Here is a 288,358-nt window from a genome sequence, read left to right as displayed (position 1 = left end):
TATTCCAATACAGCTGTTGTATGGAATAGACTGACCAGCAAGCCAAGCATTTTGGGAAGACAGCAGTTCTGGAAGCATTCTGGCTCACCAGCACACAGCACTGCTCTGCTTTTGCACACCCCTTGTACCCTGGAGGGAGCTGTGGCCTCCTGCAGTGCCTGCTGCTGCTGGAATTTGCCTTTCTAGAGGAGTTCGTGGAAATACTGAAAATGTCTCTGGAAAACAGTGCTGAAGTCAATGGCAAGGTGCTATTTTGAAAACTTCTATACAATAGTTTTACATTCAAGAGTTTTAAATGCATTGAAGAATATAGGAGAGAACAACTGTGCCCCTTACATTGCTGTCTTTTTCTTGGAGACTCCCAGAAAGCTCAGCCTTCATTTAACCTGTTCTCTGCAACTGGGCAGCTGCCTTCTGTACAACTTCTCTTGAAAGCTGACGTGCTGAGCTCTGCTGTGTGTGTGGAGTGGACTTCATGCTTTCCTTAACAGCATTTTTCCTTGTAGCTTGGCAGACCATGCCACAGTGCTCTGTTACCTTCACACTTTCAATGGGAACATTCTGCTGATGCCACTGCATGGGGCTGCCATTTGCTCACCTGGGGGAGGGCCACGTTTGTTGCCCATTGCTTAACCATCATGAAACTGTTAGCAAATTCTTGCTATCTCAGCCATAATGCAGTGCTAATAGGTTTGCATTATTGTGTGGTACAGTTAAAAAAAAAAAAAAAATCTGGAATGTTTTAGTAATGTGAAATAGCAACAACATGCTGCTTGATGACTTCTGACAGCGTTTTTTGAACTCCCTCAATGCATGAAATGCATTTGTCATACTCTTGGTATACAAAATGCTGATAGGACTTTTCTTAGAAGATATAAGTTACTAAAAATCTTTCTATGTAATTTCTAATGTAATACATAGGATAGCTTCTTGGCAGCAAAAACATAATTAGTTCATTTAAAAGCACTCTCTTAATTTTGACATGATTCATCAGAAGATATGTCTTTGTCTTTTACCTCTGCTCTGCTTTTTGCTGTAGAGACAGCATCCATTTTTAGGTTTGGTAGCAGTTCAATCCTGGCTTCCTCTTACTGATTGATCAGAATGGATCTCTGACATCTAGAGATTAGGATCAGTTTTTCGTTCTAGCTGTCAACAGTGGAAAAACTGTTACGTCAGACAACCAATTTAATTATACTGGTTTATTTTGTTTCTTTTAATAACTTGTGAAATTGATTGCTTGTAATTGTGGCAGGAACTGGAAAGGCCACGTTTTTCCCTGCACTTGCCAGCTTAGTACTGGATATGCGCCGTGACTGTTGTGCTGTGGTCAGAAGTGTGTCAGGGAATGAAGTTTCCTGTCTTTATTGCAAGGGCTGCTTCATTTACAGCTGCATTAATTAACCCATTTATATCTTGAATTTGAATTTTATTTAGCTTGTAGAGCCAGATGTTGAGAGAGTTTTACAATCTGAATCCTGCAGTGTGGTTCCCCAGTGTGAACACAGCAGCAAAAGTGGGAGGACAAAGTGCCATCTTTCTGATCCATGCATCAGTAACAGACCCTGTCTGGACAGATCCAGCTGGCACAGCAGGACTTTGCAGATGGGGCTTTTACTACAAATATCAAAATAGCTGTGGTTTTTTAACTTTTTTCCTTTGCTTTATTATTTCTGGTGGGCTATCTGTCTTTGTTACTGATTTCTTAAGAGATGTTTCATTCAAGCTCTGCTTGAGAAGGACCTGCTGACAAGAGTGTTTGGTAAAACACGTAACTATGAATAGTTGCTGATGCTCATATGGGGAAATGAAATCAGCACAGAAAGATACAAATTTCAAGAATATTATTCTACTTTTGGGTGTTGATACCCAATGGTTTGCTTCTGCAGCAAATGCAGCAGTTGTTGAATAGGTAGTACTGAGCCTTTAAATGAGAAGTTTCAGTATAGGAAATAAAAACCCTAGGCTTTTTTATTTTCTTTAAGTTATTAAGTAACTCAAAGATAGCAGTCAGTAATGCTGGTGTTAATGTTGTAGTCTGATTTCTGTACACTAATGTTGTACAGATAGTCACAGCGAAACAGAATATTTTTGTTGACTGTTAATTGTACATCTAATCTATTTTTCGCCTTCTTATACCCTTTAAGATGGTGCTTTTTTTTTTTTTTTAAAAAAAAAAAGAGTATAAAGAGAGATGCTATGAGAAACTTAGCTGACATGGTGCTTTTGAACTTCTGTTTTAGTTTTCTTTCCAGCATGCAGTTGGAAATAGCGAAGTAGAGCCCTTTCCTGTTACAGTAGATCTGAGGAGTAGAAAATCAGCATTTTGATTTGATTACTGAGAACTTGATGAGATGCTAATTGTCAATGCACTTCATTTTTTAAAAAGCAACTAGTATTTCTGTGGAGCGGGCTTCTAATGTCTTGGTTCTTGTGGTGCTTGACCACCAAACCGTGTGGCCACACATTCAAAAGTCATCATACTGGCACGCTGTTTTCAGTGGTCTGTTTTCGTCGTGAAGTTTAGCTGGATGTTAAGGTTAGAGGATAAACAGATGTGTTATTCTTTGAGTATTTCAGCGTATGCCTTTTTATTTTTAACAAGTGTCTAGACTATGTGGTTTTGCCTTGTCCCCTCATCAGTTCTTGTAGTTAGGATGCTGTAGACATACTACAGGCTGTATGTTTTGTGGTTCTTTCTTGATTACTGTAGTATACAATTTTCAAACTGGTTTATCTTAATGGATACATTAAAATTATATAGGAACTAGAAAAATATGACTGCTTCTGAGAAGATAAATATTTAAGTCTAGACTCCCCTGCACTCTAAAAGCCCCAGGTTCATTTTGTTTGCAAGACCTCTATTTGTATTACAAACAAGCAAATGATGAAACAAGTTGTGTTTTGTAACATGTTGAGGAAGAACAACCACTTGAAGCTTCCTGTCAGCACTGCAGCTGTGAGAGTCAGCAGAGGGGAAATGAGATCCTGCAGGTCTCAGGGAGGCTCCTGTTAGTGAAATGGGTGGTTTGGCCATCTACCCTCTAAGAATTTTTTTTCTAATTGTATCTGGAGATTGTCTTACTACTTCCGTATCCGATGGCTGTGAAGTGATAATTTGTAGTTAGGAGTACCTCGAGCTTCCGGTTGTCTGGCATATTATAGGATATCACTATAGGTGACTTAAATTCTATGCTAAAAACCATTCTAATATATATGATTGCAGTGATTTTGTGATCGTCTTTGAGCACAGAAATGGCTTTGTCCATGGCTGAACTCTAAAAGACCTACCTATCAATTCCATAGTACAGTGTTGTGTTTATTTTCCTGTTTGATTTGTTTTGCTATCATCTTACTAATTTTTTTTCGTTACACTGGTGAGCAGAACAGGAGCCATTGTGGGGTTGGTGTGACTGACTGAGCAGACATCGTTATTTGTCTGAAATCTGAGCAGCTTGGTTCTTCAGAGCTGTGCTCTGTGACCTCGGGTAGTGTCCAGAATCATCAACCTGCACAGACACAGTGGGAACTCGTCTTGATACAAGCTGAACAAAATTGTGTTTTGATTAAAGACAAATATATCCCCTTCCCTTACCCGTGTTTCTCAATGTTTGAAAGCTCTTCTGGGCTATAAATTATTTTAGGTACTGATATATCCTGGAGGTTTGGAGAGTAGATAAAAATATAGCACCTTCTCTTGCTTAGATTGATTCATTACAATGTGAGAAATAGACCAACTCGGCAGTCAGCATAGCTAAAAATAGGGGATCACAGAATGGTTTGCATTGGAAGCGACCTTGAAGACCATCGGTTCCATCCCCATGCCGTGCACTGGTTCCTACCCAGCAGCTCAGGCTGCCCAGGGCCTCATCCAACCAGCCTTCAGCAACTCCTTCAGCTACCCTGTACCCATTTCTTTGGGCAGGGAGCAATCAGCGGAGGGGCAGCCATTTGCCAGGCTGGTTCCTGCCCCCATCTTGCTGTGGGACATTGGCTGCTGGGCTGGGAGGGACTCGCTCCTGGTAGCCGTGAGCCAGCCAGCTGGCCTGGCTCTTTCTGGAACCTTATTTACTGTTTGTCTCTTATTTTCTGATCATTTAACAATTAATTTCTTTTTTCTTGTTTTCTAAACTTGAAAACGTTGGCTGAGCCCTCTGAGCTGTGTACTGTGTTAATCTGGTGACACGAACTGAATTAGCAAAAGTATTTGCTGAGCTCTCGGTATAAGCAGAAGTGTCAGCGTGGCTTCTGCCTTTATGCACAAAGGAAATTCTTCTTGTGCGTGCATGGGGAGTTAGGGTAACTCGCTCATTTAAAACAGCAAATTACTCTTCTTGTGGCTTCCCTTTCTGTTAAGATGAACAACAAAAAACAGTTTTTTAAAAAAAGAAAAAAGGGCAGACATTTTTTTTTCTGGTAGTGGATGTTCTGGTGAGTTTAAAAGGCTGAAAAGTTTGCCTGTAAATGGAAGCGTGGAAGCAGTCAGGACTTTGCATATACTGTGTACAGACTTGAGAACAGTTGTATCCTAGCATTCCCAACTCCTTACTGTGGCTCTGTTTTATGTTAAAGTATGGCTTAATTACTTGATGGAGAGGATCCATTTTAACTTTTCCAGACTTTGGGTGTGAAACTTGATGTTTAGGTTAGGATACAGACCTAGCATGGCAGCATGTAAAATGCGGTGTGTCACCATACATCTGAAATTGGATAGTCCTGCAAAACACTCAGAGCGTGCTGCTTGGGCATTGCTCTCAACTAACAAATTGTGCAGTACTCAAACTTGTCCCTCAAGTTTTTTTATGTAACTGTCAATGAAAATTCATGCAAGTACCCCCTGTAGCTGTTTTTTGAAGTGACTTCCTTCATTCCTTCCCAAATGGAACCCTGCTCAAGTCACCTGCGTGTTGGGGAGCTGGGAACAGCAGCTGTGTGAAGCCGTGCAGGGGGCAGCTGCCTGCTTGTTCAGGAAGGGATCAAGCCTGCTGCTTACCCAACAGAATATACTCTTGTTAATATATTAGGAAGGTAAGCCAACGGATTTATCCTAGTGTCTGATTTCATACTGTACTGTGTTTGCTTTCTAGGCTGCTTAGCTGTGTTTCTAATGGGGTTTTGCTTTCTTTGTACCACTAAGTGTACTGATACTGCAGCATTTTTCGTGATGTTTGAATACTGGTGGTGTCCTGCAGCTGTGTATGTTATTTAGAAACTTATAGCTGCTGCAGTTCATAAGCTCAACAAGATATTTTGAAATTATTCCAACATGTAACAAAGAAATATTGGCTTAACAAGTGCTTGCAGAATTTGCTGCTACAAGCAACATTCTCTGAAGTAGTTTCACACAAGTGAAATCTGCTGCAGAAGCAGTGTAAAAGGCCAACAGCTGTAAATAAATTGTGTGGGAGTTCTGCATTTTCTTGTAAAGCCTTTGGAAATGAATACTCTTTTTGAAGAACACGGATTTGATGACTGCTGTGTTCTAGAACAGCGTCTTGCAGATTGTTCATTTAAGTTGATAACCAAACCATCAAGAAATATATTTAAGAAAGTTTTAGTGCCTCTGGCTTTTTCTTTCTCTTAAAAATAGTAAAATATGATTCATTTGAACAAGAAGTCTGTTCTTTGGTATTCTGCTTGGTGTTGGATTTCATTGTATGTTTGTCAAGTGGTGCTTGAGTGATCTTTCTGGCTTTCTGAGCATGCCCACTAATACAGCTTCAGCACCTCGGGCGCCTATGTAGAGGGAATGTTTGCTTTCCCATCTGCCCTTCCTATGGGTGAGCAGCCTTACGCTGCCTTGTATAAGCACTGAACCCTCAAAAGTACACTTGCATGCTGTGGGATCTGTGCGTCTGGAAAATGTAAAGCGTAGGAAATACTGCTACTCAATGTAAAGTGATAGAAATAAACTAATGGAAACTTTTTTTTTTTTTTAACCTTTAAGCTGCCATGAGTTCAAGTAACACCATTCCAGCCCCCAGTTATATTTCATATGAGGTAACTCTTTAGAGGTGCTGTGGTATGTAACAGTGGCAACAAAGAAGTCCAGGGAAGTTGATAATTGGTCAACTTTGACCTCTATAAAGCAAGTAAGAAATAGAGCTATACATTAAATTCATTAAGCAAAATAGCAAATGATGCGTGAAGGGAAGGAGAACTTTCCAGTACTCCTGAAACCATTGTTTACAGACTGTTCTACTGTATCAATTGCTTTGCTGTAGCACTTCTAAATGTGAGCTCTTGTGATCCTGCCCAGCTGAAAAAGCAGTAGCTGTCAGCATGGTACATGCCAGTACTCTGCTGGAGTTGAGTTTCTGTGGGGTTCTATGTGTGATTCGATTTCATAGAAAATGGTCCTCAGGAGGCATCACAAATGGTTCCCAACAGCTTTGTTCTTCACAAACCAGCTTTCAGCCATGCACTTTAGGTTCTCCAGAGGTTGAGAATTGGCAGTAGTGAAACTACAACAGAATGTATTTTGTGTTTCTGCTAGAGTTGTTGAAACATCCTTCTTATAGAACCAACTTTATCGCTTTTATGAAACTTGGAGGAAAAATAAACATGTAAAGTTAATGCTGCAAGACGTGTCCAGGTTGTTGAAGATGCTGAATTTCTGAATTATGTTACAGACACTACATTATGTCTTTTGATAGTTTGTTGTGGTGGAAGAACAGAATAAAGAAAAAAAGAAAAAGGCCTCCCCACCACCCCTGCCAATTCGAACGAGAGTTACTGGCTGACTCCATAACTTTACATTTCCCAACCATAGCCTAATTGGTGTTAACTTTCTCTGTAAGCATGTGTGAAATAAAGTGTTTCGTATGGTATTTAAATTTCCTACTATAGGAGAAGCAGCTTTGTTGTAGCCTGGGACAAAAGCTTTTTTATTAAAGGGACAAGCTAGATTGTGCAAGTGGCAGAGAACAAGTACTGTAAACACTGTCATCTTTGTCCATATTGTACAAAGGATCCCATTGTAAAATCCTATTTCCGTTTTTTCATAAAATATTTGACATCACTGTCGCAGTCCTTTGGTCAGTTATATACTGTCTTTTCTTGCTACGGAATTCATAAGCTTACATATGCCCGTCTCAGTGAGGAACACATGAACGCTATAGAAATGTGAACAATAAATCTGTACAATGTAAAGGGGGAGGGGGCTGGTTTTCCATCAGTTTTCTTTGATCAGTCAATGATGACGGATGGACTGGGAGCAGCCCGAGTTGTGCCAGAGCTGCCCTGCTGCAGAGGCTCAGTGCTTCTGCTCCCAGCGGGGTGTGAGTGTGCTGGGAATGGGCCTCCTGCCTGCCTGCACTGCAGTGCTTTTGCAGTACAATTTAATGAGGGGGAAAAAAAAGTTATTTTAGGCTACCAAGTGAAGGGGGTGCATGTATTTTGATATTAATGCATAAATAATCCCTATCAAGTGTGAAATATGTTTATGTATAAAATTCTATTTTCTCTTTATTACTGTTCTCAGAACATTGGAATTTTTACTGAAAAGAATTATGTTATCACCAGATAAAGAATTATTTTTAGCAACTCTGGGAGAAGCATGTCTTTCAAAGGGCTTAAATAGCAAAAGATTTTTGGCAGAACACAAGCCCTGCATCCTAAGATGCTTTGTTTCATAACCTAGTTTAATATATAGATGTTTATATACAAAAGTTGATAAAAAATGTAATTAGGAAAAATAAATCACATGCTTTCTTTTTATTATCAATTTGATGCAAAGTTATTGGCCAGCCATTTATAAAAATGACTTTCTTGAGAGTGCTTGGATCACTTGCAGTGTGAGTGTGATGCTTTAAACATTGAACTGTTTCATTAATTGTTGAATGGCCTTTAGTTAGCAAATATATTTGAGATTTTTTTTACAGGATGTTTTTGATACTGTATTGCTTCACTAAATCCTTTATTTATCACTTTGTAATGATAAATCAATGGGTGAAATTTAGTACTGTTAAATAATATTTGCACTACTGTGTCTGGCTGTAAATCCGTGATCAGGTATTAACAGGTCCGTAATAATTTTTCTTTCAATGCATATCACAGGCTTACAGTCTAAGGCACTACGTAGTTAAATATTTGGCAAGGGAAAGTCAGTGCACACGGAATTGTTTGGGTTCCCATTTTAACTTTGCTATTTAAAAGAGTTTATCTTTACCTGTGAAGTCGGAACTTGTTGAAAAACTCCCTCATGGAACACCCGAGAATGTAAGAAGTTTTGGATGTGCCTAAACATGTTAGAAAGAAAGTAGGATCCTGAGCATGTTTGTAGAAACTCAGGCCTTGCAGGGAGCACGAAGAGAAAGGAGGAGATAAGCTGATTCCAATTGAAGCTGTCACTTCTTGAAATGAAAATGTAGAGGTTCCGAGATTACTTTGATATCATTCTTGTGGAATGAAGCTGGTATTGAAGTCTCAGGACTTGCTGAAAGGACAGTGGCAATTCTTTGGCAAGAAGCTTGGTTGTTGTGGGAACTGGGATTCTTCATTTCCCTCTGCTGATCTTACACACGAATATGGGTGATCTGCTGAGTGTGATCTAGTGCATCACGATAAGGTCTACCTGACCTTTTCTGTCTCATTAACAGTGAATTGTAGAAATCTAAATGCTGTTACTGAAATGGAAATGGAAACCTTAATTTCAAGGTTATAATGTTCAGAAAAGCCGTGAACAGAAGCAGGACAAAGCAATCATTTGTAATGCAGGGAAAATCATTTATGATTTGTTCTGGAAGCAGTTATGCTCTAAAAGCTGTTGTGTTGGATTTGAGTGCTGTAAAAGGTGGCTGTCAGATTCAGGGTATTTTTTCCTCTCTGAATTATTTGCGTCCTTGGTACAGTATGTTGCCGAAACCAACAACATATTTTTAGCAGATAGGAAGAGATCTTCTGTCCTTGCTTTTAGTAGAACTGCAGTCGTAGGCTGCTGGAGTGCATTGAACCTCCTTGTTTGTTTGCTTTAATATTGGATGCTTGAACAAATACTGCTGTCTGAAGAAAGCCATTTGTTTAAAGTAACTTTAAAACCCAAGGTATTCTTGAGAAGCTTCTAAGCATTTTGATAATGAAAAAGTACCTTGTGAAGTATAGTAAGATTGCTTTCCATTGCACTGAGTTCAAGCGTGTGTTCAGAGGCCTGATAGCATATCTGGCATTTGAAAATGTTGACTGCTCATTCATGAATGATTAACAAGTTGTTTTATTTAAAGGCATGTGTCTGCTTCCTACTGTGCCAGTGTAATAAGTAAGTTCCAAAAGTGCCACACATCCTGTCTGATTTTGAAGAACGTTTTGAGTTGATTCTGGAAACTTCTTCCTGTGTGTAAGTCTTCATTATCAGTTTGTGAATTTGGAGTTCATTTGCTGATACTGCAACTTAACTGAGTTAAGTACAGCAGTCCTCGAATGTATCAAACTGAGCATTACTGAGTTACGGGGAGGTCCTTTGTATTCATAAGGCTGACATTGTGCTTACAGGGCTGTGTAATTTTTGCTCATTGTGACATTGCAGACGTACTTCTCCTTTCTCATTTTTCCTCATCACTTTCTACCTAGCAAGAGTTCTTCACTGCTTTCAGTCAGAGAAAGTAGCAGGAAGAAGCTTGAAATCATACCAAGAGGCAGATGAAGCTTGAAATGCACCTTCTGTGTACGTGCGTGTGCATGCTGAGGGACGTGTTTTACATATTTTCTCGCTATCAGAGTTGCAAGAACAAGTAGTCCCTTTCAGTAGATTTAATTCTGCCCATGTGAGCACTGGAAGTTCTGTAGGACAAAAAAGGAAGTAGGGAGGGAAGTTCTAACTGGAAGTCCACGTGTACTTACAGAAATGTTTGGTGTTTAGCAAACCTGTATTTATGTGCATTTGGGAAAACAGCCATGGAAATTGTTATAAATGATTTTGATTTAGGTAATGCTTTATTTACTCATATTTACACATTACCAATGAGCTTAGTAAATGAAAGGAAAACAGTTAAATTATTTTAATATGCTTTTTGACTTGAAACTAGTGGCAGTTTTGCAGAGCAGACTTGAACTAGAAGCAGTCACCTTCATCACAATGGCAGGGGTGTGGGAGGCCTGGGAGCTCGGTAGGGCCGCCTGGTGGGAGCTGCCTGGGGAGGGACAGGCCTTCCTGCTGGCATCCCCAGGGCAGCACACAGAGGTCGCTTCATGGGGCTTTTGTAAGTTGCTTTATTAATAAACAAATTTTTACCAGGTAAAATTAACATTGGTAATGTTGGGTGCTGTTGAACTCAGCACTGCAGGCAGCAGCGCTCCTCACTGCGTGCCCAGAGGTATGGGGAAGTGCTGCTGCGTGCCATGTGGTTGTTCAGAGCAGTTCCTGATAAGAATGTTATCCCCATGGATGCACTTAAAGCTAAGCTGTGTGCTGAAGGTAGATTTATGAGTTTGCATTTTTCATGCTTTGCTGAAAACAATAACTTAAAGGGTGTCTCTTAAATCTTGTAATTGTACCAAGAAGGTCTCTCAGGAGAGAGCTGGCTGCCCTGGCTGGCAGGGCTTGTAGCTGCCTTGTTTGCTGTTCTGGGCAGAAATTCTGACTTCTCCGCTTGTAAACCAGAAATTTTAGTTTAGAAGTGTTAAGCAGTCAGAAGAAAAACACACGTTACAATTTCATCACACATTAGTGTATGAAGTGTAACTGATGTGTTGCTTGAGCTGCGTGGCAGCACATGGAGCACATGGCCTGGAGTTGCCAGTATCATTCTAGTGTGACATGGGTCCTGCAGCTTCATCCAGAGTTGTTCTAGTTACAGTGCCGAAATCAATTCTGGTCTTTCGTGGAAGCAAAAATTGAGGATTGCTGTGTGAGGCTGAGGCCTGTGCAGCAGCAGGCAGGGCACTCTCAGTGTTCAGTGGAGTCGAGGGACGTTCCTGAGAACATTTATGGCAGTGCTCCTTATGCTATTAATGTCCTCCAGAAACAGTACTTTACCAAATCCAGCTGTTCCAGCATTCCTCTCTGCCCCTCTAAAAGGAGAGACTTGGGTAGTAGAAAAGTAGTGTTTTCATAAAGTTTTGTAGTAGGTTTCTTTCCTTTGAATTGATGGAGGAGATGCTAATTGTTCTCAGCTGATTTTGTAAGTGCTGCAGATACCCTTTCCCCCCAGGTTTGCGGTATATTCCAGTTAAACGCACTGTACTTGCTGTATCCAGTAAGTTGTCTTTTCACTTTTAAAGATTCACAAAACAGGTCTGTGCTTGTTTTAATCTCATTAAGTTCCTCTCTAGCTGTTTCCCCTTCTGGTTGTGGATATTGCCCATATTTGGTTCCAGCTGTGGTGCAAGCAGTTGATATCTGATTGTGTGGTACAATATCCTGTCTTGTCTGAGCAAACCCCAATAATTTATGATTAGATGTGGCCATGATTAGCAGTCTAAGATTTTAATGTTTAAAAGCACATCGTAAAGGATCTTTTATGTAACGCAATATGTTCTTTTTTTTCCTTTGAAAGATGCAGCAACAGGCACAAGGGCTTGCCTACAGCAAGGCTTCTAAATTAAAAGCAAGCGGGGGGAGGAAGGGATGGTTTGCATGATATTTTTACTTTCTTTAGAGTGTCTGAATAAATGCCATGATGTAGAGAGTTGGCTTTATGTTAACAGGCATTCAATTTGGCTTAATGGCAAGCTGCTTCCACAGCTTCCTGGTCACAGTTCTCATGAAAACACATGCTCTTATCCTTTGCATGGTGTGTTTTACATGCTTCTACTGCACTTCAGAAATTGAACGTCAAAAGTATATTTTTCTTCTAACCACTTCTGTGGCTTATTTGAAAGTACTCATGGTTTCAGTGAGTACCACAGACTTTTAACTATGCTTTTCGCAGGTCTTCATATCCACAAAATATGAATGTGAAATTGTCCTTAATTTTTATTTCCTTGTGGACAATTGTTGTTCTCCTTATTTGCATATATATGAATAAAATTGGGCACTTTAAATAAGTATCCACATAATTTCTGTAAGAAGGGAGTGGTAATCAGAATGCTCACAGTGTTATTACATAAAAGAGTTTAAGTAAGCATTTATTTGGAAAGGCTTACAGGTATAAACCACCCAAGTGTTTTCTGGAGTTTCAGCATCACCACATTAGATTTGTCTTTCAAATTCAACGGTCTGCTGACTTCTTGTTGAGAAACAAAAGCACTGCTTTATATTCACCATCATTTATATAATATTAGGGGACAAAAATGACTTGGAAACCATCTTTAATTGATGAAGTAGCATGTAAGAAATAATGTGTTTCATTCTAAGATCATATTACTTACAGCTACTGAGCAATCCTTTAACTGCATAGCTGAAGTTTTATAATATATAATTATTTGATGAAGATTTTATTGCATTTCAAATCCATTGCAAGGCAATTATCAACTTGGAGAAATGCTGAAATGTGAACTATAAATATCACAAACAACATCTGTTTAATATTGAAAAAAATCTAATCTTTTTGGTATCTTGTGGCTTTCCTTTGTGCTTTTATAAGTAACAAAAAAAAAAAAAAAAAAAGGAGTGTGTTGGTTAATTTTACTCTTGTAATATATGCTGATTTGTAAGGGAGCATTATAAAAGTCATTTGCCCTTTAATAATACATTTCTTCTCTCAATAGCCAACTACTCCACCAAGCCAAGGGAGGCCTGATTCACCAGTTTATGCTAATTTACAAGAACTGAAAATATCTCAGTCTGCACTTCCACCACTACCTACAAGTGCTCCAGTCCAAATAAATGGGGAATGGGAAACCCATAAAGATACAACAGGACGCTGTTATTACTACAACAGAGGATCACAGGAACGAACCTGGAAACCTCCACGTTGGGCCCGAGATGCAAGCATTAATAAAGGGGATTCCCAGAGCCATGCAGATCATGAGGTAGTTTGTTCTGAGATCACAATGAGGTTGTAATGCATTTGAATACTGTTTTGTTATGGAACTTGATATCTCTGAATTTTGAGGTATCAAGGACTGTCTTCATTTGTCTTTTCAGTCGTGTGGCTTCATGGGATGTAGTAACCATCAACCATTGACTTCAGTCAATTTTGTATATGAAAATGTGTACATGAAATGTGTACAAGATGGATCATGAGCCTGAGTACGAGTTGTGAAAGTACCTGGCAGTCCCTCATCAGGTGTTGCAGGTTTCCTTTTGAAAATAAAGGAGAACTTGAAACAAACAGGAATTTAAATGACAATTGAGTAAGGAAACCATTGCAGCTTTTCTGACGTGGAATATGTTCTCTTTTTCAGTGTATTCTGCACATTTCTGGGGTGATAAAGGGAGTGGGGGAAGGACAGGAAGCGAGGCAGTTTCTAGAAACTGGGAAGGGAGATGAAATACGAGGGGAGTTATCAGTATAAGTTAAATACACAGTAAAACAAAGGAAAGGTACGTGCAGGTGTTTGTTCGTGCTTGGTTAATGCTGTGGCAGTAAGTCTACATAGGAGAGTTTGGGAGCTAAAACTAGACTTAGTGATGTTTTGTAGCACTTTCCAACAGCATCAAAAACACTGACGAAATTGAGGCTTCTATTCAATTCCATACATTTTTATCTAACTGTTTTCTTACAAGAAATGAATTTACACACTTATCAATGATTTCTTTTTGGGGCCTTGGATATCTGCAGAGAAAACTAGGGGAAAAGGCAATTAAAAGTAATACTTTGTTAGGGAAAATTGTGAACTTTGAAGAAATCATTTTCTTAATTCTGCAAATGATAACTGGATGTCCTAGAGAAGAAGAGAACATAAGTAACAGTGCTGGGAGGTGTGTCTAATCAAGTGTCTGGGTCTCATGGTGGCAAATGCTTGGGGAAGGCTGTGGGAACTTTTGACCTAGTTACGTTCCAGCTATAAAGCTTATTTTTTCTCGTAATGCAAATCCTTCACCTTTTAGAGCTGTTTACTGTTGTTAAGCTTTCCCACAGAAGTTATTTGCATTAAAAAATAGTTAAGGATAATATTTGAGTAGCTAATGCGCTATGTGCAGCTGATTGGTAGGCAGACCCAAACAAGTGGTGTTAGTCTATCTCAATTTGCTGTGATTCAGATAAAGAAAAGGAATATTTGGAAGCTGAATATTACTGTTTAAATATGCTTAAAACAGTGTTCTTGTATTCAAACAGTATTGAGGTTAATCAGTATCAAACTTGAAAGAAAAAGCAAACATATGTCAAGAAATCTTCTATTTTCATATACCTTTTTCAGATATGAGGAAATCCAATTGAACTACACATGAGCTATTATGTTGTTTAGTTTTAAAATTTAATTGTATGCTGCTCAGAAATTTTAGATTGCTAAGCATCCTGTTATGGAAATCTGCCTCTGGGCCATTAGTGCCAGAAACGGGGCGGACAGCAAAAGGGAGCCCTCTCATTGCCATTGGGAATGGCCTTCTGAGCAGCAATGGTATTTGCAAGCATTTAAAGAGTCTTACCTTCTCGCCACCGGCTAGTGGCTGCAACAGGTAAACTGGCAAAACTCAGTTTGCCAGTCTCTGACAACTATCAGTTAATTTCACGCTTGGCTGTTCTTTTGATAGGTACAATTTTGTTCTTCTGGAGTGCTTTTCTGTGAAGAAATGACTGCTTTTATTTATTTATTTTTTGAGTAGTAACTCACGTAGCAACGTGTGACTGGTTTCCTAATGTCATCATTATTCCTTCTTCTCATGGAAGTACTTTCAAAAATTCTTTCCCCCACCATTTGCAGATGATTCCTGCCTCAAACCTCTGTACCACCACTTCACCACGTAGTTGCATGTTCAGAAGCTTCTTTACTGCTTTGTTTTTACTGTTGTGTCAGATAGCTCAGTTCGTTCACTTGTTTATGATGTTTGAAGGCCAATCTGTACTAGTTTTACCAGTTCTGTCCATCAAACAATCTTATCCATCTCAATTTCTTTTTTTGTAAGGTCAGTGGATGATATGTGCTTTGATTAATATAAACTTGTCTAGTTGAAAAATTTCAAATAGTGCAAGATTCTTTTGTAATTCGTCCTTTATGGCTATGCTATTACTGGTTGGTTTTGAAGCCACTTTTTTCTTCTTTTCAGTCCTTCATTTGTGAGTGTTTCACAGTCCACTGTTTGTGTTGAGCATTTCATTTATGGTGTTGAATACTTTTACCAAATACGTAAAGGTTGAGATACCAGGCTAAGCTACAGTAAAACGAGGTGACAGATTTGGTAGCTGTCTGCTTTAGATGTTTTTAGTTGATTGAGGTGGAATATGATTGGGGCTGGGACTCTTAAGTAGAAATATTAGGCTACATGAAGTAGGAAGCATAGAGGCAGTACTGGAAAGGTGTTGGAAGAGGAACCAGAAGTCGTAGAGCGTGGTTTGTCCAGTGTTATTTTTAAAATGCCCATTTAAGCAACTTCAGCATTTGTTTTTATGTGTTAAAGAATGACTTTGGTTTGATAAACTTTGTAACAGCTCTGCAATTTCATTTAAGTTTATCAGCTAAAGTTAAACTCCTAGACAGTATGCTGATGGGATTAGCTGAGCCTTGGAACATCAGAACTGTTGTGTTATAAGTATTTTACAGACAGACATGTTAAGTCATTCTTACTGAGCAACAGGCTGGTTTCTATTTTTCTCCTAGGAGAATATTTAGTTTTAATTTGTATGTTGCTTTCCTCAGCATCAGGAATTATTTGGAAGAAACTTTATCTTGTTTGGCCGTAATTTTTATTAAATATGTATATATTTCCAAAGTCCGCTACCGTAAGTGCACTGACATTTCTCTAATCAGTATTAGAACATAAAATATAATTTTGACTTAAATATGTGTACACACTACTGCTATGTTATAAAGCAATTATTCAAGAGGAGCCTGTAGCAGCATTTTCAACTTGTTAGTCTCAAGTCCAAGTGATAAAAATGTGACTGAAGACTTTTTGCCCCAATCAGTAGAAATTGGCAGTTCAGATTTTTGTGTTATAGGAGAGAAATGAGATTGTCTAATGCATAGTTTAAATGCTCACATTCTGTAGGCTGTAGGGGACATTTGCTTTATGAGTGACCAGAAGTGATCTATGGATTTTGCTGTGCTTAGTAGTCAGTTTGTGTCAGCTTAGGGTGTTTCCCTCATGCACGTGGTGAGTTACCACAAGTTTTGATGTGTGTGCAAAACCTTTCTTCTATTTCATGCATCAAACTTGTTTCCATGTTATAATTCACTCTTAACTTTAGAAGATAATCTTATAATTCTGTTAGCTGTGTCTTTAGCAGGTAAAAATGTCTTGCTTTTAAATTGTCACGTGCCAACACTGGAAAGTAAAGACTGAAAATTGCTAACATTGTAGGATGCATCATACACATAGACAGATTCAGCTGAAGTTTCAAGTTATCCTGAATGATCATTTGGTTTCCATGAACTATTTGGAAAGAGAACGAGGGAATTTAAGTATGAAAGCTGGGGTGATGCCAGAAACACGAGGTGTAGTATGTCTTGTGGGTGTTCTGGAGCAATAGAGGTAATGAAAGCTAGCTTCCTTCGTCATTCAGTAATACAAATTGGTGGGAATAAAATTTACATTGGCAACAGATTCAGAGTATTAATTAGGTTTGAATCTGTCATATGACACTGCTTGAATTTGAGTAGTCAGAATCTGGGTTAGTAAAGAAAAAGTATAAATTGTGTTCTGATTTTGTTTTAATTACCTAGCAATATTGATTATTTATGAGCTCATTTTCTCATGTAAGGTATAAAAATGTGAACTTCCTGCTCTTATTACTATTCTCTTTCTAGTCAAATAATCTTTGATCTTTCAGATTTTAAAGCATTTTCATTCTCAAAACTGCCTTGTATGTTTCTGACTACTTGTAGCATCTTTCATCAGAAGAGAACGACCACAGTTCTTGTTACAGCCAGTCAGATAGTCAGTACGGTTCTCCTCCAAAGGGTTGGTCAGAAGAGTTGGATGAACATGGTCAAACCTTATATACCAATGACTATACTAATGAAAAGGTACTTTTTTCCTTCTTCTCATCACATGCTCTCTTCAGCTAATTCACTAATAGAAATGCAGATTTCATTTCTAGAAGTGAATAGCATTCCTTAGTGGTATCTACCTTTTTGTTTTTAAATATGCATGAAACTTTCTCAGATGAACTATTTTTTTTTTCTCACGTATGTACTTCACCATTCAGGGGAGGTTTTCTTATTTTCATTGGTGTCACACTGTTTTAAATGAATATATAACGTGTATGTTTTTTCCCCACCTTCCATCCTCTTGGTTATACTTCAGGAATGAACTTCATACCAATATAATGATGTTCTTACTATCTTTTAAGTGTTGTTCTTGTCTACAGATGTCTCCCAGATGGGATAGTTTCAAACTGAAAGTTCTTCTTTTTCAGTTTCATCCTTTTTAAAAAGTTTTCAGTGCTGCTTTCAGATGTAGACAAACTTTGTACTTACACCATAGCTGTATCATAGATTTATGTTCTATTCTAATTACTGAATTGCTCCTGACAACTTAGCATGATTCTGGATGTATCCTAGAATTTTCTCCCATGAAGAAAAAATGACAATATTTGTTTATATTTGTAAAGCAGTCTATTTTTCTAGTTGTCCACTGAAGTTGTTTTGATTTCTTTGACTTTCAAGGAGTGTTTATTGTAGCATCACTTGTTCTCCACTTAACGTATGCAAGTGCTTTTAAAGAAGCTTTTGAATAGTTGAGTTTTATGTCAGTTAAATCTATAGTGCATGCTCTGTTTTGGCAAATAGGTAAACGTTAAAAAAAAAAAAAAAAATTACACTGGGATTGATAGAAGACAAACTTACTGGTGCATAATTTTGTGAAACCTACTTGACCTGAGGTGTGAGTGTTTCCATGTATATTACTGTTCAAAAGTCCTGTAGAATTTTGCTCTTTACAGTTCTGTTTGTTCTGCACCATTAGTTATAGTCACCATGGTTTTACCTCTTTGATTCTGGGAGTTGCTGTTAGAGGTTACAGAATCTGTATAATCATCTTAGACTGCAACTCATGCTCGTGTTGATGCTATAAAAATGGAGTTCAGGTTGTTTAGTAATCTCTTAAATTATCAACAGCTGCTAGATGAGCTACTTGAAATTTTGTAATCTTATGTATAAAATCCTTCTACAGATCTGGTGTAAAGATCATACCTCCTTAAAATGACATCATAATGATGATGAGTGAGATGTGTAATCTTCAAAACATCTGTTTATCACAATCTCTTAGTAGATTATATGAGTCATCAGGAATTCAGTATCTGTGTTACTGCAGGAGTTTTGCCTGAGGAGCTGCAGAAGGAAAAAGTGATAGTGAGCTGAATGCAGGAAGCTGAAAACTGATATGTTCTCACTACTGACTAAACTTAGTTAACGGAGGTTACTTTGCACACCCTGCTGAAGTGGATGGAACTTTATGACAAATTCACTTTAAATCCTAAATTATCAGAGTCTAGCTATGTTATGACTGTCGCACTAATTACATTTCCTGTCATCACGCTTCTTTCTACAGTGGCTAAAACATGCAGATGAGCAAGGTAGACCATACTACTACAGTGCTGATGGTTCCCGATCAGAATGGGAGTTACCAAAGGTGAGTGACCTGAAGAAGAAACTTTGGACTGTTGCCCTCCTCCCTAGGAGGTGTTCTATGAGGCCTTTAGTGGGAGTTAGACACAACAAGAGGACTTAGGGGTTTCGCTTCATTATTTCTGTCACTTTTGTGGAATTTCAAGTCGTGAAGAAGAAAAGCACGCTGACAGACGTAATAAAAATAGATGATGTAGCTATTCAAATAGCAAAAAAGATGTGATGTCTTTGCAGAACCTAGCTTTTCGTGTAAGGCTGCGAAGTAATATCTGTGATTTATTTTCATGAAATAGAAAGCATTCTTAGGGGAAAAAAGGTAAATTTTCTAAGCTACAGAATATTCCTGAGAAATTGTACTTTCTTTGTAGTACACTCCGAAGAGCATTATTTTTGCCATGCATTATTTTGCCATGTACACTTGATGATTCTGATTTTATACACAGAATTAGTGAAAAACAGAAGGTTCTACAGTTTAAGGTGTCTTTGAGAATGACCTTTAAGAGTTTCAACTAAAGTATAAACTGGTACTTAATATTGGAGTGGAAAAAAAAAATTATGGGAAATTGACAGATTTAGGTAGTCGGAGGATGTACCTCATAACATATAATTCTCATTTTCAGAATGCTTGTCATAATTATGTTTTTATATGTGCCTTTCTAGTGTTAGGATGTTTGTTCAGTCTTATGTATTAAGGTAATCATAATAAATATTCAGAGAATTGCATGCATAAGTATTCCAAAGAGTGTGTTCCTCAGCTATTATTTCCCTAAAGCCTGTGTCCTTTCCACTTAGAAAGGAGCAGCCTTAATAGAAAGTGCTTTTGGACAAGTATTTAAACTTAGGAATGTAGCTAAATGCTTGGCTCTTTTGGTAGATCAGCTGAAGAATTTGTGTTACTGAAGAGCTGAGTTATCTTTACGAATTCTCCAGTGTTGATCTGATGTGTTAAATATTTAACATTTTCTAATATATATAATGAATTGGTAACTATTGTTTTTGAAAGCTGTTTAGCCATTGATTGGCTATTAGATTAAGTAGAAAAGTAAAAATCTGCTTCAAGAAGTTCTGGTGGAAACAATTGATAGTTAGGTGTTTATAGTTTGAAGTAATTAAGGGCAGTAATTTCTTTGGTGCTTTGTTCTTTGCATCCTGCACAAAGTTGACAGTGAAGAAGTTGCTTTCTACTAAAATAGGTTGGCTTTGAACAAAGTAACTCATTGAGTTGGCTCTAATTCGGCTGTAAAAAGTTGCAAAGATAAACCAGAACTGTTGTGTGAGACATAAACACACAGAGAGGAGGTTTAGTGTGTTTGTAATGATATTCTAGTGGTTCTGTGTAAGCCTCTGAGGTCCCTCCTATTAGTAACCATGTACAGAACGATAGCTAGCCTCTCTTTTTGGTCTGATCTGTGGTCTGATCTGCTTTGCCTCTTGTTTGTATCGAAATTATCAAATATTGCTGTTAGGAACTTTCCTTAAGTTATTTCTCTTCTGCTGACTAGACTCTATTATTAGTTCCTTACTGAGTGATCTTTGAAAGCGCTTTAGTGGCAGCAAATATATGATTAACAGAAGTATATTAGCAATTTAGTTCTCAATTCACAGTCTTATGTACTGACAGAAATTCCTACCTATAGCTTTAATTAATATATTAAACATTTCAGCAAAATATTTAGCTAGTCTGCATCACTATATCTGATAAACATACAGTGAAAATGTTACAAAGATGTGAGTAGTTGAGGCGTGATTGAAGATCAGTCTCCCGAAAAGCTTGCTGAGGCTGGTTCCAAAAGTGCTTTGGGACAAATGAACTGGAAACACAGTATAGACTGCAGAATGGCTTTGAAGAAAAATTATCTTTGTTGGAAACTCTCATGAATGTTTAGAGAAAAGACCATAGAAAGACTTCAGCACTGCCACTCTTGTTTAAATGAAAGTTAAGTTACTTGGAAAAAGATCTTTAAAAAGAAATTAGGTGGAGTCTACAATAGTACTCAATATCAGTTTTATTTCCCCTTGACATATTTAGATCTTGTGTTTCTATTCAAAATTAATTGCAAAATAAATGTGTGGAATAGTATGGTTACGTGATGCTGTTAAACCAGGAAAGAAAAAAAGATAATGCTTTTTATTTTAGATTATTCTTGGTAATCTGCACATTATTAGAACTAGAACCAAGATACAGTACTGAGATAGTACTGTAACATGAAAAAGTTTTGCTTTTATAGCACTGGCTGTAAATGTGAACATGCTCTATATTAGTGCTTCAGTACTGTACGTGTATATAGAAACAAGTATCTGATGGTGTTAGGGGAGGAGGGTGAGTTACAACATGGATTACTTCAGACAGTCTTATAACAAGCCCTCCAGTCTATATATTTATGTAACATCTAGGAATAGCAGAATGCCTCTGGCTGAACTAACATCTGCATGGAGTAGCTTTGACAACTGCTGAAAAATTCTGTTAACACTTGTGATGAGCATGGCCCAACTTTTTGTAGTGGAACAGAAGAACACAATCATAATATAGCATGAGTTGGAAGGGACCCAACAAGGATCATCAAATGCAACTCCTGGGTCTGTACTACATAAAAGTTACCTACAAATCAAACCCAGTGTCTGTGAGCAGTGTCCAGATGCTCCTTGAACTCCAGCACTCAGGGCCGTGCCCACAGCCCTGTGCAGCCCGTTCCGTGCCCACCGCCCTCTGGTGCAGAACCATTCCCTGAGCCCAGCTGCCCTCCCCTCACACAGCTCCATGCCGTTCCCTCAGCCCTGTCGCTGTCACACAGAGCAGAGCTCAGCGCTGCCCTCCGCTCCCTGTGAGGAGCTGCAGCTGCCATCAGGCCTCCGCTCAGCTCCTCTGCTCTGGGCTGAGTGCAGCCAGGCACCTCAGCCACTGAAGTCATACGTGTTGCCTTCTTCACTGTTCTACATCTTCACAGCCCTCCTGTAGACAGTTAGTTTATAATAGTTTTAAGTCCTTCTGATGTTGTGGTGGCTAAACTACACAGTGCTCAAGGTGAGGCTGCTGAGCAGAGCAGGACAGTCCCTTCTCTCGCCACACCCAGGTGATGCACACCCCAGACTTTTCCTATTTTCTGCCCTATGTTCACTGACAGCTGAATTATTATTTGAAGTGGATACTAATCTTTACTTGCAACTTGTAATACATCTTCCGGAAGACTTTCCCTTTCCTCTTGTGGATTCTGCTACATTCAATTGTTTGTTCTTGCAGATTATTAAAAACAAACAAACACAAATCAAAAAAATCAAACAACCCACTGGGATAGAAGGTGAAGCAAAGAACATCCAGGGCAGTCAAGTCAGTAGAGTGGGTGCAGAGGGGTTTTGGATCACTTCTGCTCCAACGGGAGCTGTCTTCTGCAGCAGCCTCCTGCCCTGCACTGTTCCTTCAGTGCAGCCATGGCCTGAAACTCTGCTGTTGTACAGATGGAACATGAGGAGCCTCCAGGGAGAGAAAGCAAGGTGTGGGCAGGGTCCTTTACAGGCAGTGAAGAAATGTTTTATTTCTGTTTATGTAAGGTGAAAAAAGCATTTTTTTTAGTTCATAAGAAATAGCAAAACATTTGCATTGATGTTAGTTCAGTCACAGAAGTGAAAAGTTTATTCAAAGCCAAGGACAGTTGCAGCACTGGAGAAATCCTTTTGTTGTGAAGCAATCATTCAAAGAACAAAAATAATTTCAGACTGTTTACTGAGAAAACTGCAAATAATATAGTGGAGTAGATAAGGTGATAAAGGATAATGGGACGTCAGAATATTCTTATATGTTCCTGTTTTAATCCCTGACCTGCTTTTAACGTTGGGTCTTTACCAAATTTCACTGTCAGCTGCTTCCCACCCTCTTCTCCCTTCACCCGCCCAATTCCTCGTCTTTGACTGTGTCTGTTATTAGTGCAAACAAAGAGGAATCTTTGTTCTCTGTCTTGAAGCTGACAGATCTGTGTCATCTCCCAAAGAATGAGGACAACTGCTACAAATAGCTTGGAGGTGTTGCATTTATTTCAGTCACAATTAGGCTAGGACAGAGCCTTGAGCCATGCTCCATTATCGGGTTAAAATTAAATATAAGTTATTCAGCCAGTTGAGAGGGTTAGAGAAATTTACTGTGAGGCAAAGAAAGCTTTCTAGTAGCTAGTGAAAGCACTGAATGACTTCAACAATGAAAATAACCCTGTGTTACCTAAATCAATATCAGCAGTGTCTTCACCCTGTACCAAGAGCCAGTGTAACAAGGAGTCAGGGTTACTTGGTGTATGCAGTAGGAGTATGAACAGTTTGTTGTCCTCACTTGCTGATAAGAGGAACTGGCTGTGAAATGAGGATCAAGCTGGGAGTGCTAGGGAGGGGTAACTGAGTGGGACAAGCTGGAGTTCTGGGGACATTTTTTCAAAGAGCAGTAGTGTGCGTTTGGAGTTCCGTGCTGCATTATTAGAAGTTTCAGAATTAGGAAAATGATAGCAACTTTTTAAGGTGTGATGCTAAGGCATGTGGTGTCATAGGATGACTTCTGTACGGCCCTTACCTAGCCTTAATCTTCAAGGTGACACCGAAGATGTAAAGAGGAATCTAACTGCATCACTGGCACCCTGGCTGCTTCTCTCTAACCAGTAGCATCTATCCATTGTAGTTCATGGTTAGTTCGCTTGGAGAATCCAGAGTCCAAAGCAGTATCTGTATTTCACTGTAACTCTTTGGAAATCACAAATATCACAAATCACTCCCTTTGTTTTAGAAGCAGAAGCTTGTCTTGAGCCCAGAAATACTTAGCTTTCTCTTTTTTCCTCTGGTAGTTTATTCTGCTGTTCACAGGGAGGAAAATATACCTGACAATGAACATTTGACTGAAAATAGTTTACTTGACACTTATGTTGTGAGAAAATGCGAGAGAGATGTCAAATGTTCTTTTTAAGGACTTTGTCAGTTTATTAACACTGCTTGTATCACCAGCACAAAGTACTGAAGCTGCTAAGATGCACAGCGCAGTGTTCCTGAAACGTTAGCTGTTAGCTCCATATATTGTTGCTTTCTTGTGCAGTATATTTTGTAAAACTGGAGAGTCAGCCTTGCCTTACAGGCCCTTTTTCCTTTGGGATGGAGTTACCTGCTAGGTAAACAGACTCCCAGTGGTTCATGATGGTATCAAAGGCACCTTTTAAATATAGATCACCTGTAAACAGACTGTGACTATATTCTAGCTCTTAAGGTAAATTTTAATTCAAGATACTTTAAAGTCTTTGTGGTTACAGCTTGAGTTCTTCAAAATGCTCAAATGTGTGTGGAAGGTTTCCATAACTAATATTCATTAATGTCACTGAAGTATATATATGTGTGTGTATATGTAAAATAAATGGTTCACTTCATAGCTGAACAATTTATGAACAATAGTTCAAAAACATTTGAACTGTTGTGAGGAACACTGTAGCAGTCTTCTGCTGTTTAGGCATAGTATAGTTGAAACTTGCTTAGGTTTTAGTTGTAATGTTGGCAGTTTTGCTGTATATTGCTTAGACTGCTGTCACAGTTTGCTTGGTAGGAGTGTCTGGATGGATATTTGTATTACAAGAAAGTAAGCTGCCATTAGATTTCTTGCAGCATGAATGGTGGTTCATCTTTGATTTAACACAGGAACAAACAGAAAGTTACTTCAACCTCAACCTCACTGTAAGGTAGCAGTTGACGTACGAATGTAAATGTGCTGAAACCAATATGAAGTCAGTGCAGTCTCAAATGCGAATCTCTACGGTGCCAACCAGCACACCTCTGTTTGCACATGATGTACTGAATTTTCTTCACCGCACTACAACATTTATTCAACTGGGAGTACTTTAACACTTCACTGCATGTTGAAATAATTTAAATGCTTCTTAGTATCTGTTGACTTATTGGAACATGAACTCCATTCCTTTTAAAATACAGAGCTTCTATCTTGGTCTCTGCCATGGTGGTAGTAGTAGTTATTTTAGCACTAACTTTAACTTAATTGTTATTCATCTTGAATTGGGAATTTATGTTATTGAGCTTTAATTTTGCTGTACTTCGTCAGTAATGTGTTATCATCTTTGAAGACCTGAGGCTCTGAGTTTATTGGTAGCAATTGGAGCAATTGGAGGCTCTGAGTAAATTGGTAGCAAAACTGTAGAATTCAATGTCATGTCAAGGATAGTTTTTGCCTTTTTCCAGTAAAATGAGTATTTGACTTTTCTGTACTACATTTGAATTCTAGTCCATTATGTGTCACGCTTATTTCCTTCTGCTTCTGTGTATAGATTTCAGTCTTCTAACGCTGAATAGAGAGAATGAGATTGTTACTGACTGTAAAAAGCAAACAAATCTTTTGTCTTTTCTTGTTTGTTCTTTCAACGTGAAAGTTTGCTTGAAATATTTTTATAGTTCTTTATAATGTGATGATTTTAAATGGCTCTGCTACTTATATGTATGCTGCAAAGCTGAATGGAAGTTAAATGCTGGATCTTTCTCATGGCCTTTATATTTTCTCAACCTGTTCATCTCTGAATGCTGTTGAGCTTATCAGAACATAGAACTTGTGTCTCCCTTGCTCTTAATGCTCTGCCAAGTCTTAAAATTATTTCCTGCTAAATACTTGTTTTCTGCATTTAGATGTGTTGCACAGTAACAAGTTCCCTTAGCAATAGTTGATGTAGGTATTTCTGAAAAAGGAAGTCCTCACCTCACTTCTTGGTATCTACTCTCTTAAGCATAGGAACCCTTGGGGCCAAATAGAATCATATTCAGTTAAACACTCTTAATCTGCATGACTTCTTGTAGAATAGCAGGGTTATCCTTGTCTTATGTCATGACAGGTGTTTTTTACTGTCAGTGCAATATGAAGACTTGAATGTTTAAATCATATGTTTATTCTAATGCCATACTAGTTCTTGACATGGCAGTTGCTTGCAGAAAGCTTTTGTCCAGGAAATCAAACATCTATCTGTCGAGAGGACTACAGTAGACAGGATGGTTCTGAAAACTAAGAGCTAAATTTAGAAAAGGCTATTTTCATACACCTGGATGAAATCAGGAATCTGAAAGTTTGTACTGTGAAGATGCAGGCCTTTTTTGTGTGAATTAGAGCCTACTTACAGTTTGATTTTTCTTTTCTTTAGTATAATGCTTCACCACAGCAGCAAAGAGATATAATAAAGAGTAGGAGTCTGGACAGGAGGCTACAAGAACCGATAGTTTTAACAAAATGGAGACACAGCACAATTGTGTTGGACACCAACGATAAGGTAGGAGCAAGTTAAACAGCATGCTGCAATGTGAACTGTTCTCGATTTGTGAAGTATTGAAAAGAAACCGCCATGTATGAATTTCTGAAATCTTGTTTTATGTTTTGCATCACTGTTTGATAACATTCAGAGAATCCAAGGACTGCTTGATAATTTTGCTGTTGTTTCTTTGTCAGTGGTAGCCTTATTCTTGTTAGCCTTGAAATAACTCATGTTAATTCAGAGTTTGATGTTTATAGTCATTTTACTTATAATTGGGAATTTCCTGTAATTCAGTTCAGGCTTTGGAAAGGTTTTAAATTCAAGAATTGTGAATGTGGGCAAGGTTCCCATGTAAGGTATATTGATATTTCATGCCTGAATATTTTAGTTGTAGGAGACGCTAAGCAAGAATCCCCTTTAAACATGGCAGATGAGTAGCTGAAGTATTCATAGAGTTGAAATAAAACTTTTGTTTACTAAACCAAAAATTCTAAATTAGAGATACAAATAGTGGTGTTATGTAGTGAGCTAATCCCTTTAATGACAGTTCTGCTGATCTCCTCTGTAATATGCGAAGAGAAGTTGTGCTTAATTACAGCAGGGCCGTAATGTTGTTTAAGGGCAGAGCACAGTACTGAAAGTGCTAAAATGCTTGGTTTTATTTCGCCTGCGGAGCTGAGCTGGGAGTTTAGTCAGGACAGAGCTGAGTCAGTAATAACAGAAGCTGTTTTCTGTTCATTCTCTGTGGCATGTTCTTGGTAATCTGTTGGGGGCTGTCAACTAATAGATGCATGCATAGCTAGCAAGCTAGCATAGATAGCAAGCATGGGGACAGAGCCTCTCCGTTGTTCTTCATCTGCCTGTGTCTTTTTTGTCTGATTTCTATCATAGCCATTTCTACTTGCACTGTGCCATTCTGCCAGTGCATGTGGAGAGCTCATGTAAGCAGAGAGGAACTGAAATTGGTGTTGTAGGGGTAATGAATGGCTTGCTGATTTTTGGAACTTCACAGCAGTCTGACCCGAGATTCATGGAAACAGAAATGCATCTTAATGCTGAAGTGTTAGCATAGGCTACTGACAATAAGATGCCAAGAAACTGGCTTGTAAACTTCTGTTCTGTAAAGATACATGGAGAAGTGAAATGACATCAGTGTATTTCTGGGAGTATGGAGAATGACCAGTAAGTGTGCAATTACACATGCCTGTGTCAAAGACAAGTGGACAAAACACAGTAGTAGTAATGAAAACGGATCTACTGCTCAGAATGTTACGTGCCTGACATGTTACTTCTGGAATATCCCAGTAGTTCGTGTTGGAATGGAGTGTTGTGGAAAAGGAAGCAAGTGAGTTACCATGAGTTGACTTAGTTCTTCAGAATAGAATTTATTGAATTTGATTTTAAGTGTTGAAGCTGTCAGTTTAGAATGTCATATGTAGTGCAGAGGACCCAGGGATCGTGCTTGGCTGACAATGGCGCACGCTGCATCTAGATGCATCAGTTTAGCTTTAGCAATTCCAAGGTTTCTTTGCCCTTCTTCATCCTTCCTGTTCCTCTTAAGCATCTTTATGTATCAAATGTGTTGTCACCTGTGTTTGAATGGCCAGATGGAGTTCTGCAAAATCAAAGCTGGAGGGAGTCCTCTAGCTTCATGTAAAGTTTACATTTCACAGTACAAACACTTCTGTTGGCAATAAAGTAAAAAATTTGGCCATACTTTTAAAGGAAGATTTTTTTTTTTTACAGGATTTAAATTTGCTTTGGGCTGGCTTCTATGTAGCTCAGTGTCAAATGAAGATGCTCATGTAAAGCATCGATTAGGTGGAGCTGCTTATTTCAAAGACCCAATAGTCTAGTACCAAGACCTTAAGCCCGGTGAAACAAATGTGCAACTGTACAAATGTCTAGTGTAGTAACCAGGAGAAATTGTGTATAAGCTGCATCTGTGAAGTCTTAAGTCAGTAGCTTAGTTAATGCAGTTCTAACAGCTTTAAAATAAGCAGTCATCATGCATTTGTTACTGATAAGGTTTCTGTATGTAAGTTTATATAAAGCACAATGCTCATGCTTCAAGAAAATTAAAAATGTACCATGAGTGTTTTGTGGAAGGACAGGGAGGCCGTTCATTTGTTGAGTGCATCGATGCATCCGTGTTGTTATCAGTGGTAGGCACGTTGTTACATGTGTTGCTTAGAGGCAGTCTGTGATAAAGGATTAGTTAATGACCATGTGTACTAGCTGTCTTCTTCCAGAGCTGCTTAGTGGTGAGAACTATGGAGTGAAATAAATATAAAAACAGCAACTGGTTTTCAGATGGATGGTTTCACCAGCCATCTGGGGGGGTGGGGGAGAAATGCAAGAGAAATAACAGAGACCAAATGCTGTTTTTCTTCTGTTTGAAATTCTTACCAGATTTTTACGGGGTCAATACTTCAGAGGAAACACACGTGCCTTTTTGGTTCCAGCATTTTTTCTGGTTTTCAGACATTTTCTTTTGCTCCATCATCAATGTCTAGTTTAGAAGAACAGTGAATCTCTAGAAAGTTTTGGTCATTTACTATAAGGAAATCAACTGCCAGGACTCACAGAAGTTAATAGAGCTGGTATAAACTTTTCTGTATGTACAGCTATTTTTTATGCTGGTCTTACATTTATTGTCCGCACAGAAGCATAGGCCGTTCTTCAAATTTTGTTTTCCACGTGGTGCCTTGTAATTTGTTTGTATTTCAAACATGCTTCATAATGTGATTGCAGTCATACAAAGAAATCTGCTCCTTAATATGGATGAAAGCTTTGCTTTAAGCTGATAAAGTATGTATTAACTTTTTTTTTTTTTTCAAATGGGTACATGCTTAATAATCTGGTTTGATTGGGCCTTAAGTATTGTAAGAACACTGTTTAGTTAAGCAGGTTTATAATACAAATATTTCAGAATATCATGAATGCTCAGAACAACCTATTTTTGTGAGAGCGGGGGGGAAATTGGAAAGTGTGCTTTTAGGGGTGAAAAAGGTTGTTTTTAATTGAAAAACATTGTGAGAAAGAATAATTTATACTAATTATTTAAATTCTATAGGAATCATCAAGCTCTTCTAAGGCCAGTTTTCCTGAAAATGAGTCCTCTCCTTCTTCACCAAAGCATCAAGCCACAGTCAGTATGGAAATTGTTTAAATAAGTAAATGTTGTAGAAACGTGCTATTTGTGATTAGAAAATTGCTTGTTATTGGGAGAAAAGAACAGGATAGAACTAATGGCACTATACAAGGAGTGTATTGCATCCAACTGGGCTTTCAAAAAAAAAAAAAAAAAAAGAATATTTGACTTAAAAACAGCTTTGTGAGAGTGGTGGATGTGTAGCTTAGTTGTGTCAAATTATGTAGGATTGACTTTTTCCTCCAAGTCATGACTTCATACCTAGCAACCTGGTAGTTTACAAGCAGAAATAAACTTTCTGTATCCACTGTGTCTATCACTGTCATTGGTCACTAATAGCTCATATGATGTGATGCCTTCATTTTTCACTTGTGTTTTCACCTGTTGAAAACTTGTAGTAATCTTGAGAGCCTTATATAAATAAGCCTTGTCTTTTTGCTTTCATAGAAGAACGGGAGGGAAACTTCAACTTGCTAAAGACTTGTTATGAATGCTAAACAGATTTTTTTTTGCCTCAGTTGAAGTTTTAAATGTGAACACTTGTTTGATCTTGAGATGTTAGGTTTTGTAGCAGAACTTGCTATTGCTTTTAAACAATAGGAGAAAAGAAGTCTGCTCTCTTTAGCTGTCTCTGGAACTTAATATTACAAAAAAAAGTTGTATTTTTGTGTTTTGTTATTTAGACTTCTCTTCCCCCCAGTGAAATATTACCATAATTTTCTCCTTAGTACCCTCTAGTGTTGCTGTTAAGTAAGGCATGATGATATGCTTTCCAAGTAGGTTTTATTCTTTTTCGGAACATTCATAACGGTTCCCTGTGCAATTTTTTAATACCGCAGAATATTGGAGAAGGTGAGCATGGGTTACCCAGGCACTGAGGTCCTATTTTTGGAAAATAATATATATTTTCACTGGCTTGGGAAGGCACTCTGGCTCAGTAGAGATATTAGATTAAGACGAGCAATTACTAATGGACCAGAACAGCATGAATCACCAGATAAATGCTATCTTTGAAAACACATCTCTTGTGTTTAATGCAAACCACATAAAACACGCAAATAAAAATCTGTAAGATTCATGAAATACAGCTCTGTGTCTCTGATAAAGACAGTGTCAGAGTCAAGTTTTCCTCTTCTATTCTGTATTCTGTGATTATTCTGTGGTCTGCTTAAATTTGAGATGTTCTCTCTAACATTCTCCTCTAAATATCTTGTATTTTCAGTGGATCTAAAATTGAGGATGTTTTTGTTATGATAAAGCTAATTTAGATCTTTTCCCTAATTGATTATTTCAACTAATAGATTACTTCTCAATAGTGCAGTAGTGCAATAGAATAGTGCAAATTGACTATTTCCTTTTTATCCTGTGCTATTTTTTAAAAATATGCCTTATTTTTCTTATTCTTGCACAGAAACTAGAAATATTCACTCCTTTGTAACTTAAACATACCCTTCTAGTTCATTGTTATTCTTTTTTTGCTTTTCACTGCTTGATCTCCAAAGTTGTACAGTGGCATACAAATTAAATGATTTTCATCCACAGTGTATAATTAAGTAGCTTAAAATTGTAATCTTTCTCTTGGGGCTAGGAAAAAATAGGACATGGAATGTTTTGCTCATCTGTTTGAAAACTAATTTATTAGTATTTTTATGCAGTTCAGGAATGATTTATTTAAAATATACAGTTAACTTGAGTTGGAAGAATTCTGTTGAAGAATTTAGGTTGTTTGTCAGATATCTCCTTTTTTTTAGTGGCAGACACAAACACAAAATTACTATTATACAAATCAATATATCCTTGCTTAAAATTTCTGCTGTGTTGTACCACAAAAGTTTTAAGTTTTTTTTTTCTTTTAAAGAACCTAGGCCCTGTAGAAGGAAAGCATTATATCTTCTTAGTGGTAATTAGTATACTGGAATATTTTCCCATGAAAAATCTTGATTTTACTGATGCTGCTTGTTTAAATGTACTTACAGCAGTTTCTTGAAGTTACAACACTGGCAAAGATGGCTTATTGCCAGATACTGATTGTTCGAGGGGATTGAATTCAGTGATGTGATGGCAATAAAAGCAAATTTTCTTTTTAATTTGTCTTATTCCATCTTGCAGGGTCAAGAGAAATATGGATTATTGAATGTGACAAAAATTACAGAAAACGGGAAGAAAGTTCGGTAGGTCCTTCTACTTTTAGAAGTACGTGTGCATACGAGTGGGCAAGAGATTCCATATTTATCAATGCTACTCTACCTGTATGTGATGAATGGCCTCATCTGTAGTTTCCTTTCTTTGCTTCGGGGCGGGCACCTGCGTTATAAATCCTAATGTAAAACCAACTAATACTGTCTAACCTAATTCCAGTGTTTGCAGAGTCAGTACCAAATAGTGTCTAAATGTGGTTTTTCCTCAGATTTAATTTAGGTTTACTTTTTTACCTGTAATTTTTTGAAAGGGATTTTCTTAGGTCTACTATTGTATATGTCTATATCAACATTCCCAAATTTCTGAAACATGAAGCATTATTTCTTTTTTAAGGATTAAATAGCACACAGCTGATTTTCCAGAGACCCTCTGACCTGGTCCAGGGCCAGGTGGGCAGCAGGTCTGATCTCCATCTTGGTTCCCCAGAGCTGCTTCTAAGAGCCCAGTAGGAAGAGGTAGATGGTGGCTCATACAAGCTGCTGCTGGTGCAGTATTCCCTCATCACTTAGGGCAAATCTGTTTGGAATCACTGATCTGGATTATTGGGCTGCTTTACCAGAATACTGCAGTGTGACCCTCCCGTCACTTTGAGAGCTGCTCAATAATAATTAATGTTTAGACAGTGGGAATGGATTGTTAGAGCTTGTAAAGCTTTCTATTTTATTTTATTTTTAACCTCTGGGCAGATATTTAGGCACAAAAATTGCCAGACAGCTAAAGAACTGATGAGTTCCTTTCCTGTATTTTTTTGGATGTGTAACAAATATTTTGTTACTGGTGTTAATGAGCTTACTGCATAAAAGTGGGGCACGTACATCCCAATAAGATGTGATCAGTCAATTTCAGAATTATGCAGTGCTTTGGCATAATCTCCTTAGTACACAGTAGGCTGAGCATTCCAGATCAGCCCTTTTGAAATTATAATTGTATGGCATTCCTTCTGGTGAGCTGCTCCCACTACTAATTAGGTTTGTTTGATTTAGATTTTGATGGTCAGGCTGGGACAATTAACATATGTTCACTTCTGCAAATATGCAAGCAATTAAGACTTACTGATGGCACTGATGACAATATATATGGTTAAGTATATTAACGTGCAAGTCAGCTGGGCAGCAGTGACACACAGCTTTAGTATCTGCTTTTAAAGTCAATTTATTATGTTTTGTTTACAAATATTTACAGAAAGAATTGGATGTCATCCTGGGCGGTATTACAAGGTTCATCACTGCTGTTCACTAAAACCCAAGGAAGTGGAACTGGCTGGGTAAGCTCTGCAACAAGGCCTCACCTTCTTTTAAGTATTGATATCATAAAGCACAACAAATTACAGCCCTGTTGTTTATTGGTCTTAAATACCAAGATGTATGCACAATTTAAAAAAAAATAATTGTCTTACTGTTTAGTGATAGCTTTGAACTTTTGTTTTATAACCATATAATGTGTGATAAATATTTGCATCTATTTTGAAAGAAAAATTTCACACTGGAGACAATGACAATGATTCTTCAATATTGATATCATTTCTACTTTAATAACATTATAGTTAAATTGGCTATAATCCTGCTACATTCCTACATGAATCAATATAAAAATGGTTTGTTACCTGTGGCTTTCTTACTTACTTTGGAAGTCTGATATTAAAAATAAACGTAGATCTCCTATAATAGCTAAGGAGAGGTCATACAAAGTTATTCCAGGATGTTGTCACACTGGTAACAACAAAATTGCATCTTGCCCAACAAAATTTCTTCTTACTGATGTAGGCTATGCTGCTGTGCTTTGCTGATTTTTCTACTTGACTCACTTTCTGCTGCTACAGTTTTTTGGGCAGCGAATTGATACTGACTGTTCTTTTCCAAAGCTCTGAGTTTGGGTTTTTTTTCTGCCGTTTTGTTGCTGCAGAAGGGGTGGTTGCACAAAAGTGGATAAACTTGCTTGAAAAAAAAACACTGGGAGTAGCAGGGAATGGAATGGTGAAGTTGGACAAGGTGGTCAAACAGGTGGAAAACAGTAGGGAAGGAAAAAACAATAAGGATTAGAAGCATGAGATAAGTTGAACTGCACTGTTTGTTGTAAAAAGTGGACTTTGTAACTTAAGGAGATCTGCCCATACTGAGTGTGGGAAGAGGAAGAGGGTATGATGCATGTCAGAGGGTCAAGCGCAGAAAAATGAACAGAAGCATGTACACCTGAAAGTTACTGACTTTCCCACCTGCAAATGTTGGGATGCTGGGTAAATATAGTTAGTATTATTTGCAAGTGAGAGAAATAATATAAAAAAAAAAAAAAAAAAAATCTGTGAACTACTTTTTCATACATTATCTTCACTGACAAAATATATTGAAGAAATATTAGAGAATCTTAAAAGGTGAGTTCCAAAGCAGGAAGTGTTAGGATTTGGAAAGCTTTAAAACTTGGTCTTGTCTTCTTTCATACCCTTTAGTCACTGTCTATTGTTCAGTCAAGTCCATTTTCATCATCCTACTTCATGAACTGGAAAATTCCCAGCCATTCAGGATGAGGTGTGATATTTGGTTTGATATGTGGTCTCAAAGAGTACTATTATTTTTTTATTCTAAAAAATTTTTAATGCTCTTAATCCAAATTTAACAATTGATGGAAAAAAGCAAAACAAAAATATGCAGCATACTAATTTTAACTATCACTGTTCCTGATTGTATGATGCAGTTATAAATGAATAAATGTATGCCAGACTGAATGATCTGCTTAAAAGAAAAAAAATAATAATAATAGTCGTGTAATGTAGTGATAATAGTTGTGTAATGTAATAATAATAATAATACTCTGCTTGGCTGGGGAGACCAGTGTTAGCTGTGTTACACCTTTCAAACAGTCCGTTAGTGGAAAAAAGAAGTTACCAATTCTTTTGATAATTTAAGTGCAGCAAAAGTATTGTGATCACTAATATATATGTAGTAAGAGTATTTCTGCATCAAACAGTTAAATACTGACAGTATGCAGAACTTTATTCTGTTGGTACTATTCATATTTATAATTAAATTGAGAATGTCAAGGGAGAGCATCAACTGTGTGCATGTTTGCATTTGGCTTACTCAGCACATGCTCTTTTTGATCTTTGTGCACAAGATTGTTTGGGGGGACATTAAAAATTGCACCTCTCTTGTCAGAAACTTTGATCTTTATCCATGTTTTAATTGAGTAAAGTCAAGTCTATGTGACATGAGAGAATTTGCTTCTTTGCTTCCTGTTTGCTTCTTCATCTAGCAGAAGATGATTTTTTAGCTGTGTCTAATAATTGATGTAACCATATCATTTTTTGTGCATTGTTTTGTGACTTCATCACTTTTCTTCCTTTTCTCGTCAAGTCATTTTGCCAAGGGCTCTCAATCCCTGAGCTCTTGCTCTCGCTGCTTTCTTCTTGGAAAAATGCTCTCAGTCGTCGACCTGCTGTCACCTATGTAAACTCTGCCCAAGTTTCAGCTCTCAGTGTATGTGTTCTTGTTGCATGCCTCTTGTCGCTTTAAGGCCATTTGCCACTAATCTTGAAAGTAAATTTAAGCATTCCAAAAGTTAAGTTTTATCACTTCAAATAACACCTTATGTATCCTGTTTGCTATTTTTCAAAGTGTTTTGGTTTTTTTTTTTAAGATAAAAATTAACAAAAGTGTGTTGTAATAATGCTGTAGTTGTTTTAATGGAACAAAGATCAACTATTATCATCAGCGCCTGAATTCTAATCCCAGATTTGCCTAACGTTTGAACCACCAGCGTCTTAACTAATAAACAGCATGATGTGGTCACGTTTTGTTTCTTTTTAACAGATACTATGTCTAATTCTTTCTAACAGAACTTATTCAGACTGTTTTTAAGGCTCCTGTGGTGCCTTTGATACATCAATGTACATGAAATTGGTTAATGTCAGCTATAACTGAAATAAAAATGTTATGCATCAAAAAAAAAAAAGGAAAAGAGCTCCATGGCATTCTGGCTTTATGCTACATACATAAAGCTGATATAAATTTGTAGAACTCCTTATGTATAATTTAATCATCTGTATTGGTCATATGTTGAAGGGTAGCTGCCAAGCTTGGATGTACTCTTTATTGGAAACTGAAAAATTGTTGGTAGCTAATATGATAGTTTCATGGTGGAAAAGAAGGAAATAGTTAAGATTCTTGTTAGAAGGAAAAAGAGGATTGACTGGCTATATAAGCAGTTTTTAGTGTTTTAGTGCTGATTATTAATTTAACCAGAATCAAATTAAAGCTTTCACAATAAAGAAGTGTGTGTGTGTGTATATATATACACACATCTTATATAACATTAAAAGCAATGTATCACTTCTTGACTTTTTGAGGACTGTAATCTGGTGGCCACTGTAACTACATTGCTATCTCTCCTGTGCTCCCTGAAGAGTGGAGAGAGTGCTAAATATTTTGGATTCCATTAAGATCCTTGAAAACGTGACACTTTTTGATTACCATGGCTCTATTATTATTATTTTTTTGTCAGGAGGCAGTAACTAGGAGTTTTCAATTAAACTTGTGCTAAAAATGATGCAGCTCTTTTTATTTCTGTTCAATGAACCTGTGTGTGTGGAAGCCACGTAATTTTTATGCATTATTATATTGTTTAAAAGGCTGTTTTCTGTAAGGGAAATAGTGGATTTCACTCATCTCTCTTTCAATTCTTTCAGTATGTTGAAAGCTTTTCTCTTTTGTTGTGAAGGAGATGTAATAGCTACTGATGGATATTAGTGATGGGGCTTCAAAAAGAAAAACAGCAGCAGCAAATAGTAATTGCTAGAAGGATTTGTTTGTTAACCTTATGTAATAGCTGCATTTCTTCAGTGTCGGGTGTGCTGGTGGTAAACCAGAAGTGAGTAAACTTCCCACTGAAAGATCAAGGAAATAAGTGCTCTTCACAGTTCATGTGGGCAAGCTCTGTTTACAGTGCCATACCACTCCTTACAGCGTACAAGAGTGCTGTATGTACATTGCTGTAGTTCATCAGTATTGCACAGCTGAGTATACAGGGCTCAGCTGATAATAATGAGGAATGTTTGAAATGTAAATACTTTTAGTAGATTTCAGAAAAGCTCTCTAATTCTGCTCTGGTAAAATAGAATGTCTTGGTGTTTTTTCTTCTTCTTGTTCAAGCTGTAAGTTCTTTGGGACTGGTAACAGAACTTCAGAAGCATCTGTCCCTTGGCACTATTTCTGAAGAAGACATGGAATTAGAAAGTTCTATGAAACTGATTGGGAACAGAATTATTAGACTGGCTGCTGTCATTTGTGTTTCCCAATGTCTTCCTATACATAGAAGCCAGTTCAGTTTCCAAAAAAAGCTGAAATATATCCCACTACTGGCTGTGTGGTTTGTCCTATGCGTGCACCCATGATGTGGAGACAACTCCTGAAAACAAGAAAAAGTGTGATTCTGATGTCAGCACATAACTCCAAGGCAGTCCTCATGCAACTCAGCATCTGTGTCTGAGTGAAAAAAAACAACAGTCATTACACTTTCCAAAAAGGGGAAATTATCTCTGCCTTGAAAATTGCATAAACATGTCCCATGACTACTTCTTTCTCCTAGAAAAATCTGTCAGAAGAGACTGTAGGACAACTTACTATGTTAGGGCTTTTGTCAGCAGCATGTACTAGACCTCTTCCCTCTTTCTCTTTCATTTCTGCTCTCTGCAACTTCTCTGACAGCGGAAAAGAGAACTGCAGTCAGAACTGGGAGTAAGGACTGAATGTATCACAGATCACAGAATCACAGAATTGTAGGGGTTGGAAGGGACCTCCAGAGATCATCGAGTCCAACCCCCCTGCCAAAGCAGGTTCCCTACAGCAGGTTGCACAGGTAGGCATCCAGGCAGGTCTTGAACATCTCCAGAGAAGGAGACTCCACCACCTCCCTGGGCAGCCTGTTCCAGTGCTCCGTCACCGCACTGTAAAGAAGTTCTTGCGCATGTTTGTGCGGAACTTCCTATGCTGCAGTTTCCAGCCATTTCCCCTTGTCCTGTCTCCACTCACCACTGAAAATAGTCCGGCCTCACCATTCTGCCCCCCACACCTTAGATATTTATAGACCTGGATCAGGTCCCCTCTCAGTCTTCTTTTCTCAAGGCTGAACAGACCCAGTTCACTCAGCCTTTCTCCATAGGAGAGATGCTCCAGGCCCTTCACCATCTTCGTGGCCCTCCGCTGGACTCTTTCTAAGAGATCCCTGTCTTTTTTGTACTGGGGAGCCCAGAACTGGACGCAGTACTCCAGTTGAGGCCTTACCAGGGCAGAGTAGAGGGGGAGGATCACCTCCTTTGACCTGCTGGCCACGCTCTTTTTAATGCACCCCAGTAAGCCATTGGCCTTTTTGGCCACAAGGGCACACTGCTGGCTCATGGCCAACCTGTCATCCACCAGGACACCCAGGTCCCTTTCCGCAGAGCTCCCCTCCAGCAGGTCATCCCCCAACCTGTACTGGTGCATGGAATTATTCCTCCCCAGATGCAAGACTCTACACTTGCTTTTGTTAAACCTCATCCGGTTTTTTACTGCCCAGCTCTCCAGCCTATCCAGGTCTTGCTGAATGGCAACACAGCCTTCAGGCGTGTCAGCCAATCCTCCCAACTTCATATCATCGGCAAACTTGCTGAGGGTGGCCATTATCCCCTCATCAAGGTCATTGATGAAGATGTTGAACAAGACCGGACCCAGCACAGACCCCTGAGGAACACCGCTAGTTACAGGCCTCCAACCGGACTCTGCACCACCAACAACGACCCTCTGTGCTCTGCCAGTCAGCCAGTTCTCAACCCACCTCACTGTCCACTCATCTATCCCACACTTCCTCAGCTTTGTTATAAGGACGTCATGGGGGACAGTATCAAATGCCTTGCTGAAATCAAGGTAGACTACAATGTCATGTTTTCCAACATGCACGAAGGTTGCTGTGAACTCCATTTCTGAGCTGGGACTCAACCAAAAGCTATTAAGAAACATCCTTAGATGAGAAATCTGAGAATCAAGATAGAAAGCAGGCAGTTTTTTCAGATGTTAGTTGACACTGTGTAAATTAGAAGTATTCTTTCATTCTGATATTTCACAGGGTTAGGTTGTTTCATTCTGATCATCATTTAATTAGGAATCAGGTAGGAAGATTTTCTAGCTGTAAACAGCCTTTCTAAAACAGTTAGCATTAACTAACATCCTTGCTGTGAATTTAATCAGAAGCAGCAGATTAGTTCTGTTTTTTGAGCTGTGTTTTCTCACCTCAGGTGCCGTTGTTGCGGTACAGACTGGAAGCCTTGTGATGTTTGCAGCAAGGATGCTGTCCTGAGACTCGGGTCAGCTTGAATGTTGTCACATGAGCACAAAATATATATATTTAAATTATTATTATTTCATAACTAGAAAAGAAGCTTTGTGATGGATTTGCTGTAGACTGTCCCCCAAATGTATGTCAATTTTTTTCTTCTGCAGCCAATTGACTTAATGCTTTCTCTATACATTAAAAGCAAACAAAACTTACTAACAATTAGCTTTTTGTTTGCGAATCGTCTTCCTTGAGAAATTATGTTTTAAAGCTATGGGATGTATACTGTGAACCTGGTAGAAGTACTTGGCTATACCCAGCATAATGGTAAAGTAGGAAGTAAAGATAGCTCTTATTCATGCTGTGTTCCTCCAAATTGGTTGATAATGGGTTAAATGCTTCTTAGTTGCTTTGGTTACTTGTTTTTTAGAAGCTAGACAGTGAAATTGATTTCTGTTTACTTACTAGGGTATGCTAAAGGAAAATACTGAATAGATTTAGTATAGAAAGCATCACTGAAAACATTTAAAAAGAGATTTTCTTCTGCGAATGTAAAAACTGAAGATGCTTGAGACTTTCCACAAGAATCGAGCTATGATCAAATTCTCCGTAGACTTCTACCACTTTCAACAGGAACAAGTCTGCTGAAATCTGATCAGAATTTAAAACTACTGGAATTTTAAAATCCTTAGGCTGAAGCAGTTCATAATAGGCATGAATAAAGAGATTTTGGTGCTTTTTGTTTGTTTCAGTTTTTCTGGTATTACGTTAGTTTATTTGTGGCAGGATGCTGTGTTTGCTTTAAATTGCATAGGCTGTGAATCAAGTGATAGTGTGTTACATTCAGGAATTGCAAGTCTATGTATCTTGGAACCTTTTGTTATTAGTATTTTTCTTAAAGTTCATCATCATTGTTCCTTTTTTTTTTCCAGAAGTTTGGTGTGAATCAGTCCAAGCCAGAATTTACAGTGGATCTCAAAGGGGCATTGATTGACTGGGCTTCAAAGGACAAATCCAGCAAAAAGAATGTCATTGAGGTAAATTATTTTACTTATATGCAAAACTCTAAGCTTTCAAGCAATTTCAACAATTGTCTCTAAAAACTTCAGGTTTTTTGCATTTCTTCTCTGTAAATCGTACACTTATGTATCTGCAGGAGATGTCCATTCTTAATATATTTGTACAGGATATGCTTTTCAATTTTAAGACAACTTACTTTGTGCTTTTACTGATTTTAGAGTAGCTATTTATCATCTGAAAGTTGTGCCAGCGCGAAGTTTAACTTCATGTAATTTGATTTTGGAGTTCTAGCATGTTTATCAGTTCTGATGACATCTGTGTTTGTTTCTTTAAAGCTAAAAACCCGCCAGGGAACTGAGCTCTTAATTCAGTCTGATAATGACAGCTTCATTAATGAATGGTATAAAGTCCTTAACTACACCATCAACAATCAGGTAGGTATTTGAATCATGAAGGCTCTGATTTCAAGGCAGTATTTTTTAGCAAAATAATGTATGTAATTACTCCAAGTAGCTCATATACATCTTCATTTTGTCATTTTCTTGGGAATGGGCTGGGGATATGATGATTCCCAATGATAAGAAATAAAATTGTTGTTGTGCCAAGGAAAGAGCAGTGATCCACTGGATTAAGAACCGGGAGGTGTGGACTGATCTCCTCAGAAATGAGCTTTTTTTCTCTCAAGAAAAGAGAGGGGGGGTGAAAGGGAGGGTGACCAACAAAAGAATGCTCACTTCAGCATCTGCTATTGCTATTCCTTTCAGGCTAAATTAAAGTGTGAATCAAAAGCCTAGAGACGTAGTACTGCACAGGGAAAAATATACCTTATTTAGACCATCTGATAATTTGAAGCACTGAAAGTTTTGGGTACAAAAATGAATCAGATCTGAAACAAACTTAAATTTGAAGAAAACCCTCTCTTGTAATAGTAGCTGTGAATGTGAATGATGGCTGTGGCTTGCTCAGATCTGAAGCCCAAAGGAAGGCTACAGCTTAGATTCATGTCTCTCTCCTCCCTCAGGGAGCTGTTATGTCAGTATGTTACATAGAAGGAATATCTGTGAAGGATATCTGCTCTGTTTTTACACACACAAATTTTGACTTGGTCCGTTTTACAAACCTAAATTCTAGGTGATATATTCAAATCTAGGAGATCTGAAACTTAACAATCCTGAAAAGCTTTGAGGAAGAGAATCCTGTTCACATGATGTCAGTGGCAGTTGGATCCTTGGCAGGGACATTAATTGAACGTTTGAGTATATTGACATTTTAAAAAGTCTATCTGAAGCTTTTGAAAAGCAATAAGGAATGAGGATTGTTTAAAGCTCACGTCTGCTGTGCAAGTTAAAGTGCAAATTAACTGGTGTTACGCACTGAGACCAAAGGAAGCTTTCTTATTTCCTGATGGAATGCAACATAGGTGCGAGGCAGCAGACAATTTCTTCAGCATCTGCCCTCATACAGCAACGTGATTTGCATTTCCATTTAACTGTGGGTTTTTTGTTCTTTTTGAGAATATGCTGAAAGAACATTAATCCACAGAGCAAGGCTTTTGGACCCTGGTATCGATACTCTGTTGGACTGAATTCAGTGTGTACTTTGACAGAGGTCTCATTTCCAACTGGCAGTCTGTTTCTGTCACAGAAAACTTAAACTAGGGAGATTAGAAACAGGATAAATGCTGTAGAAATTGATTTTGACTTTATCAGCCAGGTGCTTCTGTTGCAGAACATATGAATGAAACAGCTGATGTCTACTGAATTTGGGAGGAAGAAAGAAGTTGATGTAATTAAATTTTTGTCAGTATTGGGTCTTATGACCAAATGCTTCTCGAAGTTACTGCCAGCAAGAATGGTATCATCTCTGAAGATAATTTTAGCATCTAGAATTCTGGAAAGAATTAAGTGAAAGGGAAAATAGCAGTGTATTGTAGAGCAGTCTACATGAAATGTATTTTTAATGGTGTATTCTCTGAATTGGTAAACTTACCTTTATCTTCTTAAATGTAATAGGTAGTAGAATCTGATGAAGCATTAGAAGATGAGGTACCAGATTCTCCTGGGGTGGAAAAACAAGACAAAGAAAAAGAGAATAAAGACTCTAGGAAACTTCGTTGTGAGTAGAAAACTTTCCAATAATTGATTTTAGGAATGAAAAAAAAAAATAAAAAAATTACCTTGTCTTCACTCGTGTGTAAACAGAAAAGAATTCAAGAGGACATTTTCCATTTGGTGCCAGTTTCTGACTTCTATCTGTTTTCCTAATCATACTTAAAAAGTAGGAGAAAACAGGCAGTAAAGAAATAATCTGTTCTCAAGGTATACTCACTTTTGTCCAATGTGTAGAAGTAATTGGATGTTTTTGTTTTCTCTGGCATAAATTGTTTTGCATAAGAATCTCTTTGCCCTTATTCGAAACAGGTTTGGATAGTTTTACTTTTTTGTCCATGGTGCAGCACCTGTAAATATTTTCACTGTTAACTTACACTTCAGTTTCAGTAAATTGCTAACCCTATATTGGATCATTTACATAAATGAAACATTTTTAATCTCACACTCAGAATTCGAAAGAAATTTCTTCTAGCCACAGAAATTTTTCTTTGCAATGAAATATATTAATCAGGCAGTCTGTTTTGTCCTTTACTTCTGGGCTGCACGTAGATTGCAAGGAAGTACTTATTTAATTTAAAATGCTTGGTGAGAGCCAGGGCTAGTTCTGAAACACAGCTATATGTTTTAAATTCCATGTTTATTTTAAGTTACTATTTAGTTATTTTCACACACAGCACTTGGTGACAGGTTAGCCTCTTGGCAGTTTGAAAAATGGATGCTATGTACAAGAAATTAAAAAAAGAAAAAAAAAAAAGGAAAATGTGAATGCAGTGTGAATTTGAATAGTTTATTTTCTTTTTTTTCTTCTGTGTTTCTCTGTATTTGTTGTCGAATTTCTTTTCCAAGGAACCAGTGTTAAAAAAAAGTTGTTCTTGTGAATATTCTTACTAACTGTATTTTTATTTCCAGCGGTGAAAATACCTAGCAATATCGATGCCACAGATCAGAAAAAGACCAAAACGAAGCTCAAGAAGTTTCTCACACGACGACCTACATTACAGGCTGTCCGTGAAAAAGGCTACATTAAGGGTAAATGAACCTTTTTAACAAAGGAAATAATTTGAGAAACTGAATTTGATAATTCACGTGTAAAATGGGGTTCATGTCGTCTAGTTTTAGAGTAAAACATGAATGTGGCCTGCCTAACAAGTCTTGGATAGTGAAACTGGTGATTGTTTGTTGTTCTTCTGAGTCTTCTGAGCAATGCTGTTAGCTACTAAACTTTGTCAAGGATGTCCTTTTCATCCCATTATTGGCAAAATTGAAGTGGAAAATGAGAGCCCAGGAGCCCCTGTGGAGTCACAGCACTTCTGAGCTAGAAAGTCCATTTGGTCTGCTGCTCTGAGCTGGGAATTTTGTATGGCCAAATAATCGTTTGTGCAAACAAGGGAAAGGAAGATTGTCCCTTTGTTACTGAGCTGAACACATGCTCATGTTTTACAGGGGTGTTTTTAGTCTGGATGGAACCAGAGAAATATGTGCCATCTCATCAGAAATGAAATGTTTAGGCAGAAAAAGGATGAGGCTAAAGGAATCTCAACTCCAACATCCTTTTTCCCTAACCTTTTTTTTATGTATACATTTTTTTGGAGTTTTTTTTCTTCCACAAAGAATGAGTTTTATAGATATTCTTGAATCCAACTTATGAAATGATTGATAGCTTAATATATACTTCCATCTATCACATTTGTAAGAACTCTGAAAGAGAAAAGTTTTTGGACAGGTCTAAATTAATGTGATTGTGTAAATTTCTTCTTGGTAATTCCTGGTACTCACTGTAAAACTTAATTTATTTGTTTGTATGCTTTAGCAGGACTCATAGGTGGTGCTCTACTAGGGTCAAAATAGCAGATGGGTAGGCAAATATCAGACCAAATCTGACTGTGATTTGCCTAACTGCATACTTTAACAGATGTGCTTCTGTTGCATGTAGCATTTGATATATTTGTGTATCTGCAAATATAATTTAACTGTAAGTGATGAATTTTTTGTTTGAAGTAAGGAGGCATTTTTCCCAGACTTTGATGTTTTTGCCCTGCTTTACAGCTTAGAATTCATGTGAATTCTCAATGACGTAACTGCTGCCATGAGCAATAGTGAATGCTAAGCCAAGTTTAACTTGTACACGTGCATGCTGATGATTGGATTTTTAAATAAAGACACTAAGGAACAAAGAGTTTGTTTTTATTTAAAAGCATGATATAAACTTTAACAGTTGGATCTGTGCTGTACAGTTTTACATTTACTGTATGAGTGAAAAATACGGAAGTTTATCTGAAGCCCAGTGTACTTTGTGGCTGCTATTAAGCTTAGTAAATGAAAGCTTGTCAAATGGAATATGAGTTGAAAAAATGAAAAATTTTTACAAAACACCCTTGAAACAGCATGCATCAAAGTGAGAAGTAGCTGTGCTAAACATTTTTTACATGGAAAAACAGAATTACAAAAGCTGCTTTAAAATGGGGGAAACAAGTAAGGTTCTCCTGTGTGTGGAAATTGTTACGGTCAGAAGCAGTTGCAGCAAATAATTTTGTTAAATACCAGTATTTTCTTGTCCCATCTAATCTGCGTTGTTTTACCTGCTACAGCTGCTTGCTAGTCTGCCTTTCTGCTGCGTGGCCTTTTTCAACCCTTTGCTACTGATTCTGCTTATACAGCTGGCTGTGTGAGTAGGAGCAGCAGGAATGAGATGTTTTGGGGCACTGGCCTTTATGCGTACAGCTAATAATACCAATTTTCTTACTGTATAATTGGTTTGGTGTGCTGTTTGGATTTCCCAAAGCAGTTATCAAATGCAAATGTTGTTACTAAACATGAAAAATGGGCTAGATGCTATGCATGGTTCAAATGCAAGAGCAGTTTCTCTCTTGCATAAGCTCTGAAGTGAAATGTATTAAGTACTGCAAAGATGGTCACTTACATGCTGCCTTTAAAAGATAAAATAAAACTTTCTTCCTTTTGAGTCTGAGCTTTGCTTCTATATTTCAAGACCGTGTTTCAGTCTCATGCATCTGAACTTGGGATGTCATCTGTTATTTGGGCATATGATGAAACCATAGGAGTCTGGGGAACGTTTCAGTGCTACCATCTGATCTGAACAAGGAGAAATAACGTGTCCGTGAAACACTAAGACTTTGCAACATGTTCTCTGCCAAAGCTGATTGTCATTTTTGCTCTATTTTATGACAGAGAACCTCCCACTGCCTTTTGTGTAATTTTGAGGGCAAGATGCACAGTATCTGAAAAGACGGACGTTGTCCATGAGTACTTGTATTTGAACTGCAACCTCGCGGCCATGTTGCCTATGCACAGTCACACATGCAGTCAGAGCTGTGCAAAGCTCTATCTTTTATGTAGTCCTTTCAGAGCTTAAATGTGTTAGAAATAAGCTCAATATTGAAACCTTTCTCTTAAATGAATATGTAATGCTGGATTAAACAGTAGGTGTAAGGGAGAATAATGTTTCTCTCCCCGAATGCTTTCATTTGGGTTAAAATTTTTCTGTGCAGATTTTTTTTTTAATCAAAGATTATATATTTTGAACTCCAGAGGGGAATGAAGTACAACAGAACATTTGAATCCATTAAATTTTCACTGCAGTAATGACTGTATGATTCTTCTAAGTTTTCTTCTGATGGATTATAACGATTTCAGTACCAAAAGTTCCTCCCCTCTAGACTCATGTTTGGGTGACTGCTGACACTTGTTCTTTCTGGGAGCTGTTAAGGACTCTTTTCAGAACTTTACTCCCTTTCACTCTAATAATGCAACAATTGTATCCAGTACTTTTTGCTCTTTGTAGAGGTTTTAACCTGAACTAGTTCTGTCACTCGAGTCCTGTTCCACTGTAAATCAGTCTCTTTACTTGGTTCCAGATCAAGTGTTTGGTTCCAATCTCACCAGCTTGTGTCAAAGAGAAAACAGCACGGTGCCAAAGTTCGTGAAGCTGTGCATTGAGCATGTTGAGGAACATGGTATGGTGAATTTTATGTTTGTCTTTAAACCCCTCTTGCTCATCACGCTGTCTAATTTTGAATGTTTTAATCCTTAATGTGCTGTTGATTTGTTAGAGAAAATAATCTGACATGTGTCTGTCGGTAATGAGTTTTTGAGAGTGGGAAGGTATCCAGTGGAATCCAGTGTGGGGAGAGGGAAGGAAGTCTTACAGCAGAGGAATTGATCTACTTCAGTATCTTTCACAATGAGGAGAGTGCTGAACAGCTTTTTGGCAGTAAGGGTCTAAAGGAGGAGAAATTACAAGAAGTCATAGAAGAGCTTATCATCAAAGTTTTACTGCAGGAGAAGAGAGACTTTCAGAAGTTACGTGTGACTGTCTGATGGGAGCTGTCTGATACCAAGGACTTAGCCAGTTTTTTTTTTTGAAATTTCTTGGTTGTAATTCCTGACTTGTTTGTACTTTAGATTGGGCTTCTTGTTTGTCTCTTGCCATTGCTCAGATGGTCTGTTAATTTGAGAATATAATATTGAGATCAGGGTGTTTACGAGGGAATACCAGAAGTGAATTTTAAGGCATTTTCCATGGGAACTTAGGACTTTTTGCAGCATATTGTTTTCTTTCTCAGTGCTGTTGCCTTGTGTCCTGGAAGGGAAAAAATAACCGTTTCCATTGTGATACTGTAGGTCAACAAACTGAACAAACTCCCTTCTTGTTTGTAACAGCAGGCTTTATTCCATTTGAGGTCCACAGTTTGATAGAGTGGGGCTATTTTTCCCTTTTTTTTTAATTTTTTATATTTTAAAATAGCGCTGCAGTGAAGATGGTGGTGAAGTTTTCCCTTTTTAAATACCTGAGGGGAAGCTGACAGAAATGAGCAGCTTTTTTTCCTACTTCAACTCTTTTTACTTCCAACACACATCAAAGCTGTTCTTTTTGTAAAGGAATGGCTAGTGGATTATGGGGAGAAGGGATATGTCAGATGGTGCTGGTAACTGTGCTGTATTGCATCAGACTACTCTATGAGCTACAGGGTCTGAAGGTATTCTGGCAACACTCACCCTCTCAGGGGCACTGACTCATGTGCTGTATTCAAGTGGCATTTCAATTTAATTCTTTACCTGCTAATCAATTCTGACTAATTGCAGTAGCATCCACAGAGACAGTGTTCTTCTTTCCCTGGCTGAGTGTCACAGTACTATAAAAGCAAGGGCTACCCGTTTACTTCTAAAGGCTGTTGGGTAGTGAGTATGCAGGCACGTTGTTCCTTCGTGCAAACCTGGTCACTGGACAACTTCGAGATGCTCTTTTATGCCTGATTTGATATTTCTTAACCATAAATTAAAAAATGGAACATCCACAAAATACTCGGTTCTTGCATGTTGGACTCTGCATATATCCCTCCCTCCACCCACTACAAGCATTTTAAATGGCGTCTCCAGTCTTACTGGGAAAACTTGAAGCCAGTACCTCATTTACTCCTATTCTTCTGCATAGGAAGCTTTGAAGATTACTTTGAGCTTGATAGTACAAAACCTTTTTCAGCAAACTAAACCTTCTCTGATGTGCCCTGCCCATCAAAAAATCTAGAGAAATGTTTATTGCCGAGCCAAGTGATCGTTAGCACAAGATTAACTGGGCAGCTTTAGGTTTTGATTTTACAGAGTAGACCTGTGAGCAAGGAGCCTAGTGATTTCAGAACCTGTATGCATGAAAGATTAAAATTGGTCTATCCCTTTATTTTAGGATTAGATGTTGATGGCTTATACCGAGTTAGTGGTAATCTTGCAGTGATACAGAAGCTAAGATTTGCAGTCAATCATGGTAAGTCTTCATCAACTACATTACAGTAGCTTAGCTTTTCAGATTGCTTGAAGTTTGAAAGAACTCATGAGAAATGATTTCTTAATGTGTAACTGCAGCTTTTCTTGAGAAACGATGGCCATCCTTAAGGTTACTTCAAAATTGCAGAATTTAGTGTGTAAATACACACACACACACACACACACACACACACACACACACACACAGAAAGATGAAACCACCAAACCCTATCAAAATAAACAAAAAAGCCACCACCCTAACAGCCTGGAGGTTTGGTCTTACATGGAGACATTGCTAGAGCATTTTTCTGAAGAAAGGTGGTAATAGAATTCAAGAGGGAAAAAATGGCTAAAGAATCCCAAACTACATACCTTATGGAAAAACAGAATGCCAAGCTTCTACTAGTGTTAAACTTGTAAGTTAATGTTTTTTAGCAAGATTAGTATGGGGATTGTTAGCTTGACAGTACTCTCATGTATAAAACCTCTTTCTGTATCTGTGCTATAGTGTATGTAGTGTTCTGTATAGGGCTGTAGTGGGAATCAATAGGTAGCCTGTGGGTGGGAAGATGAACAGTAGCTCACCTGAGCACTATGATTTGATCAGTCATTTCCTGATTAATCAGGTCTAAAAGTAAATTCTGGGTTACCTCCAGAGTTGAGATTCTTCTCTGGAAAGCCTCCTTGGTAGGACTGCACGTAGTGCAGTAGGCAGAGTTTGACTGCCTCTTTTCATACAGGCTCTGAAGAGAACCTGCTTCCAGGTTAGGGTGGAATTGCTGGATTGGGCTGGATTGTTGACAGTGTTTTAGCCCTTCTAAGAGCATGCAAGGTTGCTGTGATGCAGCCTTATGAGCATCTCACACAGAATTTGTTCTGAAAAGTACTCTTCAAGCCACCTATAAATGTAAAAGATTTCACACTGTTGCAGCTCTGTACCCAGCAGTGAAGAGGCTGAAGCAGGATACCCATCTTCCATATTTTAAAAGCAATAAATGCAGGAGAGAAAAGGAATTAACATTTTTAACTAGGCCTTTGTAGTTAAATTATTAACATTAGTTATTCATTTTTCTCTCTCAGATGAGAAGCTTGACTTAAATGACAGTAAATGGGAAGATATACACGTCATCACAGGAGCTCTAAAGATGTTTTTCAGAGAACTGCCAGAGCCGCTGTTCACTTACAACCACTTCAATGACTTTGTCAATGCAATTAGTAAGTATGGAAAGCAGTTCTGTGCTTTTGATACAAGTTCTGCTCAATAGGAGCAATTTGGTTATTGTAGAATGTTTTGGTTATGAATGTTCACAAGGCTTACCTGAAGTTCTCTCAGTAATATACAGGCTGCCCAGGAGGTGGCAGCATGCTCTCTGGTATCAGCCCTGCGAAATCAAAGCTTTTAGCCCCAGTCTGTTAATTTTTATTGTGAAGTTTTGTACAGAATTACTGAGGTTTTGTTTCTACACTTCTTCCTCCTGCAGAGCAAGAACCGAGACAGCGTGTCAATGCTGTTAAAGATCTAATCAAACAGTTGCCAAAACCAAATCAGGACACTATGCAAGTGCTCTTCAGACACCTGAAGAGGTAAGAATCAGAGGGAAAGGCTTTGTATTGCCAATACTCCCTTAAAGCTAAATAATCAAGTTAAGAAAAGGGAGGTGGCAGTGCCCACTGTGCTTTTCTTGCGTATATTGGGCTTGATAAAAGGAATTTATCAGTCTGTATTTGTACAAGCTTGCAGAGCATCAGGAGGATGATATGTGGCATAATTGTGATGCTTACTATCTTATGTTAAAGAAATTGTGAGGATTTCAGAAATGGTATCACAGAACAAAACTTTTTTTGCAGAGGAGGGAATCGCAGCAGCTTTGTGCTAATTACAAGACTAGTAGTCATTAAATATCATGAATAGTCATTTGCTTTGGACTATTTTTCTGTCATGCCATTACTCTGGCACTGATACATCTTCTTTGTGTTTATTTTTTTCTCTTTCAGAGTTGTAGAAAATGGAGAAAAGAACCGAATGACCTATCAGAGCATAGCAATAGTTTTTGGTCCAACCTTATTAAAACCGGAGAAAGAGACTGGTAACATAGCAGTCCATACAGTGTACCAGAACCAGATTGTAGAATTAATTCTACTGGAATTGAATGCCATCTTTGGACGCTGACATTTTCATGGAGTGCAAACTGGAAGTGATGGGTTGGAAGCAGTATTCCATCAGGAGGAAAATCTCTCACTGTATATGATGTATTATGTTTGTGGACCAAGAAGCAACTTGATTTTTGCACTTTTGGGGGAGGGGAAAAACAGGAGAAGTGTTTTACCACTTTAATGCAAATTAGAGACAACACTTTGCTTGTTTGGATTTCTTTGAAAAATTCATTGTAAAATAGCAAATTAAAAAGTTTATAGTTTGCCTTTTTTTTTTTTTTTTTTTACAGTAGCATTTGAAAATTACAGTATAGGTTCATACACTGGATTTGTTGGAGAGTAAAGCTCTAAATCTCAAACTGGATAATCTGGAATTTAACCTTAAAATATTCCCACTTGGTATGGAAAAGTTCTATGAAAAAAATAATCAGTGCAGTTCCATCTTAGGCACGTGTATTACAATGCAGCACGCTATGCAGGCCGGTATGATGCTTTTCCAAGGGGTTTCTGCATGCAGTGACTCTCTTATGCTAGCAGTTTGGTTTAGTTATTCAGGTCTAATTCCTCACGTGACATCTGCTGTCCTTTTTCCTTTTTTTTTTTCTCTTTTTTCCCCCAGTGACCTTTCTGGAACTTCTTAGTTGCTTTATAGAACAGCATACTATTGTGAACACTGAACTTGTAAGTGTATCCAGCAATGGATGTTTGTCTTGTGGCATAACAAAGTCATATTTAATACATATGTTCATTTTTTCAGGGTGTTTCCTGAGCTAGGTTTTGTTATACTGATTTACAGCTAAAACCTAAGTAAATACCGACTGTAACACTGTTTGAGTTCTTGGTACAATGCTGTGGTAGTGGAAGTTTCTTATGTAAATACAGACTGTCCTTTTGGTTCTTGTATATAATTCAGTTCTTGTATAGTTTAAGAATGTTCTAGTCGCACATTTCTAACGATGGGTAGAGTAGCTGCAGTAGCATAATGTTTCCAGTCTACGTCTGGGTTTCAGCATTGAAACAGGTTATGGAGAGGGAGGGGGGCCTAACTGTGTGCACTTTTAGATATTAATTACATTTGCGGGCGAATAACTGTAATACGAATGGTACTGGAAAAATACTGAGTGTGCTTGCTAAATTAATGCACTACAAGAGGAGCCTTTCAGGTTATTTAATATGTACAGGATACATTAGAAAGATATATTACAAATTCTAACATCTACAAAAAGTGAAACTCATGTTCTGTTAGAGAGAAGTTTGATGGAATCCATGATGCTAAATTTGAGTTTCTTTTTACATTAATGTAGAATAATTTGTAAAACTGGTTTTGAAAGATTTTGTTACAGGGAGCACGGTCTGCTGCAGATTTTTTTAAATGTATTTTTCTAGACTAACTGCTGTATCTGACATTTGTTATGTCTAACCTGAATAAAGAAAACCATTAGTTATTTTGGAGTTTGCCATTCCCGCTTCACACAACGTAAACCCCCTTTACACAGTAAGGCTGACACCTCTTGTTGCTTAGCATGGATACTGCTTGCAGCAAGGAGTTGTGCCACATTAAAAGATGAAAGCTTACTTTATAACCTGACAATTTTAGGAACCTCCCATCCCCTTTCTTTAACAAGCTAAACTCTTACTTTAAGATTTGTAGAAGACAGAAGTAATTTATGGATATAAGTTTGCTGTCTTTTAAGCATCTCAGCTCTCAACCTATCTTACAGATAGCAGATTCATTGGGAAATAACTCACTTTCACTTTTAACCTGTTGTATTCTTCTCACAACGGAGTTCCAGATTCCTGCAAAGGGAACGTGTGGTGAAGTACTGAGATGTAGTCAGATGGTATGAGAATTTCACAAGCATAAAGCTTGAATGAGAAGTCTTCATAGATAAAGGAGAAAGCAACTTACCTTGCGGCTTTCTCACTGTTTTGTTGTGGTAATGGTGAAGTCTTGTGGTTTGTTGCAAAGCAACCTGGGTGAGAATTGTGATAGCTACATCTGTGTTGTCTTTTCAGCCTTCTGTTAGGCTCTCAAGCAAGAGCAGTGCTGAGTGGCAGACGTGCCCCATCTACTAGAGAATACAAGCAAAGTTGAAATCTGTTGTTGTAGATTATTGAAATCCCAACTTCAGCTGTAAAATAAAGAATTCCCATTGCTAAAGGAGATAGATAAGCTGTATGAGTGTTTCTGTATTCAGATAAAGAATTCCTCCTTAGAACCATTTGATAACCAGGATGAACATCACATTTTTCCTTGTACTCCCAGAAAATAAAGCATTTTGTTATTACAATACATAATACGGTTTTGTGCAATGAAATTGTCCTGAGTTTTAATTGTCTCATTTGGGAAAGTACTCCTTAACTAACAGTGGTGCAGCTAAACAGTGCCTGTTCAGGAAGAGGCAGCTGCTGGAGCTGAGGGTGTGCTTGAGCTTCTGCATGGCAGCACGCTGGGATTCCTCACTACCTGGTCTGCAGTGTCTTCCCACAGTCAGCTGTTATTTCCTGTAAAAATCAAACCCTGAGTTCTGTACAAACGTGGGGAGGGAAAGCAATTGGTGTTAGATGAAACAGAGCCTGAACTGAGGAATATATGAAGCAGATTGGATTCTAGCATAAAACCTGTTTTACAGCAATATGAACCTTTGCAGTTGCAAAGGGACTGGAGGTCTCATGCTTTGCTGCCAGTTCAAGTCACGCTGCAGTAACAGCTGCATGCCTCTGCAGTTCGGCTACATGGTGTTGTTACCCAGCCACTCAGCCTTGATCCATACCAGGTAGGAGTTTCTTCTCTTTAAAGCTAGAGGTGATCACACAGACAAGACAAATACATTGTTGTTTCATGTTGAATGGACTGTTTTTCAATCAAAGATGTGTGCAAGTTGGTCCCCTCACTGCTGACACCCCCCCCTCGCAGCCAGCCAGCACGGCTTCCCTGTGCACCGAACCCTCTGGCAATCCTCGGTTCTGGCAGCGTAAGAGAGAAGGCAGGCTGTGGGTGCAGGCTGTGGGTGCTGTACCGTTGCTTCATTCTTATGCAGAGCGCTGATGTTTTCCTCTTAAAGGGAACGGCTTTATTTAGCCCTGTAATGATATTTTCAGAATCAATTGGTGAATTCACGAGCGGGCCTCGCAGTGGCCATTCTGCTGAGGCGCAGGGGGAGGCTCAGCATGTCTGATGAGGAGCAGAGAGCAGCTCTGAGGAATCTTAATTAGCCTCCACAATTGCCAAGTTCTGTGGGCCAGCAGCTGGTAGGGCTGGATCGGCCCTTTCTCAGAAGTAGCCCTATGCAATTGTGGGACTTAAATGAACTTTTTTTTTTTTCTTCCATAGCATTCTTGTAAACAGAGCACTTGTAAAACAAGATCACGCTGTGTAGCAAACCAACATGAAAGACGTGCTGAGGGAGCTTGGCCTCCTGGTCCTTTTTATTTCCTTGAGACTTAATGGCAGCTCTAATATTAGAGTTTTCCCGGACTTCCCCAGATGCACTGTTTGGTAAGGTACTTAGCTGCTGCTCTCTTTCAAAAGAAGAACCTTACGTTGTGTTCAGCGCACACAGAGCGGCAAATGGGAACAGTTATAGGATAACACCGGGGTTATTGAATCTTGCGGCTTACTGCACTCGGTTGTCACTCACAGGGAAGGGGAGAGCAGGTCCCGAGTGTGGGAATGGGCAAATGCAAAGCAGGGCAGGCAACAGGACAAAGCAGGTGTGATGGACAGCCGGGACAGCAGAGGGACTGTTGCATAGAAAATCTGCCGGAGCACAGGCAGAGCTGGGAGGGAGCCAGGCTGACAGGAGCAGGGGTAGTTTTCTTTTTTTTTCCCTTTTTTTTCTTCTTGTTAATTGATAGCGCAAAAGAAACATCTGTCCTCTATAGCAATAAATTCTGTAAGGAAAGGTTTCCGCTTTTTGCACCAAGCACTGGAAGCTGAGCACTCCTTTCCTGCCCTGCTCGTTGGTGTGCTGCTGCCCTGTGCTTGCACTCAGCAGCAAGAGCTGCCTCATCCCTCCTGCAGTGTGCCTCAGCTTTGCCTTGGCCTTACCAGGGTGTTAAAGCCACTCCGCTCTCCCTTTCCTATCTGCACCTCCTCTATATCTGCTGTGTTGCATGGCCCTCGCATTCAGTGTGCCTCTCTCTGTGCTGCACCTGCCCTGCTCCACAAGTCAGCAGTGGCCGTGTTAATGGGCATCCCAGCACTGCTGCATCCCAGTAGTGGTTTGTTCTGCTTCTGCAGGTCCTGTTGGTGGAGGGGGTACAAACTCTCAGACACTCCTTTCTAGCACATAACTCTTTTCTCATTTAGGAAGCTTTTCTTCTTGCACATCTGAGCAATTGTGGCTGCAATTTGCTTTCATCTTCTTCCTATTCTGTCCATTCCACATAGTTCACATGTGGAGCCATTTCCCCATTCATCTCTGCACACCCAATAGCAGCCTATAAAGCTATTAAAGGTTTCTATGTTTCTGTTTTCCCTTCTTCAGACTAAGCAAGTTCAATCCTTTAAATCTTCCCCTGGCTGTCCCACAGTGTGCTGACCAGAGTGTGAGTTGGGGTGATGGCAGTTGCACTTCCCTTAAGGCTGTGCCTTTGGTGTTCACCCATGAGACAACCTGCAGCACGCTCCCTGCTTCCCCTTGGACCTATATCGCTCCCCATGCCAGCCTCATCCCTTCCCTGTGAGCTCCTGCTGGCAGTTGCTATAGCAAACAGAGTTGTGGAATCAGAGTGGTAGGATGGTTTGCGCTGCGAGGAACCTTGAAGGCCTTTCTGTTCCAGCCAGTGCCCCAGGCAGGTTGCTGCCCACAGTGGGGCCAAGGTCTGACTCAGGCAAAAGAGATGAGCGTGGCCATGCTTTGCTCCAGACCAGGTTTTTTTTAAAATCCAGCCCTAAAATTCAAATCAGGCTCCAACTCACGGTCTGCACCACCAGGCGTGAATGCTAAGCAGCCTTCTCCAGCCTAGTCTGTTGGCTGCCTGGCTAATGGCTGCCCTCCATAGAAACCCTACCCGAGTCAGTCATTATTCTCTCATCATGCACTTGTGTCTCTCTTCTATTTATATAAGATTAAGTAGCACTGTTAGGTTTTTACCCCTGTGACTGGAGCTTGTTTTAACCTCAATTAAGCCATCAGCCCCACTTTCCAAAGGCAGAGCAATAGTAGACCATTATATTTCTCCACCTTTTGTACAGAGATGTGCTGGGGCTGAGTTGTGTGGCAGCCACCAGTGGGGACGGGTGGTGCCAGACTCCCAGAGGTGCTGTGGCACTGCACAATTATTGCTCCAGACAGCCGAAAACAGCAGGGCTCCTGCTTCTCCTGCTTGGTTTCAGCCTGCCGTGATTGCTGGCGCAGAAAGATGCTGATTGTAAGTAAACATTAATTATGCCCTGCTACCCCGCTGCTTGCGGTGCTGGGCCTGCGCTTGGTCCTGCCACTGGAAGATCATCCATGTGGATTTCAGCGTAGAACCATGGAATATCCCGTGGTGGGAGGGACCAAAAGCATCACTGAATCCAGCTCCTGGCTCCACACAGGTCCACCCAAGCTCAAACCCTATTTCAGGTACACATTCATGTACGTAATGAATGTGTATTTCTTTATCCATAACTTCGAGTTCCCATGGTCCTTCATGTTACTTATTTATAACACACATTTTGGGTTGAAAATCTGCTTCTCTTCCAGAGGAAGTATTTTTACTGCAGCAGTTTGCCCTGGAGTGGACCACATCCAGAGTCCCATCTTGCTTGGACAAGAGAACATTGCTTCCAAGCACTGTCCTCACTTGTGGATGGAGTTACGGCACTTTTTGTGCCACTGCACTCCCACGCTGCTGCAAAAGCATTGAGTAACGCCATTGTCACCCTGAAGAAAGGGAGCTCAGGTGATGCAGCAAGCAGCTCTGTGATCTGCTCCCACTGCTCAACAAAGAATCATTTTAGTGTCTCTAAAGGGGGGGGAAAAAGCAAATAAAACCTATCCATCATCCTATACATAAAGGGGATTTTTTACAACTTTTTTTTTTTTTTTTTTTTTTTTGTAATGGTAGCCCATTCCTTACTCTTTTAAATAATATATTACTATTTCTGTATTTTCTTTGCTGCAAAGGCTGAGCAGCAGCAGACCATGGCTGAGCTCCACTCCTTTGGGGGCATTACAGCTACTCCCTAGCACTTGAGCTGCAGCCTTGGGACTGCAGCATGCTGTCATGGGACCAAACAGTAGTGGGGCAGCTCGATGTGATGGCCTGGCTCCTCCACCCCATGTGCTCACAGGGCATCTCTGGGCATCTGGGAGGACTGGCCATGCTGGAGACAATTCCAAAGGTCAAAGCAATGTGGTGGTCATGGCTGTAATTCGCAGATTCTGCAATCTGGAGACCATGTTCTCATGACCAGAGCTGACAGAAGAACATAGTTAATGTGAAGGATTAGGCTCTTACCTTTAAAATCAGCCCCCTTCTGTTGGCACACAGGACAGATTTGGCCCTGCATGGCTGTTGTTGCTGCCACAAACAACCAAACCACAGAATCACAGAACTGCTTGAGTTAGAAGGGACCCTTATAGGTCATCTGATCCAATATCACAGCAATGATCAGGGAACCAAATGGGTACCTGAAAGTGAGTAAAGGGGCTCCAGAACTCTACTTTAAAAATCTGGCATGGGTCTGGAGCTTTGCAAGCATGGCAAAGCCTACAGTTCGCTTTCACCTTTAATTCCCTCTAACTGTTCTCATTTTGCTCCATCTCCTTCTATCTCTTTCTCCTCATTCCTCATCTTGTGTTTCTCAGCCCTCAGCAGGGAACACTCACCTCCCCCAGCATCTCAGTGGTTATTGGCAACAGCACTGCAGGCTGCCCAGAATCCTTCAGCACAAGCCTAGTTTCCAGAGGGTTACAAAAGCACTCACAGCTTAAAAGCTTGGTGAGGTTTTCTGAGTGGATTTTGCTTTGGGTTGCAATATTTGCGTGCAGCCACGGCACTCTTTCCCCAAGGAGCAGGGAACCTCTCTGTGGGATGATCCCAAGGCAATATCCATGCTTTTTTAGAAGGAGCACCTCAGAAGCCTGACAAGAGCTCCCTCCATGCCTGCAATAGGCCTCTGCAAAGACGTCACTCCAGAAAGGGGCTGATTTACAGTTAGTTTAACAACCTTCATTTTAGGAATCCCTTTCATTCAATGCTCAGCCCGACAGCCCGTCTGGAAGCTTTGTGCACAGACAGACAGAGATTTCCACTGCAGCCAGGCCAGTGGAGATGTCAATGCTAAATGCATTCAAAGTGCGCAAAAATCAAAGCACGTGTGTGAGCAGCACATTGAAGCCACCAAACTGTCAGAAGCTTCAAACATATTCTTCAACAAGATAATTGTTTCATTTTTATCTCTGCACTGCATTGCTAAGATTTACATACCTCTTCACGTGACAGAGCTGCTAAAAGAGCTGGAGGATGTCCTTCTAGAAAATGCCCCCAAATTTGGCTTAGCCCACATTGGCTAGGCTGTGTGATTGATTATACTATGAAATCATGGGGCATAAAATCATAGAAGCACAGTATCATCAAGGTTGGAAAAGACCACTAAAACCATCCAGACATCATCAGCCCATCCCCACCACCCCCACTAACCACGTCCCTCAGTGCCAGATCCTCATGGTTCTTGAATGCCTCCAGAGACCTCCCTTGGCAGCCCGTACCAGTGTCCCACCATTCTTTCTGAAAAGCAAGCTTTCCTAATATTGAGCCTGAACCTCTACTGGCACAACTTATGACTATTATGTGTAGCAAATAGTAGGCGGTGGTGGCTGGGCTGGGCTGGCTGGGCCTCCAGCGGTTGCAGCCTGTTCACAGTGAGTGCTCTGGGGCTCAGCAAAACTCAGTACGAAAGGGAAGGGAGGGATAGAAATAGCAAGGCATTAAATGAACACAGGACCAAAATACCCGCACCAGGAAATGAGAGTATCTCCACAGCCAGACATGAGAGTCGCTCAGGAAATGTTTCTGCAGATAAGACAGCCTGGTTAAAAAAATAAACTAAAAAAGGAAAAGAAGTCGTAAGTTGTGCATTGACTGTGGGAGGATTTCACTGTGATGTCTGTTGCAGATAACCAAGGTGACAGGAGGGTGCTGCATTGCTTTTACAGCTTGCAGAGGCAATGGAGGCAGCAGAGATTGACCTGCAGAAGCAAACTAAAATTGACAAAAGGTGCTGTCTACAGAGCTAATCACATGTGTGTGGGGCAGTGGTGGGAATGGGGCTGGGGGCAGCTGGGAGCACCCCCCGGCCCTGAGCTGCACGCCAGATGAGAGCTGAGCCAGAGAGTAACATGAGGCAATGGAACATGACTGATAAAGGTCATCTATGGGAAGCTACAAGGGAAAATCCATCCCACCGTGCTTCTTGTAATAAGCAGACTTTCCTAATTAATTTCTACTTAATTCAAAAATGTGCGTGGAAGGAAAAGCTTTAAAAGGAAAGAGAACAAACCTCAAATCCTCTACAGTGCCACTTAAGCAGTATGGAGGTCCTGTGGCCCAAACCTGTCCATCAGCCCATGGACATCCATGGCCCTCAGCAGTGTACCTCCTGGCTACATGGCATGCAATCGACCTGGGAATATTTTCTATGGAAAGCACAAGCTTTTTCCCATAGGGAAAGAAATGCTGACAAGGGTTGGCCTTTGCCTTACCAGGCTAATGACCTGGTGAAACAACTGGCATCCAAGTCTTTTTGGGCACGTTGGCTTTAGGTTCTTGCAAAAAAAGCAGCAGCAGAGGGAACTGACCCCAAAGCAGCTGGGTGTCCCCATGTCTGGCTTGTGGTGAGCCCACAGCCTCCCTGCTTACCTCCCCTTCCCTGGCTTCTGGAAGCCATCATGGATGCTGGTAGAAACATCTCCAAAAGTACTTCAAGCCTGAAGTGGTCTTTCCTTCAGAGTTTAACCCTGTAACATCATGACAGCACAGTTCAGCTGAGATGGCTGGATTTAAGCCTGCATTTCTTGGTCCCATGAAATGTTGATCTGCAGTGTCAAATTTGAAAGCAAAGCCAACATCACAAGTCTTACATAGAAAGGCATGAGACTTTTTTCCCTCTCATGCCTCCTCTGAGCGTTTGGAAGGATCTGAAGGAAGGAGGGCCTGCTTGGGAGACCTCACTGAGCATCTCCTTTTTTACAGAAGACAGACAGCTGTGTGTCAGCTTAAGGACAATATGAAACCTGTGTAAGTTTGCCTTTACTGTGGTTTAACACTATAAACCCCTCAATACACAGAAACCAATCCCAGGAAGGAAGATTGCAAGGAAAAGGGAGAGGATGTGTTATAAGGCTGTGGATTCAACAGTTTCGGTAGGAAATGATGCTGCAGGAAGAACAGGGCTGCTAACACAGAGCTGTTCAGTCTCTGCCTAGCTAAGAGAAGTTCAGACTCTTCCTGTGTGCTGGTGCTCTTTGGAAGTATACTGGCACTTGAGAGAAAGGGTTTTAATGTGAGGCTTTGACATACTTCTTCCTTAGAGATTAGTACCTAAAATGCAGCAGTGGAAGGAGATCAAAGTGGACAAGAACTGGTCACAAAGAAGGAAAAGGCAAAAGCCAAATGGAGCTGGAAAAGGTCAGTGCGCACAAGTGGAACTGGAAGCAGTCACAGCAGACAATAGCAATTACTTTGTCATTTTGCTCTTATTGCAGCACTGGAGGTGGAAAACAGTGTTCTGCTCTCTGCAGCACAGCCCACAAAGTCACAGGCTTAGCGTGCCCACAGCCTCCAAGTTAACATGCTATACATTTATGTCATTAAAGCAAAAAGAGGTCACTTCATTCACAGTATTTAAGCCTATACATTTGAAGTTCCAGGCAGGTTTTGAGTGACAAGGCTCAGTGAGGTTGTTCTGCAATAACCTGCTGCAAAATTCTTCCTGCTCTCCTGTCTGCCTGCTGGGCACAGCCCATCCCTGAGCTCTGTCTGCTGCAAATGCTCACCCCTGTGCCCAGACCGGCATGGTTCCACAGCCTGGCTCCCAGCTCCGTAGGGGTGATGTGCTCAGGGAGCAGTTGTTTAATGCAAGCACGGCCTTCAGGATCTTCCCTTCTCCTTGATACTAAACAGGTGTTAAACGGTAGGCAATTTTATAAGTTTCTTTTAACTGGAAACTGGCTTGAAAGCAACAAAAGCCTTGCAGAGGAGGTTTTGTGAAATGTCAGAGGGAAACACCTGGTGTGCATAAACTTTATAAGAGGAAAGCAGTCAGAAGTGTCTTTTTTGTGCATTTTTTCCATGCAGAGAAGTGCTGCCCCGGGTCTCTCCCTCTCTGCTCAGCTTGGGTGGCTGAGGCTCTGTAGGAGCACTGCAGCAGCAGCACAGAGCTCAACTGGGCCCAGCGGGTGGCGGGGGACAGGTCTGCTACACACACTGACCGAGGAGGGGGGGACTAAGGGTGCTTTCAGGGCCAGTAGGGACTCCACTTTATCTGGAGTGTTCTGGGGACACATCAGGGAGGGAATGCAGGGAAGAGTGGGTAGTGATGAGAGTCAGGGGCTTAGCTAGATCTAATGCACACCTCGATTTTACTCATAGGCAAAGCCAGGAAGCCAGGTGTCACTCAGGTTCCTGCTTCTGTGGTCATTTCTTTACCCTTCAGCTTGAAGCAGGAGCAGCAGGCAGTTTGCTCCCACGCAGCAGGAGGAGGGAGGGAGGAAACCCGAAGAGCTGAGGCAGAAAGCAAAGCCTGACTTGGGGGGTTTCCCTCAGCTGAGGGCATGTTCTCAGAGCTGCCTGTTTACCGTGACACCATCAGCTTTAACCTGCGTGGTGGGACCATTTGGGGCAGATAAACAGCTTTTGTTCAGCTCCACACCGCCTCTGGCTCCTCATGTCCCGGCTTATTGGATTAAGGCACACTGATTAGGGACTAGGCTAATTGGCATGCTGGCCACAGGCTGCGTGGAGCTGCAGCAGATGGCTGCATGGTGCTTGCTGCCAGCGGGTTGGGGCAGGTGACTGTACCTCAGCCACCCCTGGGTACCCACGGGTCACCAAGCGAGAGCCATGTCCACTTCGCCCAGAGCCACCTCCTGCATGGTCCCATAGGTCGGAGTGCCCGTCCTGACACACCTGCTGACCTGCAGGCACTGTCTGTCCTGGTCAAAACTTCAGAAGAACCCAGCCCAGGGCATAGGACACAAAGCAGCCATAAATAGTACAAGCAGGCTTTTGTTCATACTTTTTTCTGGGGCCCTATTCAGCCAGCAGGTAAGTGGCACAGGGCAGATCTCATGTCTGAAACAGCTCTGGGCATGTCACACCAGCACAACAACTGTTTGCGTGGGTAACTGGCAGAATTGGGGTGCTGGGTGACACTCATTTTTACACCTCCTAACCCTTAAGCAGAAGAAAAGATAACAAAAAATCTTGTGTTCTGCTCAGTGGTTACTTACTGATTTGGTTTGTGGATGGCATGGCTGTGGAGTTCCCTCTCGCGCTATTGGCAATAGGTTACTCTAAGAGTGATAGCGTTACAAAAGTCCTTATGCATTACAGACGATGCTCCAGTCAGCGCCTGCCTGCGGGGAGCCCAACAGAGTCCTGACTGCACAGTGTGCTGCTAAGGCTGCCTGCACCCAGGGCCCTGTTCCCAGAGGCTGTCTACCCTCAGCTCTGGTCTGCAGGAGGGGCACAAAGAGTGGAAAGGAGAGCAACATGTGCACACATGCACACACACACACTCATGTGTGCACACTCTTTCTTGTCCAGGTGTGGGCTCAGACAGACATGAGCTTTTTTTCTCCTCTGAACCATCTCTGGGAAACCACACTTGAGCTGTTCCAGGCCCTCACTTCTTGCTGCCGCCTCACGTCCCGGTGGCATTTGCTGTAAGCCAGGCTCCTAAAAGACTTAGCGTGTAGTCCCTCTAAGGAAAGTGCCTTCTTCCAGAAAGGCTGCACTGGATGGACTGCAGGGTTAGGATGTAATTAAGTGCAGTTTTACATTACAGAATCTCAGCTCTGCCTCAGGACCAGCAGCTCAGCACCCAATGTGCCTGCAAGTAGAAGCAGGGCTGTGTTTTGGATGACCGCTGCTCCTTCTGCCTCATGCTTTGCAGACACCTCCCTGAAAGAGTGCTGCATCCCAAGGATGCTGTGATGCATCCATCACCTTTGCTTTTTGTCACCCTGTTCCATCACAGGGTTGTTTCATGCATCCTCCTTGCCCTACCCACAGCTCTTGCTTTCTCCTTCAAGGAACGAATCATGCAAAATAAAAGGAGGCTGGTTCAAAGACGCATCTCTGACTTCTTACAAACACATGAAGACAATGCCAAAAGCCCTTCTTCTAATCTGCATCGAGCTGAGACAGCAAATGCTAACCCAGCGGGGAACATGTACTATTTCAGCATGTGCTCCTACTGCAAGTATGGCCAAAAGAGAAGTACCACGTGCACCAATGGACAACAGCTGCACTGCCTGGGGAAGCCAAGCCTAGGGCTCTCCAGAATCACCTGCTGCTGTACAAACCTCAAGACAAGAGCCCTTCCTGCCTGCATGGGGCACAGCCTGCCCCCCAGTTCTCCTGTTTCAGTTGTCTTTATGCTGTGGGCTCCTTTGCAAATCTGGCAGCAGATACTGCTGAAACCCAGAGTCACTTAACACAGCAGAATATTCCCTTATAAAACACCCAAACCTTGAGCAGAGCCACAAGCTTTGTGTAGAGGCTTCAAAGCACAGTCTTAACCTTCACTAACTGGGAACCCTCTTTTTAAGGATATATTTTTTAGGCTGTACTGACATCTGCAGGTGTACCATAATGGATTTTGGAAATTAGACGGGCTTTAATTGAAAAGTCATACTCAGGATTTGCAAAGAAAATGGCTGCTGTTCTGCTGTGGAAGGGAGCAGAAGAGTAGGGCAGGTTTCCTGCCTGTGCCCTGGCTCAGCTCTGCTCCCATCTGCACTCATGCTGTATGAGAAAAACTTAATTGCTTCTTGAAATTGTTCTCTGGCCAGTAAGTCACAGCAGGCCCACAGGGCAAAGCACTTCTAAGCTGCAACTCCTCAGGGTTATCAGAGAGCTACAATTAGGTGTACTTTCACTCCTATCTGGGCCTATGTTGATCAGTGCTGGCACTGATTTATTGTTAAGCTATACCTGGGGAAACCTATGTTTGGAAAAATGCAGGAGATTAAGGGTCAGCTTAAATTAGGTCATGGTTACTCAAATTTTTTAGAAACATTCTTTGGAAATTGTATTCTGGCAGAATATTATATGCTTTACCAGTGTACCAAAGGTTGCAGAGTTCTGCCAATCATTTCCACCATAGCTTTATACATCCAGAGAGGAAATTAATCTCCTCATTTCCACAGGAGAAACAGGATGGGTAGGCCTGCAGTACACCTGCCATGCTTCACAAGTAGAACACAGAGCAGCCATGAAATAGGTCAGGAGAAGAGCCTGGGTCCAGCTGTTACACCCACATCCCAGCAGTGGGAATGTCCTTGGAAAGTGATCCACGGAAGGACATATAGTATGTATTTTTTACACGAACAGGGAATATTCACTGTATGCAATCCCTCTGAAGCCCTTATGCTGAGGACCTTGCTCACTTGTGGACAAGTTTAGCAAGGTTTAGTTTAGCAAAGAGCAGTAGGAGAGCAGGGGAAATCCTAGCCCCCGTTTGTGAAACTGATGGGGAGGGGAGAAAGGAAACCGAATGTGAGTGTGGGCCCAGAATGTCTGCTTTGGATTGAGTTTTGTGATGGTCTAAACCTGAACTCTGATCTGAAAGTTTCTGAATTGCAGGAAATTCAAATTCAGGTCCGGACTTCATATTTGGATCCATCCCAGGTAAAACCCCAGAGAAGCAAATTCTCTTCTGTCTGAAGATCAACACTTTTATCTTCCAAACTGTAACCAAGCATATGCTTACACATTTATTTATTAGCTTTTTAAGAGAGGTGAGTGCATTTATCTGACTTGTAAGAAATGGATGAATAGTCTCTAACTGAAAACGCCAGGTATGAGGAAATGAGTTCAGCCCAGTGCTGAACCCAAGAGCACTCCAACTGATTAAAAAAGCCCATATAACACATTATCAAAACAAGCAGCAGGTAAACAACCATACAACAGGTGACAAAAGTGTCTGCAATGTGTATTGTGACAGTTCCTTTTCCAAAAGACATTAATTTTCAGGTACATGAACATCTGTTACACATCTCGTTCTTTTTCTGCTAAAGACAGCAATGCTGTCTTTAGGTGATCATCACTTACACCAAAAGACCATATGTTTGTGAACTGCTGGGATGTGCACCCAGCAGAGAGAGAAATGTTTTCACTTCAGGGGAGAGAGAAGCAGATTGAATTTCTTCTTTGCGCAAACTACACTTTATTAACATGAAGTTATTAATGCAAGCAATTTAAAATTGCGTACACAGAATAGAGCACCAAGGCTAAAAGCCTCTTTGCTGGAAATCAAGCAAGACTCTTGCTTTGCTTTCTGTGGGCAAGTCAGTGTAGGGAAGGAAGTCAGAAGTGGCTATTTTACCCTGCCCTTGTACTGCATCCTTTTCTGGAAATGGAAGCTTCCAGGCAGGTTTTGATCAGTGAGGAGAGAACCCCCAGGAGCACACAGGCTGGAATGTGGGGAACCTGTTAGCTGGTAAGCTGGAAATCATCTGCTGGGAGTGGGGCTAGTGTGAGATCTCCCAGTGTGCCTTCTAGACCGCCTATTGTGATTCTGAAAGGGGTTGTTCTCCCACTGAGGAGCAGCCCACCTTCTCTGCATGTCAGGTTGGGAAAGGCAAAGTAAGGGAGAGAAATCATGTGAAAGAGAAGATCCACTTCTATTTGACTCTATGCAGGGCAATTCATCTGAGGAGGTATCTTCACTGCAGCAATGTGAATCTACCTAGAGCATGCACTGAACAGGTGAACTCAGCCAGTCTGGGTTCACTCAAACACAGTACAGCTAGGCCAGCCAGGCCTCAACTTCCAGAGAAGTTATACTTGTGGAAATCAAACTCACCTGCGTGCACTAACTGGCCAGTGTGAAATTAGTACAGGTGCACGACTTAGACCTGAGTCTCACTGCAGTGGAGGGGGCTTGTCAAGTAGAGACAGCAAAATAGGGCTGGCTGTGAACATCCCAGGCTATTTGCTGGGAGGGCTTTGGAGTGTTAAGCAAACAAATAAGATATGTCTTTTCCCCATCCCAAGTTTAAGGAATTCAGGTGCTACACTACAAGTCATGGCTGTGTTACAAAGACAGAAAAAAAATATATCTGAAAGACATTGGTGGGGAAAGATTATGTTTATGTGTGTGTGCTGAAGTAAAGAAGTGCAAGTGCTGCATTGTAACCTTGCATGACAAGTCTTTCAATGGTAACAAGGGGAATTGATGTATGAAAAAAAGCCAGACAATTTGCTGCTTGAAAGAGTTTTGTTGAAAAGCAAAGCACTGATACTCCAAATAGGACTGAGAGCCAGTTTTTAAATGTATTAAACATTTGTTTGTTCAGAAATCACATGGTCTTCTCTCTTTAATGTTGACAGGGGCTGTGGACACCTTCAGCCAATAGCTAAGACTCGTGCGATGCATTCATGAAGGACAGAGCTGACGTCTCTGTTTCGAGACGGCGTTCAGCAGAGCTCCCCAGTGCAGGAGTGGGGATGGCTGCAGCAGGGCTGCCCTGAAGGAGATCCTGCCATCTAGCCAGCCCTGCGCCCTTGGGGGCGCTGCTGGAGACCTGGTGCATGCAGGCAGAATGGGGACTCCCACACTGCTGCATTCATAGAACACCTGGAGGGGATCACACTGGTGCTAGTGATTATTTATCAACCCTGCCGTCATTAGTATATGCTTTTAAAGAAAGAACATGAGCATAAATAAGGCTAGGGAAAGCAGATACATAAAAACAGAGGGAAACACAAGAGACCTGGAGTAGCATCTTTCCTGTGCTGGGGAGTTTCCTTCTGCACAAACACAACAATAAATAACTGGTGCTTCACCTACTGGCTATATATAGCCCCTCGGTGCACGCTCATGTGATTCACACGCTTGCCCTGGAGTGACTGGGCTGGGATGGATGAGTCACAGCCTGCTCCTCTTCCTACGTGGCAGGAGTTCTCCCAGTACCTAAAGCTTCATTATTTATATTCTTTTTATTCATGGCCTTCATGCATGGCTCGATTCTTCAGTTCCTTCCTGTCCCAGCTTCCCTCCTTGCCAGCGCTTCCAGCGGTGGAGATGGCATTTGGCAGCATGCTGGCCCATGGCCGGTTTCCTTCCCCAGTCTCAGCCCATCCCGCATGCACCGTGCTGCTTCAGCTTCACAGATGTTCCCACTTGTTTTGTTTTCATAGGAGATTTGAAAACATTTTGAAACCATCAGCAGTTGGATGAAAATAATTCAGGCCTCAAGGAACTGCGCTGATTTTAACCATTGTTTGCCCTTGAAGGGAAACCCGACTGTGCACGCAGTGTGCTCACTGAAGACATGCAGAGAGTTACGTAACTACTATAACACATACATAACTAGCAGCATCATTTCGCCTGCCTAGTACCTTTATAACCACCATTCTCTTTTAAAGTACCGAAGTGTCACTTTCTGTCCAGTTCAAGGGCATCCTGTTAAAGAGGGAACACAAACACACTTTCCACACAAATGCATGCATGTCATGCAAGTAATACATTTTTCCTAATGATTACTCACGGTATAAAGCTGTATCTTTTGAGACAGAAAGTATCAACAACAAGGTCTGTGCTCTTTGCATTGTTATAACAGAGCTACAGATAAAAATTTTCCTAGGGAACACATAGCACCTGAGTTTCTCCCACATTAATGAATGTATAAAAAAATGTGTCTTGACTGTATGAAGTGCACATTGTGAGTATTCAGCACAACTCTCCTTGCTGTCCTGACTTCCTCACTATGGAATTGCACTTGCCTTCTCTAAAGCTCTCCTTCTACCTCAGTTAAATGGAACCCAGAGAAGAGGAATTGAACTACCTTGGTAAAACATACCCCTGTCCCAGAGTAGGGGTCACGGCCTTTTTATTTTCATATGCCAACACCTAGCCTTTTGAACTATAGCCCCACAGACTGCTATCTCCCTGCAACCCACATGATGCTGGAGGTGGTTCAAAGACATGTGGGGAGTGGGAGCCCATCACAAGGAGAGGACAGCAGCACATCAGAAGGCAGGAGCCAGCCAAAGGATGTTAAGTGTGATTTACAGAGTCAAGACTGTGCTTACTCAGCCCACTTAGCAATCCCCACTGCGGTCACAGCCACTGCTGTTGGCCTGGGAGGACTCACTGGGCACTTTGATGTTTCAATACAGGGCACGGGGAAGCAGACCGAGTTTCCCGTGGTTATCTGAGAAGCCCGGTTCCCCAGCAGCAGTGCCGTGGGCGCAGGGCTGTGCAGCCATGGGCCTCCCACAGCTGCAGACGCTCCCACACACCGCAGCCGCACGCCTGCAGCTGGGCTGCGCACAGGGCCGTGCACCATGCCCACAAAAGGATGAAGAATGCAGGGAAAACATCTCAGACAATTGTTTGTTTGTGTTAAGGGAGGAAAAGAAAGAGCTCTCAGCAGAGAGCATCAGCTCGAAGCCAAGCACGTGTCTGCGGGCCCGCAGCGCAGCGCTGGAGGCCGGCACCGGGCTGTGCGGTGCTCCAGGGCTCAGCCTCCGTGTGCATCTGTCAGCAGAGGGCAATGTGGTTACAACTAACTGACCGCTCCGGGTCCCCGCCCAGCAGCAGGCGCAGGCCTCAACCTCGTGTTGTACGTTGCCGTGTGCGACCTGCCGGCGTATCCTGCCGTTCTGTGCCGCGTTCAGCATACCAGCAACGCTATGTCATGCGGCTGATCGAGAATTAAGGGCTAGGGCATTTGTTTATGAAGGCGGCTTCCCTTGCAGTCGTTGCTATTTGTGGCAGGGAAAAGGACGGGACTCAGCATCAGGGCGGGCTCCCAGCGGGCGTTCATTTGCTGTACTTTGGATGTACGGGTTTATCAGTGCGGGGAATAAGTTATGGCTTCCCAGCCTGCCTGTCTGGTTATGAATTCCAGTCTGCTCCTCCAGGCTGAATATAGAGAGCAGCTGGCTGGAGCTAAATGAATAACACTGCTTCGCCAAACAATAGTGCTGGGCTCAACATGTTGCACAGACATCTATTTTGAGTTTGGATATTTAAAGACTAAGGAGGCATGACAGGCACATTTATGGGGCAGCAATTACCAGCAGCCAGCCTGCAGCCTGTGCCTTGGATGTGAGCAGATTAACACCTTCCTCCCTGCGTGCATCAAATGCTTCAGTAAAGAGCTCGCCGCTACACAGAACGCGTCTCAGAAGAGCTAACAAGTCTTCCCGCCTCGTGTGCATCTAGCATCTGCATCCAGCTACAGGGTAGCCAACCCAGAGAGGAGACTTTCTGTGCTGCAGTCAGTTGTGTCTAGGATAAAGCGATGAAATAGTGCTGCTCTTTCACTCCATCCTACACCTTTTATCAGTGGGAAAATGTAGGAAGACCTAAGAGGCCTTTATGGTTTATAATCTTCTAATTTCAGGCAAACTCTAATCTCTGGAAGAATGAAAGCACTGCTCAGAACATCTTTAGCCCATGAGGTACCTCAGTACTTAACTGCAACTATTGCTCTCTGAAAGCTAATGGACAAGGTGGCTATTTTCAGTTTTTCAAGGCAGTCAGAGCCAGGATATGAACTGATATTTAGGTTGCTTGTGGAGACACCTTCCTCTCCTCCTGCTTCACTACCTGACTGCAGCTGTGAATTCCTGCATCTGTGTACATTCCAGAAGGAGACTGGATCCTGGTTTGGGGCAAAACCTGCCAGCCGCTATCAATTTCAGGTGGAGCTGAACACGTGGAGAAGAGTGGTTTCTGTAGCTTCATGCTGTGAGCCTGCAGACATCCTGCAAAGCACAGCTCTTGGGACTGCTCTCGTGCAGGGAACGATAGGATGAAGTTTTAAAACATATTTATTGTACAACACAGTGTCATTAACTCTGAGCATAAACAGTTACAGGAATTTGCCAGAGCCCTTATAAACTTGTGAGAACTTCAGGTATTTGAAAACTCCAGACTTTGTTCTCTCCTGCAGGAAGGATGAATACCCTCTTTTAAATGCTAAGGGAAAAGTTTGGTTTTCTTAGCAAGCCCACTGTCCAGTGAATCCGGAGCTTGAGAAAGCTCCTGATCCCAGTAGACAGTGACACAGATGAGCATGGGAGAAGCTCCTGGTGCAGCTAACTAGCAATGTGGACTGGCTAGTACATAGTTTATGCAGTAGCAGTTACATTACAAGTAATTAAAAATTCCTTGTGAGTGAAACTGAGGTAGGAAAAAAGAAAGCTAGTATATCCCAGATAATTTTTAACTCCAGCATTTACTGTCTTTTTCTGCAGTTTTGAAACCAGCACGATTTCCACATTTCATCTTGTCATTCTTCATGCATCAAACACTTGACTAGGACAGTGAAAACAAGTGATTGACAAAAAATCCCAATTTGCCTACCTAATCTTCGTGAAGGTCTTGGAAAAGAGTGGATGGCTACTTGAACGGTCATACCAAAGGACCTCACTTGCTCTGGAGCATTTGCTTCGCTGCCTTGACAGCAAAGAGACTGGAGGAGACCAGCTGGCCTGGTTAGGCAGGACAGTGCCTTACAGCACTGGAAAATTTAGGTCAGGGAGGACCTCTGGATGTGATCTTGTTCAGTCTTCCCCTGTGAAGGTCACCCACAGCAAGTTGCTCAGGGACTTGATGAGTTGGATTTTGAACATTTGCAAGGATGGAAATTCAACAACCTCCTTAGGAAACCAGCTGCAGTGTCAGGACCTCCACCTTCACACCACAGTGAAAAATGTTTTCCCATTTACTGGTTGGAATTTCCCATGTTCAACCTCATGCTTTTAGACCTTTGCCCTGTCACTGCGCACTACTGATATGTCTTTCTTGCTGCCTGTCTTGTTTTAGGTTGCCAAAAGTATAGGAGTGCTGTGACTGAATGTCTAGGGTATGCTCTGCTCTATCCACACAATTTATTGTTGCAATCATGCTAAAACCAAGACAGTAAGCAGGAGACTGAAAGTCATTATGTTTGCTATCAATCCTTTTGTCATCAGCCTGCACTGACAAATTTTTGCCAATCAGATTCATGAGTATACCTGAGACTCTGACTGAGCTGGTGGTTCATTCTGAGTTTGGCACTTCTCTATCTTATATTTAATCTTTATTTAGATCTTATCTTATTTAACCTATATTTAAATCTTTTGTAAGACCAGCTCTCCTCTGACAAGATCTGAGTCCAAATCCACAGGCTTGATCTGTTCCTATCCCTGACAATGACTGTTCAGGTATCTTGGCCAGAGCCATGTCTCTGATCTGAATTTGATCTAATAAGCGTCTCTGTGCATAGATGGGGAAGCCAATGACACAGGGAAGCCCACACAGCACAGTGTGGATCCTGCCATGTCCTCCTGCGTGGGCAATGGGAAGGGCTCTTTGTGTCCTGAGGAAGGCACCAGACCTCCTCTGCATGAGGGAGAACCACTGAGCAAGAGCAAACCACTACTCCTTGCTCATGCATCACAAAAGATTATGACATTTCCAAGGGATGTGATTACAAAGCTAAGCAGACACACTCACACTACCTGTTAATAAACGTTCTGTTAATTAGACAATGTAAACCTTCTCTTTGCTCACTGGGTTCTGGCAGCACTGACCTCACAGGGCACCAAGCTTAACCCTGCAGCCTTCTGCTGCTGCTGGACCCTGGCAGTCATCCACGTTGCTGAATTCTAACTAGCATGCACTTCATCCAAGTGCTAAATTCAATTAGCTTTGGAACATTCACAGGCCTACACCTGGCTCCCTGCTAGTGGCAGCTAGCAGCAACATCAGGGAACGACAGCACAGCCAGGTCCTGCTGGGTGCCTGGCAGGGAAGCAGTCCAGCTGCAGGCCGGGATGCACTCTGTGCCTGCCCATCATGGGCACAAGGTCTGCCATCCAAGTGTCATCCCTCAACTCTGAGCCTGTCCTGGGCCTTCTCTGGGCCTGTCCTGAGCTTGTCCTGGGCCAGCTCTGTACTGCAGTTCTGCAGCACTGGGAACCAGAAATGCTCTGTGAGCAGCCTGGACCAAAGCCAGGCCAAACCATTTCTCCTGAGCAGGAAGAAAGCCTTGAAACTTCTGGATAATTCATTTCTATATTTGGGGGGGAAAAAAAAAAAAAAAAAGAAAGAAATTTTCATTTTTGTTTTAATATTCACCTACTGGAACAGGAAGGACGGATAACTCAGAAAAAAAAGCCAACAAAAAACAACTTTAACACTGATCTGAGGAAATTATTTAAGAGTTAACACTTTTGCAACACTTTTGGCTGGCAGACTAAAAAAATCCATTATTCATACAACTCTATTCAGGAACTATCTGCATATATGTCCTGTATGGCAGAGCTTAGGCTTTCAGGAGTAACAAATATCAAATATTGATGAAACTTTAGGAGGAGGAGAGAAAGACCATGAGAATGTTTATCATTCAGGTGCTGGTGTAAGCAATGAAAAAAAGACTTTGAAAGGCACTGTGGAGGCAGTATTTAATATGTTTAACTGGGACTGTACCTTCTGGCAAGCTGGAGAGGGATGAGAGGCATTAACAGCAGCCTTCCCAAGCTCTGCAATACCCTCTGTGAGGTTTCTTTCTGCTGCTGGTTATGAGCCTGGTTGTTAACAGTGTGGAAGCTGTGCCAAAAGCTGTATCCCTGTAAATAGGACTTCAGATTTGATCACTTTGAGAATGAAAAAATAGCAGTAACACTTAGGGCACCCAAGTCACTACAAACAGAGTTATGAATAACAGGTTTAAAACATTAATGAGTTGCAAGTTGTCTATTATTTGCTGAGCACTGTATAAAAACAGAGACAGAGTTCTGACAAACTTCTGGCCCTTGTTTTTTAACCAGAAGCACGCAGCCGGACGGCTGTGGCTGCAGAACCAGCCAGTGCTCTCATGCATTTGTCACAAGCAGACCTACATGTTATGAAGCTGCTGCCAAAAAGCAGAGCTATCCAGCAGGAAGCACGAAAGGGAAGCTGGGATTCTGAAGATGGCCTTTCTAATCCCTGTTTTACTTTAGAGAATTTGAGCAAGCAAAAATCTCATGATCCCCATCTTTGAAGACCAGTGACAGCACTCTGCTACCCTGCAAGGTTTGTGAAGATATGTGCAGTGAGGACTGTGAGACTATCTGGCACTATGAAGAGAGAAGCATCCTAAACAGATACCAAGGAGACAAGCTGCCCCAGAAAGCCCCGAGTGAGGAACGTGGCTCATTGCTTGCAAATAACAGTTGACACATTTATTTTGAGTTAATATTTTCTGGCAATTGTACTGCTCTCAAAGGATCAGAGCACAGTCTCTTTCATGCTCTGGAGCAGATGTCATATCTCTGATGCTTTGGTCCATTACTTATGTTTTTGGAATTCTTTAAACTCTCAAATCCTCCAAATCTAGATTGAACACCTTATCCACGTTGCAACATAAGTATAAATTGCTGAAAACCTGGTTATGACTGTCAGTACTAATTAGGGAACCTTAATGTGCTTAAATTTAAGCCCACTTAATTTATAGAAAACTATTCAGATGCTGTCAATCAAGCTGGGAATTTGAAGAATATTTAAGTTGTTGATTAAGTGCTTAACATTACAGATTAATGCAAAAACGTCTGTCCTACATTTCCTGCAATTATATGGTGACCTGTATAAATGTTTAAGCTCTGCCCCATTCCATTCACTGCAGTCACATTCACAACTCCCCAAGTTAGCTAGGACTGGAGGAGTTGTTCATCCCTGCGTGGTATTGCTTGCTAGCAACTCACTTGTGCCACTCACTTGCTCTTGTTGACGGGATGCAGGTGTTCACCAGTCATGCACACGGGATCCAAATGAAGTGGAGGAAGAAGCAGAAATCCCACAGAGCTGTTCCTCTTTGCTGACCTGTGGTGAGGTCTCTGCATGAGAAGGGCAGTACTAGCAAGGGCATGGATAGCTAGAGGCATGCTCATCTCAGAGTCTGGATATCGTTAAAGTTTCAGAGCCGTATTTAAGGAAAAGTGAAACTGGCAACTCCAGATTCCTTCCCAAATCCCTGCCTGCCCAAAACTGCAGTAAACTGAGAAAATCCTGACCTGTCATCATTTTGCACTTGAAGCAAAAGGTGAAACTCTCCCCCCTCTAGAGGCTGGGGATTTGCATGCAGGACAGCAAATCAGCATCACAGAGCAGAACAGAGAATTTGCATTGCCAGCACCAGAGCTTTCACTGTTTGTCTTTGATTTCTTTTTCCCCTGAGTCATAGACTTTGGAATTAAGGGTTTATAGGATGTTTTCAGACAAAAATACACACGAAGTCTCCCTATCAAATCTATAATTGTTCTTAAGGAAAAATATCAGAAAGGACAATGAAATACCATGTAAAAGTCTTATAACTGAGATCTCACATTCTTGTCATATGCCATTGTAAAATCTTGTGTTTTTTAGGCAGATAGGCCTTTGAATGTTGTGTCTGTCAGCCTTGCTTTGTTGAGCACTGTGTAGGCCAGAGCAGTTCTGCACTTCTGGATGTAGAGTTGAAACTGACCCAGGCTACAAAGCAGAATAACCCCTTACTATGAATAACTCAAGGCCTCTGCTTCTCCACGAGGCAGAATCTGTCCCTTCCACCACTGCATTAACAGTGCTGCAAAGCTCCTCTCCAGGTTTGCTTCTTTCTTGTAGACCTCATTTAAAGAAGAGAAAGCTGAGAACCTCGCAAGGTCTCAGTACTCAGAGGTCTTACTCGCTGTGTTTGAGGCCAGGAATAGCTCTCGTTTATCTCCTCCTGCCACTGATTCAATAGCTGAAACAGCCCAGCGTGGGGGCTGAGACTCATTAACATGTCAGAGCAGAGATCACCCAGTGGCCACGTCCTCCACCTCCACACGCAGTCGCAGAGCCCAACTCTTCTTCAGCTACTGGCATGCCATCCCCATAGCTGCTGCAATTACTTACTCATCTGTGTGACACCTGGGAAGAGGATCATTGATTCTTTGCTTGTTTTAGTGAGTTTAGCAGCTATAAAGGAGGTAGAACAAGTGCTGCATTGTCAGCCAGTTCCCACAGGTAAGCACCAAGTGATCTTCAGACCGTAACTGGGAAAGCCAATGATAAAGGTGGCATGAAGACATACACAGGACTCAGCGTGACAGAGGTGTTCCTGGCACTATTACTGCATCAGTTTCTCTGCAGTTAAAGAAAGCAGATTACTACCTGGTATTTGGCTACTGCAGCGCATCATTAAAATAACGCTTTATTACAACATGATACATAGGTTTATCAGTAGTTAGAAATCTAGACCTTGTACCACTAACACAAGGAAAATGCTGCCTTGAATTGCTTTAGTCCTAAATGCATGCATGAATCAAAGCAGTAAGTTTTTGTTGTTTATTTCACTGTTAAAGAAAAGCACTCATTACTTATTTGTGAGTGCTAATTCTAGTATGCGTTCACTTCACCTGGAGTTGTTTTTTTTAAACTGTATTCCCAGGGTAATCAGGATATTGGTAAATATTCATTGGTGAAAGCATCCCCACATGACTGGAATTCACTCCCAGCAGGCATTAAATTGGAACAGAGGAACAAAGGATATGCCAGACCTGATCAGACCACTGGTCTATCAAGCCTGGTACCCTCCCTCTGGCAGTGGCCCATTCTTTACGCTTCGAACAAAGGCAGTAAAAAAGGCCCAAACCCCCTCCAACACAAATAAACAACAACAAAGAACCCAACAGAATGGTGCACCTGTCTGGAAATACAGAGGCTTATCTCAGGCTTATTACCTCATCTCAATGTAGTTGGTGATAGAGTTGCTGAGGACAAAATAAGTGCATACAGCATTGCTAGGAATTATTGTTTTCACATTTCAACTTCACTTTATTGATCACCTAATTAGGAGAGACTTTGCTTTAATATTTATTCAGCTCCTGAGTTTCCCTGAAATCTTTGAAAATGAGCAGCTGCTTCTCAGGGGTAATTCTGGTGGGTGACTGAGGAATCAATCAGATTTGGCTCTGGCAGGCTGACATGCTAAGCCAGCCCTCCTCTGTATCTCAGCAGACTAAATCCAAGTGAGCTGGGCGGTGTCCTGAAGTCAGTACCTCAGATGGCCTTGGCAGAAATGGATTGGTAGGCTTAGTCTCATTCCAGCAGCTAGACTCTGCCTTTATTACCCTTGCTTATCCAGTATTAAGGCTTCTCTTTGCCACCCCTCAGAACTCACTGTGCTGGTCCTTGTGCAAGCCTGGCTCAGATATGACAGTCCTTGCCCTCAAGCACTTTACAGGCCAGAATAGAAATTGTGGCAAGAGAATAAAACTCAAAAGTTAGCAGGGAAGATGGTAGGAGTACTAGTATATTCATCAGGATTAAATTAACGGGCTTCTCTCACACTGGAGCAGTGGCAGACGTAGTCTGCTCATTGTGTGTGAGATGTATTGCCCTCTGGAGCAGGTCTAGGGTGTGCTGATGAAGAAAGGCCTGGGCGGCAAATAAAGGCTCTCATGGAGCCTTAGGGAAGTCCAGTGTTTTTTTTACTTCATGGGCAACACACGGTGAGCACAAGTATGCTGCACCTTTGGCTGCACATGATGCAAGTCAAGTCTCTTCATGTCTGTGAGCAAGCATGATCTCTGTTTCTAGGTGAGGAACGATGTTGTTAAGCACACTTTCTTTGTATTCCGAATGCCCCTTGTATAATCAGTGGATATCAAGATGTTACAATCACAGTATAATCAAGAGAGCTAGGCAAAGCAGACAATGATAACAAAAGAGAATAAAATGCAAGGCTTACCCTTAGGCTGGGCTCACCACAAAACGCCAATAGATGCGATCTCCAGATGAGATCCTTCCCCCCGGTAGCCAGCTCTTAAATAGGTCTAGGAGGCTCCAGGCCAGGCTCCACCCGTTCCGGCAGCACAAGAGAATTGCCTTCACCTGTGCTCCTCTGGCTGGCTCATGGCTCGCCTCAGGTGATCAATCAGAGGTTCAGGCCGTGACTCAGTAGTTCCCATACACCCCTGCTTCAGGCCAATCTCAAACACTGGGAAATCTTTGGTCCCCATGCAATATGACAGGAGAGACATGTCACAAAGCCCTTGCTTTTGTGTGTAATCAATTCCAACCATGCATGTTGTGTGCCAGAGCTGCATGAAACTGGTGGGTGTGAAAAGCAATGCTTGCAGAGAAGCACAGTGAATGCTATAGGCAGCAAGTGACTGGCTGCAGAGGATGGGCATGATGAAAGGGACCGGCGCTTTCACCTTAAAAGCATGTCCAGCCCATGTGGAAAACTCAGTCAAGAATTGACACCTGTGTTTTCAGTTTGCTGACTTGTATTTGACAGCTTGGATTTTAGCAGCCCGAAAAGATTAAAGAAATGCAGCTCAGTCAGGACTGCTCTTGCACTACAGATAGCTGTGAGAGGATTAGGAGAGAAGGCAGGCTGACATTGCGAACTAAAGTGCTGGAAGTGGACTCAAAACTCTTCAGACAGCCACAGCACTCACCTCCTCAGCTGTAGCCAGGATTTGGGCTGTCTGCGAGTAACCAGCCACCACCGCCTGTCATTCCTGGGAGGCACATTGCCCACCTTCTGGTAGGCAAGGATGGGTGACAGTGGTGGGATATTAAATAGGAGGAAGAAAAAAAATGTTGAGCCTGCAGTGAATAGCAGAAATGTTTGAGATTGTACCTGAGGGCCTTATTTTCATGTAAAGTTGTTTTATTTTATTGTCTTAAGAAAATAAATTGAGATTTGCCTGGTTGAGCCCCTGACAGGACAGCAGATTTAGAAAAAAGCACTTGTCAACTTTTTGCTGCTAGGAAGGTGACTAGTCATGGTGCTGAGTCTTCTGAATGGACTGTGAAAATAAATATATCCTGGTAAAGACGTCCTTCTGTGCTATGAGCTCAGGGTACCGCTGAATGTGATGCTGAAATGAGTCAGTTTGGTGGAGGATCTGTTACAGCACCCAGCAATGCAGTCTGCTGCTGGTGAAACAGGGGCAAGAGCCAGCTGGAAGCAAGGATCTGCGAGCTGTGTTGTTCCAGAAAATCCCCCTGCATTTGAGTGTCAGCGATAGATGAACCTTGCAGCCCTCTGACAGCCCATGACCATTCCGTCTCAGGGTAATTTAGCAACAAGGTCTGACACAGAGGGGCGTTCCTGACCAGCTAACGTGTGGCTGCAGATGCTCTGAGGCTGAAAGATAATCCAGTCAGTAAAGAGCATTAGGAAATGCCAATCTAGTTGGTCACTGTAAGCAAACTGCTTGTTTAAAGTTGCAACTAGTAAGAGGGCAGGGTGGCATTCCCAACATCTGCAATTACACTGCTTACAGTGATAGAATAGGATAGAAAAGTACCGTTAACAGCCCAGTTCTAGTCTCCAGCAAGGACAGAAACACTGAACACTTGAAATTATTTTTTATTACTCTTCCAGAGCAGCAGGCACAGCTCTGATGGAGTGTCCAAGCTGCCATGTGGGTTGTTTGGGTGAGTAGTGCGTGGCTGAGTAGACATATGGTGAGGTGAAGCTTCAGTCTGTGCAGGTTGAAGCAAACTCTGCCTATTCACTTTCTGCCACTGCTGGGCAATTAGGCGAATCAGGACCTCACTGATTTTTTTTTTCCTGTCCATGTTTGTAAGTGAAATACATAAAGTATCTGCAGAGCTCATGCCTCAGTTTCCCTGCCATTGTCTTTGTCTGCCCCCTCTTAGCAGCCATTAAAAAATGAGACAAAAATAACACTGTTCGAGCTGAATGTATCTCTGTGCAGAGGGATCATGTAATGCCCTCTACAGTATGCAAGCCTTGCCTTGAGACTGCATATGGCTGATGGGTGAAGCAGCCACACAAAGAGGGCTGTTGTATTGTCAAGCTCCTTCGGCACAATAGAAGTCTCTCTCATCAGCATAAAGCTCTTTTGTGCGGACAGCAAAGCATTTTCAGGGGCCAGTTTGCCACAGTGGAGGGAACAGCCCCGGACACCAAGCAGCATCAGGCTTTCACCATCTCCTTGTCCACTGTGAGGAGTTTTCTCTGACATTGCTTCCTCTACACTAAACACACAGCTGCACTGAGGCTGGAGAAACAAGCTACCGAAAGAGGCCTTCTCATGCACCCACTTCTTCTGCCAAGGCACAGTAAGGGAGCCTCCATCTTCTCCTGTCAGGACGCTGTTGGTAAGGTGACCTCCAAACTGTGCCATCTGCCCTTCCCCACAGTTGGTGGCATGTGATGAAAGATGCGGTAACATCTCGTGATGAGTGTTCATCCCTGAAAGGGGAAGGGCCAGGGGAGGCTGGGAACTGCGGCTGCAAGTTCAGAGCTGTCCTGGGGCCTTCTGGCAAGGATGCCAGGTGTGCCTGGGACACTGGGAGCCTCTCACTCCTTATCCTGAGCCCTCCAGGGCCAAGGTTGCAAGTCCACTCAAATGTGCTGACATGAGTCTATCTTGTGAGCTGAGGGAGCTCCTCCTGTTGCTCTGTCAGGACAGGAGCACTTGTGAGGCCTGTGCTGGAAACCACATCTGAAAACAGACCGTGTCAACAGAATATCAAACCAGACACTGGTTACCTCTAAAACCACATGTGAAGCCTGATTTTAAGCTGAATCTGCCAGAAGTGCATGGCCAAATGGCTCATGTGACCGCATTTCCTGTTGTCCCTGGGACCAGAGTGCTGCGTTGCCATGAAGCAGAGCATTCATCTGTTGAGGACAGAGCAGCCTCGGGCACCTCCAGATGCTCCCATCGCTGTGAGACCTGCCCAGGCAGGCGGCTGATCCTCAGGGGTGTCCCAGCCTGCGCAGGGCACCTGGCTGGTTCATGCAGGGAGAGATGGGGAGGGATGGTCAAAAACGAGAGAAGAATTGGAGCGGTTCAGCAGCATCTGCCCTCCCTGTCGACAGATTTGGGGCACTGGGTGCGGTGGGCATTTTTGCGTATTGATGAGCAGCAGAGGAAGAGGAAAGGAGGGCCTGAATGGGGGCACATAGGGTGAGAGAGGGAGGCTGCCATGCTGCTCTATCCCCGCCGCTTCGAGCAGCATTTCTTTTCTGCACATTTAATATGCAATTATTTAATGGGGTGTATTAGAGCATAACGGCCATAACTTAAGACCTTTCAGTCAAGATTAAACAGGTGCCGAGGCTTTCTTTTCAAGGCTGGGAACAGCTGTGAGCCTCCCCTTCTCATACGTGACTACAGTACACGCGGGGGCCTTCCCGTGCCCTCCCCCTCCATGCTGTGTGCTCCCTCAAAGGCCCTTTTTTGTCTTCCCACAAGACACCGTCCAGGCAATTCACAGGGAGCAGGCGAAAAGAAGCGTGATTTATTAGCTCTGGCGTGGAGGGCAAGGTTTTGACCTCAGGTGTGAATCTGAGAAAAATATTATTTTCCAGACAGCCAGCTCTCTCCGAGTGAATTAAAACTGCTATTGTGAGGAAATGTATTAAAGCCATTTCAGCTTTTATGACAATATCAGCATGGCTACTTTACAGAGCGCCTAGGATGTGGACTTGCCCCAAGGTGCTTTATAATCATCTGTTTAAAGGGAGAGAATTTGCCTGCAGAGATGAATCAATGAGTGTATTTTATGAAACATTAATGACTGCTTTTGTAGATGTAAATTCCGGGGTATGTTCTTGCATCTCTCCGTGCTGTCCTACAGCTGCAGCTGAAGCCCATTTGCCGTTATGAGGATCATCATCTAGCAGCACAGTTGAGCTGGAGGAGCTTTACATCATCTCCTAATGTAAACAATATTGTAAGAGAGTCCGACAGCCCCACAGGATTTTCATTGGGCGATGATTGATGTGGAAAGGGATGGAGCTGCAGTGATTCTGCATCAGTCACAGCTCTCACTTGGCTCTCAAACTGACCCTGTTAGCACAGTCTGACTTGGATCATTTGTCTCAGAAGTACCAAGGGATTTTAAAACAGCTGTGGATTCAACCATTTCAAATGGGAACATATTTTTGGTTTGTGGTAAGAACAACATAAACCGTATGTGTTTCAGAGCTCGGGCCCCAGCATTCCTGGCTTGTTTTGTAAGCGCGTCTTTGCTTTCCTCTGCAACATTTGCACACGCGGCTCCACAGCTGCTTTTTTTTAGTTTTGTTTTTCCACTTCAGGTCTTCCTTCCCTCCTCTCCAGTCCCCCCCTTCCCCCCTCCCCTCCAAGAAAGAAAGACAGAAAGAAAATGAATCCCCTCTGCAAAAGGTTTAAACTCCAGCAATGCTTAAGCAAAGGAAGGATTTGTGTTCACCCACTGGTGTGTCTCCCATCTGACGTATTTTCTCCTAATTGCTGTTGATCACATAAATGCCCGCTGGTAAAAGCAACTACAAGATGCCATGGTCAGATCCATGGTGCAGTAACAGCGCGCTGCCAGCCCTCTCTGTGTGTCCAGATGGGTATCCCATTTCACTAATGCAAAAGTACTCTGATTTTTTTCTCTCTCCAGAGCATCCCATTGCTCTGCCCCTCCTCCTTCTGCAGGTCCCTTCCCTAGTGACATCTGTTCCCAGGAATGATGAGACAAGATTTGAAGCAATTACTATAGTTTGTATTTCCTGAGCCAGCTTGCTGTGTGTGTGTGTGTGTGTGTGTGTGTGTGTGTTAAGAACACAAGTGCTTAAAGTCAACAGGGTGTAGAAGGTAACACAGTTCCCCACCTCAAAGCTAACAATATTTTGCTATATACATAAGAGCTGTAGGTCTTAATTTTCTGGCTCCTTTCTCAATTGTACAATTTTCAGTTATTGCTTAATGAAGCATACTTGCCTCCCATAATGTGATATTATATTATCTCTATGCTCTTGTTAAAGGCCTTGTGCTTCACCCCAAGCACCTGTGGCTGATACGCAAGGAGAAAAGCTCTGATGTGCCAATTGGACTCTGATTTTGTGGCAGGACAAGCCAGACTTTGGAAAACACTCCTCTGCCTTCCTCAAGGCCGAGCACAGCAGGGAGCTTGAGGCGCCTGGTGCCTGAAATGGAGGAAGGCAGGCTCTGTGCTGCACGATGGATGTCACAGCAAGAGGGAGAGCCGAGTTATTTCCGCAATCCCTTCGCATAATGGATGGGGATGTCAAGTTGCCGTCATCTGAAGTATGAGCACCTTGGAACCAAACAAAAAATGACTGGCGGTGTCAGCTTTCAGGAATGTATGAGCAGAGGTGGTGGGGAGCTGCACATGCAGCTCAGGCTTTCTCCAGCGTCTTCCTTTCAGCACAAGGGATGACCTTGGCCCCTCTCCTCTTCCTCCACAGACTGTCACGCACAGATCTCCCAGTCTGAACCCTGTGCACACTCGCTGCAACGTGAGCAGCTCTCAGCAGGCGGTGCCTCAGGCAGGAGCCCAGCTCAGGGCGGAGTTGTGGCTCCAATCTGCAGATCTGCCAGAGGGCTTTGAACAGATCTGAGCATCTGCAAATCCTGCCTGGCTTCTGATCCGTCTCTTTGCTGTCAATTGCTCGTGTGGGATGTGATACACAGATCCACTGGGCAGCATCCTCTGTACAGACACAAGTGAAGATGGAGCAGAGCTTAGTGCTAATCACAGAATGACTGCAGTCACACCTCAAAGTCTCCTGGCCAGAGGATGAAGCACTGACCATATCATCATCATCGCCTCCATCATTTTGAGTAACCCTGATGGTGAGCTATTGACGGTATGTTGAAGAGCTGTCTGCTCTCCATCCATCACAGTCCTCTCTCAAAGTGGGGACTCACGTGCAAAAAGTCTCATTGCTCACATCTTGGTCTTGGATGGCCAGAAATTCTCATCTCCAAGGCTGTAGTGGTGCTGTATGGTATTAGTAGGAAATTGCAACTCATGTTTTCCCTGGAAAAATGCTACTGACTGCAGTGAGTCAAGGTGCTGGAGAGCACTGCTCTCCATTTGGAACAATTCCAGTGCAGTCCCTGTCAGAGCTTTGACCCACAGAAGGCCATGTGGAGCAGAATGGGAGTTTTTCTGAGTTTCTGGATTTGGTGCCTTGGGCTGCGTGGTGACCAATGGCTTTGAAATAGTACTACATCAGAAGAGCTGTGACAAGAGTTGCTTGCCTCTGAATAGACATTCCCCAAATGCTGCCCAAATGTTTTTTTTAAGTACAGAACCCTCAAAGCCTGGGCACTGCTTCTCCCTGTCCCAGCTGAGCCACCAGGATCACTGCTCATTAAATGTTCCATGTAAAATGAGTATGGGATCCTTGGATCAGTCCCCACCCATGGACTGTCAGGATATTTCAGTGTCTGGAGAAAGTTCCCATCTGCAGCCCCATGTCACCAGCAATCCCATAATGTAATGGAAGTTCATTCCTAGGAAAGCAGGGCTGTTCTGGCATTCAGATCAGATTCTGATTTGAATTCAGTTTAGTCCACCAAGGTAATAACAAGGGCTAGGATCACAATCTGATGGAATAACTTAGTAAGCCATGTGAGGTCACTATTGCTTCTTGAAAATATGGCTTAAACATAATTTACCTGGCAGTAACTTGACCTGGAAGAGAGAGGTTTATCTTCTTGGCATGCTGTGTCTGAGTAGCTTGACAACCTCTACATAGATTTGAGATCTTTCCTTCTACAGCTGGCTGTTATTACTTATAACCTCTTAATGCAAAAAGTGCTCCTCCCAGAGATCTCTCTCCTTTTCTTTCTTTCCTCTTATTTATTTAAATACATAAATATTTGCGATTTATTGCATAGTGCCTGTTTTATGATCTCAGGCCCACACCCTTGCAGCCATTGTAATCTGATCATGACACTAAAAACCTTTGTTATGTTTCAGACACGTTCACTTCTAACTGTTATGCTATGTTACAACATACAATTTTGGGGCATTTAGGATCCATCGATTAAAGGACCAAAGTTGAAAACTTCCTCATGGACGTACCTTGCAGTATTGTTTGGAATCCCTTTTACAGACACACGGCAAGGAGAAACAGGGGAAAACTGCTGCAGGGGACCCAGGAGAAGGTCAATTTCTGCTCACACTCCACCACTGTACTGCTCTTCCCAGGGCTTGGGGGCACCCTCCTGTCTCTTGTCGTCCACTGTAGTTCCAGAAGGGACTGAATGGCCCTTCACACTCCCCAGGCCCTCACCCCCATGAACCAGGTGCTCCTTTCTGACATCTGAGATGCAGCCCCTGCTCCCACACCTGCAGCTCTGGTGGGCGCAGCATGGGGGATTTCTGCTGCCTTTTGAGCCTTGCCAGCTGCCGGAGCATTGAACGCCCCTCAACATTTCCATGTTCTAGAAAGGGTGGTTTCACTTCTCTTTTGGGTTTTTAGGGTGTTTCAAGCTCAGGAGAGCAGCCTCCTGCAGGCTGCATTTCCTGCTGTGTCTATCACAAGCCAGTGCAGAAGAGCTGCCCTGTCCCTGTGACAAACAAACACTGCAGGGAATGCTGAACTGCCTGTGCTATGGCCAGGGGAGCTGGGGAGAGGCCAAGCCCTGCTGGAAGCAAACAGTGCCTCTGCTGTCCCACCGTGGCTGGCACCATGATCCAACTGATGGCTGCACGAACCGACTGAGTGCTTTGGTCACTGATGGTCCCACACTGTGTCCACCTGCTGCACGGACACAGCCCATGGAAGCTGGATAGCAGCAGTCCCTGGTGTGTGGGGATGAGCACGAGCAGCAGTCACCCCCAAATATGAAAAAGCATTCTGGATGTGATACTGCTCGTTTTCCTTAGCAGAGTCCTTTAATAAAATGTTTTGCCATGCAAACCTTCTTTACTGTTTGATATAATGATGATAATGGCTGGTGGCTGTGGGCTGTAGTTTTTTAATCTTTCACCTTTTCTGTTACCGTTACGTGGACCCCAGTCACTATCAGTGTCTCCTTCCAGTGATCACTGAAAATCATTTTAGCCATGTGACAAAATTAAATGTCACTTTTAAAGCCTGAATAGGTCTTCACCCATTTTTTTAAATTGGGACAGCTGAGAAAGAACTTCGATGTGAAATGATGTAGACCCTCACAGCCATCCCATTTGCTGTATTTTCTTTGCTTCTCCCTTCTTCCTTGCCTCAAGAAGCTGCCATTTCAGCTTGTATTTGCTTTTTTTTCTGGCTTATATTTTTAGTCTTGCTGGAAGGTGCAGCCATGGAGCATGGAGTTGCAGATGTTGTACTGCCAGCTCAGGCTGTCAGGGAGTAGATGGCACCTGAGCAGGAGCAGCCCAACTTAAAGTGCCTTTTAAATGATGGGGCAGTGTCACAAGAAAGGAGCATAATTTCATTCCAGTAAGAGTGCTGCCCACAAATTGTCTGTGAGAGCTGAGCTTCCCCTGCAGCCTGCCAGGGGCTGGGGGCTGACGTGCACACAGCTATGAGAGGCAGAAAGCAAAGCAGAAATGAAACAGCTGCACCCTAGCCCTCTCTGTGCAAAGTGTGCGGAGAAAGAGGTTCCTCTGTCCTAAAGGCCTTTTGAAGTCTGCTTTGCCTCTGCCAGTGCTACAGCTGATGGTGAAAAACGGAGCGGGATTAAAGCCTCTTTCATTTAGTGGCCATTGGCGGTGGTTGCAGGTAGCCCTTCCCTGCCCCACACACGCATGAGCCCATGGCACAGGCAGAGCACCACTTTCCTGCCAGCTGATGGGAAAGAGCTTCTTAGCTTGGCCTGAGAGGAGCCCTCAGCCTTCAGCAGTGGACTCTGGCCGCTCCCCTAGCAGAAACAGCTTTGCCTCCTGGCTGCTTCCTCCTCCCACTCTTCAGCTCAGCTCTTTGCTTGTAGTCTTTCAAGTTCTTCCCCACTGTCTCTCCAGCCCCTAGCCATCCCCACTGGCATCCCTGGGGATGTCCACCTCCGCCTCTCGGTCATGTGCTATGACAGGAGTGTCCTCTGCACCTGCTGACATCAGCTGTACCTGATGCACGCGTCTGTCACTCTTTGACTCACACTGGCCACAATACACCTCAAAAACTAGGCTGAAGGATGCTCAGATCTCTCACTCTCATGACTGCCAGCATTTCTGGGCAGAAGTAAGTGCCCAGCTTCCTCCTTTCCACTCCCTTCCTCCCCCCTCCCCCCCCCACTTTCTCAAGACCATCTGTGCTTCTCCATGGGGCAGACGGGGAGCAGCAGCACCGCTCTCCCAGCTGGCATTCTGGCATATTCAGAACTGTTCAGGTGAGGGGGATTTGGGCAGGACAGTGAGACTGTATGTAGGTGTGAGATGGGGCAAGGAAGAAAACCCAGAGTGTGCTCAGATACAGCTAAGCAGGCTTCTGGCTGAGGCAGAGGGGGGGAAATCAGGTCTTATGGGCTCCATTTCCAGAGGTGCCACCAAGTGCTGTAAGAAATGGCAGTGGTGGGGGATTTGTAGGAGGAGGATCTGACCTCAGCACCTTGCTTGCTTTGTTGGTCAATGCAAGATTCCTGATTAAGGTGGCTGGATTAAGGACACTGCCAGGAAAATGGGGATGGACTGGTCCCTGGTCCCAGCTGACTTCTGCCTGCCTGTCTGGAGGCTTTCCACTCCTTCTTCCCCACCTCCCTGCACTCTGTCCCAGATTTTGTATGTCAGAATGCCCCTCTTCGATTTTTCAGTCCAATCTGAGAGGTCACAGTTCAGTCCTCTCCTTGATCCAGGCACATTTTGTTTTCTCAGGAACTTCTGCCCCTGTTAGAAACCTCCTCTGCTCATTCCAGCCCTTGCTCTTCTGCCTGCCTCTGGGCCTGCCTCTCCAGGGACTCCTCCCTCTCTTTATTCCTCCTCCTCGCATCCTGTGCTCAAAGCCATATTTAGATGAGTCTTAGTGATGTTGTAACAGATTTATCTATTGCCTGGGAAACCGCGGCTCCCCACCTGCCTTCTGGCCCTGCCTCAGCTGTGACATGCACTCGGAGGCGGCCAGGCTTGATGTAATTATTCCTTCACCACGTCTCCCCCGGGTTACTATTTATCCCAAGCGCGATCCACGCTCACCCTTTTATTCTTGATACTGACCACATCTCTCCCGCAATGCCCTCTCCCTTGTCCCCACATCAGCAGATCACTCTTTTCTTAGTAAAAATTATGTTTCTTCTTAAGCCTTTGGCATTGTTCTTCTCTTTCCAGCCAAAAGAAAACAGAGCTGAAATGAAACCGAATTACTTGGCTTATTTCCTTTTGCATATTTGTAGTTTCCTCCTGTCGAGCGCTTCAAAATAGATATGAAGTGCTGTGGTGACAAATACAGCAATTTGCAATTGGCACCGTGCTCATTTAGTAACCTTATTTGATGGTGATTGCCGTGACATCAAGCAAAGCCATCAGAGCCGCCCGGCACTGACTGACAGGACAGCAGCTCACCTCCTCATCGTTCAGCCCCTGTTGCTGTGCAGCACGGGCAGTGGGCAGCCAGCCTGTGTGTGTGCTGCATTGTGTTTTACAGAGTGCCCCATCTGGGAGCTTTTCTCTGCTGCCTGAAGTGTTGGACATGTCAGAAGTACTTTCAAGCTTTGCTTGCATGCAATAAGGCAATTTTTTCCTTTCTCTACCTGGCAATGAAGCTGTGTGCTTAAGGAGAAGGATTGCTGTTCGTGTTGTTTTCCATTCCCCAGCCTAACTACAGATGCAAACCTCCCCATTACCAGCACAGGACTCCACCATCCCGCTCTGACGGCTGCACAGACTGCTGAGGCCTTCTCCCAGCACGCAGCTCTCCCTGCGGCTCCTGCAGCATAGTCCTGGCACAGCAGGAGCTGAAGCAGGAGCACAGAGCAGGCGTTCTGAAGGCATCTGTCAGCAGTGCTGTGTTGAGGGACCAGCTGGGACTGTGTTAGGAATCAAAGTGGTTTTGTATGCTGTGACTCCAGAGGAGAAACATATGCTGCGGCGAGTACAGGGTCTGGAATAGTAGACACTAGGGGGAAATAAAAGCATGTTGGTGGGTCGGCTGCTAAGCCCACACAGCCAAATCCTGAGAGGTCCTAAGCCCTCACAAGCAATTCCTGTTGACTCCAGGAGGGCTTCAAGTGCGCCTTGCCCCTTACGATCTGCCCACAAGGCTTTTACTTAACAAGCGGGTCTTCTGGGTGGAGAATGCAAGATTTTGCAGCCCATGAAGTTGATCCCCAGCAGGAATTGGGGTTCACAGCAGCAGCAGCTGCTGCCCCAGCCATGGAGGTGCTACCTGGGCTTCCACTGCCGCACTTGCATTGAGGGGAGCGGCTCCTGCCTGGCTCCATGGAGGGCAACGAGTCTCCTTGCTCTGTGGCTCAGAGCTTCTGGTGCTCTAGCAAACTTCAGTGTACAGAACAGAGCTTCAACAAAAGAGACCTCTTTGTTTCCATGTGCTGCCCATATCCTCCCAGGGACACAAAGCGATCGCTAACAGGAGAACATTTCAGTGCTTGTGAATCCCACAAAGGGCAGATCTTCATCACGAGACTGTCCTAACATTATTTTTATCTGAAGACACTGAGCAGACGTGCACTAACTCACAGCCTTATTTCAGTAGTCACAGCGATGTCTGCAGCACACCTGTTAGTGTGGACATTTCAAGCCAGCTCCCGCTCTGTTGTTGTTGGCTCCGTACCAAGAGCCAGCAAAGCAAAAATTTTTTCACTTAAGCCCAAACTTACTGTTCTCCTGTCAGCTTCCCTGTAATGTATTACTTCACTTTGCCCTTTGACCCCCCGCATTTCTTTGTAGAGAAATATAATTAATTGTGAGCCATGGCTTAGCTCCGGGGGGTTCAAAACTGCTTCACGTGTTTACTCAAAACATTAACTTTTTTTCTTCTTTTTTAATTTCCAGGCAGAAAGGGCGATGAGGGTTAAACAAAGCATCTCCTTCCAAGAGATCCAAACCCCAGCAGGGCTGGAAGGAGCTAATGGGAGGGAGGGGAGAGGGGTCCTGAGCGGGAGTCCAACAGTTCGAGCTGTGTCTGGGAGCTCAGATCCAGGAAGAGAAGGACTCGTCTCTATGGTACAGATAGCCTCAGAGCAACAAGAAGGAAAATATGATGATGTTCCACAAAAAGCACAAAGCAAGCTGTGGTCCTCTGGTTTCTAACTGCCCGGGCTCTGGCAGGGCTGTGGATACAATGCTGCAGCACTGCAGGAAACTCTCACCACATAGGGTGGACAGCATGGTCTGAGGTGGTACAGAGAGGGCTGGGGCACAGCCCCTGGTGAGGCTGCACCCAAACTGCTGATTCTCTTTCTCTTAGGACTACAAGGTTTAGGAGATGGTGGAGCTCTGCAGACCTCTGTGTGTTTTCAGGGAATATTCCTTTACATGTAGACTGCACAAAAAGCTACAGCTGCCAACAGCAACATCATAGCATGCCATTCTCACATGGGCTCCCTGGTGGGGAGAGCTCAGCAACGTGTCCCAGGGAGCCAGGCAAACACCAGTGTCTTTGCTTTACGCTGAGAAATCAGGACACAGAGGAGATGTCAAAGTGAGCTGCCAGTTCCCTTACTCAAGCACTAATTCATGAAGATTTGTCTTTCAAATGATGACAAATCGCACTGCTAGAGAATGGTCTTATTTACTCATCACACTGGTAGCACTACTATAGTGTGGAAGTTCTTCACTCATGGATTACCATGAGGCCAAAGGTTTCTCTGAAAGCCCAGAAGGATCCAGTCAAGTCACTTCTTCCATCCTTTGTCTGCTGCAGTTATGTCTTTTGTTGCAGGACATGGTCAAAGCCCATCTGAGCGTGGCCCTGATAACCCTGTGCAAGCCCAGTCAGTACCTCTGAAGTCAGTGACAACACTGACACAGTAATAGCCCTGAAGAGCTGTGTTGGCTCTTATGTTGCTGAAAGCCCATCTGTGTGATACCTCTCAGATTCTTTGAGCAAACACAGCCTCCCACCCTCAGAACACCTGAGATCTCTGCTTGTTTCTTACTGCTTTTCCCAAGCAGTAAGAACTTTTTTTTTTTTTTTAATAATTGTTTTTAATAGAAAAAAAATATGTTCCATAATAAACTCCATGTCTAACTTTATTGGAATGTTATACAAACAGTCCTTCTGGGACTGGAGCAGCAACCACTTGCTGAAGGTTCTTGTTTGTACATCCTCTTGCTTTAATTCCTTTTCCTTAGTGCGGGCTGGAAAACAATCACACATGGAAACCAGGAGGGAAAGGTCTAGATTTAATATCAAAAAAGGTGCAAAACTAGTTGGAAAACAGACGGTGGGTTTTTCTTAAATCATTGCTTCAGTCTCATATCGAGAGGATTAAGTAATGTCCCAGCAAGGTTTGTTACAAATCTGGCTCAAAGTAGGCAAAGGCAGTGGCCAAATGCTGTTATAAAGCCAAAGCTGGCAGTGAACATGGTGTATCAGCTAAGAAAACAAGAAACCACACAGCACAACTCTGATATAACTGTGGTACATCCAAATCATTACGACTTCTAATAGGTAAGGGAAACCAAGAGTAATCGAGCTGAAGTATTATGGTCTTTTGGGTAAACTAATTCTCCCTGCCTCTCAAGCACAAGCTCATGCAATTTGGCAACTCATTTAGTACCCGAACTAAGATAAATGACCACCTTCTCCGTGAGTCATCCATACTGCTTCCCTTAGGAAGACAAGGACTGAATTCAAACTGGTTCTGAAAAGCCCAAGGAACAGACAGACATCACATGGATGACAAAGTGGAAATGTCAAATGCAAAGTGCCCCCAGCAAACAAGCCCAACCTGCAGTCCACATCAACCTGCCAGGCAGCAGTGGACAGAGGTGGACCCACAGCCTGCAGAGATCCAGAAACTGTGGGAGTCCCTGGTATGCTGTGTCCACAACTGAGGAAAAAGAAAACATTATCCTGGAACACACCTGCAAGAGTGGTTTATGTGCGACACAAGAAATGACTGTGCTCTACTTGGCGCCAGTGTGGTCTCAGCTGGAGTCCAGTGTCCTGTTTGAGGCACCACTGTAAGGAAGATGGAGGCTGGATGAGATCAAAAGGAGATCATCTGAAAGGCAAAAGGTTTTGAAGATGCAGCCTGAGACAAAATGCTGGTGGATTGGGTGTCTTCAGTATGCATCAGGACAACTAATGGCTTCTTGCTTCAGGAAACCCCAACTGGACAAATAGGGCTTGAGATATTTCCAGTGTGAACATCTCCAGTGGCGCATCAACTGGGGCTTGCAGGCAGGACATAGGGCATACAAAAGGCACACACATTTCTGCACCCACATGATGGTAGTTACTAGGAGAAATGGTAACTAGTTTGCACTCAAGCAGCTGAATTCTGCCCACTGTCTAAGCAGTAAAAGAAACTTTGGAACAGCATTGAGTTTGTTAAATCACTCATAGCAGGGGTACAGAGCCTCCCAACACAAAGCCTGGAGCACTCGCAAACACACTTGTGCAAAGCCCAGATGGAATGTGGTGCATAGCAGGGCTGACAGTAGGAAAGCCAGGGAAGGTAGAACAAGGGCTGTGATGGGGCTATTACCCCAGCAGACTGCTGCATGCACATATCCTGCAGGCCCTGCATGCCTTTCCCATGCTGCATCCATTGCTCCCAAGCCCTTTGCCTACCCGTAGCATGGAGCTGGCACAAAATCGCTTTGAGCTCAGATCCTGTTTCTGTGTCGTGCTGACCAAGAGTGCAATCACGCACACTTCCTTCCACATTTATGCAAAAAGCATCCACCCCACATATATTTCCACTGTACTCGAGGGCCTTGTGTAGTCTTGGCAGAAGTGGATGGATATTGCCCAGAATACGCAATCTAGTGCTAATTATCTCCTCCTGCTGGGCTTTAGAGCACAGAGCTTTCAGTTCAAGCACAACAGCTATGAGAGCTAATGGACGGCTCTGTTACCAGGAAGCAAACTCTTTTCAGAGCACAACAAGCCCTGCCCCACCGTGAGTCCTGGGGAAAGCCCAGCTGAGCAACAATAGGGGAACAAAATTAGTTAACTCTTCAGGGATGGAGAGAGCACTGCCAGCATCACGATTGCCTTCCACTGGTGCTGCTCTGAAGAGAGCCCAGCACAAAGAGGCATCTTGCCCTTCCCCAGGGCACAGCAATTACATTGCATAAGCAAGAAAAGGAAGCTCCTCTCTTCAGGTCAGTAGGAGTGTAGAGGAGAAGAGGAAGGAATGGCTGTGGCTTAGATTCATTTCCTTCCACGTCACATAGAGTAACAGACTGTAGTTTCTCCTCTCATTTGGACTGAACACATCATACAGGGTTGAAGCATTTGCTTTCCAAACCTGACTACTCATGTGATCCCACATCCAAGATGGCCTATGGGCCTCTCTGCTGATGATCCACTGATGGATCACCTCTTTTTTGGTGATATTCCCTGAGATGAGAAAGACATTTGCACTACTGCTGGCAATTCATCTGCAGGTAATGAATTAACAGCATACGGAGTCGTGCTTGGAGCCAATAATAATTTAATTCACCTGCACTGGCACTTAACCATCCAGCAATAACTGTTGCAGAGCTGCTCTCTGCACAGCTAATTTAGCAGCTTTATAGACCCACATGTGGTGATCATTTGATTTCAATGCTGACATGTTATCTGAAGGACAGTCCAAAGTGCCTCCTGGAATAGCCAGTATTTTGGCTGGTGCTGACCACATCTGAGCTTCTCTTTTGAACGCAGTCCTTTAGGTGTATGTGCTCACCTACTTGAATATCCTTACAAGTGTAAGAAATAAAATGCTGAAATATATAGCAGATGCTTCAGTACCTTGGACTTGATCCATTATTGACTCAAGACCAACATTACACCCTTCTCAAAGACACTTTCTCACTTACTCATATGGTGCACAGATGTAGACACTGGCAGTGATCTACAAGGCAACGTGGGCAACTTCCAGAATCTCAGCTAACCTTTGTCTCAGTTTCTTGTGCAAGATTTCAGGAAAGTTTATTCTCATTTGGGTCTCCGTAGTCATCACACAACAAATGTGTGTGGACTGCTGTATTTTGTCTCCCTCCTGGAAAAAGGGTAAGGAAATACAACTTGATGAGTGTGACAACACCCAGTGCTGGATGCAAGGGATGGTGTCCAGCCCCCAGCATGACTGCCCTGGAATGGGTGCCCAGCATGGATGCCCTGAGGCCATCCTGCGCCAGCAGGCGGAGGTCGATGTGGTAGCTCCTCTAGCAAGCATGTTACTCCAGTGGCAAAGGTCTTCACGGAGCAAAATTGCAACTGCCGGCACTGAGGAGCAAAAGGCTGCAAGGACTGAGAATTTTTCTTCATGAATCAGTTAAGGAAACAGCTGCACAAAGAGCGTGACGCTCGTTTGCCGAGGCGATCACAAGGGTGCTCCATCACTCTCAGATGCAGTTTCCTGCCTCTGGAACAAGTTGTCCAGCAGTGACTCACTGGGAAACACTGGAAGAAAAAAGAGAAATATCAGGTTGATTCCAGGAGAGATTTTTGTCTGTGAAAGGAAGGTAAATAACTGCTGCTTTGTGACCAGCGGCATTACCCTGATGTATTGCACAACAAGCTTAAATAATGTTGAAGTATGACTGCCTCCAGTTTTATCTGCTGTAATTTTTCTCTTTAGCTCATTGCTTCTCAAAAAGGTTAGTTACGAAGCACAAAAGCCTTCCAGGGCCGCAGTCTGCGTGCATACAGGCATATGAAGTACATATTAAAGTTAATTCTTTATGATGTTTTATCTCATAACACTTCAAATTGAAGTGAGCTTTTTACTTCTGCAAATAAATATTGAGCTAATTGCACTAATAAGCAGGAATAAAGACTATATTTTGGAGAGTAAAATGGCAGAATGTTCTCTTCCTATCTCACATGCAGACAGCATGAGCAAATTCTAGGGAAACCATTGTAGGTGGCCACCAGAGCCTGGCAGTGAGCCTGCAAATGTCCCCATGCTGTACCTCTCCCTGGTTGGCCTCCCACCCCTCCTTGCACAGAGATAACAGGGTTTACAGCAGCCTTTTTCCACTCACATGGTCTCTGCCTTGGTGCTGACCTGAGAGACCAGATAGAGCCAACGTGCTGCCCACTTTTGTAGAAAAGGAAGGAGCCGTGGTAGCTGCTGCCTTTGGAAGAAAAGGAATGATTTTCCTCTACTCACATAGTACTAAGAACACTCCATTAACACCCTCCTCACACATCTCCTCAAAGGGCAGTGACTACAGGAAAGCCAGCATTGCATAGGGCATCTGTTAGCTGGGTGCTAGGTGACCGTGGCACCACAGGTGATGCTGTATCCCCACCTGCAGCGTAAGAGATCTGTTGTCCCACAGCCCATGTGCTTCACTGACCATGCAGTACTGAAATCCAGGCCTGTGGCCTGTGGATGGTGATTTATATTTATCCTTCCTCTGTAGACAGGGAAGCTGGAACAAAGACTTTTCCTGCTGCAGAGACATTTCTATTTTTTCACCCTTGAATGTGGTGTTTCTGATCCAGGATTTTTGCCTCTCTCCATTATTATTGCAATTAAGTAGAAGACAGCCACCTCGCAGTCCCCTGCTTTTAAAACAAGGGACAAGTAAGGCATGAATGCTTAGTTTAAGTCGTGAGAAAGCCATGATTATAGGGAGCGAACTTTTTCAGGGCTGCCCACTCAAAAGCCTCTGTTCATCCTAGAGCATCCTTCCTGCCTGTTTTGGTGTTCATCTGCAATCCAGCTGACACAGAGATGTGGTGGTTTCCTTCGTGGAGTGCGCTGGCTTTTATTTATTTTGTTTGCCCAGGTAATACAGCAGACAGCAGCAACGTGTGTTACTTTAAGACAGTATGGTTACAGGGCCTGCTTCATAATTCTGCTTTGTGGCGCAGCTCTGGTTCTTGTCATCTCCTGCTGCAGTGTGGTCTATGAACATCTGTCATCTGGTCCTTGGGGCAGAGTACAAGGGACACCTCCACCAAGGGACTGCTCTGCCCACGGGATCAGAGGAAGGTCCCCAGTGGTGCAATGCTTGCATATACATTCCTCATCCTCTCCTCTTACCCAAGCTCTCAATTGGTGCCTAGAGAGACAAAACTTTGCCAAGGAAAGAAAAGGGAGCACAACAGCCCTGCCCTAAAAAGGCTGTTTCTACTGGGTTTTCAGTTTTCACCATATGACAGGATGGGTAGTTTTAATGCAGTGTGGGTTTTCTCCTCCGGACACAAATAACTTTGCCTTTTGGATGCGGGCAGCAGAGGGGTCAGCAGGTCTGGGAAAAAAAACAACAAGACTCCCAGGGAGAAAGATGTGCTTTGGAGCATGCGTGGGCAGATGCCTGCAAGCACCCCCTTGAGCCAAGGCAGTGCTGGCATCTCTTCTGCTGCACCCAACTGTGCCTCTGCACTGCAGGGGGCTCTCCCAGCAAAGATCCTCGGATTTTAGTCCAGGGTCAAGTCTCCGAGTCCTTTGTTGTACTGAATCCATCACCTCACATTATGCTGTTCTGCTGCTGGTGGCTCTGTAAGCAAGGGAAAACAAACCTATTCTCATTTTAATATGCTAAGTGATTAACAAAGCTAATTGCAGCCTCTGCTCTTGTAACAACTTGAAAGTAAAGCAGAGGGGATGCAATGGGCCAAAGGGCTTTTTCTAGCTCTGACAGTCACTCAGCCTGGGCTAAAGCAGCCAGATGGATTTGCAGACAGTCCTGATACAGAGCATTGTGCTGCCAGCAGGCTGCCCTGTTCTTACTCATGTTTGTCTGTTAGTATAATCTTAAATACATGCCCTTGACTTCACTCTTGTACCTCACCTGCACACACAGAAACACTGTGAAGTAAAACCAGAGGACAATGCCTGCAATTCACCTCCTCTTGCTCATAATTCCTGCCAAAACAGCAGCATGCAGAGCACCACATAAAGTAGGAGTGGGGAAGCACTGCCTTCAGTTAACCAGCAGAGGAGTGGCTCTTAGCTCCAGACCAAAATGACCTGCTTGGGTTACAAAATCAACGATGAAGAAACTTTTTGCAGTAGATGAAAATCCACTCAGCCACACATAGAGGGAACAAAGACACTGGTCACACTGCACCAGTGTCAGAGCAACAGATGGTGGTGGTGCAGAACTAAGAGCAGAGAATGAGGCTTGTGATTTACCTGTGAGCTGTTAATGCCACAGAGTGTTTTGTCAAACCAGCTTTAAAATGAGGCAGAGAACAGTTTGGGAGAACAGAATAAAAGGCAAGCAGAAGTCAATGATTCTTTCCAGTTAAGTATAGAACAGCTTTACAGAGCATTTTGGCTAGATCCACAAATGGGACCATGGCCTTCCCCGGGGCAGCAATGTCCTGAGAAGCTCAGGCTGCAGCCCAGCACACACGCAGTGTCACTGCCTGAGCTGCTTTCCCTTGCACAGCCAAAGCTGTGTTCTCCCCTGCTGCAGTGCTTGTTAACACTGACTGCAACTGGTTGTTAATTGCAGATCCAGTGCTTGGAAATACAGTCCTCAGGAGAATTAAACATCGGCTGCTGGACATCCCTAGGAGCCAACCAGTACCGACATGATGGCTTATCCACAGAGCCCAGTGCCAGAGCCCTCTTCACCTGCATCATCTGGGAACACAGTGAAACAAGCTTACCCCCACAGACAGTGCTTGGGCTGAGCTGCACACTGATGAGGGGATAACAGGATAGAATAGGCCCATGTTGCAATACTCAGCAGGGGAATGCGAAAATTACACTCAGCTTTCCTATCTACACAAAAAGGTTCAAAATCAGAGTGCTCTGTTCTGGCCCTCCTGGATGACAAAGGCTGTTGTTGGGTCATTTCTACTTTGCACGTCAGAATTCCATACATATTTGTTTGGCTGGTTAGTGAATGAATAAATCTTATCCTCAGCCTGTGACGGAGGTGAGGTGCCAGTCCTGCTGGCAATGGCCCTGGTGAATGGTGGCCTGACACTGTAGTTGGAATCATTTTTCATAGAATCATAGAATCGCCTGGGTTGAAAAGGACCATAATGATTGTCTAGTTTCAACTCCCCTGCTGTGCGCAGGGTTGCCAACCACCAGACCAGGCTGCTCAGAGCCACATCTGTCACACATCACTCAAGCAGCATGCTGCAGGTGGGTCAGAATGCACAGAGGATAGCAAGTATTGAACGTTATTATCTGCCCATGCCCAGAGATGGTGCCCATTTGGTCCTCTTCCCAAGGTGGCCAATATTCACAAGTCATCCAAGGACTCATCTTCAACACGGAACCTTTTCTGTCAGTTTTGGCCTGGAAATAGTCATGGCCACAAACTGTGTGATGAGAGAAAGGAGCACAGAACACAGGTTCACAAATCCCATTTGATTGGAGATTGAGACCAGCACCAAGGTACATGCTTACAAGGTACAGATAGCAAGGGAGCAGTATTTCTGAAGGACACAATTTATTACTGCCCTTTTTTAAAAAAAAACGAATGAATACATCATTATTACAGATTCAGAGCACCCAAGAGGTTATGCCGTATTTTTTCAGCCTTGCCAGTTGGTGGTTCAGTAGAGCATCTCCCTCAGCTGCAGGTACTCCCCCCAGAGTGCCATTGTAGGGGAACACATACTGCTTTCTGCAAGAAGAGCTGGGCACCTGCACGCACTCAGAAACTCCAACACAGATAACATCACACCTCTGAATGAGGCTGGCCAGCAAGGTGAGCAGAATGAATATTGGAAGCTATGGAAGGTGTTCATTTAGTTGAATTACAAGTAAGATTTATATGCGAAAGATGAAGGTATTAAACATCAGAAATCCCACAGGAGATTAAAATTTGTGATTAGAAGGAAGTGTAGGATTATGCTATGTTCAATTAGATGACTGCAAAAGCCAGTTCTGCTGTGACAACAAAGTTGAGCTGCCTCCTGTCTGGGAGCTGTCAAGGAGCTCCTTCCCAGCAGCAGAGCTCTGCACTGGAGCATGACTGCTCCACGTGTGTAACCTGATTTATCTCCGACAGTGCCAAAGGGTACATAAGCAGCTGGGTGCAATGGGCCTACAGGACAAAAGCTGCATAGAAATGTTGGGAGCAGAAGGAGCAGAGGATGGACATGAGCAGCACTTTTCAATAAACAGCTTAAAAAACCAGAAACATAAATGGTCCTTGACCTGTACGTGGTTCTGGTCATGAAATATCTGCACTTTTTGGCATCAGATTCTCCAGCTATTTTCAATTAGTTTCAGATACAGTGAGCTGAACAGGTTCAGATTTCACTGAAGCACACGGGCAAGCAAAGCAGTGCTGCTCTCGGGCAGAAAGGATCAGGATACAGCTAGGAACTAGATGAACTGCTCTACTAAGGTACATTAAAATAGGAATTTCCCTCTCTCTCACCCTCACCCACAGCTGGTTGGGAGTCACCAGGACCCAGACAATGCATACCTGACATTTAACCTTCAGGAAAAAACCGTGAGGGATGAGAGGATGTGTTGGGCCAGCAGGAGCATGCGGAGAATCAGCAGCACTTCTGTTCTTTCCCCTCTTTAAGAGTCAGTGGTAGAGCTGGAGCTACCCACAGCCTGACAGCACGCTCACCACTTTGCTTCTCACAGCAATCTCCCGTCGGCTCACGGAGGGAGCAACAGAGCTTTCTTTAAGCACTTCTAGAAGGGAATTGATGGTGGCAGCCAACTATCTAGCCAGGTGTCCTACCAGTATGTTTTTGGCATCTGATGGCCCTGTGTCAAACTCTCTTATGATATATAAAACCAGAGCCTCTGCTGCTTGAGCAGAACCGCCTCATGATGGTATTGTAACAGGATAAGCTTCAGTATAGCTCCAGAGGGTGAGCTGCATTGTGCCACAAAAAAATCACAAAAATGATGCACTTACCATAATACTGCTGAAAAAAACTGCATGCTAAGGCTGAAGGCTTGGTCAGTTTCAAGACCCAGTGCTGCTCCTAAACATGCCCAAATAGCCTTGTGCAAGCTCTTAGCATCATTCATCATCAGTGCTCTGTGTTTTCCTAAGCTGGGAAAGTTGGCCTTACAATAAGCACTGGAATAAAATAACTAACACTTATCACGAGTACATATGCTAGAATTGCTTGCTCCTTGGTTTATGGAGTGCCCTCACTAAGCTGCAGGACATTTTAAAAGCACTCGACACATTACATTGCCCTGGAGATCAAAATGCCTGGTACAAAGGGAAAGAAATAAAATAAAAAGGCAATGCTATGTTTTGAAGCACACAAGCCACCGTTTCAGGAATTTGTAATGCACAGACCGAGGGGTGGCTGCTCTGCAGGCCCACCTAACAGGAGATGGCAGCTCCTCCAAAGCATGGCAGCCAGTGCTTACTGAAGGAACTCCTTGGAGTTGTCTGAAAAAGAGTTTACCTCAAGGTCAGCTTGTCTTGATTGAAAGCTTTGTTGTCTCCTCAACCACAGCTGAGATTGTTTGACCTGCTCAGGCTGTAACCCTCACCAGCAGGGAGCAGGGAGGTGCAGTGTGGCCCAAGCCACTGGGGTGCATCCTTCCTCCCCCTCACCCACCTCACAGGGACTCTGAAGCTTGCACAGTGAGGCAGCAGGTCAGCTTCTGCTTTGATGAGACCAATGTGGCACAACACTCATCCTCAGCAAAAGGAATTAAGGACTGCTGTCCTCATCAACATTTTGCCATAATTGGGCTAATCTGATTGAGAGGGTGGAAAAAAAATAATAATCTAAGTTTCCTTTTGTGTATAGAAGTGTGATTCTCAAAGCTATTTGAAGCCACCTTAACTTTCAAAATTTTGCAGGAATTTCCAGTGAGTTTATTTCTTGAAGAATCTGACCCAACAGATTTCATTCTTGCATGCCAAATGAGCAAGTTGTTCCCTCTATCCCTCCACAATAACTTGCATGCAGTTAAACCTCAAGGAAATACTTCATCAGCCAAACATGGACACAGTGTCACTGAATTCAAGGGTGTCAGGGATACCACCACCCATCACAGGGGGCCTGCCCATGAGTCAGGGCATGGCACAAGCAAGCAGCTTTCCGGTTAACAGAGGCACAGCAACTCCTGGGGAATGACACAAAATCACTGTAGAATTATTTCATTTTTAAAGGATTTAACTCATTTATCCCTTTAATTCCTGAATTAACATGTGATGAAAAGCTCGTAATTATAATACAAATCCCAGCTGACACAAAGATGAGAAGACAAGGACATTACAGAAAGGTTGAAGTCTAAGAGCTGAATCAGAAGTTAAGATTCACCAGGAAAAGTCCATAATGGCGTTGTTGGAGTACTGACTTCATTTATTTTATATATATATATATGTATAATATCCTGCTGTCATCATCTTTAAAGAGCTCCTGGGGGATCTCAAATCTTGGAGAACCTTACCGAGGTGTAGGTGACCACCACCTGACCCACAGTCGGCATGCTACAGCATGCTGAGAACAAACCTTGCTGCCAAGGGCTCCTTGTGTCAGCGCATTTCTTGTAGAATCCCAGCTGCAAGTTCAGTTTCTAATCACAGTTTTAGAGGTCATTTTTGGTGAAATGATGAGATATATCATAATGCATTGTTTCCCCCAGAGACAACATCTATACAATCTCTAGGAGAGATCTAATAAGCACAATAAAGAAGACTGTGACAGACATCATGAAGGAGCAGAGGAGTAAAGTGGAAGCAGTAAATATTTGTTCACATTCAAGTGTTATTTCCATCATCATAACCCTGTTGTATTCATTTTCAAACCGAGTGAATGAGATCAATCACCCATGGGAAACATGAAGAATAAATGATAAGATGCAACCCCAAAGGATAGATATTCTAATACTGAAACTTCTTGCATTGCAGACTTCAATGGTGAAAATCAAAGAAGTCATTATGTTGAGGAAAAAAGTGAATGTATGTATCAGAGTGTGAATAGCAAAAGCAAAACACACAACAAAATCTCCCTCCAAACAAAGAATCCTGTGCAGGTTTACTAATTGTTAGAAACCAAATCAAAAACACAAGCTCAGGTCAGCATATAGTCAGCTCTTCCCTTTCTCCTTCGCCATTTGAAGGCCATCCACTATCCTCACTCCTTCCTCCTCGAACAAAAGGTACTTCTCTCATCTACACACCATTACCTTAACCTCTCATGGTCTTCTGTATTCCTGAAGGTATTTCCTCTATGGCCATCTCTACACCACAGAATTCTGTGCTGGTTCTGAGCGTGAATACCTGATCTTGATGCTTTGATGAGAAAAGTCCCTGCCGTGGCATTCTGTCTTGGTAGCCCAATTTTCTCTCTTGTGAAAGCTTTGCCTTCATGTGGCTGCTGTGCGTTGTGGGCACTGCCCTCAGCACACTTTGCCAGTACAAATAGCAGCACTGAGTCCCATCTCAGTCCAGTGCAGGGACTGTGGGTTTCCTCTGAAAGTTGTGTTAGAGTGTGAGCACAACACTTCACTGCCCATTTAAGCACTTTTTACTCAGCACTCCCATAGAATACTGCTTTTTAGGATAACTGTCACACTGTGGGCTGATACTCTATGGCCCATCCTTTTGTACTTTAAAATACTGATTGAAACACACGGGCACTTTGGGACTAGACTGACTAACACAACTTCTTGATTTCTTTTTTGCTATGCTTTAATTCATCTGATTACTTGTAATTCAATGCTGTTCTCCAAAAAGCTCAAACCAGTGGCACTGCTCGGCTTTCATTCTCTCCCCAAGCAGTTTTCTCTTGCATCATTTAAGGCTCTGGAACTCAGAGCCGCAGGAGGCCCTTCATGTGCAGCCTTCACAAGCAACCTCAGATTTACTCAACTCTCTGCTCTATTACTAAAGACAGCACAAATGTTCTTTGCATTCCATTTTCAGCAAATGTCTCACTGGATTTATTGCAACAGACGAGTAACGTGCTCTCGAATCGCGAATTAGCTGAAAATCTCCATCTTAACATATGTTTACAAAGGTGCATTCCATTACTGATAGCTGAGCCCGCTGGACCTGCAAGAAATCCCGGACCGCCCAATTCATTTCTGTTGTAATAATTACAAGGCAATAATAATTACAAGGCAATACAATTTGTGTTGATGCAATACAAATGGAAACTTTTCAAAACATCTTTCTTATGTTGATCTGAATGAGATACTGCTGAGCCAGGAGCTTACGCCACTGAAAAGTGCAATATTTGGCACACTGTACAGAAAAAATACACTGAAATGAATACTCTTTCATATGTATCAATGCTGAGATAGTAAGACTGCAAACTATTCAGAAGTTAGACATGTGAATATTAAATAATTGATACAACGTTTGTGTAAAAAATTCAACAACTGAAATCCCCTTTTAGGAATCATTAATGAGCAGGAATTTGCTTAAATAACGCCCTCAACTTTGCTATGACTGCAAAATGCTGTACAAATGAAGATATAGGACAACGTTCAAATCTTCATACTTAGGTGACAGAAGTCACTTGTGTAATGTTGGTGCCATACGTTCAGAGCGGTCCGCAGCGGTACACACCAGCAGCTTTTTCACTGGCTTATTGCTACATCAAGAAAACAGCCACAGGCCTATGTCATTTCAAAGCAGTCTTGTTTAAATAAAGCATTAAAACATGTATTATACAGATTAAGGAGGAAAAAAATCACAGAAACATATGGCTCGTTTTAAAAGCTTGTGTTTTTCTACTTCAGTTTGAGGAATGGACAAAGTAATGCAGCAATGCTTTTCCCTGCACAGAGTCAAACATTCCCTTCCTTGCACGCTCCTTGCAGACAACCAAAACGGAGCAGCTGTGCTGAAACAGCCCGTGTCCCAGTGACGGGGTAGGGATACTTAAAGCAATCGTGTGGAGTTAGTGGAATAATGACATAAGTCAGACTTGTTGACGCATTTTATTGTGAGATGGGGAGTCTGGTAAAAAACTAGAAAATGACCATGATGTAACAAGGAACTTAAAAATGAAGTTTCAGATTTGTAACATACATACATGAATACAGGAACAAATTGGCACAAAAATGTTAAACGTTGTTCCCAACACTGTTTATAAGATTATTCTAATTTGGCTTACTAAGGAAATGAGAGTTTTATGGTTAGGCTAATCTCTTAATAAAACTGCAGAGCATCATGCTATTAGTCACACAGTGAATTTCAAAATTTAAGAGCTTTATATTAAAAACTGGGTAAAGGTAAAATGAATTGATTGCAATTGTAAAATTAATACATTCCCATTTTAATTCATCTGTTCTACAGTCCAAGGCAAGTATAAATGTTAACATAACACTGTTAAATCAAATCTCAATGCAAGAGAACCGATTGCATCTCTACTTTAAATCTTATCAACTTTCCAAATTTTCATACTAAAATATATTATTGTATTAATACAAACTACAGTATTATACACTACACTGTGTAATAAATAAAGAAATATAAAAATAAGACACATAAATATAAAAGTTTTCTAAAACTAAAAAGGTACATATGTCAGTAAGAAGGGTATTAATACTGCCAGGTTTGGAGACATACAGTACAAAATGTTGCACAGATCTATAAACTAAAAGAAATAAAATAATACTGATAGGTAAAAATCAGCTAACATTGTTAATAAATGGGGTCCATAATAACTAACATTTGAAAAAACTTATGAGCCAGATAACATGTCATGTATGTGTCTGAAATTAAAGTAAACCGATAAAGCAATAAAGCAGATTAGAAAATTTCCCTTGTAATTATCGTAGAGAAATTCTGCAAGTCAGGTATTAACCAAAAATACCACCAAATACTTAAATAATGAAAGATACCAGTGTTCTTACTTCTCTGATGGCTGAGTGTTTTTTCCCCCATGATTAGATTAGAAGTTTGATACAAATCAACAAATGCTAGTTATTGTAGGCCACGCATTGGAGAAAGGCCGGTGAGAGCCTTTGTAATACTGATAAATGGCACTTACAGCACACAGGTCTTGCATAAGGCCAAAGGAGATACAAAGCTTCATATCATATCCTTCATATTGTTACTACATACTCAAAGCACAATTACAAACACTGATTTTGACGACTTTGCTGTCCTTACCGGTATTAACACTGTCAGTCCCTGCAATCAGAACTCAACAACAATCTTTTCAACTACATTTTTAACCACGTGAGTAAGAAACTTCAGTTCTTCTATCATCTGCTTTCTTAAGGCTAACAATACACTTTAAATGATAATATGCTCTACTACAACATCTAATGTTATAACCGCTACCTTCTAGGTTGAATTTACAAAGGTAGCCAAGCACTGTTAGAGGTTTCTGCAAAAGGGAATTCTGTAGTGCAGAAGTTCTCACATTTCAAAAACATAATAAAATACTGAAGCGGATTTAGGAAATGTTTTGCCATTAAAAAAAAAAAAATCATATAAATCTCTCCCAATTGTACAGCTTAAAAATTAATCAACGTAAGAATGAAAATTAATACTGATAAAACAAACAATGCCAGATGCTTGTCTAATAAATCAGGTTTCCTACAACCTGTTAAACCTTCGCTTCCAGAGTCACTGTATTTTTCTAATCTGCTTCATGTTACAAACTTGTTCCTAACTTTGAAAACTGTGTGAAAAATTACTAAGTTTGAGGTTCAGGCACACCTGGATTTCTTTTTTTTTTTTTCTTTTTTCTTTTTTTTATATATATATTTTTTTACACAGTAGTGAACAGAAATCACAGTATGCAGGCTACCGTGTTTCCATGAAAAGCATGTATAATATAGAACGAACTTCATTACCGATTTATTCTTTTTCATATAGAAAAAACTATCATTTAAGCTTTATTTGTTTTTTCTTCTGACACCTGCCCATTGCTCTGTATAACTTCTGGTTCTGCATTGCTTGCTCGATTTACAACGTCATCGTTCTTGTTACCTTCACTTTTCCCTTCCTCTTCTTCTTCTTCTTCTTCTTCTACTTCTTCTTCCTCCTCTACATCTTGTAGTTTTCTACATTCTTTTTCTTCCTGAAGTCCTTCTACCTCCTTGTCTTCCTCCTCCTCTTCCTCTTTTTCACTGTCTTCCTCTTCTTCCCTGGTTAGACTCTCTCTCTCATCAGAGTCGATCTGCGATGGCGATGCCCTGGCACCCGCATGCTCGCTGCTGAGCACCTCCTGTCCCACCTCCTCCTGCTCCGTGCTGTCACGCTCCTCCGCCTCTCTTTTGCAATAGGAGTAGCGGTGATTCATGTGTTGAGAGTATGACCCCGAGTGTGAGAAGCGCTTTCCGCATTTGTCACATTGGTAGGGTTTCTCCCCAGAATGCAGTCGCATGTGTTCGATCAAATGGTGTTTGTGTTTGAAGGCTTTTTTACAGATCCCACACTCATGAGGTCTTTTACCTAGAAAATAAAGCACACACACACACAGAAGGATTCCTTAAAGTTAATATTTTAAAAATCTGTGCTGCTGCTTTCATTATAAAATGCTGTTGGTGAATGTATTATCAACAGTGAGTAACTGTGTTAAACAGTTTGCTCTCAGCATTGTCAGCCTGGGTTACTTGCATAGGAATACAAGGTACAAGGGCACGTTGCTAAGCTATGAATGTAATTTGTAACTTTCTTATGAAAAACGAACATCAAGAGATAAACAGATTCTCAGATGCAACTCAGAGCACAAAACAAGAGTGAATATAAATAGATTAGAAAAGGAGGCATTTTTCTTGCAATAAAAGTTATTCAAACTTAAAACCATTTCTGCTCTTCTATACTGATGGAAATTTAAAATCAATGAACTTCCACATTAGCTTTCATGCGCAAGTCCTTGTACCATGTCACAGGTCAAAGGAAAATCATTCCAAAATCTTGCCTGGGACAGGTGAGTGCCTGACTGCCAACTGCCAATTGGCATGTATACCAACTGGAAAAATCTGCTTTGTTTCATCTACTTCTCTTCCTGCTCTTTTTTTCCAGCTTTCTCCTTGCCCCTTTCCTATTTGCCTTCCCTCTGCTGTGTTTAGAAACTCTTATAAAGACAGCATGGACCCAGCTATGTTATCTTGATTCCAACACTCCAAGTTGTTAGGCAAAACAAACTCATTCAGCTTCCGCCCAGACATAAAAGACCCAGACAATGAGACAGCAGCTTGCTGCTCGTGCTCCACATCACACTGTGTCAAACAAGCAGCATTTCTGAACACTGCACTTCACTTAAGAGCAGAATGGAAAGCACAACTGTGTTATGAAAAGGAGGATTAGAGAGTCACAGAGCAGGAAGGTATGAAAATAGAAGACATTCTTAATGTACACAAGTCAAGAGTTTTAAACAAATGGTAAAGACCAAGGGGAGCCTTTTATGTTTTCAATTGTATGTTTGAGTAAAATGAAATAAAAACATTAATATGCAGAAACATAATGTAGAAAATTAACCAAAAAGAAAAGACATTTTTGAAGAGATCACTGAAGAAATAGAAGGGTAACACTTTTCAAAAAAAGACTGAAGATACCAGAACTGGAACTAAAAAGAACAATTATGAAAAATCAGAAATAAAAACCAAAGCCAAAATGATATTCCTTTGAGATTACATTCTGTGTCCAGTGAATGTTTAGTAAGTTCAGATAACTAAAAATATGGCTCAATTGGAGAACCCTTCATGCTGAGTACACTGGCTTTCAATGTAAAGTATCATACATAGACATGGTCCTTTTTTATAATTTGCAATTTTTCTTTATTTAAAACCAGGCAAGGTAAATTAGAAATAATAAATCATTGATTGCAAATTGTAGCACACAGACGATCGTCCATGAGCAAGATGGAAGAAAATCCCAGTATTTCTATTTAGGGTTTAGATCTTACAAATTTAGACACGGAATTGCAGTTCTGTCAAATAAGTAAATAAAGCATGGGTTCTAAGCAAGGCTGGGCACAGATGATAATAAGGATTATTATACTTCCCTCTGTTCTTACAACGCTTTCTGAGAACTGAATTTCAGTTGAGCTTATCAGTTTCTCAGTATCAACAAGGAAAGAATCTGAAACTGCATTTCCCAGTACATACCTGTGTGTTCATACTTATGTCTCAATAACGAGCTGCTCTTCTGGAATATTTTGTCACACAAATCACATGCATACATCCCATTTTCTGTCTTTCTCATCTTTTTCTTTGGGGGTGTTGAATCAGAATCATTTTGATCTTCTACATTCGATACTCCTTCTGAGCTAGTGTCCTGCCTTTCATCCTTAAGAAAAAGCACAAAGAAGGTTGGGTTCAAGAAAAAAAAAGCACTGGTGCAGCACAATTCATAAAATATAAGCCGAAGCTGCACAGTTGTTTCCATTCCATTCAGTAAATGGAAAAACAAAATTGTTTAGACTTACATAGTCGAAATCTTTCACTGCACCTATCTGCTCTGTAGACCCCGCCATCATAAAGATGCCCAATCCCCAGTGGGGCCGACTGTAATCATATCCACAGAATCACCAAGGTTGGAAAAAACCTCCAAGATCACCCAGTCCAACCATCCAGCTATCACCAATATTTCCCCACTAAACCACGTCTCATAAACTTTTACACACAAGCATTCTCATAAATCTTCAAGGTTTCTTAGTTTCTGGTGCAGAGAAGCCTGCATAAAATGCTGAACAGACAATTTTAAAGATTTAATTAGAAATGCTAAGTCTTTATGCGATCCACTTCTGTTCTGCTATGTCTCTGCCTCCATGTGTGTAGGTAATGCTCAGCAGGACTGAGTCTTGTTATGTCATGTCTGGAGGAACTCAGGGAAGAACAGAACAGGAACAAAGTACAATGAATACCCATCGTAGGTCCAGTTGAAAATACTTCTGAATTTTGTTTAAAGTGCCATTATGGTGTAGGACAAATTACCTACTCTGCAAGCTAAGAAAGCACAGCAGCGTGAAGACAGTATCAAGAATTTACAAACAGTTAATTTTCTGGATGTTGGGAAAGGGGAGATAAGGAGCCACCAACAAATATACACTGTGACTTTACACTGGTTTTTCATCCAGAGAAATAAGCTGTCCTCAAAATATTGAGCACTGATGTTCCAGAAAACCCTTCTGCATGGTAGAATTTAGAACTAACTTGTCCATGCACAGAACTAGATTGCTGATGTCAGTCTGGACCTACATTGTTTGAGCTGACCAGCTTTGCAGAGGTGTTAATGGTGACATCTATTACCCCTTAACAAACAAGAATAATGTTCAGGATAGGTTTGTGCTTACATTTTCTCATAGAATCACAGAATGGATTGGGTTAGAAGGGATCTTAAAGATTACCCAGTTCCAGCCCCCCTGCCACAGGCAGGATTCCTACTCAGCAGCTCAGGCTGCCCAGGTCTCCATCCAACCTGGCCTCAAACATCTCCAGAGATGGGGCATCCATAACCTCTCTGAACAGCTTGTTCCAGCGCTTCACCACTCTAAATATTATGTAATTTATTTTGACAATTTTCTGTAAATTTCGTAAGGATACACCATGAACTCATCATATACAATGCACAGGAACACAGAGACTTCAGTTACCTGATTTCCGTTGGCTTGGGTCTGTTTTGGTGGTGTTTCCTGAACTGCAGGACTGACTGTAGTAGAGTACGTATAAGCCACCTGGGGAATCAAAATGGTTTGCTTATTGGCAGCAAGAGCTCTCAAGCATGGAACACTGTTCTGGTCAGCAATGGCAACAATTGTAGGTAACTGGGCAGTGACTGTAGGTATAGCAATATTTATGGGATTGGCACTTGGTGGGATTACATTTACAATAGGATCAGAGTCTGTAATACTGTTGTCCTTTTGTGGTTCTTTTTTTGCGCAAGTTAAGTTCAAAGGTTCTTCCTGGACAGAATAAACACTGTTCTGGTAAACACTAGTTATGGTAGATCTTTCCAACAGTTCTCCATGTTGCTTTGGTAGTGAAAGGTCAAGAGGTTCAATCTGTGGCTCTTCTTGTACACCCTCTGCTGTGTACGTATAACCCTGTGAATTTCTGGATGAAGAAAGGTTTAGTGGTGATGGGGATGGCGTGCTACTGCGCGAACCATTCTGAGTTGATCCCCCTGATGAAGTCTGAGATTTACTTGTATCGGCCGGATTTTGTGAGTTGTTTGTGCTGTTCTGGGGTTCACTCTCATTTGTAGTTGCTGCTTGATCCTCATTATCTGTGGGACTGCTTATTTTAACTTGTTCGGGAGAAGATGGTCCAGAAGACTGCACAGAAATTTGTCCAGCTTGCATTTTTTCAAACCACTTTTTTACCACATCCAGTGGTAGGTTTACGGAATCGGCTATTTTTGAAAGCTCTTCTGCGCTTGGTTGTGCATTTAATGCATAATATGCCTTCAGGAGCGATAAAAGGTTCTTTAAAGGGGGCTGACCAGGAGATAAGTTGTTCTCCCCAGTTTCTGATGGGGCAGGGGAGCTGGGCTTCTCAGCTTCTGTTCCACTGGACTGAGGAAGCTGAGGAGGATTTTTTGTTTCATAGTGCTTTAATTCTTGAAGTGCATTAAGATCTCCTGGACAGTCATCACAAAGAAGACAAGTGCTATCATTGCTCTCTCCTTCAAAGTTTTTATCTTTCTCAGACTTCACCGTAAGATCTTCTGGTAACTTTTCATTTTTGCAACTGTTTGTAGGAACAGAATGTTCTTTTTTTAGATTTTGGGGAACAACCTGAAGTTGACTTGGCTGTTCCAAGCTGTAGTTGATGATAATTTTGGTTGTCCCATCTTGGTCAACCAAAGGAAGACTGATAGCTGAAATGAGAGAATGGCCAGCTTGTTGTATAGATGCATTGCTGATTGTTTCTTGTTCTTTGGATGCAAGATTAGCGTGATTGTTTTCCAATACTTGCCTTATTACATTACCATCCACTGCCACCTTAAGTACATTTTGAATGTCACTTAAGTTGATGCTTATGGGGGACACCAGACCCACTGTTGGCAGAACAACAGCTTGCACCACACCCTGAGGAGAACTGGTTGCCTGCAATGGGCTACCACCACTAAAAACCCCATTCTGCAACGGGGTCGAACAATTAATTCCTGAAGCAACCACTATGGGCTTGAATTCATAATCCACAGGTTCAGTTTTAATTTGGTTAACAGGAAGTTGCTCTTGCAAGGGTTTATTTTCTATCTTTTGTCGTATCTGTGGTCTTGCTGGGCTACCGGGCGATGCAGAAAGGGAAGGGGAGGAGCACTGAGACGTCTTGAGCCCTGACCGAGCGCGACCATTCACGGGCATCAAACCAATGCACTTCTTACTGCTTATGTGTGAGCTGTATGAACCAGAATGGGAAAAACGTTTCTTGCAGTTTGGGCACTCATATGGCTTCTCTCCTAAAGATTTAAAAAAAAAAAAAAAAAAAAAAAAGACATATGCAATAGTTTGCTAAGTTACAATGTAGCTTCATCAAACAATAGTAACTAGAAAAGAATATATTAAAATTACCCCTCAGGAAACGGGGTAATTTTTCCCCGTAAGGAAAGAAGTCCTTTACGCTGAATTCAAGACCAAGAGCAGTTATATAATCTATAGCTCTGATCCCAGGGTCCTGTGGTAAGTTTCACTCTGACCCAGAAGTACATACAGAATGGCACCTATGTGATCATGACACATTCCAGTACTTTCTCATAACTGGCTACATATCACATAAATGAGTCTGTGTGGTACTTGAAGATTTCATTAAACTCCATTCCAGTCGTAACACTACTAATGTCAGAAGAAGCATAAACCACTTCAGAAAAAAACAACAGAATATGCTTAACCAAAGAAAAACTATAAATGGCATAAATGCAAATTATAATTAAATAATTATATACATTTTATTGAATCAAACTCAAGTACAATGTACCCATATCTTCCTAGAACACTCATCAGCTGAGTAAAAACAAGCAAAGTTTAAGTAAAGGGAAACTAGACACACGAATGAGACAGATGAACATTTGCCATCGGAGATGTACCCCAGGTTAAATGGTTGGGAAGATGCACACAATGATGCAATTGTGACACCCACAGACAGAGGTGACTTTTCAGGATCTGGATTATAGAGGAAGAAGAAAGAAAAGAAGGAAAAAGAACAGCTGGACTGCATCAGACTGAAAAGCCTGTTGGCTAAAGCCTTCCCATGCACAGGAGCAGACGCCATGCTCTGCGGAAATGAAATGAAGATGACGTTTCCTGAGCAAGGGCTTCTAAGTGTACTTAATTGCTATTATCAAGGCTGATACCAACCAGTAAGAAAGAAAAAGATGGCCTAACGCCTTGTTTTCAGACTTACTGCTAGTAAGTAAAATTGGGTCAGATAGAGAAATTGAAGCACACTTATTATTATATAATATTTATAAATACATAACATTATAAGTCAATTATTTATAAATTGAAGCTGCTGTAACAGGGTATGACAATCTCACATTTGTGCCCTGAGGCTATTTTAATCATCATGTACTGGGGAAAACAGCAGCCACAGTAGGGAAGTATAGTTGCTATATCCTGATTGCTATCAATTAAAGTTTTCTAGAGAGGCTCACAACTAGCTAAGTGGTCTGCAAATGCTGAGAAAAAACAGACAAGCGAGAAAGACCAGAAGGATGCCCCATTTCTTCTGCCACACGTGAAGCTTCTTTAAATGTCATGGCTCAAGTTGCAAATGTAAATCCTCTTGAGTTATCCTACATACTTTCAGTGCACAGCTGAAGGCTGCAGTCAGTAGGTACAGAGTCTTAGAGAAAGACAAGGGAAAGCCTACTTTAAACTTACACTTACAAGACTGATATTGCATCAAAGTTATACAGAGTAGGAATGCTAGCATTAGTACATAATTCAGTGCCTGTTTTATTTACCACTGTGGATTCGTAGGTGCTCCTTTAGGTGATGTTTATATTTAAAAGCTTTTCCACATTCAGTGCACTTGAATTTTCGATTACCACTGGACTGCGTCACATGTCTCTGCAAGAAAGAATTTGCAATTATTGCAATGAACAGCATACTGGAAAAAAAGCCTGTATTTTCACACAGTAACAGAGGAAATGTAATACAAAACTGAAAATAATCACAATTTTAAGAGACTGAAATTGGCATGTGCTATGCATGAAAAAGAAATAAATCAGAAGTCAGGTTAAAACTGAACCATATGCATCTTCTGAATAAACCTGGTACAGTAAAAGGGAATAAAAAGTATTCGCTCCTTCTCCTAACTTCAGGTGAAGCTTGCACTGACCCACTATGTGAGTAAGTTCCAACATATACACAGATTGAATGTGTGAAAGAAAAACCGAACAAAAGCCCAAGCCCACCAACCACAGAATATGTCACAAAAGACAGAGAAACATTAAAGCGTACAAAAGTCTGTTTAAAGTTTAATCAGTTGACTTGATTTTTCCATTTACGTGTTTGCAGTACTTGGCCTGGGATTACTTTACGTAATGGTGCCACAGGACTGCTCAAGAGAAGATGGCTCAGTGACAGCAAAGGTGCTCAGTCACAATTAATTCTTAAAATAAATAAAAACCTAAGTTAAAATATATAACAGTATGGAGTTCCTCAGTATGCAGCACTACAGTTCTTCACTGTTTGCACTGACGCTCTGTAATTATTTCTGTCATATTTCACCTTTTGAGAGCATTTATTATCAAGTTCTTTAAACTTTGACACTTAATTTAGCTTTATCACCATACTAGATTCAAAAAAGCAGAAGTGAAGAAAGATGCGTGACGTGTATATGCTAGATATAATTTTATTACAAACTTTATTATCTATTAATGTGTGCTTTTTATGACAAAAATAGCACGCGTGCTAAAACTTAGAGTTACTTAATTACTGACACAGAACGGCATGGGTTGAAAAGGAGCACAATGTTCATCTAGTTCCAACCCCCTGCTATGTGCAGGGTCACCAACCACCAGACCAGGCTGCCCAGAGCCACATCCAGCCTGGCCTTGAATGCCTCCAGGGATGGGGCATCCACAACCTCCTTGGGCAACCTGTTCCAGTGCGTCACCACCCTCTGTGTGAAAAACTGCCTTCTAATATCTAATCTAAACCTTCCTGTATGGGAACTGCTGAGTCACAGCCCGAACCTCTGATTGATCACCTGAGGCGAGCCATGAGTCAGCCAGAGGAGCACAGGTGAAGGCAATTCTCCTGTGCTGCCGGAATGGGTGGAGACAGGCTCCACCCCTCCTAGAACTATTTAAGATGTGTGATATATTCTTTAATGCACTGCATGAAACTGTTCATTACAGAATGAACCTCTGCATTCAGAGAACAATCCTCTGCGTTTCTTTTAGTAAAGAAAGAAGAAACATCAGCATTAAGTAGTAACTAACACAGCTCTGTGTCAAATATTTACTACACTCTGGACAGAAGTCCACCCTTTTCATACCAAAGAATGGGTATGGAAAATAGGAATCACAGGTTGGTGGAGTATTTTCATAAAACCTCGTTGTTTTTGCATAAAGGATTTGAGCAGGATGCATGTGACTTTCTTCACAAGTTCTGCTCAACTCCTTATTTACTTCCCCTTTGCCTGCTTTAACTATTTAACCTAATTATATTATCAGTAAGAAGTTAATTCTTCAGTTAGGAGATGCTATATATTGGAAGATACAATCACTTGGTCATTAAAAATGATCAGGGAATCATGCATACACAGCACCATTTGAAGAATCACATGTTAGGTAACTGTCTCAGGATAGAATATTTGGTCTGTATCAGTGTGGGATGTATTTTGCTTGCATAATCCTTTGGTACTCTACCAAAATTACTCTCGTTTCTTTCTTTAATGCTCTCATACATAGGGTTTGAATTTTGGGTGGTTCTGAGTGGAGCCAGCCTCCTCCCAACTACTCTTTTCTTCTGCTTTGAGGTTTCTAGTCAGAAAAACTGAAAATAAATGTTGCAGCTCACAGCAACTAGATCCTACAAAAAGCATTCATAGATTTTATAGGCATAGATATCAGCTGTATATAAGATGATAGCACCTTTAAAGTGGAAGCCAAGGCAGCAAGAGCACAAGGCAGAAATGAATTGTTCACGGGAAATAAATCAGAGCAGCTCTGCCAGAACACGCTGGTGAGGTTATTCCAAGCCCAGCAGAACAGCAAAACCTTTGGGCAGCATTGCCCATACTTCTTGTAATGTTTCCTGAAAGTATTCATGTGGGGATGAAGGACAATGCACTTTTAACCCTGATAAATTCTTTGAATTAGTGATAATTTAAAGAACAGTAAATAATATGCAACATGTAGAAGATCATCTCATTTTTTGTCATTAATTTTATGTCAGAGTTTTTGAGTTTAATGAAAATATTGTTGTTTTGGAGCTGCAAGAAGTACATTCTCTTCACTGTTCATGGCTTGGTGTATTTCCCTCCTCTTTCAGCTAAAAGGAGTATCAATCTTTGTAGTCTGACCTCAGAAGGGAGAGTTTCCAAGTCTCTTTCTAATTTGGTGGTAAAAAATCTGTATCTGTTTTCGTGGCTAATTCCTGACTGTTTCATTGAGCTTCACCTGGCTTGCTGAGCTTCAGCACCCCCTGGTAAGCTATGAAAGCATGTAATTGGAGTTGGGCGATGGGAAATCCTAGGGATAAAAGAAAAACAGAAAAGCTGGGAGAGGGGAACCTCAGGCACCTCAGCAATAATGGGGTGATTAACTCATCATGGGCATTTCAAGGAACCATGCCTTCAGGTCAACAAATGAACCACAGAAAACAAGCTCAGAATATCTTTAGCACTTCTGAAAACTGAAATTCAGACCAAACCGTACTGCCTAGATGAATGGAAGTGCAGGAACTCAGATCACACCCTTTGTTAGCTATGGAAGAACTCTGACTTCAACAGTGGGTTTAAGTGCTCCAGGATCGGCACTTCAGGCCACAGGACTCTGAGACGAACGTCCAGCATGCTCTGTAGGTCTCTGCTCACACACCAAGCGTTGCTGCAGAGGACAGCTGGGCCTCCAGCCAACTGCCACTGACCTGATCTCGTCCCGACTTGTGCGACGTCATGTGGCGGTCCAGCTGTGTTCTGTATGCAAACGTGTAACTGCAAAGGGAGCAACTGAAGTTATCCTCGTTTTTTTCATGGCGGTATTTAATGTGTTCCTTCAGAGAGGTAAAGCGCTTGTACCCTCTATCACAGTACGGGCAGGTAAGCAGCTGGGAAAATGCATCGGGTGTTCCTGCACAGCAGAGAGAAAATGGCGCATTTAAATAAGATGTAAACTCTGAACTCAACCAACATCGACAGACACAGTTTACATTCATACTTACGACTGTAAGATAGCGTGCAGCTGCTGGAAAGCTCCGACTGGCTTAGAAAAGGAACAACGACTGTTCACATTTTTTCTTTAGGCATTGTGTTACTGACTGCAGTAGGGTGCAGCTGTCCCAGCGTGTGCTGGAGGATGTCAGCACGGTGATGTTCCCCAAAACCACACCTGTGTCCCCACACAGCACCAGAGCCTCTGCACATGTCTCTGATGAGAAAGTACTCTGACCACTGTAACATGTGGTTTTAGACCTAGCAACCTCTGTAGGCCTGGTTAGCCCTACCACTGGCAACCCTGAAATGATGTTCACAAAATAAGTCTAGCACTGCAACACTTAATGGTCACCCTATTTCAAGATTCTGAGGAATGAGCAACATTTTTAGGCTGCAGAGAATGATTTACTTGTCTCTCAACACAAAACTGTAAGAGAAAGAAGACCAGAAACACAGCTGATACTCTTTATAGTTATGCAGGAGAAGCAAATGAGTGACAGAAAGAAGAGATATCAGATGTGATGCCATAAATATGATTCTAATACAACTATGGGATTTATTCTATTGGCTTCTGTGAAGTTACTTCTGTACCAGCAAAAAGTGAAATCAGATTGAAGCTGAATATTAATTTGACAGGAATATTTCTCAGAAGTCATCATTTATGAAGCTTTAACTCTATTTTTTCTTATCAGCATTTAGTTATCCCCCATATATAGTAATTTATTCTACGCTAGAAAATATTTTTTTCTGAGATTTAAAAAACATCTTACTTTATAGATTAATGGAAAAAGTGCTTACAAAAATGCAGGGTGCACAATATTGGATCAAACTATCTGTTTATGAGGTCTGATAACATCCAATGACCATGCTTCAAGGGAAACGGAAAGCAAATTTTGCAACAAAGCATCTATTCATTGTGCTGAGTGACAGCACAAAAGTGGAACATCTGCACAGATTACTACTTTATGATCTGAATTGTGAGGTGCAAACAACTGGGATACAGATTGTCATTTGAAGTTGCTGAACTATACTGATAAAATTAACCAGTAGTTTCTGAAGTACTTCTGAATTATCCATCTTTGTGACACCTTCCAGCAGTTACTGCCATAGATTGAGTATGTGCTCTATACAGTAGCAATCCCTATTTGTGTGGAATTTCCTGCCATTTTCACTGAACACATCAATGCTTTTGCAACAGTGGAGAGTCAGACCAGTTTTCTTTACTAGGTAAAAATAACTTTTCTGTCACACAGGATCTTTTTCCCTCCTTACGGGAACAAGCTGGTAACACTCAAACTTCACTATTTTTGTGCTGCTCTAACCAGTTCAGTTTCTGTTTCTCCAAGTCTAAGTAAAATGAACACATGCTCATGTGTGGATACAGCATGCTTCCCTTCAGTTCATTTTTTACATCTATAATTCAATTCACATGACATAAGGAATACCACATAGCAGCACAAATACAAGCCAGTAGAAATGTCAGAAGCATAACTTAAATTCTGCTTCCATTGGAGCAAATGCCGAAATGGCAGAGGTTTCACAAAGCCCAGTGTTAAATACTCCGATGCTCTGTCACCTCACTTGTCCCTCCCCTGCTATGGAGGAATCTATCTTTACCAAATATCACTACGTTCCTGGCATTCTCTCTTCCAAATTATTAAAACACTGAGCATCATTGTTCAGCATGGTGACTTTCAGAGCACTTCCATCTGAACCTACAGAGATAGGTACAATTTCAATTGTTAATGCTAAAGTGCATTTTTAATGATTGCACGGAAATCACTGCAAGTCTGTAAAACTAACCTGACAAGCTGTGCCACTGCAACTACAGATTAAAATTTTAAAAAACTTTAAAATGCTACTGTTAAGAATATATCTTAATTGAATTTTACAAAACACGTGAAGTAAATCACAGAACATTAGAAATTCACATCCTACTTACGTAATATATAGGCAGGTACTCATTTTACATTTCTTAAATATATTCTTTTTTATTACTAAAATGTCTAATAACATAAGAACTCTGAGAGACCAGGACAAGTTTGTCAGCAACACCCCTTTCACTGCTCTCCCTTAGACTCCAGTAAACTAATACACCCACAATGACATCTTTCAAATATGTACATTTTTAATGAACAACTGGATCAGAACATCTCCAAACCATTTAGGTAGGGAGTTATTTTCAATTACCTGTTTCATGAAGAATTAATTAAGAACAAAAACAAGTTATAATAAAATAAAAACTTTCTTATTCCAATATGAAACAATATATTCAAAGCCTACTGGAAAGGCAATATTTTTCAATGAGCTTCCATTAAGAAACATACAAATATTTTTGCATAAGTAATGTTTCAATTTTCTCTATTGTTGTCTTTTTGGGAAAATAACCCCAGTAGATTTACGAGAGCTTGAATTTACTTCCCACTACAATTTAGGTACTAATACAACGGTCTCCCAGTGCATGTCTTGCATCACAAAATCAAGTATATGTGCTGTTGTCTTTCAAAACACAACAGAACTTTGCAGTCAAGTGCTTAACATAATTTATTTTGAATGAACTGAACTGGTGGCATATTTACCATTTTCATCCTGACCACTAGCTTCTGGTGTGCCTTGTCTCTGGTCCTCCTCAGGTGCTTCAGGGTAAATAACAGCTGTATCTTCTTGTTGAAGGAATTCTTCAACATTAGGGTCATGGTTCTGTTCATTTTCTGCATCAGAATCACATTCATCTTCTTTTACTAAGAGCAAAAAACCAACATACAACATGTCAAATAAAAACTTAAAAAAAAAAAAAAACAGGAAAAGAGATCAATAACTCACATTTCCAAATCAACCTCTGTCCAAGGATTTCACAGCTCTTTATAGCTGTATATATATAGCTATATATATATATATATATAGCTAGCATAGGCTCTTTAAGGTATAAGAACATGCAAAGTTTTAACACAGAGAAACAGAGGCATAACGACAATTAAAATGACTAAGAGCACAGTTTGCACTCTTTGCAAACTTTGCAAAACTGCATTATTTAATTCAATGCATTTTTGCACCTTATGTTTATCTCTCCTAGAACTCTTAAATGCAGCAACATACAATGATTTAGGCCTTGTAGTTTGAAAGACAGTTTAACATCTTGCTTCCACATTTGAAAAAGTCTGTCCTGGTTTGATTCTGATACTGAAGATCCACATTTCATTTTGCTTTCTATATAATCAGTACAAGTAGAGGAGTGGAAAAGGACATAAGTACCAGCCTACATTTATTTTGGTGTATTCCTTATTAATTAAAAACACTACCTACTGGCCTACAGTTGTGTTCTACCAATAAGACCAGTGTTATTCCCCCTTTTGTTCTCATTGCTGAAGCTTTGGCAGACAAGCTATAAGAATAAGGGACACAGATAAACAAACAAATACCTGTACATCCAACTTCATCTGACTGAGCTTCAGGCCCCAGGATTTCCTTCGTTTCTTTTCCTGTTGAAATATTACATTTCAGAAATTGTTCTGAAACAAATATTCAAAACAAAACAAAAAAAGCCCCAAACCAACACCCTCAAACAACAACAACGAAACACAACAAAACCACATACACACAATAGTGTAATGTATTTGAGGAGCTATTTCTGCAGCATTTTTTCCACTTCTCTAATTGCGTTATAGGACAACATACTTCCAAAATATATGGATTCCACATTACTCCAGCATAATTGGTTGAACCACAGAGATATTTTACAGTGAAAGAAATTAAATTTTCAAAGGAAACCATACTACACGCTAGCCATTAAGGCATTATTTGAAGACAGGTAAAGACAGGTAAAGACTAGGACAGTATGTTTCTCCAGCAAATATGGAATAAGCCATTTAAATGCAGCTAACTGATACACTACAACATCATTTCCAGAAAACAGAGTACCATAAAAATATTAAATTTCCTTCATTTTTTTTCAGTTAGCAATTTTTGGAAACAGTTGATGATCTGCAGGTCACGTCTGCAAAGCTGCACACTGCTTTCCCTTTCTTTAGAGAAACATAGAATGGCTTAGGAGTGTATAGCAAAATGGTAACATCTTTTTCACTCCTTTATCTATTAGTATACCATTTTACTGTATGTAAATACAATAGCAGTCAATAGCAGTCAATAGTCATAGCTTTATTTTGGAGGTTGTATGTGCGTCAGAGCTATAGTGCAGAGAAAGACTCTTACGTGATTTAAGATGCTAGAATATATGACTGACAGGATCCAAAATGACAACTGTTACATTTTTATTTACATTACTTCACTTTAATTCAGTGCAGGGAAAAATTTTTGGCATGTCTAGTCACAACTGCAGAATAAGCCAAATATAAATACAGGAAAAGCCAATTTCTCCTTTATACGTGAGATGAGAAATCCTAGGTCAAGTTTGATATCCCAGATACAAATGGCTTCCTTAAAGGAAAAGACACTTATTTTGGTCTACTTTTACAAAACCCACCAGACTGAAGAGGGAAGGGGGGAGCTCTATCTGCAAATATTCATAAACAACAACAACAACAAAAGGTAAAAAGGAAACTGTATGACATAAATCTTTCACTGACTAGAATTAGTATCTGAAAAAAAACCTCACCACAGTACATAAAATATTAGTCAATACCCGACTGTGAAGTAATTGTATTTTTGGCTCCTGATACCACAGGCTTTGTTCAGAGTATGTATGGCAGTTGATGGCAGGCAATGAAAATTCAAATCCAAAACTTCATTTCTTAAAAATATTTATGATACCAACTACACTATTTTTCTTCCTAAAAAGGTTTGTGATTTTTCCCCATTATGAAATAGGCTATGAGGCACGGAGCTACTATCTGTAAGTTATTGCCGACAGGGGCTTAAATTACAGTGTCTCAAGCAAGTTCCATTCTATTGCTGGCAAGCAGCAGAGGGGCTGAGCAAGCTTCTTGCTCTGGGTGGGAGTACAGACACTCAGCCACACTCTTATGTATCTCTACAGCACCTGGTAGAGCCTTTGAATTAGATCTAGTCAGCCACTCAGAAACCACAACCAACTCTTTAAGACCACGTAGCATTGCCTGGCCCAGCCACAGCCACCTCAGCATGGCAGCACTACTTGGCTCTCACCATTTCTCATGAACTGCTGCATGGGACTTCCAGAGCTAAATGCTAATTTCCAGGTCACAGGCACCAAGCATGACACTACCATGATGTCACAAGCTGATTATAAAGATCCAGAGTTGGATAAGATAACTCAGTAGAAAAACAGAAAATTTGGTTGTAAGCAGAAAACTTGATCAAGTTGATGCCATGAACATTAAACCTCCCCTCAAATGTAATTAATACAAAATAGTGCAGCAGCCTTCACCAGCAATCCATCACTGAGAGAACACAATCTATCTTACTGTACATAAGCTCAATCTAACATACTATATGTTAAAGTTATGTTGAATTCCAGAGGGACCTTACAGGTAAAACATAATTCCACTAGTTTTGAAACTAGTTTATTTCACCATTGGCACAGTTTTTTTAACTGTTCAATTTTTTAAACCTATCTTAGTCCCAGGTCTGAGATCTCTAGATTTCCTAAATACTCAAATACATAACTAATATTTTTTTCAAGTTTATTAACATAATAAATCAATAGGGTTTGACATTTCACTTTTTAATTGTAGCACAGGCTTTAGTTTAACCTAAAGCAAAAAGAGCTCACAGCATAGGATTGATGCACACATGAATGCTGGCACCCCGCCAGCAACTGGTGCCGGATACACGTGGTTCACTTCTTCAAATCTGTGTGACTGCTGCAGTTAAACCTCTGGAGATACACACCTTATATTTAAACCACCTGTTCTGAAGGTCTCGTAGAAGTTCAGTTAGAATGACTGGAAACGGAAGGAAACTAATCTGATAAAGAGATGTTACGTGTGTTCCTATTCTCATGTGCTTGCAAACTGAATAGATGTGTAAAAAACCCATTCTGTCAAGTCCAACTGCAACTAGGAACTTTCAGTACTAATCCAGTGATGAAAAACAGCTTAGTAAAACTGCCATAGTGTATGTTTACTAAAGACAATTGCCACTCACAGTGACAGCACTGCACAGACACTACACCAGCACTGCTTCCTCTCAGACGAAGATCATGTATTTAATACCCTACTTTTAGGATTTCTAATGTACAACCAAGACTGATGATGTGATTTTCAGCTTGCACCTTTCTTTCTATGAAAGCCATAAAAAAGCAAATAGAGTTTTACCACGGCAAATCAAAGCTCCATGAAACACAATTTAGCGTTCATTTTTCTCACACAGCCTTTGCCAGAAGTTCAAACAATCTATTTTAAAAAACCTTACTATCAGATAAAAAAATCCTCCTGGTTGCTACAAAAGAGGCTTCAGAACTCATAATTTTTACATAAGAAATGTACAGTAATTTTAGTAAGCCCGTAAGCAATCATCTGTCTGATGGAAGCCTGGCTGAGTAACCAATGACCAAGGCAGAGAGAATACCATTTGATTCTCATGACACAGAGTAGAGTTTGGTTCAAATGCTTCATTTTAGTCAACAAATCTTAATTAAAATGGCACATTTGAAATAGGAAGTCAAAAAAGATGTCATTACATATCTAGAGCTCTGAGACTCTCCAGAAGCAGCCTCAGGTAAGATACTGGGTGTAACTATCTGCAGGTGTAGCCCCAAGAAATGTTTGGTCCTCATCTCAGCCCAGTCTCAGTCCATACCCCAGGCTTCCTACACACGTTTGGCTGGGTCAAGAAATAGTCTCCATGCAGCCCATTTTTATGTAACTGCAGGAGAACAAAGATTTTGCAGAACTAAGAAAATCATCTACCTAATAATTTAGCTTCAACTTCCACATTTCACAGCACACCTTGGCAAGAGCAGCTACATAAAAGCTGGACCACATTTAGTGGCCATATGAGTGCTTTCAGCTCATTTAGATGTGAGGTCACACAATTATTCTCAAGTCACAAGTTTTAGCAAAGTGGATGCTAAAGAATTGTGACTGGAGCTGAGGCACACACAGGGCCATATCTCATACACCAAATCAAGAAAATTAAGTATAACGCAATAATTACATGTTTATCAGTTATAATCATTTCAGTAACAAAGTAACAAAAAAATTCTATCGATTCTTCTTGGAAACATTACTCTGCAGAGACTCATCAGTGAAAATGAACATACCTTCATCTTCCCAGCAGCTGTTTGTGCTCCCTTCCCTTTCACTGTTTTCTGGTAACACTGCGTGGTCTGTTGGCAAGTCATCTTCTGGCACGCTTGCATCACAGTCTGCTGCATCAGTTATACTTTCTTCTTCCACTATATGCAATTTATCTTCATCATCTGAATCTGAATTTGCTTCTATCACGTTATTGTAATTGGTGACTGCAGAAAGATAAAAAGCGAAATACTGATCAATATACTCATACTTTACTGCACAAAACTTTAAAGCTTTCAGTACTGTAGCCAGATGCTATATCTAGGGCATCTCTATGGAGTCACATCATTAATTCTTTTTTCCCTATGTGGACGGCAGCAGCATGAAAGCAATCTGGACATAATGGCAGCACAGGAGAAGGCACCTGCAGGCTGCTGGGCTTCTGCCATGGCCAGGAACCAGGAGACTGCTGCACATGCGGTCCAGAATGAGGTTACACCAGGCCATTCTGATTTGGATGACAGAAGGATGCTATACGCTTCCTTTAAGTACATTCCAGTCTACTCTATGAAATACTTGATAGGAGCACTAAATGGGAACAACAAGGATACAGCACTCAGAAGTGCTAAAGTGCTCCTGCTCCGGGCTAAAGTGCTCTTGCAGATACACCCAGAGCACGCTGGAGGCTCAGCAGTACAGACGTGAATGTGAAAGTCTCTGAGGTGACTTAGGAAACATTTCCAGCTCTCTGCCATAAAAAGGTAATAGCTATTCCTTGTCATCACGGACATCATACATTAAGAGTCTTGCAGACACACAATCACAAATGATACATACATTCCTGACACATAGAAGCAGATTATTATTAAAATAGCCTTAATCTATGAGCACAGAAGATCAGTAATGACAATTTCAATTTACAGACTATGTATTAAGAAAAAGTATATTTTCACTACCTGTTGAAATGTGTTGAAAGTTTAAAAGCTACTAAACATTTACAGAATCTCTATATTTGTATTAATTCTCGACTGTCAAAAACTTCTTACTGAAATGCTTCAAAGTACAGTTTAATAGAGAGATTACAGTGATCAGTGACCAAACCAGAAGAGTTCCCTGGCTGTGGGAGCCCTTTGGTGGTTGCAGAATTGCACACAGCCACAGGACCCTGCAACCCCTGCCTGCTGGCACTGTCAGCACAGCACAAGACAGACTGATTGTCTCACGTGAACACTGCATATTAATGTAGATAAATGGGAGACTCAACTCCAGCTCTTCTGAAGTTAGTTCTTTCTTTTTCTTTTTTCATAGGTACTCTAGTCATTTGAAAATGCATTTAAGCAGAGAAAGTGAGTAACATTATGAATGGACAAGCTGCTATCTCATTTCCTCCCCATTTCAGAGAAAAATGTCCCATCTCAAATATGCATAAGCATGACAAAAGAGCCTTTTGAATCTAAAATAATCATGTTTCCATATTTTATACATGTAGCGTTATTTGAAAAATGTAGTATACGCCATAATTCATAGTATCAAGCTATCAAGCTATTCTAAGGCACAAATTTAGATAAAATTGCCTAAATACTAGTATTTGACCCATTTCTATCAATAAATTGATTCTCATGTAATATTCTGTAACAGATCCTCCAAAGTAAAATAGGTATTGAGGTAACATAGTGTGAAAGGTAAGACATGCACAGATACCCTCACCGCAGCAGAAGAGATTTATGAATTTCCTTGCCTGAAAAGTGGTAAACGCAAGTTTTAAAAAGGTCAAGAATAGACAAAAACTACAAGGAGGACATGGAAAAATCTTTTTGTCCAGTTGGCAGTGATGCTTACATGTAGAGGACTATGAATATAAAACCCCGACATACAGACTTTTGCCACAGGCAAAAGATATAAATAACAGTAGAGACCAAAATTCACACACAATACATATACAGATATATAGGCAAATGTTGAGATTTCAGCTACACAGTAACTAATTCTTGAATTATTTTTTTTAAATTTCCCTGTTTGGTTTGGTAAATTAAGTAGAACTCCTTCTATTAGGTTTGAAGTATTCTGCCTGCAGGGAAGATGAAAAACGAATCAGAATGAGGGCATGCTGTGACTGCGGCCCAGCGCTGCTAGGATCCGGCCTCCTCATCTCAGAGCACACGACCCCACACATTCTTTGTAGTCCCATCAGCCAGCGGTGCTCCCAAAGCCTCCTTTACAGGAAGCATGCCAGAATTAGAGTCCTCATTATCTGTTTGGTATTTCCCTCCGAGGCATTCAGCAGAAATGCTTCAAAGCGTTTAATTAATTTTGCCGTAGCTGGGTGATGGTGTTTCGATTTTACAGACAAGAAACTGACCACTTAAAACTGAGAGGATTCCGTCAGCAATTCTGCCATTACCACGTCGGTCTAAGGCCTTTGGGGTCTCACTTTGCAGAAGACTTCATGTTCCTATAGCAATTCACATGTCCAAAGCACAGGCGTGCTCAGCCAAGATGCAGTATATGCTCAGAGTCCAGGCAGCTGGGGTGACACCTGGGAACAGATCACCTCCAGAATATGGGACCTTCCTGAACCACCTAACTGCTCCGTGAAAGAAAGAGAATGAAATCCAGCTTCTCAGTGGTGCCTTCAGACCCTCAGAGAGTCTGCTTTTGATTGCTGCAGCCCTCTACTTGAATTACCGTGCTTTGCAGCAATTAAGGCAAGGGTTCTGGAGACAAGGGCTTCCTTTAATAAGCATCCCTGATTCATTCTCCGGGCACCATTCCTCTTGTGAAAAATTTATGTGATCACATAATTAAAGATCTTATCATTATGCATACATGCAAGGGACAAATTAAAACCCTTTGAACAATCTCCATTCTGACATTTTCCAACTTTTTGTGAATGCTTGACTTTCAAAGTCAAGCGTTTGATTTCAAAGAATACATTAATAGAAACGATGGCTTAAAAACAATCAAGCTCTGTAATTTTATGTATTTTCAGCTAATTGAAATTAAAACCCCATTACATTGTAGCACACTGATGCATGCATGGTATTCCCTCCCTGAAGGGCAGAGAAGCTTTGCAGAGAGATCTTGACAAATCGGATGGCCGGGCATTCACCAACCACATCATATTAAACAAGACCAAGTGGTGGATTCTGCATTTGGGATGGGGCAGCCCTGGACATGCGTAGACTGGAGGATGAGAGGCTGGAGAGCAGCCCCATAGAAAGGAGTCTGGAGGCTCGGGATGATGGCAAGGTGAAGGTGAGCCAGCAGTGTGCCCTGGCAGCCAAAGGGCCAACTGTGCCCTGGGGTGCACCAGGCCCAGCACTGCCAGCGGGTGAGGGAGGAGTTGTCCTGTTCTGTGGCTTTATCTCAAGCACTGGGTGCAGTTTGGGCAGCACCATATCAAAAGGACATAAAATCATTAGAGAGCATCCAAAGGAAGGCTGCAAAGATGAGGAAAGATCTGGAGGGTAAGACACGTGAGGAATGGCTGAGGGCCCTTAAATAAATACCAATTATTATATTTTTACTACTTCTGTAATAAAGATGAAACAATCATTGAAAACACATGAAAAATACATCTTATAAAGCATAATTTTTTTTTGTTGATTGATTTCTTGCTACACTATCCTGATTCTTAAACCATAAATAAGTGCCTGTGGTTGAAACTTCCATTGCTTCTTTTTCATTTTTATTGCAAACAACTGCAAAATGGATTGCAGAAAATGAGCTTTGCTTTCTGTATTTTTAGAGTCCTGAATGCTGGAAACACATGCGATGTTGCATCATTCTCATTAAAAAAGAAATGTGTTCAAATGGAATACTGGTTAAGTTGCTTAAACAGAGAAACATTATTTGACTGGTTGAATGTAGCTATGAAATCACAATACACATTTGTAGTCAAATTCAAACATGGTATTTGAATGGAAAATAATCTTTAGTTTTCTGATTTAAAACCCGTGTTCCTAGGAAATTTAAGGAGAAGACCAGCATCGCAGTCATTAAAGACTATAGGATTTGCAGTGATGAAAGCCTATAGGACTCACTGTTTCCACAGCAAGTACTATATTGAAAGATTCCCCAAAACAGCAAGCATAGCTGGCAGTAGGAACCTGGCCACCACTCACCAGATCAGAATTACTAGACAACATGAGTATTAACAGTTATTTTACTTTACCATTCCCAACAGGAAGAATGCCCCAGTTAAGTCAATAACACTAATTCTGATAGGATTTATATATCCCAACAGGAAAAAAAGTATGTGGTGGAACACATACAGGAATAATTTGAAATCAGGTGGGGATGGCACAGAACTGCACTAATAATCAGAAATGAATCCATAATCTCTAATCTGCATTACCTGGACATGGAAGCCAACAGAGAGAAGGGCCTTGCCATTACAATTCTTTCTTTATACTCACCAGCAGTCACTATATTTATATAGAGTATGGTCCTACATTCTTACTACCTTTTGTATACCTCTTTATTTTTAATCTGAAATCCTACATGTTTCCATAGGGAAAAAAAGCAAAACAACAAGCTCTTTAGGATTTGAGAAATAACAAAATCAACCTACATTTTTCAAACGAGATGAACACATGCAGTCAACACACTGAAGTTGCACGGGCTCAGTATCTCAACACTGAAAAGGCAGGAGATCCAGAACAAGTTGTGAGTGATTCTGATTCTTTACAAATCCCTACTTCTAAAAGCTCCTTCAAGTCTAATAATAAATTTTGAAAACTTGCTCAAGAGCACTGTTAGAAAACAAACCTTTGATTCTACAAACCGGAACAGTTCCTGTGCTGTTTGAAGGGCATTCTTGGTTCATGGATTACTGCTCTGACGGCAAACAACAATCTCTCAGAGACCACTTATTGTCTACCAGTTCAACTGAAAATCTGCACTTACACATTCTTTTGCTTTAGCCTTAAAATATTTAAAGCAGAATATACTGCAAAGGCAGAAACCTGATAATTTAGCATGCAGTATTTGGAGGTATACTATTAAGTTTATTACTGTTGCTACATGAAATGCTGTACTTCTATCACTTTGCTGATAAGCTGCCCAGTGTCTTTAGCACAGTGAGATATTTCTGTTGTCACATTTTCTGAGCCAGTTTAACACACAAATTCAAAATTAGAAAGTACCTTCTATACAATTACACATACAGAACCTTGCTAGCATCTGATATAGAAACATGTGGAAAAGCTTAAGGAAAGGGAAAGTGTATGTTGATGCCTTTTCATTAATTCTCCACCCATTTACAACAGTCATTGTCTATGGAATTCCTACACGAGACACTGACTTCATGCCCATCAGCCTCATTTTTTATCAATTTATCTAGTTTTTAAATTCACAAAAATGTTTGCACCCACAATATTCTAAGGCAAGCAGCTCCACAGCTATGTGTGCTTCCTTGCACAGCCCTTCTTTCTGTGAGTTCTTGTCTACTGTTACTCACAGAGAAGCCGTTCATCATTTCTGTGCCCCTGTCTGGACCTTCTTCTGTTTTGCTGCATCCTTGTTCACATGGGTGCATGCAGTATTCAGGTTGCAGATGCAAATAGGAAAAGCAGGAGAACAATATGCTGTTTTCTTCTCCATCCCTTGTCCAATGATGCAAGTAAAATGCTAGGACAGTGCACCCCACAGTACCCTCCACTTACACTGCTTTATCCACATAGATTTTTTTGCCAGCTGGTTATTTAGAAACATTGCCATTACCTTCCACATAAGTGCAGGATCCCCTTGGTGAAATTATTCACTGCTTCCCAGCCCTGCCCCAGCCTCCCTTGGGCAGCAGGGAGACTTCCTGCAGCACTGGGACAGGCACTGGTGTAGCAGAGAGCAGTGGGAGTTGCACAAAACATCACCTGGGCAGCTTATGCAGCAGTAAAAAGAATTTAAAATGAGATCTCGTTATGTGGAAAGTGTGAGGAAAATGTATTATGGTGTTAATAAAATCACTCAAGGAAAAGAAAACTACAAAAAAAAAAAAAAAAAAAAAAAAAAGCTAGATTAGATTCTTAAATAATCAATTTTAAATTTAATTTGAAAACCGACTTGCAATTTTCAGCAAAGTCATTCTGCTTTTAAAAGCAGTATATGCACTATAGCTGTGGAGAACAGAACTGTATGTTATATATAAAGGGTGACTCACTGCTTATTTATATACATACACACATGTGAGCTGCCCGCACAGGAAAAAGGGAACTGGCTTCAGTTCCTTCCTCTGCCTGCAGGGATCAAACTTACATCTCCCACACGTGTTTACATAAATATACGAATATTTATACAAAAGTAGGACTAAATATTTACACCTACTAAGCACGATTCTTGTTTAACTAATACAAATCTGTTTCAAAGACATTTTTACACCGCATAAGTGAATGCCAATTCCCGCTCAAATACAGCCTGACACACACATTTTGAGTGAATATTCTGACGAAATAGAAACCATAAGATCCGATGCACTTCATGTGCACTGTTGTACAGAAATCATCCCAAGACACATGTACTGAATTATTTGGTCTTCGGTCACTTCAAGCAAAGTTTAACACAGACACTTTGCAAAGGGACCACATACTGCCACATGCTCTACTGTGCACTACTGGAGCACTACTACATGCTCTAGAAGGGAGGCTGCGTGGCTGGATTGTGCCTCCACGACGCATGCTGAAGTCAATGGTGTAAATACAAACTTTCTGTTTTAATTTTAAATCACGGATTTCAAATCAGACTGTACTTGAAGTTACATCCAAAGCTCTGTGTTCTATTTCTTTATTGACCTAGACCAAAGCCTGATGATGTGAGTACAGACAGTTCTGCAGCATCACGCTAAATGGCCGCAGCCCTGGCACCAGGCTCTGTGATGACATAAGCTGCACCTGGAGCAAATCTGGCAACATATTCCAGCCTCGGCGATTACATTTTTGCTGCTTGCCTTTGTTAATCTGATCATTGGTCAGACGTAGAGTTTCCTCAGTCCCATAGGCACAATTACATCAGAGCAGGGCAGCTTGGTAGCACACTGCTCAGAAGCCCAGCAGCAGCTGAAGTTTGTCCTAGCGAGGTGGATGAATGCCAGGAGCAGTGACCAGGCAGTGCTGCTGCCTCATCTGCCGCCCCTGGAATGGGGCTTCAGCCAACGCCCTGCTTTGCCCATGACTAACACGAGCTCTGGGCATAAATATTCCCTATATCCTCAGCTACTCAGCCACATACTTAAGGCATTAGATTTTACTTTTTTTTATCATTTCTGGGATGCTGAGCCCAACACTGAATCAGGGAAGGGATCTGAAAAGGAGTCCCACTGACTGTAAAGGCTTAGTAGGAATCTCTGCTGGTTCTGCTGGCCAGAGCTGCAAGGCTGCACCCATGTGAGCAGGCAGGGAGGGGGAACACAGACATAAATAGATGGTGAACTTGCTTGTCTCTCAACAAAACTAGCTCTCTTCTGGTCTTGGACTGATTGCTAGTGGCTGCAACGTACCTAAGAGGCTCCCAAACAAATGCACAGTGAGAGTGCCAGCCTGATCTGAACAAAGACCCTGAAGGGTGTGCATCTGCAGCCAGACGTCTCTGGAAGGGACACACGGTTCCATCTGCAGAGGCTCCAGGATAAAAATTTCTATTACTCATCCTTTATAGCATCAATTAAATGAGACTGGCACCAAAATCTGTACCACCTGTAGAGGGGAGGGACCTTTTGGGACATCTGTTTTTATCCTCTCTACTACAAGCAGCCAGGCCATGTACTTCTTCACAGTTTAACTACTGAAAGGATCAAGCACATTCTTGACAGACCCAGCAAGACGTGACAGCACTGAAAGATGTGTGCGGTCCTTCAACATATCACTGCAGCCAAGAGTTTGCCGTGACAGGTGCCAGCCTCAACCAGTAAACAACCTTATACTGGAGATGAAGATGGTTGAGGACACGTGACGAGTTCTATGAACTAAAGCCTGTCCTCAAAATAGTCTAGATCTGTAGTGCCAATGCACAGTCTTACAGGAAAGCTGTCACAAAGCTGGCAATGGTGTAGGGAACCTGCTTTGGCAGGGGGTTGGACTCGATGATCTCTGGAGGTCCCTTCCAACCCTTACACTTCTGTTATTCTGTGAACCTCTGGGTGCCAGAAGGAGGATGGCACAGATGATATGGGTGCCAGCAAGAATCCGAATTGCTCAGCACAGCATGAGGGTAAAGATGTGTAGATGGCAATGGAGCTCTGAGACTGGTACCAAGTTGCTACATGCAGTAGACACAGTTCAGTAAAGTTACTCTGTGATATGCAGGCTGACCTCTCAGCATTTAGTACAGAGAGCACCTGGGTCATCCAGCGGCAGAGCTTCTGGGGTACCCACACGGTTTTAGCTACCCACCTACCACCTGAGCAGATAGACAAATATTGCAAGTATTCAGTTTTGGTCCAACGATAATTTTAAAACGCAGGAGAACACAAGTTTATGTATGTATACATACTCAGTTATGATAATCTAAAATTAGATTTGGAAACGTGTACCTCTACCTATACCATCATAAAAAATATTTGATTTTGAAATGTTTGACTTATTAGGGCTAATTTGGAAAAGCGACTGAAGAAATGTAATTTTCAGCCCATTGCTTTGAGTCTTTACATTACTCTGCAGTTCTCCTGCTAAAATGGAAGCTTTACAGTTTTGCAAAATGAAGACTTTTGGTGAGACAGAGGGACATGCAATGGTAATTTCCCTATTGTATCTTCAAATGATGGTCCTTTCACTAATGAAAAAGCTAACTACTGAACAAGCAGTCCCTCTCCTCTGTCTTCATGTAAATTCTACATGCAAATAAGAAAATTCTCAGTAGCAGCATAATTTGAAAAATGGCTTTACTACAAGGTGCCTAAGGGTTTGGAAATAGTAGAAAAGGCCGCAAAAGAAAAAAATTAACATTCAGAAACAAGAAAGACAAAGGTACATGAGAAAGTTAACTGTATCCCTTGCCTGTTACCTCCCTTGTATAACACAAGGTTGGAGAGGTTTCCACAAATGGGAACTAAAATCTGTATAATTCCATGTCAAGTTCTCCTGTCAGAAGTTTTACTGAAGCTTAAAGTAAGTTTAATACTTTAAATCATAGAATCATTTGATCAACAGAATAAAATATCAATCATTCTATGGCTCTATGATTCTAATACTTTAAGGATTCACAAAAACTTAAGAACAGCAATAATCCAATTATTCTTCTTCCTCCCTCCCAGCATTTTTTTTTTTTCAATCTCTGGGAGATAAAAGTAGCACCCAATAATTTCAGTGCAGCCTCCGACAGCAGGCAGGACTGCCTTACTTCCTTTCTTTCACTCTCACCTCCCCAGTTCAGCCCAGGTAAGTTCACCTTTACATTTCCAGTGCTGACTTAATAGCCCACCGCTTTACGCAGAAGACTGGAAAGAAGAATCCCCCCATCTGTCTGCTGTCTCTCCCAGCTGGGTACAGCACAGGACCTCTATGCTTAATGGCCCCAGAGGCAACCACGCATGTTGAGCACTGAAGCTCAGCGCATACAGACGTACAGATAGCTGGGAAGCCTTTCTCTTCTAGTGCCTCCAATGACTGAAAAGCGTAACGGTGAACTAAAAGGAGGAAAGGCTGAAAGAAATATTTCAGAGATACTCTGCTTTTATTCTTCAAAAAATCCTTTCCAACTGATGACTTCGTTTTGCTGTATGTATTTATATGATGACTGTGTTGTTTCTACAAGGTTCCTATTTGTGATGCTTGAAATTTTTTCTTTTATTAAACTCCTCACATATGAAATAAACATTAACTAAAAGAAGCATTTGATAGGTAAGATTATGAATTACTTTCCCAAAGACAGATTTTTAAAAACAGGAGATTTATTACCACAGTAAAAAAGTAACCCTTGAACACAGATAAATGCCACAAAGTTGAAGATGAGCAAAAAAAACCAGCCTCATCATTAACAGGTACTCAGCACTCATCTGGGAGAATGTGGACAATGACAAGAATTGATATGACAGCAGCAAAGTAGAGAGACTCATTGTGAGAGATGTGTAGGCATAAACCAGGCACATACCATAGTAGCATGCATACAAATTACCTACAAGTTCCTTCCTATTGACCTCAGCACTAAAAAAGTGTAGTATCCTATTTCTGTCCATAGCTGTAGCAAAAATGGAATAAAACTGCAATACATCTGATTTTGATTTATCCTCATTAAGACCAAGTCTAAATCACAGTTTGATAATTACTTTCATCCACACTCAAAAGCCGCATTTCTTTCAATATAGAGCAGCTGGCCCATTTAGCATTATTCATGAAAACTCAGGTTAGTATAAATTATCAGTTGTAAACTCATTCCCTGATGCCAACTCAATAATTGTATGAAATAATTCCACTTCTGTGGAACCCCTGCACAGGTATCACTTGCAGGCCATCCATCCATGCATCAGTTGCTCTGAACCTAGAGGCATTAATTTGGGTATCATTGGTAATCTTCACAAGACACATCTGACAAGAAGTATATTTTGATAATACTGGTGATTTTATATAACACCATTACCTAGGTGTATATGCAGTAAATGCTTATTTCACAGATACTAAAAATACTGTGATAGAGATTTATACAGCTTTGAGATCCTCTTAGATGTGACACAGAAAAATTAAACTGCCAGTGACACATTTTATATAGAAGAACAGCCTATTGCAGCAATTCTCTCTAGCACCCACAGTTTTATGACTATCATAATGTGCTGTTAGTAAACTCTTCAACATCGATACAACCAAATACATGGTGGAGATATCACCACAAAGAATCACACATCTTAGGAAGCTCTGACATTCTTCTTTACCCTCTCACAAATACCACAAAGTCAGCAACAAATGATGCAACTTTGAACTGATATTGCATAAATATAATCTGAATTTAAGGTTATCTAAAAAAAATACAGAACTAATCATTTTATTTCATTTCATAATGGTCTTCCTTAACCTCAAGCTCAAATTAATTTGTCATGAGTAGAATACTCAGTTGTTTACAATGATCCAACAGTTGAAATACTCCAATATTCTGGTATTTCCCCTGGCTAGAACTTGCTCCTTATGGCAAAAGAGAAGGGAATTTCCATTTTTTCTTTCAAATTTTCTTTTAAGTTGACAAACCACATTTTGGCTTTGCTCTGATTTCACATAATAGCAGATAAGCATTTTCAATGGTGTGCTAGATTTTAGTTTCCAGAACATGGGTCCTGACTTTTGGATTCAGAAAGACTAAATTGTAGATACTGTATGTTTTACAAAACATTTCTAATTTACTTTTTATCTGAAAATAAAGAACACAAAGAGATGTAGGATAATAAAAACATCGAAGAACACAGTTTTAGTAAGTATAATTTGGGTGACCTGGCCTGCTTCATATAGTGTTGCATCTTGAATAATCTGAGTTTAATATGCATACGAATAAATGACACATACGTAACTTTTTGCATTCATCGTTGCAGCTCATCAGCCAGAACATCAGTCATATAAAATTACCATCTGGGAGTGCTATGACAAGTTCCAAGTTTCTCCAATGTTTAAGTGTATCCTCATCTTACAATACTCGTTTTTACCTTACAGATTTTTCACATTGCTGACTTTCAGTTCTTTCTGAAATATTAAATCAGATATGATTTATATCTTTTATTTGTGTGAACTGGAAATATACTACAACTGTAGCTTGTTATTTTGCAAGATAATGAGCAGCTATCATTCCCAGAAACCAACTGTAATGTAAGAACATGGATGAAGAGACAGTCAAAGAACATGTGAAGGATTTACTAGATTTCAAGGACAGACATTCCCTGGTGTTCTATTTAAACAGGTGGACACATGGCACATTGAAAGCATTTAAATGGAATAGCAGAAAGCTCAAGGAAAGGTTTAATACTCCAAAGATGTGTGTCATAAGGAAAACATACCTTCCTAAAACAACAATGGGAAATTACGTTAGGGAATTTTCACACGTTGAAATAAAACTATATATATTTAAACACATCAGAATGAAACTGAATGGATATTTCTGACATTATACTAAGGAAATAAAAATGCCTTGCCATACTAAGCTCTGAACTTCAAAGGGCTGTGACTGTAGCCCACAGCACACTTCAGTGAGATCTTCATATTCTTTGAAGATCAAGTAACTTCTAATCCTGTTTCCAAAGGCAGCATTTTTAACTTTCAAAAGCTGTAATCCGGATTTGCTCCTACATTCCTGTACACAGATTTTTCATATATACCTACTGAGTCTACCAGCAAAGGCAATTATATCTAGACCTGCAGACGTTGTGATGAACTTGAAGAACTAGCTCTCCAGCTCCCATTCTGAAGTATAACCTTCATCTGGTTAAATCGAGTTAAAATAGCTCGTGAACATAGTTAACATCACATTTCAATGAGAGTCAGGCTCACAAAGGTTTGATGAGAGAATAGGGCGAACTCCCAAAGTTGCACATCATGCTGACACAGTAAAAGTGCATCTGCTCCCCATCAGAGCCTTGACGAAGTACTGCAGGGATGAGTGGGAGAATATACCAGATCCTCTGGTTGGAATTCAGATGCACAAATGCACCCTGACACAACAAAATACTGAATTTATGCTGTAAAAATAAGAATTAAAAAAACCCTATTCAATTCTCAACAGATGAACTATTTAGATGAACTAGTGAACTAGTTCTTCAGTTAGTGTAACATTATAGTAATGTCAGCTGAATGAATGGCAGCTAGGATCCTAATGCTAAAACTAGTCTTAAATATTCGTACTAAAGCTTTATAGTATGCAGCTACACGATACGCTGAATTTCCAAGAAAGTAAGCACTTATGTTTGATAAGGATCAACACATAGCACAGAAACACTTGTGAAAAGTTTCTAACAAATAAATAAGTTAAAAAAGAGACCAGCAAATGAAGATAATTTAAAACACCAGTGCATGAGGGATAACAGCAAGATTTAAACGATACTGGAATTTATCACACAGCAGGTACATCCCATGACTTTTTAATGGTGATGAATAATTGTATTCAATTTAGTCCAACATTTCTGAATTCTCACTGTCTACACAGGGAAAAAGCTAGATATTTTGAGACTTTAACTTAAGAGAGCTTATCTGCTTCATTTGATGTTGAAATTCATATGTAAGGTGAATGAACTGCAATAAAAAAGAATCTAACAAGGGATCACCTAAGGGTAGCTTAAATAAAGAGACTGGTTTCCCAAAAAATAAAAAAAAAAAAATCCAAACTTGTATTTATTCACATAAATGATTAGACACGCATTATAGGCATTCTTAAATGTAATCCTGCCAGCCTTTTGCAAGTGAATGCGAAAGACAGGAAGGGAGTTAACTGAGCCTGACTTCAGATGAATACCAAGGATGGAAAGAAGCACCTGTTAGACACCAAAAGACAGACTTTCTCTTTGGGAAGGCTACTGCAGAAACAGCTGAGCATTAAAAAGCTCCAGTAGAAGTGTTTCCCATACGGATAAAAATGTTTTGTTTCAGAGGCAAACGATCATCCATCTTTCCATACATGGTGCTGTTTTATTGAAACGCTCACTGAGGTTGTATGAGACAATGACCCCAAGTAATCTGCCTCAAAAAGAAGCTGACCCTTCCTTCTCCTTCTACTGAAGGATGAAAATATGCTATATGATGTTCTCTTGGGTTGATTCCCTTATCTGACATTATTCTGTCGGCTCTTACACCATGAAAACAGAACTCAGCCCAAAGACAAGAAGCAACCCAAACAAACCGTGCAGGCTTCGATTGAGTTATGAAGAGACAGAACTTCTAAAAAGGGAGAAAACCTTTCAAACATCTCATTAATTGTCTTTATTGCTTCATAGGCAGTCTTCTAAAAATTTCCCAAGAGCTGCTTGACTAAAATTGCAAGTCAGAGAGATACCAAAGATAGCAAAGGCCTGGTGTTACCTGTAGCTATTCAAGCACATGCAAAACTTTGATTTTTCCATACAGTATTTCTACGGAAGGGTTTAATTTTTAAGAATCTTTTGTGCTCCGTCAGACCAGTCCAACTGCAATTCACTCACATGCCACAAAAAGAAATAACAATGAAAATAAAGCTAATAACAAAGCATTGTAACCTAATTACTCAATTAATGAACGTTAATAACAGACAGCTGTTGGTATTTGAGATATTAAACATCTCTAGGCCTCTAGACCCTTCATTTTGTAAGGGAAAAAGTGCAAGGAAACATGATATTTAAAAAGTATGAAGCATTAGAGCGTGATCAGATCTGACTCTCGGAACTTCTGAAACAGGAGAAATACTTTTTCCAATCTCTGATTTTTATTTATTTTTTTCCCCCAAGAAGTTACACACAAACCCATTCTGAAGATTTATCTACTATTCTGCTTTTCATGAAAATACTTGAGACATCTTCATGGTTACAAGTGTGGATGACCACGAGCTAAGATGATGAGGATTGGGACAGAATTAAGTCATCCTCTGACTTCCTCTCAAGGGGAATCCTGATTTTTGAAAGCCATAATGCTACTACTGGAAAGAAGGTGCTGGGAATTTTACTAAGGGCAGTCACTCAACAAAAGGCTTTGGAGAAGTCATTGAATAGAAAATCAATATATCCATGAAAGACAAACAGGCAAAACAAAGGTGGAAGGGTGGGAAAATCCAGGAGAAATCCCAGGATCAACACTGGTGGTGAAAGACACCGTGTAGAAGTCTGAGACATCTGTTGTGGGCTGGGAAAACTCTTGGGTTTTTAAACCCTAGCGTGAGACATGTGAAGTGAAATAAATACTCGTTCATAGAAATATTAGTTAGTACACTCACCCCTGCATCCAGAACCGATCTTTTTACTCAATGACATATTAGTTCTTTTTGGAGGATGAGGAACGCCATGAGAAAAAGGGCAAAAAATTAAGAACAGACCCACAAGGCTTCATACTGCAGTGTAAGCACAACATGACCTAAAATACTCTTCAGTGTAAAAGCGAAAATTAACTTTGTTTTAGCAGCCAAATTCAGACCAATTAGTAACCACTGCACTCTAATAGGAAGCAACTGGTTTGAGCATGGCAGGTAATCACTGTACTCCGGAAAGCAGCAGCTGTAAAAGGTACTGTAACAATGCATCATCTGGCTTGCTTATGAGCTCTGCTGATTAACAAACTCAAGGCCACACAAGCATTCAGCAAGGAAAGGGAAAAAAAAGTAAGAGGGTGGGTAATTAAACTTTTCCAACCTCAGCATTACTGCGCCATGCAAAGAAACACGTGTGAGCATTCCCCGTGCTGGCTCCACTCCAGGCTTCTCCTCTGCCTTATTGCTGCCTCGTGCCACCACTCCCATCAGCTTAAACCCATTAGCAGCTGCAAAAGGAACCAAACTTTCTCAACACAAATGTCATTTTATACTATCTGTGATTGGGAGTTTGAATGACAGGTGATGACTGAGACCTTAAGGCATTTTTTTTTTGCAATAAACCATACAGAAGTGATACAAATGAAATATAAAGCATATTAGTGCTTAGGAATAAATTCCAAAGTTCCAGAATTTTGTTATTACAAATATATATGTTTTTAAATCAAATCCTGTACATTTGCAAAGCCACACACTCATTTCTTCATGCCACATTGCAGACAGATTCCTTTTTCCCAGAGAATTAACTCTCAGCTGTTGGGCTGCCTGCAGTGGGCAAAGAGATCGGCTCTGGAATGCAATGATCCTCGCAGGTGCAATGTTTCAGGGAAACTGAGTGCAGTGCTATCACCAACCAGACCAGAAAAAGGATGTACCACCATAATCCCAGCACAGCCAGAGAACTGCTCCCCTACTTTATAAAGAGCACAAACTAGCTCTTAAGGGAGATAACGACGATTATTCTTAGAATATATTTAGTTAAACAGTACCTGGATCCTATAGCAGTCCATTAACTCAGTGCACAGGTTCGGCACTCTCTCATTTTAGATACTCATGGAGTAAAACCTGTGAAGTGATGTGCTGGCTCTTACAAGGAGATACCTGTACGTCAGCATTTTATTTGTAGCCACTTGCTCTACTAAAGATTTTAGCAGAAGTTACAAATTCTTTCTATAATTCTACTGGGATTTGACCACTAAGAATGACAGCTCAGAAATAACTTTCTTATTAATAAGCAAGTGTGAAAATACAGAATAAAATGAATTCCTGCACCACTTTCAATAAACAGTTCTGATGCGTCTGGTAAGGTGTGCATATGTTCAGGTCACTGATAAAGAAAACACTGCAGTGAAGAAAAATGAGTAGCAATTTTTTGGTTGGAGAAACTCAAGGTGCATAGGAAAGCCCTTGCAAAGTTCTGACATAAGCTCTCAACAATCATTTTCAGTTTCTTAGGTTCATGCTGTCTCTAGGGTGCCTACAGACCTACAAGGAACTACATATTCTTCTAAGTCAAGACACAAGAGTGAGTGGGGGCTTTAATTTACCTTCAGAATGAGTTCACTAGGTCAAATGAGACACCAGCAATACCAGTATAAGTCATACAGTTATTTGTGCTTATCAGCTGCATGGATACACACTCAGTATTATCTGATGATCATCCTTACCTACAAGCTTATTGATTTCTATTCATTAGTGAACAGAAGCCCACATTACTTAAGCACGATTTGCAACCAAATAAATCACAGCCCTATTTTCCTTGAATCTTATTTTTGAATAGCAGTGAGAAAGCACCTGATGTCCTTTCTGGAAGTATTTAGGATGCTAATCTAAGATCAAAAGCATCAGAGACCAGACTAAGAATCACTGCACTCATCAGAAAGACAGATGTCCGACTGCTTGGTCAAATTCCTTTGGAGCATCTACTTTTATTTGGGAAGAACAACATCTAATTTTTCCAAGTAAAAATGTTGGATTTTATTTTCAGTCTTATTTTTACGATATACCACAGAGAGATCATTAGAAACAGGTAAGCAATTAATTGACCATTTGCAGTTAAAGAAGTCAGATTTTTTTTTTAATAATAAAAATGTCAGCCGCATATACCCATTCTAGGCACTTGTTAAAATGCAGCCTCCCCTTAGAAAAATGAGGTACAACTGAGCAGCAGAAACGTTCTAGCAGTGGTTTAGCAAACAAGGAGCTGTCAACTTCCAATAAGCTATTATTCACACCTCTTTAATCACTGCCACAGAGTCGATTATAAATAGCCTCATACATTTTTAAATAAGGTCATTCTGAAATGAAACAACAAAGAAGGTAGTAAATATTCCAGTACATAAGCAATTTAAATTCTACAGCATAACAGAACTGTGCATTCTCAAATACTCCATTTAAAGAAAGCCAACAAAACCTTTTATTAACTGGTGCAAATAGTGTCAGGTGCGTAATCTCTGTGAGATCAATAAACCAGCTCAATTATGTGATAGTTTGTAAACAGATTTGAAAGAAATGAAACTATTAAAACTTGCTCATAAAATCCAGCTCCAACACCATTATTTAAAAACATACAGTAATACAAATGAAGTTAATACAACACATGCATTACAAGCATCAACCTGCTATGCAAAGATTTTATATGAATATGAAACAGCTCCTCTGCACTTTCCCAGAAGCAGAACACAAATAAAAGACTTTAAGTAGAGCCCTGACTCACGGTAAACCCTGTTTTGTACTTTCTTGAGATTTTAAAGCACTCAAAATGAACACATAAAGAAAAAACAGAACGGGATTAAATAAACACGAGTGAGTTCTTACTTTTCCTCTCCTCTCTCAAATTCAAGAACACTTGATAGGAACATGACAAAATACTGGTAATTTCCAATCTTTACAAATTAGCTCAGGAAAAAAAAAGACAAAAATTAGAAGCATTTAAAACTATGTAGTGCTTTGTCAGAAATGTTGCCATAAACGCAGACATGAAATTGACAGCAACTGAAAATTAATTTAGCGATATGAGAGACGGAAAGAATTAGAAGTAAAAAGTAAAGAAATAGTTTCCATTTTACTGACATCCTACAGGCTTATTACAGGGACAGGAACCAGAAATCACCTCACAGTTTTTGCTTTTCTAATTTGATACCCACTTCTGTAGAAAGACACAGTTTTTCAAAGTCATTAAGCAAAGCCCTGCTTCTGCAAAAACTCATCACTTCTCAGTGCTCTGCTATGGGCAGTTCACTTTGGAACACATGCTCCCTTGATGGGGAAGGAGAACTTTTGATTCTTCACGGCCTTGATTCTTAAAAAACTCATATTCTACATGAGCAGGCAGCGCTCCCACATCTTCCTGTCTGGGAACAGATCTCAATACTTGGTGTGACAGGGCTGCATTGAAGTCTGTATTACTGTACCAGGGTGGATGTGGGCAGATGTGAGCTGTGTCTTCTTGCCTTTTTGTGTTCTCACTATGGAACCAGAGAGACCTCCCAGATAAAGGCCATTCAGACCACTTAAGAACTACATAGCTATCAAAGCTACATCCCAAAACACCCTAGAAATCAGCACAGAGGATCCACCAACATATGTTTTCAGTTATTCCCACAATAAGACAGTATCCCTAAAAATACTGCAACTTGGTTCATGCCCCATGGCTTGAAAACATCATTTTCTTAGGTGTACGCCCTCTGTCTACCTTGAATTCCCTAATTTTTTTCCTAATAGAACAATACTTCTGATACCTTTAAGCTTCATTCATGGATTTTTTTTTAGCCTGTACCAGGAAAACTGATGACTATCTGAAACTTCTTTTCTCCAAAAAAAACTGTGCCATATTTCATGCTCTGAGAATATCATCTTCTGTTGGCCTCCCTCCCTGATTCTCCATTTGTTTTGTAGAAGAGATTTTTCGTGCTGCCATCCCAAAAGCTTTTCACAATCACAAAGCCTCTCACGTGCTGTTTACAAGATGTTTCTGGAAGAAACACAGAGCCTATACAGATTTCTTACCTGTAGGAGCATTTTGGGAGGAGGGGTTCAGACACTCTGTAATACTGAGAATGCATCTTCTTTGAACTATGTGCAATGAAACAGAAATCTTCCTTCTTGTTGAACACAGAACTAGATTTGTAACCTGGCAATTGAGAGAAGTCTGGCACACAGCGGTTTCAGTGGTTACTGTGAGTCTCACAGTAGTCTGCTTTCAGAACCTTGGAGAAGCCATGGAGGAGTAGTAAGCTCCAATACATAAAAGAAAAAAATGTGGCGCGTTTCCTGACGCTGTGATAAGAATGGAGTTGAGATCCACAAAGCTCAGTGAGCCAGAGAGCTGACAGGTTTTAACTGAAGATCTTCCAGCACGCAGCTACTGAGCACTGCCACCAGAGACCAAGAAAGCTGCAGCCCTGCGTGGCACTCCACCAGAGAGGGTGAAAGGATCATGCAAAGAAAATGGATCAAACCACATGACTTCCAGGGACCAAGAGTGGTGCTCCATGTTCCCAACAGTACCCAAAGTGAGCGCACCCCAAACTACAAAGAGGCCTAGAGCAGAATGAGCCCCAAACCAATGAAACAAGTAAAAGGTAAGACATAAAACACAATAAAATTATACCTGTTGTTTGTATTCGTTAGCATCAGAGGTGACCTCTACAAAAAATAAAAAAGAAATACAAAGTTTGAGTTTTAAAAGCTATATATAAAGAACAGACATACACATATGTACGAATAAATTGTCTGCAAAATTCAACAACCTTGAAAACTGCTACAATCCATCTGACATTCAGATAATCAACAGAGGACACCTTACAGTAAATCCTGCAAGGAAGAGCACCCCTTCTTGTGATGCTTTTTTTCCAACTAGCTGAGCAGAGGGCAGAAGCAGGAGTGGAAGCTCAGCTCATTCAGTTCAGTGAAGAACCAAGACTTAAACTGACCCTGATGAAACAAAGCCCTCACATGACAGAGTATTACTCAACAGGTAGGGAACATGACACAAAGTGTGGCAAAGAAGGCAATGCACATGCAAAGACAAAAGTAGTGCGTTGGCTCTGTATATGCGTATGGTAATTGAGAATGAAGCGGTACCCAGTGAAGAATACACCCAGGACAGGATACCTGGGCATCACTTGAAGGGAAACAGAGACTTTAAGAGTTAAATTTCACCTGAGCCTCTGCCCAGACACTCACTGGTACATGTGTATTAGGAAAGGGTGGTAACTTGTCTTGCATAACATCCATACTGTTCTCAGCTTTTTTGCCTTTCTGACTTGCTGGAGGTTACCACAATTACAGCACTTCTTCTGGGTACGTACTAAACACAGACACCTCCCTTGCTAAAAGACACTTCTACATGTACGTGATTTCCAGGAGAATCCCAACATTTTATTTTAAATAGATTTGGGAAGAGATGCCTGAACTCCCCTATTTCTGCAGAAAGCACAAAGGAGGACAGCATCACTGGAATGCAATGAGCTGGCCTCACCTAAGTTTTAAAGCTAGGCATACTGCAAAGAAAGACCCGCGTTAGTGCACAGACTGCTCTGCAAGCACATGCAAGCTCCATCTGCCTGCATCCCAGCCGATGGCAAGCCAGAAGCTTCACTGGTGATGCAGCCTTGTGCCCAGCGTGAACAAACCTAATCCTGCAGCCTAACCCTGCTGCTTAGCCTGCTTACTGGGTCAGCTGTGCTGCCATCAAGACAGGTAGGTACAAGGGATGTTTTATCAAGTCCTTGGAGAAACAAATCAGGATAATGATAATTTCAAGGCTTATTCTTATTTTATGAGAACTTGCCACTAGATAAAACAAAACAAACAGGTGGCACCTACTCTTTGATTTGGAGCTTTGCTCTTACACAGGACAGACAGGCTGATGGCAAGGTTGGAAGTTATCCCATAAATCAGGCTGTGCTGTGCACGTGAGCCTGTGCTCCGCAACCCAGCAGAGCTCACTCAGCTTACCAGCAGGGTGTTTCCAGGAGAATTTGGAGGTTTTCCTGCTGAGCAAAGGAATTAGGCCGATGAAGAATGGATCAGTGACAGCATGGCTTAATATGGTTCTTGCCACTAATCTGAAAAGATGAGCCACTTGTCAGAAAGTATCTATGGAAAAGTTCATTTTGCTTCCTGAAGTCATTCTGAATTAGCCACACATTGGTGCAGCTGGTACATCTGCAGAGAAATACCTAGAAGAGAATTTTTTCCTACTCTGTCTTAGTATTTATGTATGCCCAGATCCATATTTCAATCATCCTCAATTCACAAGACAACAACATATCAGAGGGTGATTCCTGTACTCGTCTTAATTTTTTAAACTCATGATTAGCTCAAACTCTGAAGACGAATTATGAAAAGCTTATTATTTGCAGGAAAATGCTAGCAAACTAACGCAATACTCAAATTTAGCATAAAGCCTCCTGGAGAAAAAGTGAGCAATGTCAGCCAATGTTTTAGGATACATACAGTGTGATGACATGAGCAGTGAAAAACATTCCACTGTTAAAAATATGAAAGCACTTTATTGTATATTAAATATTAGAGGTAATTCCTGTAGTTAATGGATCACTTTTATATCTGTGCAAGATCTTCAACTCTGTGAATGTGTGCTTATATTTACTCTACTAATTATCAGCTTAGAATTTTTGTATGCACTTAGTAGCTTTCTGTATTTGAGACTAAAAATTGTTTTCAAGACTTCTACTTCCTCTGGAGGAATTTTTCAGGAAGTTGTGCAGCAGCTCCCCCCCCCAAGTTAGTTAATTCAAATCTGTGCAGAGAAAAATCTCTTTTAAAATGTTCTGTGAAAGCACCTTTGGAACAGTGCCACTTAAACAAATGACAACTATGTGTGAAGGCGAGAAAAAATCCTCATAATACAAAGTCAACTTTAAACTTAGAACTAAAAAGTGATCTTAGAGATTAGCAAAGAAAAAGTGAAAAGGGAAAGTTGTTTTTGCATTGCACCATGTGAAATTAAAGGTTTAAGAAATGCTTATAAATTAACTTTAGCTCTTAGTATTTGCTAACTACAGAAAATCTCTAAAGACAGATTAACGGTAGCAAATGCCAACAAATGAACTCCTCCTCTAGAATCAAGTAACGAGCAGCTAACAGATCAGCAGCCAGACATGTGCCATCTGTGAGCTGTGCTAATTAGATTATTTCCAGGGAAGTAATAGTCTCTACACCCCAGTCACTTGATCTTTCTAATTTCATCTAACTTTGAACAGTATCTCAGTAGGTAGCAACTCAGTAACACACTGCAGTCACAAATCAGCATTAATGCCATGATTGGGAGCATCCCTGCTCACCACTTCAAGTTGTTGGAAAACAAATTCCTGGGCTTGAAAGAAATTAGCATTACAGAAATCTCACACTTTTTTTGTCACAACGTTAAACTGTGAGAGGCATTTTGTTAATGTATACACTAATCTCAGTGGTCCAATATGTTTCAATGCAATACTCTTGAGACAACTGTGTAACATCATCTGACAATGCAGTGGAGGGAGATTAGGTTACCACAGGTACCCTTATACAATAGGGAGGAGGCTTTGGAATTGGTAGAACCCAGTAAGGCAGATGACAATCTATCTATGCTAGAGCAGTCAGGTCAGACTTCACATTATGATCACTTAGATTAGAATTACAGAGATTAGAATCACTTACACTTAGATTAGAATCACTTAGATTAGAATTTACAGACTTTACATTATGATCGCTTTCATGAAACACAAATGGTGTGTGTTACTTACGGTCATAGGTGATTCCCTTCTGAGGGGAGCAGAGGGCTGGATCTGATGACCAGACCCACAGGGTTGGTGCATCCTTAAGGCTTGGGTCGAAAATATTAACAGGAAATGTCCTAGGCTGGTACAGCCCTCAGGATACTATCTGCTCTTGCTTTTTTCTATGTGGGTAGTAACAAAGCCCAAGAGTAACCAAGAGACTTCGGGGCTTTGGGTAGATCAGTAAAGGGATGAGGAGCACTCTTCTATCCCTCCTTTTGTAAGGAGTGACATTTAAAGAAACAGATGGACCCAGCTTACTGATACCTGGCTTTGAGGCTGGTGGCACCAGCAGAATTTGGGATTTTTTTTGAGCATGGGATTACCTATGTGACGCCAGGCCCACATGGCCTGACTGGATTCACCTTTTTCAAAAGGGGAAAAGAAATTTCACTCACAGTTTAGTGGGGCTGACTGCAAGAGCTTGAAGTTAGGTTTAAAAGGGAAAAGTGATAAGATCAGGCTAAACAATCAGGTTTATTAATGATAAACTATAGGATGGCATAACAATGCCTGAGAGAAAGTGTGCTTGTTGGTGAGGGCTTCCAATTTGCTCCACCACAGTGTGAGCACAATGAAACGTACTTGAAATGCCATAGGTCCCTTCTGTCCCAGACTATTCTACTCTTATGATTCTATTCTTGAGAAACCCTCTTGAAGCAATAGCTTCTCCTACTGTTTGCTTAATATCTTAGAGCCAAACTATAAAGCATTACAAAACGTAATTAGAAAATAATGTTGTATTAGATACTTGAATAAGAAACTGTTTGATCACCCAAGTACCAAATGCCAAAGTTCAGACAAGTGACAGTACTGAACTGGTGACAAGGCCAAGGGGTTTCTTGCAGCACAGCTTCCACTGACGTGTCAGCTTCCCACTGCCGACAGCAAAGGACTTTACTCCTCTCAATGCCATCAGCCAATCTCATTTTCCTCTCTTGAAAAACAGTAATGATGTCTACACACCTCTTCCACTTTCAACCCTTTTCCTCCATGACTGCATTGTCTCAAACTTTTTCCTGTGATCATTAAAGGCTTATGGTCTTGTTAGTTCTTAGATTTTACTATGAGAAGGGGAATTTGTTGCCACTTGAATGAAATCTGAGACATATTATCCTCCTTCAAAGAAGAAGGAAACAGAAATTATGGGTGAAGACGTGGCTGGACAAATTGACAATTACAGAGTAGGCACTATGAAAGGATGAAGAAAGTAAAACACTCTGTACTTTGGCTGTCTTCAGCTTCTGGACCTGTGACTGAATGTCTTCTCCAAGACATTAAACTGCACTTAACGTGGATAACAACTTCAAATGCAAACAGTTTCTCCAGTGTTTCTGTATTAATTCAATGAAGTTTATGTTGTCCTGCCCATTAATATTTTTCTATTTTTCTTTTCTTTAGTAAAGACTATTTTCAGAATCTATTACTATAAAAAAAAAAAAAAAAAAAAAAAAAAAAAAAGGTGTGTAACAGACTTTGCTTTGCTTAGCCAACAACATTTCTATAAATATCACTCTTTGTCTTTGGAATAAATCTATGTCAGAACAAAGAAAAAAAACACAGTCCTGCTCCAAAGAGTACTTGACAAAAATGTTCCTGGAGTTTTAAATGTTAGTATTTCAAAACAGCAATACGTAATTCTTATTTTGTTCCTTTTCACATACAAAGCTATTTTAATACATTTTAGCTTATTATAGCAATGCATTGGAGTTCTAGATGTGTATTGAAAGCAAAATCACGAAACCACTTTGCTATTCTGTAGCCGTTAGCTGTACCTCAGAATCACATGAAGGGATGTGAAATTTCATAAATAAAGACAGTTGGCAGCTTACAACAAAACCTGAATATTAATAGTGTTAAACAATTTTAAGTGTGCAAAGAAGAGTGTCATATCTGGAAACACTTCATGCTAATATTGATACTGTACTACATTCCAAAGTTTACGCAGCTTGATGTAACTGCTAATTATGGAGATGAAAAATCAGAAAATCGTGCATGTGAACTGAAAGTTAAGGTAAGCCTCAGGTTTTGCTTCTTTGAAAAAAAGAGTTAAAGTCATTTTGCTATAGGTCAGCATATCATCCGTTTGATTTAATTAAGATTTTTCTGGATGTTGATTTTCTGAGGTTTTCAGCAGGACAGATTACACTAGAATTTTCAATTAAAAAAAAAAAAACTGTTGCTAAGAGTTCAGAATTTTCAGGGTGTATAGAATGGAAACAATTCAACCACAAGGAGCAAAAATCATTAGCTTTTATTTAGGACAGGTAGCATTTTTAATTCTGCTAACAGTATCAAAGAAAATATATTAATGAACTTGAATTGATAATACTGCCGTCTGCATCATCCCCAGAAAAGTTTTAGGATCTACAAAATGAACACTGAAAGCCACTGGTAGCTGCATGCTGAACAGCATAGGGAACATTGACATGGTTGTATGCAGTAACACCAAAAGCACTGAGACTTGCAGAAGAGAGAAGAGTGGACTCTGTGTATGAAGATAACTTAGTATAGATTGTGTACAAAAACGTAATTGGAAATCAAACAAAGATGACTGCACAAGTGGGTTAGCCAATGAGAAAATCACAACTGCTTCTGCAACGCCAGCTGGAATCCCCAGTGGGCATCACTACAGAGGTTTCACTTCCATGACCACCTGCCCGTACTGCACAACTCCAGTCTCACGCAGAGCACAGGCCAGGCTGTGCTCTCATTAGGCAGCTGGTCACTTTTCATTTTCACAGGTATCATTGAGGGACTGATCATCCATTTCAGCTACTACAGGGCAGAAGGTATTCCTTCTTTGCGTCCAAGTACTCACACAATATTCTTTACAACATCTCCCTGGCAGTAGGAAGATCTAGCTCCATATTTCAGAGAAATTAAGACTAAATTTAAAGAACAAACAAACCAAGAGCTCACTAACTGAAAAGTAAATCTGAAGTACTTCAGTCAAAGTTTTTACAACCATTTGTCAGTCTGGCAGCCATGTAAATGTTCGGCATTTCAATACAGGATGGTTTCTCCTGTGAACAGTGCTCCTACTCAAGTGACCTACAGCTACATGGCCAGAGCAATGCCTGCCTGCTGACGACTGAATGGAGAACAGATGTGCTGGAAAGTACACAGCTGTAATTAAAGACCACTACAACCTCCACTGTCCCAAGTATGGAAAGGCCACACTTCACGTTTTACGCGTGCTCTTCTCCTTCAGCTGTGACCACATGGGTTCACTGGATCTTGTCTGCTCTGAGAAATGAGTGGAGTAACGCGGCTCTCCTTTCCTCTCAACCCTACTGGTAGTGACAGCAATCTTATTTTGGCTCTCAACCATTTCCCGTCAGACACCTCAAATAATTTTGAGCTGACGTTTTCAAAAGACACTACTAGCAAACTTCAAGAGATGTGCGAACAAAGACTAAGCTTTACCTGCACCAGATTTCCTGGCACCTCAAGAACACTTTACATTTATGCTCCTCCTGCCCACCCAAGCTGGCATAGCAGCAGCATCTCACTCCTTGATCGGTTCCTTAGAGCCTGCGCTTTGCCAGCCGTCAGTCTGCAGGCTTCTCTTCACGACTGCTTTTCAGTTAAACCATGGAATTCACTCAAGTTAGTGTAATACCAAAATTACAGAAGTAACGTGAGTGGCATACAAAATGTAGTATTAAAGAATACTCCGCAAAGCCTTTTCTCAAGTACACGCATCACCGGTTGAATGAAGGTTTTGCAGGCAGCTTTGCACAATTTTTGAAACTGTCAATGTTTCCTCATTCTTCTTTTTAGATGCTATCCCAGTATTATAAGCAGTTAAGGAAATCACGTTCAGTGGAACCACACTCATCTCTAAGGGTCATCAGAAAGACCTTGCTGAGTGGACTGTTTTGTCAGCTGTTGACTTGAAAGATACGAAGGCCATCTAAAAAGGATCATTTTAGGGGCACCCGTAACTATGAGAACTACTCTCAACAGTGGCAAAAATTTCTATCATTTAACTGTTTAACATGAACCATACTCCACTTAGCAGCTCTCTGACGATAATTAAATCTTAATAATATGTATAAAAACATATTTACATCCTTTCTTAGTTAAAAGCAAATGAATATCCTTAGTCAAATGGCACAGAACATGTGTTCAGAGCTTAAGGAAAAAGATTTGCTCAAATTTCACTTCAATGAACTCTGCAAAGTTGTTCTGCAGGAAGGAGGAACTTATAAAACTGAGACATTCACACTGGGGTGGAGACGTGGCAAACAAACCCCAGCCAGAATAGTGAACTTCTTGCAAAAAAAGTAATAAGCAACCAAAAAAGAAATATATAACTTGTTTTCACAAGGTCAAGTGTTACCCAGGTGCTTCATCAATTTAACACATATTTTAAACTATTAGTCAGGTGTTGGTTCTAGGGTTAGAGCGTGGCTCAAAACGTGAGAGCCTGCATCATGCTGTTGGGAAGAAAAGCCAGTAAAGCAGACGTTTAAGAACTGAAAGGAAAGAACAGATGAGGGCAGTATAGATTTTTGTCAATTAATGCATGAGAAGATAAGGAAACATTTACAGCTATTTTTAGCTGCTGCTTCCTGCTGTTTTCCAGACTTACAGTGTTTAAATCCAAGTGCCACTTGCAGGGTGACGCTGCAGTTATGACAACTTTCCGAAGCTGAAGTTTTTCCAAGAAAAAGAAACATAAACAAAACCAAACCAAATCACTCAGATAGCATCCTTCTGGCTCCTTTTGCCTAAGTGATCTATGTCATGTCAGCTTACGTTAGTCAGGATGGATCTCAAAGGGTCATTAAAGGGTCATGGGTGCTGCATCATAAAACCAAACACCGAAAAACAGGGGAAGGGAATATCACTTTGTGCAGATAAATGAGGAGCAGCCAAAAAGGAATAAATAAGCAGAATTAAAGAAAATTATAACCTAAATTTAACCTAAAATTAAGAAAAATACAGCCTAGCAAAATTTCCACGTAGAAAAGAGCAAGCTGACTAGTCAACAGCTAGAAGTGCACTGAAGTGCAGGTGTACAGGTGTAGTTAATTTAAAACAGCATGCAACTAATAAATAGGCAAATTCAAACAGTCAATTTCATCAAGACTGTTTGTTATAGCGATTGTCATTCCCAATCACACCTGGTGCATCATGTTAGGAAATCCTAAATTACTACCATCAAGGCAAATTTAATTGTTTTCCAGACTTGCTGAAATCACAGAGCTAACAGTTATGTTTTTCACCGTAGAGTTATGAGAAGGAGGCAAAGAAAGAAATCCAGAAAACAAACTATTTTTACATACCAAGTGCAGAAAATACAAAGTTTTCCTAAAGTATTTTCTAGATTATGCTATGATTTACCTCTGTGTCACAAGGTAACTCTTTTACTTGTTGAAATTAGATATTTAAAGAGCCATAATTACAATATATATATATATACACATACACAAATGCAAACATACACGCATTTGTGCGTTTTAGAGGATAAAATTGAAGATCAGCACACTGAAATGCTAAATTAGTTTTACACATAGTGAAACTGGGGTAAAGGTAACTGTAATTCCAGTAAAGGCACATAGAAACAACCACATCAAATGCCTTTTCAGTATTGATTTGCTCTGTTGGTAAGAAAGCAAAAACTGTGTTAACCAAGTTTCTAAAACAAAAGGTTAGACGTGGAAGTCGACTTTCATACACTCACATTAATTCAGAAAACAAAAATCTATCCAAGCTTCCACACATTCAATGCTTTGAGATTTAAGTTGATTTCATAATAGCTGTTACATGTTACAGAGCTATAAGTGAAAACAGATGGGAAAATCACTGCTTATTTTTACACACTAAAAACAATTTGTTTTGTGTGTGACAGTTCAGGTAGAAATAACTGCTGGTACGCATTAAAAACAAAGTAAGTGGCATTTCAGTTAATTTACTACTATACAGAATAGCTGCTATTACTGTCATTTTGCCACTACGAAGTCTCTCTATAAGCAAAACCCCAACACTTTAGAAAAAGCAGAGTAAAATGTAGAGAGAAAAATCAGAACACCAAAATTAAAAGCCAACAATTTTATACAGAGACAATGAGAAAACTTGGTAGAGTGACACAGCACAGCATGCCAGATCACACAGAGGGCATTTCATAGAGCAGACATATATAAATCTTTCTGTTCTGACTTCTAATGAACATAGACATTTTAACTCAGGAAGTGAGGGGAGCCACACAGCTGAATTTGGTCAGTTTGCTGTTCTCCTTTTAAACGCAGTTCCTTTAGTGTTTGTACTAGTATCGATCTTTCATGTTCTTCTCTACTTACAGAAGGGTATTAGTCCAACCCCAGCAAAATCCAACAGCCTAAATGACGCAGAGGAACAGTGATTGAAACAGCCAACAAGTGTTTGCATGCTGGAAGATTAACTGGAAGGGAACTGGATGGAGACATCAGCAGAGCAGCCCTGAGAATACCCACTGGTCCTTAAAGATGTCCAGGGCAATGGAGGATGATGCCCAGTGGCGGTCTGCCCAGAAATGTGAGAGTACAGCAAGAGGCCCACGTGTTGCCAAGATTCCTGTGTAAGGCTGCTTCTCCCAGAAGAAATGAGAGGCTGGCTCAGCCAGGGCCAGGAGGATACCTTGTGAGCTTAAGAGACTTAAGGTGGAAAGGATACAAACAACAAGCACAAACAACAAAACACAAGAAAAAGTGCAGTTACAAGCCCAGTGAGGGACAACAGAAGAAGACAAGCCACCACCTGATGCATGTGAAATACACACATGCCTTTGGGTCTTCTCACCAGAAAGGGAATGCGAGTCAGAGGACCCTAAGAGGTACACTGTGAGCACAGTTTTATCCACTTGGCCTCAGAAACCATCTTGGAGAGTTTTCAGGTTCTGAATACATTTTGGTAGAAGGCTGTCAGCTTAGAATGCTGTTGGAAAAGGAGTTCTGATACAACAGTATCTGGAGCTGTTGGTCACACCGGAGTCCCCAAAGATGACAGCCTAAAGTCAACAGTAGAATGCTCCAGCAGGAAAGCATGTGCCATACAGGAATCCCTGGTGAGCCTGAAAGTAGAAGGCAAATGCAGGCACAGACCAGGCCCTGCTCCCACTTTCAGTAAGAGGCTCAAAAATCATGCAAAGAATCAGTGCAGGACAATCATTAGATCCTCACTCTGACTCAATACAGCCCCAATGAGAAGACTGGATGATTAAGTTGAACAATAACTTTGATAAATAATTTCTATCTAAGGAGATACTAAAAATCTGAGTTCTAGAGCAGACTATTCTTTTGGCTCAGGTTGAACTGCATTCTCACCACTAAGAGTGCAAGAACAAAGGGACAGCTGAGGTCAAGAGGCAGAAGAGAGGCTTCCATTACCCTGTCACCATAGCTGAAGGATACCTCCCTCTTCTAACTGACCAGTGTGGAACCAAGGCATTTGTTGACACTCCAAAAGAACTCTTTATAATTATGCAGTTATTGCAAGAACAAAATTTAAAGATTGCTCAATACTCAGGTTGCTACTGAAATACTGTTTTTTCAGTTGCTTATAACAGTAACACCAGCTAACTCTTTTTTGGTACATAATCTGAGGCAAGTGCTCAACAAGGAAGTTATCCATTGTAAAACAGCTCCAAACAGTTCAAGAATGTAGGTGAAAAAATTTAAAATCTAAGCAGAACACATGCACAAAACCCTCATACAAGGGCTGCTCTGAAAGTAACGCTTCCTATTTCCTTATGTCGGCACATGATGCCATAAGTAGACACTGGTGGTAAGGCAGCGGAGGCTGAAACTTCCCAGCCGCATTCCATGTCACTGCTGTGTGACAGATGGCAGCAAAGGGGCAGTCTGGTGTCTGGCACAGAAGCATGTGTGAAGCAAAGGTGTGTCACCGATTCCTCCATGAGGAACAATCGGCAGCCACTGACATTCACTTGCTGGATTTTGATAGAGATCAACCAGTAGACGTGGGCACACTGAGGCAGGGGGTGGTGCACTTCATCTGTGGTGACAGTGGGTCACCACTACTGGTGTAAATTTTGACAAGCATGGCCTGCAGGCTCTTATTTATTGCTGGTGAAAATGAATAGGTAGTGGTGGCAACAACGTTGAAAAATAATGCTTTGTAGCTGAGAATTTGCTGTATCAAGCAGATTTACTGTGCTCACTGCATCTCCTGTAGTTTCCAAGGAAATAAGTAGGAGGCATTACTTTCAGAGCAATCTCTATTTGAGTATGGTGGCACTTCCACTTTCAGAGGGAACCTGATATGTTTAACAGTGTGTAACTTACGTGGTAAGAATTTGCTTTCTTTGTCCCTCGCAACTGACCTAAAACACATCTTCAGGGGAACGTGAGAATACAATATCCCACAGCAAGGCTCAGTGTTTTTCAGACTTCAACAGCTAAGATCTCCAAAAACTGGGGATAGCCCCCACTAATGTTAAGGATTGTTATACTTCACATTCTTCCCTGAGTAAAAGTTCATGCAGTTACAACACCCAAATGGTTTCAGTATAGCATACAGGCACTGTCCCAACAAACAAGTACCTTTTGTGTGCTGGCACTATCTGGAAGAGTACTGCCATGGCAGCACTACAAAAAAGATTTAGAACTTCACTCAGAGCAAGTTCTACAAAGCTATGTTTAATAAAGTTAATTCTAAGGGTAAAGTTGGCCTTTTTAAAAAATGAATTTCCCTCATGGTTTTAGCCTGTTGGTGAGGTAAGCACTAAAAATACAACCAAGAGGCCGGAAAGTTTCTTTTATGCTTTCAACTATTCTGTGCTGACACCTAGGCAACATAGAAAGGAAAATGTGACTGGAATGTAAAGGGCATAAATGAAACAAGGAAAACGAAAAAAAGTAGATTGTGTCAGATCTAGTGAGTGGGAAGCTACAGGAAGTTGGCAAGGGAGGAATTTGAGCCTACTTGGCAAGCAGAGTGGGAACTGGAGGGAAGGTCAGTGGAAAGCCACATTATTTGGGCAAAGAGGATGGAAGACAGAAGAGGCGAATGACTAAAAGTCAGCAAGAAAAGCAGCAGATAAAAGACAGCGAGCAGTTGGATAGAGAGTGAGAATGGGCACCGGGAAGGTGGGAAACTAGTGGGCAGAAGGAAAGGCACAAAAAGGGACTATTGCCAGAGACTGGAAACTTTGGGAACACGAGGAAGGAACAAGGAGGTTGTACCACTGTGCTGGAAAACAGACTAACACAGCTCTTTTCCAGTTCTCCTGATAGATGCAGTTAAGGTTGGGGCACAGCATGAAGGAATACACCAAAAGGAAAAAAAATAACAACAAAACCTATATTGCTATTTAGTGTAGAGAATGCACCTCCAATGTAAAGGAGCAAGAATCTGCATGTGACACCAGAATCCCAGCATCTTTGGCTTGTGTGCTGCAAAAGCTGGAAGGTGAAGTTGTAAATGACACAGTGCCGAGAATCTCTCAGCTAACCTAACTGTATGCCATGGGGTCTGATAATGCCAAGGTGACCATTCAGATTGTAATTCTTAAACCATATTATTTATCCTTTTTCCATTTTTTAGATACCCATCTTTTTTTTTTTTTTTTCCCTCCAGAGTTTCTAAAGCAAACAGCAACAGTCAGTGGGAGATCATCCTGACATTACATACTATTTCTGTGCTTAAGTCACAAGTTAAGCACCTAAGAATGTTAAGTCACCCAAAATTGATAGAAAAACTTCCTTTTAAAATCCCATCTCAAAGAAACACTGAGAACAGAGACAAGAATTTTGATGTCCCATGAAAAACTACTTCAAAACAATTTTTATCTTGGAATAGCATTGAGCTATATTATACTTCATACATTATACTTGAAGACCCAAGGCAACCCCCTGAACAACGTTGTGGAAAACAGTTGTGACAAGCCTCCTATTAAAAATATCACACATCTTGCATTGAGGCTGGAGCCCTACGGAAGAAGTGAACACAATCAGGAAATTAATCAGAATTACACATACACATTTACAGAATGATACGAGCATCTGTGCATGGAGGAGAAAGAACAGAGGATAAAAGTGGTGAGATGCAACTTTAACACATAGCCTGCTGTTCTGGACCGCTGAATGCTCTCTCCATGTCACCCAGAAAGCTCACATGAAGGACAGGAGTTTAGAGAGGGCTTGCTTAAAGTGTTCTTTTCTCCTTTTAATAGAGTACGCCTTTTAAGCCCTAGAATGCAATCTGCAGGTATTCCATTTGCTGCAGCGTTTCTTTCAATGAAATTACATTTGACAAGATTCAGGTATCAACAATTAATTAAATCAGAAGTGGCAAATTATGTTCACAGCCCACTTAAAACATTAAAAGCTTCTTTCTCTGCTAAAGTTTAATAAGTAGAATTAACAGGATAATGCCACAGATTTTGAAAGCAATCTTTCTCTCAGGTGTGAGCTTCCGTTCTTTGGTTAGGAAGCTACATAGATCTGCCAAAGACTGAGACACTGCACGGGAATTGTCATCTGCTCTACCTCTCTGCTACGACTAAATAACAGGGAATAGTGACCCAATTTATGTGCACGTTGAAGGCGTGACTAAGGATGAATCTCCCTGTAAAATATAGTAATCCTCTGTCCAAAATAAACTTCAACATCTGTCAATCACTTCTGGAGAATAAATACAAATCAAGAGAATTGGTGACAAGTTCATGCACTCTTTTGAACAGTACCGGCAAAGCCGGGTCTTGAACTAGCATAAAAAAGAAATCCAAAGACAGAATGGAATCCAACTTCCAGAGCACAGTTTCAGTGGGTGTGCGTCACTTAAAACAAGAATTTCCTTTCCCATTTGAAGGCCAAGCAGAGAATATATTAACAGTCATCTCGTATAAAGTTATCAGAAAAGTGAACACTGAGGAAAAGTAAGCCTCTTACCAGACTGGAAGAAAATAGATTTTATGGGAACTAGATGGACTCTCTGGAGTCTGCAGAACTCTTTGGTTCATATGAAGAGTTGCTACAAACCCACTGTTCCCATTTCAGATGGTATGTGCAGTCTCCAGAGGAAAGTTTGATTTGACAGTGAATTAATCTGTTCTTTCGGCTCTTCTTATAGAAGAAGTAATTCTGTGAAGCAGCAACTGTGTAAAGCAACTATACCCTAGGCTTTTTTTTTTTTTTCCTTCTTACATGCTCATTTTTCCTTTTATTGCTCTTTCCCATTCTGCTTTTTCTTTTTAATATCACTTTTTTTTTTTTTTAAATATCATGCTCTTTTAAAAGTAGATTATGCTGAATACCAACTTACTAAAAAGTTGTTGGTGTTTTCTCTTCACATGACTTGGAAAATAATGATCATACAATATATTATGAAGTATAGAAACCTTTTTCTGGTGCCCTTACTGCAAGTTTGGTTTACTCTCACAATGCATTACTGTACCCATTTAGTGGAGATGCAGCCTAAATATATGCTTAAAACATAAATTGAGACTCTATAACAAGCCAGAAGTTTTCCTAATAGAATTTCTACCACATCTCACTCCAGGTCCCTCTTCTCTGCAGTTCTCACTTTCTGCGCTTACGGAATTTTTCTTACTGCTGGCAGCAGTCACACATTTCACATCAGCCAATTTCATACTCTAGAAAAATGCATTTTACATACTTGATCTCACATTCAGCTAGTAGAAAGCACTAATATCTAGTTTCAAAAATTAAAGCAAGAAGAAAATTGTGGAAAGTGCAATTTCACTTGGGTCTAACTCCCCCTCTTCTCCATTCTGCTGTTCTGTATCCGTTCGGCATTTTGACTGTTCAGATTCACACTCCATCTTCTTTAAACTACAGTTCTTCTTTTCCTACACATGTTGCTTCAAACTGTACCTAACCTGTAAGAAGATAAAACTAGTTCTAACAGAATTTCTACATTTATTTTCTTGATGCAGCTGCTTCTCTGTTCCTTCATTTCTTAGCAGAGCCATGGAAAAGTGGGTTTTCTTGCTAGATTTTAGTACTTTAAAGATGAGACAGGTACCCGTTCTTTTGATCCATGTATTGGGAACCATTGTATTGTTTGTTTCCATTTTTCTTTTACTTAATTTTCACATACCTTGCAAATTGTACTCCAATGTTTTTTTTTTTTGCTTCATCTCCTGAGCTTTTAAAGCATGCTTGCCAGAACCTAAGATTCTTTCTACTCCCTACCCTGGGCACCATTTCAACTTTATCAAAGAAGGGGATGTTCCCATACTTCCATTTATTGCACCACCTAATCAGGTACACTTGTGTTTTAGCCTTTCACAGAAGCCAACCACTGCAGGTCTCATGAAGATTTCGAGGCTCAGAAAACGCACCCCACTTATGGCTCTTTTAATTCTGTATGGTATTTAAGGAGCATCCTTACAGATGTCTCATGTGGGGAAGACTTTAACACAATAAAAAGCACTTGTTCTACAGTTTCAGAACCTCTGCAGGACTGGAGCACAGTGTGACCACTGCTGGAGAAGATCTTCAACAGCGGCACTTAAAATACCAACTCCAGTTCAGTACACTGTTCAGGACAAGCCTGTTCTCCCTGCAGGCCCCCCAACAAACTGGCCTTACTGCAGCCTACCACTGAAAGCATCAAACGGGTACAGGGATATGGACAACTTCTTGTACCAACTTACCACTGCCTTCTCTACAAAAAGGACTGGATGTCTGCAAGATCATTAGATTCCAGACAAACTGTAATTTAAGTAAGGCAGCTTCAAAGCATTTAAATTCTATTTATGCATAATACGGATATAAAATCTCTATGGACAAATGATTTTATTGTGACCTTGAAGGGACAACAAAGTTCAGTGGTGCCAATGTTACTGTGCATACAGTTACAATTGCATTTCAGAGCATGATAGCAGTCTGCACAGAAAGCTCCATCACCCCTTCAGCAATCACTGCTTTATTTACACACTTCCGCAGCTTACAAGCATGCTTTCTCTGCTGCAAGTACCTAATTAAATAAGCAGTAATTCCTCCCCACACTACGCTAGAATAAGACTGCTGAAAGATTCTTCTCTTCAAGATCACAACGATGTTTGCAGCCAAATTAAACTTAAAAGCAAATTGTTTTGGGCTACATTTGGGTGTTAGGAATTTACTCTTACTTAACAAAAGCACTGAAAATGTAAGAATGAAGCAACTCTGGTGTTTTGATAGAATTATTTGATTTCCTTTAAAATCATGTCTCCTACCAAGATAGGCAACTATAGCTAGCCTTCGTTTTAGAAGTTACATGCACAAGCCTTCCATGTACCAATAAAAGATATTCTTTAGGGACAGCTGACAGCTATATTAAACAAGGAGTCTTTGTGACAGCCACAGTCATAAAACAAGAAGTACTTGTAGGTGTCTCAACAGCACTCACAGAGATTAAAACTGAAATAAGCCTGACAATTTTTATTAAAGAAATTAATAACCATAATCTCCAAATAACTCTGTCTTTAGATTTTGTTACTCAAGCATTTATTTTCTTTGGTTTCTTCAAGCTCTGAGGTAAAATTTGAAGGGAGTATTTACATTAAAAGAAAACACAACACAACAACAAGAAACAACTCACCCAAATCAAAGCAATTTTAAGTCAAATAGATGCTAAAATTAAAGCTATTTACATTTAAATTTCAGAGCCTTATACACTAAAGTAGTATAATAAAATATTTCATGCTCATTTAAAAAGAGATGTCATCAAATCAAGGAAACTCTGAATATCACCTTTTTAAGTATCTAATGTGGATCACAAAGGCCTGAATACTGTGCTGAACTCCGAAAAAGTAGTAATTTTCAAAAGCCGTATAAAAATATAAATAAGGAGGAAATTTTTGTATTCACCAACCTCCTTATACCTCGTCAGAACTACCAGTATTCAGCAGTCCCGTATTAGGAGCCGGAAATGTTTATCATACCAAAAACAGTAATATGATTTCCAAGTGAAGAAAATTGTTTTCTTCATTATCTAGTGAAAAGGTTAGCAGAACATTATTAGATTAGATCTTTCAAGTGGCCTTAATTCTGCCAAATCACACTACTTCCCTCCTCCCCCCCCTTTCTGAAGTGTGTGTTTTCAATTAGGGCATCTCTAAATTTCATACTGGTTAAAAGAAGACTCCTCTGGACTTGCAGCTAAGTTATTTAATAAGGAAGCCGTTTGTGCTTGATGATAAACACTGGTAGCTACATCAACTTCAGCAGAAACTGTGGATGCTCTCCAGCCACAGAAATCAGAGCGTAGCTTTAGAGAGGATAAAAAATGTTCTGAGGCTGCCTGAAGTTTATCAAGTTTGTTTTAAGTGTACATTTGCTTTTGAAGGATCTGGCAACTAATGTTTTTTTCTTCATAACTTTATAAAGAGTTATTTCTTCTAGTTTGTTTATTTTCTTCATTTTACAGGTAGACTCATCTTCATTCAAGTTTACAATGCAGTCTTCAAACACAACATCCAAAAATTCACAAACTACTGATGTGGCAAATTTCTTAAACATAAATTTGCTACCTATTCTTCCTGCACATGTACATTTGATTTTTGTTTCCTAACCATATAATTGCATTACCGTATCAGAACACGCTTGCAATATATGCCCCAACCTTACAACAGGTTTACTACTATAATACATTTTGATGCCTATTTACATCCATAAATAAGTAGCATTTAGTAATACTTCACTCACTGCCCTGAACACCTAGACCCTTAGACAACAGTTTCCTGAATGCTGTTGATTCCTATCTAAATACTTGGAAGCCATCACTATACCATAGCAGTGCAAAGTTACTTTTCACCTTTAATCTGAAAGCAAGAAGGAAACCAAAACAGTGCAGTTAAAAGTGAAGTTGATAGCTCTCAGGATTTGTTTTGGCTGAATTTAAAGGAAGAGAAGGAAAGGAAGAAAGAATGATTGTGTAGATTCTGTTTTGTGGGGTCTTCCCCTGCAGCGTGCATGTAAGGAACAGTAAGATCTTTTGCTAGAATTTCAAACTAGTAACTGAATTTTTAATGAAGTTTTCTTATTAAGCTTTAAAAAATAAGTTAATAATAGAAAACTATTTTGCACCCAGACATTTGGAACAGCATTAGAAAGGGCACGGAAGGAAGAAGAAAGAATAGGAAAAGTAAGTAATGCTTTAAGAAGAAATGCTTTTGGCTAAGAGGACTAAAAATCATTTATGTGTTACAGTGATATCTGCGTCTTCACAAATGCATAATGGGATTTTCAATGAGCCAGCATTCTTTACCTTCAATGCCTGATACGCTCCTTTTTCTGTTTGACCTTTCTAATTTTCTTTGAATTGCCTTATTTAAGTTCCTGTAGTTTCTGCAGAAGTGTGCATAAAGGAAGGATGTAGGTCACTGAAACAGACTGAAGTGTAATACGTACTCAAATACTTTACTTGTCTTTAATAATAAAAATGTAGGACAACATTTAATTAGAATAAAATCTACTCTAACTCCACATAGGTACGTGACTATCAAAAGCTGAGTACAAGGTGTATGCAAACATATTTTTTCCTTCTACAAGATTCTATGTTTGGTGTCTATAACACACAGCAAGCAATAATTCATAGGAAAAAGAGCATATGCAAAGTATTTAAAGCAGACTGTCAACAAGGTTTTAGGCGCAGAACCCCCAACTGCAATCTTTAAAAGTGTTATAGAAATTCAGAGAAAGCATAGAGACATCACCTGTGACACCTGTAAAACAGCACTGCTGAGACGCACCACCCACTGCCTCACTGTGCTCCCCTCCACTGCTTGGTCTCCATCCATATTCAGGAAGTGCTGATGAACATCAGTGAATGCAATTTTTTCACCTGGAGGAATTCAGTGACACACCTTTGCTTTATACACACAGATGCCACTTTGACAGACCACTGTGTGACAGATGACAGCAGAAGGGGAACAAAACGTAATGGAATGTTGGTGGGAAGGTTCCACCTCTACTGCCATACCAGCAACATCCACCTCTAACACCACGTGGCAACATAAGGAAATAGGAGGCGTTACTTTCAGAGCAGCCCAAGCATCAAAAAGAGTTCGCTCAGCATGCAGTGAGAAGGAGAAAAAAGAGAAAGACAGAAGTGGCAGAGTGATGTTCACAGAAAGCAGCTCCAGGACAGACACAAGCACATACAGTGGCAAACTTTGCATAGGCCGAGGAAACACTTGCATATATATTTCCATACAATCCCGTAAGTAGGTCAAGACAAAACAGTTCCGTACAGTTACTCTTGGAAACAGCTTGGAACTTCCTTTAGAATCAGAGCAGAATTTTTAAAGTACAGTAGAACAATAAACATAACTTGTGCTAAAGCAAATTCAAAGAAAATCTGAACACACGCCAGACAGCATTTAGAGTAATGATGTCCAGGCAAGCTGTTGACTAACAACAAGGACCCGAGTCCTTCCTCTGCGTGTGAGCGGGATGTTAACAGTGCCACAGCCCTGACCCTGCCCACGGAGCTATGCTCCCTCCTCATGGCCCATACTCATCTCCACAATCAATCGTTGGCACAGCTAAGACCATACCGTTTAAAGGTCAAAAAAACTGTTTACAGAAATCCCCTCTACTTAAGAACTGATGTGGGAGATATTTTGGTTTTAATCTTTAGCATGCCTACAGCAGCTCACAAAGGATGTGAGTATAAAACTCTTTCAAATGCCTTGCCAAGTTCTCCCTATAACTAAGAAATGGCTTTGAACTTGGCAAGAAAGTACATATCAACGTATTCAAGAAGATGCATAAAAAAATCTTTTACTACAGAGAAGTCTGCATGTCTTGAAAAGCAGTATTTTTAGAAAAGTCTTCAAAACTGTATTCTGAAGGAGCAGAAAATAAGTAGGAGTTTGCTGTCTGGACAGCCTGAGTTATTTCACAGTAATTTAATGTGGCCTAGCTCTTTGCTGTACGGGACTTCCACACCTCCTGCTGGGATACCTGAAAGCAGACACCCAAAGAGTCAGCGGTGATTCAGCAGAGGAAGTTCCTGCCACACTTCTGCAGCTGAAGCTCCCATCTGTGCAGATGACTCTGCCTGGATGCCCTTATGTCACACCCGCATCAGACAAGAGGGTCTGATCAGCAGGAGGGAGAACATCTTCCCTTACAACGGAACAAGCAAAGAAACAGCGTTATGCTTCAGCTGTTCTTAGACCGCAAGCAGCACTGCTTAGTGTCTATCCCAGTTTCATTTCTTCTTCCCAAGCCCTGTGTCAGGTATTACTGCCTCCATCAGGTTCACTGCCATTAATTTACACCTGTAAGAAAATTCATTATGAAGCTGCAAAGACTTACCCAGGGATTAAAGTAGAAATTAGGGTAGCACAACTTGGAACATGAAGATGCTCATTATAGAGTTAAAAGACTAGTAAAGCACCGCATCACCTTTTAAATTACGCCCCCAAAATGCTATTCCTTCACATAAGCCTATCCCTCAGCAATTTCCCTATCACAAAAAGAACAGAATACTTAATGAAGTATTGCTTTCTCCATACAATGCCAGAAGAAACTGTATGGAATATGTATACGCAGGAGAGCTTAAAATAATAACTAAAAATCCATCTCTCTCAGAACAAGTGGCAAAGCAGGGGTTTGGTACCTCCCAGCACACCCTGACAGAACCCTGCTGCCAGCCCTGCTCCCCACAAGCAGCTGATGGCAGGGAGCACTTTCAAAAGCGTGACTCCTCCTGTACCTGCCACCCAGCACAGCTGGAAGCCTCCTGGCATATTTCTTCCAGAAAGGAACAGGTGAGATTCCACTGATTTATGATGCCTAAGTCTAGACAGTTGTAAGAGCATTAACGCTGAAGCTAAACATGGCTCAACTGATAATTTTGGCTCTGCTAGCAGACTTCTCAATCTAAAACTGTTCTTAGTTCAAAATACCAAAAACACCACTGAGCATAAAGATTCAAGACCTGCACTTCATTGCTTTTAGCTCCCACTTCTGAAAGTCCTGGTGTATTTTGGTTCTTAGAACACAGAGCTGCCAACAGCTGCAGAAAGGCCTGCAAGCAGCACAGCACGATTTCAGCTCACACCAATGAGATGCACACAGACCTGAGGCTAGGAAGCTGTGCACTGAAAGGCACACAAACCTCATTAACAGGGACCTCAGCCACAAAGAGAGGGCAGAAAGCAACTGCTTTGCTGCTCCTTTTTGGACAGCTGTGTTACGAAATCATTTTCAGGGAAAACTGATATTCCCTTACAAAATACCTACAAATGAAGCAAACAAATGGAAGAAACAAGAAAAATTACACTGACGGTTTGTAGCAGAAAGCCCTCCACTGACTGGCAGGTGGCATGTGATTGGCCTCTCAGAAGCCAACCCAGGAACCAGCAGAGCCTTTCTCAGCAAAGCAACACGATGCACACAGGAGCACACACTCTCCCACACTGCTCAGTTCCAGGGGCACATGTAGTCCTGCTGGTATTGCTGTTTATTTCGCTTGTGTATGAACTTCAGAAATATCTCATATTCAGTAACACTGCTCTATCTATGCATTCCCTGCTTAGGTTTTTTGCTCTCTTGGACAGCAAACAGCCTCCTGGAGTATCAGTTCATAACAGCTTCACTTGGAGTATACCTTGGAATATTCACTTGGAGTGTATACCTGTCTACATTTTGTAAATTATGTGACCGGAAACAGCATGGGGCCCTTGATCACAAATCACTTTGTGAGGAAGGCAAGAATAATATCTTGCATTATGATCCAAAACTGCAGACTTGCAGCTTAGCAGTGAAGAAGCGGGAGATGAAGACATGCTGGTTATGCCTGAGTTACACGCCCTGCAAAGCAGAACCTGGGGAGGCAGGGCACTGCTCCTCCTCACTTGCTTTTGGAACAAACACTCCTGGCTGCACGCTCTGAGCTCGCTGAGCACTTTCTGCTCCCAGCGAGATGCACTGCCTGCTATTCGTATGGCAGCAGCAGACGAGGCAGGTCCGTCCTCACTAACCAGTGTGCTGCTGCTGCCATGCTGTTCCCAGTGCAGAGAAATCCATCTGTGGTCGGAAGATACAGACAGGAGTCAAAAGGAAGAAGAAAGCTGGGGGCACATCATAACAACCACCCTGTTCTTTTTCACATTGTTCTCCCTAGCCAAATCACTGAGAGCTTTAACCTGCACCAACACCGATTCTAATCTTTTTGGAAAGTTGTCAGGTTACCAACTAAGGCTGCTATCTGGGCAAAAAGGAGAGGCCATGAAACCAATGCTGAGGTGGGATTAGGGCTTTAGATGCAGCTGTTTGGTTTAAGAGCACAGTATTCAATACAAAGAGTCTTCAGGACCACAAAACACGAAAGTTACTCAGAAGCGGGTCAGCATGCTAACTTCGCATTATTACATAGTAGCACAAAACAACAAAAGCAACCTATTTCTCTTTCCTAAGGACTCACTTTGCATTTCTTAGCAGGCTCAATAAATATCACAAACAGGACTGGAAAGATATGCTCACAGGCTGACATTCCTCCCCACCCTCCTGTCCCTCCCAAGCAGAGGGATTGGCAGGGTTTATTGTTGTTCTGCTGAGTAGAGTAATAGGAATTAATGCCATCACTGCTCTGGACTTGGAACAGCTTTATTTCTGCATGCTTTCTAACCTCAGTATGACAACAGCATTATAAAGATGCTTTACTTAGTGTACAAAACTTCAGCCAAATATTCTTGTTTATTACCATCAGGTATTTTCAACTATAAGCCACAGAAGCACAATAAAACATTGTTTCCCTATTAACAGTGACTTTGGAACATAGCTTTCTTTCTGCAAATTTACACATTTTAAATAATTCTAGATACCAGACAAGTGCAATAGAAGCCTCCCCACCTGTTCCATAGGATGAGGGATCTGCTACAAATGTTACAAGTTTAACTGAAAATGAGCAGGCTTTTTGAGATTCATTACATATTGGCGGCAGCATGAATTTCACATAATCCAGAATAGCATGTATTCAAACTGCCTTCTTGCTCCATTCCCAGCCAGCAGCCACCAGTTCTGCAGCAACCTGGTCCTGGGGAAGTCAGTCCCGCAGCAGCAGCAGCAGCCATTACACAGCAAAAGCCCTGGACTGCTGCCGCAGGCAGTGCGGGAGGGAAGCGTGATGCAGCAGTTTCCACCAGCACCAACATCTGCATGAGCCTAACGAGAGCACAGCCTCTTTCAATACTTAGCGAGGACATTCTGTAACTGGTTAAACAGAGGCACGTCCAGCTTCCTCCTCCCTGCTGCTGCTTTAACCACTGAGAGGGAGAAGTAAAAAAGGAACTGGGCAAGGGCTGTGAGCTTACACTGACACATACTGCTCAGTCTGAAAGGATTTTATTTCTATCTCCTCATACTACCAAACAGCAAACATGGACAGTACAGACTAAAGATCACTCATTCACACCTGTACCACGAGCTCAGAGCAATAGCTGTTGTATGCAACCGCGTGCCACAAAGAAAGATGTTCATGGAAATGAAAGACAATGCTTTCACTTGGCCCAGCAGCTTCATGCACCATGGGTTTGCACTGCTAACAGGCAGAGGGGGAAAAAAGCATTCAGCAATTAACTCTGCGTTAACTCTTACATTAGATAAACTGTGTTCTCCTTAACAGGAAGAATGGGAAGCTACAAAAATCAGAACACGTGCCACCCGTCCTTACTTTCTTTCAGTTTCCTTCTTCATTCTGAGCTAAACTATTTAATTGTAAGTACTTCTGCTTCTTTAAGCTTACCTCTTAAGTGCTCTTCTGAAAATCTGTTTGGGGCAGCTCTCAGAGCTACATGAACTGGAAATGTTGCAGGTGAACAGAAATTTGAAAGAAGCACAAGCATACATTTGAGGAAGGATTACAACAGAGATAGCTGAAGACTATCGAAGGAGAGTGACTTAAATTGGTGAGAAAAAAAAAAACTCACCAAAACCCAAATCCAGAAGTCTTTCCACAGGAGTAATTTCAGAAGACATGGGGCAAACTATTATATGAAATGCTTGTGCAATTGAAATATTTGCTTCAGGTTGTGCTTTATCACCTGAACAATAAGCCCCACTGAAAATAAAGCAATCCACATAAAATTTAAGATATTGTCTGTTACAGTCATAAAAGCCATACTTTTTTTTTTTTTTAAATATTGTTTCAAGTAATTTTAGCTGTTCACCATTCAGGTAAGAGAAGTGCAAGGACACTTGCCTCTTGCTTAAGTATAGCAGGCATGAGGGCTCAGGAAGGATACTGAGGTACCGAAGTGTGTGTTGCTGTCTTCTGCCCTAAAATACAAACACCTTTTACATTCTTCAGGGACCTGATTTGCAACCACTATCTGTGATGCACATATATAGTTGTGCACTTCCCTCTGCAAGGAGGGCTGTCTTTTTAAGAAAATTCCTGAAGTAGGCAGGAAAGAGACAGTTCTCCTAAACGTGCTGGTAACTGCAAAATGACATTAAAGTATAGCACTTTTCAAGGCAACACAGACAAAAGCTAAATGGTTACAGATACAAGTGTAGGTTACTTAAAGTCAAAAGATGCCCAGATAAACACTGAAAGATAGCAAACATTACATGAAAAACCCTATGGGAAATATTCCCCTCAAACATGAGCAGCCTCCCCAAACACAGCGTATATTTAGCTTTGGTGAATAAAGTTAGATAGCAATGAACATTACTACTTCAAGATCAAAATTCTATTCTGAGAAGATTAATTGTGGAAAGATCATCTCCTATATCTTTAATTCCTAATGCCTCCATGAAGCCCGCAACTTGGAAACAGCCATCAAGATATTAACTAAATACACAAATGGACATACTGGGTTAAATACTGGTGGACATCCATACCGAGAGAAATATCATAGAAGATGTTCGGACAAATACTAACTCACATGAAAGGATTTTTACACAGCATCCACAATCAATTTTATGGAAACACTCACCATTACCATTTTCAAAACAAAATGCTGAGGTTATAATTGGGTTGCAATTAAAAAAAGGTCAAACACCAGTATGAAGTCCAGTATTTAATTTTATTTATCATCCTTCATTCTACCCTCTCATACCAATCTCATCTAAATTAGGAGAGATGGATCACCTCTATTTAAAAGGAAGCAATGGAGTCCTATACCAGTTGATTGTTTCAGACTGTGAAACACATGCTCTTCCCTGCTAAGGAAACTGCAGCAGGACACACCTGCTGGCACCTGCACATGGCCCTAGTACTTACCAGGCACCTCCACTGAGTGCCTGCACAGCCCATCACAGACTGAGGTCAATTCCACATGTGATGCTGTTGAGTTGCTGCTGTGGTTACACCTCCACACACAGAGCCAGAGATTTCTCTCACTTCCAGTTTGGAGCAAAATACACACACCTTGGTCAGCAAGGGTCTAATGGCATTACAGTATTTTCAGCTACGGGGCTGATCTTCATGGGCTTGGACCGCTGAAAGGAAGGACAGCAAGAGCTGCATTAGTATTGCTGGGAGGTCTTTTCACAGAACCCCTGCAATGAAATGGCAGCCTCATCAATATGGCTTCAAGTCAGGCCCCTCCTGCTTTGAGTTTTCCTTGAGGAATACTGTAAGAAATACAGAACGCAGTTTTAATAGCAGGCCAGTCTTCCCAGTAAATTGATAGGTTTCCTTCTGTACGTTAGGACAGACTGGTGTAATTGGTGCTGGAGCCCCCATAGCCTCCCAGAACAAGGGGCACACATGGCCAGCCACATGGCTCCACTCCATCCTACACAGGCAACCAACAGCCTGCTGCTCCTTGGGTTTCCTTTCACCTGGCATTTCAAAAGCAGACTCCCAAGCACTACAGCAACTTCCGCTAACAGAAAATCATACAAAGCCATGAGTTAATCATGAAGCCTCCTTGAAGACTGCTGCCATTCACGTGTGCCATGAGCAGGAGTCTGAAGGACACACGGGAGCCGGAAGATGCAGCAGTGCAGGGGATCTCCACCAGTACTGGTGCGACAGCACAGCACATGAGCACAGTTCTGCCATCAGACTGCACAGTCCACTGTGGAGGAGTGTTTCTTTCACACACTGAAGTGCCTTACTATGGTACTTGAAAGCTTGACAAACACAACTACGAGGCTTGAAGAACTCACATAAGCTGATTATTCCTTCAACTTTCAGAACAACTACACTGCTCAGCTTTTAATGACCTTCACATGTACTTACAGCTCTATAGCTGCTAGACTTGATAGTGCAAGTACCTACATTTGTTCAGTACTATTTCAGTAGTTTGAGTATGCTGTCATTATTTGTTGTCCTGCACACTGTGAAGGGAGGTTCCAATGCAAACAGACACACGAATGTTCACACGTTTCTGCAGATGTCCATTATCACATGGCTCAAACCAGAGCATTTCTGGATGCGGCCTTGCTAACAAGGTCTAGTTTAAAAGACTGACACGTGCAATTTAGATATATTAGTACTATAAAAACCTTAATTTTACTGATAAAAACTGCCATTCCAAGTCAAATTTATTTCATCCAGGAACTTTTACAACTTGTACTATGATAAAATATTCTTTTGCTAATAAAAACAGAATTTAAATTAGAACCACGGCTCTACGGTTATTAGTGGAACCACTTCTGGTTAGGTCTGCAACACACTGATCTTCTCCATCAAGAACATTACTCCAGAGTTCTACAGTACTTCTTTAAGACATCAACAAAACTTCCAGAAACGCCCTCCAGCTCTGGGCTTTTTCAGACATGAATGTAAGTTCCTCAGCTTCTCTTCTGAAACTGCAGGTAGCTGATGTGAGCCTGCCAGCTCATGTGCTTGTATCAGCATGCATCCCCCATGTCACAGCTGGATTTGATACTGGTAAAAGCTATTGTCTGAATTCCCACTTTGTGTTTCTTGCATTTCAATTGGTAAAAACTTTCCTCAACTGCTTTATCCTTTGTTTTATTTAGGTCAACAAAATGAATTAAGAGCAGTCTTGGCAAAGAGCTAAAAATAATTATAATCAAATTTTAAAATGGCTCTGCTAGAGGGAATGCTTGCAATGGACCCAGTCCACCACCACCCTTAAACCAGCAACTGCAAGCTTTAATTTCCCCATCGACTTAGAATCATAGAATCATAGAATCACTAAGGTTGGAAAAGACCTAAAAGATCACCCAGTCCAACCGTTCACCTATTCCCAATAGCTCCTACTAAACCATGTCCCTCAACACAACATCCAGTCTTTCCTTGAACACCCCCAGGGTCGGTGATTCCACCACCTCCCTGGGCAGTCCATTCCAGTGCCTGACCACCCTTTCTGAAAAGTAATACTTCCTCATGTCCAGCCTGAATTATGACAGCTCCCATTGAAGCTAACCATACATTTACCGTATGCAACTAGCATTTTCTCCCTATAACCACAGAGAAGTCTACTGCCTTTTACACATGCTTCCTTAAGCAGATTCAAGTTGTAACACATCCAACCATGCTCTAATCATTGGCTGGGATACCCATACCCTGAGAAGGAATCATGGTAGCCTGGAAAACACAGCACACCAAAAGCTGTTTTTAAACTCCCGATCCTGTATTTACCTCAAAGGTGTTTGACACCAGAAACTATAAAAGCTATCAAGAGATGAGCACGGCTCAAAAGTTTCAGGGACTTCATAGAAAGCCACTTGCTCCATTGTGTTTCTTGAAATTGCATAGTACTAGTTACTGTCTTAACCCACAAAGCAACTGCCATAGCCAAGAGCAATGAGCTATCAATGATGATACTAAATGCACATTAGCAGAAAGACACGCTAGCACCAAATTAAACCTTTGGATCAAGCCTCAGAAGAGCTCCGTACAATTCTGGAGAAGTCTTTAAATTTGACCTTAAGCAGACCACATGGAACTTCCTCAGTCATCTACTGTGATGCAAGAAGCCAGCACCCATCTCTGTGTACTGACAAAATGAGTCCACATTTACCTACCTGGTACCTTTAAAGATCACAGACATTGCAGTCAAAAGCAGTAATATCCTAAAAATTAGACAGGTGAATGCAGAAAGCACACAGCCATGAAGGCACAGAGTTGCAGCAACCTAATGACCAACAGCTGCCTACTGTACAGACTTTGGGTGTTGCTGGCAATACTCAGAGTTGTGAACCACATAAATAACTACAGTAGAGTTGTATCTGAAGGCACATTAATTGGGAATTACTCTATGTAAGGTGAAGGCAAAAATAAAAACACTCCTTGGTCACTATCAAGCAACCCTAGCATTTTGCTGAAAAATTATTCTGAAGAGAAAGACTCCAATCATTGATTATCAGAGTTGACACAAAACTTACCCAAACTACTCTGAACCCGGTTACATCACAAGATTCAAAAACATTAAGAAATATGAGGCAGAGGATGAGATTTATTTTTGCTTCACAAGTCGGATCATTTTTTTCCTTCCTACTGTTCTGTCAGGACAGCAAAGAAGAGTAAGTATATAATTTGGGAGGAAACCATGACTGTTTATTACGAAAAGGACACACACCAAACCTTTAACTTCTTCAAATTAGATGGTGCCAGCAAGGTTAACAGCAGTCACTGGTTTCACTTTGTCAGCAAGTCCTTTACCCAAACTCACATTTTGAGACAAGGAAAAAAAAAAAGTAAAAAAGAGGGAAAAATGACTATAAGAAACAGTAGTGAGATTCAATGTGGGAATATTGAAATGGTTAGCTAGAAAAGCTTAACTTCCTCACGGCTGAGTTCACCTTCTGCACCTTGTGAAACTCTTGGAGGGAGTAATACAAGACAGGCATTCATTTCTTTGACCACATAGATCAAGGTTATTCAGAGACTGGTTGGTTAAGACTACGTTAAAAGAAAGCTCATCCTTGAGTTCCTGAGTCAGGATCGTAAAACAGGAAGAAAGCCTACTTCAGGTCCTCCATGTGATGTGGTTACGCATTACATTCGTTGCCTTTACAAAACTGTGGCCATGGCATATTTCTTCCTTGAACTATAGCATTTTTCAGTCTTCAATGACAATTAATGTATGAATCACCCTTTCTAACACCAAAAGGGTAACTTATCTCTTTCAGCCTGAGAACAAAGGTAACTTAAAGTTTCCTAAGACATGGCCACTACCATCACATATCATATCCATGCCATCTTGCTCAAGAAGCAAGGGCCGCTCTACTTAGTGCATTTGAAATAGTGTTGTAAACCACTGTAAACCTCAACTCAGGTATAGATGGCTTCTGTCCAAAGCAGATGTTAACAAGCAAGAGGAACATTTCCTCAGGAGCTCATGACAGGCAGCCAGAACCCAGCCAGTCTAAATGACTACAAGTAGCTCAGAGGAATGCATAAGCAGATGAAAGCAAAACCAGCCCTTCCAAGACAGATTCACACAGCCCTACACATGCAGGTCCATACAGAGACATAACATAAAGTCCTCAGGCAGCACTTGGTCAGTTCAGTTTTCCTCTGCTGAAAAATACAAAATTGGGTAGAAACAAAGAAATAAACAAATGAACATGAGTCCTCTGAAGGTGGTGGTCTGCACCTGCCAGATAGAAGTTCCCAAGTTAAAATTCTTCAGTTAAAAGTTAAAATGAACTCCAGCGAGTTCATTTAGATGAATTCCAGGAGAAAGATGTAGTTACCATACAAAAAGACAAAAGTTTGTTTCTGGATTCCTCATTCAAGGCCTCCTATGAAACTTTAAATAAGTCTGTTTCTTTAGGAAATAGTGTAACTCGGCAAGTGCAGAAGTGGGTCTGGATACAGCCCACCATTCAAGCATCCCTGCACTGAAGCACCACACTTTCAGCAAGGTGGGCAGCCAGTGGTCCCTCTAAAGCTTGCAACAGAAAATGGATGCAGCAGCAGCCACCAAAATGCTTCTAACATCTAACAAATTGCCTCATGTACCTAATTCAGGCATAATGTCAGAAGTATTCTGGGACTTCTCTACCTACCTCTCTGTTGTTTCCCACTGCCCAGCCCCCCCACCCACTCCACTTCTTGTGTATCAAGAAACTATTTATCACAGATTTAAGTGATTAAAAATATAAACACACATGCAAACTACCATAAGCTACCTTTGGTTAAAATTGTCAGGCAAACAAGGTAAATATTCACAGTTTAAAGCACAGTGGGACCAGGAGAGGAAAAAAAAAAAATAAAATAAGCAAAAAACCCACAACACTCCTCCAGAAATTTATAAGCTATCGTGTTCTGCTAACCTAGCTAACAGGTTGGTAACTAACAAAGATTATCTCCCTGTGTTGATATTCAGTCTCAAATAAATTTCCTCCTCCACCCCTTCTCCCCAAATCCTTGGATGCTTTGAATGGCTTTGTTCATAGCTAGAAGGACTTCACTCCCCAGCGCACACAAGGTAGCAGCGTGCTCTTGTGGATCCTGGAGCTCTGGGCTCCCCAAAGCTTGCACGTTTTGCTGTAAGATGCAAGATGAGCCATGGCAATATTCCCTGGGAGAGAGCAAAAGATGCAGCATGAAGTCAATCACAAACATAGAAAGACCACGACAGCAGGAAGTCACAAAGGGTACAAGTACCCCATATACTTCATTTTCCTGGCATGATTTATTTTGCTATACAAAGATCCTCAGTGCAATGGAAAATACAAAAGCCCTTTGTGCAGAGGGCAAGTGTAGCTGAAACAGTGCCAAAAAGACTGTCATGCTTTTTGCTCCATCTGCCTGCTGAGGAACACATAAGCAATCAGCCAGCTGTCTCTGCTGTTGGTGTCTAATGCAGAGAAGTTCCCAAAAGACACACAGGAGTCACCAAACCCCTACCTACACACAAAGGTGCAGCAAAAAGAATGCAATACTATCCTCCAGAAGAGACTGGAAGATAGAAAACTCAACAAGAGGCCTGCAAGAACCTCCAGTAACTGTATTTCTGTTGTTCAGGAGGAGTGTCACACCACAGCACAGCTGTCAGTAACAGTGACAGCTCCAGCTCAGAGCTGGGCTGGTAAGAGTGCTGCTTTTACATTCAGATACAGCTTAGCTCTACTACAACACTAAAAAAACAATACATACAAGCTATTTTCTAAGAAAGCAGTAACCTCACTGGCTTTTGGTAAGTACTGCTACAACTACAAACATGGGTAGCCAGAGGGAGATGGCCACTGCAGAAATCTTACTGCCAACCTTTCATAAGCAAAATAAAAAAAAAAAAAAAAAAAAGCCTAAATAGATGAACAGAAGGAAACTCCTACAAGCATGTTCCATCCCACCACCAAGAAAATACCTTTACTTTTTCCAAACTTGCATTCAATTCTTGGCAGAACATTTCAAATGTTATACTGAGATATAACTAAGATATAACTCAATCTGTTATGTTCGACCCCTCAGTTTCCCAAATTTTCAGCTCTAGGGACTTCAGACTTTGCCAGCCAGCTACAGAAAATCAGATTTCTTTTTGGCAGTACACGTTGCATGTTCCAGAACATAGAACAGTTGACAAGCAGAGGCTGCCCTAGTGATTAGAACTGACTCTAATACTTCTTTCGGACCGATGAGTTAGGAAAACCATAGGACCTTCACTGGAAGCTATTATAAATTTTATGACTTAAATAGACTTCAACAGGAAAAGACAACTCCAGACACACTGGATTTTGATCCTACAAGTAATTTTCGCACTCTCAGTAGGTAAAAAGAATAGTGCCATGTATATAAAAAAACTAAGTATCAATTTCCATACCACTCATGCACGCCTTGTAAAACTGATCAGTATTTTGAATTATATATCAGCTTATTTCTTATAATAAATCAAACTGTGCCATCTGTGATTTCAAGTCTAGTAATAACATTGCATTTACTTTATGCTAGAAATCAAATGTCTTCTAACCACCAGACATGATATTTGAATAATCTTTAGAATAACCTTTGTTCAGCCGAAGGACAGCATACTCTAACTAGTGGCATTGTATGACATCTTATGTGTATTTCTCCTCTTTTCTACCCTCTTTGATAATGACAAAGTTGGGGGACAGGGGAAAGTCTTATTCGTGATCCATCCACCAAATATTCTGGAAAAGTTCAGTCTCCTGAACTTCCATAGGATACTTATTCAGTACTTAATGGGGACACTTCTAATCATATGTTTCAGTCAGTCAAGCACAACTCTCAGACTCACAGCTTCGGAGCAAGCATGACTAACTAAACCCTTCTCAGAGAAATCACATCATAAACGCAGCAGTACAAAACATCAGTGTAATACTGAGTTGTTTCCAGTACTGACCTTCTGGCTGTAGGTTATGCATGAGAATTGTATCTGGATATGAATTAGGAAGCAGCACTGTATCTGCTTCTGCGCTGAAACTTCACATATGCTATTGCCATTTCTCCCCTAGCATAAAATAAAGCCTTCCACTGTGACTGACTACAACTGAGGAAAAAGGATGAATAAGGTAACAAAGGAAAGTAGAGAATATTGGTGTTATGCTTCTGATGCAGGTTTGGTTTTTTTTTCTTTCATTTGTTCTCAGTTTCTGAAGTAGACTAAAGTCTAACTGAAGCAGTGCAGTCTTCACTGAAGTTTTTTTTATTCAAAGTCAAAACTCACAAGTTGTTTCCAGTAAGCATGTCATGTTAATTAGTTTTAAACAGGTCATAACAGAGTCATAGTTCACATACAAAGCATTTAACCACTCACTAGAATCTCATTCAATAGGCAATGAAGCTTAACAAACTGTTTCTTCCAGAGGTCTAGAAAAGACAAGTTCCAAACACTCTTGAAGTGAAAACGTACACGTTGACCTTTGCTATCAAAACAGATCCAACATGGAATTTGCAGCCAGATTCGTTTTCCCCTTTGGCAACCCCCTCCTCCCAGTTAAATGGAGCATTACAAATCGCTTCTGCAAAACTTAAGTGAAATTTCCAACAGACTGTGCAACCAAAAGGTGTGTTTTCAGAAGAAGTAGGAAGCCATCATTAAGAATTAACATTTACAAGACATTACTGAAAAATCCACCTACTTTAGATACATAAGAGACATGCATTGCTTCCCTTCCACCACTGCTCCATCCCTCGTCCCCTTCACAAAACAAAACAAAAGGGAACTAAGCAGATTGAAAATGGAAAGGCGTGAGTACAGAAGATATACAGGAAGCGATTCCTTCTAATGTGTTATCCAGATCTTAGATTTGAATCATACAAATCCAGTTGTGATAATAAAGCTGACTGTAATAACTATTAGTTGCCTTATGTATTGAATCTGTCCATGCTTACTGAAATCTCACATAGTATTTTATTCTGTTATATAATAATTCATTTACACAAAGCTGTGTTCCAGAATCCTACAACTTCATGTAATACAGCACAGCCTTCTCCCACACTTCACACTGAATTAAAATAAAACCAACGCACCTCACCCCTTACCTCACAGGACAACATCTGACATGACTCCTTTCGTGCCCCCTTCTCTGAGCACCAGGCTCACCTTCCCAAAGTCACAGCAGCTCTGAAACACAATCTGAGGTCATTACTGCCTGAACCTACTCCAAATGCTGAAGATACAAAAGATGAGTAGTTGAAATAAAGGTCTATTTTGGATGGCAGAGGATGAACTTCAACTGAGTTAACAAAAAGTTTTCAGCCTGCAGAAGTGACGGTAAAAATGCACATAAAAAGCATCTTGGAGAACATGGCTCCTTCTTCCAGTGCTTCTTTGGTCACACCATGCTGAGATCAGCCTCTTCACCGCACTTTGATCAGGCAAACAACACTGTCAGAGAAAACTAGACTTTATTAAAGCCTTTGATATCTCCCGACCACATTTAATGACACACCCCAATCACTGCTAGGTTTTCCTGCTGCCATAATACATGGGGTCATTTCTTCAAATGGAACGTGACCATAAATCTGCTTGGTCTGAATTTGTTTTGCTATCAGCTGAAACGTAATGTCAGTATTCAAGTATTCAAGATTGTTTTTCCACATTCAGGCTTTAAAGTATGTGCTCAAACACGTTATGAGTTCCTCCATTTGTCTGAGAATGTTTTCATTCTGCTTTTATCAGCTACTAATCCCCCAGAAAAAAAAAAACACCATACCAACCACCTGTACTCAGAGTACAATTTTCTGATTATTTTCCTTAAGCTAATTTTACAAGTGTGGTACTCATTTTCTCCCTTTCATTTAAAGAACAGCCTCAAATCACGCCAGCTTTCCCAAAACCAGGCAAGACTCCAAAAGGCCGAAGCCTCAGGCCTGGAACACTTCAACTTCCCAAGCCACCTTATGCTAGCTATGTACGCCAGATGCCCTTCTCTTTTCATACAGAAAATAATCTTTAAGCAGCATATGGCCTTGACTATGCATGTATGTCCCGGCAGGTTCAGTCTAAAAGGGTTACAGTCCATTTGTCAAGCCATATCACATTTCCTCCACACCCTTCCTCTCACAAGTAACCCAACACTGCTAACAGCCAACTAGAGTCAGCTACAGTGGCACAACCACAACAGAGTGAAGATGATTGTTTTAACCTGGCAAAATAGGCTGCAGCACAGACAGTGAATCACTGCTACTAGAATAAAGGGCATGGCAAAGCAGAACCTGAAGTGATGAGGAGTTAACAGTTCAACAGTCCCGAGAAGAGAAGCCTGATTCTCCAAAACAGCGTTTTATCAGCATACAGCCCTCACTTCCCACAATCCGAGCAGACAATGTGCGCACCACTGCATGGGCACAAGAAGTGAGGTTATACTGTGCTGTCCTTCCAACTGCTGGACAAAGAGCCCTCGGCAACCCCATCCCACTCTGGGCAGCGTAAGATTTATAACCCAAAGGCACAGGCAGTATCGTAGAGGCAGCTGAGCTATGAACTGTACAGTTCATCCACTTAAGGAAAGGGAGGTTCTAATATTTACTGGCATAACTTAGCATCTCTGAATTTCTTACACTAAAATTAGAGTTTTGCCAGTATAAGCTCATAGGTCACTTAGAGAACTCCTACTGCCATAGCTGTACCAGTCACAAGTCACTGCCATATTCTTACCAGCACAGCTGGAAGCACTGAACCTCAACAAGACTTCAGTATCTCATTTTGGGTTCCAACTCTCTCTCTGGTGCTGTGGTGCTTCAGGACAAGGCTCTGATGGATGGTGGGAGCGCTGACTTTGTTTCCACCATCCACAGTTCCACAAACAAGCTCTCTATACTCAACAATAAACATCCCCTTCACATACACTGTGCCAAGCTTCTTCCTTTCTAGACAGCACACTTCGAGTTAGTTTCATAGAATAGCAGAAGCCTTTGCTTACTCAATATCTGACATGCACAATATAAAGACTTGTTGTGCACGTGATTTATTACCAGAACAGAGATGAAAAAAGTTACAAGAGATAACACCAAAAGCTTTACCATAACAGCCATTTTGCTCTTCCCAGGGCAGCTGAGAGGTGCTTTACAGTGACTGCTTCAGAGTCAGCATAAGGACTTTGTTAGCCTCTAGGCCAGAGGCCTTGGGAGAACACTAAATTCCTTCTTAGTATATGTAATTACAGTTAAAGAAAGTCCATAGACACTTCTTTACTGGGAAAAAGGCCAATACGATTCAGAATGTGAAATTTACAGGTATTGCAACACTACAGGAATGAGGATACTCAACTTGTTTACTTATTGTCTCTGAATTTGGCAATTCCTAGATGAACTACAGGAATCCTGACTGAATTCCAAGTTAACCGTATTAAGTACCATACAATGCAAGAATAGGCTGTAAAAATCTGTTTAGATTTGCATGTAAATATGAAATACTTGTTCTATAACTTGGGACCAGGTGACAGTGTTTGAAAGTTTTTTTTTTTAATCTAAATACAGTGGTGACCTGCTGCCTGAAAGACAGCTCACTCCACTACGTGAATGTCCTTAGAACACCTATTTGAAACCATAAAGCTTATGGCAACAGACAGGAAGCGAGACAGCAACATGCAGCAAAACTCAAATGGGAGAGAGAGGAAGGCTCTGACCGTGCTGCTGCTCGCTGCGCTGCCGCAACTCAGTATTTACAGCCTATTCCACCAACTCCTTTTTCTTTTTTAGTCCAAATGGCTGCACAACATGACTTAGAACGTGAGAACATCAGTGTCTGCTTTCCTGGTCTAACACCTGAGAATCCCCACTTGACAAGACCAAGCAGTTATCTCCAGAAAATGACCATCAGCTTGAGATACAACTACTCTTGAAATAGCTATTTCTAATGGGAAGGTCTGAGCTTAAAAGCAGAAGCAAATTACAGGACTTGGCTTCTGAAGACATTCCCATACAGAAAGCTTGGCCCAAATCACTAAGCACTCCATAAAAAGCAGTTAGAGCACAACAGAAGAACCACAGAAGTGTCCACTCAAGATAAGCTAAGTGCCACCTCTCCATCTCAAGAAGTTGAAAGTTCAGCTGTTTAAGTGCACCAAACTTTGCTTCATGCAGTCCACTCTCCTTCTTCCACAAACATTTGTAAAAACAGAATAAGCTGTGGGTAGAGCAGACAACAACTGAGGGCACCCACAGCCAGATGAGCATCCTCTTGAAAATACAGCCCTTTGGTACCTTTTGTTTATGTAGAAAAGATATCCATACAAATTCTGCAGAAGTGTCAAAATAGAACCATCTCAACTTTTCAGTACTGTAACTAGCACTACAGGACTCCTCTCTGGTGAGGCTATTCAAAGGCAGAGTACGGTGGAAGACCATTACTGATTTTACCCATCTCACCTCAGAGGGACTCGGGAGGACAGGAAGGAGGCTGCAGAGAACATTTGCACAGTGCAACAGCATACAAGCATTATTTTGTTACAAGGATTGGTCATTTTAAACAGAATTTGTTAGCAAGCTGCACTGCAGTCCTCAAAAAGCTGCTATGTCAAGAAAGTAACAGCTTACAGGCTTGGATTGCTGAAAGTAGAGCAGCAAAGTTGTGTTTTCCATTTCAAAACCCAAGTGGAGCTCTTCTTTTATAACTCATCTCCATGGATAACAACAGAAGCAGTTAATAGCACCTCCTGCCATATTTAATATACTTTGTTGGCTGTGCTATTTGTTAATATAACAATAGCATGTGGCAACCTGGAATCAGAAATAGCAAAACTAATACTGGTGACATTTATTTCTAAATGTAAACACCTCGATCTTGAAACCCTAAATTGGAGTCTGAACAGCTTCTTAACATCAGCTAAATACCACACTTTTTGCCTGAAAATGAGCTACAAAACAGAACGTCAGACATCTCTACATCAGTTTGCTTCATCTGTCCCAGCCATATTTTAAATTGGGAAGCAGTTTTCAGAGCTTAAAGTAATAGAAATGCTCATTATAGGATTTTTATTTATTTTTTTTTTCTCCCCCCCCCAAACTCCACCGTTTTTTAAGTTTGGGGCAAAAGCACTATTTGTAACTAGAAGAAGGAACACGAAACAAGTTGAGCTGAATCTATGATAGTACTAATAGCTTTAAGGATGGAAAGTTTTATTCAGATAATAATTTCTTATTTTTTTCCCCCCCTTGAAGTTCATGAGCTTTTCAAACAACACCTGGTAGTTGCCTGCATTCTACTCTAAGAAAACGTTACAGCTCAGGATATCAAAAAGCATCACTAAGCATTGAAAAAAAATTTTCATGGGTGCTCTTCAGAAATTACTCAGAAGCATTTCAAACCTATCCAAAATCTAGTTGCCCCATTTGAAGCTGCTTCACTTGATTAAACAGCTCGATAACACATGCTTCCCTAACCTATCCAAAGTAATGAGAATGAACAGCTACTTAGCATGAAGGTCCTCAAGGTCCTCGTCCTCAGCCCTTCACAAACACATACAGTCTAATTCAACACGATTCTTAGAGGACTGTTTTGCATCACTACTAACCTTAGCCTAAATTACAAGTTTAACTCTTAAGTACTGTTTTAAAACAAAAAACAAGGCAGAACTTGATATCTGTCTATACCAGTACATTCATCACCTTTTCCCCATGTTTATATCACTGCTTAACCCAAACACAACCTAAAGAGAAAAACAGCAGCAGTGCATTGCAATGATGCAGGAAGTGGGGGTGGGGGGTGGGGAGGGGAGGGGAGAAGGCAAGGAACTACTTAGTAAATTCATGAAGAAGTTTGGGATGAAGCATATGCAACCTAGTTCAACTTCAGATAAATTTGAACTGAATTGTTGTAGCACTGGATCAACTTCTCAACGCTTCAAAGCTGTACCAAGAGACTGCAGGTATACTCCCGTTCTCCCCACTGATGCATCCGAAGCACACAGCTGCAATTCCCCTTCAGGGAGGTGTAGTTTGCTGTCAATGCAGAGCTTTTTGTTTTGAAGAAAAAAAAAAGTGTACTAGATCTGCATAGTGTGCTACGGAAAGTGAAACTGCAGCATACCTCAGTAATGGCAGTTGTTTAAAGGTGCATTGGCACAGGAGAGGGAATCAATCACCTGCATCATTTATACACTGAATAAACAGCAGAAAAGATGACTGGCAGTATTAGCGATGCATGCTTTCCCCTTCCCTTCCAGTCAACAGCACGTCACGTTTAAAATTGGTTTAAAATGAATAGTCAAACATCTAGGGGAAAATAAATTAAAAGTATTCAAAAATCTTTCAGCAGAGGGACATTAACATACTCATTCCTTGCAGAGTTTTAAAGGAGCTAACAGTGACAAATGCAATTGCCCTAAGAACTGTACAATGAGACTATTTATTTTTCTTTCCAATACAACAATCTGGTTGAAAGAAATCTGAGATACCAGGTGTAGCCCAAGAGCATTGGCTTTACTGTGGGCAGCCTGCTGCACATGTGACCAGGAAAGTGAATCTGGCAGCACATAATCCCCAGAGGAAGTATGGCCAGGTACATTACTCAAGATTCAGAGATCCAAGATTTGAACAGATAAGTAAGGCAAATACTCTACACTTCTGCCTGAGCAGCAGCTTTATTTGCTGTTCTGATTCAACCTAAAGAATCCAAACCGCCTCCAACAACACTTCAGGCACCACGCACAATTCAATTCTAGAAACAGAATCAGCAATTCATTCATTTCCCATTTCTCCTCGTAGGAAAAACTGAGGTGTGAGGCAGGAGAGAGACAAGGAAAGAACAGGAGAAGACAACTGGAAACATGGTGATTTTTCTTCATGAAAGACAGTTTTCTGAAAACAAAGGCACTGGCAGCTCCCAAGTTCTTCCCATACTGCCCATGAAAGGCCACTCATTGCAGACAGCAACACTGCTCACCAAAAATCTTCACAATAAGGCACTTGTCCTGGGGCAGGAATGCAAGCACACTTATTTTAAGGCAAGACAGTGCAGAAGATATACATTTAAGTTATCTAAAATAATATCTGAGGAAAGGCTGCATGTATTCTCCAAGCTCTGAGAAGCATAGTATGTACATTATCTTCAATAACTGCATCTTTTTTAGCCCCCACAACTTCTCTAAACCATCTAGTATCCCCACAAGCTTCTCTGAACTTCGATACTGAAAAAAACTGTATCTAGACTGATTTATTCACATACAAAAAGAACTGTGTTTCTCCTCTACGCTTGAAGAGAAACCAGGCACCATCATGATGCTGATCTGTAGTAGCACACATCACAGAAGCCTCATCCATCATAAACCCAGTTTTTGGTTAATCTGGAAGCTACTATTTAGTAAGGTATTTTGAGATGATGGAAGAAAATCACTTATGGTCATTACAAAACACTTTTCAGTAAATTGACTCATAAGTGGCTTTTGAGATCTAGCAGTCAGAAACAGAAGCCATGTTAAAAGCAACTACTAGAAGCTATGTATGTATGCACACCTTCGCCTGCCAGAACCACCAAAATCTTTGGCTTTCAGACCTTCCTTCCTTTGAACTGTCAGACTCCCACATCACTTCTGACCCTCATTTTGGTGAAACTCAAACCACACATATTTGTTCTCAGCACTAACAACTTCATTACAATTTTTACCTTAAGTTTTGTTTCTTTTTCAATAATAAATACAGACACACAGTCCTTCCTAATATCTCAGCACGCTGGCTGTCATTTTGAAGAGCTACAAGAGGCTGAGATGATATTCCACATATGAAGTTCACTACAGACACACATAACATAGCAGCATGTTCTTAGCACTTACCTGCTCACAAACATACAGCCACTTTCAAGACCTCTGAAACATCACAGCCAGTCAGACACCACAAACCTTAACATCTCTCCAATGAAGAGAGGCTGAGAGCTGGGGATGTTCACCCTGGAAAAGAGAAGTTTCTAGGGAGACCTCAGTGTGGCCTTCTAGTACCTAGAGGGTATTTCTAGCTCCTAAAGATGGGGAGGGACTCTTTGATAGGAAGCTTAGGGACAGGACAAGAGGTAATGGCTTCAAACTATGAAAGGGTTTATGTAGATATAAAGAAGAAATTCTTCACCGTGAGGTTGGCAAGCACTGGCACATGCTGCTCAGAGAAGATGCCTCATCTCTGGAGGCATTCAAGACCAGGCTGGATGGGGCTCTGGGCAACCTGGTCTAGTGGGAGGAGCTGGGACTAGATGATCTTTAAAGATCCCTTCCAACCCAAGCCATTTTGTAATTCTACGGTCTTTCAGAATCACTCTTTTCTCTAAGCAATGCACATATTATGAGAGAGCATCTGCAGTCTGAAGAACCATTTTGCTTTCCATAGTTACCCTCCAGCTGAAACTTCAAGATTGAAGTCCCAAAAATGTGAATATGATAAACCCAAGTAAATACAGAGTTCTCCCTTATTCAATGCTACATACTGAACAAATTATTTTCAGGCTACAGGTTTCTTTTGAATCATATTTTGGACTTGCAGCTACTACATATGTGAATTCATTCTTCTAACGAACTTAAACGAAGTATATTTAGAACAGCAAAGAAGATGTAAAAACATTTCCTTAGCGCTTAAAATCTACTCTGACATAAGCAAGATCTGAAGAGAACATTACATGACTTTTCCACTCCAATATCACATTTTCAAAATACTGAGGTGTACAGATCTTCTCATCTAATAAAGTTGATTTCTACAGACGTAGATGAATATAACATTCAGTCTGTGAAATTAAGCCACTTTTCAGTTGTAATTTGGAGAAGTGAATGCCAATCTTCTAATACAGAAAGATTTAGCTCCTTTGATTTTTAGACCACTCATGAATTCTCAAGCAGAAGCCACAAAACAAACAAACTGCTGTTTGAAAATAGAGATTTCTCTGAGGCAGACGGGAGAAGCACAAAGATGTGTCACTCCACACGGCAAGCACCTGCTGAATATAACACTGAAGAAAAAAATGCATGGAGTTTGAGAGGTAAGGGAGTTTATAGTCACCTTCTAGAAACCCCCTGAACTCTGCACCTGCAGGGATGCTTCAAACAATCCAATCACTTGACCTCAGAATCAGAAATTTTACAACTGATGGTTACAAACTGGATTCATACAGGACACCTATTGTGTATTTCACTGATTCACTAATTTATTGCAGTGGTACAAACTAGTCCTGTCCTAACCTAAGCCTCTTCATCTTCATAAATAAAATTAAAGGCTGTAAAAACATTCACCCTGTAAAGCATTAAGATGGAAGAATTTCTATGGGAGCTCTACACAGTGTGCAAGGCTTAACTAAGGACATCAAGTTGCTTTAGCATCACCCTTCAGGTTTTTGTCCTCTCTCCAGTCACTTCACTAATTAAGTATAGAATGCATCCCATGGTTAGCAAGTACTCTCAATATTGATGATGTAGCAAAATTTAAGACATCTGCACATCCAGGCAGATGTTTTCTGGCTCCGAAGAAACCATTAAAGAAGCAACCACATAATATGAAGTACAGGGAATAAGAAAGGACACTTGGACTAAGTCTCTCGGAGATGCAGCTGACCCTTCCTTGATCTGACATAACCAGCAATTACTCCAACCGCACTGAACTCAAGGCTGCTGCACTGAAGAACTCTCTGCTGTTTAAGAAGTTACCCCAGATCTCCACAGTGACATTTCACACTTCCAAGCAGCTTCTCCTGTTCCGAACTTCCCCCCTCACTGCAGCACCACACACTGGTTTCAGTTGCCTTAATCAGTTCAGCAGGAAAACGTTATTTATGGAAGCAAACAAACGTTAACTTCAGTAGAAATTAACACGAGTTAAAAGCTGGCTGCAACCAACTGACAGCACATGCTGTCATGCAGTTCACAGTTAACAAAACCTTGATTTAGGAAGTTATGAATCACCCAGCTGCCTAAGTTCCTCCTATACCCAAGGGTAACTAAAGAACGACTGTGCTCACACCAAAGTAGATACCTACGTTTAGTCAGCTGAGCAGCTCTTCAGGTCCACTGATGAGGTCTCCGCAGACTATAATGGGAGCACAGGCAATGAGCTCACACCCTGGCGTCTAAATTTAGGTGCCTCAGTCTGTGAGCCAGCCCTACAGTTTATACAGCCAAGGTACAAGGCATGCTGATAGGCTGCATGCATACATGCTGTAAGCAACTGCTGGGAGAACAGCCCTTCAAAACCCCTTTTCCAAACATGGACTCTCAGGACAAAATAAGGCAGTGTAAGAAAGCCTGCTCGTAGCACACTGGTTGAATTCCTCAGCTACATTCCATACAAGTTTCAGTTTGCATGAAAAGCAAATGGTTTCTAGATATACTTAAGGAGGGAGGGACCCTGCCCTACAAAGGCTGTCTTTAAAAATAGCAACGCATCTGAATGATTTCCAGCACACAACTGGTCAGAAAGAACATCCCTCATTCATGAGCTCTGTAAGCAGGGAAGGGCTGATAAGGAATTGCATTAGAATGGTGCTACATTGTTCACTGCTGCTATATGTACACAAGCCTGGACTTTTATAAACTAAAGCTAAGGAAAGGTTGGATGAAAAAAAATTCTTGAACAACAACAAAAAAAAAAAAAAACAAAAAAAAAAAAACCACACATATACAACAGAACCCAGGCAAAGCTGTTTTAGGGCAAGAGTAGACACAGAATGACAGCTTCCAAACAAGGCACCACATCCCTGAACTGCTGTACACAGACCTTAATCTGTCCCAACTGTCAGACAAAAAAAATACAGGAGATAATCTCCACATCCTGTACTTCTGCAGACCTACTCACTTACAGAACCAAGGGCTGCATAAATTGTTTGTCCACAAAATAATGCTGGGACAACATGTTCAACCATTACGCAGCCTAATATGTTTCTGTATCAGTCACACAATATCACTCCATCCCAGGAAAGGACAGACCAAAAATCACAGGCTACACTACTGATGCTTCATAGGTCAGTAGTTGGTCTATCCAGTGCCCATCTGCACTCAACTTTCCTAGTGTTCAGCATCTTCCAGTGTAACCAGCACACCTCTCTTAACAGCTGATTAATTGTTTCTCCGTTAGGTTGCCTGCAAACTTGACCAAGGATTATTTTTAAACAACATTGAAAATGAAGATGTGAAAGTACAAATTCAAGAAGGCTTTACACAAGAAGTTTGACTGAAGTACTGCTGTAAGTAGCGTTAAAGCATGTCACACTGATTCTGCATTATTCTGTCTTGCTGAGGTCTCACAGAAGTTGTTTTCACAGCTTTGCTATGATTTCATCAGGGCCACCAGACATAAAACTTTCCTTAAACCTTTGCTTAATAGAATTACATTTCCTTCATTTAACACTTCAAGTCATTCTCAGTAGCAACCTTTGTCAGTTTACCTAAGCACATAAATTCATTATTATTTAGATTGTCTTTTATTCCCTTTTAACTACTTGCACTAAATCACCCCCACAAAAAAAAAAAAAAAAAGAAAGAAAAAAAAAAAGAAAAACCTTCAAAACTGTCCCACAGTTAATAGTGCAGAGCTCAGTCAGCTTAAGTCTTTAGTAGTAGCTACTTTATAGGATACAAGTCACATAAATGAACAGATCTGGTAACTTCTAGTTTCACTTTCAGAAGTTTTCATGAGATACACAAATTACAGTATTTAGCAAAAACTCAAAATAAGAACTTAGTACCATCAGTGGCCACACACAGCAGTATTCAGTGCCGCTGTTCACAGATAAAAGGGAAACTTCTTCACATTGTAAGATTAGATTATTAGCATGTTCAATTATTTTCTTCAGTAGCTCAAAACCACAGCAGGAGCAGAGTGGCTTCCTACAAATACAGACTTCACTGCAGACTAAATGAAAGCTTCATATCTGTAAGTTTCAGGTCAAAGACAACAGGCTTTCAAAAGCAGAACGACAAGGCAAGACGCAGGGGCAGACCCCATGTCAGGCTGCTGGTCACCTATTCGGCAAGGAACTTCTGTTTTGAACACATTTCTGCTCATGACTTTATGGTCTAAATTACTCTGAATCAGACAGTCTTTAAGGTACACTAGAGTTTATTTACTCCTCCAATGTTTTGTTATTTTTTTTTTTTTTTTAAGACAGTAATGGGAATATAAGATCAGATATGTTAAGTATACATTCATGAATGGTCAACTGTTACAAGTACTAAAGTATTTACTGCCTATTTAAACTGCATTTGTGATCAATGCAGTGTAATGTGACCATTACATTACATCAACAGCACACAGCTTGACTGTCTTGCTGTTTCTATGACTGGGTTTTAATATTGTCTAAGAATGAGACCTGTTACTCTTTCCATATTCATATCACTTAAAGGAAGTGCTGCTTAGTAAGTACATTTGACTGTTCCCTGCTCTGCATCCAGTTTCCTCAATAGCTTCATCTCTCTGCTGCATATCCCACCTGAAGCTGGCAGAAGAACAGTTACTTTAACAGTCTTTGGAAAGCCCAGACAGCAACTAATAACACTGCTCAGCACTAATATGTAATAGCAGCTTTGTTTTCTTCAATATTACCATCCAGTTCAACAACTTCATCTTGCAGCTGGCAGAACTGCTTCCCCAAATTCTGCCCTCACTGCCCTAAAGTTAGAAAATGAGAGAACACACCACATTTGGCAGCAAACAGGGCAAGCCGATGGGGCACGAGTTACTGAAAAACCTTCTTTAACATCAAGACTGAAGCAGCCTTGAGAAAACTAATAGGAAGAGAAAAAAAAAAAAAGAAAAAAAAGAAAAGACCAACAACAACTCTCACACAAGACATAGTTTCATAGCCTGACAGAAAAAGAGGGAGACACAAAGACAAGGAGAAAAGCTAGCAAGCTGGCACTAGGTAAGAGTGAAAGTGGCATTAAAAAAGAAAAAAAAAAAAAAGCAAAAATAAAAAGCAGCTTAATTACCAATTGGAAAACTTGATATTGCAATAAAAGACATTTGACTGCTGTTTTTCAGTTCTGACCAATACAACCATAGGTCTGTCTGGTAGTTAGAAGCAAATATCAAGAGAAAGCTCAAATCATGTATTAGTTTCACTTGCATATGGTGGAATTTTTCCAGAGCTTTGTTATGATGTGAAACAGTGAAAAAAAGTGGCATATAATATTTTTATGCAGATAGCCTAAATGCAGCTCACAAGAGTAAGGGAATTTTAAGTTGTTGCAATCATCAACATGATACAACAAAACTAAGCCTGCAACGAAAACACCATGCTGAGTATACATCTGCAAACAGGTTTGTGATAGTCATGAACAGAAATACAAGATCCAAAGGAGCAGAAAACGGCAGGTTGGGATGGGAAGTGGGAGGGTGAACAAGCAAGAAAAAATACTACAACAAACCACATTGCTCAGCCTGAGACACTGAGCAAAATCATCTTGACAGTGTTTAACCAAGAGGCTAAGCTTATTCCTTAAAGCAGCCAAAGCTGTTCATTACAGCAAGTTCCCTGGAATTACTCTTCTGAAGTAGTTATTAGGAGCCCTAAGCAGGCTGACGCTGGAAATTTCTCCAACGCACACACAATTTCAAAGGACAAAACTAACAGGCAAAGAAAGCTACTACCGAAACCCAGCCAGGATGCCTCCCAACCCAAAGACCTGTTCTGCCCTCCTTCCAGCAGCTACCTCTTCCACAGCACACACAGCTTAGGTGGCCACAGCCCCAGTCCTCAGCTGTTTCATTTCAGAAGCACTGAGCTGGGCTGGAGCCTGTTCATCAGAGCTCATAGCTGGGCCGCCAGCTGCAGGGCCAAGGGCTCTGTTCAGTCGCTGCCATGCTAGGTGCTGACACCACAGCCAGGCCCAGGCCTGCTCACCCCAGGTGGCCTCAGCCCTCCGCTCTGCCCAAAACAAAGCAGCTCATCTGCCAGCCTACAGAGAAAGGGCTTCAAATCCAAAAACGGGGTGCGGAGCAAAGCAAAGCAGATTTGTTTTCAAGCATGATAAGGATTTTTTTTTTTTTTAAGTGCTTACTCACTGAGAGAAAGAAAAGTAAATAGTGAGATACGTGGAAGAAACTGAAGGCAGCTGAAGATTTAGCACAGAAGAAAGTTTCAAGCCTAGCTTAAAAAGTAAGAAGCATACTAATATATTCAGAATTGGCCTTACTAGACTGAATTGAGAAAAAAAAAATCTTCCTTAATGCTGTTCTTAAGCTCTAAAATTAAAAAGGCCAAGTTACATCCTAGCTCAGAAATTTTTAAGAAACAATGAACAACTTCCCTTAGAAGTCAATTTTTAAGAAGTAAACAAAAAAGCCCCAAGGAAGCACACATGTAAATTGGAAAATACTGGTTAAGTGTCAGATTAGAAAAAGCTCACCCCCACAGGTGTGGTTTGTGCTTTTTCTTCCCCCGTGCAGAAACACTGCGCTGTTCCGGACTGCCTGTGAATGTGCAAGGTAAATCTAGACAAGCTGAAAACCCACAAGTTGGAGAGAAATTTCCCACAAGCCCTGTGTGAAAGACTGCCTTCTTATATGAGTCTTTCAATAGTGCTTTTCTTCTGAAACAAAGTGCATGAGGTACAGCGGACAAACTGTAAAGGTAACTGCGCCTTTTGTCATCTGGCTCCTCCACCCACTCAGGGCACAATAGCTCGTTTACCAATTCGGATTACACTAGCTCCATGCAGAAACAATCCTTTTTTGTGAAGACAATTTACCACAGGAGTAAAATCTACAAATACTGTGGAAAAGGTCCGTAACAAGAGTTTGGTAGAACTTCACAATTCCTCCCTTTGAGACAAAGGCTTCCCCCACTCTGAATGTGTGATAAAAGACTTAGTTACTCCCTTCTTGAGTATGACTAACAACTTGCAAGAAGCAAAAATATGTACATACAGTAAACTATTAAGCTATTCATCTCTTAAAATACAAAGATCATTTACATTGAAGCAGAAGTGGTTGCAGTATAAAAATCCATGTTATCTCCCCTCCCCATCTCCACCGAGGAGAACAAAGCGCTGTGCGATGCAGATCTGTGTCTGCACGTGTTATCCAAGAGGAGCTGTACATGTTTGTTTACATCAGCCAATAGGTGCAGCAGCCACAGAATAGCAGTGCTCAGAACAAATAGTGGATCACACGGATCAACCAGCAGCCTGCCCAGTCAGCCGTACATTAATGCAAGTAAATCACAGGAGACCAGCCGGGCTGTTGGGAAAGTCTGGAAGAAAAGATGGATAGCCTACCTACACTCTACTTGCACTTTCACCTCAGAGAAAATAGTTACTCCATCCCCCACAAGCCACTATAATAGAATAAAGATAAACGCAGGGATTACGCCAAGTTGACCCCAGGCTTTGTTCTTCCCCTCCAAGCACATTCAGTGAAAAGGTCTAAACACACATCTGATTTGACAAGCATTCAGATTCACAAAGAATGTGGGGAAAGTGAAATCATACTTGGGGCCTTCACGGGTCCCTATGTCAAAGGTCATTTAGCAGTATTTCAGCTGCTGCTTGCTAAGGTTTAAAATGAACTAGTTTAAACCCCCACTGCAACAGACGCTGACATACAGTTTGTGCCAGCCAAGAATATTTCATAGCATGTTTAGCAAAGCTTAGTTTACAGATGATATGGTTTCTTACCAAAGATTTAAAGATCACAACAGGCACCACCTCATCTCCACAATATTCTCCAGAAGAGACGAGTGGTTTTCATTTTTAGCCAGATTCCTGTTGTCAGATCATGTAATTAATCTGCAGAATATTGAATTATCATTATTATTAGAAAGAAGGTCTGAACAAAGCACTTACAAGGTTTCCCCTTTACAAAAAGCTCTGGCTTTCTGTCATTGTGCTGTTGTTTTTTCAACCTAATTAGAAATTGATCAGCTGATTCAAATATTTTAAAGAGTCACATTTACATTACTTAACCAGAGAGAACAAGAAGTTCTAATTTATAACTTCTCATTGATTTTCTCAGTTTAATCAAGTATCAGAGTCTTTGAGCATTCATTATGGATATTTAAAGATATAAGTTAGAAAGTAAGCTTCAACAGTAGCAAGCTGGACAGCTTCAGGGCTAACAGGAATGGGGCAGTGGCAACTGAAAACCTGCTGAGAAACAACAGTGCAGGAAAACAAATGTATTCTTTCAAAGCTTTTGTGAAGCATGCTCTAGGCTCTGAGCTGTTGATTGAGAAAGCTGCAAGACTCACTCCAAAACACGTCACAGCAGAGCAAACAGATTATTTGTACTACACATGAAGAGTTCTGCTACCTAAGAAACAGTTTCTGAGGCAGCGCTTTCTTTAAAAAAATAAATGCCTTTTTGCATTACACATAACAGTCTGCCCATGGCAACGCACAGTATCATGAGATTTCTTTACCTGAGATAATGTCAAACCTCTCTAACACAGAAGGTGTTTCACATAAGGAAGCTGGTTTGCCATAGTTGGCAAACAGACGGTTTCTGACTTCGTTAGCAACCCAAAATTCCCTAGATTTGAATGATGCCAGATGTTGAAGGGCAATGTCCCCTACTACTACCCTTAGCCCCATGCTGAGGCATGAAGTGCATCTGCCAAAAGGAAGGCTCTGAATCTTGAGGTTTCCAAAGGCACAGGATTTGGTAGCACCTCACACAGAACCCACAGCCAGCTGCCTCTCAAGGAAATGGCAGGACAGCAAGTGTTTAGCAGGATGTGCTCCATTAGCTGAGATGAACGTTGCATTACATTCCTTTAGCTCATACACTCAAGCATCAATTTCAATAATCTTTGGGCAGAAGACATAACCTTCCTCTTTTTGCCAAATGAGGAAAAGCAAACTCAAGGAAGCATAAAGCTTGCATTCTCTTTTTACTAAGGAAATAGATCCTCATGAACATCTAGACATCCAATAAGACTTCATCTACACCCTTTTCCATGAATAGGAAGCCGATTTAAATAGAAATTTATGAAATCTTAAAATGGATTATTTTGTTCCAGGGCTCTCACACCTAAATGGAAACCTGTGTGTAACGGGCTTTCCACCAGCATCACACTTGCTGAAAAAACAGAGAAAGACAATAAAAATAGAAGGACACACTTCTAAAAAGCCTGAAACAGGAGACTAATAAAACCTGGTCCTTACTTACATGATGCTACTGGGATGACAACACAGACATCATAAGGCAAGACAGGCCTCATATCTCCCCAAATCCCTTCCGTCCCCCCGGTGAGAACAAAGCACGTGGCTTTTCTAATGACTGCCAGATCAAGTTCGGGACATTATGAAAACCCCTCCTATTCTATCATGCTGTGCAAGTGAACAGATTCATCTTGTTGATGTAGTGGCTGACTAGTATTAAATATTCTGAGTTCTGCAGGAGAGTATGAAGGCTGCAAGATGGTTTAAGAATCAGGGAGGTACAGAGAAGTAAGATTTAATGCAAAATAGCATCACAAATATTGATTAGACATCACAAATAGCATCTGAGGCAGGAATATCAAGATGTTTTGTCTGTGTGGTTTTCCAGACTAACCTTATGAGTAGAAAGAAATCTAAGGGTAAGCAATGAATGAATTTAAAAAATTCTGGAGGTGACAAGTGTCTTCTGAAACAGTCTGACACTCCTTGTTTTGATGCAGTACAAACGGGTCTGCTCTTGATTACATTTCAGTCTTTGCAAGTTAAATAAAGGGTTCCTGGCTACAATGTACCAAGTATTGAAGCATGCTGCAGAATTCACATAAGTCTTGCAGACTACATGAATTGTTTCAAGAAATCTAAACCACCTATTACTACAGCAGATAGATCATAAGCTTTATTTAAGCTCAAAAGCTTTGTTCCCTTGTTTTCTGTTGTGTTCCATCCCCTCCCCCCCACTTTTTTCCTGAAATAGCCTTGAGAGAGAAGCAGAGGGGGAAAAAAAAAAAAAAGGGATCAAAATGTACTGTAGCTCTGTGTATCTTAAAGCTCTCTTCCAGTCCAGCATGAAAAAAGATTTTAAGGATAGGTTAGTTTGTATACAGAAAAGTTCCCTTCACAGCATTTCCATAATTCATGGACTTTTTGCATAGCTGCAACTGATAAGTATTTTGCTCCCACAGACATTAAGGAGACCCATAATAAGCTGCTAGAACAACCATTTGTGATACCTTTAGATCTCAGACAGACCTCCACGACACATGTGCAAGAACACAAACTACATGTTTTTAGGGCAACAACTGTAGGTGATGTGGATTTGGATTTCCTCTACTGCCTAAAATGACGCAAACAAATGCTCAGAAAGTGAACCAAGCCTGGAGGCTCACATTTCTGACTGCATCTGGCAGCAGCCACCTCAGCGTCAGAGCAGACTGTCTCCTGGCAAACCCCAGGATGGCCTCATTAGCAGGAAGCATCTTCCTGGCAAAACAGCACACTATGACTTAAGTTACCAGAACTCGTGGCTGATGGATAGAGAGCACTAGATAATTAATTTATTTGAGTTCTTGGTCACCTGGATAAAACAGCACGAGACATCAAAACCACACGTAGCAGTCTTTAGCTTCTCATAAGAACCATTGCTATAGGATAAAAATGTGAAAGCTTCATGTTTATCTGGATCACATTCAAGAAAATCATCTTTCTACACACAGAACAGAAATCCCACCAAATTGGAGCTACTGGGACTCACACAGGCCCTAAGACAAACAGAAGAAGCAGAAACAAAGAATATCAGTTAGATGATAAAAACAACCAGCAACAAATCAGTATCTCAACCAAAGCAGAAGACCTTTCAGGAATAAAAGAGATACAGATTCTCAATCTATGAGTCTGAAGAGAAGGGGGCACTTCAGTTTAAATAAGCTAGATGCAAGATACATCCTGGGGTGTTGCACGAGCCTCACAGTGTTGAAATAGGTTGTATGCTTACATTCAAACCTCTAGCTTCACTGAAGACAAAAGGGATCCGATTTCCCAAAAATGCAATTTTGAATAGAAGTTTTAGAGCCAAAAAAATGTCTGGAATGAACATTTAATGAAAAGGTAGAAGAGTAACTCGTATCTTAATCAGATCTGGGACCTGTGGACTAGTGTTCAGAAGCAGATGACCCATTCAAGAAGTGCCATTGCACTCCACCCAGTGTTAGTGACAGCTTTACCTCTGTATTTACTACATGTCTGTTCTAAACCTACAAACACAGACACCAGTGATGCTCCTCACTCTTTTGTAGAGGTACCAAAGACAAAACATTAACGCATCTATTTCACAGCATAAAGACTTGAGTAATTGGATCACAAGGAAATTTTAAGTAGTGCATCTGAATACTGACACTGGAAGTAACAATAAGCAGGCTGGAATTTCAGTCATTCCCAGACCAGTGGAGCTCAACAAAGAACAAGCCCACTAGGAAATAAGCGTTTTCCTCCTTGTGTAAGAACTAGCTCCCAAGATCTCATTACTATATAGCAAAAAAGATTTAAAAAAAAAAAAAATCACTATTTTACAAGGGTTGCTCCAAAAGTAATGCCCCCAATTTTATTATGTTGGCCCACAACATCAGTCAGGTGTTGGTGGTATGGTAGTAGAGGTTGGACCTTCCCACCAATATTCTGTTCCATGTTGTTACTGTGTGACAGATGCCAGCAGAGGGATAGTCTGACAAAATGACATCAGACCTGGAAGTGCATATGAAGCAGAAGTGTGAAACTGAATTCCTCTGAGGAGAAAATAACACTCCTTGGCATTAATCAAAGCTCAGTGAACACTGGTGGAGACCAACCAGCAGACATGAGCAAGGCAAGGCGCTTGGTGGTACATTTCAGCAGCAGCAACCTCCACTGGTGCAGTTTTTTTTGTTTGTTTTGCTTTTAAATACAAGCACTGCATGCAAGACTGCACAACATGCAGTCTTTTTCCTCCCCACTGCTGGCAAAAAAAAAAAGTTAAAAAAAAAATGCACAACTAATAGTGATATCTGTCTTCACAGAATGGCCAAGGTTGGAAGGGACCTCAAGGATCATAAATCTCCAACCCCCTGCCGCATGCATATGTTGTAAGATAGCATTCTGTGGCTGAAAATTTGCTCTGTCTAACAACGTTAATTTGCTCTTTGTGTCTGTTGTCATTCCCATAGAAATAAATAAGAGGCATTATTTTTGGAGCAACCTAAACAGCTTTTATCAGAGGAGTACAGAACACCTAAAACCTAGGAAAAATTGATCTACATCAGCCATAGTCCACATTCAACTCCAAATGACACCTGCCAGGACAGCTACCTACAAAGAACACATACAACAGTTCAACCAGCCAGGACATTTGCCTCAGCAAATTTGCCAACAGCACATAATCATAAAACCTGAGTTTCTATGTGTTAACAGCAGTACTTTAGTCAGTAGGAAAGGCAAGGGTTGGCCACTGGGATTTCACATACAGAAGTGGAATGCAAAATAGCAAGGTATGAAAGTCTGTAACAGTAAGAATACTTTTAATGGGGGGGAAAAAAAAAAAAGAAAACACTCAGAACAAAACTGACATGAAGAAATATGTGGTGTGTGCTAGGACTTTATTCTAGCACTGCTTTTTGAAAAACTTGATTAGTGCAGGTGAGGTTGTACAAGTGCTTATTGCCAACTAGCAGGTACAGACCCAGCTAAGTCTCTCAAACACTCCTCACTGCAGTGAACATCTGAAAGGGACATTTGGCAGTGATCCACAGCTTGGCCAGACAGCCTGACACACCGTATCACTTACTGCACATTAAGGGCACAACACTAAGGAACAAGATGACAAGTGTTCCCCCCACCCTATGTAAAGCCCATCACAAAACTTTTGAAATGCCTTGAATAATTTAGCATGAAGAGGTTTATTAAACAGATCCTTCCATACACATCAGTTTTCATAGACAGTACTTTAACCAATTAGTCTACTGTTGCAGCCTAAATACTAGGGAACTGGGGTGAAACTATCTACCGAAGGAGTAACTTCTTTTTCTATAACCTAAATACCTTTTGGACAACAAGAACCATATTTCCTACTTCTCCATGTGACTAAGTTCAGCTTTCAACTGCTTTACTGTTGTCTCCAGTATTCTGTAACTTTCCCAAATCTGTCCTGAAAAGCTGACACAGCTCAGTGTCACAGCTGTGTCAGACCAGATCAGCCCAAGGCAGCAATACCTTTCCCAGTTGGACATACGATTTTGAAAGACAAAAACAGTTCTAGAGTTTCCATTCATATTCATTAACGCATGTGGGAAGTTGCATTTATGCACAGTACTGCTTTCAGTAACGCCAACTAAATCACAGATGCCGGAGGATTTACAAGATACATAGTTATCTCAGTCCCCTGTAACAGAGACCACTCCTGTATCGTAACTGAAAAGCCAGTATCACCACCAGCAACCGCTTCTCAGTGCACAGGGGACAAGAACTTCACAGCCCCCTGCCCGCCACAGCAGTCGCAAGGACACGCAGAGTAGAAACCCTGCAGATCTCCTCTGAATAAACTGGCCTGGAATTTATTGTAGCTGTCTCCATCTACAGACTATCCAATGTTAGAGATAGATAACTAAGCTTTTGTTTCAACACCAGCTTCCTTCATAAGCAGCTAGAGCACACAGTGCTACAAAAAGCACACATGATCATAGAAATGATTTTGAATTGTGAAATAAAAAAGTATTTTATGCAAACTAATGCTGCTGTGGAATAATCACTTTTAAATTTACCCTAAGTTTGTGAAGTTTTTCCAAAGGACACAGTCTGCCGAATATACATCCAAAACAGTTGCAGGGAGACTGGGCAGAAGCTGGCAGAACACAGAAAGTAACACAAAGTAACTAGTATTAAATGGGAACACAAATTATAACTTGCTCATTTGTTGCTAGAAGTATGTATTTCCAGGTTGCGTGCACAGTGACATGCTGAAAAGAGGCCAACAAGCAAGACAGACTGAAAAAAAAAAAAAAGTCAGAGAGGTCTTAAAAACTTCAGAATTTCAGGACAAGTTTTTCCTGTTTTAACAGTTGTTCTATGTTCCACATGCTGAATTATTTTTGTTAGTTTGCCAGTTAGTTTGGCAGTTCGCATTCCCATGAATTTGTCCTTTTATTCAAAGCAGAGAATCTTCCTTAATTGCTCAGAAGGGGAAAAAAAAAAAAAAAAAAATGTTCCGCCTTTTTTTTTTTTTTTTTTTTTTTTTTTTTTAAACGTAGAGCACCTTTTAGAGCTTGCACATCATAGCATCCAGAAAGTCTTCTAGAAAATTGTATTTGGAAGTTAGGAGGCCAACAGCAGCCACTACAGCTTACGCATACAGTAAACTGTAGAAAAGACATCATTTACTTCAACAGCAGATTCTCAGAGCAGGTAAGTGTAGCTGTCAAAACCCTGATAGGATTCCTACCTATTTTTCATGCTACTGTGCTCCTGCACACAGACTTGTGCCTCTGCTCTCTCCAACTCTCTACAGTTTTATTGCTTACATCCTCCTCCAACATCTGGATTCCCTCTGTCTCAGCCAGCCCAGTTTCCTTCAAATCTGTATTAGCACATCTTCCAGAAGACTTAAACTTAACACACTTCTGCAGGGCAGATTAGATAATCTGTAACTAATCAAAACACTAAAAGCAAAGATTAACAAGAAAGGAGAAGGAAGACACCTGCACAGTGAAAATGAAACTGAACTGTCACGCTGCTACAGCCAGCCTTCCCCCACGTGTACGCACCACGCAGTACATCGTCTACTTGCTCATCAGTATTTTCCTGCTGGAAGGATCTTCAGCACCAGTCTGTAAAACACCTAGGAATACTTTTGACAGCTGGAAAAAATTAAGTTTATTTTACACCCGTTAACATGATCATAAACCAAAGGCTATTCTCTCTCCATCTCCCCAGTACAGATATCCTCCATGGCAGCCTTGTCATTTTTTTGCTTTCTAATAGACTCATTTTATTGTACGCAAGCAGCCCCAGGCATTCTGTGCAGCCTATTACTCTTTGCTGCCCGCATTCAGATGGCTAATCTGCTATCAGCCAGGAGCTTGACAGACAAAAGGAAGGGCAGGAAAACAGCACACACAGCTGCGCACGCGCACTTCAGCTGCAAAATACTTCGACGGCAGACTCCAGGACCAACAGAACAGACACTGGACTGCTGCTGTGGTTGGATGAAGATGCACGAGTTCTTTACAGACAGATGGACTGGGGAAACAGCAAAAACAGTTGAAGAAGTCTCTTAAGAGGCATCAAGGCCCAAACATGGAAGTGCATCTTAACTTGAAAAGTCACAAATATCTTTATTCCAAGGATTTGCTTTACAGCAACTTCAGCATGCTTACAAATACCGGTTATAATTAGGAAGATTAAAGAAGTGCTATATATAAGCAATAGTAAACGACTAGAACAAGAAATTTGACAAGTCTTCGATTTTACCACTTCTGTTTTCTTACCTGCTTGAAAAATAACTCAACTTATTTAAAATAATGGTAAATCTCCCTGCATCCAAACTTCTACATGCACAAGCACATAATTTCACTACCTTTGTTTTTGCATACCAAACAGCTGTTTGGCTTTTTTTGTTGTTGTTTTTGGTTTTTTTTTTTTTCCTTTTAAAGTAAAGGAGAAGACTTGCCATTTCATACCAAGATGAAGCAAACACTCATATCTGATAGCGTTCTTAAGAGCCCCGCTCTCTTCTCCTTTATGAAGGGATGCATCCCAGCAGAATCAAAGGTAGCATTCATTGGTAAAAGGAATACTGGAATATTTCTGGAGCATCAGCTCTACAGATGACAGTTTGTATCAAACCTTGTAAGAATTGTCAGGATCATAAAGATCTCAACATGCAACAGAGGTTTGCTCAACTAGCTTTACTCATATGCTTTATGATTTGAAAGCTAAAGTTCTCATGCTTATGTGAACTAGCTTAGCTCACAGAGTCTGCTGCTAACCTTAGTTGGTTACAAACTCAGGTATCAATCTGGTTCATTCTTCCCAGCTATGCAGACTGATGTCTGAACGTATGCTTTATCACGTGGTGAAACATGGAGAACTATGGCACGTTACACTGCATTTTGTCAGGGAACAATCCTTCTTTCCCATGCTACAACTACCAATTCATGTTGCTTCTTGTTTCTATTTAATTTTTTCCACCTTGGGCTCCTAGAATGTTGACTACAATATATTAACTGATTCCAGCTTAACTCTAGTATTAGTTAGAAACATATTGGAAGTTTTAGTAATATAGTATGTCAGTGAACTTTAAAATCTGCAAGAAGCACAAGATAAGACTTATCACAAAAAAGCATAAGTTGTCAGAACAGTCTTTTCCACTGATTAGTCTCCGTGCTTTATAGTATCATTGCTGAATTTACCTTGTGTTACTCCAGGGAGCATTCAAGCCAGGCTAATAGATTAAGGTATTGGATATAATGTACATATGAATGTAAAAAGCAATTCCTATTGCAAACAAATTCACTCTCAGCACTCAGAACAGCTAGAATGTATCAAAACGTTGATAATACAAGTGACCCAAAGTGCTCCTATCTAAAGGATAGGTCTGTCAGAATGGAGTTTCCTTGTTGCCTTTGAGTCAAAGAAGCTCTGAACCCCTGCACTGGGCAAGCCCCAGGGAATGGAACTTCCTTACTACTGCAGCACCTTCATCCCTGGTGGTATGCTGCAATCTTATCTTTCTCTCCCACATGTACAAGGTAAGAATAATAAAAAAATATATTGTATTTGCATATGTAATTATGGTCTAGTTCCACAGTGAGCTAAAAATTACTGGAAGTTGAGAGCAGATATGCCTGATGACCACACCTTAGCTTTCAAATGAAAATGCCTTGCAAGGAAGGGGAAGGGACAGCAGCAGGGAAGGAAGCCAGTCATTACAACGCCAAATCTGCTTCAAAGTCCTTGCTCACCACCTCATGCCCTTGAGGAGCTAACAGTACCTAGGTCCATCCTGAAAACAATACTCTAAGAACAAACCCGCTAGTACACAACTTGCATTCCCAACAGTTACTTGGTAAATACTAGAAACAAAGCAAAGACATGCAAAATAGGAGAGTAGACATGGTACAGATTCTGAATCTTATCTCCTTTTCCAGCCTAGAACTTGACTGGACTGACACTATATGTCATTCGGGATCTTAAGCAAAATAAGATGGAACAGGATGTTGGAAGAAGAAAAATTCAATGTATGCCTGAAAGGACAAGGCAAAAATCTTCAAAACACTGAGAAAAAAAAAAACTGGTCAAATACACGTGCAGGTATGAAAAAAAAGACACCTCATCTCCCTCATGTTTTCAGACATTTTTCCTCTTAACGTTACATACTGGCAGTGAGGGGAGTTGTTAGAAACAAACAAGAATACTCAATTTTTAGGTTAAAGACATCAGTTTAGGAAATAGCAGCGTAAGCCCTGTAATTAAGGTATTATTTGCTGTTCTTTAGCTCACACTTTTTCAGACAGAATAGATTTCCCCAAGCCTTTTCCAATCATGCCACATTTGTGATGTTTTGTAATTTCATTTTGCTTTCTCCCATAGATGCTCTGCAGACAGATGTCTCTACAAAACAGAAAATTGCCTTCAGTATCTGTCAGTTGTCTGTCAGAATATGAACGTTGGCTGAAATAATGAAAATGTTTCATATCACAGTAACTGAAGGTACTATCTAGCATCACTGACCCAAGTAGTATTTGATCCTAATAAGGCCAGGCAGACTGGTTTGTAAGTAAAAATCCCCAACTACATCAGATTCTTAACCCCTTTATTTCAAGTTTTGCCCATGGACGTCTCTCAGGAGCATGACGCAGAGCCAGCGTTAGAATGCATTTGCCTCTGGCACTCTTGATGGCTCCTCCAGTGTAGCTCCTATACTGGACTCAAGAAAAGAGAAAGAAGCCACAAAGGCCCATGGGAAGAGAGGATATCTGCATCAAATCCAGAACAAATTTAAAATATGTACTTAAGAGGCAGTTTGAGTTGTTTCTCTTTCTCCTGATACACTTTACACCATTCTCTCATGACAAAATCATGAGCTCCTTAGTGCTTAAAGTAGTTTCATGAGTATTTCTACTCAAGGACTGACATTTGCATCTGGACACCCTAACTGGATAGGATGGAACGTAATCTCAGCACAGAACAGAATTTTTTAATTTTTTTTTTTTTCCCCATTCTTTCATGACTGAGACTCTGAACAGATCCAGAAGAATCATTCATTACAGGTGCTCATCTGCTCTACATAATTATCCTATTTTTAGAGAAATGGTGACAACAAGCCCAAGGAACAAGGGAGATACTACCAAACAGCAAGCATTTGTAATGAAAATAAGGGATGCCAGTTTTCAGGTTTTTCACCTCCGGGTGACAGCAGTTGTTAACCAGACTGCTTTGCAACAACAGGAGTAAAGTCCTCACATTAAGAAACTGTGGCAGCTGGGAATGACAGCTGAAAAAGAGCAAGCTGAAGCAGGCTGCTTTCAAATAGCATTGACATCCCAAAGACAAGAAAGCATATTTTTAGTTAATTTCTGTTGCTCTTTAAAAAAAAAAAAAAACAAAGTAAAAAGATAATGTTACGTTTCGGTAATGGTATCATAAACTAGCTCAACAAGAGATAAAGTTTATTTAAAAAAAAAAAACAAACAAACAAAAAACAAAAAAAACCCAACTCTGTTACGGTTTCCTCAGGGGACAAACTTGCAAGCGTAAAGGACCCTGGTTAACATGTTTAGCACTAACCAACTGAAACATTTGAATCACTGCCCAGCTGCTCCATATGTAAAGATCCAACGTTAACAGGTTTCTTCTTTCTGCTCTACCACCTACCCTCCCAGGATGTGAAAGGAAGCTGTCATGCAAGACATTTGCACAAGAAATCGGATGTACAGGCACAGTTACTGAGAAGACTTCGTACATTTATTTTTACTACCTGAAAGGCATTTACACGGTGGTGACGAAGACACCATCATTTCTCGATAATACTGAAACAGATTTGTAAAGCCATGCTGTGTTTCACTGTGGTCAGTATTTTACAAGCCTTACTCTTGAGTGTGCTTGTATTCTCCTGAACTGTCAACACAGGACTTTTTCTGATCTACACAAAAAAAGAGCCAAATAAATTATTAAGTAATAATTTATTACTCCTCAGAAGAGAAGAGCTTAAAATAAGCCCACTCTGTCTTCACAAAAGGAAGGCAAGCAAAGATTAAAAGCTATAGCTGAATAGTTTAAATATCAACTTGTTACTCTTTACAATAACTTAAAAATAAGGCACCAGACAGACAGAAAAGCAAACCAAGATCCATAAGAAATATTTGTTCCTTTGATAGTCAGCACAAGAAATTGACTATATCACAGGCAACAGCTTAGAGAGATTAAAAAAAAAAAAAAAAAAAAAAAAAGAAAGGAAAGGAAATAAACACCACACTTGTTAATCTAACACTGGAGCAGAAAGCATAAAAAACAAACATGTAAGTACCCCAACATGAATCTGCCAATAACTCCAGTGTTTCAGTGCATAGTCTGGTCGGTTGATGTCAAAGCTGTTTTGCATTGTGATTCCCTGCTTCAGCCAGCCAGTACCCAGACCCACATTCATGTCTCCCTGAAAGGCCACCATGGTGTCAGACACGAGGCACCAGACCTTAAAGTACAAATTAGACTACACCCCTCCCTGCTCCACCACCCCTCCTTACCACACAGCACGTTCTGGTAAGACTGCAGCCCACCCAATTGCTTCCCCCACAAGCTCCTTGGGCAGGAAGCAAGCCCTACACAAGCCTCTCTCAATGCTCCTCTGCTCGGTGGCAGCAATCCCTGCAACCACCTGCTGCAGTGGGAAACTCAGACTTGGCATGGGTTTGGTCTAGCAAATAGGCTTCTAAAGTCTGACATTTAGGTGCCTTGGAGGGAAACTTATTTTAAGGAGAAACTATGCTTTTTAAAAAAAAAAAAAAAAAAACAAAAAAAAAAACAACAAAACATTTAAAAGATGTTAGAAATAACAGTCATATGCGGAGACTGTTAGTCATCTCTGTTTTGCCCCAACAAAACCAGAATCTGGACAAGTTGTCAGCCCAGATGTTAACCTTCCAGAAAGCAGCCTTCTGAACACCCCACACATCAGAGTAGGGATTCTGATTTTAACAGCATAGGTCTTAAGTTAACTTCCCCTGTTTAGTTCTACATTTGTCCACTTGCACATCCTTGAACTCAAATTAAGAATACAAAAAAAAAAAAGCAGCCAAAACATTCAAAATAAGAATTCTAATTCTCCAGCACATCACTAGTGATGTTTTGTAAGCTATGTTGATATCTCATAATATCGCTTTACAATAACTATAGAGAGTATTGCACATTGTCTCTTGTTCATATAAAGTACAAGCATTTCAGCAGAATAAATATAAAAAAAGTTTAAATACTTAAAGTAATAACTGCTAAATGGTAAGTCTCTAGATCAAGCCACATGCAAGTGTAGCCCCAAGGATTACAAATGGACAAGATGCAGTCTTGCCATAGACTTCCTGTGTGACCTTGGGTAAGTCACTTGAGACTTTCATTCTTAAAAAGAACAGCCCCTCTTGTAGCTGCCAAAATGAAGCACCAATGTTTTTGAGACCATAGCTGCAAGCCAGATCCTGCTGCTCTGCCATAACTGGGAAGATCCTTTTCAAAAACATAAGTAGGAACATAGCTTCAGGAATTTGGCTGTCCTCTTTGATATCAAGCACTTAATGTTCATCCAGAACCGATGTGGCAAATTGGTACAAAAGTCTACATAAAGCAAGAATTTGGTTTAGATTACACACAAGTACAAAACAGGAGGTTAAAAACCATCACAGGTAGAATCTCTCAGACACCCACAGATGCAGCATGCAGTGCTAAGTATTGGCTTCACAGTCAAAGCATACCACACACTCATCCACTTGCAACATCAATCTGCTAGATTTTTAGAAGTGACTATAAACAGCTGAGTTAAAGACAGCAAATTCACATTTTTGGTAAATAACGGTTTAGTTTAGAAGCACATCTCCTTCAGAGCCATTTAGCTACAAAGCATAGATCTAGCAGGTTTCCCTGTCCTAGAGAGCAATTGGCTCAAAAAAAAAAAAAAAAGTTATAAAAGCACAACCCAAGCTTCACAGAACCAGGCTTTACTTCTTAAACACAGTAATACAGTTCCATGCACATCAGAAATCCTTACCATTCCTCACTAGCATTTTAAACCCTACAAAAACCATGTTTCCACATGAGGAAAGGCATTACACGGGTATTTTCACTTTAGGTTACTCCTGCCTCTCTCTTCCTCTACCCTACACTGTAAAACTTCAGTAATAAGCTACAGGACTCAAACAGCCCCTTGCTTGCAGTTGGATAGGAGGCAGAGCCTACAGAACTCATCTCCCTCTGCACTGTCAGGATAAGAGCTCGGTGACACAGCCAAGGCCCAACGGCAGAGCAGCACCGTTGACAGCAACAGCCCTGTTACAGGCCCAGGGCTGAGGCCCAACCCCAGTGCAGCGCTGCTGACAGCAATGGACCCAGTACAGGCCCAGGGCCGAGGCCTAAACCCTGCGCAGGGCTGCTGACAGCAATGGCTGGTCACAGGCCCAGGGCAGGCAGCAGGAAGACTCAGCAGGAGGAGTGTCTGCTACAGGACGAGGCTTTCCAAGCATACGTTAGCTGAATTCACGAGCCAAATCCTCAGACTTAACTGAAAAACTTATCTGGATGATCTATGATTTGTAAGGCCATGCCCCAGCTGAAAATTTCATCCACTTACTGCTTTTCATTTGCTGCTTCAGCAAGATATTTACCACAGTCCCGTAAGCAAGGAAAAGTGTTTCAGACAGCTAATCACCTTAGAAAACAAACCTGTTTCAGGTAGCTGATCTTAAAACACTGCTTCACAACCATTGGAATAACAAGCACTGAGAGAAAAATGAAAAGATTACAACACTTTTAAATGCATTCCCTTATATTTCAGTAGCTAAAATTAAAACAGAACTATTATTGGTTCATATGAGAGAAGACTTCCTTTGTTTCAAAGTTAATTCAGTTGTCCATATAGATCTGTTCACTGTGCTTGGAATTTTAACTTGGGCTGCATTCCTCAACTCTCCAAACGCTAAATTAAATTAATGCTGGAGTGAGGGGGCAAGAGAAGCAAGGCACGGCAAGGAGCGCTGCATCCCCAGTGTCACAGAGACCTGACATCCAGCCAGCAGCTGTCACCTTGCAGTGAGCAGAAACACACCGTGCTTCTAGCTTATCCAAAGGCACTGAAGGGCTTCTTGCACACAGCAGCTTCATAAAGAGGAAAAAAAAAAAAAATTATGATGTGATTATATAATAGAAAGTAAGAGAAAAAATATTGAACAGTAAAGCAACCAAAAACAGCACTCTAACAAATCAGCCTACACAACATTTTATTAACTTACTGTTACCAAGAGGGAGAGAGAAAACAAACAAAAACCCTGCCTCGTGCCTTCTCCTCACATCCACCCATCAGCATACAGAATTTACTCAGTTCCACCTATCTTTCTCTTTACTGCTGAAAATGCAAATAAAGAACTGAAGGTACATTTACAGTGGTTTTAGTACAACACGAAAGGTTGATGACATCTTTTTACAGTGTCTAGTAAGGGATGCTCCAAAGGTTTTACTTTTCTCAGTAATGCTGAAGAACAAGATGTAGTATTTTTAGTTTTGCTTTTTAATAGGAATTAAGACAATCATACCATATAATAGAAATGCTGAGAAAGCAACTAATCTGATCCTGCAAGCCCATTCATAATAGAATAAAAACAAAAAAACTTTTGCTGATGTTGAATTTATGAAGTGCGCACAGTACTAGCCGAGCGTGACAGTGCAGATGACTGGCAAAATCCCATCCCTCTTTTCTCCTCCCACTTTCTCTATCCAAAAAAAGGGGAGAAGGTAGATAGGAAGAGAAACTCCCAACCAGCACTACGTTCCTGCTTTATCAGAAGGTTGCTGTTATCTTAACACTTCACTAACTGCTTCAGTGCAGCAGATGTTTCCATGTAGTGCTCAGAAATAAGGACAGTGACGCAAAATAGTTTTCCTCAGGTTTGAGAGCTGCCAGATCTTGTTGCTTTAAGGCTTTAATGGTAGCACCAATCAGACAGCTCTTCTGCTCTGATCTGCTGTAGTGGTCAATAAAGAAGGTAGTACAGGGACCAGCTCTACCATTCAGGTCAGACTGTCTTTCAGTAGCAGTTAATGCATCAGGATGGCAGCCATAAGTTCTGGCTCTCAAACGCAGAGACAAAAAGAAACAAAAGTTTACATTTTGAGAATAGCTAGGTTATGTTCGTTAACAGATAAGCAGAAGGAAAATTTAAAGTACACTAATGATGCCATAGCCCAGTGTTGTTAATTGGCATATCGGATATAAAGCATGCCTTCCCTCTAATAAGCATCCCACTTGGCGCAAAAGGAAGAAAAAAAGGTGACTGGAACAGCACAGCATCGATTTAGTGCACACTATAAACAAGACTGTTTCTGAAGCATTCCCTGTACATCAAGCTTGGATTAACAGGAGATACTAATCCATAAGAGCAAAGTGCATTTAGAGATCTAGAAGAAAAAAATAAGCCTCACACCTATTTCAAAGGTTAAAGGGTTAACATTTGTCTAGCTGTTTTCTTTAGTAAACATTTGCAAGTCAAACATAAACCCACTGCTGAGAAATCTCTATTATCCAGAATCTATTATCTAACCAATCCCGATGCTTCAGTGCACAATGACTGAAGTTGGTTTTAATTCCTCAAAAAAAAAAAAGAACCAGAAACAGCCTAAAACAAGACATATTCTACACAGCAGAACTACTCGATAAAGATACAAAGGCATTTCATCATAAAAAGGGTGCAATTCTGAGGTCCGAAAGTGATGAAGATGAAAGATACCTGGAACAGCACCACGTCTCCTACACCTTTTGTTTTCTGTGAGCAATACACACTGCAGAGAAAACGTTTTGTGCTTAAACAGCCTCAAATCTGTTTTTCTAATATTAAGCACAAAGGAAAAACACTGACAGCAAGCATGGTAAATAAATCCCTCCCTGGAGAATGAGAGCAGAAGGCAGGAGGGGGCTGACATGCATGCAGGAGAAAACTAAACACCATCTTTTTTTCTACCTGCACAAGTTGCCATTTGCTGCAGCAATCAGGAATCTTTTTTCCCACTGATTTCAAAAGCTACGCTTCCAGAGAATCTCTTGAGTCATCTGTTGATACGCTTTAAGAGCACGCTGTCCGTATCAGTGGATCTCTAAGAGAAAAATCCATTTTCTTTCCTGTTCAGGTAAACATGTTTACAGCTCCTGCACAGACGCTGGGTGGTTCAGGCTCACATGTCACACACATGTCGTCAGCAGCAAGAAAAGCCCCTTTTTCTGATCAGCAACATTTTAAATAAGGTAAAGAGAGAAGCACTTTCCAAACTTACCTTTTGCAGAGCCAAATCATGAGGGAAATACAAATATTTAAACCAGTGCAAGAAATTACTAATGCGATCGTGTAAACAAAAATGTTCCTTATAAAATGCACACAGCAAAAAGAAGAGCCCCCTGCCCCGAGTTCAAAGAGACCCAAGGAGCCCGGCAGCCCCAGAGACGCCACGGCATATGGGCGCTTCACGCCCAGCGTGGTTGGGATCGCAGAGGAGGCACCAGCAGTGCCTCTGGTGCATTTCAGAGCGCGTCCGCTGCGCACGAAAACATCTCGGATCGCGGGCGAGAGCCTTCCTATCTGTGACCCTGCACAGGAAATGCCACATAAAACCCAAAATTGCCAAGGAAGGTTACAAAACCTCCTGCTGCACACCCCATTACACAGAGCCGCAACGACAACTCGACTACTTCTCTATTTTCCAGATAATAAGTACGGAGTGGGTGTTTGGAGCGTTTATTCCCCCAGCTGTGTACCTTCAACATGCATCTTAAAGTAACACACGTATCCCCCAAAAAATAAAAAAGAAAAGCCACAGCAACACTTAAGTCTGAAATGTAAATGTAATTCCTTATATAGACTGCAGCAGTGGTCACGTAGCAGAGAGTAGCGGGGCCCCCGGCCGGGCCGCTGCCACCCCGCCCGAGCCGGGCAGGTACCGCGCCGGGGGGGTAAAAGAGGCAGCAAACTTCGACGTCCTCCGTTCCCCCCCCCCGACCCGGCCCGGCTGCGGGGAGCGCGGGGCTGCGGCAGGAAGGCGGCCCCCCCCGCGGCAGCAACAGGGCCCCCCGGAAAGAGAAATGTAAATAAAGCGAGGGCAGAGGAGAAAAAAAAAAATAATAAAAAGAATTAAAAATAAAAAAAAAAAAGTGGAATTAAACGAACCAGCGTTGACCGGGGGCGAGGAGCCGCTCCGGGAGGGGAGACCGCGGGGCTCGGGCAGCTGCGATCAGCGCCGGATCCCGCCCCCGCGCCGGGGTCCCGCAGGTACCAAGTTCGGAGTTGGCGCTACCGGGGCCGGGCGCTCCCCCGGCGCTCGGCGCTCCCCGCCCGGCACGGCGCGGCGCTGCCCGGGGCCGCGGTCCCGCTGCGGGCAGGGCAGGCGAGAGGCAGCGCCTAACGGTCCCGGCCGGGCGGCACCGCTAGGCGGAGGAGGGCGCCAGGTAGCGGATATAACGGTGCGGGGCGAGCCCGCTGCCGGCGGGGAGCGGCGGGGAAATTACTTTCTACTTCTCCCCACCTCCCCCCCGCCGCGCTCCCGGCGGCCCGACCCGGCCCGCGGCCTCCGGCCCGCCCCGCCGCCCGCCGCCCCGCCGCTCACTGACCGTTGTTGCGCCTCGGGTTCGCCTGCTTCCTGCGCTTACACCTGGGGCCATCCGCCATGATCCTCTCGCTTGTGTCTAAATGCTCCAGTCACCTCCTCCCCCGCCCTCCCCCGCCCGCCCTCCCCTCCCCCCCGGACCTGGTTTACGACACTGGGTGGTTTTACTTTTACATCACCTTCCTACACCTAGTGCTCGGCCGGAACCTTGTTGCCAGGGGAGACCGGCGCTTTACGGCAGCGCGTTTGAACGGCGGCGGGGGAAAAGGCGCTGCCCCAGGTACCGGGCGCGGGGCCGGACGCGGCCCTCCGGCGTCGGGGGGCGCGGGACGGGCGGGGGGACGCCGGGGGCGAGACCGGGGGCGGACGGGGAGCCCCGCGGTCAGCGGCGCGGCACGAAGGGGAGCGACGCCGGGAGCGGCCAGGTGCCACCAGCGGAGCGGGGAGCGGTGCCGCCCGGAGCTGCGCGCAGCCCGGCGGGGCCCCGGGAAGCCGACGCGTCGTGGGCTGCGTCCTTAGCTGTGTGACCGGGGAGGCGATCCTGCCCCTGTGCTCGGCGCTGACGGACCTCACCTGCAGCACTACGTCCGGATGTGGAGTCCTAAGCACGGGAGGGATGTGGAGCTGTTGGAGCGCATCCTGAGGAGGGCCACAAAAATGACCGAAGGAATGGGGCACCTCTCCTACGAGGACGGGCTGGGAGAGCTGGGGCTGTGCAGCCTGGAGAAGAGAAGGCTGTGGGGAGAGCCGAGAGCGGCCTGTCAGTATCTGCAGGGGGCCGTAGGAAAAATGGGGAGAGACTCTAGCGGGGTCTGCTGTGACAGGACAAGGGAAATGGTTTCAAACTAAAAGGGGAGATTTATAGTGGATATTGGGAAAAAGTTTTTTTACAGTAAGGGTGATGAGGCACTGGCACAGAGTGCCAAGAGAGGTGGTGGATGCTCCGTCCCTGGAGACACTCAAGGTCAGGCTGAACGGGGCTCTGAGCACCTGGTAGAGCTGTAGGTGTTCCTGTTCACTGCAGGGCGTTGGGTCTGTTGGCCTTCAGGGGTCCTTTCCGACTTAAATAATTCCATGGTTCTATGTTTGTACTATTTATTTCTTCATGTGTTTCACATGGGCAATAAAATAATTCAGTATGTTTCAATTTGTCTCCAGGCTTTCTTATTTTATTTCTTCTTATTATTATTATTCCTATCTTGCTACATTTACAATCCCATGCTTTTGGGGAATGCTTTTATCCAAACAAATTAAATTTTATTGAAAGCATTTTTCTTAGTGGGATCCCTTTAATAAGTGTTTGGTACACTGCTAAATGTGAGACCTCAGCTCTCCTGTGCTGCATTTCTGCACCATGCCACCAATGTGTCCCCTTATCTCACGGAGGCAGCACAGCACATCTCCAGAAGAGAGCCACTCAGTGCCAGCAGCAAGCAGCAGTGCCTGCATCTAGAGCTTCCCTGGAGTTCAGCACAATCAGAAATGCCTGGATCAGAGGGGATAGTAGGGCTGAAGAGGAAAGAGTCAGGCCATGATCCAAAGGGATTTTTTTCAAAGACATCAGTTTGAATATTCACTTGAAAGCTTGCTCTTCTTTACAGGGATAAGTGATTTGTTTACTGTCTTCTCAAATTCGATGGTATTTGTTTAGTGATTTTGCATATCTGTCTCCAGCGGGTGTGAATCGGCTGTTGGCTTCACTACCTGGGAGTGCTTAAGGAAGGGTGACAAATCAAACAGTGCAGAGTCTTCCCAGGGACTAACAGAAGGTGCTTCAAAGGATTTGCCTTGGCATTAGGAGATCGGATCTCCAGATACAAGAGTAACTGAGAACCACAGCATGGGACTTGAGATGAAAGTGAGAAGTCAGGAAAGTTTTCTTGAAAGAGTGAATAGCCAAGAGTGAGGCAGGATCTTGGTTCTGTCCTGCCCTAACAGCTCTGCATCTTGGCTCACCGTGTTCTTATGTAGAAGATGGTCCTGCCTGTGGAACTGCCCACAGAGGGGGCTTACACTGTTTCACGATTCTTGAATGTTTTCGTCATTCTGTGGATGAGTGTCACCAAAATGGCATGTACAGGTTTTTGTGCTAAGTTTCCAATTCCTTAAAACCTGTCATGTTTTAGAAGCAATTGTGAAACCAAAAATAATAACTTAATTGTATGTATACTGGTCGATCTGTAACCCTGTATTCTGAAAACACCTACAAAATTCCAGGTCCCTCTAATGTTCAAGTCGCCTGTTTGAATTCTGTTCTGTCTCTCTTCATCTCTGTACAGGAATCCTTGTCTGTTCATTCTGAGCAAGCTGTACTTCCTAACACTATGAGCAGGGAAGCATCCTCCTGGTGCTTGTTGTTCTCCTTCACACACAGCTGTAGTGTCAGTGGAACACAGGGCCCTGAGGTCACTGAGCTGCTGGGAGAAATGACATCATGCCCAGTGCACCCTGAGAGCACAACTGAAGCTGGCAGGAGCATTTCTACCTCTCTGCTGCCATGGCTGGGCAAATGAGGAAAGAAAATCAAAGCAATCTCTGAGTAGTGTATTTTTGATACCTAGGAGGTCTAGAAACTAAAACACAGAGCACAGTGTTTTGTATCAAGTTATCAGTTATCATAATCACTGGGGAAAGCTTTTCGTTCAGAGCTTGTAAGTAGGGGTGTGGGTGGGTTGTTTGTGGCTTTTTTTTTAAACAAGAACAACAACATTTTGATATATTTAATTCCAAAAAAACTGGGCACCTCACATCTTTCTATACAAAGTTTTCTTTATTTACTCTGCTAAAAAATATCACAGTTAAGGATGCAGCCACTGTGAAAGACAGTGCTTTGGCCTAACAAGGTCTTCTAATTGTGGATGCAAATCCAGTAGTTAAAATTCCTGCTGTTCCTGTAGAGTTCTGCAATATCTGAGCACATGGTAAGCGTAATTTAAATTATACATACACCCTGCAAGTAAGAACTAAAGAGTCCTTTTTGTAGAGTACAGCTTTCAATCTGACTTCTCAGTCAGTGCAGGACTTAATTTATGCACTAGTTTGTAGTACTGAGGCAAAGCAGCATGTTTTCTGCATCCTCCTGGATGGTGCAGGCTTGGAAAGATATTTATTCATAAGAGGAGGTCTAAGGCAGTGGTTGTTCAGTTTGTCTCTGGCAACATAATTGTGGTGTGTTTCAGCTGCCTGAATAGGCATAATGCTGAAATCTTAGGTCTGCTACACTTCACCTGAAATTTATTTGCATCACTGAAGACAAAAGTTATCATAGCTTGAGAATTCTGCTGGAATAGAGATGCTTGAAAACCACAGCATCTCAGAATATCATCAGCTGATGATTATTACAAGCTGTTTTTGCCAACATAGTGTAAGCTGAATATATATTATTAAATAAAAACAATCAGTCCGCTGTTTGTATGCCTACTCCTTGTTCATGTTTGTGAAATGAAGTTTCCCATCCTATCCTGAGTATTCTGGATTCAATGGCGTTCACTTAGTTGAATCAATTTAGAATTATAATGGAAAATGACTCAGTGAATAGTTTCTTGTTTCATTTCTGGTTTTTGGAGATTTTTTTTTTTTTCTGATTTATATCAGTTAAACTTCATTTTCACTTCCATGTATTTTCTTGGAATTTCAGTTCCTAACATTTACTTTTTAATGGATTATATTATATATTTTTAAATATGTTTTTCGTCTTCTAAAGCAATTGTATTTGAAAGATTTACTAGAAAAATCACCCAGAAATGTGCAGCTCAACTACAGCTAGTTGAGGAACTAATCCTGAGTAAAAAGTGAATTTCTGAGATATCAGAATATATGAGATATGTTGATACATGTGGTTTTAATGCCTTCCCAGATGGTCTCCTGATTTCCAGTTTTGCTTTCAAGTGAATCTACTACATTTTGAAGGTAAACAGTACAGGTTGGAGGCTAACCTGCTGGAGAAGCTCTGCAGAGAAGGACCTGAGGGTCCTGGTGGCCTACAGGTTGGCCATGAGCAGCACTGTGCCCTGTGGCCAAGAAGGCCAATTGGGTCCTGGAGTGACCACAGTTCTGGGTTCTGCATTCTGATAGCCCTGGGATGTTATGCAGTCTTGAAAAAAAAAGCAAAAAAAATATGTTAAAGCCAACTGAAGTTTGCACGTTCATTTAAACTGCAGTTTGTATATACTTACAATGAGAAATCATCTTTTTGTACTCTTCTCATCTTCTATTTTTGATTATTTCTATACCATATTTTATTTATTCATTTAAAGCTTGAAGCTATGACTGCTAATAAATCATCCTGTCTTGCACAACTTGAAAAGACTGATCCTGCTTGAGAGATGTAAGGATGTGAGCTGCCACCAAACATCAGTGTGTATGCAGCTATACACAGCTGTAATGACTTGCACGCATGCGACTGACTTTTCAGAAATCATCCTTGTTCAGAAGTGCTTGTGAAGATCACAAAGGCCTTCAAGACCATTTTGTTTCTCTCACTCTCCTTTTGCTCTATTTGTTGCCTGCTGTTATTCTCTCATAAGCAATTAACCTGTGCTGTTACTTGTGTCAGGTTGGTATCCTGTACAAAGTAAATGCACAAAAACAAATCTGGGGCCTCCAGGTTAATTTTCCTACGCTAACATTAACTTCAGATGTTAGCTTTGTTTTAGAGCTTTTCTCACAATTAAATCATATTTTAGAAGAGGAAGAAATTTGGAAGGGCCATTCCATACTTTTCATCCCAAAGGCACCTCGTGTGTGTTCCCCATGAAATGGGAATGCCAGTCTGGCTGCAAGTGTTAGATTTCAAGCAGTTGTGGTGATTTTTTTTGTTTGCTTTTGAAGTACCTGGAACCTCAGATGAGAATGTCTCCTTCTGTGCTTCCTTTTCTATGACTAAGTGCAGTAGCAAAATATTGTATCAAAATATTATTTTTGTTTTAAATTTGTGATTGATCAAATTACAGTTGTAGAGCAGTTGCATTACCCACTTTTATTAGTAGCACATTTTCCATTCGTCTTTGTTTATGATGACGCTGCAGAAGTGTCCTTATCCATTATATTATCTAATTAAACACTAATGTGTTGTGAATATTCTTCCATATGGTTCACGTTTATTTCCTTCTGTAACATGCTCTCTGTTTCTGATTTAGTTCTGCTCCCCACCCCTCATGCAGTTTGCTGCCTCACAGGTTTGTGCGATCGCTCATTTGGCTCTCGAGTGGACTTATCTTCTTCATTTTGCTGTCTGTACAGCTGGCTCACTCTGCCCTTTAAATCCCAAGTTAAACATTCGTTTCTTAATTATACTAGTGCACACTCTTCTCACTTATATATATACACTTGTTTTTTTAATGCATTGTAGTTTTGGATGCCATTCATTTGTTACGTCTTGTTTGTCATTTGTTTTTTTCTCACTGCAAAGCGTGCAGTACTTCTGCAGGGATTGTTTACCAATACATACAGGAAAGCTGTTGTTTTGGAGCTGTAATGGTTTTGCAGCTTGCAACACGTGTTCTGAATATACAGAATTAACATAAAGGAAAAAAAAAAAAAGAATGTCTACTAAATCAAGCAAATAAACATAAGTAGAAGTCTAATTTTGCTTACAAGTTCTCAACAAATTTTCATTCAGTGCCATAAGAAGAAATGCAGAGACTGTAGTAGTTTCTCTCTCAAGTGTGAGCTGAAGGATTGGTGAGCTCAGCTTAATTGGTCTGATTCTCATATTCGGCAACATAAGGGTCAGTCTGTTAGATACAAACATATGGACAGCATTATAATTGAAAGTAAAATGCACAGGTTAAAATTTTGGCACTTCAGAGCTGTGTAAAATCTAGTGTAAATATACTGGAGGTTAGTTTTCTGGAGCTGGGAGTAGCATTTCAGTGCAAGGATGATCATGTGCTGATAAGGAATTGGAAAGCAATTATAGTTCTCCTGTGTTATGCATATCAGGAATTTTTTTGTTGCAAAATCAAACACAGAAAAAGTAGTTCAGATCTATGCAAATAATTATGTTTTCTTCCCTCCTGGAAATAAAAAGCTCGAAGATTTTAAATGGGATCAAACTGAAAATGTTTTTTTAACCCTAGTATTAAAAGCTTAGAGTACCCCGTGGTTTCTGTGGTTTCCAAGACCCCAGTGTTTCGAAAATTCCCTGTGTCAAGCTCCTTCTTACTGGGAAGGTTTGCACGGAAATGTCTGTGGCGGGCAGTGCCCTTTGTCACTGGGCCTGAGGTACTCTGAAGAACTCTCATACTCTCATATTGGTGTGGTCTGACAGCGTGAGAGCAGGAAGGACAAGGACTGCGTCATCCCAAGAGAAGTACTATGAAATACCCTCTGCTCCTCTCACCCCTTAGGTGAATGTTCTGGCCACAAGGCTAGAAAATAATCTTTCTCCAGTTCAATGACTATTTTAAATTATGATACAGAAAACAAATAGCATTCATTGTCTTTAGGGAGGTGAATCAGCTTATGAGTGCTGATGATTCACCTTTCTTTGATGAGAGGATAGCATCCAACCTTGGGTTTTAATATTCTGGAGGAACTCAGTGACTACTGTGCTTCCAGATGAAAGATGAATTACACCCAGCATTTCCAAGGCATCTTCTGCATGCCCCAAACCACTTGGGGACAGGTAGAGAACAGCCTAGCTTGAAGCTCCGCAGGTGCTCTGCTAGGAAGAGCTAGGAAGGTGCAGGGGCGACCAGAAGCATGTGTTCACACGCATGGAGAATTGGACTGAAAGATCTTACGTAACTAGGATCACAGAGGAGCTGTAGGAAGACAGACGCACTCAGGACAGCCCAGTGAGGTGCCACAAAATTAATAAATGTACCCATATGTGAGGAGAGTCTGAGAGAGCTGAATCTGTTCAGACTGGAGCAGAGGATGCTCGGGGGGGAGATCTTACCAATGTCCATAAATGGACACTGGAGGGGAGGATGCAAATGAATGGAGCCAGATTCTTTCCAGTGGTGCCTAGAATCAGGACAAGAGGCAATGGGACAAAGGAACAAGAGGAACACCAGGAAGCACTTCTGTGCTGTGGGGATGACAGAGCACTGGCACAGGCTGCCTAGAGATTGTGGAGACTGCTCCTTGGGGAGCTTCAGAAGCCACCTGGCTGTGGCCCTGGGCCTGCTGCTCCAGGTGTCCCTGCTGGAGTAGGGGTGGGGCCAGATGGACACAGAGGTGCATCCCAAACTCAGCCCTTTTGTAGTTCTGTGGTCACAGACAGCTTTGGATTTAGGTGCTTGCAAGATCTCACTTTTGACCATTGTTTTGCAAATACAAAAGCTGTCTGGAGTAATAAAAAATATTTTATTGTGTCTTTTAGGTAATTTTATTTCTATTTAAAAGATTAATTACCTGTTTCAGTAACTGTTGGTAGGCATTCGCTGAAGCAATTGATTTCTGCAGGTGGTGACTAATTCATGTATAGTAATTACAGTAGGTGATCATTTGTGGGACTTACCTCCCTCCAGCTCAGATGTAAAGCCCTCTGCAATCACTTCAGTCTGCCTTTGGGGCTGGTAGGGATCTTGTCAGCAGAGCATGAGGTGCCAACAACTACATACCTTGCAGGCATCTCACGTAGGTTCTCCTGTTCTTGACATCAGTCCAGTCATTGTGATGGGTTTTCCTGCCATGACATTATTGAGGTTTATGGAGATGACTTCATCTCTGTGTGACGAAGTTAGCTCCAACTTTTACTCTCAGTGTTGTAGGGTGAAAAGTCCTGCAATTTGTTGCCTTGCTTGCAGCTAGTGTCGTTTTTGCATAGTATCTTTAAACACTGTTCCCTGACAAGGCCATATACTTGTGGATTTTTATCTCATATCATGTATCACACAACATCAAAAGCAATAAAAGCATTTGTTATACCTTTAAAAATGTTCTTGTTTTTAATATTTGTAATCCATTCAAGCCTTTTTAAACATTTGGACAATCTTTGCAAAGAGAGGTTAACTGTGAAAACCTTTCTTTCCTACAAAGATCTATAATTAAAAACTTGATGTTTGTTCCTGCAGCCAGATGTGCTTGTATTTTGGATTCATCGTTGTAGCATCTTGACAAGGAGCTAGAAGAGATTTGCTTAGTTGTTATTAATAATGCTACTTCAGTGCCGTGCCATTTATTCTGAATAATGACAAGAATTTCATGGGATTAATTGCCAATTTTACAAGCAAGATTAATTGGCAAAATAAAAAAGCTCTTCACTACAATAGCACTCTTCACCTGGAATGCAGGACTACTATACTTGTGTGTTTAACCTTAGACTGTTTTATCTTTAGTTGATGATCGTTTTGTAAAGACTGCTCTGCTCCTAAATAGTATTTATAGGTTCTCTAACATTTCCAGTCTGAACTTTGTTGGTTGCTTAAACGTTACTTGCAGAAGGTCTGAAAAATATTTGCAACTACTGTTAATTCATCTGGTGCGAAAAAAACAACTTATAGGCAACTGTTTTTCAGTTTGTTCTGAGGCATTTTAACTACAATGTAGCCTCAGTCTGAGTCAATCAGAATCAGTCACATTTTCTCTTTAATGGAGATGCACTACATTAGTTTTGCAACCTCTGAAAATGCATCTGAAGGACATAAACATTGCTCGGGTCTCCATTCTTCTCAAAAAGATGCATACTAATATGAATCCTAAACAAACATTTTTGGTGCTCTGTTCACAGTCACTTTCATGTGCTATAGTGATGGATTACCTGCTCTGTTGACTTGGGCAAGACTGGAGAATAAAAAAAAACAGGCAAATCTGTCCACTGCTGTGACAACCTAGACTGAAGTGCCAAATTCTGCAAACAGGCCATTCTTCATGAGCAGAAGAAAATACTAAATGGTACCCAGCTAGCCAGGGATCACCAAATGTGCCAGAGCAAAACCCATAGCTGAACTGGAAAGGGAACGTTATGTAAGTTCTGCTGTGCGTTCTTTTTCTTGCTGCTCAGTGACACTTCTCATGTCCTACCACACAAAAGCTCAGAGTGCCTTTCCTGCACTGGCTTTTCCTGCATTTCAGTGCATTAAATAATACGCAGAGCAATTTCACATAACATCTGTAGCGTATATCTGTCATTACATAGCACACGCTTGCATACACACACATGCATAAAGCTATTTTTAAAGATTAGGAAGGTCACAAAGTCGTGGGCTTGGCCTAGATTCCTGATCCCTTGGTTATGCCTGTGGCTGTCCCCTTCATCCCTCCCCAGGAGATTGCTGCTGCTGTGGCTGCTGTCAGATCCCGGTGTGTCAGCAAACTGCAGGCAGCAGCAGCTCAGCTAAGAAGTACTGTGCTGGGCCAGCAGCTGCGGGCTCAGCCTTTCTCCCATTTATTTAAAGGGACTGAAGACGTTACCATGTCCAGCTGTGTGACCAGTGTTATTCCCAGCTGCTACAACTATATCCAACATGGATGACAGCTTCACAGAAAGGAAATACTAATGAATCTCTTTTCAGTCAGTTCCAATTCCATAATCATGATAACATTACCCCATCTTATTCTGTGCTTTGAGAAGATGTGTATTCAGTGATTTATTAGTTTTTCTTTCCTCTTTATTCAAAATAGTTCCTAAATCCAAGCCATACAGCTTATGCAAATCCCTACTATGAAGTCAACAAAGAATTTCCATGGCAGACAGTTTTAGCTGGATGTTTAAGTTTGACTTAATTTTTTACTTAATTGACATACAGTATATAGAACGTCATACATCACGTCAGATACTTTCAGTTCATCAGAGCTGGCTTCCCAAAGGCTTTGAGAGACTAACCAAGATCATAACATGGGAAATTCCTTAACCAAGAACAGTATTTGAGCATTCATTTGGACTTTCTTGTTCCAACAGCATCTACTAAAAATACATTTACCAGCTAGAAGTAGAAATCTCTGCTTCTCTGTGGGGGAGTAATATGGGGAGATAGGTAACAAGTACTCCACGTACTTTTTATTCCACTTTCCTGCTGGGAAAAGATTCAGATTTTTTCAAACCTTTTGCTCTTTCCCATCAGAATCTTCACAAACTCATCAGAAAGTTCTTTCTCTCTCAATTAAAAGAATGTCAAAGATGCTTAATTTCCCCTTTGCAGTCCTACTCACATCTAAATCTGCATTTGACATTTCATGCTACGCCCAGTTCCAACAGATGTAGGCTCTGCATCCGTACAATTAGGTACTGTGTTAAGTGATATCTAATTATAGGAGATGTCTCCTTGAGCCATATGGCTTTCCCTGTATTTTCCTAGATGGTGTATGAAAGGTAAATGTGCAGTTTCGTTACGGAGATCCACCATTTTCAAGAAGTCGTGGGAAGAGTCATGTTTCTCTGAGGGGATCCAGTGCTCCTTGGACAGTGTGGCCAGACCATATAGAACATTTCCTCCCAGCTGTAAATACGAGTTCAAAAAGAAAACATAGGGATTAATTAATATCTGGACATTGATCTGGAGCCTGAGAATAAATGTTACAGGATGCAGCGCTGCAATCACTTCTGTATCTTTCCCATTTAGAAACAGTACTCTTCAATTTTTGAATTAGTATTCATTTCACTGCAAGAGACCTCTCTTCTGTTACCTGGCCACCTGGGATCCTTTTATAAGAAAAACATCATTCCAGTATTAGAAGGAATATTTCAACTTGCCATATTTAATCAGGACATATTGAAGCAAGATGCAAAGTACTATCAGCTAAAAGCTAAACTCCTGTCTTAGACACTAAGTGAGTGTAACCTTTCTGTCTAAAGAGAGCCAAAGTGTTTAAGAAGTTACTGGCTTAGTGCTATGCACAAAATAATGAGTAGCAATTTAACAATAAAATAATTAAACATAATAAGAATAACCTACAAAGCTTAAGATCGGTTAAGATATGTATTAAAATATCTTAATATCTTAAGGGTTAAGGTTCATGCAGAAGAGTGTCAGGTTTGTTTGCATGCCTCCCCCGTTTGGGATTAGATCACATTCCCCAAGGCTGAAGGCAATCTCCTTGTTATCATTTTCCATTATGAAATTTTCAGTGCTGCTCTGTCAGGCTGCAACCACGTCTTTAGTGAGCAGCAGACGTGCAGCCGGCTGTCAGCCGCTCTGCGTGCAAGCAGCTCAGCCATCACTGGGAGCATTGCCTGCTTGCCCAATGGTGCTGCTATCCATCCGATCCTGGAGCAGGAATCTGCAGGGCGCCTAAGGAGGAGGAAGACGAGGCTGTTCCCTGACAGCTCCCTGAAATGGACTCAGGCAGTGTTTGGCCAGTGCCTCACTACATTTTGCTGAGTCAAGTCGGCATTAAAGTGAATACAAGTTCTCCCCTGGGAGTCCTAACTACAGCTGAGGATGTGAGGAAGTTAAGGAGGAAAGCTTTCAGAGCCTTGGAGTGCTTTCAGAGCCTTTATTTATTTTTCTTTAACACCCAGGAAAAATGAAAAGTGAGGCCCGTGATCCATGGTACCTGAAAACTGTTCTTGCACTCATATGCAGCTTCACTCCAATTGATTTCATCTGGAGGATCCCTACTGGAGAAGGAATTTTGGAGTCATGAAGGAATTTTGTCCGTAGTAAGCATTACCATGAAACTTGCCCGCATCAGTGCTATGTTTCTTCCAGACCCAGCCACTGGTGAGCAGACTCCATGTCTCCATGCTTGAATTGGTCATACATGGCGTCTGGCAGGTTTCTTTCAGTGCATTTGGTATTTAGTAGTATTTTGTGTCATTATGAGAGTGTTTCAGTGCAACTTGGTGGGAGTAATCCGTCTGTAGTTCATTCATCTCAGGGCAGTAGGAAGCAAAATGTTGTTTCTTGGACGGACAGAGCTGAAAGGAATCTGTCCCCCGAAGCTCAGTGCGGATGGAAGGAGAGGTGCTGGAAGGCGGTGTCACGGGCACAGCCTGCAGAGCTGCTCGGAAAAAGACATGCAACAAAAAGCCGACAAGAGAGTAAAAACGTGCTCTGGGGATGAAGTCCAGCGAATGAGCTCTGTTGGCGAAGCTCTGGCTAAGAACAGGCTTCAGTGGCAACGCTGTAGCTGCCTTCTAGCGTCTCATTCCTAACCCCAGTGACTTTACGTGGGAGCCTCGGCGACCTCTCTGTTACCGGCACGGCGCGGGTCGGAGAAACGACCCATTACCGTGCTATCGAGCAGAACAAAGCCGCCAGATCCGATTGGAAGCCCTGCAGAGCACCAGGCGATGGATAGTGATGCTCCTCCGTCAGGAAGAGCCTCGGGGCAGGACGGCTTTCTGTCGGAAAGGTCAGACTTCAGTCAGCGTTAGTGCCCTGAGAGCCCTTGGTTGGTTTTGCTTTGCTTTGCTCCTCTGTCACTTTAAACATTTTTCATTTATCTACTAAGTGGCCTAGAATTAAGTGTTTCTACATAATGAAGCACAGGTATAGAACAAGAGAATTTCGAACTATTTTAACTGGTAATCATCCCCAGGATTTCTGAGTAAAAATCTTTGGCATACGGTCAGAAAAAAAAAGAAGAAGAAAAAAAACCAATACTATCTGTGGTGACATCAGTGAGACTCTCCAGAAAATTCTCTGAAAATGAGCCTTGCTCTGAATCTGTTGAAGAGAAGGTCCAGCAGAGCACGATCTCCTCTTTCTGTCCCAAGCTGGCTTGCTTTCAGCCATTTTTTACACTTCATTTTTTGCCCGTCCTTTTCAGTTATAACTAATCTCCCTGGGAGGTGATTCCAGCACTGCTGCAGAACCCATCGCACTGCACATGCCATAATAAAAATATGACACAACAACTTATATTTAACAAGGAAAAGAGGAATAGAAAGTGGTACGTCTGCACAATGAATAGAATAGAGCACTGACTTGGTATTTCCTGACTTCAGCGGTCCCTCCAAAATAAGAATGCATTAATAGAATTACACTTAGCTTTCTGCTTTTAAAAGGAAAATATTTGAAAGCAAAAGTCTTTTCATCTTCCAAGTTCTTTTGGCTCTGTATGTGAGATAGTGGAAATAACACAGGGCTGTGTAACCACAGCAAACAAGTGGGGTGGGAATTCTGTAGCTGCTCGCTGGCCCGGCAGGGAAGAGCAGCCTGGATTTTGGATTTAAGAGGTGGAATTTTTTTTCCCCCCCTTAACTCCATTCATTTTTATGGATGAAACTAAACATATTCTATTGTAGGCAGAACTGGTGGTGACCTGCAATTAAGAATATCTGATATTTCCATTACAAGAGGCAGCTTTTAGTTGGCTATAATTTCAGCTGCTGGTTGTTTTAAGTTTTAACCATTTAGGCAGAAGATTTCTTCTCTGGATATCTCTTGCAATCTGATTTTTGGGGGAGAACTACAGTAGAGAATGAGTAGAGACAAATGTGGGTAATGGTTCATCAGTGCCTATAAAGCAACTAAGCAAAAAGACATTGTGAACATATACAGAAGCTCTGAACATCTTGCTTAAAATTTGGCAATGTCACCCACCTACTGCGGTGTTTCTTCTTTCTGTGAAAAATCCCAGCTGATACACTGGCAGTAGAAATTTGTTAAAACTTAGCACATGAATGTGTAAAAAATAAAAATCACCAACTCTGAGCATGCTCCAAAGCAGGGACAGAATTAGCCTGCTGAGGAACACTTGATTGATCCACCAGGAAAAACGCTGAAAGGCAGCAGAAATATGTGCATATTTAACCTCCCAGCAACTTTAACTTCAGTGGGGCTTAGCTGATGGAATGTGTAAAGTTATTTTGCTTCCCTGTTTTATGAGTAAAATTCCCTAATATAGACAAGATTTCAGAGGTGCAGACTTCTCTCTCTTACAAATGAACTCGGTCCTTAACATCACTGTAAAAACAAAAATTAAGCTGACTCACCACCTCCTTCCTAGGTGTTTTTCCAGAAGGCACTACCAAATGCTCTTTGGGTACTGGAGCTTTTAACCAATCTATCAAGATATCTATGATGTGTGAAGATGATGATATTTTTGGAACTCTGCCAGCGGAGATCAATTGTTATCTGTATATTTCTCTCTGTCTTAAATCCATCCAACTCCATCAGCTCTGAGTTCAGTATATGACACTCAGTAGGGCTGTCACTGGTGTGCTGCTGCTAGAGACCCTGCTTCTGGGTCTTCTTCAGAGCTCCACCATACCAAAAATCCCCCCTGCTCTCACTTGGGCACACATCCTCCTTTTGCTGTCATCGCTATAATCTTGTAATAAAAAAGGGGGAGATTCCATGCTGCTACTGTTTAATGACCTTATTTCTATTTGCAGGAAAAGTGGCAATCTTCTTTCCACGCAAAGAGAGCAACTGTGGCTGTTTGCCCTTGCAGATTGCTCTGCAGGGCAGTCACTGCTGGCACTGCTCCTGTGTGAGTGTTTGGAGATAGGTTCACAAACCAGCAGGTTACAAATGAGAAAAGCTAGTGCCTGATGGACAGCCTAACAGAATCATTGGAAGTACAGCTGGAGAGTTTGGCGGTGTGGGGTCAGGCTCTGGAGGAGTTGCCTTCCCTTAACTGCAAGCTCAGCAAAGCCTTCTCCTGTGTGAGATCAGGGCAAGCACAAGTCCTCAAGGCCCCTTGGACCTAGAGAGCATGGAAGGAACGTATGACAGCACTTGGTTGTGACTGCTGCGAGCTGAGCCTGGACACTGCACAGCCTCCAAGCCTTTTGGAAGCCTTTGATAAAGTCAGACTGCTGCAATGACAGTGAATATTCAACTGGTTTGCCATGCATTGAAATCATCCCACCCATATAAGATACAAACAATTAAAAAATGTGAAATAGGGCTTTTTAACACATTTCTGCAAATTTCTATTTGTTTACAGGCTAAAGATATAACACCGATGTTCAGTAATTGAAAACCACAGAGGCCATGGTGCTTTTGTGTTCTAACAGCTAAGTAAAGGTTTTTGTCTACCACTCATGTTTATCTACCTACTACACATCCTATTATTTGGGTTAAAGGGAAAAAAATGTGCTGGCATGATTTCTTCCATCTGTTCCATAACCTCTGATATTGAGCTTCTAAAAAGCTCAAAGCAGACTAAACAGGTCGTAGTCAAAACAGTAAGGTTGCTTTTCATGCACTCTTAAAATCAGATGTTTTAATTATATCTTTTAGCTCATTTTCTAATTAGAAGATAGGTTCACAATGTGGTATCTATCTTCTTCCATTTGAATCAATAAACAGAGAAGTCATGAGAAAGGGACCTCTTCTCTTCAGGGAGTCTTTTCTTGTTAATGTTGACTCAGGTTGTTCGTGCTTATTCTAGTCTCCTTTCCTCTTCTGCCTACTTCCCACTCTTCTCTCTTTCAGTTCCCCCTCTTGTTTCCCAGATATGCTGCTGTACACATAGTGTGTATACATTTGTTCTGCATATTTATCTGCTGTGTTGTGAAGGCATTGCATTCTTCGGCCTGCACTGGGAACTCAGCTTTCTAACCAGGCTGGGTATGCTTTTTGACCCTACAGAGATTTCAAGCATGAATTTCCTGAAAGAGAAACACTTTGGTTACAAGTAATGCAGGCTGCACTTTCAAGTAATGCAGGCTGCACTTTCAAGTAACTGTGAGATCTGTTTGAAATGTTGGGGAGGGTTTGCCTTTCACCCTAAAATCATGGAGCTGAGAAATCTGCACTTTACATGTTTGCAACTTGCTGAAATTGAGATAAGTTACCAGTCACACGACTCTGGCTTGCACTCTGCTTTGGACAGTTTTCTTATTTGTTTTATACGGCTTTTATGGTTAGTTGGGTCTGACTGCTGCAAAGACTTTACATGCACATTTACCTTTATTTTGGTTAGCTGTCTGTGCAAAGACTTTTAGATGTGGCACCCTGACTAGTTTCTTCCTTGCTGAAAAGACCGCTGTAAATTTCAGTGAGGAAACAGAAAAGTCCCCCATGATTTTTTAAGGAACCTTTTAAAACAATAATTTGAGGATGTACTATTTAAAGTGAATTGCATCAGATACTGGGTTATTTTGAAATAAAAAAGTCTGTCCAAAAAACATTGGTTTGCTTTTGTGTCTTCAAGCTTTCTACTGCATGCTAACAAATTCAGAAATTATTTGCAATGGAGAAAATCATCAGAAAGTCAAAAGCAGCTAAATGCTGTGGGGTCCAGTGGCTGCAATTCCTGCTCATGCAGGATATGTTGGGTTCCTACAGACTGCAGACGCATCTTGCTTGTACTCTATATTGCTCCTGTGCATCAGCTGCGAAAGGCTCCTCCTGTGGTCTAGAAATAAATAACCATTAGTTAAAACAAATACTATAAAAGGACGCTGTCAAATTTGGGGGACATTACCTATCTCCAAATCTCCTCAATGTGCCTCCATTAAAGTAATGATCGTGACCCAAATACAGACCGTCCTTTTCAAGGCCAGATGTGGTACATTATGTAATACCTTTTCAGGGTGATTGCTGGAGCTTGGAGTAAAGGAAAACGAACGTATCGCAGATATTGTTCCAAAGAGCAAATGTCATAAAAAATGTTATAAAACTCAAAGCCTTGAGCAAAAATTCTACCAAATAGAACTTGCACTGAGCTCTGCCTGCATACAAACCAAGATCTCCATCAAGGTACAAACCAGCCACAGGCTCCGGAGATTACAGCAAAACAAGAGCCCGAACGACATCCCTCCACCAGCACGCTTCACAGATACAAAGCAGCGTAACTCCTAAAAGCTCCTTCCTCCAGGCACAACACATTTCTGAGTTAAATGTACCACAGTAGAAATCTTCTCCATATGCTTTTCAAAACACTATTAAATAAAAACCATCCAAGCAGGCAGTTGTTGATACGTATGTGCAACAGGCTTCCCAGAAATTCTTTGTAAATAGGACATCAATGTTTTCCACTGCACGCGGGGAGGAAATCTGCTGAGTTCAGAGCACTGTAATCAAATCCACATTGCAAAGTCACAAATAAAGAAACAAAGGACAGCCCCTGCCTGTTTTTTGTGTTGTGGACGCTTCATTTTCTCTGCTGGTTGGATCTCCCGCTCCCGGCACCTACCTGCCCCATGCCTCCCTCGGGTACTTCTCTGCTCCACTCATCACAGCCAACGCTGGGACAGCATGCCTCTGTCTGCAGCTCTGCACGGCAAGGATCACATGCTCTGGGAGACCAGTGTTCATACAGAGCACAGGTACACCAGGAGGAAGACTTGGAGCACCTCCTTTAAGTGTCTAAACATGTCTAGGGGGTATATCACTACAGTCACTAAGCTCAGTAGGCTTGGGGCATATTTCTTCTCTTTCAAACCCGTTTCCTCCTAGAAGAGATTTTTTTCCTTCTCAGGCATTCTGTAGCAAGAGCAAAAATAGGAAGCCAATTATGCTGGCCTCCTTGCAGGGAAGTGAGAGCGGGTGAGGACATGGGGCGCTGTGCCGCAGCTCTGCCCTGGGCACAACCTGTGCAGGAACTCGCAGTCCCTGATGAAAAACATGACCTTTAGTGATGTGTTTGTTCTGGGAAGCAAAGGGAGAGCAGCAGAAATCTGCAGGAGCAGCAGGAAAGGCTGAATCTGGGCTTCCTCTGTTCCTGATGGGTTAAGGGTTGGGGTGCTTCTATTTGATGCACTTTTTGCTGCCACTTCTTAGAGCCATCATGCAGGAGAGGGTACGTGGTCTCTCCTAAGGCTATTTAGGAAAAACCTGCTTCCCATTGGAAGTGGGGCTTGGTAGAAAATGGGGAGAATTCATAGGCTATGAGAGTACCCCCATGGCTTTGGACATACTGTAGAACAGAAGACTGGCTTTATTTAGCAGGCTCTTAATCTCATAAAGCAGGACACTCATAATAGAAACTGCTTAACATCGCAGTCTTCCTCTGCACCTATCCCAATTTGACTTTGTCTGAATGTGACAGACAGACGACTAAAGGATTTCAGGTGAGGTGCATAGGAGCCTCGCAGAAAGGTCCTAATTCTCCCTTTTCTTTGTCAACACTTTATAGTCCCTGTGATTATTTTTGTCATTTATAGAATTACACTGTCTGGTGGGCTACAGTAATCCTGCCATCAATCAATGCACTCCTTCCTCCGTTGTTTGCTCTTCCTCCTTGTTGTTGCTCAAAGATCCTAATCCCACACTTACTACTGGTAAGTTCCAGTTCATTTCTATTTCTTAGCTCATTCTGATACTGAAAAGACATGCTATTCTGATGATCCAGTCTTATCCTCATTAATATATTCCTGGAACTGCTCTTTTACATAAAATAATAATGTAAAACTTAAAATAGAATTAGGAAAATCATGAGAACTTGGTTGCCTTGTTTTATTTATATATATATATATTTTTTTTTTTTTGAGGGAGTTGCATCAATTCATATAATGTGAGATAGTGTGTGTCTGCACACTGCACTGGGGCTTGTAGGCTTGTGAAGCCAGCAATGTGAACAGGGTCTGCAGCTTACAGGAAGTCACTGCAGTTTCTTCATGCAATCAATTCAACTGTACAGTGCACAGTCCTCAAAAATGGAGTTTCCCAATGTCTGTAGTGATGTGCCTTATCCTAATCTTTACCTGCAGAGTATCAGAGGAATACCAATCTCTAGATGGAATGAATGTAAACAGATGTAACGCTCAGCCTAAGTTAGCAAACCTTCCAATTTCTGGAAGTAAACTGAGAGAATATAATTTCCTCATCCTCTTCCCAAGAAAGCATTTTAAGAAATCACAGGTGGAGCATTTGTCATTTCAGGAGGCAGGGCAGCAGGTCTCTCTCCGGTCCTGCTGCAGAAACAAGCGATTGGAGAGTCCTGCAAAGGTGCTTTTGGCAAAGCAGCAGAGGTTCCGTAGTAGCAGAAATACAAATAAAGGCGAAAGGCAAATGTCTGAGGATGAGTCAGCCAGGAGGTGAATGCATTTTCTCCTAAGTGGGCTGTTCTGAAGATCACACTGAGACTTAGAAACCAAGATAAGGCTGCAGGTTCTGCGCTTGAACTTTTTACTAATCTGTGATTAATTGCTGGAGAATGACATCAGAAATGTCCCTGCTCTTTTCCTCCTTTCTTTTTTTTTTTTTTTTTTTTTCCAGCTCCTATTGCTTTAGCTTTCTGTTCTTATGCCTTCTCCCTTTTTCATTCTTTTCCCTTCTAATTAAATAAAAAGGACCTCACGTTCTGGGATGACTCCCCATATACAGCTTTTCACCAGCATTTCCAGATGCAGAAATGATTTTAACTGGCAGTTTGCAATTAAATAAAGACGGAAGGTCTGTAAGTTCCATCTGCATATCTGCATTTCTTTCATGTGCTTTTGCTTTGCACTTTGCTGTGTAAAATCAAGACTTGTTCCACGTGCACACGCAGACATTTCTGCTTTGGGAGCGTAGTTCAGGCCACACTGAGTCAGGAAAGTTGTGCAGGCAGAGCAGTGTCACTGAGGAGAACGACCTTTTTTCCTGAGCAGGGAAAATCTGAGTGTAATGTGCTGCTAAACGCGATGAACCCCACAGGATTTAACACAAAATCGTGCTGCTTTTTTTTTTTTTTTTTTTTTTCCTAATTTCTCTTAGGGCAAAGCTCTACAGGTAAGATTGCTCTTCTTTTTCTTTCTTTCTTTCTTTCTTTTTTTTTTTTCTCAACCGCTTCTAAATTAGGCAAGGCTGCCAGCGCGGCCGCATCGGCGCGGCCTGCACAGCGCTTCCCGCCAGGCCCGTGCCGTGCCGGGTCCTCCAGCTCGGGGGGGTGCAGGCCGCGCCCCGCCTCCCGCTCATCTGCCCGGGGTGTGCCGGCAGCCGCCGCTCCCGCTCCTGCCGCCGTGTGAAGGGGCGGCCCGGACTGACGTTGGAGCACTGAAGCGGGTCGGCTCGGCGCGGGGCTGCGCTGACAGAGATCTCGCTGCGGCCTGGCTGCGGTGCGTGCTTACTGCCCTTAGTGTCAGCACTGCTCACTGTTACGAAGTTAAAGCCCGAAATAAAAACTGCTTCCCAGAGCAGTAAGAAATATTTGAACGCTTCAGGCATTCGGTCTGTGATTCAGAGATTTATTTATAAAACTGTTGATTTTGGGACACTAAAGCATTGCATTTAAGCTGCAGAAGTGAGTCATATTTGTGGGAGGTAATTACTACCAGAACACACAACCAACTTTTGTAGGTTTCTTTGTAAAATGTCCACTTCTGATCTGCAACTACTAAAAATAAGAAGCTTTGCTGGATTTCAGCTTAAGTTATCTTTATGGGGTTATGTGGCTTTATAAGTAAACTCTGTTTTTCTGACATGATAAAACAAATGACTTACATGCCTGGGAATTTATTTGAGTGTTTTATGTGGGCTGTTCTGACCAGGTAACTTTTTCAGCTCGTGAAGAACCAAAGAGACTGTTGTAATAGTGAAAGGAAATTTGTTTGTCAAGGGAATGATTGTAGCCAGCATCTACAAACAATGCTTGTTCACCATAAAGATCTTTGTATTTCTTGTTTTACCCCCAAACACAATAATTTATTCTGCTTTGAGCAGGTCCTGGGAGCTGAGGGAGCTCCAGATGTCGAACACCTGCAGGAATTACACGCAGGGAACTTTCTTCGTTATCCCTCAGTCATGACTGTGGAATTTGAGTTTATTTAACTTGTGGTCACTTAGCAGCACTCCCCACCAGAGATGAGTCAGATGCTGTGCCACCTCTCCCAAGGGAATCTGCTGCAGTTGGGATTAGAAAATTAATGTCATCCATCTTGGCACATGAAGCTTACAACATTTTTTCCCATGCCATTGAGGGAGAATATAAGGAGTACCATTCACCCCAGTGGCCTTTCACTGCTTGCAGACCGGAAGTGGAGGTGCTATCCAGAATTCAAACCACAGGCCTCTGGCTATCTCCTTCCTCTCCAAAATTTGCAGTTACAGGAGAGGCCTTCCTTTGAAAGCTGCAATTACCTGTGTCAGTAACGTGCCAGCAGTCAGCAGGCTCTGCAACAGCTCCTGGGAATCTCATGACTGACCACATCTGGAAGCCTTCCTTCTGACTTCCACACTCCCACACTGCAAGTCAAGCTCCCATGGGCTGCACGGCCTCAGTGTGGGGCAGCAGGCAGAGGTGATAAAGGTGAGCACTTGCTACCCAAAGCTTTATAAGGAAGAGAACTAAATACTATTATTACCCTTTGCCTCTTTGAGCACTCCCACCTGATTCCGAGGATTCTCTCACAGCAAGTGCTTTGTTTATTTTTCGTATTCTTTCTTGTTTGTTGTTGTTGTTTTGTTTGTTTGTTTTCTCTTTGCTTGGATCAAATTTCAGTTACCAGCTCACTCTGGACAAACATACTTGGCCATGCTTGTTGATTGACCTCCCCTTCAGCAGCACTGGCTGACACAGGACTATGAGCTCAAAGGAGCTCCCATGCAGTGGGGATGCCACCAGGACATGCTCTTATAGGAAGAGGGCTGAGTGCCCACTCGGTGCATCCCACCCTCCTGTGGGATGTCACTAGGGGCTGGCTTTCACCAGCACTGAAGTGGACTTGCGTACAGTGTCCATTAACTTATAAATTGCTTCTTAGTGTTGTGTCAGTATTAATGTTACAGAAGATTAGGGTTGGAAGAAAAATTGTGTTTTATCTTGAATTAATTGTGCAGGAAATTATGTGCAGAGATTATGATTTTGTTCTGATTCATGGCCTGCTCATGCTGCTGTCTTCAATCGAGGAACAAAAGTTCCCAAACTTGAGAGAAAGAGATAAAACTTGGTCCTAAGTATTTATGACAAGACGCTTTGTATGCAAAATTCTTCCTAAAATCAAACTTACTTTTGTATGTCAGATTAATGAAAGATGAGCACAAATCTTTTCTTCTGATGGTTTCTTTGGTAGCTTTAAAAAGGAAACAGTTGCATCCTCCCAAAAATGCAGTGATGGCCCTGATATTGGAAAACTGTTTCACAATATGTCCACAGGTTATGAATATTATTTCACAGAATAATCACTATAAAAACATCTTAAAGATAAAGCTAAGCATAGATATTTATCTTTCCACATACATCTTAAAGCTTTCAATGTCTATGCTAGATGGTGGCTTAACCAAATGATCCTTGCCGTACTTTTGGCAAAGCAGTTTAATTGCTGTGTTTCTTAGAAATTAGTGTATTTTGGATTCAGGATTCACATATGATAAAGTGAAACACACTTTCACCAAGCCTAAATATTCCTTAGATGTAATTTAACTTAGTGAGCTCAAATCAGTTAATCTTTGCCAATAGCTTTTAAAATTCCTGATTTTAGAAGCTAAGCTTGCCTGTGTCATTGAGAGGTCTGTGTTAAAGGCCTCCAGCTGACCTGGCAATCCCTGCTCAGCCTCAGGCTGTGCCATGAGCTGAAGGACATGAGGCAGTTGAAGGGCTGAATGCTTGTTGAAGATGGTCTGCTTTTCTGACTCATGACTTCTGCGGCAGTGAAAGAACACTGGGTTCTGCTTCACTTGGCCATTTAGATCTGCTCAGCAGTTGCCTAGAGTTGAGTTCACATGATTGCAAAATATTTCCTGCTCCAGATCCTGACAGAAACAAGCATTTCCCTGAAAAAAAAAAAACAAAAAAACATATATCCCAGTTGCATCTTGTCCCACATTGGCAGTTCTGTTATTTCACTAGAGAAAGAAATACAAGAGAAGAGAATCATATTTAAATTGTTTACACTTCTTGAGCCCACTGCAAGTCCCATTAAATTAAGTTTCTGCTGTACAGTTACTTGATCTTTCTGAGGTATCACAGTTGTTCCAGCACAAACAAACAAGGGGCATTTGTTGCTGTTGCTGTGTTGCTAGGATTGATCATCAGTGGCTAGCCAAACACAGTTTTTGGGTGATATGTGTTAAAATCCCAGCTCCATGTCCTATCTGAAACTAGGGATGCTAAGCCATCCCAGCAAAGTGCCTGGGACTGCTGCTGCAAGATAAAACAGATGAAGGCAAATGAAAGGTGTAATACTTCTGGGAGGGCTTGATTAGCAGCAAGGAGGGTTTGGACAGAGGACCTAAAGGACTTGCCAAGTAAATGCTGCCCAGCTCCCAGTCTAATTGTTAAACTCAGCTTCCTCCCCTGTCCCACTGTTTTTAGGCAGTTAGTTGGTGCAGCCTCCTCTAAGTGCCACAAGTAAAAACTTCTTTGTGGCATGCCTCCTTTTCTAACAAACAACGCCTTGCCCTAAGGCTTTGGGGTAAGATGCTGTGTAGACCAATAACCGATGACCTTCTTGAGATGAACTGCAGACCAAAACCTCTCTTTTGATGGCACAGCACCAGGGAGAAGGCTGCTGAGCCCTTTTCCCAATGGTGTCAGAGCTGCCACCATTCACACGGCATGAATTCTTCATTCTCATCTTCCACAGCCATTCCTCCAGTCCCACCCTTGCTGGCCCTCTGACCACTGGCTCCTATGGAATGCTCACTGCATCTCCAGTTCTGCACAGGACTGGCAAGCACAGGCCTTGACCTAATAGTGACTTGCTATGTGCCTTTGTGGTTCTTTGCTCTTCCTGCTTTGTTAAGGACTCTATCTTGTGGCTTCTCCTGGGACACTTCCTTGATATGGAGAAGTGTAAGAAAGGCTGCCAGCAGGCAGAAAAACAAAGTGAAACTGCATTTTTTTTATGGGGTTCTGGGTCTCTTATTTAAGTGTTTGTACAGGCACTCAGCTGCACTTCCAAGCCAGTTACTTCCAGCGATTCACCTTCAGGGGACATAGAAGTGTGGTGGGAACTACAGAGATAAGTGCTGGTCACAGATTAATGATAAAAAAGAAAGAAATTTTACTGAAACAATTTAACTGCTAGCTCACAATTTGTTTGCCAAGTTTTAGTCCAGTCAAGTTGAAATGGCCAAGTTCGTAATGCCAACAAACCATGAGGTTTGTAAAGGAAATACCAAATCAACCTTGGCGGAAAAAGAGGCAGACATTAAATTTCAGAGCAAAGAATGCATTTGCTTTGTAGGTTTAGAAATAAACAAGTTACTTGGAAGAGAATAAGTTTGAGGGTTTTTTGCTTGTTTCATTCCCATGTGTAAGCAACAAGGGGCTGAGGCAGAAAGGTGCAGGATTTGTCAGCAGCTGTTGAACTGGAGCAAATGCTCCACAGAATTGTCAACGAGGGGAGAGGGGAAGGGGACTGGTACAGGGAAGTGCTGCAGAAGTGTTCAGAAACTTGCTGTGCCTCATTGTGTAAAGATCTAAGAAGAGTCCAGACCGCAAAGTCTTGCCTCTTCTTATTTCAGCAAGTGCCAAAAAGACACATTCTTTAGTGCATACAATAGCTTTTCTTGGATACATTGTCGACACTGTACGCTTGTCATTGGACACGTTTGTGTAATTTTCCCTCTATAATGTGTAACAGTGTGCCCGCAAATTCCTGCAGCAGGAGAGCAGCTGAATTCACTGTGAGGGCTATCTTCCATCCAAGAGGCATTCCACTGGAGCTGGAGAAACTATTCACAGCGTGGGGACTGCCAAGGCACGCTGGAACAAGGATATCAAAATCTTCTCCTGAAATATTATTTCAGTCGTTTCAGTTTTATAAAGGACAAAAGAAAACATTACACATTGCACGGGCAGGCTTATTTGTCTACTCTGCAAGGTAGAATGTATTTCATCCAGAAGTGACAGCTGAGCCCAAAACACCACTTTTCAAAATTAGCAGGTTTCTTTTGTAGTGCAGCTTGCCAGATCCCAGCTTCCACACCCAGTTCTGGACATCAAAGAGGTCACAGCAGGAAAATGACAAAGCATAGGTGCTGTTTCTTCTAAAGAACCAACCTAGACATAACTTGGTTATGGAAACCCTGCACCAGTTAGATCTGTAACAGCCATGTAGTTAGCAGCAGAGAATGGCAGCCACTAGCCATGATTTTCAGATTGCTTTGTGCACATTACCTATGAGTGCCTATCATCCTGTTTTCAACTTGCTCAGTGCAATGCTTTCCTGTTCAATTAAGCAGATGTCAAGCTGCAGGAGAGTATTTCTGGAGCTTCTGCTGTAAATTATTCAAATGTGAAAAAGAAGCAGCACCAGCTAGTATTTGGGTACTCAATCACACACAGCAGTCACCTGGTCATCCCTTTTGTAGTGGCTGTGATAAACCGCCGCTGCAGTTTCACTTATTCTACATTATGCATTTCTGTTCTTCCTGAATTGCCCTTTTCTACTTAAAAAGATGTTTAATAAATTCTAAGTAAATATGGGATCACTTTATCATGTGTGAATTGGTAGCTCTTATGATGCTACTTTTCCTTAATCGAAGAATGAACTTTCTAGTTTTAGCCTATCAAATAAAATCTGTAACACCAGGAATACATTATTTAGTTTTCCTGATATAGTCCTTGCTGGAGGTAAATAAGATATCATAGCAATATCATTCACTCAGTTACAGTTCTGGCGGTGTCAGCATTTATACTGCAAACTCCTCTTTCAGGGATTTATAATGCAGCCATAAAATGCACTCTCATCTTTAACTTGGCACACAAGGTCCCAGTCTGGCAATGAATTTATTTTACAAAATGCAAGAACAATGCAGTATCTGTCTGGCTGTGTTCAAGTTAAAATTCTTTAGCAAAGGGATGGGCCTATGTAGAGAAGCCCATGAAGAAGCCACATGGCCGGTACCCAGCTGCAGGCTTTGAAGGTCACCAGATGCATAAAGTCCATGAGTGTCAGTGCTGACAACATCTCATGATATTTTGCACATGCACAGTCAGCTTAATCCAGAGTGTGATATTTTGGAAAACCACTGCATTGGTCCTGCCCACAGCTGGTGTACTTGTATGATTCTGTGTACTTGTGTGACTGCAGTCCACGGGGCTGGATGTCTTTCCCCAGCCTGATGGGCTGGCTTCCTCCATAGAGCCTCTGACCTTTGCCTTCATGGCTGTGTCCTCACTGAGGATCTCCAAGATCATCTTGGTGTCACCAGAAGGCTTTTCCTCTTTTGCTAGCAGAGCAGCATAACCACAGGAGTTGGATTAGATCCTTATTGGTCCCTTCCAACTCAGGATATCCTGTGATTCTGTGACTTAAGTAAGTTAATATCTCTGGATTTGCCACAGAATTGTACTTTCCAGAGCCATTAGAGTATGAAAACCAAGCCACCTCAGAAGGGCAGGCACAGCACCCCTTGCCCAAGCACTCCCACTCCTGGCTCCCACTCAGTGCCAGCCCTCAGCTTTCTGGAACATGTTGTGGTTTGCAATAGACCCCAGCTGAGCTGAGCAACTTGGGTAGCACTGGTTGAACTTGGCAGACTTCATACAGAATCACCAATGCACAATATTGTAATGTACAACAACTATAACATCTAGATTTTGAGCAATACTGTTTTCAACATTATATAAAAGACTTAAATTAAAACAGAAAGGATAATGAGATTCTATCTAGAATTCATCTTTAAGGCAAAGATACAGGATGTCAAGTTTCCAAAGATTAATTCACTCTTTTCTTATGACATTTCCTTCTGGAATTAAAAAGCTTCAGCCCTCCAGGTTCTCTCTGTTTCTGTGCTGCAGATGGTTGAAGATTGTGATACGGATTGCATATGCTTTAAAATGAGCATATTGCTCCCATATCTTTAATCCAAGTAATACAAGATTACATTTAGGGAAAAAAAAATCACAGATATAGTTTCTAGGATATACAAGCAAAATAATAATATCAATAATGCCATCATTTTAAGTATAACTCAATAGACACCTTGTATTCTATAAAAACCAATGTGCAGAACAACAGACACGGTGTTCTGAGTTTGCACTTAGATGTATGTTCGTGTTGTTCAGCTATTTATAACATTTGGAAGGAGATTATTTCCAGTCTCTTGCAATACAGCTGATCTTTCAAAGTCACTGGCAATCTGTACCACAGAAATAGAAATGCTAGCAATTAGGTGATTAAGACACTGACACAACCAATTCAATTAAATATTTGGACTCAGTTTTAAAATTAATGTTAACTGATAGTCAAGTCATTTTACTGTCTCTGGGGTACATTAAGAAATGGGAAGAAAATAAATCTTAATATTAAAATATGCAAGCTGCCATAAGAAGGGTTTGTGGAGAAGGAAAGAGTAAACAAAAAAAATGTGATTCAAATTAGTAAAAAAGAGCCAAAAATGTACATTCCACACTTGCCAAACACAGCAGAGTCACAGTGATGTGCAGCCTCCTCTCTGAAGGATAAGACTTTGCTTCAGTTGTTTCTAACCAGGGACGCACGTGCATTTGGTTAGCATAATAAAGGCATGTGTTAAGCAACTGTGTTCAGCTTTACTTTTAAAAGCAGCACAGAGTTTTCTGAAGTGGCGCCTTTCTAAGAATGAGCTTAGGTGGCTGAAGTGTGTGTTGTCACTGGCTTCATTCCTGAAGGAAGATGATGGCAGAAGGATCCACCTAGCAGACAGTGCCTGAACGGTTATCTTAGCAGAAATGTTGAACCTGTGAATCTAAGTAACAAAATGCTTTCATAGCTGCAAAGGCTAAAAACAAACCATATTAAAAGCTCTGATAAATTCTTAGACTGAGTTTGAAACTGGTATAGGTATCCACTTTGTTTATTTGTTTGTGGTTATGGAGACAAGATGTTTTCCTCTGCACTGAAACCCTCAAAATGACTGGCAGAATTCAAAGAATGAGAATATTGGTCTCAAGTGAAAAACTGTATGAAAAACTCACATCATCTTTCTCGGAATTTTCCTTTGAACGTGTGAGTTAAGGAAACAGTCTGACATTTTGAAGAAAACGGACAGGGCAATTTATCTTTCTCTATGTAAGTCTCTCTGCTCTCTGGACTCGGTGGTCGTGTAAAATTGCTGGAAGGAGCATATGGAGAAAAAGGTCTTTGTGCCTGTCCTCAGAGCAAGTGTACTTGGGGCCTTTCCCCTGTCCCACAATTGGTCCATCAGCTGCAGCCTAAAGAGCCAGTATCTTGGGATGAAGGCTTGTGGCTTTTGTGGCATAATAAATCCTTGCTTATATCCAAAGACCAAAGGAAGATCATCTGGCTAGAATAGTTGCAATTTGCTCACTTGTTTTTGTGTTTGCCATCAAATCAAAGAAACGTTTTGTCAAGTTGCAGAGGTGTGAACCAAATCCAGCACAACAGGTCCAGACCTTACTGGATGAACAATATCTACAGAAGTGTGAGTTTCCCAAACGCTTCATGGCTACAGGAAGCCCTTGCAACACAGAGGTGAACAGTGCTGTCCCTGAGCAAAGTCTCTGCTTGATACAGAGAAAAGTTCCCTCTCCAGAGGCACCAGACTTGTGCTTCCTGGGCTTTAACAGCAGAGAACCCCTTACAAGGGGCCTGGGTCCAAACTTGCAGCCTCCCTGAACTGTGGCGTTATGTGAGAAGATCCTATCTCAATTTAAAGACATTAATTTTGAATTGCCTCAAAGCTGAATAACTGTCCCTTAAAGCAGCACCTTACTTCTAGCCTGGACATGCCTGGCCCCCCCTTCCAGCAGTTGGATCTCACAGTCCCCTGCTGTTAGGAAGCCAGGAGGTGGAAAGTACCTAGCTTTTGCACTGTAGTCAGTCTCCTCATGGTTATCCCCAAAACTAAGCTGGTATTTCCCAAAAAAGTGTGTTTCTCAAGGCTGAGGTCACCTTCCCAAAAGCTGGGAGCCTCTCCGCAAGCAGTGCTGGTGTGGAATAGCTCTGCACTGGTGGGGGCCACACACGCTGGGTGGGCTGAGCCATACTCAACATCTTCATCAATGACCTTGATGAGGGGATAGTGGCCACCCTTAGCAAGTTTGCTGATGATATGAAGCTGGAAGGATTGGCTGACACTCCTGAACGCTGTGCTGCCATTCAGCAAGACCTGGACAGGCTGGAGAGCTGGGCAATAAGAAAACAGATGAGGTTTAATAAAAGCAAGTGTAGAGTCTTGCATCTAGAGAGGAATAATTGCATGCACCAGTACAGGTTGGGGGTTGACCTGATGGAGGGGAGCTCTGCAGAGAGGGATCTGAGTGTCCTGGTGAGCAACAGGATGGCCATGAGCCAGCAGTGTGCCCTGTGGCCAAAAAGGCCAATGGCATTCTGGGGTGCATTAAAAAGAGTGTGTCCAGCAGGTCAAGGGAGGTGATCCTCCCCCTCTACTCTGCCCTGGTAAGACCTCATCTGGAGTACTGCGTTCAGTTCTGGGCTCCCCAGTACAAAAAAGACAGGGATCTCTCGGAAAGAGTCCAGCAGAGGGCCACAAAGATGGTGAAGGGCCTGGAGCATCTCTCCTATGGAGAAAGGCTGAGTGAACTGGGTCTGTTCAGCCTTGAGAAAAGAAGACTGAGAGGGGACCTGATCCAGGTCTATAAATGTCTAAGGTGTGGGGGGAAGAGCGGCAAGACTGTTTTCAGCAGTGTGTGGAGACAAGATAAGGGGAAACGACCAGAAACTGCAGCATAGGAAGTTCCGCACAAATGTGCACAAGAACTTCTTTACAGTGAGGTGACGGAGCACTGGAACAGGCTGCCCAGGGAGGTGGTGGAGTCTCCTTCTCTGGAGATGTTCAAGACCTGCCTGGATGCCTACCTGTGCAACCTGCTGTAGGGAACCTGCTTTGGCAGGGGGGTTGGACTCGATGACCTCTGGTTGTCCCTTCCAACCCTTACGATTCCCTGATTCTGTGAAATGAGCCATCTGATGATAACAGCTTTTGGTTACCACCAAGTGCAAGTTTTTCCCTTCCTTTAAAAATCTCACTAATCATTCAATTCTTCCACTTTTTCTTTGGCTCTAATTATGGTATGGGAAAGATGGCACATTCTTTGAAAAAGTCATGGTAGCCAACTTGTTGAAGAGAATGAGTATCTACCAAAGAAATATAATCATCATAATATCATATCATAATCACAATCCAACCCGATTAGGTTGGAACAGGTTGGCCAGAGAGGTTATAGAGTGTCCCTGTTGGAGATCTTCAAAAAATTTCTGGATATGTCCTGGTCAGCCTGCTCTAAGTGCCTCTGCTCGAGTGTGGGGTTGGACATGACCTCCTGAGGTCCTTTCCATCTTCAAGCGCTCTGATTCTATATTCTGTGGTATTTAGACAACAGTGCAGAGAACTGAGTTGAACACAGAGATCCCCTGAAGAGTAGCATTTGTCAGCAACCAGACCTGGTGCTATGGGTGGATGAGCAGCAGGGATGAGCCAGCCCTTCTCCCACTCTCCTCCCTCCCACCACCAAGCTGGCAATGACTGTGGTCTGCGTGTTCACATTCTGACCATGGAAATGTTCACACGGCTGCATACTGTGTGGCCACTTTCCTACAACACTCAAGAATATAAAAATTAGCAAACTGGATCAGAACCAGCCCTTGTAGACCACAGTCACAGCTGCAGTTTGAGTGCTGAGTTGGAGCCCCATGTAGAACAGGGCAACCACAGAGTGAGCCTCCTCAGTATCCTCCCTGTTTATAACAGTTAGCATTTTAGGGAAGTTCACAGAAGGAAGCTCAGCTTGGAGCTCTGGGCTTGTCACTCACAGATGGATCCTCTGCAATAGTTTCATTACAAATCACAGCTGACTGTTGCACAGCTAGCTGCAATTTCGGTTATATCCAGTGACAGTAAATTTCAAAGATCACTTTAAAATGGCAAGAAAAAAAGACATACTTGTGATTGTTTTAAATTGACTGCTGGATGTTTACCTCAAATGCCCCCAGTTCTATTGTGACATGTCGTGTTTAATCATCCTTTTTCCATTTTTCTTCCATAAACCATTCCTAATTTCATATTCTAAAAGAGAGTCGCCACGTTTCTAAACTACAGAATCCTAGCTACATCAGAATCCCTGTTACACTGTTCCAGACTTCTGAGCCTCATCATACATGCCTTATTCATTGCAGTTCCACTATACACTGTCTGAGATGAGGTACCCAGACCTGTGTATGGCATTTAAGAAGTAGGAGTACTTGTAGATCTGCCCTTAAACTCACCATGATTGCCACCTTCAACCAAAAAGCATGAGGCTTACTTGGAAGACAAAATATGGCTGCAGACAAAGCTCTCCACTGTCATATTTAGACTAGAGCAGGCATTTTGCTAATTGAGTTGTAGGAGAAATACACAGCTGTCACAATTAACCCCTGTGCAATAGTGGGTAGCTCTGACCTCCTGGCTGAGATGGGAAGGCACATGGAGGAAAAAGATGCCAAAGATTTGAAGAAAAAGTCTATTTTTCTGTTCGCCTTCACACTGAAAAACAAGTGTGCTCTTGGTTTTACTTGCTTTAATAAGTAAATGTGTTTTCTGTGAGAAATGGCTTCAAATTACAGTGAGAATTTGATCGTATGAAGACATCTTATTCACTTTATTTGTTCAGAGTGCTTTGCAAAGTTGGTGGAGCCCATGTTCTTGACCTAATCAGCCTATCGTTAACCAAGTTTAACCCTTCACCCCAGTAAAAAAGAAAGAGTAATGTAAATATTTCTTAGCCTCATTTCCCATGTTCCCACTGTTATTATTTGAGTGTCACATGGGCTCTTTGCATATATTTAAAGCACATATGTTGAGAGGAGCCCTTTGACTGCCCTTTTTGTTATTTCAATGTCCAGGAATGAAACACACTGCTTATATGTCTCCAGGCTTTGCACTTGTTCGTGCTCTGTGTGTACCGTTTATAAGCTGTATTTATAAAATGGGATGACCTCAGACACCTAGCTTTCAAGACCCAGGTCCAGATGTTGACACAAATCTTTCAGTCTGAAGCTCATTGCTTTGTATCACCGATGGGTTTTGTTTTATTTTTTTTTGTTGTTTTCCCTTGCTGGTTAGAAAAACAGTTAATTGAAATTAAAGATCCTGCATATCCAGCTTTTTCTCTCACAGATTCTTTAAAACTCCCTTAAAGGCCATAATGTCATCCTTATTTATTTAATTTTTCACAATATGTTCTAAGTAGTTGCGGTTTCTCATCGCTGCAGAAGACAGGCAGAACTCTACTAGTTCAAGAGGTCAGATCCTGCCTAAAAACAGTCATGCTATACATTTGGAGTTGGGCCTGAAAGCACCTCTATTGCCCAGATGGAGCAAATGGCAGTGCCTAGTGGATGTAGGTTTTATAAAATATTTGATATTTGCAAAGTCCAAATTTCACAATATCCCAGAGTTGCTCTCCGCTCCCCCCAAAATAGGGAAATGTTACTATTTGTGAAGTTTCCATGGAAATAAGTAGGAGGCATTACTTTCATAGAATTATAGAATCGTTAAAGCTGGAAAAGACAACTAGGATCATCTTGTCCAACTGGAGACACCTACATAATTATATTACATGATATTTTCTCTTAGCTTAGGATGAATTAGAAATCAGAAATGTCTGATTCTTGCTAACATACTACCATTACTTTCTCTTCTCTGCTCTTAAAGCTCTAAGCAGGAATGAAACATTCTCTGCCTCTTTCTTATCACATCCTTTTACTTGAATCATTATTATTTTTTTTTTTTCTCCTGTGAATAATTTTTTCCTTGTATAACTTTTGGTTCTCCAGTTGTGAAGTAAACCCAGAATACCCCGAGGGAAGGCTTTAATAAAACAAGAGAATTCAAGGTAGGTCATGCTGGTAGGAAGTCTTGAGCTAGTTTTGGGATGCATGAGCCTGTACAGAAGCGGAAGCTGGGAGAAGAAAGCATCTTGCAAGGCAGAATATTTAGGAGAAGGTGGTAAAAGGTCAATCCCTGAGTGCACAGCTCAGTGCTTGCCACAAGTGCAACATCTTTGTCTATCATCCCCTTTAATTTCCCTCCTTTGGCCCCAACACTCAATACATGCTCTTTGCATGTGTTGTGATTAACAAGCAGTTTCCAGATAGAGTATAAATAGACAGGAAAGGTATCAGGACATATCAGTGCTGGATTTCAGACAAAATATACTTTGAAGAAGGAGTTAGTGGAAATAAGAAACAAATGCTTGTGTGAAGCAATGGCCACAGTCATGAAATGAAGAAATCAAAGGTAAAGATTTTTAATTGACTTTGTCTTGGTTTTGTGCTTACTCTCAACACACTAGATGACAATGCGTAAGTGAAACTTCAGCAAAGAATAATTCCCAAAACACAGAAACAATGGATAACAGAGTTGGGTGATAGCCTGCTCCAAGCAGATGGCTGCCTAAGGAAATAGGGATTTGTACCACACACGGGAATTAGTGACCAGGTCACCTGAGTTGCATGTTTCCAACCTGGAGGAGTGACTGGTGAAAGAAAAGGTTCTAAGCCATAGATAAATGCTGCAAAATTGTAAGGGCCATCAAACTGTCCTGGGGGAAAAAAAAAAAAAAGTATTAATAATATCAGGGTAGAGCAGATATGTAGCTCTATTCTGAAAGAACCAGCAAGGATATAGGCCAAGACTGTAGTACCATAGCTCCAGGATATTTAATGCAAGGGGCAACACAAAAGCTGAAAACCAATTCCTAGCCATTAAGTAAGAGTGAAAGGGCTGGAGAAACATGTCACTTCTTATTTTAATACAGCAGGTATAGCAGAAAAAAGGAAAAAGGACAAACCACCAGAGAGAAGGCAGTTTGCAGTGCTGGCCACAGAAGAAAGTGAAATGATTGTTGGTGAAGCCAAGCACGTGGGGTATTGCTGAAGAGCAGGGTGAGATGGAGAAAGGGGACCAAAACTCCAAAAATCCTAGAGCTCAGCCAGAGCTGCCATCACCTGAGCTTGGAGCACCCCCACACCTGCACCAGGAGGGAAGTCTAGGCAGGGTCCGCGTGGTTCTCCAGGGAAGAGGTCCAGGGGGAGAACAACCTCTGAAGGCTGAGGTGTGTGCTGCTCTGCAGGGTGCAACTCTGACTGCCAAGCTGCAGGCCTTTTGTTTTGGTGAGACAGTCCAAAAGGACGCGCATCATTCATCCTCTAATCCCAGCATAGGAAGACTCTGCCTGACACTGTAAGAAAGCCGCCAGGTAAGCACAGCATCCACGCTGTCCCAGTGCGGCTGAGCTGAATATTGAGAATTATTAATGGCTGAGGAAACGCTCCCTAGTAGTGCACGGAGCATTTGCCACACTGCCCTCGGGAAGTCCTGGCTTCCTGAGCCAGATGAGCCATCAGCCTCCTACCAGCACTGGCTGCAGCTGCTGGCAGGAGCTTGGCAGGGAGTGCCCGGTGCTCATCCAGGCTTGGAGGTGCTGCAGTGAGAGCTGAGCTGGCACCAGAGTCTCCCCAGCACAGTGAGCATGTTACAGACAGAGCGGTACGCCAGAGAAAGCCATCGGGATCGTGTGGCTGCACTCTGCCACCTCAGCACAAAGGTCAGGAGAATATTAGTGCGAAACAGGTTTAGTTCAGTGCTAATCTCCTCCGTTTGACACCTGTTGATTTCTGAAGAACTCTGAGTGACAAGTCCAACCAAAAGACATCTGGCCATTTGTACAGACAGACAGCTGCTGTCTTTCCTCGCTCTGGGGAGCCCAGGAACAGGCACCCCGATGGCTTCCCTGGTGAAATGCCAGCCCCAGTTCTGCAGGACAGCCAGGGCTCCTGGCATCCTCACGAGGACACCTGGCAGAAAACAGGGCAGAATCCTGCAGCCCTGGGCAGCTGCTGGCAGAGCACGGCCGTCCCCGAGAACAGAGCAAGGCTGAGAGAAGAGTTTCCACCCCCTATTTCCATTGGATCTTTTAGTTCAGCCTTGGGCATGGAGCAGATGGGCAGAGTCACAGTAAAGATCCCTGAGAAGTCCTGATGACACATTAAATCGCACAAGCAACTACGTGGTTATTTTTAGTACTTTTGTAGAACATAAAGTTGTGCCACGGCAGCAACATCCAAAGTGCATTTCTCTGAGGCAAACAAGCAGTATTTAACACATGCTGGCAATGTGTTGGGATGCCCAGGCATCTAACGGAGCACTGAAAACTTGGGGTGCTGCAGAGAGTAAGGCAGCTCATGGCCAACTGCAAGAGGGTGCTGCCAAAGAAGCTCTTGCTGCTGCTTGGTAGGAGGCCATCTGTAGCCAGGGACAGCAGCCAAAGCTATGGTCCCAGCAGACTGTGACAGGGGATGGACATGCCATTAAGCCAGGGAGTAGCTCTGATGCCAGAATGGGATGCTCACTGCAAAGTGTGCAAGCATCAAGTGATCAGTCCAAGAAAAAAAAAGCTTTAAAAAATGGCCAGGATGGACTCACTCAATTTTAAAGACATGAACTATATGGTAATAGCAAATTGGTAATTCTCTTTCTAAAAAAAATAACTGGCTAAGTGAAGGGCATTCAAGCAAGAACTGAGATCATGGAGCATGAGGTACTTTTTCAAAGCCTGACATGCTATTTTCAGACAATAGGTTGCAATGCAGTGCAGTAAAATTCCAATATTTCACTATCAGGGGAATCTGAGCACAAGACGTTTTCCCCTGGGTACCCCCCAACAAGTGAAAGACAGCAATGACAGCAAAGAGCCAGGAGCAAGAACTGCATAGACAAGAGAGATGTCTACTTGAAAAAACTGTGCTCCTGCAGCAGCCCTCCTGGGGACTAGACAGCAGTTCAGCAAGAGACCCACGAGTGAGAAAATCAAGACTCCAGGGGAAGCTGACAGGCTGTAAGTAGGCAGAGGCAGGACAAGGCAGGGACAGACCTGCAAACTTGCCGCAATAAATGGAGCCAAGGATATGAAGCCACCAGAAAACTGTGACCAAGGGGAAGACCAAGGCAAAAGGCATCAGTGGGATCTGCAGCAGGCCATGGGGCTTTGCAGACTCAGGGCAGCAGTGGGGACAAAACTGAAAACAGGTCAGCGGAAGGCCACCAGTAAGTATAGAGGACACAGTAATATTTCAGAAATTTGATTTGACACCAGAGTGGTGGGGGAATGAGGTGTCCCAGGAAGCCAGGAAGCAGCGAGGCATCAGCTAGCAGCATCCAAGCAGCCAGAGGCTTGTAAAGCTCCATCAGTAGCAATAACACAAACAAGATGTGGAAGACGGATTGAAGGGGGGTGCACTTGAAAGGCAGTGAGGCTGGAGGTACTGTGGGGCGGCAGCAATAAAAGTCAGTGCCTGGCCCAGGCTGTGCAGGAGGAACTCCGTGCTCAGCAAGAGCTGCCATCATGGCATCAATAAACAGCTAAGAAGAGATTAATGACCTTCACCAGTCTTGGAAGAAGCATGCATGGCCACAGTGAGGGGCTTAGAGGGGGTACCAGCATCTGCATCTGCATTTGCTTGGCTCAAATGGCTGCAACAGTTCAAGTTTTACAAGTGCGGAGTCCTTTCATGTTGTTGTCCAGCACCCAGAACATGAAACACTTGAGGTGAAATCCTGCCCCCTCTAATGTTAATGGGAATTTTACCTCGAGTCTGGTTTCTCTCTGCTCACACTATCTGGTATAAGGAAAGACAGATCCCACCTTAAGAGAGAGGGGGAAAATAAAAAGGACACAAAGAAAAGCATTAGAGCAAAAGCATGAGCACGTGCTGGGGTGGGGGACAGGGTTGGTGTCCCTTGCTGTCAGGGACAGCGGCACACCATGAGCTCACTGAGCTGAGTGCAGAGAGCAGGGCTGGGAGGGCAGGAGAGCTGTTAGCAGAGGGGGAAGGAAAAGAGGGGTAAACTGGCAGGGGAAGAAAAGAACAAGCTCAAAAGGTCCCAAAATGCAAAGAGGGGGCAAGCCCATGGGCAAGAGAGCAGGCAGGAGCCAGTCACTGAAACAGCATCATAGCAGCACTGGCAAAGGCATAATAGAGTTGGGAGGTGCACAGAGGTGGCTTTCCCACAGTGCCTCATGGTGCCTCGGCTTGCTGCTGAATCAGCAAGGCAAAACCTTTCTCTGTATGGGCTGAGAGGCAGGGGTTTAACTTCGGGGCTTTGCAAACTGATCAGTGCACATGTTTATTTCTTTCCACTCATTATAGGAGTCAAGCAACACTGGGGTTAGGTCTGTGCTTTCCAGCAGGAGACCTGAATCCTGTGGGTTAACAAAAGAAAGTGGTACAAGCAAGGAGATAGGACAGTGATGTTCAAACATTAATACATTACCTGGAAATTACCTGGAAATTACATGAGATGCCGCCAGAGGCAAAATAGTAGCTGCATGCTTCTAATAATTCCTGATTTGTTTAACTTGAGAAAATAGTTTTCATTATATCTTTTGAAGGGAGACTATAGAAGACATGAAGAAAGACCTTGCCGAAAAGGTCCTTTCCTTTAGTTGAAAGGTACGGTTGTTGTACATACAATTCCTGATTGTGATAGTGCTACAAGAAAATCAGAGAGAAAGGAAATTCCCACTGCAGAGCTGCCAGTAACAGGTGACAGCAGTGCTGACAAATGTAGAAGAAGAACGAGGGAAAGAAGTCTGTGGGCAGACCTGCCTAGGATTTTCTTTTCCTTTGGTTTCAATGTCTTCTAATGGGAAATGCTCTCTTAACTGTATTGAAGTTTCCCCATTTTCATTTCCTTGATGAGTGCATGTCTGAGGCTTATTGCTTGCCTGAGAGTCTCTTGCCAAGTTCCTTTTGCAGGTGAAATGGAAGCAAATTACCTGGAGTTACCAGCACCTTCTCCCCAGACACAGCAGCGGCGCCAAGGCCCCGTCCCACCACCTGCAGCACCAGTGCTGTGGCAAGGTCTGGTCTGGGCCCACTGCACCCCACCACGGAGTCCTGGCTGTGGGAGCGGGCAGGCAGGGAAGAAGTAAAAACCTTTCAGTTCTCTCTCTTGTTCATACGAAAAGCCCTGGCAGTGGTCTAGAAGGGAAGATGTATGAGGAGCAGCTGAGGGCCCTGGGTTTCCTCAGCCCAGAGCAGAGGAGCTGAGGGGAGCTGAAACGTGGCTGCGGCTGATGTGTGGGATGTGAGGCCACAGTGCTGGTGTGGGCTCAGCTGGCAGCCCCAGCCCAGGGCCTCTGTTGCTGCCCATCTGCCTGCCTGTGTCTGCGCAGCATCTGCTCATCCTCGGCACAATCATGAAGAGTTGTTCCCGGATTGTCAGGCTGTTGTGAGGCTTAATTACTTAGCGTTTATGGAGGACCTCGTTCATTAGAGGAGCTTGAGCTACGTAAGTGCATATTATCGTTTAGGATACTTCAGGATGAAAGGCACTTAAGTGCTTGACAAACTGAGAAAGCAAATGTATACAGGAATCACACTGTTTGCCTCTGAAATGAAGCATCTGGGCTGAGACATAACAACTGTTCCCAAGCGTGCTGCAGTGAGGCGAGAAGACCTGTGCCTTGTGCTTCTTCCCCTGAAGTAGCCAAAAATATGCTCTGCAGGCTGCACAACAGCATGGCTGTGAACCTGCAGCTCTTCAATAAGCAATGAGCTTGCTGCTCCCGGCCTGTCTCTGGCAGCCCGCACCTGTGTGGGGAGCGAGAGGAGCTCATGGGGAGGCAACCAGGGGACAGACAAAGTGCCTGGTGGTCCGAGCCCTGCTCTTAGGCTGCTCTGAGGATTTGCCTCACATTTTGTATCCAGATCCCACAGCAAATGCTTGTGCATCTCACCTCTAACAGGGGCAGCAAAGGGAGTCCGTATTACATTTCAGTGTAGGAAGGATTCACAAAACCACCCTTTTTATGGCTGCGAGATGAAATACATACCAGCATATGATTTAGCTCCCCTCCAACAGGCCTGTAGCCTTCAGAGGTATTAGCTGTGTGTCTTCAGCAAGGAGTGCTCTGTTTTTCTGTGATAAATCTGTGCTGCACCATGCCTCCCACGTGCAGAAGTACTCGATTTCTGCAGCAAGTGGAGATAGCAATGAAGAGACCTGGAAGGAAACCAGAAAGTAGATTTTTGGTACTGCAGACCATTAGAACACATGCTTGGAGTGAGAGCAAAGTGTATTAGAGTTTCCTCACAAGTTACATCCTTGGTTTTGATTTGCTCGAGCTAGGAGTCTTTAATAATACTTTGCAAGCTTCTAAACAACGTAGAATTAGTATGCACTATTCCATTTCATTTTTCCATTAAGTTTCTTAAGTTGTGTTAGGTTCTTTTGATATAAAAACACTGAGAGAATAATACTGGACTATGTTTTGAAGCCTTTTAAGGAAAAAAAAAAAAGCTGGAAGAAGAGTTTTTAGTTATGTTGCGAGTTTATTTCTTGCAAAATAATATCAAGTCTTCTCCTGGTTCCTGCCTTGCACAGGAGGCCTCTGGCCTTTGGCTCTCGTGTCTCCCAGTTTTATCACCCCTTGTGGCTTCTGCTGCCCCTGACACACTCTGGCCAGCCACTGCTCTTATCTCCCTCTGTAGGGACAGCATGAAGGGGCTCTGTTTCTTCTTTGTGTTTGCAGGGGTCAGGGCCGTTAGCTATCTGCAGGGCCATATGTTAGAAGACAGCACTTATCAGCAGGTCACCTTGCAGCTCAGCAGAAATTCAGCCTAAGACAATAGTTGACATTTGCTGGCACCTGTAGTCTACTTACGTTCATCTGTCTCAAGAGAGATGCTCTTGAGAGTATGGGCAGTCTTAGAACTTTCTGAGTCCTGGTGCTGCTAGACGTTTCCACCTCAAGTGACTTCCAAGCATTTTGCTTCCTGCACCTCTAAATGTAAAGCTCTTTCTACTCACACTGCTGTATTAGGACTGAAAGAGTTGGTCTTTGCTGACAAACTCAGCTGTTCTGGTACAGACATGACAATATATATTATAGCAAGAAATCAATATTACTGAGTATCACTTTGATGTGAATTTAATGTTGCAGGAAAGATAAACCAACCTAATGCCATGTTGTATAAGAGCAGACATTTTATAACAAAGAGTGCAGTACAGGGAGGCAGAATATTATCTAACTTGTGCAAGCATTTGGCTGTCTTCTGTATTTTACTCACATTTTCTTATTAAAAAATAAGTGATTTTGAGGGTCTGTTAGATGCAATTAGTACCTTGTGCTCCTTGGGGCTGAGGTTGTGGTTGTGCTCTCCCAGCAATGCCCTACACAGGCAGGGACCAGATCTGCAGATGACTGAGCTGCCTCCAGCATCACTGACAGAGTCTGATTCAGCAGACCTGGCGGAAAAAGTTAAATTTAATGGTGTAGGATTTCTCACAACCCAAGGCTGAGGATTTCGAGAACTTCAACGTCATGCAGAACAGCTCCCGAACATGTAAAATGTAAATGTAAAATGTAAAATGTGAACAGGAGGGAAACATGATGCTCTTCTCATACATGTAGACTTCAGCAAGAAGGTGCTCATGAACAAAGAAGAAAGTGAAAGAAGGAAAAGTGGACCAAAAGCAAAACCTGAACGAGATAATAAGGCCACATCCAATTTATAATTAGTACACGATGTCGTATTGAGCCCCTAAAGCGCTACGAAGTCCTGGAAGGCTGAGAGCATACAGCTGAAGGCACAGGCTGAGTGGACTTGTTAGCACTGCTGACACAGAAAGATATCTAACTCAGCCTTTAAATGTTGACTATTTTGAAGGGAGATATGAGAAGCAAACTTTATCTAATGCAGAGCTCAATCTGCTGTGCCAGCTTCAAAAGAACAGCTGCTGTGAGCGCGCTTCCCAAGGGCTGATTAAACATTGGAAGGAAATTTCCAGAGTGAAAATTTACACTGGTTAGAAGTATCTTTAAAAATAAAACACGGCCTAAGTTTAACAGAATGTTTGTGCACCAGCTGTTTCTGGAAACAGTCGCTCCAATGCAGAAAATATTTCTTAGTAATATTTTCAATGCCGTGCTGTTGCATGAGAACAGGAGAGGGATATTAAGTAGGCAGAAAGTCAAAATGAAGGAGGTGCTTTCACTACCCAAATTCACTGATACACATGAGGGGAAAAAAAAAAAAAATGCCAAAAAATGGGTAATGAGCAAATGAAATGAATGAAGTGTTCGAAAAATCATTTATGTGGTAATAGAAGTAGTGTTATTTCATGCTTGACATAGCAGTAAGGAAAGACGAAGATGGGGGACGGGGAATATAAAAGCCATTCTCCATCCCTCAGGGAAAACAGAGAAATCTAGAAATGGCAACGGGGTGGGGTCTGCAATAGAGGGCAGGGAACTGTGATGAGGGGAGGGGAGGGATGGGGATGCAGAGCCCCCTGAAGCACTGGCACAGAGTGCCCAGAGAGGTGGTGGATGAATCGTCCCTGGAAACACCCAAGGTCAGGCTGGATGGGACTCTGAGCACCTGGTCTGGTGTAGGTGTCCCTGTTCAATGGGTTCGGCCAGCTGGCCCTTAAAGATCCCTCCAACTCAAAGGATTCTATGCCTCAATGATTCTTTCTCCCCTTTAGCATGGCTGAGACCCATGGGGGAAATTCCAACCTCATGTACAAGTTGCATCCTTTCTGTGTTTCCTTCAGCACACCCTCATGCACTTTATCTTACATAGATTTAAACATGTGCACATCTTTTACATATCAGGAAGGTGAAAGATGACACAAGCTGAAACAACCACTAAATCACAGCAATTCATCCTCCTTTTTATAGGAGAGCCCAAGAAGTAAGCCTGTTCCTGCCCAGTATTTCCCCAGGTAGTGCTGGTACACGTGTTCCTTTGCACCTCTCCTCAGCATAACTAGGGCTGATAGCTCTGAAAAGTAATAAAAAAAGACACTTCCCTTAGGAAAAGGATTTTTAACCTTTACTGCAAAATCTTCTCCAGTGTATAAAACCCAATTTGTCTACACAGTGAAAATAGGAACTGGAAACAAGCTTCATTTTAATGTTAGTCCTTTTTCTTGCAGATCAGGGAAGTTTCCCTTCCTATCAGAAGGGCAGCGCTTGTCAGCTCATCGACAGTGCGACTCGAGGAAGGCAGACCTTTCTGCTTACACACTGATTATAAAAAGAGGAAGGAGACCGGGGAGGAAGTGCAGCTATTTGTCAGCCCGTGCTTATGGGCAGGCCACACTCTGTCCTGCAGCTCCCTTCTGCACTAAGGTGGAAGTGCATTAGCAGCTGTTGTGGCAGGTTGGAGCTGCCTGGAGGTGGCCAGCAGAGCCCCATCCTCAGGTACACAGAAAGAGGCACAAATGGAAACAGCTGCAAAGTTTGAGGATGAGTGGCCTACAAACCTCCTAGGTTTGTAGGGCTGAAAAATGGTGTGGGGATTTCTGGGCAGCTGGGACGAGCTCCAGAAACACAGTGGAAAGCCGTGCTGGGGCCTCCCCAACACTTCTGAGAAGTCTCACATCTCATAAGGCAATGACAGTGATGAAGGAGTTTGTATTGGTGGTAGAAATTACTCCGTTGGGGAAACACTGGGAATTTTCCTGTGGAGAGAATTTTTCCTTTTGGGGAGAAAAAATAGGGCTGCTGTTAGATCCCTAAGTATCAAACTCATCCTTTTAGTTTTGTTATGAAATGAAAAATCTCTCAGACCCTTTATCTTCAGTAGAAGGGCACTGGGAGTATTTCCCATGCAGCAAGCACCTGCAGCATCCTGGGTGATGAAGTTCATCCACTGCACATTGTGCCCTTTCACAGCTGAGCAAAAAGCTGTGCACTCCATTCTTTGCCCACTTATTTTGAGCGTGAATAAAAAGTAACTTCATTAAAGCCGGTGAATTACACTGATAACAATTACCAGTGTGGGAGGAGAATGAGGTCACTGGATCCACTCCAGGGTTTCATCACACTGGTTTGCAGTCTGTTTTCTTACTTGATCCCTTTTTTGTTATTTTGTCAAGTCAGACTGAAAGAGATTAAATCCCAGCTCCAATAATTGTTCAATAGTTTAAGGTCTATAAAATATTTATGCACTCAGCAGTTTGCTTCTGCATAATAACTGTAAAAGATTGATAATGTTCCATATCTGAGCTTTTTGACTGATGGTGCTAACTTTTACCGTGCCCTTATTTACCGCCCTAATGCTGTCTTTGGCTGTATCCAGCCCTGCAAAGCTTGTCACACTCAGAGGTACAAAGTGTGATGAAGAAAGGGAGGATGAGGAGAGTGCAGCAGCAGGAAACGCTCCTTGCCACTCCCATTTTGGTCACCAGTAAGCCGGGTTCGCAGGAACGGCCGGACCCGAAGCACCATGAGCATTGGGTGGGAGGTGATCCACCTGCTGCTGGGGACAGCTGCCAGCTCGGGAAAGCAGGCGTGAGATCTTCCTTTTTCCTGACAAACCACCTGCCCACAGCTTTACAGCACCCTGGGTCTCCTTTCACGTCCGGGAACAAATCTGCATTACACACAAGTACAAAACACGGTTGGGAAAACAAGAGAACCCCTATTTAAGGGAAGCAAAACAAAGACAGGCTCAGCAATCTGCTGTGGTCTGCCTGGCAGCATCCAGATCACTTTTCCTTCTCTGCTCTGTGCAGGGATAGAAGCAAGACTGCAGCACTTAAGGCCTTGGCACCGTCATCTCGGTGAGGATTTGGAGGCACTCCAGGAGGCCCAAGGAACCCACACCCTGTGCCAAGAACTTGAGGCTGGGAGTGCATGGAGCTGCTCAGGAGTCTGGATGATTTAAGGTAGATAACAGCCATTTGAAAATGCCTATTGCCTGGCTACCCCTCCAGACTGCAAAAAAGTCTGTGGAAGACTCCAAGGTCCCAGCGGCTGGAGCAATGCAGTTTCTTCCCTGTAGGAAACGCTTCCAGTTTCTGATATCTGCAAAATGACAAAGAAAAAAACTCAAAGGAAAATCTGCTGTGGTATTTGATCCCATCAGTTAAGGACTGTGAAGGCTCTTCACTCACATTGTTTGTTTTGATAAATTCATTTTACTGGTTATTTCCCAATTGTCCCAGTTCCATGTTGGGATAATGATGACATTAATAATGGACAGAATATCTTTGACTCATTTCCAGAAGCAAAGAACATAAAGCTCAGGACTCACACAGTATCATGTCTCATTTGTCACAGTGGCTTCATGGTGATGGGAGGGTTGTTTGGATAAGGTTCAAGACTGACGGAAAGTATTTAATCTCAAGTGGCTACTAGAAAAACCACTGTCCTTGAGCTATTTGCCACGCTGACTGCTGTCTTGGGTTGCTTTCTACACATTCGTTTTATAAAGTAGATAAAATATAAAGAGTTATAAAGAGTTTTTTAAGAGTGCAAATGTAGAGCAGCATCTTTCTAGTGGATCCTATGGGAAAACAACTACATTTACACATGCATTCTTCAAGCAGTAAGTTAGTTCCCCAGTAAGTTAGTTAGTAAGTTGGAACAACATTGTATCGTATAAAAATCTATAGGAAAGTCTTCAGGATTGGAAGAGGCAATACTTTGCATGTGAAACTGGAACTCCAGACATGAGAGGGTTCGGCCTGCAAATCATGGAGGGTAGTATCTTAATTTCCCCAGACTTGTGAGAAAAGTAACACAGGTTTGCTGTCTTTCTTTACTTTCTGCCTTGTTGTAATACATTCTGCTGATGCAGATGATGAGAAGTTCATGTCTGATGTCTGCCCATTTAATTAAGTTGGTTTTTAATGAAACTCTTATGAAAACCCATAATGAAGAAACATGTTGGTGTCAGTATTCCACCAATAATTGACAGAGAAACTATAAGGACTGCTCAAAACCACCCCATATCCATGCAGTGTTGATATTTGAAGACAGAAGCAGCAAGGTTACAAAAGCAAAGATTTGGACATGGTGAGAGCTACAACATCAAGGAGGTAGCATTCACATGCAGGCAGAAGACCTTAATGTTTGGATATGCCTGCTTAGTCCATGGCATTTGGCATTGGCTCTCCTGCCTCCCAGGTAAATCCTGGATTGCTGATCCCCTGAAATATTCCACTGAGGGCTTTAACTGCGAGATAAAATGGTCTTCTTCAGATTCAAAGTATGGTGTTACACAGTTACAATGGCTGGCAGCACTAACACTGGTACTGTCAGTGCACACAAATCCACACCACTGTGTAGCAGTGGGAAGAGCTCTGTGTCTCAGCACAAATGGATTTGGGGATATTTGCTCTCTGGGATGTTATCAGCTACAGTGAGGGAGAGCTCTCTAAAGAGCCTGCCAGTCTCCTACTGCAAGCTCCATATCCATCTCCTCTCAGTGCAGTGCTCGTGGCCAGAGCCCAGAAAGTTAGAAGCTCTCCCTGCCTGTTTCTAGTCCAACATTTTTACAGTTCTAGATATCTTCTAAACTCTCAGTTATTGCCCTGTAATTTTCTTTGCCAGCAACATTGCCATGCAGTTCCCTATCAAAAATGGGAAAACACGTGATGCTTGTAAGCCATGGTTATGAACAGGCCATTTATAAATGTTATGTGAAATATATATATGTATATATCATGTTATTTCATTAACAACCTCCTTATTAAATTCAAAACTGGAGAATCATATCCTAAGTAAGAGCATCTCTTGCAGATTTTGTGGATAAATAAAAACAGTGTTCAAGATAATAGTAACATTTACTGAAAAAATACCAGCCTTTAGAGAATCACTTCACTGATTTCAGGATTAGCATTTGGACAAGCTGCTGATGTTCAGAAAATCCCTCTTCAGAAAGATGAGACTTTGTGTCGGTGGGGAACGTGCTCCACTCCTACTAGAACAAGGCAAACATATGTTCACTCACAGCAATGGCTGAACCCGCTTCAGAGAGGTTTGCTGCAAAGACTCCCATGACTCTCAGTAGATTGTGCTTTTCAAATCCTACCAGACCCTTCTAACAGCTTTACTTTCAGCAGCAGCTTCTCAAAGGTTTCATAAAACATTTGAAGATAAAGCAGCTATTTTCTGAAGGAGATCTGTGCAGTAGCAGCATTGCTGGATTCTGGAAATTCTCCCAGAAGGGTGGCTAAAGTGAAGAGTATCATCATCTCTGTATGTAGCCTGTACAGCCAAGAGAGTGTTACCTGAAACCCAAGGGAAAAATACATGCTGTTCCCCCAAACCTGATTATCTTTGAACACAAACCAGACACTTACTGCATTAAGAAATGCCTGTAACTGCAACTAAAAAGCATACCTCTGGTTTAAACAGTCCTTGAAAGGAAGTTGAGGAGATTTCAGTTCTTCCAAGGGAGATGGAATCCTGGAAAGTGCAAAAGGTTATGGGGCTCAGTGATGTGCTACAGTGCCATACAAAAATGAACAAATGAATGCAGAAATAAAAATGCGGCTCCAGTTCAGGCAGTACCTTAAAACAAGGTGTTTGGAACTAAGAAAATGATCAAGAATCAGCTCTAGCTTACTCATACATATGGGGAGTGTGTGAGAGGGCAAGGTGCTCAGAAAACTGTAGCTGCTGCTGACCAAGGCAATGATTAGAGCCCAGCTCAGAGCTTCAGTCCAGTAGGCTCTGCCTAGACATAGCCCAGAGGGAGGAGCCCTCTTCTGATGCTCAGCACCCAGCTGGACAGAGAATGAAAATCATGTGGCTGTGGTGCCCTCCAAAGCACCTGCTTTGCCTGCTGTTATAGCAGTTGGAGGACCCTGCAGGGAGGAAAATCTGGTTTCTGTTTTTGTGCAAAGAGGTTCTTGCCATTCCCTCCTGGACATCCTCTCCTGCTTTGAAGTGTACCCCGTTACCTAACTTGGGCTGACAAGTTCTGGAGAACATCAGGGAGGTTATGGAGTAGAAGTAGTCAGCAGAGAAGGCACTGAGGGGCACACCTACTTAATCCAGATGTAGTTGGCCAAGCCTGCAGCTGCTGAGGTCTTCAAGTGTGCTACCAGTATGATAAGCAAGAAATGAAACCAACAGTTTGCTACTCCTCACATTTCCCCAGAGCTATGTGGCCAAGTGCCTGAGCAATCAGAAGTAAAACAAAGTTGAAAAAAACACCTAACACTCTGGCAGAATATTATTTTCTTATTATTATTTTTTTTTTTAATGAGATTTTCTATAAGCTCTGTTGAACAGAAGAGCAGGAAAGCACTGTCAATTTTCTCCAGGGCCCTTCCCACCACTGGAAGTCAGTCCCACCTGAGTTTTGTGTCCTTCCACCCTTCAAAGAGCACCTACATTCCTGCTAATATAGCCTACCACTAGTTGACAGAGCATCCCAACATGCTCTGAAATTTTAACTGACATCTCACATGTCCATTAATCCCTGGATAAATCAAATAAATTAATGGTGAAATGACATCCTGTGCCACAAGTGGATGGGTTTGTAGGGCTTAACTCAGCAAAAATGCATTGAGATGTCACTCAGTCAGGCATTGCCAGGATAATAGGGGACTTTCTAATAGGATTTTTCTCACTCTTCAGTTTCTTCCAGCACCAGAGTAAGCATTTTATTGGGTTTGCTGACTCACACTTTTAATTAGGAAAGAGCAATGTTTTCTGTTCTTTGAATAATATACTTAAATCAAGTGTTATAAGTACTCAAATGTATTAAAATATTTAACAAAATATTCCATAATTTAATGTCATATATATTTCTTGGCAGCAGTGAACTCCAAGAGCCTGAAGCTGTAATTGAACAATAAATTTAAAACATGATTTCAACCCATGTATTATAGATGTGGTGGGGTCTTTAGTAAGCTCCTTGCTGGTACCATGTCATCAGGATTCCCATTGTTCTGACAAACTCCTTCTGTTCATTTCTTACAGACAAGATCCGGCATTGCAGCAGTAATGCAAAGTCATCATTTTAATTTTAGTTTTGAGGTCGTAACATAGAAATTGGATAAAGCTATGATACTCCTTCCTACAAAGCTGAAAAATATTCTCTAAATTTATTTTTCTGGCTGTGGAGATTTTGGGGTGGGTTATTCTCTGACTTATTACTAACGTTTTAATAGTTTATTCACTTTCTTTGCTATAACTTAGTATTGACAGCTCTTATTTTTTAAGTCCTTCAGAGATCCTTATAGAATCAGATTTATCATTGCAAATGGCCTACAAAGATTATTTCAAATGCTATTTAGCAGCTACTCAGCAAGCTAAAAGCCAGCTCCTTTTCCTCTACCCCACTGCGTGAGGACTCAAATTCTGGCACTGTGGAGGATCAGCCAAGTTAACCCAAACTGCCTCTGTTCAGTTTATGCAAAGTATCTCTAGCTCTGGGAAATGCATTTGTTGTTTTGCAAACACATATGCTTAGATCTGGATTCTACTGCTTACTCTGTGGCAGCGAAGCAATATGTCAATGGAACAAATTCAGAGTTGGCTTCCTCCTGAGTTTTGGCTATTGCTCCTCCTTGAGGCTTTGCTGAGCCTCAAGAAGAAAATGCCCTGCAAACTGTCATCTGTGCCCATGCCCTCCGTGGCACAAGAAAACTGACCAAATAGGTGCCAACCACATCCACTTTAGAGGAGAAAAATAGCTACTGCTATTTTTTACAGAGTGACTTGGGAGAGCTCTGCTCCAAAGCCTATCCCTTGAGACTGACCATCTGTTGTTGCTGAACCTGCTCCAAACCCCCTGTTCCTGAACAGGACTGTCGAGAAACTTGTGGTAAGGCAGCTCTTGTGTCCCGACACCGTCGAGGCTCCTGTGGCCCCACCATGCCTGGTGCCCAGCCTGTGAATGGTGACAGACTGTCCTGTTTGGGTGGTCAGCAGCTGGTGGCAGGTCTGCTAGTACAGGGGTCTCCAGTGGCCGTGCTGGTCCTGTGTTGGCAGCAGTGATCCACAGGAGGTGTTTGTGGTGCTGCTATAGGATGCCCATTCACTCTGGAGCAGAGTACCACGTTCCCTCTGCTGGCTTTGCCACATGGGAAAAAGGACTGGGGTTTATATACTGTAATTAAAGTATGTTTTAGAGCCTCCTTCCCACTCTTATCAATAACAATTACCTGTGTTAGGTCGGCATGACTGTGCAAATCCCTGTGTTTGAAGCCAGCACGGGGTCTGACTGAAAACTGGGGAATGTGTTCCCAAGTGCATGATCTCATTTTTGGTACTACAGGATTTCAATCCCTTTCCTTTACTCCATCCCGAAGAGTCATTTATGTCTTTTTGTATGGTACACTGCTATTTCTCAGTATTCATGATGTGATCCCTAATATTAGGTCGCTACCTAATTTATCTGCACAGCTCTAAAGGTTTTGACAAGGTCATTATCAAAATATTAAGACTTTGGAGTCTTGCCTAGTAACATCCCTCCAGCCACATACTTCTTGCAGGATTACTCATTGCTTCCTTTTCCTTCCACACTGCTATCTCTAAGCCAGCTTTTCACTCCTTTCACTTTTGCAACTGACCCTACATTTGCCATCTCAAAGAAAGGATTCCTACATGACCCAGACCAGTATAACCTACTGAAGTACAGAGAGTTTGATGGAAATGTTTTCTTTGTTAGGTAAATTTGTTGTCTCATTAAAGACAACCTGGCAGAAGGTACCTTAAAATCACTCGTGTTGTTTTTTTATCACCTTTTCCCTTCACATTCATGTCTTTAATTATCATTTTCTTCAGAATCAGTTTTAAACCCTGAATATCACTGAGACAGACTAATGAGTCTAGACCAGATCTGAGCACTTTGTTTTCCTTCTGGAACAGCCGGCTTGCCATTTTTTTCTGTGCCAGTATTATTCAGAACACTGGGGTGAGATCATCCAGTTTCTCTGAATCAAGTGCACTGAACTCCAGTTTTGTTTCCACCATGATTTCCAGCACTTGTTCTCATCATCTGTCTTCTGCTCTCACGATTGAACTCATTGCTCTTGTTTGAAACCAAGGCAAATTCTGGATCCACAGAGCCTCGTTTCTAATTTCTGTTTTGTGCTGCTGAAGAACAGCTCGCGCTTTTGCTTCAAGTTTTGTAAGCTCAATCTCAGGCAGTCTTTGGAAGTACTGAGATTGTCTCTGTTCCTCTCTCTTTACATATCGGTCCTCTCTCCCTTCACTCTGCAGATTTATTTTCAAGGCGATTGCTGCAGGTGCCTGCTGGAGGAATCAGGCCTTGCTGAGATCCTGCCACACTCCAGGCACATACACTCAGTCTCAGTCAGTCCTTTGCTTTGAAATGAAGGCTCGGGCATGAGAGAAAGTGAGAACTAGGCAGTTCTCACCATAACCCTAAACACTGAGGTATGTCTAACCCGTGACCCACTGCACAGTACAGGGACATCAGTGAAGCATGGAAAGCTGAAGTCTCAATGGTGTGATGTACTGAACTCAGTGAATCCATACGGATCCAGATAAGGTGAGGGACTGAGCCCAAAGCCTTTACAATATGTAACTAAGTCTCTACCTGGGAGCTGTGCATCTCTGTGTGATTCCTGCTTTCTTTCTTTGTCTGTCTTTTTTTGCAAATAGACATCTACAAAGTCAGTATTGCCAAAGGAAATAAGAACATGGAGCATGCTATTCTTTGCAAGGAAAATCTTACACTGAGCCATTAAATTGTTGTGTATCTTCTGTGGACTTTGGATGCACATTTACCAGTGGGGAAATTCTCAGTTTATTGTTGCTTCGATGGGAGGAGGACTGATTTTATTGAAGTGTTTGTTTTTATTTCAGCAAAAGAGGACCTTTGATGTCATTGGTATGTTTTGGTCCTGGGGTTATTTCTGTGACATGATGCAAGGTTTGAGAATATTTCATTTGAAAAAAAAAATTGATGATGAAATGGAAAAAAAAAAAAAAAAAAAAGAACTCTTACTTTATGTAAGAGAAAAACAAAAGCCCACAAAAGTGTCTTACATAAAGCAGCAGCAGGAAACTCCAGGACAAGAATGAAACAAATCCAGTTGCATAAAGCTGTTTTGCTGTTTATTGGGTTCTTATTTCTTCATCTAGCACAATATCAGTTCTTGTTCAATAACTGATGCAGTCTGAGAATTGCAAAGGGTTTAAGTTTAAATTCTCTAAAATAAAAACCAAATACGATTCTTTAGTTATTCTAAGCCATTGGACCAGAACATCACAGTACAGAATATTACATCCTTTCACAATTGATCTAGCTTTTAAGCAAATTTATTGTTCTGTTTATAAGAAAAAGCAATGAAACAAAAACAGGTCCTCTGCTTGTCATATTCGATTTTACACTGTATTCTTTAATGCCGAGCGCATCGCTGTGGGTGTCTGTAATTTGCCATCATCCCCGAAGATGTTCTTGAAAATGAGATGTTTCGTCTCAGTGGCCATACCCTGCTGACATGTTAGAGATAAATAAATGATCACTTCTGCAGTCCTGCTGTTAGGGTTTAGGAGAATTTACATAGAATACTGTGCTTCTCTGGGAATTGTCAACCCTTAATCTTTCAGTAAGCTACAAAACTATTATTAACATATCTCTAGGTAATGTTGTTTAGTGTTAATACTCAGTGGAATATACTTTTCATTAAAATACGAAAGCAGTCCATGTATGTTCTACCCTCAGGCACAATATTAGCTATGCTGTTTCTTGGAATGACTGCACTACAAAAATTAATCTAGTCTTACTTTCAATGACTTTTGTGTCAGTGTATAAACTTGGGATTATTTTCTAGGTGGAAAAATGAGTCAAGACAAGGGAAAAGGGCAAGTGAACCCAATAAAAATGTGTGCTGAAGCCAGAAGTTTCAAAGCAATGAGGTCTTCCCAGCGATGTGTGGTGCAGCCCCTCTGCTTCCTGCAGCACATCTGATCTGATCTAGGTTGCTCTGTAGAACATCCTGTTTGGTGAGTGTTTATCTCAGCCTCATCACAGGGATGAGCTATGAGAGCACAGATATGAAGCTGGTTGGTGCTGGGACGTGGGAGGGTGATTCCCCCTGCAAGGGGAGCAGACACTGTGTTTGGTGAAGAACACACACACTGAGCAGGGCTGGGTCCTTGTGGTTCCCTCTGCCATACTGCCCAACAGATGGCTGCTGGGGCCAAGCAGACATCTTTGGAAAATGGAAATCCTTCTTGCATGAATCCACAAGAAGAAACAAACAATCTTAGGTTAAAAATACAGCATGGAATTATTGGAAAAAAAAAAGGATTTTGTTTTTTTTTTTTTTTTTCAGTCTGTTGCCAACGCTGCCATCAAGATGTCCAATGAACCTGCTGGGAAGTGAATGGGATACCTTATTAGTACGTGGGCAAGGAAGGGAGAAATCACAATCTAATTTACTTTGACACTCCAGAAAGGCAAGAATCACGAGAGGAAGGGGCGACCAGAAGTGATGGGATATGACTCAGGATAGTTGCAGCTCCTTTGTGTCCCTTGCTCTGCCCAGAGTCAGCAGGGCACTGCAGTCACTGAGTTTCTGGCACTTTGGCGCTGCTGGGCACCTCTTAGGCAGTGGGGACTCAGACCCCAGCAGGAGTTCAGGGCTGCCAAGTGGGTGCTTTGGCACAGCCCAGCTGTGGCACTCCTAGGCTGGATAAAACATTGTGTCATGTGGAGTAAAAGTGAGGGAGTGGGAAAACGGCCCATTTCTGCACAGAAAAATTCCGGAATTTCATGTTTTATGGCTAACCATATTCCAGTCGCTGATGGTGCACTTTCCCACATGCACTAATTTTCCTTATAGTCTTTAAGGAGAAGATCGCTCAGTGCCTTCCCAAAGCAAACCTGAAAGACAAGTTCAGTGTTTGACAAAGAAAACACCAGACTTCCTTTTTCCTTCCTTATTTTTCCTTCACTGCTCTGAGTGAACACTTTCAACTCCTCTTTTCAAATCTCACAGCCTACAGCACGCAGTAATAGCTCATTCATTATTCAAGTAATCGCTTCTGTAACTGGGTTAATAACAGTCCTCATATCGAAGTACAGCGCTCTGCTGAGTACCGCTCAGGTTCCCACAGAGCTTTTGTTTCCCTCAGTTTGCAGTAATGTTCCCCATAAAGCCATTTACCAAAACAACTGTGCCACAGTAGCTGGTGCATTACGCCCAGTGAATTGCTGTAACAAGATTTATTAAAGCTGTGGCCAACGTTTGGAGTCTAATAGTCATCCGTCAATGATCTCTTATTTAAAAAAAGCTGGAAGCCCTCATTTCAGTGTATGTGTCTTTCCCCACAGCAGTCAATTCCAAGAGCTGACCAGGTTGCTGTAATATCTGAAGGCAGCCTGGGATCAAAAAGCTGGGAGAATTTTGCTTCACAGGAAGCAGAAGCTGAGGCACCAGTGGAAGCCCATATGTAAAAGAGGAGCTAAGGATAATTATTGAATCATTCATAGAAAACTGAGAAAATTATTAGTCATAAAACAAATGAATCTTCATCATGTGATGGCATATACAGCAGTAAATTACGCTTTTCTAAACCAGAATTCTCTGAGTTAAAAAAAAAAGAAAGTACATTTAAGGCAAGATGATGAATATAATTTATTTAGTGTGTTGAAAAGCTTTCAGTAGGATTTTACCCATGAGACTGTGAAAGAAGTCTGGTAACAAGAAGGTGAGGTAAAGGCTTGTCCTGGATTAACAACTGCTGAGGAGACAAGCTGGCAGGGGGAATAAATGTCTGCAGCCTGAGGTTGAAAAACATTAGGAGCGAAGTGCCCTAAGGATGTCTGTAAGGACTGCTCTGTATCTATCCTTGCGCAGCTGGCTGTGCTTTACATACACTGCAGCAGCTTCCTTCAGTTACTCTGAGGATCTGTTTGCAACAAAGAGGAGGCGAATGCAGAGTTCCAGATAAGGAAAACACATTCGTGTTTGGTTCTTTAGAGATTTTCAGAATTATTTCTTACGTCTCAAGACTGTGATGGTCGTTCCAGTCAATTTGCTTAAGCACTGCTAAGAATTAGATGAACAGTGAAATGTCAGACTGTGTTGCTGACAAAAGCTCGCTCAAAAAAGGAAAAGCTCCAAAGGATTGCTTGAAACATGAGACAACTCTAATACCACCAGTGATTGTCCTAACAGGATGGCAGATGAACTTGAAATAAAAGGTAACGTGTTTGAAGAAATAATTTAAACTACTCTGACACACTGATGGCTTCTGAATTAACTGTAATCTCTGGGGGAGAGAGCCGAGCATTACTGTGAGCAGCTCAGTGAAGATACTGAGCAGCAGTACACAACATGTGCCTGGGACAGTGAAGTGGGGATGTGTTAAGAAGAAGATGGGAATGCATTGCCCTGGTGCAGAGGTGACAGCACGTGTAGCCACACGTGCACACAGGGATGGCTCCTCATTCACTGCAAGTTCAGATACTGCTTGTAAAATGTGAACTTGACAAAAGAACATCTGAATTATTCACCTTTCCCTAGTGAGTAGATGGGATGAAGATGATGCAGTTGGTCACTTGCATCCAGTCCCTCTGGCAATGCACTGGGAGCTGGAAGCCTAGAAAGACCTGGGTGGGCATGAGGGGTGTGTGAGCACTCAGATTCTTCATTACCATTGGCCCTGCTTCTCCTTCCCAGGATATTTCCAATTGTTTCTGCCAAAGTTTCCCCTCTCTGTCATTTTCCCACCAGGGTCATTGCCTCTCATGTTTACTAAATACTGTCATATTTTGGTCTGGATTCATAAATCCATGTGGGAAAGCGAAGTGGTGTCAGCCAGGACTCAGGAGCCCTGCGGGGATGGGCTGAGGGACGAAGCTGAGGGAAGTGGTGCCAGTGGGGAGCGAGGAGAGGAGCCCCAAGCTGCAGAACCGTGCAGACTGACGTCTCAGATAGCCTCTCCCCAGCAAAGCCCTTCTCTGCCTCCAGGTCTGTGGTGCACCAGCATCCCTGACACATCGTTTTACAGCTTTTAAGATGAATAGAAGAAGCTCATAACTCTGTGGTTTTGTTACAGCTTCTCTGTAAGATAACCTCCACAAAACGCAAACTGATGCATGGTTATCTTTGCAACCAGAAGAGCTAAACACTTCATTAGCTTTTTAAATGAAAGCTTAGGTTCTGGAGAATGCAGTCAAATCTGCAGGAAGGACCTAATTCCTCCCACATTTTCATGAGAACAGAGGATCAACATCTTTGCAAGTCAGATGTTCCTCTTCTGCCTGTCCCAGAAAACAAGGAAAACGGTATGCTTGCATTTAAAAGGCAACACACTTAAAGCAGATAAAGAGAATTGTGAATAAGTAGGGTAGAACAAACCTGTAGCCTTCATTTATGAATGTTCCAGTGACTGCAAATGATGAGAGCAGAAATGTTTTCCCTTCAAAGCAGCACAGACCTGGCCCAGGGACTGGATTTAGTCCAAGCCAGCAGGCACAAGCAGCTAAATGCATTTATTAGGAATGTCATCTCTGCATTGGCTGTGGACTTTTTCAGTAGTGGTAATACTGCATGAAAATCAAAGTTTTCATTAATAGAAGGAAGTAAATTGTTTGTTTTCATACCCGTTGAAAGAAACTTGAAAATCTGTCAGATTCAAAACAAAAAACAAAAAAACAAACAAAAAAATAAACAACAACAACAACAACAACAACAAAAGAAAACAAAAGTGGCACAAAAATGGTTTTCAGTTTTCTTTTCTGTAAAGGTAATGACCTCCACACCAGAAGCAGCACTGCTCATTATTGGTTTAAGTGATAGGGGACTGTTGGAGACTGCCATATTGGAGCAACTCTTGTACTCATCAACAAGGATGCCTGAGACCCTTGAAGTCTGAAACATCGTAACTCATGATCTGGATGAGTCTTTTTCTATTAAAGCAAATAAGGACTAAGGGGAAAGTGCTGGCTTTCTCCAATAACATCCTTAGCAAAAACATAATGAGGAATTGAAACAGAACCCCATTTTAAAGCATAACTTGGAGAAAGTGCTTAGTAAAGCTGAGTCAATTGGAAATGTGCTGGCTTTCATAATGCAAACTGTGCACCTGTCTCTACAATGCTATACCTCATCAGAAGATATCATGGTGGAGTCTGATGGTGAGCCACCACCACACAGCCACATTGCTGCCGCATGTGCTGCATGAGGTGTCAGCATCCTGCCAGACTTATTCACTGAATAGGCATGGCTGATGTTTCCAGGAGCTGTGAGACATCTAGGAGACTCGCCAACGGGGAGCAAAACCAATGCTGCCAGTAGCAGGATGGGATAGCGCCAAATTAGTACAGAAGTTCCTGTATGTGCCAAATAGCTTTCTAATTACATTGCGATCAGCAAGACAAAACTGTGTCTCTTTAAAAACATATGTCTGTATTCACAGCGGGTCTCCAATGCAGAAGGGAAATTTAGAGGCAAAATGTCAAGCAAGGCTTGTTTTCAGACACATCTGGGCTTCCTGGACCACGGTCCGTAGGATTGACTTCCTCTGCTCCAGGGAGAGGAAAAGAGAGAGAAGCTGGGATCCAGCTCAGATTAGGATGTGGTGGGATTAATTCAGGGTACGCACATGTGTTGAAACATATGCAACAGTGGCAAATACCTTCTCCCTTTACATAAAATGTTTAGTGTTCTGTTTGGTTGCTTTTAGGATGAATAGCACCAATATGGCTCTGTTCCAATGGGCCCCGTTCACTTTTCGGATTGTGTCAATTTTTTTCTCAAATGAGTGTAGAATATATTTCTAAGAGTTGTGACACAGCAGTCCAAACTTGAATAAGCTGGTCCAAATTAAAAGGATGCATCTGATCCTCATTAAAGAGAGGATGCAAAAGCTTTTGGAACAGACAGTGGACTCCTAGGAGTACACTTTGGAGGAATTTACCAAGAATGAAAAGTGAATCATGTCACTATAGAGATAATTACTCAAATATGTGGTAAGTAAAATTTCATCTGGATCCTTTGCACTTTCAGGCCTTCCTTGAGCTCCTCTAACTGGTAACGTAGCCATTGTGCAACAAATTGAAGAGAGCAATATGCACATGGGTTCAACCATCTGCCCCTCATCTAGGCCATTACTCCTGGGGCCATTTGCATTTCATTATCAGCATAAAAAGTTTTAAGAGGAGACAATGTGAGAATATTTGGTTTGGGTGGATTTGGTGGATGACTATACTGCTTTCAGCTCAGGGAGATTAAGGCACAGGGAGCTCTGGTGCTGATCCCCATTACAGTAGCCATGTTAGCTCCCGTTCCAGAAACAAAATTTTGGAGGACTAGTTCTGTGGGCCACCACTCCCCGAACTCGATATGTAATGCCTTGACAACCTGTTTTCTTAGAGATTTTGGGCATTCCAACATCTTGGGCCATTTATTGCAGAAGTCTCCTGGCTTCTGTTGAAGAAAAAAACAATTTACTTCAACAGGAGGTAGTCACTTATGAGACACATCCAGCTGGCCGCAGCGGGGGCCGGCCTTGTCATCTTTACAAGCAGGATACGTTCACACGCCAAAGTCAGCAGAAACAAAATAGATGACACATCCACAGTCGGAAGGTTGGTATTCCCAACAAACCCAAGCAGAAATAAGACATGATGGGGAGCCAGGTCTAAATCAAGCATTTAGTTCAAACATTTACATGACTGCGATCAAACTCTCGCATTATGGATTAAACCCATAAAATGTGTAGGAAGGCAGGAGCTGCTTGTAGGTTGTCTCTTAGACGTGTCTGGGGACATTTTGTGGCATCTGTTGTACAAGCTTGAGTTAGTAAAACCCACATGCAAAGCAGCAGGTTGAGACCAAACTGCTGATGTCTGAAATTTTCACTCTGCTTGACAGGATGCCCTGCCAGATCTCCGACAGCGTCTGTCTGAGGCTCCTTCTCCTCTCATCCCACACAACTCGAGCTGATGGTTACTTGTGCTGCCTCATGCCCTTGGTACTTAGGGAGCCATGTATTAAGGAGAGCCTTGTTTGGGAGGAGCGGATTCCTTGACCCTTAGTGAAGGGTCTTTAACAGAAGTTTTTTTACCCTTTAACAGAAGTATTTCTGTTAAAAAACCTGCCATCTGTCATGCACATGGGGTAACCAGAGGGTTACAACTTTCTCTCATGTGTTCATTCAGTTTGGTGTAGTTTTGTCAGGATGGTCTTTCAATGCTGTGATCTGGGGACACCTTTGGCTCACCCATGTTCTTCGGTTTCCGTGTCTCTCCATGCCCACACAGGAGGTAGAAGACTGCTGTAGCTCAACAGTGCTTTGCAGAACATGCCTCCAGGAGCTGCCGGTGAGGTGGCTAAAGAATCCCAGGCTGCCTTCAGTGTCTGGAGACCTGGGTGTGTTTGACCAGAACCGCAAGCTGGTTCCTCACAGGCAATTTCAGAATTGGTACTGAAGCCTCTTGCAGCTTTGTAGAGCAAAGCTATGGCCAGAGAGAGCCCCTGCCCGTGTGTGACTGCCTGCGAGGCACATCCCAATCTGCCTTGTGCCAGCCCTGCGGGGTGAACTTGCACAGTGCTGGAAGGAGAGCTGCACTCACTGGTGTATTTCTCTTTTAGCAAACAGTTTGGTTTGAGAAGGCACTGGTGTCAGCAGCCGTACATCACTGAGATACAGAAGTGCCAGATCTGGACTTAAAATGAACCTCAATGCAGACCTGGCAATTCAGCTCTGAATTCAATGGGGAACAACACAATGCTTCTGTATGCTCAGTAAAATACAACAGAAGCCAGGACGTCTTAGCCCAGGCATTTCTGGGTGCCTGTCTCATTTGAACATTTGCTAGCAGTGGGTTGATATTTTTAGAGCAGTTATGCATATTTGGGAAATCCTGTGGCACACAGAAGTCCAGAAGGAAGAAAGTATTATAGTGCTGTTGTTGAGGGACAGGAGTAAGGCTGTTTGTGTCACTCATGAAAGTTACATATATGCTGTATGGATAGAGACAGTTCCTTCACCACATAAACTCACAGAAAGTGAGGGGACAGGAGACTAAGAGGTGCAGAGCTCCACGAACACAGATTCATTGCTTGGAAGTAGAAAGATTTAAGTAAAGGGACCTATTTTATGTCCTCGGTTTGAGCTTCTCTTTTTTCCATGCTTACTATTTTTTTATCCTTCCCTGCACATACTCCAAGTATTTGTTAACACCTTTTCCTTTGGATTACTTATCAATAAGATCTCTTCTTTCAATTGCTCCAAAAAAGTTTTGTAGTTGCATCCCGCCTTGACCTGACAGGGCTCCAAGACTCCATCCCACAGATAACTTGCCATACAACATGTGCTGTGTATGTACAAATGTATATACGCAGTGCACGTGGTGGCCTTTATCAAGCCAGAACTGTATATATTAGAGCTGTTCAGGATCAACTTTGGGTATTTGGGCAACAGATGTTTTCTGCATTTTATCCTTTTCTTCCAGTTTAAAAATAAACACAACCAATACTGAATTGAGTGAAGAGTGAATTCTCACGTGCACATCTCACATCTAACTGATTTTCTAAGGCTTAGAAATACCCTTTGCACACAGCTCGGTTGCTGCTCTCTGCCATCCTCCTTTTCCTCTTCCCAGTCTTCTGGAATTTCTTCTGATCTCACAGCTGATGGAGCAGCCGGCCTGTGGTTGCCCAGAGCCATGTGTCAGGGCTGAGCTGAGAGCCCTGGCCCAGCAGAGCTGCATGGAGCTGGCTCAGCTGGCTCGGGATGGGGACGCAGCTTATCTGCCAGTGGAGAAACACCCATGGATAATGGAAAGTAGCAATGGAACGTGCTTCAAAACTCCTATTGACTTCATGAGAGCTGACCAACAGAAACTGTATACTTATACTTGGGAAATAAGCTGGGACACTAAATTAATTTCAGCAGTCCTAGCATCAGGAGTTCTTAAGGCTGCTCTGTGAAGTTTGGGTTTGCATGGATTTGTTCTCTATTAAATTCACAGGGACGGAGCCAAGTTTCTCTCAAACTGCTGAGCTAGGCTTCGTTGCAGGATTTTCAGAGAAACAGAAAAAGCCACAGAGTTTTGTCTGACTCCCACCTGGAAGCAGAAATTGGTCCACATCTGCTGAAAAGTTTGCGACTGTCAGCTCGAGCCACTCCTGGCCTGGGCACCCCATTGGTGTCTGCCTGACTCTGTGTCTCACTGCAGAAGACCCACCCAGTGGTCAGGTCTGCTCTGGGCTTGGCAAAAGTTGGTATAATTATAAATTCAATAGGTTTCTGATCGCTTGTCTTAAAGCACCTTTTCCCTTCCTACTTTCTCAGCTGCTGTTAGAACATTACTGCCGGTAGGATGTTCGTAGCACTGCTTCTTGAAAATACTAGCTTGAAAATACCCAGAGCTGACCCTGCTGCACGTATGGAGTTTTGTAACCTTGTGTGAGCTGAGAGACCTTCTTTTCCCTGCAGAAACCCCCACACCCATGTTCTGAGACTTCCTCTCACTATTCCTGTGACAGTGAGTCACTTCCCGGCCACCTTCTGCCTACACGGGGCCCAGGTGCTGCTGCCTTTGCCATGATGTTGAGTGTGAAACCAAAGGGATTTGCTGAATCAAGACTATATTCAAGTATTTCCTTTTTGTTGACTTTTTAAAAGATTTCCTGTCTCTTTTCTCTTTTCCTCTCTCGCTTTCTGTAATGTTTCATTTCATCTATGAATTAGCTTGGTCTGCAGAGTCTATGTTTGTTTTCCGTTGACAGCCAGGCCAGAGAAGTGCTCACAAATACACTATTTTCTTTCTATTTTCTGCAGTGGGGGAGAGGAATGCCAGTTGGGGACTGGGAGGACTGTGGGAAGACAGGGAAAGAACTCGTTTCATCAGGGCTCTGATGAAGTTATCGCAAGCTGAGGTTTGGAAACACGCTGTTGTGATCCTTAAATGGAGGATCTGAAAGCATTGTGATGTGTAGGTCCGAGCCTGAATACTTTGGTGCATCAACGATACTTAGTTTGGATCAGGAACCCACCTTCAAAGCAAATCTCCCAGTTGTTCCCACTTACTGTGCTCTGCTTTGAATTGTGGAGCACACCTGGAAAAGATGAGCCCGTCGCCTTTCAGACAAAACACGCACTTGAAAATGTGCTTCAGGAGCCCACCGGGTGCACTCCAGCCACAAACAAGTATTTAGTCCATGCCACACTCCAGGTAGCACATCGTTTCCATGGGGAAGCTGCTGAAGGGCTCCATAGGCTCAGAATAGTGAAAAATCAAACCTTCAACATGAACTAACGAACAACAGCCAGTGCTCCACTGTGCGCCATGCACAGAAAACCTAATAATGCTCGGGAAAAAGATCATCTGTGCCCTATAACTATTTAGAAAAAACAATTTGAAGTGAGATACCACTCATATGAGAGAGTTGCCAGTATAAAAGCAGAGATGTCTAAAAGATACCAGTTACTGTATATGAAGCTCTTTCAGACATTTTAGAAACCTCACTGCATAAATATAAAAATTTATATTTGATATATATACGTCTATAAGATACATGTAATATATTTCATATATATATACATAAAATATTCTCCCCATATATGTTGTGATTTCTAACACAGTTAATCCATTCTACTACTCTAATCTCTGTAAGGGAAGGCAGAGATGCTTTAATGTGATGCTTTGGTCCCAGTCCTTCCTTTGGACACAGAAACTCTGCAAAATTACTGATGTTTAAGCTGAAAGCAAATAAATCTGAATATCTGAAAGCAAATAAATATATGAAACATAAACTTTGCTGCTCCTGCTGTCACCTGTTTGGCAGGATACAAGGATCATGACAAGCAGTTACAGTAGTAAAAGCTTAATTATTGTTTAGTAATTATTGGCTGAAATAAATTAAATGTCAAAGGTGTCAGTAGTGAAAAATGACATCATGTATGATATAATTAAATACACAAAACAGTGTTTAAATGGCTGTAAGTGTCTGGTCAGCCAAATCAATCAAATATTCAAAGACAATATTGACACTTCGCCCTTACATCACAGTGTTATGAACAAAAGCTTGTCACAGAAACCATGTTAGTCCAAAGCATGAATTTTCTGGTAGGTTGAGGTCTGGTTTGAACTGCTATGATTATTCTTTAATTCTATAGTAATACAAGCCAATGAGAATGTTACGTTTATACTCGGCCTAACTGAGGGAAAGTAAAAATAAGTCAATGAGCTGTAATATCACCTTGTTACATACATATTCTGATAAAATGAGCCTGAAAGCTCCAATGAGAGCGGCCTGAATGTGTACGGTGAGCACCAGAAGTTTGATGGATTCAGTGCTATCAACCACTCGTGCTCACCACAGCACATCTACAACTGGTTTAACATTTAGGTGCTACACTATGGGACATGGTTTAGCAGGGAAATATTGGTGGTGGGTGTACAGTTGGACTGGAGGTCTTTTCCAACCTTGGCGATTCTACGTTCAACGTTCCTATGGCTGTTGTGATGGCAGCATGACTTGGAAATGGCCTTCTCTAAACAACACACACTGCTATGTTCACACACTGCTATGCGCACACACTGCTATGTTCACACACTGCTATGTGAACACACTGCTATGTTCACACACTGCTATGTGCACACACTGCTATGCGCACACACTGCTATGTGCACACACTGCTATGCGCACACACTGCTATGTGCACACACTGCTATGTGCACACACTGCTATGTTCACACACTGCTATGCGCACACACTGCTATGCGCACACACTGCTATGTTCACACACTGCTATGTTCACACACTGCTATGCGCACACACTGCTATGCGCACACACTGCTATGTTCACACACTGCTATGTTCACACACTTCTATGTGCACACAGTGCTATGTTCACACACTGCTATGTGCACACACTGCTATGTGTACACACTGCTATGTGCACACACTGCTATGTTCACACACTTCTATGTGCACACAGTGCTATGTTCACACACTGCTATGTGCACACACTGCTATGTGTACACACTGCTATGTGCACACACTGCTATGTTCACACACTTCTATGTGCACACACTGCTATGTGCACACACTGCTATGTTCACACACTGCTATGCGCACACACTGCTATGTGCACACACTGCTATGTGCACACACTGCTATGCGCACACACTGCTATGTGCACACACTGCTATGTTCACACACTGCTATGTTCACACACTGCTATGTTCACACACTGCTATGCGCACACACTGCTATGCGCACACACTGCTATGTTCACACACTGCTATGTGCACACACTGCTATGTGCACACACTGCTATGTTCACACACTTCTATGTGCACACAGTGCTATGTTCACACACTGCTATGTGCACACACTGCTATGTGTACACACTGCTATGTGCACACACTGCTATGTTCACACACTGCTATGTGCACACACTGCTATGTGCACACACTGCTATGTGCACACACTGCTGTGTCCCTCCTACCCGTCGCAGCGGGACCTGCATGGCTCCAACACGGTGCCTTTCATTTTCTCCGCTCTATCCTTTTTTTCCCCCAGTTGCTCACCTGCAGACTCTGTTCGTATTGTTTTATGGTACTTTAGACAACGGGTTTTAACAGCTAAACATAAAAGCCACTGAGAGCATAAACAGGAAACTTGTGTTTAGGTGGGAGTGCCTAGGAATTTTATACCTCTGACCACAGAGGCCATGGGAGAAAGGAAATAGGAAAAACACTGTAAATACCTGGGTGACTAATGACTTGTGCTGCTCATCTGGCTCCTCAGCACACGAGAAGTTCAGCGTCTTCCCGGCACAGCACCGCGCTCCGTCCCGCGCCCCTCCGCCGCCCCGCTCCCAGCTCCATCCCCACAGTCACCGCGCGAAGCGCCGCACGGAACGCGCCCCTCTGCGCTCGGATCGGCGCGGAGCGTGAGCGCTGCCCGCTGCTGGCGGTCACGCCGCCTAAGAGGATTTGGATGAAAGTAACGCGCGCTCCCTCGCCGTGCCGCGAGGCAGCAGCTGCGGCCCGGTGCAGCCAGCGCCTTTTGTCAGCAGCGCTCGGCCGCGGGCTCCTGAGGGACCGCCATTGTTCCGGAGGGGCCTCTGCGGGGCCGCTCCCGCTCTCCCGCTCCTTTCATCGCCGGCCGACGGCTTGCCGGCGGTTTTGTCTTCTGCCGACGGTGGCAGATTTCCCGACCGGCGTCTCCCGTGCGGCGGCGGAGCGGGCCGGCCAGGCGGGCCATCTGCGCGGGGGGGCAGGGCCGCTCCGCTCCGGGGCTGCGCTGCAAGCGGGACCGCGGCTTCGGCTTTGCGGAGAGCTACGGTCCCGAACCGGTGCCTCCAGGCTGTGCTGGTGGGCGGCAGGGAAGCACCGGCGTCGCGATGTGGGGCCCGGTTCAGCCGCTGTGCTTCGCTGAAATCGTGTTACTGGGTAGGGGAGGGACTTCGCTCAGAAAGTTAAGCGTGTCTGTAAGCATTTCTCTGAATCCAGGACATCCATAATGAACTTGTTTAATTACTGCAGTGATCAGATAAGCGAAGTTTGGCGGGGTGCTGGGGAGGAGAGCTTTATTAGGTCAATAAATAATCATTTCTAGGCTATAAACACTACAGTTTAATTCATACAGATATGTATATCACATTTAGGTAAAGATACAGGTGGAAGTGATGCAGTCTGTAACTCCTGACGAGTGGCATTCCTCAGGGATCGGTGCTGGGATGGCATGATTTAGAACTCTGTAGGCAATATGGAAAGTGGGATCGAGTGCACCCTCAGCAAGTTTGCAGACAGCAGGCTGTGGTGCAAATGACACACGGGAAGGAAGGGATACCATCCATAGGGACCTGGACCAGCCTGAGGAATGCACCCATGCCAACAACATGAAGTTCACCAAAGCCAAGTGCAAGGTCCTGCACCTGGGTTGGGGCGGTCCCAAATACAGATACAGACTGGGTGGAGAATGGCTTGAGCACAGCCCCGAGGAGAAGGATTTTCATCAATTTCAGTTGATGAAAGACTCTACATGAGCTGGCAGTGTGCTCTTGCAGCCCAGAAGGCCAACCGTATCCTGGGGTGCATCAAGAGAAGTATGATCAGCAGGTCAAGGGAGATGATTCTGTCCCTCTGCTCTGTTCTCATGAGGACCCCATCTGGAGGACTGTGTCCAATTCTGGTACCCCCACCTAAGGACATTATGCTGTTGGAGCAGGTCCAGAGGAGGGACACAAAGATGATCAGAAGGCTGGAGCACCTCCACTATGAGGACAGGCTGAGAGAGCTGGGGCTTTTCAGCCTGGAGAAGAGAAGGCTCCAAGGAGACCTTACAGAGGCCTCCCAATACCTGAAGGGATACCTGGACATTAGGAAGTATTACTTTTCAGTAAAAAAAGGGTGGTCAGGCACTGGAATGGACTGCCCAGGGAGGTGGTGGAGTCACCGACCCTGGTGTTCAAGGAAAGGCTGGATGTTGTGCTGAGGGACACGGTTTAGTGGGAGCTATTGGTAATAGGTGAACAGTTGGACTGGGTGATCTTTTAGGTCTTTTCCAACCTTGGTGATTCTATGATTCTATGATTCTAAGGGGGCCTGCAGGAAAGCTGGAGAGGGTCTTTTCATAAGGGCATGTAGCATCAGGATGAGGGGAATAGCTTTAAACTGAAAGAGAGTGGACTTAGACTAAATACCAGGAAGAAATTATTTACTGTGGGTGGTGAGAAACTGGAACAGGTTGCCCAAAGAGTTTGTGGATGCCCCACCCTACAGGTGTTCAAGGTCAGGTTGGATGGGGCTGTGAGCAACCTGCTCTAGAGGGAGGTGTCTCTGCCTATAGCAGGGGGTTGGAACTAGATGATCTTAAAGGTCTCTTCCAACCCAAACCATTCTATGATTCTATGATACATGGCTACCCTTCCTATGCAGTTGTAAAAATATACAGGGAAGGTTGCTCTGATCCCAGAGCAACAGACAAAACACCTACAAGCAGATTTCTTTATTCATACATGTAGCGCAGTGACAAAGAATCCTGGGTGCTCTTAAGGAGAAATACAGTATAAAGAATACTGCAACACAAGCCAACCAGCACTGTGTTCCCATGCTGACCCGAGGAGACCCACTCAGATCCTGTGCTCTCTGCAGGCAATGCATGTCCAGAAGGAAGGAAAAAATCTTGCTGCTGCCAAAGGCAATAGCTAAACTCTTGTCAGGTAAGTGCAAAACTACATTACTAAATGACAGCCCCAAAGCAAAAAGTCTCGGAGGCACTTAATTATAGTGACATTGCAGTGCTGAAATTTTTCTCCTCTCTGTCTATTACGCAATGCACAGCTAGGTGAGTACCTTGCTCTCCTGATGTGCTGGAGGGAACTGCAGTGCTGCGGTACCAGCAAGGGAAGCCTGGCAGTACTGCACAGGTCTGCAGGAGATGTACTGCAGAGCTAACTTGGGTGGGCAGACAGGCCTTCTTCCACTCGGCTGAGTACCTGCGATTGGTACCTACCTGTGAATGCCGCATCTCACACAGGGGCTCTGAAATTGTGTGAAGAGCAAAGTGGTCAAAGCATTTCTCGAGGTTTTACTTGTGAATCCCATATGCTGCCTAATACTGAAAAGGGGCTCCAACCCAAGGCTCTCTCTTTTCTGTTAAATACCCAAGCTGCTGAGCCAGAAATTTCAGGGATTCCTTTTGAAACTCTTCCCCTCTGTACAAAGTGATTAAATATTCATGGCAGCAGACTAGAAACAGGCCTTCTGGATGTGCACCCCCACCCCAAGCCACAGATCCCTTTTCACTCCAATCCTCTGAATATTTAATTAGTTTGTACAAAGCAGAGCCGTTTCAGCAGGGAAGCCTGAAAGAGACCCGGGCAGTGAGACCCGCTGATTAAGGCACACCGCAGAAGGGCCTTATCCCAGGCCCCTGCTCCAAAGCAAGCAGAGGAAGGATTTAAGCATTCATCACAGCGTGGCTGCTAGCGTGTTAGCTATTCACAGCAGAGGATGTGACACTTCCTTTCTCTTCTCTCCCCCACCCGGCCTTCTATGCCAGCTAGATGTGGTGTAACCACCTTAGAGTCCTGTAGGAAGACAGGATGAGGAACGCTTCATTTGTGTCCTGAAAACTGTACAAAATTAATGGATGAAAATTTGATGAGTAGTTTTCCAGCCATTCAAGCACCTCTCTTAATAATTCAGATGTTTGATTTTCTTCTCCAGTACACAGTAAGGATTAATGCACTTGTGAGATGATATATAAACTTTAGTTTTCAGGAATGAAAAAACCCTCCGATTTTAAAACAAAAATACCACAGAGGAGTATTGTTCTGTGAGATGCTATTACCCTGATTCCCTTTACTGCTGACTGTCACTGTTTGCACTTAAATTTCAGCATACATGGATCTTCTTCAGCCAGCCTCTAATAAACAAAGTGCTCAGTGGAATTGCTGACAGGCTGTGATCAAAGCAGCACCCTCAGGTGTTGCTGTGATACACTGCTTGCTTACTGAAACAGAGCCTGCTTGTATTTAATTGGGATATGCAGTATTTCCAGCTTATACAGCTCAGTCCCAAAGAAGGTTTCTGTTAGATCTTTCACTCTGCTATTGTTCCACTATTTGCTCGAAAAGAAGGGAAGGGAAGGGAAGGGAAGGGAAGGGAAGGGAAGGGAAGGGAAGGGAAGGGAAGGGAAGAGAAAAAAGAAAAGAAAAGAAAAAAGAGAAAGAGAAAAAAAAAGAAAAAGAAAGAGAAAGGGAAGAGAAAAGGGGATATTTATTATATATTATATTATATATATATAATATATAATTATACATATATATATACAATTATATAATATTGGGCACACTTCATATTATGTACTATCAGCTCTGCCTATTAAAAATATTTCCTTACATGTAGCAAAGAACTTTGTACAAACTAGTATTTGCAGATATAGTCATCATTTCGTAGTGTGCAATATCTCAGTCATTTTGACTTTTCAGAATTACCAAATGCAACAAGACAACATGAGTGGAATTGCCCCTAGATGGTTTTAGCTTTTAAGTAAAAGCTTGCCTTGAATTTTTCTGAAGAACAATGTATCTGAACCAATTTCCACTTAATTACATGGATATTAGTTAAAAACAGCTGATCTGACTTTCTTATTTTTTAATTGTGAGAATTCTCTCCCAGGCTGAGCAGTGCTATGCCAAGTTTCAGTGCCGACACATTTTTACGGTCTAGTTATAAACCCTAGAAAAACAAAGTTTATAGGAGATGTTGACACAACCTTAACTAAAGTGGTGCTAGCTGACACCTCTATATTTTCAATTTGGGGATTTCTACTGGGAAAATATAAACGCTAATGCAGTAAGGAAAGCCAACTATAATAAAACCCTCATAGTCTTCCTGTTCACTCCACGAAGGCCTACTTCAAAAAGCACCGAATCAGACTGGAGATGAGTTGAAGTTAACTGCATTCCTCTGAGGGTACTAAAAATTACCTGCAGGCAGTTTGGCCTTGCAGTTATTTGCAAGACTGCAGTTTGGTCAAAGCCACGTGAATATCCATTTAAAAATCCAGAAAAGAAAATAAGAATGTGCATAAGCTTTAAAAAAAGGGTGCTAGTCCATTTATATCCCCCCTAGCGCAGCATAAAAAGAGGAAAATAGACTTTATAGATTGTAGTGAAACAAATTTAAGTATACACAGGGGACAAATACAAGGAAGGAAACCGAAAAGCAAAGTTAGCTTTCTTGCCTGCATCTTTTAAGTCTTGCTCGCCCAAAATGATGAATAAAGGAAGGGCTGTGGCCTCTGCTCACTTTCTTTTTAAAGGTACCTGGACAATATGCCAGAAGGCATGCTCAGCACATTTGCAGACAACATCAAATGGGGATGAGTGGTCAACGGAGTTGAGGGTAGAGCTACCACTCAGGAGGACCTTGGCAAGCCAGAGAAATAGGCTGTAGGGAAACTTACAGCATTTGCCAAAGGAAAATGCAAGTCTTGCAACTGAGCTGAAATCACCCCATGCATCAAGACAGGCTGCAGTTAGCTGGTGTGGCCGTGGCTGGTCAGGAAAGAACTGGCATCCCTGGTGACAGTGGGTCACCTCTGCTGCTGCAGGTTTTGATGAGTGTGGCATGTAGGCCCTTGTTCATTGCTGGCAAAAATGCTTAGCTCATGGTTGCAACTATGTTGAAAAATAGTGTTTTGAAGCTGAGAATTTTCTCTGCCAAGCAGAGTTACTGTGCTTGTACCTGTTGTAGTTTCCATGGAAATAAATAGGAGGCATTACTTTCGGAGTGATTTATGCATATGTGGCCCTGGACAATTCCTCTTCACTCGATGAGGCCCAGGTGGCCCAAAAGGTTGGGCACCCATGCATTCTGAAAAGTAAAGCCAGTAGGTTGAAGGAATTGACTGCTTCCCTTCACTTGGCCCTCAGGGAGCTTGTATGAAGTAAAGTATCCACTTTAGCGTGGTGGTACTCTGGTCTGCTGCACTGCAGATGCTATTCAGATTCCTCCTTCAGAAACAAACATCTGCTGATGGAGCCTTCTGAAAGTCCAGCCTTCTCTGTTTTTATAGAAAGGCAAAAGAAAGGCATGCTGAACCCTAGTACCATTGTAAAGCATTGGTCTGATTTTTTATTTGGTTGATGTTATGCACAACCTTTACCTCTTGAGAGGCAAACACTGAAAAGTTGTATGCAAAGACAAAATGAATCATCCCAGTAAACAAATGCAAAACAAACGTAAACCAGATTGACCTCTTAGATCTTGCAATGACCTACCCTTGTCGATCTGTAACCCACTCTATTTCACACAGTTAACAAACTGGAGTGCTTTGATTCACCAAGGTACTTGCTGCTTTTACCATTACTTTTGTGTTAAATCTAATTGGCTATTAAGAAGGTGATTTGGGTAACACCCCAATTAAAGTCAGACATACCTAACCTTCTGCACTCCCCAGAGACCTTTAGCCAAGGTATCTCTATGAGTTTTTGGTGACTTTTTTTTTTTTTTTAACCTTGCTAACATTTCAGTCTTGCTGGCAGCAATTTAGATGGTTTCTGCTCTCTGCCTCTTTCTTCTTTTTTCCCCTAAAAGTTTAACGAGATATCAACAGTAACCTTGGCAAAAATGTGCGGCCTACCTAAAGGTTAATGCTAAACTTCTGTAGTACATTATTTTAAGGTTTAAAAGAAAGATAGTAAGTTTCAGTGTGTACCTGTCAGTACTAAATGATTGTTCATTTCCTGTGAATTGGGAATAAAGTAATAACATACATCTGGCTAGCTAAGACACGTTGCTTATTTCTTTTTCTTTTCTGAGCCGTATCCTTTACCAGCTGTGAGGCATCACCATGCTGAATCTCCAAATACCTTTGAGGAAAATTCAAACAAAGGAACAGAGGGCTGGAAGGGACCCCCTGTGTCTCTGAGCCCAGTCCCCCGCTAGTCCCAGGCCACATCACACAATGCCTTTCATCAGTTGTTCCCACTCCATCTTACAGTCGCTTATGTGCCCTGATACTTGAATTGGAAGTCCAGCCTTGATTGCTCAACTGGCTGGAAAACCATCTTTCAGTTTCCAGTTAAAATACATTCATGGGCAGTTCATGCCCATTTGTTCTTGTGCCAACACTGTGCTTTATCTTGAAAAGATTTTTCCTTCCTTGATGTTTAACCTCTTGATGCATTTATAGGGAGCAATGATATTCCATATCAGCTTTTGTTTTGCTGCACTAAAGAAGCCAAGCACTCCCAGCCTCCTTGCAAAGGCAGGATTTCCATTCCCCATCATATAGTGAATGTTTGCTGCACTTGTTCCCAGCACACCTTTGAACCAGAAGGCTATTGCTGTACATGGTATTTCAGATGAGGTCTCACCAACTTGTTTTATCACTTGCTCATCATTTTATCATGCAAATTAAGGCAGAAGATGACATGCTGAAAGGATATACATCAACAAATGTACCAAGTACCTGGAGAAAAATCTAGTTATAAACCTCCTTCCCTACTTTAATGTAATGTTTCTACATGTGAGGTGCTTGTAGCCTTTGCAAGACAGTGGTGTTCTGAGGATGGATCTTGAAGCACATATTAGAGCACAGAAAAGAAAGCTGAGGCTTGAAAACAGCCACAGGAATGCAGTGAGCAGAATGAAGGGAGAGGTGAAGTAGGATTTATTACTGCACTGCGAGGTATGATAAAGAAGTTGATCAGAAATTAAATGTCAAATTCAATTTCTTATATTCTCCAGGTACAAAGATCTCTTGAAACACAACAACATATGTTTGTATGAATAAAAATCTCAACCTGTGGTGTTTTCATAACATCTTACATTTGAAAGCATAAAAGATATTAAGTGAAATTTACTTCATGCCATAAATACAGTTTTCTTCCTGCATGTCTCTCAGTCAGAACAATAGAAAAATGTAACCAGAATGATTAAGTGGAGAAAATAAGGTCTTTAACGTTTTTCTCCTCATGCACTCAGTCTACTCAGCTCTTGTGTAACTTAATGTAAAAGTTTAAATTTTATGTCCTCATTGTTCATTTCTGAGTATGACTTGAATAAAATGCCAGGGAGGAAATAAAACAAAAAGCCAACAAGATCTTATTTAATGAATGCTGGTATATGGTCTTTTACAGAATAAAATTTAAATGCGTACATTGTTTATTATGATAGTAAAATAACAAATCTCTTCAGTTTTTCACAGCAGTCACAGAAATTGTCTCTTTCATGCTTCCTGCCAGCACTGAGCTGTACCCCAGCAGAGTCATTTTCTTTAGTATCATACACTGCATAAAAATCTTTTTTTTTACATTCCTGATAGTAATGAATCTCAGAGGCAAAGAGCTCTTTTCCATCCTTTCAATATTACGACTGTAAAGGTATGAGGGCAGCTTGAATCATTAAACTGAGGGCAACATTCAGGAGAGACCCAAATGGGACCTCCCTGATGGATTAAATGTAATGTTCTCATTGCAGAAAACGGCTAACATGGATGCAGGCAGGAGGTTGGCTCAATGCTCTGCTAGTTCTCAGCCTAAAGAAACTGTGGTTTGTGCAGCTTTTCTTTATGTAAGAAGCACATTCACAGTCACTGTTCGGACTCAGTGGCATTATGCAAACTCTTAGGACCTTTTCCACCCTTTGTGGTTCTCTAGACACGAGTGCTGTGTTACTGCATGTATTCCTCTGCGTGTTCTGAAGGTATTTTTCCTTAGTGACCTGCTTACCGGACTGGCTAAAACTCAGATTATGGTGGCTTCCAATGGACATTAAGCACATATGGTACTTTCTCAGGCAGGAGTGACCTTTTGAATTCGGAGCTGTAAAGCGCAGCTACTGTGTTTACTCTGTTGAGGGACAAATCATACTCCGCAGGTCTCGTACTCCCAGGTTGGTTGTAAACCTTTTCCTTATGTTTACACTGCACTCTGGGACTCAAATTTCTCACTCTCATGAGGTCCCTGCGTGTATGAGGCTCTCTTGACAAATGTGACTGATTCAGCTCTTGTGCTGTCCTCCTGTGCCAGACACATGTCCAAATTGGCATGAGCTTCACTGTAATGCCTGATAAGAGATAAGTTAGCTGCACTGAAACAAAGTTGCCACACGGGATCATATTTTTTGTTCTCATGTCTCCAAATGAAGCTATTTCAGGAATTGAGAGTAATTCTCTTGGAGAAACAAAGTTTATATAGCCAACATAAACAATCCTATGCCTGCTTCATGCCAGGGAAGGAAGAAAGGGGTGATATTTCTTTTGCTACCAACATAGGCTCTTTTGCTTGAATAGTATTTTTGGCAGATGCTACCATATTTAACTTCCCACAATGGCACTGTTTACTTAAGGCCAATATAAAACATCCCTGGCCCTTCTCTTAGATTTTTCAGTCCCTCAGTGGACTTTCCCGTATCCTTTTAAGCACATTTTTTGTGGTGCCTTTGGAATCACTACTCGGTGCCGTTAAACGAAATACTTCCAAGCAATAAGAACTCCATCTCAGCAGGGCAAGGAAATGTGCTGTAGCAGCTGCACTATTGTTCATATATTTCATGACCTTCTGTACACCCTGTTCTCAACAGTAGTTCTGAGGAACAAAATAACCGCCGGAGGTTACCTAGCCAAGTACCTTGTCACAGGCAGAGCTCAGTTGTGATTACTTAGAGAAGAGAGTTAAAAAAGGGCAGTGGTGCTCTGTCTAATATGTATGGAAACATCTGGCAATCACTTTAGGCAAAGCTATGCAGTTTTGTTTTATCAGACTGACCTATGAGAAGTTTGCTCTCTGCATTTTTTTTTGCTATAGAAAATGTATTTGCATCTACAAATGCTTTACATTTGATTTTAAAATCAAATATGTGTAGCTGTAAAAATAAGTTCCAAATTTTTATAGGAAGCATGCTAGGTCCTTCCTGATAATGGCTTACGGTCAGCCAACACAGCCTCTGCTTTCAACAGAATAGTCATTTTTCACTCATGATTTCAGGCTGAAGCCTCCCTCTCCAGATGAGCACAATGGCACTGCTTCTGTTTGTGCCTGCCGTGTGTCCATTGCTGGTCTATGGCTTTGCAGATGTTGGAGTAGAATGGCACTCCAACCAAAGCTCCTTTCTTACCCTGTCTAGCTGCTCTGGAAGTTGCCACTGCTGCTGATGAGCCATGAAGGGCTGTTCCAGTGGGTCACTGAAGGCAAAGTCATGGGACTCCACATGTGCTATTTCTGTTGAACAGAATTGATTGCTGGCATGGAGGTAAGGACCAACAGCTCTGGCTCTTGACACTCAGAGCTTCTGGTCATGTTTTTCCACTGATTTTCTCAAGTAAAAATACTGCCTATTACCTTAGAACCCTCACCACCATCATTACCTTTTTCTGTATTTTCCTGTGAAGTACTGTGGGTACCAAATACAATCCAAATAGCCATCTGCAGAAATAGTGTCTCCCGAAGGCAGTGCAAAACGTGTGCAAACGTGTTCTATTTTCCCAAGGACACCTGCCAGAATCCTGCTGATACATCAAACGCAGGAAAGTATTTGGCACCAGCCATGTCTCCAAAGATTTCTCTTCTTGCAGGTAGTGGAAAATGCTCCTTTTAAAATGTATTTGTTTTATTTTTTTGTTCTCTCTATGTATGTGAACCACTCTGACTTTCCCTGCCACAGTGTCCAATAAGCACATCCACACTGGGAGGGCTCTTTGGATCCCTTAAAGCAATTACCCAGTCCCTCTCAGTTCCTGCCTCGAGGTGTGAACTCGCCTTGCTGCTGTGCCGCACTCTCTTTGGTCTGTTTCGTGCTTCTGAGAGCTTTCTTCTTCCCCAGAGGACATCCTCTACCTCATTTTCAGTTTTTTAAGTGCTTGGGTTTTCCAACAAATGCATCTTCTTAATGGCATTGGGATGCTTCAAACCCATTGATGGGTGTTGTTTTCACTGGTGCACTCACAAATTGTGCTGAGGTGGTAGCATGATAGAATACCCACAAACAAAGCTTTTGCTTGCTCAGGCAAGATTAGAGGGAATGAGACACACTGCCCTGCATTCACGGGTACATGTGTGTGCTCTGAGATACAGAACATGGAGAATCTCTTATCTGTGAAGATAAGAGGAAAGTGCATGAGGGGTTTGACTGCAGGAACTGCTAAGCATGAACTAAGGAACATCTGAGGCTTTTTGTGTGCAAAATGCAGAATCAGCTGAAGGACAGGATTTTGTAGTAATGAGGGATGTTAACCAGGTATTCATTGGTGAAAGAATGCTGCAGAATGCTGATGGTCCAGTGAGTTCTTGGAATTACTGGCGGTGTCTTTATAAAAGTGAGGAAGGAAGCAGAAAGCAGGCTTTTCAAAGTTGATGCTAAGCAGTAAAGAATTACGAGAGTGTGAAGGTGAAAGACTGCATGTGTTGGAGTAACCTTGGAGTCAAAGGTATGTGACCTCTAGAAAGGAAATGAAGGGAACAGAGAATGGTAATGGCCTAGAAGTGTGGAGACTTCAATAAACTCTTGGATAGCTGGTAGCTAAGTGAACATAAGCATTAAAGACGGCTGTAAATGCCTCAAAGAAATATTTCTAAGTACAGCAGTGTACATCATTTCACGTCACAGGAACTACAGAAAATGTGAGAAGAGATCAAACTGAGTAAGCTGTGATCATTCATAATATAAGCTCAAATTCGGAAGTAAATTGAAACTGTGTCAGATTACTTGGGACTGAAGAAAAGTAGCCTCATCACACTGGGCCAGAATTTATGTTTTATCTTTTCTTACTCTGTTTTTCTGAGATCCAAACTTAGATGCAAAGAGCGAGAGTGATGAAGCTGATAAGTTCAGCAACATTGAGGGTGAATGCAAGGAACATGACAGTTTCTGCTTAAAAACGAAGGAGAGCTACAAAGCCAAGAAGGCTTAATTGGATCGTTTTGCATCTGTTCTCATTCAAATGATTGCTCTAACCAGTCCTCCAGCACAATTTTGGCTAAGGACTGTGGGGTGTGGCTTCAATTTAGAAGAGAAAATAGCCTAAGAAATTCTTATGTTAGGTGTTTTCAGACCAGTTGCATCTGCTTTATAAACTTCATCTGTGGTTTCAACTGTAACAGGATGGCACAAAACTTGGTTCAAGAACTGTATCCAAAAATCTGTCATTTGTTCTCTGTTAGAGAATAGATGTATTTTCAGAAGGATTCCACAGGAATCTGTTTCGGATCACTTTCTGCTTGATCTCTATCCCGAAGACCTGAATATTTAATGTTTGAGAATGACATGGAACTGGGGGAACTACAGATGAGCTGCACAACCAGCTTGCAATTCAGTGTTCTTAAAGGAACTTCTTGAAGAAATGGTCTGAGAAAAGGCAGAATGAAAAAGAACAGGGATAAGGGCAAAGCATGCTTGTGCAGGTATGATCAACTGGGTAAATACCAGTTGTGGGTGCTGTCAGCTTCTCAAAAAGGAGTCTGGAGAGATAGTGGATCATAAGCTGAGCGAGGCTCAATACAGGCGTTCCATTTCAAAAAGGCAGACTCAACACTGAGCTACGTAAGCAGGAGTGTGGCTTAGTATTGGATGATTTTATCCTGCTCTCCTCAGCACTGCTGGGGCATCAGCTGGAGCATCATGCCCAGTTTTACCAATGGCCTTCAAAAAGCACACAAAATAGCTCGGAGCAATCCAGAGGAGGCCTACAGAAATGATTAGTGCTGTGAAACACAACCTGGGAGGCAAACCTGAGAAAAATGTGCCTGTACAGCCTACATAAACAACAGAGAGAAGATAGAGTGAAAAGGAAAGTGATAAATTCTCAAACGTGTGAAAGACCACATTAAAAATTAAATAAATTTAAATATTAGATAAAACATCCTGCAGATAAAAACAGAGACAAGCTAGATCCAGTTGGTGAATGCGGTGAAATCACAGTATTTCTGTGACTGGTGTGACTGGATGGAGTCAGGAACAGATGAGACAAAAACAAAAAACAAAAAACAAAAAAAAAAACCACTGTCAAAATTCACCAATAAATAATTTTTCCTAATTGTGGGTAGAGAGGTGGGCTACACAATCTCTTGATTGTCTTCTCAGCCACATATTCAGTTGTATGGATCTTACAAATTGTTTACATCCTCCTTTTGGGTAGAACTCATTACTAAGAGGCCCAAAGTGTATCACTTCTTTCTGTTTTTTTGTGTTAGAGTTCATGGTGTGTTCTTCCATCCTTCTTAGAATTGTGGCTGTTCTATTTGCATTTTATATTCTTGCATTTTTGATGACATTTTCCACTGATCCTACACAAAAATCATCTTGGCTGTTAATGCTGCCGTTGCCCTTTCTTATTCCTGCTGTGCACGCTTCCCTGACACTTGCAGACTCTTACACAATGATGTAATCTTTTGGTCTTGCACCTCACTCCGTAGTTCAGCATTAATTTCCTTATTGTCTTCACAGAACACAGCTCCATTTACAGTCTTGGGGGCACTACTTCTTAATACCGCTCCTGGCTGTGTAACTTCTTCTACATGATCAAACCCATTCCAGCTGTAATAAATAAAATTAGAAAGGATCAAGTGGATCACTGTTTCTATTCTTATAAGAGAAATGCTATAGCTTAAGACTGTGATTAATATATAGCTTAAGACTAGATTAATGCTAAGTACAATCAAAATTTTAAGACGACAGGTGCTTGCCCTTCAAAATATAAAGAAGAGAGTGATTAGAAGAATGAAGGGTGGAGGCAGGAGCACACGGCCTGAAAGTAAATTCATGCTGCGGTTGCAGACTGTGTTCCCTGTAACATTTTCACTGGAGTAAATTGCAGGATAAGAATGAGAATCAGGGGAACTGGTGGCTGAGGCCAGTTCCTTCTGCTTTCCTTAACCCCGCTCTTCTTAGCAATTATTTCTTAGAGAATCAGACTTATGCTCAATTTCCCTAGCAGCAGAGTTCATATGTACTTGATTACTTACACAGGAGACAATTTAACCATGAAAACCTCATACATGAGGGATTAGCTGAGGGCAAAGTAGGGCTCTTAAACTCTTAATGTAAGTATAGTCATGACAGCACAGTTTGATTAAATTGAAACATTGAACTTACTAAAGTATAGATTTAATTCTAATAATTTTAAAGGTGTCAAAAAGGAAGGGGTACTCATTTTACTCTGCATACAGTGTATATATGTGTATCCCAGAGGGAAACAATGAATAGACCATGCAGGGGAAAGAAAATAAACTATTCTGTTTCCTGTACATCATTCTTCTTCTGGTACTTACAATTCTTATGGACACATCTGCATGATTTCTACAAATCCTGTTGCACCTCATAGACAGAAATGAGATTAGTGAATCAAAGTTTTATTTGGAAGGCAGAAAGCAGTGTTCATCTGTCTTGAGATAAAATGCACTTATAAAAGTGTTACAAGTTCTCATTTTCTGCAGATGTAAAAAATAACTCATTCATAATGTCATGCAAAGGGTTTTTCGAGATATGTCTGCCATCTTCTTCTTATTGTCACAGTTTCTGACTTCATGCTTAGTGTTTATGTTTGCCATCCATCATGCAATTCCAGCTGACATATGATTTGATTTTTCTGCTGCATAAACCAATTGTACATCGCTGTAGTTTCAGTAACAGGGGCTACTCACACCATAAGAAGAGCACTGAGCCTTTATTTGTTTTCTTTAGGTTCCTTTCCTAAAGTTCTGGGGCCAGATTCTCAGATTTTTCCCTGGGGTCTTCATTGTAGTTCTGTTGATGCTCTGTTGTTGCCAAACTCACCTTTCATCTCTACAAATCAACTTTTAAGTGAGTCATTCGATATTTTTGTTTTACTGAAATCTTTCCTCTGGGTTGAATGCTTTGAGATCTCTTTCTGTACTCATGGGCACCCATGTGATTTGCTAAAATAATTTGTGCGAAATTATGAATCCAACTTTAAAGACTGATGCCTAAAAATAACCACCTCAGGATCAATAGCCAGTTTGAAGAAACCTGGTTTGTACATTTTATGTGCTGTGATAAATGATTGTTGCACTGTATTAAGTTTACAGCGAGAGTGACTCAGGTGGATGGCATGAAGTGCTTCATTCACCAGCTACAAATCCATTCTCTTTTGCCTTGAAGAGAGGGAAAAAGCAAACATGATTTCTGACCGTTGCACAGCAAACAGCCGCACAGGTGTGTGCGGAGATGGATAAAGTGTGCAACTGTCACCATTGTGCAATTGCTCACGATTTAAGAGTCAGCCAGCAGCAGAAACAGGAAGAGAAAAGGTCATGGGAGGACAGTGTCCATGGCCAGGGTCAGGTTTCAGAGTGGGGTCCTTAGGGGAGAAAATGAAAAACATTTGGATGTAATTAAGGCACTAATCTGGAAAAATGAGGAACAGTTGAAACCTGCAGAGTTGGGACATTGTACAAACTTCTGTCCTTGGTTGCAGAGCAGCCTTGCAGTAGCTTCTGCTACCGAGAATAGGAAAGAAAGACTGGAAGAAACTATGGTTCCCAGCTCAACCCTAAGGCGCTATCATTTGTGGTGCTGTAGCATCAATAAAGGCAGAGAAAGGAATACAATAGGAAGAGGGTCTGGGAGGAAATGACATGCATTGCTTAGAGCTTTGCTTCTCTGAGGATAGCACTTTCACATCTCTGAAAATGTGTGTTTCTCCTAGAAGTGGCTTTCCAGTTGTCATCTTCAATTTTCTGCTAGAAAGTTCGCCTTGTGCTTATAAATAGCATGTAAATAGCAGGTAGGGTTTGAGTTATATAAAATAACACTGTGGAGAATATGCACATGCATTTGCTGATCTTTATTTGTTGCTTCACCTCACTCTCACCACCATAGATAAATAAATAAATAAAAACCGAGGGAGGTGAGGACAGCACAAAACGAGGCAAAGGAAGGCAAGATGCTGGAGCTCCTTTTACCTTTTACAGAGCCTATGTACGGTACAGCTCCAAGCAGCTATGGGCATGGGTATCCAGCTTAGTTCCAGTGTTCTGTGTTTTGTCACCAGGAAGTATAGCAACAGAGTTGAAGAAGAAAATTGGGGCACTTTGTTACACTCAGTGCCTGCCCATGTTTCAGAAGGCACACTAGAAAACCCATAGTTCTGGGCATCCCAGACAGGCAGACACTGAAGATGGTAGACTTCAAAGTCTATCTTCAACCACTGTGAACTGGCAGAGCTATACCTCTGAGTAAAACAATGATGCTCAGCATGACAGTATCATAAATCTTCCTATTAGAAGCCGTATGCACATATATGAGGTTATTGAACAAACCAGGAATCTAGTTAGATGTGGGTCAGAATGGATGTTGTATATCCTGTTATCTGCTAAGAAAAAGAAGTATGTAATAACTTGATATTATTAAATGAGAAAAATGAAATATAGCTTAACATTTGATAGAAATATGTACTTTTCACTAATTAGATCTAAATGTTCATGAGTTTCACATGAAAGTAATTTTAAAATTTCATTTTGTGGTAATTCTTTCTAAAAGTGGCAGTGGCATGCAGCAAGGACTACAACTGTTGCTTTGAAGAAGTCTGTGTCTGCAGTGGTATGAAAATAAAATCCCACATCAAAGAGTACGGTATGAGTTAGCTCTGACCCACAGACAAGGATATTTATGCAAGGATGTGTGTGCGTTTTTTTCTAAGTTATGCCTTACTGTTTTGTTCTTCTGACTTACAGATACTTTTTCTGTTCTTGTTTTCCCCTTGCTGGTGATATGGCTGTAGCAGAAAAATGCACAGATGTACCAAAAGCCCCAAACCTGCAGTTTAAGGGATGCTCTCCTGGCTCACCAGCAGCTGGTAGGGTGTATTCTGGTGTTGTTTGAACCAGATTTATGCTGATGGAACACCTCTGGGTGAAATCCAGGTCTTTTGGAACTCAGTGGCAAAGCCTGACTCCAAGGACAGCCAAATGAAATCAGCTTACAGAGAAAGCCTTGGAAATACCTTTGTTATTTATGCATTTGACTCGAGCCAAGTGATCTAACTGTTGATGAATTCCAGTAACGTAAGTCCCAACTGATGCCATTAAAGTAAACTGAGTTAATCTTGTTTTACATACATGGGACTGAGATCAGAATTTGTCCTAAATAATTTTTTTCATTTGTTTAAGTGGAAGAAGTGGAACTAAGGGTCCTTATTTACAGCTGGATAAGGATGTAAAGGTAAGAGGAGATGCAGGGAGAAAGGAGGAATAACAGTAATTTCTCTGAAGCATTCAGGCTCCTGGAGCAGCTGAACTCTTGAACTCAAGAGCTGAGCTCTTGAACAGACTGGTGACATTTTGGTGCTTGTAAGTTGTACCAGTGTGAGAGGGCTACATGGGAACCCCTTATTTTATCCTCTTCTACTGCCTGAGGTAGGCTGAGCCACAGGTGCTGGGCGGCAGCCATCAGTGCTCTGCCATGCATGGGCGTGGGCTGCTGCGGAAGTGCTGGGAGCTCAGTCCTGTCCTGGATAAATGGTGTGTTTACTTCCATCTAGCTGTCACTGAACACGGACGTCTAGAAGGCACTGTCAGAGCAAATGAAGCAGAAAAGGTGCTCCCCAAAATCAGTGGAGACAAATACCTCCCCTCTGCTTTCTGAAGAGATGCCAGTTCCTCCTGTGTATGCACCTGGATGAGCAGCACCATTCAAAACAACATCTCAATCTCCCATGGCACCGAGCCCAGGTGACCTGCCAGCCCCAGCCCGGTTAACTGCTAGCAGGCAGCAGGGCCTCCTGAAGGGTGAGAAGAAACAATTTCTGCCGCGCTGTGGACAACTCTCACACGGTTGCTCTGGAGCTGCATCCCTCTGACCTCTGAGACAGATTTCTAGGAAGTGTCCTCTGTCTGACACCTGCTGTGAACACCAGGCACCTGAGTTCTGCTTCATGCCCGTCCCAGCAGCCTTCCTAGTGGGCTGAGTCCACAGGCAGGTTTCCTATCATGTGCAGTGATTCCCGAAATACAGCCTTGCAGACTTTGCCTTCCTCCCCCTTCCACATTAAACATATTCCCATGTCCTCAGAAGCCCTATGAACCTACACTGTCAAATCCACCTGCCTTTATGCCTGCCAATGCCTGTACACTGATAGACATTATCGTGGCCTCCAGCAGCATCCCCTGCACTGCCTGTCAGCAGGTTCACCGTGGCACTGGCAGAATCGCTAGGTGCCAGAAGAAACATGGGATTTATTGGTTTTAAGTCTGGTCTCTGCCGTTTCTTGTAGATATCCTAGAATTAACTGTTAGAAAGAAGCACTACAGAATAGCTTCATGGAATAGTGAGGGATTTATTCAAACAGAGCAGTGGAGACCCTACCTTGACTCCAGGGGGAAAAAAAGGTGGTATAGTTGAATTTCCATGTGTTGTAGTGAAATCCTTTCACTTTTAATGAATGAATAAACTTGCTCCATGTAACAACCCCAAGCAGACATTGCCAGGAATTCCCCATCGGTGTTCCCCCTGGCATACCCACTCTTTGCATATTTCCTGTCCATTGGCTGTAAAAAGAACTTCCAATTTTGTATACTTAGCTTTCCAGCTTATTCCAATTAGGAGCACCCCTACAATGACTTTCTTTCTTTCTCTCTTCTGTGGAGAGGAAAGCTTTTATGTTAAAAATCAAAATAACCCTTCTCTCTTATTCTGGTTTTGTGCTGTGTGTACTCTGGCATCTCAAATTTTACCACTGCAAACTCAGAGATGTGATCCCTCTGCACAAAGGAGTTCTACTGCTGAGTGTGCTCAA

General features: G+C 41.8%; 2 protein-coding genes and 2 long non-coding RNA genes across 9 annotated transcripts in view; 2 read left to right on the top strand and 2 right to left on the bottom strand.

Moving 5' to 3' along the window:
- Nucleotides 1-51,028, top strand: part of ARHGAP12 (Rho GTPase activating protein 12) — a 68,384-nt gene extending 17,356 nt beyond the window's left edge. Inside the window, exons 2-18 of one of the 4 annotated variants that reach the window (XM_042888435.1) lie at nt 12,646-12,909; nt 16,867-17,007; nt 18,533-18,613; nt 25,761-25,886; nt 28,945-29,019; nt 31,132-31,193; nt 32,404-32,485; nt 34,569-34,691; nt 39,456-39,557; nt 39,876-39,974; nt 41,553-41,655; nt 42,561-42,680; nt 45,527-45,625; nt 47,353-47,430; nt 48,510-48,644; nt 48,911-49,013; nt 49,425-51,028. In XM_042888435.1, coding sequence (XP_042744369.1) covers nt 12,646-12,909; nt 16,867-17,007; nt 18,533-18,613; nt 25,761-25,886; nt 28,945-29,019; nt 31,132-31,193; nt 32,404-32,485; nt 34,569-34,691; nt 39,456-39,557; nt 39,876-39,974; nt 41,553-41,655; nt 42,561-42,680; nt 45,527-45,625; nt 47,353-47,430; nt 48,510-48,644; nt 48,911-49,013; nt 49,425-49,599 — 1,968 coding nt within the window. In that variant the 3' untranslated portion in view covers nt 49,600-51,028. Of the gene's footprint in view, nt 1-12,645; nt 12,910-16,866; nt 17,008-18,532; nt 18,614-25,760; nt 25,887-28,944; nt 29,020-31,131; nt 31,194-32,403; nt 32,486-34,568; nt 34,692-39,452; nt 39,558-39,875; nt 39,975-41,552; nt 41,656-42,560; nt 42,681-45,526; nt 45,626-47,352; nt 47,431-48,509; nt 48,645-48,910; nt 49,014-49,424 lie in introns of all 4 variants that reach the window. The other 3 variants (XM_042888438.1, XM_042888436.1, XM_042888437.1) reach the window with 3 other exon arrangements.
- A 26,640-nt stretch (nt 51,029-77,668) lies between these two features.
- LOC122189181 lies at nt 77,669-82,594 on the top strand. Of its 3 annotated transcripts, none has more exons than XR_006181729.1 (3): nt 77,669-77,889; nt 79,378-79,694; nt 80,537-82,594. It is a non-coding gene; the product is annotated as an uncharacterized LOC122189181 (long non-coding RNA). The 3 variants fall into 3 exon arrangements; XR_006181730.1 differs by having other exon boundaries at nt 79,109-79,694; XR_006181728.1 differs by having other exon boundaries at nt 77,669-79,694.
- Nucleotides 82,595-101,434: 18,840 nt separating this feature from the next.
- Nucleotides 101,435-206,823, bottom strand: ZEB1 (zinc finger E-box binding homeobox 1). The gene is made up of 9 exons (XM_042888808.1): nt 206,728-206,823; nt 120,997-121,197; nt 117,218-117,277; nt 116,378-116,539; nt 113,513-113,715; nt 110,377-110,482; nt 107,063-108,873; nt 105,576-105,756; nt 101,435-103,917 (listed from the first exon to the last, which is right to left on the bottom strand). Exons 1-9 carry the CDS (start codon nt 206,783-206,785, stop codon nt 103,352-103,354), a joined length of 3,348 nt encoding a protein of 1,115 aa, XP_042744742.1. The 5' UTR covers nt 206,786-206,823; the 3' UTR covers nt 101,435-103,351.
- LOC122189545 lies at nt 179,811-183,072 on the bottom strand. The gene is made up of 3 exons (XR_006181853.1): nt 182,960-183,072; nt 180,783-180,896; nt 179,811-179,924 (listed from the first exon to the last, which is right to left on the bottom strand). It is a non-coding gene; the product is annotated as an uncharacterized LOC122189545 (long non-coding RNA).
- Nucleotides 206,824-288,358: the final 81,535 nt, after the last annotated feature.

This window comes from Lagopus leucura, unplaced genomic scaffold, assembly GCF_019238085.1.
Source record: "Lagopus leucura isolate 7727_CA_CO unplaced genomic scaffold, USGS_WTPT01 Super-Scaffold_100157, whole genome shotgun sequence".
In the NCBI taxonomy this organism is placed as follows: domain Eukaryota; kingdom Metazoa; phylum Chordata; class Aves; order Galliformes; family Phasianidae; genus Lagopus; species Lagopus leucura.
The sequence above is the reverse complement of the archived record's forward strand: the minus strand, read 5'-3'. Positions and strand labels throughout refer to the sequence as shown.

Excerpts from the sequence above, each read along its gene's own strand:
- ZEB1 (XM_042888808.1), bottom strand. The coding sequence starts at position 206,785 with ATGGCGGATGGCCCCAGGTGTAAGCGCAGGAAGCAGGCGAACCCGAGG. Across the intron at positions 121,198-206,727 it reads GAACCCGAGGCGCAACAACG|TCACCAATTACAATAACGTG; the intron begins GTCAGTGAGCGG and ends ATCTTTCTGCAG. Across the intron at positions 116,540-117,217 it reads AGATGAAGTTGGATGTACAG|TAAAAGAAGATGAATGTGAT; the intron begins GTATTTGTTTGT and ends TTTTGCTCTTAG.